The sequence below is a fragment of the Capricornis sumatraensis genome, chromosome 11 (genome assembly GCF_032405125.1).
Source record: "Capricornis sumatraensis isolate serow.1 chromosome 11, serow.2, whole genome shotgun sequence".
Classification (NCBI taxonomy): Eukaryota; Metazoa; Chordata; class Mammalia; order Artiodactyla; family Bovidae; genus Capricornis; species Capricornis sumatraensis.
The window spans coordinates 23789586-24058042 of NC_091079.1; the positions used below are offsets into that span (position 1 = coordinate 23789586).

The 268457-nt window shown below is 45.1% G+C and overlaps 1 protein-coding gene across 1 annotated transcript; it reads left to right on the plus strand.

Annotated features, from left to right (window-relative positions):
* The first annotated feature begins 66671 nt into the window (after positions 1 to 66671).
* FAM135B (family with sequence similarity 135 member B) lies at positions 66672 to 223109 on the plus strand. Its single transcript, XM_068983823.1, has 19 exons — positions 66672 to 66748; positions 105225 to 105304; positions 133901 to 134040; positions 139655 to 139725; positions 144449 to 144622; positions 147874 to 148000; positions 191866 to 192019; positions 194361 to 194410; positions 201967 to 202122; positions 203129 to 203202; positions 206815 to 206969; positions 208072 to 210079; positions 212327 to 212493; positions 213994 to 214085; positions 215102 to 215199; positions 217135 to 217286; positions 220859 to 220969; positions 222484 to 222597; positions 222904 to 223109. Exons 1-19 carry the CDS (start codon positions 66672 to 66674, stop codon positions 223107 to 223109), a joined length of 4206 nt encoding a protein of 1401 aa, XP_068839924.1.
* The last annotated feature ends 45348 nt before the right edge of the window (positions 223110 to 268457 follow it).

Below are 268457 nucleotides of genomic sequence, written 5' to 3' on the forward strand. Positions count from 1 at the left end.
CATAAAATAGCAAAAAATTGAGTAAACTCCTCCATCAGGGGTCAGCAAACAACTTCTGTAAATGGGTCGATGAGCGGTCAGTCTTTTGGGTTCTCAGGCCATAGGGCTCTGTCACAACTAGTCAAAGCTGCTCTTGTAGTGAGAAAGTAGCCTTAGAGATATATGTATATATATGAATGGCTGTGACTGTGTTCTAATAATGTTTTATTTAGACAGACAGGCTATAAGCATGAAATTCCCGGCACACATCTATTGTGTACTTACTCCCATTTCCAAAGGTTTCTATCTGTAAATTTGGGGGGTGTCTAAAAATAAATACCATAAATGAGGTGGCTGGTCAACCACAGAGACGTCCTTCTCACCTTTGTGGAGTCTGGAGTCAGGATCATGGTGCCAGTTGGTTGGGTTCTGGTGAGATCACTCTTTGGAGTTGCAGACAGCTGACTTCTTGTTATACCTCACCTGGTGGGAAGAGAGAGCTCTGGGTAACTCATCCTCTTGTGTGGGCACTAATCCCATTGTGGGGGCCTCACCCCCAGGACCTGACCCAAACCTGGTTACCTCCCAAAGGCTCCACCTCCTGTAATACAGGAGACGTGGGTTCTGTCCCTGGATCTGGAAGATCCCCTGGAGAAGGAAGTGGCAACCCACTCCAGTATTCTTGCCTGGAGAATCCCATGGACAGAGGAGCCTGGTGGGCCACAGTCCATGGAGTCGCAAAGAATCAGACACAATTGAGCGTCTGACACTTTCACTTTCGCTTGGGGATTGTGCTTCAACATATGAATTGTGAGGGGGCAGACATTCAGTGCAGACTCGGGGGACATGATTTACATCATGGCTCCTCAGAAGGGGCTCAGGCCCTCCACTGTAACGCCCGTCTCTGAGCGATAGTGAGCTGCTTGGTCTGAGTATCACACGTGGAGAAACGCTGGCAGGGACGACATGGTCAGGAAGGTCTGGCGTGGCTCTCACCAGTGTAGTGATTAGGTGAGTCCCTCTTCTCGCCCTTCCCCATGTGCCTGAGCACCTGCCTCTCTCCTATCAGCACACACACATACCCTATGCCCCTTTGCCTGTTGTCTGCCTTCCAGTCATCTTCCGAGGTCTAACCCAGACCCTTGGTTACAATCCCCTCCCCTTTCCAGACACATCTTGACTATTCTTTTATTACCCTGTACTTTAAATTCTACATTAGAGCTTCCTTTGGTGTTCCTTTTATTTTCCCTTTGACATCTTCTGTGTGTCCCAGTTTTATTCTCCCCAGAGCTTTCCCAAAATGATTTTCCTGGCCCTTCATTTGTTTCATCTTCCCATGTCAGAGATGAGAGAAACTGGGGATGATTCAAGGAAGGGAGTGTGGCTCATATCTACACCACCCAGCTTCCCCTTCATCTTGCTAAGTGCTGATCTATGTAGAGCATCACTCTCACAACATGAACATCCTTTTCATCCCCTCTTTGATAGGGAAAAATGTGCTTCTACAGAGCTTCAGGGGAATATGGGGGAAACACCTTTTGGTGTACATTCTTAAGATGAAGGCTAGGAAGGCTTTAAAGTCATCTTGTTTTTCCAGCTGGTGCATAATTATTACCTAGGAATTGGTGGAGCTGCTCATAGGAGACCCAGATAAACCCATTACTTACAAGCTCTCCATGCTCTGGGGATGGGGGCTACCTGAAGCCAAGAGATACCATCTCCCTAGGCTGAGTGCCTGGGCTAAATAGGTGCCAGACCCAGAAAGGCTAACACCTCGTCTTAACCTTACAGTCTCTCCGTGCAATGCTTCCTCCCAACTCTTTTCACAGCCTTTAGAAATGCACTTGTTTTACAGTTCAGTTCAGTTCAGTTGCTCAGTTGTGTCTGACTCTTTGCAACCCCACGGACTGTAGCACGCCAGGCCTCCCTGTCCATTACCAACTCCCGGAGTTTACCCAAACTCATGTCCATTGAGTCGGTGATGCCATCCAACCATTTCGTCTTCTATCATTCCCTTCTTCTCCTGCCTTCAATCTTTCCCAGCATCAGGGTTTTTTCCAATGACTCTGTTCTTCACATCAGGTGGCCAAAGGATTGGAGCTTCAGCTTCAACATCAGTCCTTCCAATGAACACTCAGGACTCCTTTAGGATGGACTGGTTGGATCTCCTTGCAGTCCAAGGGACTCTCAAGAGTCTTCTCCAATACCATAATTCAAAAGCATCAATCCTTTGGCTCTCAGCTGTTTTTATAGTTCAACTCTCACACCATACACTTGTTTTTGGCAGAGTGGGAATCTGCAGTTCAAAGATACCAAGTCTTAGGGAGATTACCTGGCTTTGTGGATCACAATTAGCAGTTATTCCATCCGGATGATTTAAATGTAAGCAAAGGCAGAGCATTTCTACTGCAAGTCTGATAATATGCATGAGGATTTACAGTATAAATCTGGAGACTTTGATGATTTTGTTGCATTTGGGGGATTCTGTAGATTTTGTAGCTCACACCCTAACATAAGAGAGACCCACTGAATCGTGACTTTCCTCCAGGTCACTTTCATGGGTGGGATGCATTGTGTTGTCAATTTATTTACACAGCCTTTCAACATACATTTACTGAGCACCTACTATGAGCCAGTATAATTTTTGATCCATGTACATTTTTTTTTGAGTAGGTAATGTATTTCCCCCATTTAATAGAGATAGAAATTGAGGCTCAGAGAAATCACACACAAGGGCCAAGAGTTTGTAATTGTGGAGCTGGCATATGGATGGGCGTATCTGACTTCTGAGCCTGCATACACAACCACTATTCTTGGCCTCCCCAGCAATCCAGCATGACTCAGCCCACACAACAGTTATCCACACTGAATTATGGATTCAGTTGGTTACTTAGAGGCTGTGTATCCATAACAGTGACACTGCCTTGGTTGCTTCCTGCCTCTTTCCGTCCTTCCATTCACCCATCCGTCTATCTATCCATCCACCCCTCCACCCACCTACCCATCCATTCACAAGACGAATGATGCCAGACAGGAAGCAGCAGAATCAGCATTTAGATGCAGTTGGCGTGTCGTGCTTAGTTATTTCTTCCTGCTTTAGTTGCCTCATTTGTAAAATGGGGATGATAATAATAACAACCTACCTCTTAGGTTTGTTGTGAGGATTAAATGTGGTGATACATGTAAAGCTTTTAGAACAGTGGTTGGCTTTTTGCAGTTGTTGCTATAGTGTTACTATTTATTATTATTATTGCAATTACATTACTCAGTTACTCAATTTCATGTAACTGGCAGAAACTAAGAGAATCGGTCCCACCAACTGCTTGGGATTTATGGAGTATGAGATGCTGGTTACTTTGGCCTTTAGGAACTGACATCTGACAGCTGTGCAGACCATGGTCCCATTGTGGTTTTTGGTTTTTTTTGATTCATGGTCAATAGACTGCTGAGCAAACAGGCGGAACTAAAACGTAACTGCTTGGTCGGGGTGGGGGGGTGCATATTTAACCTCCAAAGCACTTTAAAAGGATCTGGTAACAACAGCGCTGTTTTTGTTGGATTTGTAGCAGTCTTCTTGTTCAGTCGCTCAGTCGTGCCTGACTCTTTGCAACCCCGTGGACTGCAGCACACCATGTTTCCCTGCCTTCACCATCTCCCAGAGTTTGCTCAAAAAGAAGTCTTACTTCTGCATTAAAATAGATCCCCAAAGGACTTCCCTTTCTGAAGGTCATACAGTTACTACTCGTTCCCACACTGATACCTTGATTGGGCCAAACATTGATTGAAGCTCTGCTGCTGCTAAGTCGCTTCAGTCATGTCTGACTCTGTGCGACCCCATAGACGGCAGCCCACCAGGCTCCCCGGTCCCTGGGACTCTCCAGGCAAGAACACTGGAGTGGGTTGCCATTGCCTTCTCCAATGCACGAAAGTGAAAAGTGAAAGTGAAGTCGCTCAGTCGTGTCCAACTCTTAGCGACCCCATGGACTGCAGCCCACCAGGCTCCTCTGTCCATGGGATTTTCCAGGCAAGGGTACTGGAGTGGGGTGCCACTGCCTTCTCCAGATTGAAGCTCAGTCTATCATTTTAAGCTCAGTCCTTATCTGGTTTCTTTGTTGTTGTTCAGTTGCTAAGTCATGTCTGAATCTTTGTGACCCCTTGACCTGCAGCACGCCAGGCTTCCCTGTCCTTCACCATCTCCTGGAGTGTGCTCAAACTCATGTCCATTGAGTTGGCGATGCCATCCAGCCATCATCTCCTCTGTCATCCCCTTTTCCTTCTGCCTTCACTCTCCTAATTTGTTCCACTAGGACTTCTGTTTTATGTTTTTGTCTTTTGACTGTGAGGCATCTAGCGTCTTAGCTCCCCAACCAGAGATTGAATCCATATCCCCTGAACTAGAAGGTGACGTATTAGCCACTGGACCACCAGGGAAGTCCCTGGCTTCTTAGATTGAAGTGAGATCATTCATAGACTCAACATGTCCATTGAATGTCTACTTCATGCCAAGCTTTCTGGGTGATGGCTAATAATACAAAGGTCAGAAAGGGTGGATGAAGATCTTGTATTTCTAGAGACTACAGTCTTGTGGGGAACACAGGCTCTGTACGGGACCTGTAGTAGAGCACTCGGCACACAGTAGGTCCACAGCAATGAGTTGTCCTCACTCCTGCTGATTCCAGGTTCGGTGATGCTCTTACAACAGCATCGCAGTGAGCCTTCTCCAGTGAACTTAATTTCAGAACTTAATTCTGAACAAAAAGGATCCTTTCCTTTTTGTTTGTACATGTTGAGTGACAGAGGAAGAAAGCGTGCAGAGTCAGACCTTAGTACTTGTCCTGGTTCTGCCCTATTTGCTTGATAATATTGAGACAATTTTATAATATGTTTGACTTCAGTTTCTTCCTCTGTTTAATGAGGTGGTTCAGGTAGATAAACTCCCTGGTCCCTTCTAGGGGAAGACACTAGAATCTGACCACCATTTTGTCATTCCTGCCAAGGGAACTAACACTATAAATCCCTCAAAAACCATCATTCAAGGGAGGCGTGGAAGGCAGTTATTTTCCATTTGATGGATGAGGGGAAAATTGGGACAGTGAAACATGGCTGTGTTCCAGTAATCCACTTTCCCTCTAGCTCAGCCCATTTCTCGGCCAGGAGAATTGACCTTTGAGGAGAAACTTGGCCAGTGCAATGGCTTAAACTCTGGCTGCTTGTCACAAAAGAATTTTCTCAAAATCATTCTTCCCACTTTAAAAGCAGTGGACTTAAAAGGAACTATCCCTAGTTACCTCTCCTTTATCCTGCCTCAGCAGAACTATTCTCGCCTTCTGTTAGCTGCCTATACTAACTCAGCATCTGTCCCAGCTGGCTAAAAAATAAAAATTAAAAAAAAATTAATTGAGTAATTAAATTTGGGCTGTGCCAGGTCCTCGCTGTTGCACGGGCATTTCTCTGGTTGCAGCACGGGCATTTCTCTGGTTGCAGCACGGGCATTTCTCTGGTTGCAGTGAGCAGGGGCTGCTCTATTATTTGCAGGGTGCGGGGTTCTCACTGTGGTGGCTTCTCTTGTTGCAGAGCACTGGCTCTGGAGCAAATGGACTTCAGTAGTTCAGGGAACTCAGTAATTGTGCTTCCTGGGCTCCAGAGCACAGACTCTATGGTTGTGGTACAAGGGCTTCATTGTTCCGCAGCAGGTGGGATCCTCCCAGGTCAGGGTTTGAACTTGTGTCTCCTGCATTGGCAGGCAGATTCTTTACCACTCGGCCACCAGGAAAGCCCTACCCCAGGTCTTGAGGTTAGGACTCATGAGTCCTGGATGTAGCTTGCCCATCTGCGTTATCCTCGGGGAAACCACTTACCTCCCTGGGAATCAGATTCTCCTTTAGCGAAATGAACAGAGTGTAAGATTGCCAAGAGAGCAGTGAAGATCCTCATACTTTAGGTAGATTAGTGAATCTAGTTTGTGCCTCACATGACGGAGCCTGTACAGCTGTTGTCCCCCCTATACAAATGCTGAAATCGTGCCCATAGAGTTTAGGTCAGTTGGCAGATGTTACAAGGCTGATGTGTGCTGAGTGCTGTCAGCTGAACCCAGGCAGCCTGGCTCCAGAGCCTGCTCTCTGAACCACCACACTCCACTGCTCCTAAGGTACTCAGGACAGCACAGGGACCCTGTTCATCCCCAGGGGTAACCTTGACCATGGACCCTGCCTTTTACCTGAAGAAAGTCCTCTTCCTTCTGCTCATTTTCCGAACTGATCTTCAGTTCAAATGCTGCTAATTGAGTAAATCCCAAACTTCAGGGAGAAGCTTTTTTGGTTTGCAGAGCTGAGGGGTCCTTGGTATGATGAGACTGAAGGGCATCATTTTACTTGTTTTATTATTATTTTTTCACCTGGACCCAAGTGGGAGAAGGGGGTTTCTTGTTTTATTGTTTGGGGTAAACACAGTCTACTTCACATGGATGTGATGAGAATCGAGATGAAAAAATTCACTGCCTGGAACTCTGGTAGACCATGGACTGGCTTTCCCCACCTCATGTGTACTTAGTCACTGCGTCGTGTCTTACTCTTTGTGACCCCATGGACAGTAGATCGCCAGGCTCCTCTGTCGATGAGATTCTCCAGGCAAGAATACTGGAGTAGGTTGCCATTCCCTTCTCCAGGGGATCTTCCCAACCCAGGGATTGAACCCAGGTCTCCTGCATTGTGGGTGGATTCTCCACAAACACACAGTTCTGTCTAGGCACAGGACCTAGTGGGGTCATTACTGTCCCCGTTATGCAAGCCTTGGAAAGAGTCCCGACTCATCAGCAAGAGAAGCTGCCCTGTAGCTATCATCTACTAACTTATTAAGGATAAGCCATCCTTAAGGTAAAGCACGAGGTGATGCAGACGTGTTCTCCTGAGAACCATTGTCTAGTTCTTTCTGACTTGTCAGTGGCAATGCATTGAAATTGATTCACTTCCATTGCTGTTCTTTACTCATCAAATTAAAGCACCTCCTATGGTGCATCTGCCCCTCCCCCAGGAGCGGGAGCTCCCCTGCACAGCAAGGCTCTTTGACACAATATGGTTTGCTTGGAATCCATTACTTGAGGGACTTGGCGAATTGAAGAGCTATTACTTTTTACATTTTACTTTCTGTGGAGTGCCTGGTGTAAAGTTCTGACTACTCCCCAGAATCATTTTGATTGCTTTTTTCTCTCCATATATATGTGTACGCATACAGGCACCCACACTCTCTCTCTCTTTTTATTTACTTTTTAGCTTTGTTTTCTTTTTCCCTTTGTGTTTGCCAGTGGAGATTAGGTGGAGATAATATAATGGAAAGATATATCAATTCTAGATCTGAAAAATGGAAGCTGAGTCCCCATCATTTTATTTTAAAGCCCGTTGAAAAGGGATGATAAATAGCATCTGCATGAGGGGTGTTGTGTGTGCCTGGCATGTAGTAGGTGCTCAGTTAATATGTGTTGAGCAAGAGAAACATTAAACACAGAAACACACACACATACTGTGACCAAAAAGAGATGCTCAACTGTCAACAGTTATAATTTCCATCTTCTTTGTCTTTAAATTCAACCTGATTATTTTAAAATGGGAAATACCAAAGACTTAGAAAAGCTGATTCTAGTCATGCCACACTATGTGAAGGTATTGTTTTAGATACTGAACAACACAGCAAACAAAATCCTTGCTCTCATAGAGTGTGTTTGCTAGTGGAGGAAACGAAGGAAAAAGAATAATAAGCAAATAGTATGTCAGGCTATTCTAAATGCAGTGTGTTAGTTCTTTGCGTGATCGTGGTGGCAATGGATGATAGTTCGAGACTCCCAGTCTTGTCTGAATCCAACCAAATGCCCTCTTTCAAAGTGTCAGTGACTGGTATTCCTTCCCAATTCATGATCTAAAGTTCACACAAGAGATTCGATGAGTATGGGACTTCAGTATTCCTTGTCATTATGCAAGCTGTGTGAATAAGATTTAATTCTGAGTTTTAGCTATATCTGCTCTTTTTCTATAAGAAATAAGAACTTCTTTTAAGGGTACCATAGAAGCGCTCATATTCTCTGATCAGAGTTGAGCTGATGCAGCAGTCTGAAGCCTGCATCTTATTATCTTCTTCCTGTTGCCTGTGCAGTGCAGTGCAGTGAGAAGGGTCCATCCCACCTGGTGTCCTTGTCGTCACCTTTAACACCATAACCCAGGACAACAGCTACTTGGCACTTGCTGGAATAGGAACTTTCTCCCAAGAATGCCTGTCTAGACAGCAAATCAATTAATTGTCATGCTACTTCTTGCTGTGGGTCATCGGTATTCCATTTTTTCATTGATAAGGAGTTCAGCACAGCATTCAACTCTAAAGACAAAAATAAACAAACCATTCTTTGACTCCTATATTTGAGGGTGTGCATCTTTGGAGTAATTCTGGAACCAAGAAAAGTAGTCCTGAAAGCCTAATCAGGAAGGCAGAATCCACAGCTAACTATTTCAAGCAGAGGGTATTTAATAGAGGCGATTGATTATATAAGTGTGGGAAGGTTGACAGAGCAAGAAGGGGACATTGGGATGACTTCACAGTTAATGGTTAATAATTATCATTGTTAATGATTATTAATGACTCAATGATCAACACTGTTGTAAGAAGAGGCAGTGATTGCTAGGGTTGAGGAACTAAAAGGAGGCATTTGTGTTCGCAGATTGTAATAGCTCTGATCTCTAGGTGGAGCTTCATGTAGTCCATGCTCAGACCTCTAAGAGGGGCTGTTGCAAAGCTATTGCATGGTCCTCTGGGGAGGGCTTTCTGCAGGTGATATTTTGACTGACAGGGAGGCCCAGTCCATTTTTGTTGGTGGCAGCTTTGAAAAGCTGAGGCTAGCAGTGCCAAACGGAGCTGATGTCTGAAGTGGAGCTGTGCTCTGTTGCTAGTGCTGCAGAGAAGCGTCTGAAAAGATGAAAGAAGTTCATTGTCCCTTTTTGTTCCTTCTTGTTCTCCCTCTGGTACCTCCATTAGCAGCAGCTAAGAGGAAGTCAGCCTACTAGTGTGACTGGTAATGTGGTTTGCAAAGACCTAGCTTCAGAATCAAAGCGCATAAAGTGGTGGGCTTGCGGCTGTGCGACAAAGGTAAATAACCCATGTAGAGCTACGGAGAGGCAGAACTCAAGCCTGCAGTTCCAAGGTCTCTGCTGAGTGCTGGCGACTAAATATCCCCATCATATTATGATGACCGCGATGGGAGTCAATAAGGATAATTTCGGTTTATTGAAGGTTCCTATGTGTACATACTCACCCACCCAATCTTATTTGTGTAGTAGGGCTCTTTTGATTTCATCTTTTGCCTTCTCCAGCTTGAGTGAATCTAATCAAGTCTTGCAATACTTACCTGTTGAGTATTCTGACAGCCCTGTCTCCTTTTCCCTTCGTGTAAAACGTGGTTTCAGTTTTGTACCACTTTTTGCTTCTATTACTAAAGGACTTACTTGGTCTCCTTCCTTCCCTGTACTTGATCTCTCTCCTTTCCTGTGCTGTCCTTTTCTTTTTAATTTATTTTTTAATCCCATGTGCTGTCCTTTATCATTCTTTCCTATTGATGCCAGATAATCTTTCTTCTAAATTAAAAAAAAAAAAGTTTAATTCTTCCAGCTAAATGGCTCACTGTGGCACATGGATAAATCCAGACCTCCTGCATATTGGCTCACTAGGCCATTGATAATCCAGTTTAGTTTTTTCTTTTCTTTCTTTTTTGCAATACTATCTGAGATCTTCATTCCCTGACTAGGGATCGAACATGGGCTCCCTGCATTGGAAGTATAGCGTCTTAGCCACTGGATTACCAGGGAAGTCCCCATTATAAACTTTTACAACAACTGTCAGTGCTTTTCTTTGACTTGCATACAGCCTGTCACCCCTCCTCCCACCCCAGTAGACTCTAAGCTCCTTGAAGTCAGGAGCAAGTTCGTCATCATCACTCTGATTTTGGCAATCCTAGAAAGGTATCTGGCACACAGTACATAATAAATACACATATAGTTTCAGAAGTTGTCCTGTCTTCCCTATGATCGATGTGCTGTGTGGTCCATGCTGTTCCTTGGGAGGCAGAGTAGCTGGGGCACAATTATGCATACCTGGACAGGTGTTAGGATTGAATTAGGGAGCAGTGTCCATATAGTCAAAGCTATGGTTTTTCCAGTAGTCATGTACAGGTGTGAGAGCTGGACCATAAAGAAGACTGAGCACCAAAGAATTGATGCCTTTGAATTATGGTGCTGGAGAAGACTCTTGAGAGTCCCTTGGGTTGCACGAAGATCAAACCAGTCTGTCCTGAAGGCAATCAACCCTGAATATTCATTTGAAGGACTGATGTTGAAGCTCCAGTACTTGGGCCACCTGATGTGAAGAGCTGACTCATTGGAAAAGACCCTGATGCTGGGAAAGATTGAGGATAGGAGGAGAAGGGGCTGACAGAAGATGAGATGGTTGGATGACATCAGTGACTCAATGGACATGAGTTTGAGCAAACTCCAAGAGACAGTGAAGAATAGGGGAGCCTGGTGTGCTGCAGTTGATGGGATCGCAAAGAGTCAGACCTGACTTAGCAACTGAAGAACAACAGGGAGCAGCGGTGAAGCCCCTAGGAGAGTGCCTGGCACATGGAGAGCTTTGGGTCACTCTGTGGCACCCCATCCACAGAGTCTGGAGGGTCCTTGATGATCTCCTGCCACAGGGAAGCGCAAAACACTCTCTCTCCCTAGATTAAGTCCTCCTCTAATGTATGTGGGTTAGTGTGGAGCATTTTATTTCAGACTGAATGTGAGTGTGCATCTGGATTATGCCATGTAGCCAAGAGAGAATGGGATTCGTGATCGTCAAGCCTTAGCTGACTCACCATGGCAACATTGGTGATTAGTTACCACCTGATGCGAAGAACTGACTCATTAGAAAAGACCCTGATGCTGGGAAAAACTGAAGGCAGGAGGAGAAGGGGACAACAGAGGATGAGATGGTTGGATGGCATCACCAACTCGATGGACATGAGTTTGAGCAAGCTCCAGGAGTTGGTGATGGACAGGGAAACCTAGCATGCTGCAGTCCATGGGGTCGCAGAGAGCTGGACACGACTGAGCGACTGAACTGAACTGAACCTAACCCTCAAGCCTCTTTTATGGTTCTGTGTGCTGTGGATTCCCCTTATGGTGACCACACTGGGCCATCATGGGATGACAACTCGTGTGACAGCGAGTTTGTAATCTGTGAGAGTAGTTTGTAATCGGAAAGGATACCATCTTTTTGCAGCCCTCCACAGAGATTTCCGTGAACACAAATGCTGGAAACTTTGCCTGGGAAAGCTCCCCCTAGATAAATGAAATCCTTCAAATTGACAGGAAATAATCTAATTTCCTTGAAAGTTAATTGAGATCTGTGTTTTATAAAGGCTAATGGTCTGGTGCGAGATGTCCTAAGTCAAGCTCATGTGATGGTGCCCTTGTTTTTTCAGGTACCAGTTATCAAACAGAATTCATATCTGTCTCTGTTAACCTGTTTGCACAGTGGCCTCTCCTGCGCCACCCACAAAGTCTCCATGGCCATTAGAGGGGGGAGAAGCATCCCATTAAAAGGCGTAAAATGGTGCTGAGGGAAATGCAGCCCACTGCAAGCTTGGCTTGAGTCGTGGCTACATTTCATTAAGCAGCAGGATCTGTATTTGCTTCCCTGGTGGCTCAGACGGTAAAGCGTCTGTCTACAACGTGGGAGCCCCGGGTTCAATCCCTGGGTCAGGAAGATCTCCTGGAGAAGGAAATGGCAATCCACTCCAGTATCCTTGCCTGGAAAATCTCACGGATGGAGGAGCCTGGTGGGCTACACTCCATGGGGTTGCAAATAGTCGGACACAACTGAGCAACTTCACTCACTCACTGGTAGCTCAGTGGGTAAAGACCTGCCTGCCAATGCAGGAGACATAAGAGATGTGGGTTCAATCCCTGGGTCAGGAAGATCCCCTAGAGGAGGGCACGGCAATCCACTCCAGTATTCTTGCCTGGAGAATCCCCATGGACAGAGGAACCTGGCGGGCTACACTCCATGGGGTCGCAAACAGTCGGACAGGACTGAGCAACTTCACTCACTCACTGGTAGCTCAGTGGGTAAAGACCTGCCTGCCAATGCAGGAGACATAAGAGATGTGGGTTCAATCCCTGGGTCAGGAAGATCCCCTAGAGGAGGGCACGGCAATCCACTCCAGTATTCTTGCCTAGAGAATCCCCGTGGACAGAGGAACATGGCGGGCTAAGGTCCATGGGGTTGCAAAGAGTCGGACAGGACTGAAGTGACTTAGCACAGTTTGCCAGGCGTCTGTCTAGGCATGCGCCCAAGGGGATGAAGGCTGGCCCTCCATGTTCACAGGGCTGGCCTTTTTATTGCCGAGTGAGAAGATCTGAAATAAAATCTCAATGCATATTATGAGCCACAGTTTCATATAAAATAGGTATGAGATGAGGATGGGCCATCATTTAGGACAGTAAATGCTATGTCGGTGTCTTTAAGGATTTCTAATTGCCAAGGGAAAGTATAAATCCCATATCATCGACTCATAGAAGGAAGCAAATCACTCATTTTTACTCTTGGCACACTTTCTTCTCTTTTATTTATTGTCTTCATACTACTTATCAAAATTCACAATTGCCTTATTCTTTCTCTCTGTCTCTCTTTCTATATCCACACACACATACACACACACACACACACACACACACACACACACACACACACACTATCCTGGAGAAGGAAATGGCAGCCCACTTCAGTATTCTTGCCTGTAGAATTCCATGGACAGAGGAACCTGGTGGGCTCCAGTCCTTGGGGTTGCCAAGAGTTGGACATGACTGAGCGACTGACACTTTCTCTGTCTGTCTCTCTCTGTATATATTCATATACATACACACCCACCCACCCACACACACACACACACACACACACACACAGTACAGGGAAAGGCAATACCTAGTACAATAAATGAAGACTTTTGGGGAGACTGTGAGGACAGGATGCATGAAATAAGATTTAAGAAGACCCAGATACAATAGTTTCAATGGTCAGTTATATAGTGTAAGCTAATTGTCTCACACAAAGTGATGATCACCTATGATGAATATTTAATAGCAGGCCCAAGAAAGCTGGTAGCTTGTTTAGGTCAATCCTAGAACTCTACCTGAGGCCTAGTATCTTTTCAATAAGATCCTGAATATTAATTAAGTAATTAATTAGTGATTATACAAAAGTTCTTGTAGCTGGCTTATTCAAATACTTTGTTTCCCACACCCACGGAAAAAAACAGAAACTTTCCTGAAACTGTTATCTTTGTGAGATGAAAACTTTCCAGTCATATAGGAGTCTTTGCTTATTTTTTTTCCTTTTGAAGTCTAAGGGATATGCAAGCTTTATAGCTAATTTTTATTAGTTCTGAGCATATTTTCTGTTATGTCATTGAGTAGAGTTAATAACTGCTAATTCTAACATCTGGATCCTCTTGAAGTCAGTCTCCATTGATTGTCTTTTAAGAATGGGTCACAATTTTATATTTCTTCTCATGCTGAACCCTTCCGGACTCTGTCTTGGATGTTGTGAACATTGTGCTACAGTCCATAATATTCTTCCAATGAGTGTGTTTTGTTAACGTTCTTGCTGATGTGATTGTTTTATTTGTTGGTTTGTTTGTTTAGAGTGAAATTAACTTGGTTGACCTCCAATGGCCTCCTCTGACTTTGGGGCAGCAGCTCAAATCGGAGTTCAGTTACTTATTTGTGTTTTCATGACTAAGTTGAGTTTATCCTAAGAGGCTTGATTCACCATTAGAAAGTCGTCTTGTTGTGCTTAGGGTCTAAGCCATGTCCAACTCTTGCGACCCCATGGGCTGTAGCCCTCCAGGGTCCTCTGTCCATGGGATTTCCCAGGCAAGAATACTGGAGCGGGTTGCCATTTCCTCCTCCAGGGGATCTTCCTGACCCAGGGATTGAACCCGCATCTCCTGTGTCTCCTGCATTGCGGGCAGATTCTTTATCTGCTGAGACATCTCTACTAGTGTAGTTAATCACATTAATAAGTTAGAAGAGGAAAGCCAAGTGAACATTTCAATCTATACGGAAAATGCACCTGGTAATACGTCAACCTCTTACTTTAAAATTTTTAACCTTAGTCTGGATGCTTGGGGTCTGCCCCACACATGCATGGTTTTGGGGGCAGCCAGAGATTAGGACAGAATGTCTACAGAATGGGTGGTTCCTTTCTTCGTTTCTTTCATTTCTAGGTTTCTGCCTCACTTTGTAGAGGCTGAAATTGTCCTGAATTCTGTCCTCTAGTCCCTTGGGCTGAAGATACCATCATCGCATGCTAAAGCCGTTTGACAAGGAAACAGTGGTAGAGTAACAGGAGTGTGATTTGAACTTGATTTGTAGATTTAGGCAGAATCAGAATTTAGCTGGTGTTTGAAAGCACTCAAAGTATCCTTTCTCTTACTGTCTTTTATAGATGCCAACTGTACTCCACACTTTTACTGAGTAAAAGTCCCAAGAACTCTTGGGAAATCCATAGGATCCTACCCTCAGCTAGAAGATACACCACCTTCTTGAGATGAGAGGTGTGGAACTGTAGAAGCTCCTTACTTGAGAGTCCCTTGAGTAATAATCATAAAAGATGTTGTAATAAAATTTTGCATTTAAATTACCTTTTATTCTCAGGATGTCAGAGTGCTTTACAAACACAAATTGCTGGAAACCTTTTAGGTTAATTAAAATGAGCAGATTTCCCAGACAAAGAAGGTGACTGTTTTTGTACTTTCAAGTGTGTTTTGTACAGGTGAGTGAGTTGAGGCACCAATAAGTTCTTGAACTAGTCAAACCACGATGTTCTGAGAACGGGTGAATTCAGCACGAGCATACCAACCACGTTGCCAGATTCCACTGCTCTTCAGAATAATAATGATAATGTCAGTGATTCATGAAATTCGTGAAGACTGATGTTCTTGTCAGAGTCTCTGTGCTGCCACTGGTCAAACGCCTGCCAGTCAGCCTGGCCCATGGTTGGCAGTCGCGCATTGCTTTCTCCCCGTGCGTCTGGAAGTAGGTCTTCCTTTCGCTTTCTGCTGCTGTAAGTTAGTTCTTCTCTTCAGTTTACGGTCTAAGAAACTAGACTCAAAGCGCTTGAGCCACTTGCCCTGAGTCCAGCTAGGAGGTAGCAAACCTGGGAGTTTGGCCATTTGTCCGATTCTTATGCCTAGACTCTTTTTCTCTACCAATATCATTCCCAAATGCTAAGACTTTCCCCCTTATTCCTAAAATCCTGAGGAATATAATGCATTCTCATCAGAAATAGCAGCTCATTACAGACTGGCTGACTCAGAGTGGGAGTTCAGAATTGGGGGTTAAAGGAGCTGAGAGGCTGTTGATGGAAGTTGGACTGCGAGGGGCTTGGAGAGCCGGCTAATGCCTTGGACCTTATTCTACCTTATGTGTCGTCCGTTTGTCAGGGTCAGTCTTCAGCACTCAGTCGTCCCAGAGGCAAAGGGAGGGAGCAACCCATGCTCATGAGCACATACTTTGGGCAGACACTTTAGGAAACACATTCCTAAGTGTTGCCACCACCGGCTCTATGAGATGGATTCTTATCTTCATTACATAGAGCCATCGACCAAGACTTAGAAAGATGAAAGGATTTTTTGAAGGTTGCATAGCCCTTAAGTAATGTCACTAGCTTATTTAATTGCCAAGGCAGATTCCTACCACTCTTGTTGTTTAAAAACCCGCATTCTGTAGATAACCGACAAGGACCTACTATATAGCACAAGGGACTGTCCTCAGTGCCCTGCAGTATCCTGTATAGGAAAACATCTGCAAAAGAATGGATGTATGTGTGCGCATAGCTGACTCACTTTGCCGTACACCTGAAACTGACACATCGGTGTCAATCAGCTCTTCTCCAACATAAAATAAAACATACACTTAAGTCACATTCTGATCTGATCTGATGGCCAATCCCATCTGAATCCAACATGCACTCCTGTGTGGACTCTGCGAGTGTGTTCAGTCGCCCAGTTGTGTCTGACTTCGTGACCCCATGAACTATAGCCTGCCAGGCTTCTCTGTTCATGGGATTTCCCAGGCAACTGGACGGGTTGCCATTTCCTACTCCTAGGGATCTTCCCAACCCATGGATCAAGTCTGCGTCTTACTCCTAGGGATCTTCCCAACCCCTAGGGATCTTCCCAACCCATGGATCAAGTCTGCGTCTCCTGCATTGGCAGGCAGATTCCTTACAACTGAGCCACCTGGGAAACCCTGTGTGGACGTTACTATGTAAGGATTTTCTGTTCAAGGTGGACACAAGGTTGCCAAATTTGTATTTGGAGACTATTGTGATTTTATGACTTGCTCATACCAGCAAAATACAAGAGAGTTCTTTCCCTATCCCTGCGCCAACCTGGCATGTTTATGCTACAGACAGCCTTGCCCAGAGTAAGCCCGGGGGTGCTCCTGTGTTCTAACCTCCGTTGTGTTCACAGAATTGTTTATGAAGCCAGGATTAACCCCCTGTGCCTCAGTCTTTGATTTCACACAAAGCAGATGGGATGGGCACACAGGCCAGATCGCTATGTTCTTTTCACAGAGAGCTGTACTTAGGACACGGTGGTCACTGGCAAAACCCACAGGCACTTCGATCCCTGCTGTCCAACTCAAATGAATACCTTTCAACAAATATTTCTGTGGAGGAAGCGACTTCCCCACATTGCACTGCCATCACAGTAACAACACACATAACATAAAAATACCGTGCAGGAGTGTTTTGCAGAGAAATGGAAGAGATGTGCATGTAAATAGGATCTTTCCACCAAATCAGATACGTTGGGCCTCCTACATTAGGCCAGTGAACTCTGCTTGTGCATATAGGTTCTCCCGTCATCTTATTACCAAGGATATTGCTGAGTTCCATGATTTTCCTCTCCAGTGACCAACTGTCACGGCTAAGATATGTGTTAGGTTAAGTGCTCCCCGTGTTAGGCAAAGGAGACCAGCCCCACCTCTTTAGTGACACTGTTATTACAAAGTGGGGTACCCAACCCTCCCGGTACAACAGGGCATGCCGACCATCACAGATGGCGTGGTCCGAAGTCCAGGAGATGCAGGTGGTAGAAAGCTGAAACAGCCCTGGGCAACGCATCTGTAGTTTTGCAGTATCTGCTAAATCCAGATCCTAGCCTTCCAGCTGGACACGGGAGTAGCTTGCTTCAATTCCAATGGGGAACCAAATACGAAGTCTCTCTTACAGTTTTTAAACAAAAGGACTACTGCAACTGTGGTTTAGAAAAATCATTTTGAGAGTAGAGGGTAGTTTGTGACCTTTACATATGTCGGGGCTTTTTTTAAAAGTTATTTTTTTGTTTGAGTATAGTTGATTTGGGCTTCTCTGGTGGCTCAGGTGGTAAAGAATCTGGCCACAGTGTGGGAGGCCTGGGTTTGATCCCTGGGTTAGGAAGATCCCCTGGAGAAGGGCATGGCAACCCACTGCAGTATGCTGGCCTGGAGAATCCCATGGACAGAGGAGCTGGTGGGCTACAGGTCCATGGGGTCACAAAGAGTCGGACACAACTGAAGTGACTTACCTTTACTTTTTAACTTTATAGTTGCTTAACAATGTTGTGCTAGTTTCTGCTGTACAGAAAGTGAATCAGTTATACGTATACATATATCCACTCTTTTTAAAGATTCTTTTCCCATACAGGTCGTTACAGAGTACTGAGCAGAGTTCCCTGTGCTCTCTAGTAGATTCTTAGTTATCTGTTTTATATATAGAAGGGTGTATATGTCAGTTCCTATCTCCCAACTTACCCCTCCCTCTTTCCCCCCTTAGTAACCATAATGCTGTTTTTTCTGTCTGTGACTCTATTCATGTTTTGTAAATAAGTTCCTTTGTACCATTTTTTTAATATTCCACATATAAGCTATATTATATATTTGTCTTACTCTGACTTACTTCACTCAGTATGACAATCTCTGCTTCCATCCATGTTGCTGCAAATGGCATTATTTCACTGTTTTATAGCTGAGTACTATTCCATTGTGGATTTATTTAGAAACTTTTCTCGTGGACCTAATTCTCAGAGCAGACTGAGACTGGGTGAGATAATGTTGAAAATACACAAAAGGTTTCAAAACTCTTATGCCTAAGCTATTTATAGCTATTATAATTGTTGTTGCATTTGATAATTAATATTTAGTATAATAATGTTATTAATGCATTTTAATAAGTAAGACGATACTAGTGTTACTGTATTTGAAACCAGCAGTGATACTACATAGTAAAGCAGCACGCCCGTGAAATGAAGGTGACACCGCTGCCTCCCCTGTGGTGAGGAGGTGTCGGTGGGATGCTAAGCCTGGAGCTTGGTTTCAGCCAGACTTGGGAGACAAAGGTTCCAAAAGGAAGAGCAGAGGTTGTGCCTGGAGGGGTCAGTGCAGGTGGTGGGGCTGCTCAGGGCATGTCCTGGAGCTGAGAGATGGCCAGGCTGACTGCAGCCACTCTTTGGTAATAATGTCCTTACTTGAGCCATATGTTTCACCTGAACTCTGAGAACCAGGCTTGGTTGGTATCTCCAATTCATACGCAGTGAAGAGGCTCTGAGCTGATTTGCTTCTCAGCTGTTAATACGGGTCCTGAGATGATAGCTGGGCCTCTTTGGTCGTTCGGTGGTAGAGAACCTGCCTGCCATTGCAAGAGATGCAGGTTCAGTCCCTGGGTCAGGAAGATCCCCTGGAGAAGGAAATGGCAACCTATGCCAGGGTTCTTGCCTAGAGAATCCCACGGACAGAGGAGTCTGGTGGGCTACAGTCCACGGGGTTGTAAAGAGCCAGATACGACTTAGCTACTGAATAGCAACAAAGTGACAGTGGCTAAGAAATGCCATAGCCACGTTAAAAAAGAGCATTGAATGTCACTTCCCAAAGGAACCATGTCACAGGGTCACTCTGATGTCCTTTCTTTATGCTGTGACCCAGTGAGGTGGGCAGAAGCATTGAAGTGTAGGATTTGGTGTCTGCAGTCTGTAAATGGATCCTAATCTTCTACTTCTTACTAGGTGTGCGATGCTGGGCCAACACATTACTTTATAACCTCTAGGTTCTTCATCTGTAAAATGGAACCATTTATATCCACTGTGGTTTTGGAAAGTCTAATACAGGGCAGATACTCAATACATGTCATTTTTTCTTTTCTTCTTCCTTAGCTCTCCTGATTATCCTCCCTTCCAAAGAAAATGAAGGTTCAGAATTGAAAAAAATTTAAGAGCTGCAGAAACAACATTGGATTCGTATTTAGACAGCAATTGATTTTTTTCCTTGGGTAAGAAAAATTATGCATTTGCTTCTAAAATATGAAGAGTGGTGATTATGATTCATGCACACATGATTCATAGAGAAAGCTGGAGCTAAAACACAGCTAAACTAATAATATTTCGCCCTTGTGACTAAAGCTCGTCCAAGCTTAGAACGCAGACCCAGAGTTAGAGCAAAGAATCCCGAGGGCAGTTTTGCCCATGTTTTGACTTAGTCACAGGGACAAGGGCAGGAGAGACTGCTGTTCCCTTGTAATCCACCTCCCCAAGGTGGGTGCACTTGTATTATCTGCAGCTGCTCCCTTTTCTTCACCCACTGAGCTTCCAACTATGATTGATTTCTACTAATGATGCCCAGAGCGGGGCTTCATCTTCTCTGTTGTGGATTATTGCAGCAGCTCCTAACGGGTGTCCCCACCTGTTGTATCGGCCCCTCTCCAGCATACCTGTTCTCTCTCTTCTTACCGAAGTGAATTCTTAAAGCATCGGTCAACTGTGTGGCTGAGAAGAAAGGTCACAGACTCGGGCATTAGTCATTTTCTCACCATGTGACCCTCAGCCGCCTCGCCTTGCCGAGCATGAATTTCGTCATCTATGAAACAGAAATGACATTCATTTAGCGGTCTCTTTGATGAGGATGAAACGTGTGTAAAATAGCTTGCACTGTTCCTGAAATACAATAGGTAATCAGTCAATTCTGTTTGCTCCTCAGTGGCTTTGTATTGCTGGAAAAATCAGACCTAATTTTATTATGCTTTTCGAGGCCCTTCATGTGCCCTCCTCCCTTTGCTGGCTGTATTCTGCACACGGCTTCCCTGCCTCCTCTTCTGACTTTACGTTTTCCCATCAGAGTCTTCTAGGAACTGATGCTTGAATGGATACCATTCCTTTGTCTTTCGTCTGTGTGCCTTTTTATGGCGGTATAATTGCTTTACAATGCTGTGTTAGTTTCTGCTGTACAATGACCTGAATCAGCTATGCGTGCGTGCGCAGTTGTGTCTGACTCTTTGTAAGCCCATGGACTATAGCCTGCCAGGTTCCTCTGTCCATGGAATTTTCCAGGCAAGAATACTGGGGTGGGTTGCCATTTCCTACTTGAGGGAATCAACTCTATGTGTACATATATCCCTTCCCTCCTGGACCTCCCTCCCACCTCCGTCCCACACGTCCAGGTCATCACAGAGCACCGAGCTGAGCTGCTTCCTGCTAGCTCTCTGTTTTATATGTGGTAATATTTATGTGTCATCCTGACCCTCCAACTCATCCCACCCCTCCTTCCCCCACTGTGCCCACACGTCCGTTCTCTTCATTGTGTCTCTCTTCCTGCCTTGCAGATAGGTTCATCTGTACCATTTTTCTAGATTCCACATTAATACGGGATATTTGCTCTTTTCTTTCTGATTATCGAGACTCTATCCAGACTCTAGGCCCATCCACATCATGACCCAATTTCATTCCTTATTACAGCTGAGTAATATTCCACCGTATATACGAACCACATCGTCTTTATCCATTCCTCTGTCGATGATTAAGCACCTAGACTGCTGCAAGAAAATCAAGTTCTTGTGGGGCTCCTTCAACCCTAAGGGAGTGAAGCAGATAGCAGCGCAGATCTATGCTGTGTCTAATACAAGACACGTTCACTCACCAAGACCGTACACACTGCGACCAAAAGTAGGCTCCAGTTGCTCATTTGCTTGGAAGCCAGTGAGGAGGCCAGGTTGCTGGAAAGGAGAGTTTGCTTTATTTTGGATGCTAACAATGGGAGGGGGCAGCAGGAAGAGGGCAGATGCTTGTCCAAGGGCCAGCTTCCCCCACACTTCACCACCAGTCAAGAAGCAAGAGGTTTTATAGGCAGAAGGAGGAGGCTGCGTGTAGAAACGGCACAATCAGCTCTGAGTCATCTTGAAATTGGTCATGCAGTGGGTCTGACCAGCATCATCTTGATTGTTTTCAGTACAGTTAGTTTTCAGTTTCAGGGTTGGTTTGTTCTCATTTCTTTGAGGCCAATTCTCAGAATTGTGGCAGCTTAAGTCATGGCTACAGTCTGGTCATCAGGCAGTTAACTTCCTCTACCTGGTGTGGGTTTTGGTATCTACAAGGCAGCTCACAGGATGTGGCTCAGAATATTAGGTACAGCCCTGGAGAAGGAATTTGATTTTGTTTACTGATTAAATTGTTATTATTTTGTCCTGTTTTACTGCGTTTCTTTGCTTCTGTGTGTTCTCACTTCTCTAATTAAACTTATTTGGCTAAAGCTTTTCCATCGCAAAAGGCAGGTGGAGGACATGGTCAGGGAAGGACTGTAGAGTCCGGCTCTGTTTCTGTGCTGTGTGCTCACACTGTTCAGTACTGTCAGAGTCGCTATGAGTCTGAGTCAAAATTGGCCACTGACCTTCAGGACCTTACATCGTAATAGGAGAAGAGAAGGCTGAGCGAATCCGTGTATACCAAAGAGAAGGAGCAAAGTTCCAAGAATCGTTGGGCAGTACAGGTTGAATGAGACAGGGGGACATATCTGCTCCAGAGGATGTGACTGAAGACTTTAAGGAAGACCATGAAATAAGTGACAGTTGGTGAAGAACCAAGGACACATTCAATAGGCAGCTTGGAGTGGTGAGGACCACACTGGTTTGAATCCAGAGAGGGGGGCTCTGAATACCAGCCCTGCTCCTAACCAGCAGTCCCTGTACCTGAGAAGCTCTTTTATACAATCTTTCAAGAGCTTCTTCTTCTTTTTTTTTTTTTTTTTTGTCATCCAGGTTTGTGTTTGGATGTCATATCCTGAGTCCTTTACTGAACTCTCTCTGTAAAGGAATCTTTGACCCTTTTGCCCACTGCAATCGCTCTTCATGTCAGATGCTGTTGGTGTCTAGTTCTTTGCTCTGTCGCCCCCAGTTCTTCCCGTGTGTACCTCTCTGAAATGTGATTTAGGAGAGAGGAGTCCTCCTGCTCGTCCCAGGGATTCTCCTGATGGGTATCCGTCCATTTAGCCTCCTTCCCTTCCAGTGGCTGGTTTAGGGAAGGGCATGTGACTCAGTCCTGGACAGGGAGGCCTGGGGATCATGGGGACCTCTGGGAAGGATTGTTTTTTCTCTCCCCAAAGAGGCAGTTTTAGGAGACGTCTCTCCTCCTTCTGATATTGATACTATGTCAATATGTGGAATAACTGTAGCCAATTTGCAAACCTGAAAGGCTTCAGGCTTGGATAAAACTATAACCTGAAAGCCACAGAATGAAAAGATGGGCAGAGCCTGAGAATGTCGGGAGAGCAGGGGCCCGGGGCATGACGTCATTTTCCTCTGACTCTTCACTTACTGAGTGTATGTGTGTGGGGGGGGATGAGTACACATTTGTTATGTTTCTGTGTTGTTTAAGCCAGAGATTGGAGATCTGCTATGAGTTGCAGGCTTGTGACTTGTTAAAGTATTTGGTACTGCAGTTGCACCGTGAGGCAGCCGTGAGAATATGCAAACAAAAGGGTATGGCTGTGTTCCAGCAAAACTCTCATGAAAAGGGATACCCGGACAGACCTGTGAGCCAGTGTGGGTTTAATCACTGAATCAGGATTGTCTGTTCCTTTCTGGTGAAGCCACGCCACAAATGCATTTTCTCTCCCTTTTCCCTGACTCGTTTCCATACATGCCAGTGTTACTGCAAACGGATTATTTACTTGTTTGGTAATCCTGTCTCTGTCCCTGGAAGATAAATTCTGTGGTGACGAGGATGTGTATTCTCTTCTTCAACACCCAGCACAGAAGGGGAGTTCCATGAGTGCATGAGGGAGCGTGCAGGCAAGCACATAAACTTGGGCCAGCTTATTCATCTCTTTGAGTTTCAGTTTGATTTCCTCCTTTCTGAAAGGTGAATGATAATAGTAGCTGGAGGTGAATATAAACCTGGAGGTTTATATAAATATAAACCTCAGTGGATACCTGTTGATACAACGTGATTACACAAAGCAGCCCCCTCCCCCTTTCTCAAAACTACCCCAAATTGGATGATAAATTGCATGGTCCCTTTAGCGTCAGTAACTGTTTGTAGAGTCTTGCTCTGCATGGGGCCTAGTGTTGAGCTCATTGTATGTGTGACTTTGTCTGCTCCCTTAGGAAATCTTTTGAGTATTAAGCTCATTTCATTTATTATTTTATCTATTCCCTTAGGGCATCTTATGAGATGGCTGCTGTTATTCCCATTTTAGAGGTGGGAAAAAAAAAAAAAACCCAAGGCTCAGAAAGGGGAAATAACATGTTCATAGACACACAGCAGTGGCAGAGCTGACATGTCTGACTCCAAGGAACATGGCCCTAACCATTATATTCTGGTAGATTTCATGTCCAAGGATGTCTGTAATGACATATCCCTCCCTTTGCAAGGTGACCTCGCTCTCCCCCATGGAGACAGAAATTCTTTCTCCTCCCTTTATACCTGGGTCAGCCATCTCACCTGGCTTGACAAGTAGGATGTGACTGAAGTGCTGTCCTTTATCTTCCAAGCCTGGGCCTTAAGAGGCTTGCAGCTTCTACTCTCACCTTCCATATTGTTCCCTCATGGAGACCAGCACCAACGTGAACTCTGACTGCCCCTCAGGACAGACAGGCCAAGTGCCGTTTTGCACATCCCAGCCACGACTCAGAGCCCCCAGGCTGGATGTAGGGTCAGGAAGCTGAGATCTGATCAAATTTGTGACCCAGGGAATCGGGACCTGACAATAGCACTGTTGTTTAAGTCAGTGAGTTTCAGGGTTGTCTTGTTATGCGTCAGAGGATATCCAAGGCACATGGAAATGCCCTTTCAGTGTCCGTCCGAGCATGAGAAGTGGTGTGTGTCAAGTGTCTGGGTGTGTGTGGCTCACGGGTGATCAGTAAGTAGTGGCTGCTCATATCAGCACAGATGGAATTAGAAACCACAGGAGCCAAGTCAGGTGCATATGAAAGTTGGCCAGGAGAGGGTGTGGCTGCAAAGATGTTGAAAGGATTAAATGAAAACAGTGAAAATACTGACTTTGCCATCTCTGTAAACTTTGCTCTCTAGAAAGTGCTCTCTTAGCTAGAATTTCATATTTTGGGTGCAATGGATATAAAGCTTCGGTTATACAAGATTAAGTAAATTCTAGATACCAGCTGTATAACATCATGGCTATAGCTCACAGTACTGTATTGTACACTTAAAATTTTGTTAAGATGGTAGATCTCATGTTAAATGATTTTACCACAATTTTTTAAAAAGATGCACAGAATATGTCACAAAGTACAAGGAAAAATATTAAAATAACCAGGCACAGTGGGGGGGATTCTTGCATATAAAACCCTCAAAGCTAGGACCCAAGACACAGTTTTGCCCTTTGCTTGCTCATGTCCTGGAATTGATCTTCCCAGGTCTCAGTCAGTGCTTTTGTCCTTTTATGATGGGGGAGAATTTCTGAAAGGGGCCTTTCAGGTATATATATAAAAAAATCCAGCTATAATATTTAAAGTACTTAAGAGCAGATTTTGTTTCATGTCAGGACAGTTTCTTTGATCTCTGCTCTGGTCCGGATGCCACCTCTGTCTGCTGTCCTCCTTGTAAGCAGAGGTTTTAACCAGGCTTTTTGCAAAACACAATCATGATATGGGATTTGCCCATAGTCATCCATGGGGGGGAAAGCTGTCCCCATGCAAGTTTGTGCCAGTGCTACCAGGAACTCGATAGGAGGTGCTGAAAACAAATGAACATTCCAAAGAAGCAGTCTGAGTTCCTCAGCTTCCTCTTCTCTTTTATCATCAGCACATGGCTGTTTTCTTCCTTTAGCTGCCAAGAAGTTATGGTTAATATAGAGTTCATCACACAGGGTCTGTGCTCACTTAGATGCTTCCTACATTTTTCTCCAGTAATGGTGGCAGCCACAAGGAGAGCAGGAATAATGGTGATGATCATACAAGTCAATTCAGGAGAGATCTATTGACTGCCTGTAAGAGGCCACCCAAGTCTCCTCAGACATGAAATCAAGGCATGAATAAGGCACAGTCCAGACCTTGTGTTGCTCACAGACGATAGTAGAGACAGATAGAAAATGAATTACAGTGCAGTGAAGAGAGTGCAAACGCAGAAGGTCCAGATGGCACCAGGTTAATTAACTCTGCCTGAAGAAGTCTTCCCTGACCTCCAAGACTGGCCCTGATGCTCCCTGCTTTAAAGCTCTGTGCGTTGTTCATTCATAGCATTTACGACAGCTGGAATTGCATTTGAGAGTCCTGCACATGAGTCCTGCTTCAACAATGTGAGCACTGGAAGCACAGGGCATTTTACTCACCATGGAATCCTTGGGAGCTGGGCGGGTGACATCTATGCAGTAGGCACTCAGGGACAGTTTGTTGAGTGGAATAAGGGAGCATGAGATCAGGGAAGATTTCTGAGGGAATGAGATGTTTAAATTAGGTTTTGAAGGATGAATAGAAGTCTGCATCTGTAATAGGAACAAAAGTAAATATAAAAATATTGACAATTTAAGAGGAAGGTATAAGCTCTTTGAAAGTGAAAGTGTGAAAGTGTTAGTCACTTAGTTGTGTCCGACTCTTTGCAACCTCATGGACTGTAGCCCGCCAGGCTCCTCAATCCATAGGATTCTCCAGACAAGAATACTGGAGTGGGTTGCCATGCCCTTCTCCAGGGCATCTTCCTGACCCAGGGATTGAACTCAGGTCTCCAGCATTGCAGGCAGATTCTTTACTGTTTCAGCCACAAGGGAAGCCATGACCTCATTAGCTATTTGTTATTGAATCCCCAGTTGGACCATAAGGAAGACTGAGTGCCAAAGAATTGATGCTTTGGAATTGTAGTGCTAGAGAAGACTCTTAAAAGTCCCTTGGATTGTAAGGAGATCAAACCAGTTAATCCTAAGGAAATCAATCCTGAATATTCATTAGAATGACTGATGCTGAAGCTGAAGGTCCAATACTTTGGCCATCTGATGCAAAGAGCTGACTCACTGGAAAAGACCATGATGTGGGAAAGATTGAAGGCAAAAGAAGTGGATGACAGAGGATGAGATGGTTATATAGCGTCACTAACTCAATGGATATGAATGTGTGTTTTTGTTTCAGGATAAAACATGAGCCTCTTGAAAAAAAGTTAAAAGGCATATTGCAATATATTAATATTGTGGAAGAAAATGTAAAAATGATTGAAATAATGCATATTTGTATAATCTCAATGGATTTTCCAAAACTCAGAAATTCAGTTTAACCAGCATCTATATCAAACAAACAGGCATCATATACACTCTGCCTGATTCCCTTTGGGTACTGAAAACCACTGCTAAGGACATACTGTCCTGACTTCTGACACCATAGGTTATTAGTTTTGACTATTTTGAACTTTATAGAAATAGGATCATACAGTATGCATTCTTTTTCATTTGGCTTCTTTTGTTCAAACATGACTATGTAATCCATCCCTATTCTTGCTTATAGTTGTATTTTACCATTTAGTGTCTAAAGTATAAATATGCTTCATTTAATTTACTCATTCTACTAAGATTTGTATAATTTCCAGTATTGAAGTATTATAGGTAAAGATAATATTTGTATCCAGCCTTTTAATGTATATGAGTATGCATTTCCATTGAATATATTGCTAAGACTGGCATAGCTAGTTTAGATTATAGAGTATGCACACATTTAGTTTTTATAGATACTGCTACATAGTTTTTCAAAGTGGTCATATCAATTTACACTAACCCCATCTGTACAAAGAAATTTCATTTATTTCACATCCTCTTACACTTGGCATCATCTGCCTTTTTCATTTTGGCCATCTGGTCAGTGTGAACTAATATCATATTACAATTTTTAATTTGTGTTTGTAAGATTGTAAATGAAGTTAAGCATCTTTACATTTGACTATTGGGCTTTCCTGGTGGCTCAGATGATAAAGAGTCTGCCTGCAATATGGGAGACCCAGGTTGGATCCTTGGGTCAGGAACATCCCTTGGAGAAGGGAATGGCAACCCATTCCAGTATTCTTGACTGGGAAATTCCATGGACAGTGGAGCCTAGTGGGCTGCAGTCCATGGGGTCACAAAGAGTCAGACACGACTGAGTGACTGACACTTTCACATCCTCTTACACTTGGCTTCATCTGCCTTTTTCATTTGGCCATCTGGTCAGTGTGAACTAATATCATATTACAATTTTTAATTCGTGTTTGTAAGTGAAGTTAAGCACCTTTACATTTGATTACTAGTCATTCGGTGCAGTGTATTGATGTAAGTTCGAGGCATATGTTCCTTTTGTGCTGTGCTTACCAAATTGTACTAAAATTCTCCAGTTCCTATAAACTCTTGGATGCCTTGAACTAAGCCTCGTTTGCGTGGCTTCAGCACCAAGGACAGTGCCTACCAGACCAGTTGTTCATCAAAGCTCATGTGAAAGCTCAGGGTTCAAATAAGGTTCTTATTCAAAGAGGTGAAACCAGGATGGAAAGCCAAGCCTGGAGGATGCTAATCCTGTGCTCTAAAGAGAATGCATTAAGAAGGCTTAGCGGCCCCTTTCATCTCCATTGCACTAGAGCCATTCCAAATGGAATGCTCAATGAAGCCAATGAGTGGAGTCCTTCTGAACAATGGACATTCTAATATGGCCACTGTCAGGAGAACACCTGCCTTCCCTCTCAACAGTTTTATGGATACAGGAGTGGGCTCTGTCTCATCTCCCTCCACAGCCACATCTCATTTACATGGAGCCTACTCAGAGTGATCCTTGATCTCCCAGTTACACTCAATGCTTCCAAGTAAGTGCTTATGGCTGAAATACAGTGCCTAAAAGTATGTGCTTTGGGATCCAGTTACATTTTTCATTTACTCCATTTGAACTTTGGTCAAATGACTTGCCCTCTCTGAGTCTTTTCCAGCTTAACATTAGGTTAATATCCCCCACCCCCAAGGTCATTTTAAGGGTCAAATAGTCCATGAATATGAAATATTTGGGAGAACTCCTGGCAAAGACTGATCACTCACTTAGTGACAGATCTTGTTATTAGTGGTGATACTTAGAGTGTGTAATTTTGAGATTTAGTAAGATAGTGATGACCACGGGTTTGGCTCTACGTAGCTTTGGGACGCATTTGTGACGGTCTTATAAAGAGGCAAATCAGCAGAGTAAACAAACTACGGCTAACTGAGCCTTGTGAAGTGGAGTCGCTCAGTCGTGTCCAACTCTTTGCGACCCCATGGACTGTAGCCTACCAGGCTCCTCCGTCCATGGGATTTTCCAGGCAAGAGTACTGGAGTGGGTTGCCATTTCCTTCTCCAGGGTATCTTCCCAACCCAGGGATCAAACCCAGGTCTCCTGCATTGCAGACAGATGCTTTGCCATCTGAGCCACCAAGGTTACACGATATCTGTGCATAAGGACACTTTGAATAACTACCTAAGAAATAATATTTGTAAAATGAAGTGTGATGTATGGCTCAGGAAGTGTCAAAGAATTGGAGAGGTTGTCTGGAAGGCTAGGGTGAGAGATGAAGTTAAAAAGTACCTTCAAGCCAGATCAAGGATGGCCTTGTGTGCTATGCCAAAGGGATGGACAGACATTGGGAAGCCAGTGGAGATGTTTGACAGAGGAAGTGGATAAAACTATTTTTCAGGGGTTGGGCCCAAGGGGAGCTGAGGGATTATTAGAGTAAGTTACTATATCACTGCCTTTCATTCTTAGACTCCAGAGAGTAAAGGATTCCCCTTGGGACAATGTCCTCTTAATTGGCTCTTTATACTAATTAACTGCATCTTGACCTTCTATCTTTAGCCATTTAAATCACTGATGATCTCCTGCAAAGGCCTATTCAGCTTTGCTCTTTGGGAAGCTTCATGGAAAGTGGAAGGGACCCTGTCATGAATCAGAGACCTGTCCCAACCCGATTTCTGCTGCTTCTTTGCTGTGTCCTGGGGTGTCTCTTAACCTGCCATGGTTTCAGTGCCAAATTCTATATTGAGGGAGGCAGCCTAGCAATTTCCCCACCAGGCAAAAATTCTGTGATTAAATCCTTTGTCATTGTCGCCACAGACAGCTAAACTGTAGAGCTTCGCAGGAAGGTCAGAGTCAGTTCAACAGCCCGGGGAGGAAACTGCTACTTAGTTTAGAGCTGCTCCAGACCAGACACCATGCAAGGCCCTTAGCTCAGGTGACATAGCTCACCAACCCAGGTTTACAAGGGATGTAGCTCTTTTTCTGACATTGAACTTCATTTCTATTCTAATCTCCAGGTTATAAAATAGCAGCCATAGAGTCCAGAATCTCTCCTTACTCTTCTGTGAGGTTGAAGCCAAGTTCTTGGGCTTGCAGAAAGTCACAGTATTGGAGGTGAGGGTGGAGGTTGGGAGATGGAATTGTTTAATCCTTGGTTATTATCTGCCCTCATCAACATCATTTGAATTTTGTATCTTCTTACAGGAGCCTTAGTCTTAACCTCTCAGCTCTTAGCCCAGGGCTTCCTTCCATGTCTGGCTCCATGAAGACTTTAAGGTCCTTTTTCTAGGACACCTGTCAGTGCCTGGAAAACAATGAGGACTTGCTGTGTCCCCCAGCCTGATCCAGGATGAGCAGATACAGGTGCAGTCTGCACAGAGATTCTTCCAGGTCATCAGGAGAGACTCATTGTCTCTGTAAGTAGGGACACCTGGCCGAGTTTGCAGGTGGGGAAGAGCATGGAGCCTCTTACAGGGAATGTGCCATCTTTCCTCCTTTCAGCTCTCTCTCAAATTGCCCTGCTCCAGTCAAACATTGGTAGTTTATAGTTTGAAGAGGGGGAAGAATAGATTACACCGTAATGTTCCAAAGCTACTATTCAGGCTGGAATTCCTAGACTTTTGAAACTCCAAAATGTTTGCTATCAGATTTTGGTCTTTCTCATTACATTCAAAAGTCAGTTTTGAAACTTAAAATCAGGGACCCAATTTTCTCTTTCTGTGTCTGCAATTTAAATGCACCATCTCTCTTCTGGGACTGGGGAAGGCTGGATACCGAGGGGCCCAAAATGAAAGACAGTGCTGGGACAGTTGTCTGCATGGAAGAGGGAAGCTCTTTATATTTCAGAGTTTTACTCCATTCGTATTATTTCCGGTATCATCACTTCCACCCCTTGTGGGGGAGCCATGCTGGCCCATTATGGTTTTGATTTTATAGATGAAAAAACTGGGGGTTAGTGGGTAGGTGACTTGTCACAGGTTACATCCTTACAAAGACAAATCAAAAATCCTGTGTGTTCATTATTTAGGTGGAAACTGAATGAGCTGCCCCAAGGGTTAATGAGCTTCCCATTTTGTGGTGCATGTGTGTGTGTGTGTTCATGTGCGTGTGACCCAAGGGATTAAAAAAAAAATTGGCTGCTCCAGGGCTTAGTTGCAGCTCACAGGATCTGTGTTGCCACATGTGGGATCTCAGTTGCAGCAGGTGGGATCTGGTTCCCAAGCATGGATTGAACCTGGGCTCCTCTTGCATTGGGAGGGTAGAGTCTTAACCACTGGACACCAGGGAAGTGCCCCACCACCACCACCAAGGAATTTTAAGTGGCTTGAATTATTGGTTATCCCAGCAGTTCCTCAGGATCTTGATTTAAAGTCACTGATCTATAGACACATTTCTTAGGCTGTAGAAGTTTGGATTCTTCATGTTCTCGCTTTTGGAAATACAGGAGGTGAGGTGTTGAGAGGTAAGGGTTGTTGGCTTAGCCAAGGTAAACAGGGAGGTGAAAAGCACTCGTTACCTTCTCCCCTGAATTGCTCTGCATTTTATTGTGTCATCTCACAAGGTCTCAAATGCATGAGGAGGGGCACATTGTTGGCCTTGCTAGAAAGTGGCAATGGGGCCTGTCAAACTGTAGGCTCAAAGAAGAGAATTGGTTGAAAGAATATGTGCTTTTATTCCAACACTTCTCTTTGAACACAGAAATGAGCAGCTTACAGATTTATGTTGAAATTGTTAGCAGTGTTCAAGAGAAAAGTGTCTTTTGCCATTCTTTCTTTATCCTATTTGTCATTTATTTAATAAAGAGTAGTGACATAGTCCCAGTTGAGCTATTTCAAATCCTGAAAGATGATGCTGTGAAAGTGTTGCACTCAATATGCCAGCAAATTTGGAAAACTCAACAGTGAAAGGTTAGTTTTCATTCCAATCCCAAAAAAAGGCAATGCCAAAGAATGCTCAAACTACTGCACAATTGCACTCATCCCACACGCTAGTAAAGCAATGCTCAAAATTCTCCAAGCCAGGCTTCAGCAATACATGAACTGTGAACATCCAGATGTTCAAACTGGTTTTAGAAAAGTCAGAGGAGCAAGAGATCAAATTGCCAACATCTGCTGGATCATCAAAAAAGCAAGAGAGTTACAGGGAAACATCTATTTCTGCTTTACTGACTATGCCAAAGCCTTTGACTGTGTGGATCACAACAAACTGTGGAAAATCCTGAAAGAGATGGGAATACCAGAACACCTGGCCTGCCTCTTGAGAAACCTATATGCAGGTCAGGAAGCAACAGTTAGAACTGGACATGGAAAAACCGACTGGTTCCAAATAGGAAAAGGAGTACATCAAGGCTGTATATTATCACCCTGCTTATTTAACTTCTATGCAGAGTACATCATGAGAAACGCTGGGCTGGAAGAAGCATAAGCTGAAATCAATATTGCTGGGAGAAATATCAATAACCTCAGATATGCAGATGACACCACCCTTATGGCAGAAAGTGAAGAGGAACTAAAAAGCCTCTTGATAAAAGTGAAAGAGGAAACTGAAAAAGTTGGCCTAAAGCTCAACGTTCAGAAAATGAAGATCATGGCATCCAGTCCCATCGCTTCAATGGGAAATAGATGGGGAAACAGTGGAAACTATGTCAGACTTTATTTTTTTTTGGCTCCAGAATTACTGCAGATGGTGATTGCAGCCATGAAATTAAAAGATGCTTACTCCTTGGAAGGAAAGTTATGACCAACCTAGATAGCATATTGAAAAGCAGAGACATTACTTTGCCAACAAAGGTCTGTCTAATCAAGGCTATGGTTTTTCCAGTAGTCATGTATGGATGTGAGAGTTGGACTGTGAAGAAAGCTGAGCACCGAAGAATTGATGCTTTTGAACTGTGGTGTTGGAGAAGACTCTTGAGAGTCCCTTGGACTGCAAGGAGATCCAACTAGTCCATTCTAAAGGAAATCAGTCCTGGGTGTTCATTGGAAAGACTGATGCTAAAGCTGAAACTCCAATACTTTGGCCACCTCATGCGAAGAGTTGACTCATTGGAAAGGACTGATGCTGGGAGGGATTGGGGGCAGGAGGAGAAGGGGTTGGCAGAGGATGTGATGTCTGGATGGCATCACCGACTCAATGGATGTGAGTCTGAGTGAACTCCAGGAGTTGGTGATGGACAGGGAGGCCTGGCATGCTGCAATTCATGGGGTCGCAAAGAGTCGGACACGACTGAGCAACCCCATGAACTGAACTGAGTAACATAGTCGAGGGCGCCACAGGTGGTCCAGTGGTAAAGATCCTGCCTGCCAATGCAAGAGACATAAGAGGCACAGGTTTTTTGTTTTTGTTTTTGTTTTTTTATTGCACTCTTTTATTTACAGAAAACACAGATAAAGCATTTCAATGTTCATTTAGCAAACTGAGCCACTCTTTTTTGTTTTCTTTTTTGGCACAAAGAAGTATCACAGATGGACCCCAAGATCAATCAGAAAACCATAATATTTATCAGCCATCACTGGTCCAGGGGCAGCCACAAAACTCAGACAGACAGACAGATAGCGTTGCCACAGGTATAATCCCTGTGTTGGGAAGATCCCCTGGAGGAGGGCATGGAAACCCACTCTAGTATTCTTGCCTGGAGAATCCCTGTGAACAGAGGAGCCTGGGGGGCTATAATCCATAGGGTCACACAGTGTAGGACACGACTGAAGTGGCTTAGCACGCACGCATGACATACTCAAAAGCTAGACGAGAGATTTCATCCTTCTCCCAGTTGAGTTTGTGGCATTTTTGGAGAAAAATTAATAATTTAAGGCAGACAAATGCTTGAGGTTCTTCCAAGATCTAGAAGAAAGGACGTTTAGACTGAACAGGGGTCTTTGGGGCAGATGTCCTAGATTACAGGATAGGATGCCCTTTCACATGGGTTGTTAAAAATGAGGAGCAAGTGTATGGCACAGGGAACTCTGCTCAACATTCTGTAACAACTTAATTGGGGAAAGCACTTGAAAAAGAATAGATACGTATATATGTATAACCTTTGTTGTTCACCTGAACACAACACTGTTAATCAATGGTACTCCAATATAAAACAAAATTTTTTTAAAAAAAGAATGCCTAATTAGCTAGAGGAAACTGTAAGCAAGGTGTCAAGACAACCCTCAGAATGAGAGAAAATAATAGGAAATTAGACAACTGTCAAAGGACTAATCTCCAAAATGTATAAGCAGCTCATGAAGCTCAGTACTGGAAAAGCAAAGAACCCAATCAAAAAGTGAGCAGAAGCCTTAAACAGATGTTTCTCCAAAGAAGACATACCGATAGCTAATCAACACATGAAAAGATGCTCAAAGGCACTCATTACTAGAGAAATGCAAATCAAAACTACAGTGGGGTATCATCTCACACTGATCAGCATGGACATCATCAAAAGGTGTGCAAACAATAAATACTCAAGAAGATGTGGAGAAAATGGTGCAGCCACTAAGGAGAATAGTATGGAGATTCCTTTAAAAACCAGGAATATTTAAAAAATGAATAAAGAAAAATCTAGGAATAAAACTACGATATGACCCAGTGATTCCACTACTGGGCATATACCCTAGGAAGCCATAAGTGAAAAAGACACATGTACCCCGGTGTTCACTGCAGCACTATTTACTGTAGCTAGCACTCTTGCCGGGAGAATCCCATGGACGGAGGAGCCTGGTGGGCTGCAGTCCATGGGGTTGCAAAGAGTCGGACACGACTGAGCGACTTCTTTCACTTTTCACTTTCCTGCACTGGAGAAGGCAATGGCAACCCACTCCAGTGTTCTTGCCTGGAGAATCCCAGGGATGGCGGAGCCTGGTGGGCTGCCATCTCTGGGGTTGCACAGGGTCGGACATGACTGAAGGAACTTAGCAGCAGCAGTACTTGGAAGCAACTTAGATGTCCATCGACAGATGAATGGGTAAAGAAGTTGTCGTACATATGCACGATGAGATATTACTCAGCTATAAAAGGAGTGCCTTTGAGTTGGTTCTAATTAGATGAATGAACCTAGATCCTATTATACAGAGTGAAGTAAGTCAGAAAGAGAAAGACAAATGTTATATATTAACACATACATATGGAATCTAGAAAGATAGTACTGAGGAATCTACCCAAGGGCAGCAACAGAAACAGATCAGACTTTGGGATACAGTGGGGGAGGGAGAAGGTGTGATGAGTTGAGAGAGTAGCATTGAAACATGTACATTACCATATATAAAACAGATAGCCAGTGGGAATTTGCCATATGACGCAGGAAACCCAAGGCTGGTACTCTGTGACAACCTAGAAAGGTGGGGTGGGGAGGGAGGTGGGAGGGAGGCTTACGAGGGAGGGAACTTATGTATACTGTGGCTGATTCATGTTGAGGTATGGCAGGAACCATCACAATATTGTAAACTACCTGTCCTGAAGTTGAAAATTAAATTTAAGAAAAGAATTAACTAGGAACTTCCCTGGAGTTCCAGTGGTTAAGAATGCACTTTCCAGTGCAGGGGGTGCCAATTTGATCCCTGGTCAGAGAGCTAAAGTCCCACGTGCCTTGAACCAAGATAGACCAAAACACAAAACAGAAGCAATGTCGTAACAAATTCAGTAGCAGCTTTAAAAATGGTCCATCAAAAAAAAAAAAAAAAAAGTCTTGAAAGAATTAAGCATAAGGTGGGAGGGAAGCAGAGGGAACAGATGAGCAAAGACTTGGAAGTATGAACAGATGGTGAGATGGAGGAAACCTAAGCTGGGAAGTATCAACAAGGCAGGAAGGACAGGGAGGTGGTGCGGAAAGAAGGCGGGGACGCGGGAAGGAGAGAGTTAAGAAGAAAGCTCTTCATTAATGTGACTGCAAAACCTGTTCATTGCCCAAGAGCTTTGTGCCCCAGGAAGGCGAGAGGCCGTGAGAATGAAATAAGAAGCTGTGGACTTGTAAAACTTTCAAAGTCAAAGGAGCACAGTTGGGGTCACCCAGCCATAGAGAGAGAAGGCTCCATAGTTCCCATTGACTGCACCTCCCTCTGTGCTAGATATTGTCTATCTCAGCCCGGCTGGTCCGGAAAGCAGAGCTAGAGACAAAGGCCCGTGTGCCCATAGTTCTGGGGAGAGTGATTCCAAGGAAGGAGGGCCAGCCCGTGCAGGGGCTGCCTGGAGCCAACTCTACCCGCAGTGGTTCCGCACTCCCTCGGGCACCAGAGAGCTTCACCTGAGAGCCAGCTTACATTGCATCTCTGATGCCCATCCTGGGTGGCAGGAGAGAGGAGACTGTTTATCCATTGTTCCTGCCTGCCTGTGGTCAAGGTTTGTTCCCCAGCAAAGTAACTCCCCTGCGCTTCCAGACTGGACATGCATGAGGCCAAGCAGGTGGGAGGAGGGAGGGGTGTGGTAAGAATCAGGCAAAGTGAACAAAGATCTATCTCATCATGCGTGTATACATGTATGTGTCTATGTGCACAAATGTATATATGTATCTATCTGTATGTGTATATATGTGTATGTGTGTATATATGTGTATCTGTGTATATATGTATCTTTATATGTATGTGTATATATATGTGTATGTGTGTATATATGTGTGTATGTGTGTATACATGTATCTTTATCTGTATGTGTATATATGTGTATGTGTGTATATGTGTGTATGTGTGTATATGTGTGTATCTGTGTATATATGTATCTTTATATGTATGTGTATATAGGTGTATGTGTGTATATGTGTGTATGTGTGTATACATGTATCTTAATATGTATGTGTATATATGTGTATGTGTGTATATGTGTGTATGTGTGTATACATGTATCTTTATATGTATGTGTATATATGTGTGTGTGTGTATATATGTGTATATATGTGTATGTGAGTATATATGTATCTTTATCTGTATGGGTATATATGTGTATGTGTGTATATGTGTGTATGTGTGTATACATGTACCTTTATATGTATGTGTATATATATGTGTATGTGTATATACAGGGGTCTTGCCTCGTGGGTTCTGTTTACTCCTATGACTTTTCTCCCTTGTTGCATTGTTCATTGTTAGTGTATAAAAATGGAAATGACTTTGCATGTTGATTTGTATCTGCAACCTTGCTATATGCATTTAATTGCTCTGAAAATGTGTGTGTGTCCTGCTGTGTGTGTGTGAGTGTGTTTATATGTGATGAACTGTAGCGGTTTCTACATACAAGGTGATGACGTCTGCAAACAGAGAAAATATTACTCTGTCCTTCCATATGTGGATGCCTTCGTATCTCTTTTTCTTGCCTAATTGCTCTGGCTAGGAATTGCTGTACTATGTTGAATAGAAGCGGCAAAAGCAGGCATCCTTCTTTCGTTCATGTCTGTGTAGAGAAGGTGTTCAGGGTTTACTTACTGAGTTTGATTACAGCTATGGGTTTTCCATGTCCTTGATTAAATTAAAGTTTTTTGTTTGTTTTTTTAAGAATCAGGCAAGATGAGATCAGATTCCACCTACGTGCATGAAGGTGATTGGAGCACAAACAGTTCAGTCTGCCCTGAGATGGTTGGAATCAGAGCCGGGTGAGGCCAAGAGGGTCTGAAACAGCCTGCAGAAAGCATCTGATAGGCATGCTGTATTTGTTTTCTATGCTGTGAAATAAATTAGCACAAAGACTATCAGCTTGAAAGAACAAACGTGTATTATCTCTCAGTTCCCGTGGGTCAGGCGGGTGGTTATGGCTCAGCCGGATAGTCTAGCCCCGGTCTCTCGCCTGGGTGCCACTAAGGTGCTGTCCGGGGCTCTTGTCCTTTTAAGGATGGTCCCCTGCCCGGTTCACTCAAAGGGTCATTGGCAGGATGTGGGTCCCACAGACTGTTGGCTGGGGATGTCCCTCAGTCCCTTTACGGCTGGCCCTTGCTGTGGGGCAGCTTACGACCCTGCGGCGGGTTTATCTGGCAGAACAGGAGAGGACAAGCAGAGTGGAACCAGGATGTTTGTGGTCTTGGAAGAGGATCCACAAGGGCATGGATCCCGGGAGTGGGGTTCCTGGGGCCATCTTAGAGGCTGCCTGCCACACAGACTCTTGCATTCAATATTTACAGTCATCCCGGGAACACGATCCTCTTATGCCACCGAGGACATCAGCCCAGAGGCCTTTCAACCCTTCCTGGGCCCGGAGCCCATCCTGATAACTTCAGCCCCATTGCGCTCTGCTTTCTCCAGCTATGCTGTGGGCACTGTGGCTGGACCAGGTGACACCCCAGTCATCCTGGCCTTGGTTCTACTATGTCTGCTGCGGAACATCCCACTTCGACCACCAGAGTAAAATTCCGGCAGTGTCTTCTTCTACCATGAAGGGCAGTTTAGAGTGTGTGCGCCCCTGAGGCTAGACTTCAGGGTGTAAATCTCCATTCTATGATCCAGAGCAACTGCAGTCAACGCTCAGCTTTCCATTTCCTCCACTTAAACAGAATAGTGTTTTTACTCATCTCATTATGCCATTTTGAAGATTGGTTAGCTTAACATATAAAAACATGAAACAATGCAGAATTTTCTTGGCATATGATTTTCTTTTTAAAAAAATATGTATTGTTTTATTTGGCTTCTCTGTCTTAGTTGCGGCCTGTGGGATCTTTAGTCGCAGCACGTGAACTCTTACATGAGGCATCTGGGATCCAGTTCCCTGAGCAGGGATCAAACCTGAGCCCCCTGCATTGGGAGCCTGGAGTCTTAGCTACTGGACCACCAGGGAACTCCCTATAATTTTCACTGTATACACTCTGCCCAGAATTTCTCAACCTTGATACTACCGTATTGAGGTTCGTTGCATCTCAGGCCTCTACTCAGTACATGCCAGTGACTCTCTCTAGTTGTAAGAGCCCAAAATGCCTCCAGATATTGCCAGAAAAAATGGCCTTTCCCTCCAGTTGAGGACTTCTGCCCTGTGCTAATCAAAACTCAGGAATTAAAAAAAAATGAAGGGCTGGATGGATGTTGAGGGTTGTATGTCTTCCGGGAAAGGAATGGGTAGAGAGAGCTGCAGAAGAGTGTGTGGAAAGTGCTGAAGGGGGAAGTCTTTCAGGGTCACTGTGTGCTGAGCACTGTGGCCTGGCTCTCCACTGGCATTGGGAAGCCTCTTCTGCTGTTTGGTGTCTAATTTTGTCACCTGTAGAACAGGGTAAAAAAAACCCATTCTTGGATTGTTATAAAAAGTCCTGTTCTTTTTTGGATTGTTGTAAGGTTTAAATCAAATAATCTCTAGGTAACACTGTGAAGAAAGTTTACTTAGAACAATACCAGAAATATCCTGTATGTGTCACACCCACAGGAAAGGTTGTTTGTGTCTGAATGGAAATGTCAGGTAATTCTGGGTCTGCAGGCTCCTAAAACCCCCATGAATTAGGAGTTTGCCCTTGACTGTTCTTTGTTTTTCTCTGTGCACAAGAACCCTTTTGTTTGGAGAGCTTCTGCCAATTCTCCCTAACACACACACACACACACACACACACACACACACACACACTCATGCCAGGGACACACACATAGTAAACACTCAATAACTGTTTATACGCCTCTTGACTGGCCTGTGAACAATATAAATATCTGTGAAAGACAGAGCTCACCCAGGAAAACCAAGGCTAGCTTCCCAGAGCTCTACTTTCTGTGAAGATCCACCTAAGTCAGGCGGTGCTCAAAAGTGATGAGATGAGTTCACTTTCCCCTAAAACTTGCCACCCAGAGGTGATACTTCTTGTCCATCAGCCACATTCATCACCCAGCTCCTGAGAAAGAAAATGCAATTGGTCATGACCTCTGAAGGGAAAAAACATTGCATTCACTAGAAAGACTGGCCTCCTTAGACTTTCCAGGTCCCAGTGCTGTGTGAGCTGGGGTTAAAAGGCCATTTTTCTTTCTTTTTGCTGAAGGCTGGGAAAATAGATGTGAAGATGTCTCTGGGACCAACACTTGGCTCAGAGCCTGGGCTGGTAAACAGATGGGTCCCTTGCAAGTGTGTGGCTATCACTCAGGGAAGAAGGGTGATGTGAATGCCATAGGGCTCCCATGTGCTTGCTCCTGATTTTATAGTTATTCCTCTTCTGTCTGGAGCTGGAGGTGGGGATTCAGAGGAAGCAGCCAAGGCTCGGAAAGTGTCCGTAATGTGCTCGGGTTGCAGAGCTGGTAAATGAGAATTTCCTTATCTTTAATGGGAATTCGATCATATTATTTAATAGCTTTTCTCAAGAAGTGGACTGTAGTCTATTAGTCCAGGTGATAACCTACAAAATAGGATTATCACAATCAAGGAAGGTAGAGAGATGCCTTGTACTAGATTTGCTTGGATTGTCAGAGAGGAAATTTTCTTATTAAAGGCTCTGGCAAGTCCTGCAGTCTTGACAGCTGCCTAACCCAGTTTCTCCTAAGCTTGTGTGAGCATGGAGACCTCCTTGATATAATGCCAACAAATATTTCATATATAAAAGAGTATCCAGGCTCAAAATTTTACAAAAATATGCTCTATTAGATAATCTTAGAGGACTAAGAGGTCTTTCTTTGGACTTCAAACATTTTGTGAGTTTCCTAAATCGCCAGCTTGCCCACTCAGCACTGTGAAATGTCTCGACACAGCTGATGGCTTAGTTTCTGCAAACTCACCAGACGTTTGACAGCAAACTGCACATAGTCCGCCAACGTTTCAATTCTTCATCTTAGACAGCATTTCTCAAACCTTCTTAGAACAGGGACCCATGTCCAGGGCAACTTAGAATGTGGGATAGGGAGGTGCCTAAAGTCAGGGGAAAGAGTCCCTGCCCATAAGTGTGGAGTGAGACTGAGTAGTCTTGGAGGGAAATGGCCATTGTGGCCTTGTAAGGTAGAAGTTCCCTGTCTCTGGGGGGTTTAAACATGGGGTGAGCAGCGGCTTGCTAAGGAATCAGAGGGGATTCCTTGGGTTGGAAGCTTCGTCTCCACGTTTGGGGTTCTGCTGGAAGAGGAGGCGTCTGACCTACTTTCCCTGATGCGTCTCTCCCTCTTCTCTTTCCTCCCTCCCTCCTCCCTCCTCCTCTCTTTCTTCCCTTCCTCCTACCTCCATCCAGAGGTGGTGGGTGGCAGGTGAGCCTGGGATAAACCAGGGTTTCGCATCAGCCTTGTGGAAATGACCAGGTTTCAGGTCCACCACCTGCACACTGTATCCTGCTCCCCAGCCTTTCCAGAACTGATAACAGGGAGCACGCCGTTCTAGACGGGCTCTGGGTAAATGGCCGTGCGGTCTCCTGGTCCGGGACACTCATGTTCTCCTCGAGTCCCATCCTAGCTGTGATATCGCTGGCTTCAGCATTACAAGTCCCAACCTAGCTGTGATATCTCTGGCTTCAGCATTAGCCAGCCTTCCTTTTGACCTCAAGCAGAATGCCACCCTGGGCTTCCCTGGTAGCTCAGTTGGTAAAGAATCCGCCTGCAATGCAGAAGACCCCAGTTCGATTCCTGGATTAGGACTATCCCCTTGGAGAAGGGATAGGCTACCCACTCCAGTATTCTTGGGCTTTCCTTGTGGCTCAGACGGTAAAGAATCTGCCTGCAATGTGGGAGACCTGGGTTCGATCCCTGTGTCGGGAAGATCCCCTGGAGGAGGACATGGCAACCCACTCCAGTATTCTTGCCTGGAGAATCCCAGGGACAGTGGAGCCTGGAGGGCCACAGCCATGGGGTCACAAAGAGTTGGACATGACTGAGTGACTAAGCACAGCATAGCACACAGAATTCCCACCAAGTCTTGCGATGCAGCCAGAACACCTGAACCCACATTCCAAAGAGAGCCAGCACAGGGGAAATCTTTCACCCCAAGCAACCATCCACGCGTGCGTGCTAAATTGCCTCAGTTGTGTCCGATTCTGTGCAACCCAAGAACTGTAGCCCACCAGACTCCTCTGTCCGTGGGATTCTCCAGGAAAGAATACTGGAGTGGGTTGCCATGCCCTCCTCCAGGGATCTTCCCAGCACAAGGTTTGAACCTTCATCTCTTATGTCTCCTGCACTGGCAGGCAGGTTCTTTACCTCTCGCACCACCTGGGAAGCCCCACACCTCCATCCACCCATCTGATATTTATTGAATCTTTACACAGCGCTAAGTACTCTTCAGAGCCCCTGAGGAGTTAAATATGAAAAACCCAAGTCCCCGAGGCTTCTGGCCCGATGGGGAGGACAAGCAAACGAGGAATTATCTATGCCCTGGATAAATATGATGATGCACTTCCAGGCACTGGGGGGTCAGAGAGGATGGATGCTGATTAAAGGCCGGTTTTCAGGAGAAAATTAAAAGTATGTGGTTTGCTAGGTAGTTTCAGCAGATAATGATATGTGTTCATGGCTTTGCTTTATAACCTTGTCAAGGGCATACTTTTTACCTGCAAGGTCAGGTGACCTCAAGGATTCCTTTGTAATTAGGACTTCTGTTGTTTTTCCATGTGATACCCTCTGCAGTTGGGATTGGATGATTCTGATTTGAATATTTTGGTAGTGAATTTTGCTATGAATGTGAAGTCTGTGTCAGTCATGTTCAGAGTAGCCATCAGCCTGGGAAGATATTCGATATTGATTATAGTTCATCTGTTTGTTTTGTAAGCCTTTATTGGGAACCCAGTGTGCCCAGCATTGTTCCAGGACCTCAATAAGCAAAATTGAAATTCTGTTTATTTTTATTGATTTATCTTATTAAGCTTTTTACTTTGTATTGGAGTATAGCTGATTAATAGTATGATAGTTTCAGGTGGACAGCAAAGGGACTCAGCCATACATATACATGTATCCATTCTTGCCCAAACTCCCCAGTTCAGTTCAGTTCAGTTCAGTCATTCAGTCGTGTCCGACTCTCTGTGACCCCATGGACCACAGCACGCCAGGCCTCCCTGTCCATCACCAACTCCCGGAGTTTACTCAAACTCATGTGCATCGCGTCAGTGATGCCATCCAACCTTCTCATCCTCTGTCGTCCCCTTCTCCTCCTGCCCTCAATCTTTCCCAGCATCAGGGTCTTTTCCAATGAGTCGGTTCTTTGCATCAGGTGGCCAAAGTGTTGGACTTTCAGCTTCAACATCAGTCCTGTCAATGAATATTCAGGACTGATCTCCTTTAGAATGGACTGGTTGGATCTCCTTGCAGTCCAAGGGATTCTCAAGAGTCTTCTCCAACACCACAGTTCAAAAGCATCGATTCTTTGGCCCTCAGCTTTCTTTATAGTCCAACTCTTACATTCATACATGACAACTGGAAAAACCCCAAGCTCCCCTCCCTACTGTAGAACTCTGCTCAATGTTATGTGGCAGCCTGGATGGGAGGGGAGTTTGTTCAGTTTTTTAAATAATAGACTTTCCCCGCAAGGAACTCCTACAAAAGCCCTCCCTCCCCCTCTGTAAAACAGAGAAGAGGCTTGATCTGCTGACGGTAGTAGGGGTGGGAGAATCTTCGAGTTCACCTACTTGGTTACCTTGAATTCTCTGGATGAGTTCTAAGAATGGGTTCTCCCCTGCCCTGGGGTTTTAGGCATACTATCTGAAAACCACTCGTGTTGAGAGAAAAGGATTGGGGGAGAGATTAGCACTCAGCCTCGATTTTAGACCAGCTAGACTGAATCCTTCTCTGACACTTGGCTGAAATAACTCATCTGTCTGAGCCCCCATTGCATGCTTTGTAAACGGGCAGTGATCATGCGATCATGAGGTATCTCTTAGGGGGTTGCCATGAATCAGAGAATGTCGTGTTCATATCTGGCCACTTCTGAGCCTGAGTGAGGACCTGTTAACAGTTCTGCCAGGACAGTAGATGTCAGCTGGGACGTTCCCTGGAAAATAGAGACACGCAGGTTCCTTAAGATGATGGTACGTGATAGGACCTAAATGGGTGTTTCTTTAAACAGATATTAGTATTGCTTCTATTTGTTATTGTTTTCCAGTCACTAAGTTGTGTCTGACTCTTTGGGATCACCATGAACTGGAGCACACCAGCCTTCCCTGTCCTTCACTATCTCCTGGAGTTTGCTCAGATTCATGTCCATTGATTCGGTGATGCCATCCAAACACTTCATCCTCTGTCATCCCCTTCTCCTCCTGCCCTCAATCTTTCCCAGCATCAGGGTCTTTTCTAATGAGTCAGCTCTTCACATCAGGTGGCCAAAGTATTGGAGCTTTAGCTTTAGCATCAGTCCTTCCAATGAATATTCAGGGTTGATTTCTTTTAGGATTGACTGGTTTGATCTTGTAGTCCAAGGGACTCTCAAGAGTCTTCTCCAACACCACAGTTCGAAGGCATCAATTCTGTTATTTAGTTGGCATCAGTTTGCTCCTATTCTTCTGTCAATAGGGAGTTTGAGACCAAATATCCACAGCAAGGGAGTATGGTAGAATGAACTGTTCCAGAGTCTGGAGGAACCAGGTTCAAGTTCTAGTAAGAAAGTGCCTAGTGTGCTCCTAGTCTGTCTTTGAACAAGAGTACTGGATGAGTACCCAAGGAAGTGACTGGATGATGACTCGAGGGAAGCAGAGGCTGGAGACAGGGCCAGTGGGGGTGTGCACTGAGCACAGAGCGTGTTTAGCACTTTCTGTTGGGGTCTGAGTGCGGGCGTCTCAATAGCATATTTTTCATGGCTGCTCCAGAAGGCCTTTCACTACACATTTAAAATGGTCACATTAACATGCTGCCTTAAGATGAACGAAAGCCCCGCCCCCACACTTGGGGGGATATCGTCCACCCATTCTTTGCTCCCTACACCACCTTCTCCCCAACCCCACCTGCCAGGCCCTCTCACATGTGCCCTGTCCCCAAGTCAAGCCTTCAGTTCACACCCTGAGGTTGGGTTTGCAGGTTGATAAGCTGGACCCCTCCCTCTGGAGTCTCTGAACTTGACTGATTTCTAGTAAAACCCATGGCTCGCTCTCCTGTGTACTGAGAGCATCTGTTACTAGCTCCCTGAGGCCTGCAGGCATGGGGAAGGAAGGTAACGAGGTTAAGGTGAGCAGATTTAATGGGAGAACCCATAGGAGAGCTGCTATTAATATTTTCAGCAGCATCCTTTTGGCTACGGATGTCCCTTATACCCTTGAAAAGCCAGTCGGTGCCTCTGCACTTATAGGCTGGAGTGTCTGTGCTGTGACTCCTCACCGCCCTGGCGGGTGCAGGATGACAGTCTTTCCCTGTTTTATGGAAGATGGCAAGTAGCTGACCCAGCATCACACAGTCCTTGAGGAGCAGAGGTGCAGAACCTCGCTCCCAGGCTGTGTCATCTGGAGCTGATGAAGACGAGCAGGCTGAGGTCCAGGAGAACCCCACGCTGAGCCAAGGATGGGCAGTGGCCCCTGGGGCTGCGGTGCACTTAGATGCCATATCCAGGGGAGGGAGGGGGCCACCCCGGCTGGTGCAGAAGACACCTTGGGGGTGCAGTGAGCAAGGGTTGTTGACAGCACCTCTCTCTTGTCTGGGGCTGAACGATCCCAGCACGTGCCATCTTCCGAGGAAAACGCTCTTGGGACATGAGCTCTGGTGTCAGACTCTTAAAGCCCTGTCCTACGGGAGAAGGAGGCTTAATCTGTGGATTCTAAACCACAGCAAGTGGAATCCAGGAGGGGCAGGCAGCCTTGATGTCAGAGCTAAGACATAAGAAAATTACAAGTTATTTTCAGAATGAAGTAGTGTTTACTGAGCTGTTGGATAGGCGAGTTGCCTAGTACAAGCGTGTGTGCTATTGGAGATGATATCTTTTCAACTGAGATAGAATTCACAAAACATCAACATTACAACTTGAAGTGTACAATTCAGTGGCCCTGAGCACATTCAGGGTCGTGCAAGCATCCCATTTAGTGCCACAACACCGTCACCGCCCTAAAGGGACAGCCTCTGCTCATTTAGCATCACTCACCGCCACGTCCCTCTCCAGTGCTTGGAAACCCCACACTGCCTTCTCTGTGCATATGCCTATCCCGAATGTTTCCTATGAATGGAGTCATTTGATATGTGATCCTTTTGTGTCTGGCTTTAATATTTTCAAGATCCATCCCCACCATGGGGCTCAGCACTCCAGCTCTCTGGCTGCAGATTTCCCGGAAACATTTCACCTGTCACAGAGCTGGGCCCCACGTAGGATCACAGATACACACGTGTGATCTCAGTCTACTCGAACAGCCTGCCGATTCTTGGGCAGCTCCAGATCGGGAGTGATTAACCACCCTGCTCTCCAAACCTGAGTGTGGACTGTACACCCTGGCTCAGGCACAAGGGAGCCGGGATCTGGGGCAACTCAGCCAAGGACACCTCCTTGGATACATGTTTGGTGTGTTTCCGCGGATGCTCAGGTTACATGACTGAATGAGCCCACGTGCCCCCTACAGATGCTTGTGAGGGAGGGGCGTGCACGTCTTTTGGGGCAGAGGCAGGTGCTGGCTGGCAGTAGGTCCAGGCCAGGGAACCAGACGGGCTCCTGCTGATGCTCTCTGGGTGGAGACCAGGCGAGCCGAGTCACAGCACCTTCAGCTCTGGGTGAGGTTCTCCCGTGTGTGTCAAGGTGGACAGAGTGTAGGCTTGTGGAGGAAAATCTGTGTTCGAATCTGCACTTCTGCCATGTACCTCAACTTCCCCAGTGCAACAGTTGTTATCCAGAAAGTTGCTGTGAGGTTTGAATAAATGACTGAGTGCATCCACAGACTACTTACGGAGCCCTCACTAACAGTATCTGGGAATCCCATGTGGCCCAGTTACCACTGAGATGCAGTGGTCCAGTCTACCTAAGAGAGAGATGCAGGTTGGATCCCCGGGTTGGAAACGTTCCCTGGAGAAGGAAATGGCAACCCACTCCAGTACTCTTGCCTGGGAAATTCCATGGACAGAGTAGCCTGGCGGGCTACAGTCCACGGGGTTGCAAAGAGTTGGACATAACTTAGCAACTAAACAGCAGTGGCAGCACTAACAGTATCTAAGGACTTTTGATGCTCGGGAGGGAGGACAAGTTGAATCTGCTCAGGCTCTAGTCCCTTTCTCATCCTCCCTACCTCATCCCTGTGTGCTGGGGACTTGGTAGTTTAGATGGAGACTGAAAAGAATCAAGAATGAGTGTTCGCTAGTTGATATGGTCTTTTATAGCAGAGCTGTAAAGTGGCTGTCTTTAATTTTATCACTTTCTCTCCTTTATTCACTCTCAGTGATAATGGAGCCTACCACATGCTGGCCACCATTCTTCCCTTATGGACACATGATCAAGGGTACACACAGGGTTTAGAGGCCTGTGAAAGGAGCCCTCAGAGGTCCCAGAGCCCAAGGTCACCCTGCTCAGTAAGGGGCAGAGCTAGCCTTCTGGTGCAAGTCTGCCCCCAAAGTCTGGGTTCTTTTCAGGAGGCAGAACTGCCGTTCCATTGCACAGATGGGTAAACTGAGGTCCTTAAACAGAAAAATAAATGATGTGAATTTTTGCCAGGGATACTGAAATTGAAGCCCTGATACCCTGCATCCTGTTCACAGGTTATCAGTTGAATAGCTGCCTTGATTTGTGAAGCACTGGCTGTGATCCAAAGACCGTGGTAGGGATTTAACCTGTATTATTTTAGTCATCACAGGCATATGGGAAAAGGCAACTATTCTCTTTGTGCAAATAATGAAAATGAAGTGCTTCAGAGTTAAATCATCTGCCTAAACTTGTCTTTTTTTTTTAAGCAGCAGAGGGGTTAAGATCACACAAGTCTTTGTGAGTCAGAATTTTCCTGCTTTCTCCCCACAAAGCACAGGGGCCAACAATCCACTTTCATATCTGAGTGCCTGGTGCCAAGCGTACTATTTGGTGCTGAATGTGCACTCTGTAAATGTTTGTTGAGTAAATGAGACCTGATCCCAAGGAGACCCACCAGGGACTTGGGAGGATGACATTCATCATTATACCTGCACCGATCCAAACTCTGAAATCTAACAGGACTGAATCTCAACGAGGTCGGGTGATGGCACCAAGGCCATCCAGGTGGTGAGCGGCAGAGACTAGATGCAGAAGCTCAGGTGTGTCTGAGCCTCACCTGCCCCAACCCCCACCCCCACCTTAGTGCTCCGTTGGCTTCTGAGCTCTGTCTGGCTTGGTGTGGAACACATCTGCCATGCAAAGTAGGAGAAGACCTTCCACGCTAACCGCTAACCCAGCGGGTGTGCCGTCTCCCCACTAGGCTCCTTCTGTTTGGGGGCTGGCAGTTCTGCAGGGAATTCCTTAGAGGACCCAGAGACCATGAGGTGGCTAGAGAAGCAGAGATATGGCAGGGTGGTGCTGGCAAATTTCTCAGACAAGTGGAGACATTGAAATATAATTAAGGTAACTGCAGTCTTATTAGATAAATAGCACTTGGGATTTGGGGCATGTTTCCCTTGCAGACATGAGCCCACAGAGAAAGGCAAAGACATTAACTTACTACATCAGGAATGTCCTGCTGGGTCAGTGGGGGTAGTTTAAAAAGAGTAGGGTGGAGAAAGGCAGAGAAATAGGGGGAAATGAAAGTCTTGAGAAGGGTCACAGTGACCTAATTGTACCACGCTGCTAAATGATTTTCCTTAAATGGTTATATGTGTTTCCTTCCCCCACCTTTCAGGAAATTGCATGAAGTACCAGCTTCCTTGTATGTGCACAGTGAAAGTCGTGCAGTTGTGTCTGACTCTTTGCAACCTCATGGACTATACAGTCTATGGAATTCTCCAGGCCAGATTACTGGAGTGCATAGCCATTCCCTTCTCCAAGGGATCTTCCCTACCTAGATACTGAACCCAGGTCTCCCAAATTGCAGGCAGATTCTTTACCAGCTGAGCCACTAGGGAAACCCAAGAATACTGGAGTGGGTAGCCTGTCCCTTCTCCAGGGGAGCTTCCTGACCCAGGAATTGAACTGGGGTCTCCTGCACTGCAGGCAGATTCTTTACCAGCTGAGCCCCAGGGAAGCTCTGTCTGTGCACAGCCTGCAGCTAACTGGCGCTGCTGTTTTCAGTCACACAGACCTGAGCTGGGACCGGCCTGCACTCCACTGGGGACTCTCCGAGCCTCAGTGGGCTCACCAGGAAAATTGGAACCTCTCAGGGCTGCTATGGGGTTGAGTGAGAGCTGATGCCAAGGACAAGGAACATGAGCTTCCATGCCATTCACAGGAGGAGGCCCTCCCAGGTCACCCAGCTCTGGCCCTGCTCTCTGACGACAGGGAAGTTACTTACTTAGCCTCCCTGAGCCTCTATGCTCTCATCTGTCAAGTGGGGATGATGATCATAACCAGTCCCAGAACCGGTGGAAGGTTGATGTTGTGGTAAAGCACGTAGACTCCTGGCCCCCAGTGGCCACTGAATAAACACTGGCTCATGACTATCTGCTCCACACCTCATGAGCTGGTGGCTCTTGGGACAAACACTTTCCACAGATGGACTTTGTTTAGACTGCAGATGGTTTTGAAAGTTATTAAATTTATTTCCAACAATTGATGTCAGATTTCACCTAGTAAGGAAGATGTCTGTCTTTTCTGTTGGAAAATAGATTGGGCAGCTCCAGGTCTATGTAGCCTGGAGTGCTGTTCTCTGGCCCATCACATGCCCTGTGGTCTCCACTGACTCATGCAGGTCACTTGTTTTATAAACGAAGAGGTGGAATCACAGGCATGTATGTGCTCATGAAGATCTGGGTTTCAGTGTGGGTGGTATGAATCCTTGATTAGCACTTTGACTCTCATATCATTCTGTCTCTTCACCATCCATCCATCTATCCATCATCCATCCATCCATCCATCCATTCCTTCATCATCCATCTTTCCATCCTTCCATCTGTCCATCCATCCATCCACACATCTGTCCATCCATCCATCCATCTACCCATCTTTCCATCCACCCATTTATCCATCCATTCATCTATCCATCATCTATCCACCCACCCATCCATCCATCCATTCCTCCATCATCCATCTTTCCATCCTTCCATCTGTCCATCCATCCATCCACACATCTGTCCATCCACCCATCTGTCCATCCACCCATCTGTTCATCCATCCATCTATCTACCCATCTTTCCATCCACCCATCTATCCATCATCCATCCATCCATCCATCCATCCACCCATCCATCCATTCCTCCATCATCCATCTTTCCATCCTTCCATCTGTCTATCCATCCATCTACTCATCTGTCCATCCATCCATCTGTCCATCCATCCATCTACCCATCTTTCCATCCACCCATCCATCCATCTACCCATCTGTCCATCCATCCATCTTTCCATCCATCCATCTATCTACCCATCTTTCTACCTACCCATCTATCCATCCATTCATCTATCCATCATCCATCCATCCATCCATCCATTCCTCCATCATCCATCTTTCCATCCATCCATCTGTCCATCCATCCATCTGTCCATCCGTCCATCCACCCATCTGTCCATCCACCCATCTGTCCATCCATCCATCTGTCCATCCATCCGTCTACCCATCTTTCCATCCACCCATCCATCCATCTATCCATCTGCCCATCTGTCCGTCCATCCATCCATTCAGTCCTCCATCCATCCTTTCAACCATCATTATTGTGGATACTTATTTTGTCTCACACTCTGCTCTGCCTCCCAGGACATCAGAGACTCCGAGAGGCACACACAGAGATGATGCAAAAGAACAAAGGGTGGGCATGAAGGAGGGCAGATGCCTGGCATGTGCTCGGTGGGGACTGGAAAGTGAGCCGCCTGAAGTTTCCAGCCCCTGGATGCTCACTGAGCCGTCGCTCCCATGCAGAGGTCCTCACACTGAAATCATAATTACCCTTTCAGGCAAAAGGGGATTTTCTGCTAATGCACGTACCCCTCCAGCCTGTAAGTGAAGTTTCAGGAAGTAAGTTCATTGTTGGTAGATATCAATGTTCATGGCACATAGCGTATTCTTAAAATGTAATTTTGGGGACAAATCAGCATCATAGTCCTTGCCTTGAAGAGTTGCTGCAAGTAGCGTCGTGTTAAAAGTTGTGAAAAGTTCTTCAGGCTCAAGAATTAGCCTTGCATTATCTGGTGATTCCCAAGCTTATTGAACCAAGAGATTCTTTTGGGAAGAAACATCTGGTAAGAATATCTTCAGAACATAGTCTGGGAGGTGCAGGAAGTTCCCTGCATGTGAACAAGTTCTGTTCTGAGAGCACAATCTTAAGTGCAAGTTGTTTGTAAGTCCAACAAGGTTAGCCTAGGTACCCAGCTAACACAACTGTCTATACACCGCTCCTTTTACCCTTGCTACTGGACATCCTAGGCTGGAAATACAGATACTGTTCTGCTGTTCTCTATGCATACTGTACAGTAAAGTTCACAAAAGCACAACCACTTGTAGAGGATGCGCACCTGTGACAAGGTATGCCAGACACGTGAACTAACTTATGTGCCTGGACACACGTTCAAATCTTTGAGAGTTCACAGATTGAGGGTTCGTATGTAGATGACTTGGTATAATTTCAAAGTCCTTTCCAGAGACCTGGAGAAAGGGAAGGGAGGAGGAGTGAGGCTGGCACAGGGAAGAGAAAGCAACGCTTAGCGCACTGTCCCCTTCCTGTGCCAGGACTATCTTGGGCGGATCTGATTTTCTCCAGACCCATTTTACAGATAAGAAACTAGAGGCTTGGAAGATGTTAGGTTACTTGTCTAAGGGATTCAAAGTCAGGCCTAATTTTAAAACACTGTTCTTTTCCCATTTGGCTCAGAAAAATACTATGCCAGTGGACAACTGAGTAACTTGGCTCTGTGACTTTGAGGGGGAGGATCAAGGTGGGCAGGCTGATAGGGAGTGTCCATGGTGACCTCGAGGTCCAGAAAGTTGAGGTGCTTGCAACAAATAGAGGATTTCCTCAGCTCCCACCTTAAAATGCCTTCTCCTCTCTGCTCCCCTCCCACTGTTGGCTTCATTCACACTTTAGTGTGAATTACCCCATTTAGCTAATGTCTTCACACATAGCAAAGTGCTGCTTGGTCTCCTGGCCTAGAGAGTTCTCTGAAGCAGGCCTGGAGGTGCACGCAAGTTGGGAGTAGAAGCTCAAATGGGTGGGAGGGCTTCCTGGGCTGGGGGCCAGGAGATGAAAGAGCAGTTTGCAAAGACTGTTGCAGAGACAGAAAAGGCAAATATTTATTCAAATGAGAGGTTTACATTCCAAACTGTATTTGAATGTGTGACTATGCAAGGTGGTTTGCATATGTGATCCAACTTCTTTCAATTAATGAATTAATACCCAGTCCTATTTGGGCTTCCCTGGTGGCTCAGTGGTAAAGAATCCGTCTGCCAATGCAGGAGACACAGGTTCTATACCTGGGTCTGAAAGATCCCTTGGTGGAGGAAATGGAACCCAATCCAGTATTCTTTCCTGGGAATTCCCATGGATAGAGGAGATTGATGGGGTCCCCAAAGAGTCAGACACAGCTTAGTAACTCAACAACAACATCCCATTCTACTCACAGAGCACCCTGCGCTCCCTCCTGGGCTTGGTTCTGGGTCAGACTGGTGAGCATCCTTCCTTGCTGTGTGGTGCCTGTAGGAGGCACTGAGGTAAGAAGCTGGCCTACCGTCACACTGCTTTGATTCTAATCTAAGTTTTGCTTTCTATTTAGCTGTGTGACCTCAGGCAGGTTGCTTAACCTATCTGGGCATGATCCGTAAAATGGGAATGACCATAGCAGTATTTACCAGTGGGACTGTTGGGAGGATTAAATTAATTACACAGGAAATTTTAGAGTTGGGCCTGACACCCAGGGAGCACTCAGTAAATATTAGCTGCTCTAATCATTAGAGGATGACTGTAGTAAATGAGGGGAGCAGAGTTGGGACTGAGGGCCAAGCAGGTAGGCTGTTTTGATGTCAGAGGGCAGCTGGCGCCTAATTTCTTCTTGAGTGAAAGGAGTGAGTGAGAGTTGCTCAGTCGTGTCCAACTCTTTGTGACCCCATGGGCTGCAGGATTCCAGGCTTCCCTGTCCATCACCAACTCCCAGAGCTGCTCAATCTCATGTCCACTGAGTCAGTGATGCCATCCAACCATCTCATTCTCTGTTGTCCCCTTCTCTTCCTGCCTTCAATCTTTCTCAGCATCAGGGTCTTTTCCAGTGAGTCAGTTCTTCACATCAGGTAGCCAAAGCATTGGAGTTTCAGCTTCAGCATCAATTCTTTCAATGAATGTTCAGGGCTGATTTCCTTTAGGATTGACTGGTTGGATCTTCTCACAGTCCATGGGACTCTCAAGACCCATTTCTAACACCACAGTTCAAAAGCATCAGTTCTTTGGTGCTCAGCCTTCTTTATAGTCTAACTCTCACATCAATATATGACTACTGGAAAAACCATAGCATTGACTAGATGGACCTTTATTCGCTAAGTAATGTCTCTGCTTTTTAATATGCTGTCTAGGTTGGTCATAGCTTTTCTTCCAAGAAGCAAATGTCTTTTAATTTCATGGCTGCAATCACCATCTGCAGTGATTTTGGAGCCCAAGAAAATAGTCTCTCACTGTTTCCATTGTTTCTCCATCTATTTACCATGGAGTGATGGGATAGGATACCATGGTCTTAGTTTTTTGAATGTTGAGTTTTAAGCCAGCTTTATCACTCTCCTCTTTCACTTTCATCAAGAGACTTGTTAGTTCCTCTTCACTTCCTGTCATAAGGGTGGTGTCATCTGCGTATCTGAGGTTATTGATATTTCTCCTGGCATTCTTGATTCCAGCTTGTGCTTCATCCAGCACTGGATTTCACATGATGTACTCTGGATATAAGTTAAATAAGCAGGGTGACAATATACAGCCTTGACATACTCCTTTCTTAATTTGGAATGAGTCTGTTATTCTGTGTCCAGTTCTAACTATTGCTTCTTGACCTGCATACAGATTTCTTAGGAGGCAGGTAAGGTGTCTGGTATTCCCATCTCTTGAAGGATTTTCCAGTTTGTTGTGATAAGGATTTTCCAGTTTGTTGTGATCTACACAGTCAAGGGCTTTGGCATAATCAGTAAAGCAGAAGTTTTTCTGGAATTCTCTTGCTTTTTCTATGATCCAATGGATATTGGCAATTTGATGCTGTTAAAGTGCTGCACTCAATATGCCAGCAAATTTGGAAAACTCAGCAGTGGCCACAGGACTGGAAAAGGTCAGTTTTCATTCTAATCACAAAGAAGGACAATGCCTAAAAGTGTTCAAACTACCACACTATTGCACTCACCTCACATGCTAGCAAAGCAGTGCTCAAAATTCTTTGAGGTTAGGTCAGGGAGGTAGAATAGTCTGTGCAGAGCTAGGGAGGTGAGAATTATTTTTTTAATTAATAAATTAATTATTTTTTGAGCTTTTTTGTTTTATATTGGATGCACTGGTCATAGCAAACACCCTCTTCCAACAACACAACAGAAAACTCTACACATGGACATCACCAGATGGTCAACACTGAAATCAGATTGATTATATTCTTTGCAGCCAAAGATGGAGAAGCTCTATACAGCCAACAAAAACAAGACCAGGAGCTGACTGTGGCTCAGATCATGAACTCCTTATCACCAAATTCAGACTTAAATTGAAGAAAGTAGGGAAAACCGCTAGACCATTCAGGTATGACCTAAATCAAATCCCTTATGATTATACAGTGGAAGCGAGAAATAGATTTAAGGGCCAAATCTGATAGATAGAGTACCTGATGAACTATGTACTGAGGTTCGTGACATTGTACAGGAGAGAGGGATCAAGACCATCCCCATGGAAAAGAAATGCAAAAAAGCAAAATGGCTGTCTGGGGGGTCCTTACAAATAGCTGTGAAAAGAAGAGAAACGAAAAGCAAAAGAGAAAAGGAAAGATATAAGCATCTGAATGCAGAGTTCCAAAGAATAGCAAGGAGAGATAAGAAAGTCTTCCTTAGTGATCAATGCAAAGAAATAGAGGAAAACAACAGAATGGGAAAGACTAGAGATCTCGTCAAGAAAATTAGAGACACCAAGGGAATATTTCATGCACAGATGGGCTCGATAAAGGACAGAAATGGTATGGACCTCACAGAAGCAGAAGACATTAAGAGGTGGCAAGAATACACAGAAGAACTGTACAAAAAAGATCTTCACCACCCAGATAATCACGATGGTGTGATAACTCACCTAGAGCCAGACATCCTGGAATGTGAACTCAAGTGGGCCTGAGAAAGCATCACTACGAACAAAGCTAGTGGAGGTGGTGGAATTCCACTTGAGCTATTTCAAATCCTGAAAGATGATGCTGTGAAAGTGCTGCACTCAATATGCCAGCAAATTTGGAAAACTCAGCAGTGGCCACAGGACTGGAAAAGGTCAGTTTTCATTCCAATCCCAAAGAAAGGCAATGCCAAAGAATGCTCAAACTACCACACAATTGTACTCATCTCACATGCTAGTAAGTGAGTGAGTGAAGTTGCTCAGTTGTGTCCTACTCTTTGCGACCCCATGGACTGTAGCCTACAAGGCTCCTCTGTCCATGGGATTTTCCAGGCAGTAGTACTGGAGTGGATTGCCATTTCCTTCTCCAGGGGATCTTCCCGACCCAGACATGCTAGTAAAGTAATGCTCAAAATTCTCCAAGCCAGGCTTCAGGCGGATACATGAGCCTTGAACTTCCAGATATTTAAGCTGGTTTTGGAAAAGGCAGAGGAACCAGAGATCAAATTGCCAACATCTGCTGGATCATCGAAAAAGCAAGCGAGTTCCAGAAAAACATCTATTTCTGCCTTGTTGACTATGCCAAAGCCTTTGACTGTGTGGATCACAGTAAACTGTAGAAAATTCTGAAAGAGATGGAAATACCAGACCACCCGGCCTGCCTCTTGAGAAACCTGTATGCAGGTCAGGAAGCAACAGTTAGAACTGGACATGGAACAACAGACTAGTTCCAAATAGGAAAAGGAGTATGTCAAGGCTGTATATTGTTACTCTATTTAACTTAAATGCAGAGTACATCATGAGAAACGCTGGGCTGGAAGAAGCACAAGCTGGAATCAAGACTGCTGGGAGAAATATCAATAACCTCAGATATGCAGATGACACCACCCTTATGGCAGTAAGTGAAGTGGAACTAAAAAGCCTCTTGATGAAAGTGAAAGAGGAGAGTGAAAAAGTTGGCTTAAAGCTCAACATTCAGAAAACTAAGATCATGGCATTTGGTCCCATCACTTCATGGGATATAGATGGGGAAACAGTGGAAACAGTGGCTGACTTTATTTTTGGGGGCTCCAAAAATCACTGTAGATGGTGACTGCAGCCATGAAATTAAAAGACGCTTACTCCTTTGAAGGAAAGTTATCACCAACCTAGATAGCATATTGAAAAGCAGAGACATTACTTTGCCAACAAAGGTCCGTCTAGTCAAGGCTATGGTTTTCCCAGTGGTCATGTACGGATGTGAGAGTTGGACTGTGAAGAAAGCTGAGCACCAAATAATTGCTGCTTTTGAAATGTGGTGTTGGAGAAGACTCTTGAGAGTCCCTTGGACTGCAAGGAGATCCAACCAGTCCATTCTGAAGGAGATCAGCCCTGGGATTTCTTTGGAAGGAATGATGCTAAAGCTGAAACTCCAATACTTTGGCCACCTCATGCGAAGAGTTGACTCATTGGAAAAGACTCTGATGCTAGGAGGGACTGGCGGCATGAGCAGAAGGGGACGACCGAGGATGAGATGGCTGGATGGCATCACGGACTCGATGGACATGAGTCTGAGTGAACTCTGGGAGCTGGTGATGGACAGGGGAGGCCTGGCGTGCTGCAATTCATGGGGTCACAAAGAGTCAGACACGACTGAGCAACTGAACTGAGCTGACCGATAGCTGGTTAACAATGTTGTGGTAGTATTGGGTGGACAGCGAAGGGGCTTAGCCGTGCATATACATGTACCCATTCTCCCCTAACTGGGAGGTGAGAATTATGAAGTGTCTCAAATATTCTGGAAATCTGTGGGGTCTGTGTGCTGCTGGCAGGTTGGGAGAGATGGGGTGAGTCCTGGCCTCCAGCTGGGTGTGGCCAATTAGAGGCAGGACTTAGAGAGGCTGGCTGTGGAGCTACCCCTGCGTTCCCTGTGGGGACAGCTCTGTCATGCCCCTCTGTCTAATCAAGCGTGCTATTTGTGTGAACTGTATCATGTGTCCTTCTCCTCTCTCATACAGTCTTATTTATTTATTTCAGCTGTGCTGGGGCTTCGTTGCTGCGCAGACATCCTCTAGATGGGAGTGGGGGCTGCTCTGCAGCTGTGGTGTGCGGGCTGCTCTTGCTGTGGGTCCCAGGCTCTAGGGCGTGAGGGCTTCAGTAGTTGTGGTGCACGGGCTTTGTTGCCCCGTGGTGAGTGGGATCCTTTCATTCCAGGGATTGAAACTCTTGTCTCCTGCATTGGCAGGCAGATTCTCAATCACTGGGCCACCAGAGAACCCCCCATCCTTCATCCTTAAATATCAACTAACACCTCGTATGTGGGTAAGCATGTCAGGTTAAGTGGGAGACGTTCACCTTGGCAGTAGCACTTCACATGTGCTCAGCCTTCACGGGTGTGCATCCTGTTACGTGATCTCCACCCCCCTCACCTCTTACACAGGTGAGACAATGATGGGAGGCTCCATGGCCCTGGGACAGACTTCCTATATGGTCCCCTCGTAGCACTTACTGTAGTCAGCAGCACTTACTGTAGTCAACAGACTAATCCTCTGTTGTCTTTTCTTTCTTTCTTCAACTCCTGACTTACACACGCATGTCTCCCTGGTACCTAGTGCCATTGCTGACACATGCGAAGCCTTTAGTTAGTATCAGCATTTTCGGAATAATTGAACCAGTGGTCTCACCACGGCCACAAAGGGAGTCTGAGCAGATGTTGCTGAGATGTTTATAAAGGGAAGCTTGTTTTTAAAAATTAAAAAGTGTAAGCTCATGATTAATTCATGCCCCAAAACACATTGTCATCGTCCTTTTATAAAGATTAATATTCACGCCAGTGTGAAGGTTGCTATTTCAAGTCTGTTCTATATCACACTTGAAGGTAACTACCCTAATCCTTCACCCTGCCAGGTCTTGAATTGTGTTTGTTCCTTTGAGATCTTACCTTCCATCCTTATTCCCCATGACCCCATGTCCTCAGCACAACCCTGGTTTCCATTTTCCAGGATGCTTATCATCCCCTTCTCACCAGTCAGGGACTCACAGCTGAGGCTGTGCTGTTGTACAACCATCATGACAGTTACTAGCCCACAAAAATCTGGGCATTTCTTTTTATTGGAGTATAACATGGAGATCAGTCCTAAAGGAGATCAACCCTGAATGTTCATTGGAAGGACTGATGTTGAAGCTGAAACTCCAATACTTTGGCAACTTGATGGGAAGAACTGACTCATTGGAAAAGACCCTGATGCTGGGAAAGATTGAAAGCAGGAGGAGAAGGGGACGACAGAGGATGAGATGGTTGGATGGCGTCACCGACTCAGTAAACATGAGTTTGCGCAGACTCCGGGGCGTGGTGAAGGACAGGGAAGCCTGGCGTGCTGCAGCCCATGGGGTCATGAAGAGTCAGACCTTGGCAACTGCACAACAGGAATTGCTGAGCTTGAATGAAGGCCTTATTGCTTCCTTCAGTCATTGTTCACTGAGTATTTGTTGTCACTATAGAGGTCATGTCAATAACAGCAGCTACTTGGAGTGTTTTCTGCGGGCTGGCTATCGCAGTACATACTTGGTATACTTTACGTATAAATTCTTCCATTCCTCACACTAGCCCTGCCGGGAAGGTGTCAGGAGCCCTTTCTACAGATGGTAACACTGAGGACCGGAGAAAAGGAACCTGCAAATAAGTGGGAGCTAATCAAGGCCAGGATTCGTGGCTGTGACGGTTCATGGCCTTGACATCACCGCACTTCGCTGCCTCCTCTGCGTCTGGCTGCCTCTCTACTCTGGGGCCTCGTTTTTCTCTTCTGGGTCACAGGGGGTCAGGCTTTCTAAGTGCCAAGGCCTGTGCAGCTCTGTGGGCCTGGGAGCCAACAGCCCAAGCCTCAGCAGAGACCACTCCTGGTGGGACGCGCCAACCCCTGGGGGTCCCTGTGGCCCCAGAGGAGGAGGAGCCTGCAGCATCAGTTCTAAAGAGCCGACACTGGGACTTCCCTGTTGGTCGAGTGTTTAAGACTCTGTGCTTCCAATGCAGGGACACAGGTTCAATCCCTGGTTGGGGAACTAAGATCCCACATGCCATGTGGAAAAAAAAAAAAAAAATAGAACTGCCGAAGCAGGCTGGTTCTCCCCTTCCTCTTGGCTCCCAGGAGGCTCCACAAAACATCATTTCACATTGTTTTGAAGTCCTTTCCTCTCTATTTTCGGCTGAAAGGGTGGCTGGCAAGAGGGTGGCCATCCGTGTGTGAGAAGGTTGATAGTGGGGGCTATCAACCCAGATCTCGTGGGTGGTCCACGTGGGAACACTGCCTCAGGCTGAGTCATTGCTGCCTTTGTGAAGCTAGTGACAGATGTCAGCAGAATCGGATCCCTAAGCTCCGCGGACGGGGCACCAACACATAGCGCGTCTGAAATGCCAGCCTCGACGCGTTGGGTGGGAGCCTCGCGGCTGGCATTCACCGCCCCCCCTGTTTACACTGTGGCTTCTGGAAGGATAAATAGAGTGTCCTCTGCTGTGGAGCCACCATCAGTGACTGCCTCACTCTCGGATATTGGCTTCTCTCTGGAATTTTCTTAAACATGATGGATTGAACTGCCTTGCGCTTCCTGCACCGAGCGCAGAAGGAAGTCAGGCTTGCATTGAAACTAAGAGCTGTGAATCATTTCAGACTCTTAAGTTCTAAGTCAGGGTGGGTGCCAGGTGCTCAGGGAAACTTTATATTTGATTGGAAATAAGAGAATCAACTCGTTGATTCGTTTATTTATCAGTGTGTACGTAAATTTCTCTTGCATTTGGTTTTGTTTCATTCCTTCTCTGATTTGTCCCACAAATGCTATTTCATGCTCTTCTCTACCATGATTTCTGCTAAACTCAGTGAATGTCCTTCCTTTAAAGAGCTCAGGTTTTTTCCCCCACCTGTGCTGGGTTTTCCTTGCTGCTCCAGCTTTTCTCTAGTTGCAGAGAGCAGGGCTTCCTCTCTGGTCAGGGGGCTCGGGCTTCTCCTTGTGGTGGCTTCTCTTGTTGCAGAGCCCGGGCGCTAGAGCATTTGGGCTTCAGGAGCTGTGGCTCCCAGGCTCTAGAGCACAGGATCAGTAGTTGTGGCACACAGGCTTAGCTGCCCTGTGACGTGTGGAATCTTCCCAGACCGGGGTTTGAACCAGTGTCCCCTGCATGGCAAGGTGGATTCCTTCCCACTGGACCCCCAGGGAAGCCCTTGGAACTTACGTGTATAACCTGAAAGATAGATGCACTTCCAGAACACAGGCTGGTCAGGGTGGTGGTGGCACAGCCTGTTGGGGGCTTAACTGTTGAGGGATGGTCCTGGGGGAGCTGGGGTGGACATTTAAGCGCTGGGAGCAGGTCAGGGAGGGAGGAGATATGTGAGCCACCTGGTGGGCAGAGCGGATCACGGTCACGCAAAAGTAAGCCTTGTTCAGAGGAGGTGGAGCGCTTCGATGAGGCTGCCCCTGGAGCTTCTGGTGGAGGTGGGTGACAGGGTAGGAGAAGCAGGTTGGCAGGGCAGAGTGCCCCAGAGTTTGAAGGGCATGTCTGTCTTTTGGGCTCAGCCCTGGTTCTCCTGCTGGTTCCCCTACCCTCCAGGGTGAACTTCTTTGGGTGCTCAAGCTTGTCTTTGCTCTGTATAAACTCCTATTGTTATTATTAACTATTCTAACATTAGCCTTATCCACCATTTATTGAGCATCCATAATGTTGCTGGAAATATGTTAGTGTCCATTTGAAAAACTAGTCACTGCAAAATAGACACGACTTTTTAGGGTTGCATTTGTGGAAGCTGGGAGGACAAAACCTGGTTTAACAGGCCCTTGCTGCTGCTAAGTCGCTTCAGTTGTGTCCGACTCTCTGCAACCCTGTGGACAGTAGCCTGCCAGGCTCCTTTGTCCATGGGATTCTTCAGGCAAGAATACTGGAGTGGGTTGCCGTTTCCTGCTAGACCTTAAAATGATCTGCACGTGACCTGTGTCTGGCAGGATCAGAGTTGCTGCTATTTGTAGGCTTCTGTGTCGTCTTTCCAAGAGGTCACTCCTGACATGCATTTTAAGTATGTGTGTGTGTGTGCACATTCACAAACACACTCAGGTGCCCATTTGTGTACCTGCATTTCAGGCAGTAGAAGGAGAGATGCATTGCCCCCCACTCTGGCTACAAGCTTAACTTCTGGGTGAGCGCTACCAGCACTGGTGGGAAGGGACCAGCTCTGTGCTGGGAGCTGCCAACAACAATGGTGTTTGCTCCCTTGCTTTTGGTGCTTTTAGACTCTACCTGAGTTTACAATTCTGTCATCCTTTTCCGAGGTTGTGAACCTTATGTGCCTTCATGCCTGGGTTTTCAGATGCTGCCTAAGGCAAGCTCAGCGTCCCATGGGAAATAAGACCTCAGTGCAGTGTGGGATGCTTCGGTTGGCATTGTCTTCAGACATGAAAAATAATAGACATATACAGCCTATTTTAATTTCTACACTGAAGGAAAGGAAATACTATTTTTTTAACATCAGGGGGGCCAAGTGGCTGAGGTTGCATTTGCTGTGATGTGTGGGAATCAGAGACATGAATTCCGACCACCCCTCTGCCTCCTACCAGCTGGGAGACCCCAGGGAAGCTCACAGTCTGCCAGGGGGTCCAGTAACTTGTGGGAGGAAGGCAGTTATCATTTCTTTCCTGCCATGCTCATCATATTGTTTTTAGCTTTTCTTCCATATCAGAATGGCTTATACTTATTAAGCGTGTATGGTAGGCTGGTTGCAAAGCAGTTTCCAGTTGGGAAAACCAAGGCACAGAGTGCCTAAGGTCTTGCCTGAGGCCCTGTGGCTCTGAGGAGCTGATCTTGGCACCTGAGAGACTGGCCAGCCTCCTGCAGGCTGCCCTGCTGGGTCTTCTCTGTACACCTTTATGTCAGGGTACCTATTCCCGTGGACCACAGCTGTGACCCGGCTCTCTCCTTTCTGGCCTGTGTCCTCTGATGACACGGTTGTCTGTCTATCCCTGGTGCTCTGGGTGGGTCCCTGTGCTTGATTCTGCTCCCAGTGTCTGAAAGGAATAGACACCTCCAGGAGATGCTCCAGTTTGGATCCTAAGCAATCCTGCCTGAAAGCAGGATGTTGGTCCACATTCCAGGTGTAAATACGGAGGCTCAGAGGTGCTGCTTACCTGGTCCAAGGTCCCGTTCAGAGGTGAGGCCCGAGGTTGGCATATAATGCAGCTGGGGTGCTCTTGAAGCAGGGCACAAGCCTTCCTCATAGGTGAAGCTCCCTTTCCAATGAAGAGGTACTGGTCTTCATTCCCAATGAGATCGTTTTCTTTGAACGCAGAGCTGATTCCCATTGCAGTGACAGGGCAGAAAAGTGGAGCTATCGACCTCCTTAGAATGGCTGCCAGGAGAAAACTGCCTGGGGAGAAGGGCACTCGGGAATGCAGTTAAATGCAGTTACGAGAGGTCAGAGGACCATTTCTGCTGCTTCTCTCAGACCAGAGGAAGCCGCAGGATCTGATAAAGTGTCCGGGTCCCCCTGGAACGTGCTGGGTTGTGCTCTGGCATGCCTTCCCTGTCCTCACTTTCTGCTCTGTAGCATCAGATGGTCCTTTCCTGAACCGTCTCCACTCGCCATGTTGTAATTCTACGGCGGGTAATCTTTTGAGCGCAGTAACTTTGCATGCCCTTTTCATAAAGTCAATGCTGATGCCCATTAAGATCAACACACATTTTTTCATTTAATCTTTCAAAGGCCACACACTTTGAAGATTGATGTTTGAAGGAAAAGATTACATTTTAAAGGAAGACGTGTTTGTAAAGGGATTTGTTTCCAAGCAGTATCTAATGAGGTTTTGGCATCCTGGTATTTCTCCAAAATAGCCTTAATATTTTTAACAAATTTCCTGAGAGGCTCTTGAGGATGTTCTGAAACATTTTCTGAAAGTGTAAGTCACTAATGAAACATTTAAGAAACATTGCAATGAAAAGTGCAAACAATTTTTCCACCTTAATTGACATGGAGGCCAGGCCTCCAGGGACCTCAGAACCTCTAATATAAAAAAGAGAGAATGAGTCTTCACTGGGTCTACATTGCATGAGGGGGCTTTTGAATTTCTGCCAGTGGTGTTGAAGGCAGAAATAAAAATACTTGCTGCTTCCACTGATGAATGATTGACGATTTGTCAGAAAATGACGGAAGCTCTTTATATACCTGATAATCTTCAATCCTCTGAACCTCCTTAATGCGCTGACTTTCTTTCACTGTACCCATGGAGAGATGGGGCCTGGCAGGATCTCTCAGGGTGTAAGAATTCAGGGGAGGGGATTCAGACTCAACTCTGACGTGCAGGGGGAGGAGAGTTTTGTGCCTGTGTTACCGAAAGAGTGTGTGTGGGGTCTGGCTGCTGGTTGCTCAAAAGCCAATAAACAGGCCAGGTGGGTAGAAAGGAAAGTTTGCTTTATTTCAGATGTTGGCAATTGGAGGTGGGCGGCAGAAGGAGGGTGGCAGACATCTGTCCAAACTCTGACCTCCCCCACCCCCACCCCCAAAAGCAGGGGGTGAGAGTTCTGTAGACAAAGTGGAGAAACAGCATAGTCATCTCTAACAGAGATCTTCAAACTGGTCATCAGTGGCCTGACCAGCATCATCTTGGTGGTTTCAGGTACAGTCTTCCTAATTAATATTTAATTAGTACAGTTAATAGTCCTAATCACTGCCTAACGGGGTGCACTTGCTCCCACTTCTTTGCGGCCAGTTCTCAGAATTGTGGCCGTTATGTCCTGGTCATCATGTAGGTAACTTCTCCACCTGGTGTTTTAGTATCTATAAGACAGCTCACGGGATATGGCCCAGGCTATTGTCTATGGCCCTTCAGAAAGAACTAAAGGCCCTGACTATGCTTAATGACCACATTATTATTATTTAGGCTCCTGTGATTGATTTCCTTGGTTTCCCCATTTCCCACTTCTCTGATTAAATTTAATCTTTGATTAAAATTTTCCACAGACAAAAGGCAGGCGGATGACGTGGGGGCAGATCAGGGAGGGGCAAGGACCACAGGGTCCTGCTCTGTTTCATTTGCGAGTGGAAACAGTCCCAAAAGAGGATGGTGATCTGGTCAACCAGGTGCTGCGGGCCTGGGGAGCCAGCCCTGTAACCCAGTGCTGCCACTGAGCTCTCTCTAGGCCTCAGAAAGATCAGGGAGGGGGCTGGAAACAGAGCCAGTGATTTTGGATTCCTGCAGATTCCTGCACCTCCTTCAAAGTGGACCTAGTGGTTACCAGCACAATCAATGTGGAGTTTTAAAACTGATATTTTGAACGTGAGCTCATCACCCTCATTGAATTACTGGGTGTTGGGTTATAATGAACCATGTCGTGTTAAAAAGGCAAAGGCAGCTTCTCCCCAAGAAACTGTGTTTGCATCTACACCTTCTGGGATTGCATCCTATTAGTCCCGAACTGTAGGAGGGCAGGGTGTGACTTCCCAGGAGAAAATATTCTGTATGATATTCTCTATGTATTATTATTTTTTTCTTCTAAATGTTAATTCCCCACTCTAAAACAAGACACTAGCTATTCTGCAGGTGAGGCATGGCACTGGGAAACCAGAGCTGTGGGCCCCTGGGTCAGTGTTCTTCCCTCGTGTGGTGTGGATAAACACCTGTGTGCATCGGGGTCAGTGTTACCTGCCTCAGAGAGGATGTGAGGAGGGTATGAAATAATGAACGGAAATTCCTGAGCCTATGGGTGTTGAGGTGTCTGGTTCCATCCTTCCCCCCAGGAGCAGAGATCACAGAAGGTTCAGGCACTATGGGAACTGATATCTACAAGCAAGTGTATCAGACACCTTTGCCAGCTCTGCAGTATTTCGAGAATTGAGACCGAGAGAGGTGATGAGAAAGAGGGGAAGTTGCATGGCTCCTGTTTAATGTGATAACGAAATGAAGCTCAGAATGGCTTTATTTGTCAGTCCTTCCACTGAGCTTTTACTAGAAATGCCTTGAAACTGAGCAGCAGGTTCTGACCTTGACTGGCTCTGATGCCTTTTGTAGGACTGGGGCATGCCTCAATGGCTCACCCATTAGGAAAATAGGTTTTTAACACATTTTCTGAGTTTGGCCTTTCAGGCTCATCAGCTTGAAATTCCATCCTGCAGAATTTATAGAGCTTGGGTCCTAAGATCCGCTGCATTTTAACGTGGTATGTGGAATCCTGCGTCTTCAGATATGGTGCCCCAGATGGCACTCTGGCCGGAGCTGAGACAAAGCTGTTGTCGTTGTTTAGTTACTAAATCTTAAAGCCTAGTTAATCCCTTGTGCTCTTATTTTTGGATCTGGCATAGCATGACCCCATTACCTGCAGTGAGGTTTTATTCTGAGTGCCAGCAATGGTGGTCTGGTACTTCAGTCAACTGGGGGGCAGAAAGAGGGGGCCCTTTGAAAGGAAACAGGTGCCAATCATCCTTCACCAGCCAAGAGAGACCAAATCTCTTCTTACTCCCTCCTTATTCTCTCCCCTTTCCAAGATCATGCCAGCTACTATTATGACCTATTTAGAAACATCAAGTTCTTCGAGGCTTCCCAGGTGGCTCAGTGGTAAACAATCCATCTGCCAATGCAGGAGACACAGGTTTGATCCTTAGAGATCCCCTGGAGAAAGGCATGGCAACCCACTCCAGTATTCTTGCCTGGAGAATCCCCTGGACAGAGGAGCCTGGTAGACTGCAGTCCATGGGGTCGCTAAGAGTCGGACATGACTGAATGAATTCACTTTCACTTTTCACTTTCATGCATTGAAGAAGGAAATGGCAACCCACTCCAGTATTCTTGCCTAGAGAATCCCCTGGACAGAGGAGCCTGGTGAGCTACAGTCTATGGGGTTAGCGGCAGCAGCAACAGTCCCCCCAGAACCTGCTCAATTGCAAGGAATTTCAAGTAATTATCTTTTAGCTTCCTCCTAGGTAGCTTGTATTGTCCCGTTACACATGGTAGTTAAGAGAGGCTGCTGATGAAAGCACACACCACTAGAACTTTCTAAAGTCACAAAAGGACTTCAGGTTAGAGACTTCCTGATCTCTTTCCTTATCTGCCATATGGGGCAAGAACTTTTATCCCAGCATTCTTCTGGGACTCTCCCTTGGACTGCAAGGAGATCAAACCAGTCAATCCTAAACGAAATCAACTCTGAGTATTCCTTGGAAGGACTGATGCTGAAGCTGAAACTCTAATACTTTGGATGGGAAGAGGCAATTCATTGGAAAACACCCTGATGCTGGGAAAGATTGAGGGCAGGAGGAGAAGGGGGCGGCAGAGGATGAGAGGGTTAGATAGCGTCGCTGACTCAATGGACATGAGTTTGAGCAAACTCCAGGGGGGAATGAAGGGCTGGGGAGCCTGGTGTGTGCTGCAGTCCTTGGGGTGACAAAGAGTGAGACATGACTTAGGCACTGAACAACAACAAGGAACCGTGTGAAGGGGCAGATTTGTTTAATCTCCCCATCATCTGTGAGACTTCTGTGCTGTTACCAGTCCATCCATTACAGATGAGGAAACTGAGGTTGGGCAAAGTTCACTGACCTGCTCAAGGTCACACAAGTAGAGCAGGGATTGTTGCACTGTTGGTCATTATGCGTGTGCTCATAGCCAGATGGTAGTGCCTCCAGGTGCTGACAGGTAAGGAAGGGCAGGGGGCTAGCCCAGCTTTAGAAACTAGGGTATCTGGGTCTGAGTCCTAGTTCTTAGAAGTGTGAGCTGCTTGGCATCATGTAAGTCATCTCCTCTCTCTGTGTCTTTCTTCTGAAAGGAACCCCCCTGAGTGATGACATCCAGTGGACACATTATGGTCCATCGGCCAGACGCTCTTGTCCGTCTGCATCAGCGCTGCTTGGGGTCCAGTTGTAGAAGCCCAGGCTGGCTGTGTTTGGCTGATGAGACCTCAAGCTCTTCATTTCCCTCTTTTTCTTTAGGTAATGAACCAAGAAGATCATGTCGGAAGTACAAGGAACGGTTGAGTTTTCTGTAGAGCTACATAAATTTTACAATGTGGATCTGTTTCAGAGAGGGTGAGTATGCTCTTGCTAGCCGTGCTTCCTTATATTGCTGTTTGTTGCTTTCTCTTGTTTTGGTTTTCCTCTGGCAGGAGATGACGGTGGTGAGGAGACGTCAGAGGGAATTTTGTGTTCACGAGAAAAGAATTTGTATGATTTTTTTTCTTGCCAAGTGGAAAACCCAGACTTTTAGTGCACTTGAAAATGAGCCATAAGTTGACAAAGACCAGCAAATGCTAATTTCTCTCTTCCTCCTGCACCTCTACCTACTTGCTATTCCCATGACATCTGTCAGTCAGCACTTAAGGAAGGTGAATTGATTGGAAATGAAGCTTGCCTGTGTGACTCTGATAAAAAGGTGTCTGTAGGATCAATATTTGTAGAGGCCAGCTCACCAAACCACATATCATACACCTGTACCCAGATCGCTCAGAAACTGAGAATTTACAATGTCTTTTAAAAATACACAATTAAAATACAGCTGGGTTCACTTTTTTGAGGCTGTACTCTGACTTTGGCATTTGAATCCCACACTGACAAAGAGTGACCAGTTCCTCAGAGCCAGCACTTGGTAGACTGAGGCATGTGAACTCACGTATGGACTTGTAACCCTAATTATTAATAATGCACCTCATCTGAGCTGTCTATTGACCTTCAGATATTGACCGAGGCTTGTGTGAAATCATTATTGTTAGCAAGACAGTTCAAAGTGGCACATCCAGGGCACAAAGAGAGCTCTGTGCAGGAGATAAAACTGGCTGAAAATGAATATGGAAATCACGAGTTATCCAGTAAGTCTGTGGTACTCCTCTTGCCATATCCACATGGTTTGGGAAGCCATCTTATTTAGCCACGTTCACTGACAAAATCTAATATTGAATTGGCCGAGTTAAAACCAGAACTTTGAATCACTATTCTACTTTTTTATATGTATATTTTAATATATAATACATATACTTTTTATAATTGTATATCACCATATGTATACTTACCACTGTATATCTATGTTATATATGCTATATATATTTTGAGTATTGTGTATGTTACAAAAAGTTATGTGCTCCATTAACACATAAAATAATTATTTTTAAACCATCAATTATCATATTTCTTATCTTTTAAATATCTTTATAACACATACCATTTATGAGTAGAACTGTACATGCATATGATATAAATAAACACACATATATTGGGGCTGCATGCCTGAAAATATTTTTATGGGTAAATATGCAAATCCTGAAGCTTGGAGACCACTGGTCCATGTCATCTCCCAGAGCAAGGAAGACTCTCGCAGCTCTCTTTCATCTCTTAATACTTCTATTTCATGGAGTCAAGGAGTGTGGAAATCTAGGCACACTTTAGTGTGGATGGGGGCATAATTGTATGATCAGAGTTGCTTGAGAGTGGGTTTCAGTTTAGCTATGTTCAGGGACAGGCCAGGACAACTTTTGGATGAAGTCTGTTAGACTTCTCAGGAGGGGATGGCAGGAGTTTTAAGATCCCTAAGTTCCCTAAGATCCCATCCCTGGTGGCTCAGACAGTAAAGCATCTGTCTATAATGCAGGAGACCTGGGTTCGATCCCTGGGTGGGGAAGATCTCCTGGAGAGGGAAATGGCACCCCACTCCAGTACTCTTGCCTGGAAAATCCCATGGATGGAGGAGCCTGGTAGGCTACAGTCCTTGGGGTCGAAAAGAGTCAGACACGACTGAGCGACTTCACTTCACTTCACTAAGATCCCATCTCCGGGAAGACCTTGATGTAGATGGTCCCCAGCCCCCTGGATTCTGTGAGCAGGGAGCTGTGGACAGGCTGGGCTTGATGCTAGCCAGGATTCTGTCTCTGCCAGGGGAGTTCCTGATAGGCATGACCCCTGGAGCTAAGGGGCTAAGGACTTTTCTGCTCTGAACCTCCCAGGCTCCCTGTGTATGTGAAATGTAATTACTTTCCTAGCAGGCACTCCATGTGGATGTGATGCCTGCTGTCCAGACCTCGTGGGCGCAGTGGGGGCCTGGGTGAAAGGCGGCGGATGATCTCCTGATGTCATCAAAGAGAGAGAAAGTGGGCTTGGGGGATGTGTGCTCCATGCTGTCCTTGGATGGTAGGGAATAGAGCTGGGGCTTGGAGAAGAAGGAACGTGTCCTTCTTTGAACTGTGTTTGACTGTGGTAATCTGTGTTCCACTTGGTTTCTCCAGCTAATGAGAGGCTTCTTGAGCCTCTGTCCAGATATGCCAGTTCATTTACCCTGTCTGCCAAGACAGACAACCCTCTTCTTTAAAAAAAGAAAAAATTATTTGGTTGCACTAGGTCTTAGAACAAGTAGGATCTTTAGTAGTGGCGTGTGGGATCTCGTTCCCTGACCAGCGATCAGACCCAGGCCCCCTGCCTTGGGAGCGTGGGGTCTTAGCCACTGGAGCACCAGGGAGGTCCCAGCCACCTCCCCCACTCTTGGTTTGCTGTGAGATGCTGTGTTGTATGAGATGCTCTGTGGAAATCACATGGCTACAGAACTGAGAATACTGACCGGGGATTTTCCTGATTGGGGAGTTACTTGCTTACAGCACTTTTATGTTTATCATTAGGTTTTTCTAGTTCCAGAATGTATACTACTTTTTGGTGATGTTGAACAATCAACTTGATTTATCTCAAGTCTACACGGAGGTGAGCTCAAGGATTTAGGGCTAAGGGCTAAGGTGAATTCTCAAAGGAAAAGCATCTCCTGAGACCAGTCAAAAGCTTCATGAATGGTCACCTCTGTGCTTGGTGGTGAGGCTCATCCTGATAAAAAGGCAGGATGGGGAGGTACTGGGGAGCCTGGCTGTGTGTCAGACCTGGCTTTGACGTCAGGCTCTGCCACGTATAGGCTCTGACAACGTGAACCAGCTATCATTCTAAAATGGTGATGACAAAGTCCATCTCGTGGGGTAATCTGATCAGGTAGGGCGCTAACTGCTTTAGTTAATACATGCGGAGCAAGCAGCTAATAGGGAAACTGGTATCGAGTAGAAGCTATCCAAATAGTCCCTTCTACCTGTGAATCCTGGCTTCCAGTCTGTCCTTCACACTGTTCAGTTAAGTTCGGTTCAGTTCAGTCGCTCAGTTATGCCCGACTCTTTGTGACCCCATGAATCACAGCATGCCAGGCCTCCCTGTCCATCACCAACTCCCAAAGTTCACTCAGACTCATGTCCATCGAGTCCGTGATGCCATCCAGCCATCTCATCCTCTGTCGTCCCCTTCTCCTCCTGCCCCCAATCCCTCCCAGCATCAGAGTCTTTTCCAATGAGTCAACTCTTTGCCTGAGGTGGCCAAAGTACTGGAGTTTCAGCTTCAGCATCATTCCTTCCAAAGAAATCCCAGGGCTGATCTCCTTCAGAATGGATAGTGGCGTTATTACCCCAACGGGTTGATGTTACCATCTTGCTTCCCTGTTTAAAACCCCCCCAGCTTCCTTCTGTTCTCACTCTCAGCCCAGTGCTCAGACTCTCAGTGGTTTGATCTTAAACTTCTACTATATTATTGTTGCGCTCAGACCCTCCTGCCCCTGATATTGATAGCTGCCTTGACAGTTCTACCCTCTGCAAGCTCCAGCTCAAATATAACCTCCTCTCCAAACTACTTCTGTGTGTTGATTGATATTCACCTACTCTGTTCAGCCCAGTTTTTGTGAATCCTCTTTCCCCCTGCTTCTAAAGAGTATCTTTTATGTTTTATTCTGTCATCCACTCACTTGCACATGACTGTAATGTGTGTGAAGGTTTTCATTGCTTGATATTAAGCTTCATTTCCTGAATTTCCTCCATTCCTTCTTTACAACGTCATTTAGAAGATTTTTCTGCCCAGAAGTTTTAGATGATTTTACATGTAAATTTTGTCCTGCCCACAGAAGAGTTGCACAAAAAGGACCCATAATCAAGGCCTGATGTGTAAGCCCAAATATCATAGAAATATTAGGGTTGAAATCCCCTCTGAAAAAACTCACTTGCCTCATCTCTGCTGAAGTGAAAACGGTTCACTCCTAAGTCAAGTGGCTCCTGAAAGAAAATGCCGTCTTGTGTTGTTGCCCTGACATTTCCCATTGTACCCTGATGTCCAGTGACAGCTAAGCTCCCTGTGAAATTAGCTAACTAGCCCTGATGTGCCTTAATAGACTCAGAAATACAATTATCTTTGCTTGCCAGAGATCAATGAATTGATTTGTCTGATTCTGCCAGAAACAATCCTTCTCTTCACTTTTCTTATTAAAATTTGTTGCTGTTCTTTTCAGTCCTTCCCACCTTTAGAAAGGGAGGAGGGATTACACATGGTTTGATTTGGGACTTTTATCACTTGCTGCCAATGGTTCCATCTAGCACAAGGGAGAGTAGATAGACTCAGTGATCTTTAAGTGTCTTTCTTTCTGTGAAATTCCATGATATTATTTTAATAAAAATTTGATCTCTCTTTCCCCATGAAATGGCATTAAAAAAAAATTATTCCTATGGAGAGGGAACAGACATCAGACACCCACAGGCTTATGCAGCTGGACCGTCCGGATTACTTTTCTAGCAAATCCACATTCCTGTTAACAATTACCCTGTCCCACTTTTTTCCCCCATTTTTTTCCCACTTTGAATCTGTGACTGCATAAGCCTATGGCTCTAAGCCTTTTATCCTCTTAACCCCGGCTGAGGATACGCTCAGCAGATCTGTAGAGAAAAGACTCTTCCAGGGGGCTAAGAGTTGGCCTGCAGAGGTTGAAACATCTCTGTGAGCTCAGAGCCACCCACAGGGCCTGATAACCTCCTGGAGGAGTAAAGATGGACCAGAAAGCCGGTGGGGGGTGCAGGCCCCTTTAGTTCTGTGCTCACTACGGTGCTCACTCAAGCCTCTCAAGGGGAGCGAAAGGGCACGTGGTCATGAACCTGGTATGGAGGAAAAAGCAGAGACACAGATCTGGTCTAAGAGTCAGAGATCTCAGGTCTGCTTCCTCATCTTCTGTTACGAGCCGGGAACCCGTGGGCTCATCACTGACTCTCTGGCCTCAGTTTCTAGTTTGGCAGTATCTTATGTATGCCTATGGCTGATTCATGTTGATGTATGGCAAAACCAACACAATACACAATACACATTCATACTGATATATGGCACAACACAATTAAAAATAAATAACCACACACACACACGTACACAAGAAGTCATGAGTGATGTTTGTAAAGCATCTAGTTAGGGAGAACGAGGCTTGGCAGTGCTGGTAAGGTGGGCTAAGCCCATCCTAGCCTTTCTCTCTCATTGGTCACAACTGAAATCTGCACCAGATGGTCCTCAGCTGGTTAGTGCCAGGGCTGGAGCTGACCTGGTCGGGCAGCTAGCAAAATACTGTCGTCACTAGAGGGCCACTGAACTACAGCATGTTTCTTTCCTGGAAGGGTCTTTGAGTGCACCTTGGGTCGGAGGGGTAGATGTAAGACAGTGAGCTCCTTAGCTGCTCTGTTTGTGTTCCCATCAGTTGTCAAATGTTGCTCAAAAGCAACTGTAAATGTACTTCATCATTTTCTCATTTTTAACTTTTAATGGCACACACACACACATACATATAAAGCAGTTTTGCCTATTGAAAGAATTATGGTGACATTTTCATCCTTGTACTTTTTTTTACTTTTCATGATACATATCATCACTTTTGTAATCAGAACTCCATCCCTCTTCCTCTCCTTTTTCACTGGGCAAACATTATTTCATATGCACATGTGTTTTCCTTTACAAAAATGTAAAATATTGGACTTTCCTGGTGGTCCTGTGGTTAGGACTCCATGCTTCTACTGCAGGGGCTACATGTTTGATCCCTGGTCAGGGGACTAAGATCCCACATGCTGTGTACTTGGCCAAAAAAAAAAAAAAAAAAATGTTGATTTGTTCTCTATTTTCTCTCTTTCCACGTGGTGAACATTTTTCATCACCTGTATGTCCCTTTACAACATGATTAACAGCTGCAAAGAATTCTGTCATATAACTCCATCATAATTTATTTAACCAGTGCTCTATTTTTGGATGTTTTGCTTCTTTTTTCACATATTAAAATGCATTTCATTATTCAGACGTTACCGTGACATTTTTGTTCTTGAATAACTAGGAAGCACTTTACTCTTAATAATATAAACAGTACACCCTGAAAATGAAGAACTTTCCCCATGTGTCTTGGTTCTAGTGAAAGTGAAGTGAAAGTCGCTCAATCGTGTCTGACTCTTTGCAACCCCATGGACTATACGGTCCATGGAATTCTCCAGGCCAGAATACTGGAGTGGGTAGCCTTTCCCTTCTCCAGGGGATCTTCCCAACCCAGGGATCGAACCCAGGTCTCCTGCATTGCAGGCGGATTCTTTACCAGCTGAGCCCCAAGGGAAGTCGCCTTGGTTCTAAGTCTCCGGTGATGTTGACGAAGATGCATACTCTTTGACCAAGCACCTTAAAAAAAAAAATTAGAGTATAATTGCTTTACAATGTTGTGTTGGTTTCTGCTGTACTAGTAAGTGAATCAGTTATGTGTATACATATATCCCCTCCCTCTTGAGCCTCTCACCCCCAACCCCCATCCCCACCCACCTCGGTCATCACAGAGCAGTGAGCCGAGCTCCCTATTTTACACAACAGCTTCCCACTGGCTATCAGTTTCACACATGGTAGTGTATATATGCCAATCTTATTCTCCCAAGTCATCCCACCCTCCTCTACTTCCCATGTCCACGGGCCTGTTCTCTATGTCTGCATCTCTATTCCTGCCCTGCAAATAGGTTTATCTGTACCATTTTTCTAGATTCTACTGGACAGGGTGTGCTGTTGGCTTCCCTGATAGCTTGGTTGGTAAAGAATCCACCTGCAATGCAGGAGACCCCAGTTTGATTCCTGGGGTGGGAAGATCCGCTGGAGAAGGGATAGGCTACCCACTCCAGTATTCTTGAACTTCCCTTGTGGCTCAGCTGGTAAAGAATCCACCAGCAATGCAGGAAACCTGGGTTCAATTTCTGGGTTGGGAAGATCCCCTGGAGAAGGGAAAGGCTACCCGCTCCAGTATTCTGGCCTGGAGAATTCCATGGACTGTATAGTCCATGAGGTCACAAAGAGTTGGACATGACTGAGCGACTTTCACTCTCCCTATTGATGGGAATGTAAATTGACCAAGCACTTTTATCATCCAGTGAGGTGAGGGAGGGCATAATCTTCAGCCAACCCGTCCCCACTTACCCCCAGATCCCTGTTCCGTCTCCTGTTAGACTTCTGCAGAAGGCATTTGCCAAGCTTAGAGGAATTAAACACCAATTAAGAGTCTTCATGGCATCAGGCAGATCTCCACCTTCTGTTGAGGAGCATTTGTGAACGGTAGGGATGTAACAATCTCCCATGTCGCTGGTGTCTGAGTGGCTCCACATGTCCCAGCGACTGACACTCAGGTCCCTGAAGTTACTGTTTGGGAACTTTGGGAAAATGAGAAGACACCCTTGCAAGGCTGGTCCTTTGCAGCTCCTTCTAAATACAGATAGAACTTAACTTTCATCAGCATGCTGTGTGTTCCAAGAAAGGGGGACATTCTCTATTCTCTTTGAGAAAAGTCTCTTTGGTTCCACTGCATGAAACTTTTTTGTCTCATCCCACTAGAGTCAACCACAATGTATTTGGGGTTGAAAACTGTAAAATCCAACCCAGGGATTGACCCTGGGTCTCCTGCATTGAGGGCAGATTCTTTCACCACCAAGCCACCAGGGAAGCCCATTACAAAGAGCATCACATAAGCCCTCAGTTCTGCAAGGATGCAGTGTTATCCACAATCACAGAGGAAGCACAGACGGACAGGAGTTCCAGGTCTGGTTCAGCTTTGCACTTGGTGCAAGTGGCCAGGTGAAGGGCTTCTCCTGGGGTGGCCTGCACCCCAGAGTCCACACGTGCTTTCTGCCCCGCTGGGCTTGTTTTGCTCCACTCGGAGCAGACAGAGGTGCTCAGATGTTCTGACCGACACTCCCCACTACCACTTCTTTAAATGCTCCCACTTCCGCAAACAACACGACTTCAGAGCACAACTTTTAGGGGGACTCTCACTCAGACTTCCTTTCCTGGCTGCCTGACACTGTCTGTTTACCTTGAACAATCAGAGGATGATGTACTGGAAATTAGATCCCCTTGGCCAATGACTGGCAGGCCCCAGAGGCATTTTCTTACCCAAATCTATTCACACTTCCTTGACAAAAGATCTTTCAGTGAATGGAATCCTCAGAGATGATCTCTTGCCCCCTCCTTCTCTTTTTTCTTTTTGAGTTTTATACGATTAATATTTATTGGGCTGAACCTCAGTTGAAGAATGTGCTAGTTGTCCTATTTTACTTATTTAAATAGGAGGATGATTGCTTTACAATATTGTGATGGTTTTTACCATACGTTAGCATGAACTGGCCTTAGGCATACAGCTATCACCTCCATACTGAGCCCCCTCCCACTGCCCTCCCCACCCCACCCCCAGGTTGTCACAGAGCGCCAGTTTTGGGTGCCCTGCATCAGTCATACGTACATTACCAGGTGCATGACGCCATCCCCCTTTTCTACCCAGTAAAGCTTTCTCTGTTGTCATCCTTCTCAAGAAGAAATGTGTGGCGTCCCTCCCATGCAACTGTGGTGCAGATGGCCCCTAGTGAAACAGACAGAACCTTTGTCGGAGCTGCTTGTGTGTGTGTGTGGTGGGCGCATGGTCTGCGATTCTAGATGTGAACTGGTCCCGAAGAGGGAAACTGCACCAGGCACTGGGGAGAGCTACCACCTAAAGCTGACATGGTAAAGCAGGTTTGCTGTTCAATGTAATCAAGCCAAAATCGGGCTGATGGGCTGATGAGCACAGTCACCCATCACTTGATGGCCTGTCTGAGCTGATGCTGCTGAGGTTGGGGAAGATACACAGAGAAGGCTCCTGGCTGGAGGGGCAGGTCTGGAAATACAGACCAAGGTGTTTTGTTTGAACTTTCTCCTCTAGGGATAGCATGAAGGAAAAAGCGTAAGTGATAGTTGCTCAGTCGTGTCTGACTCTGCAACCCCATGGACTGTAGCCCGCCACGTTGCTCTGCCTGTGAAACTGTCCAGGCAGGAATACTAGAGTGGGTTGCCGTTCCCTTCTCCAGGGGATCTTCCCAACCCAGGGAGCTAATATGGGTCTCCTACATTGCAGGTGGATTCTTTGCCATCTGAGCCACCAGGGAAGTCCCAAGGATGGTATAGGAGGGGAGAGTATGGCATGTTTTAAGAGAGGATCAAATTTGGGTTAAAACATCCTTTGGCTGAAGCATGGAGAATGTAAGCACTGCCTGACAGACAGTTGACACTCATACATTTGAATCCTAGTCATTGGGTGAGGTTACTTACCTGAGTCCAGTCATGATGACAAAGGGGATATTTACTGAGCCTTGTGACAAGGAAGTTTCTCTTTGCATTCCAAATCCTATTGACTGGTAGCTTCTGAGGCCTGTATAAAGCTCAGATCCCACCCCTGATTTCTGTCTGCAGATGACTTAGTGAGCTCTAGACCCATAAGAAACAGTAATGAAATGGAGCCAGTGTCCTTTATTTATAGCTGGGAAAGTTCCTAATACTCTCTTAGGGCAGGGTATTGAGAAAATAGATTGAGCAATAAGGATTAAGCATAGGCGTGCATGCCAAAATGGGATTTCTTCCTGTCTCTGTCTACCCCAACTGAAATAAATCTTCAGACTCCAGTGTTTAGAGACAGGGGAGGAGGAGGGAAGGAGAGAAGATGAATGGATACCTCGGGCCCAAGAGGGGCCCCGCGTTCATAGACTGAGCTGTACTTACCAAATACAAGGAATAAATAGCAGAAGTCTGTGCACGGTGCTTGGTATTTATTATCTATTATTAAAACACATCTCTTATTATCTGTTATCAAAATACATCTCTTTCAGCAGCCCAGGCTTTCACCAATCAGTTTGGCAGTGCCTTCCTACATTCACTCCCTGGGTCACCTGGTCCAGTGGATTTAAATACCACCTATAAGCTGTGTTGTGCTAAGTCACTTCAGTTGTGTCCGACTCTGCAGTAGCCCTCCAGGCCCCTCATGGAATCCTCCAGGCAGGAATACTGGAGTGGGTTGCCATGCCCTCCTCCAGGGGATCTTCCGGACCTAAAGATCAAGCCCACATCTCTTACGTCTCCTGCGTTGGCAGGTAGGTTCTTTACCACTATGGCCACCTGGAAAGTAAAAGTGTGAAGTCGCTCAGTCGTGTCTGACTCTTTGCGACACCATGGATTGCAGCCTACCAGGCTCCTCTGTCCATGGGACTTTCTAGGCAAGAGTACTGGAGTGGGGTGCCATTGCCTTCTCTGAGGAAGCCACCTGGAAAGCCCGCCTATAAGCTACTGACTTCCCTGTTAGGTCATCAGTTTCTCCTCTCTTCTCAGTTTCACACTTGCCCAGTAGGTGTCCTCCATCCATCGTCATCTTGCTGTCTTAAGGCGTCTTAAACTTGACCTATCCAAACAGCAAACCTGATCTCCTGCCCTCCCAAACCTCTTCCAACAAACAACCCCATCTCACTTCATGGCACCTCCGTCCTTCTTGTTGTTGAAGTCAACATCTTAGAGCAACTCATGACTTCTCTCTACCTCACACGTCATGTCCACTTTATCCAGAAATCCTACTGGCTTTATCGTCCAAGGTTATGCAGAACATAACATTTCTCACCTCTACTGCTAAAGCTCTCTGGTTCTAGCCACCATCAAGTTCCATCTGGATTGCACCATAATCTCCCCAGCTGATCCTACTGATCCATGCCCATGTCTAGTTTCCCCACAACGCAGAAGCCACACGGTCCTTGCAAAGCCTGAGTCAGATGGTGGTGCTTCTCTGTTCCAACTCGCTGTTCTCCAGTTGGCTATGAATGAAGCCAAAGTCCATACAGCTGGTTTACTCGTTCCCTCTTTTGCTTACCTCCGGCTGCAATAGTCTCTCTGTAGTTTCTTGATTATACTGGACATGGCCCTCCCTTAGAGCCTTTGTGCTGTCTGTTCCTATTGCCTGGGATGCTCTCCCATCAGCTCTTTCAAGTTTGCCTCATATGAATGAGGAAACTGGGTGCAGAGAAATGATGCTTTGCCTTGTAACAGACAGCTGCAGAGTGGAAAAGTCTTCCCAGGATCTCAGATTTCCTGATTCCTAATCAATAACTCTTCTCTCATAACCAAAAGATCCCGTGTCTTCCATGGAACATTAATCCCTCCATGGTCTCCTGCCAGAGTCCTCTCTTGGGGTGTTCCTTGCAACAGTATTTCTCTACTCATGATATCACAGATGTGTGCACACACACATGTGTATTTATGTGTGTGTGTGCACACATGTGGAGTGGGCTGTGTGATACTAATGTTCCAAGGAACATCTCTTGGAGGTTGCTTTTTCCTTCATGCTATTGTCCATCCATCACAAGGGTAGATTTGCAAAACTGTCCAAAGTTGGAATTAACTGGGGGTGGGGGGAGGATGGTACATTACTTTTTTCCATTTTGTCCCAAAGCCTTCTTTTGAAGAATAAGCAATATGAATGCTGATGTTGGTGAAGGATCCGAGGTGACATTTATTGCCCTCTATTTGTATTAAGAATGTCGAACTGGATTTTTAGTTTGCCTTTTTGAGATACCGTATGACTGAGGACACTTCTTAGATGAGCACACAAGGAAAATTCAAAGGGGCTTGCTCAGTGGCTGATGTTTGGGCTCTGGTTTCAGAGCATCTGATTCTGGGTCCTGATCCCGAACCCCCAGGGCAATATGGTCCTGGACACATGACTTCATCTCTCCACAAATGAAAGCCAGATAACGGTAGTATCTACCTCCTGTGGTTTTTGTGAACAAAAAATTACATGTGTGTGTGTTGTGTTCGATGATTTTGAGCTATCCAGTTATTATTTATCCTTATCATCATTATGGTTATTACACAATTTGCCTGAAGGAGCCCTACTGCTGGTGTCAGCCCAGGATTTAAGCCCGCCTCCAGCTTGCTGCGGAGCTCATATATTCTTGTGCGTGCTTTGCATCGCTGACTCCACACTCCTTATCTCAGCCTGCAGAAGGGGCCACAGAATCACCTCTCTTGAGATTTGACCGTTCATCTCTCCACATATCCATCCCTTCACCCCCCTATTTATGCTTCCTCTCATCACGCAGATATCAAATAGGTAATGGGTGGCCCGACCTATGCAAATGGTGGGGAAGTAAGCAACAGGAAAAGAAACAAGAAATGAATTGGCCTGAGCTTAGTCCTTGCAGTATCCTGGGAACTGAGCTAGGCATTTTATCTCCATCATTTCATTTAATTATCCTGGAGAAGCAGATATTATCTTTCCCATTTTACACATGAGCAAACCGCCTTTGACAAACAGTAAAACAAAATGACTGAAGCCATGTGGACTACTACAGCTTCCATTCCAAGTCTGTCTCACTTCCAACCCCACACGCTTTCTCAGAAGCCACATGGCTTCCCTTCCAAAGCCCGTATCCTGGACCTCTACATCCACACATCTTCCCGGGGACTGAAGAACTGAGGAAACTCACAGACACCATTCGTTTTGTTGGCGGTAACTTCGCAAGTGGCATTAGTCCAGAGTGAGCTTGGGAAGGACTTGCCCAACTCAGACGTCTTGGCTTGCGTTGTCCAGTCCTGGTGCCAGAGGGAGGCTGGGCATCACTCCCTCATCTAGGCTGCGGCCACGTCTCAGGGACTTTGAATGCCTCTCAGTGCCTCACATCCAGGACACCTGGCAGCGTGTTGACAAGCCCAAGTTCTCTAAGCTTAAAAATGATGCCCCAGCTATGCCCAACAAGGAGTAATTAAATGAACTGGGGAGGATTCAGGATTGTGATCACCATTTCAGGATCACTAATAATCTTCCAGGAACATGAAAGAGATTCATCAATAGTTTCTTCAACTGAGACCAGAACTAAGACCGTGGGAGTGAAAGGAAGACATATTTTAAGTGCTTGATGTCAGGAAATGTTTTCTAGTGGACCTGTCTTCAGTGGGCCAGGCTGCTTTGACCATCACAAATGTTCTCCTAAAGAAGATGGGGTTCAGATGGTTGAGAATCTTGGAAAACTACATATTTGATGAAAAGGTGATGATATATTCGATCATAAACCTTCAAACATTTGTGAAAAGCTTTTGACTTCCTTTCCTCAGGATGAATCTTCAAGGAAACCTGAAATATAAAAGGGAAAAGTAGAGTTGGTTTGGTCAACATTTCTCGAGGTGTGCCCTCCGAGGCTGTTCATCAGGACACGGGGGTATCATTGCATCTGTTTGAAAACCACTGGGAACCATCAGTAAATGTATAAACATGACATTGGCTAACGTTTTTTGAACCCTGAGCCTGAAATTCTTTTAGGCTTCATATTTATTATCTCATTCAATTCTTCAAGCAACCTAATGAGGTCAGGGTTATGATTATGTGGACTGTTATGCAGATGAAAGAACAGAGGGTCACATTTGATGGGACAACATTTGAGTTGACACAGCTGGGCGCAGGATCACAGGGTCGCTAAGGCTGTGCCAATTCTTTACCAGTCTTTGATTCTCCCAGAACTGGTGTGTCTGAGTCCAGTCCTGACTAGCCAGCAGCACCTGTAGATGTGTAAGCAGAGTGGATGGTGGGTGACCAAGGGCTGCTACCTGGACTATCTGAAAAGCAACTCAAAAATCTCAGGAGACTGCAGGAGGGCTCCTTGCTGCATGGCCTCCTCGCTGGAGGAGAGGCGCGTTGTCCCTCTCTGTGAGTACAGTGCTAACGGCATGTGAAATCTTCCCGGGCTGAGGATCAAACTCATGACCCCTGCGTTAGCAAGTTGCCTCTCAACCACTGGACCCCCAGGGAAGTCCTCTCATGGTTCTGGCAGCTTCCTTGCCTCCCACCCACCCTGTGCACTGGAAATTAGCCGGGGTTTTGCACGTTCTGTTGCATCCAGGCCTTGTGCCTGCCCCACAGCTGCTGCAGTGTTCTCCCTGCTGACTCCTGCTCACGTTGTCTTTGTCCCTTCTAAGATACCACCTATCTCAGGAGACTTTATTATAGTTTAGCCTCAGCAGGAGCATCCTTCAGGCCTCCCTTTGTCCCACCACTAGTGCCAACCACCCACCTCCTCATTACGTGCTAGGTCTTGGCATCCAGGTTCCATCCACTCCTGGTTCCCAGGCTTGCCACTCAGGGCTGGCACACAGTGAAGCCCAATAAAAGCTTGTTGACAAATGGATGATCTGGGTTGAAATATTTTGACCCTCCTCTTCTCTGTATTGAACAGTGCAACAGTATTCATTGAGGGTCAGTTGTGTAGTTGACACAGTTCTGGGTGGTGTTTTCAGGGCGATGACCCAAACAAAGCAGTCCCTGTTCTCACAGAACGTTAGTCCACTGGGCAAGACAGTCATTGAATCTAAGCTCCCTTTTCTAAAGGAGCCAGTTCGGTATGAAGCGTGTGCTGTGATGTGAAGTGCAGGTGGCCGTAAGAAGTATGACAGGAGATGCTTCATTTATTAATAGGTGAGGGCTCAGGAGGGATCTCATGGAGGAAGGAACATTTAAAAGGAGACTTGAAAGTTACTTGAAAAATGATAGCCAAGGACGAGTGGGAGGAAAGAAAGCAGGAAGAAAGGGCAGGTATGAGGCCCTGGAAGGAGCAGCTTCATCCAGAAGCTGAAATAAGGCCGCTGTGACTGCTGGAAAGGTGAGCGAGGGCCAGAATCTCTAGCGTGTTACTGCTTGTGCTTGGACTTTCAGGCATGCGTGTGTGTGGTGTGTCTGCTCAGTCCTGTGTGACTCTTTGCAACCCCAGGGACTGTAGCCCACCAGGCTCCTCTGTCCATGGGATTTCCCAGGCAAGAAGACTGGAGGAGGGTTACCATTTCCTGCTCCAGAGGATCTTCCTGGCCCAAGGATTGAACCCGAGTCTTTTTCATCTCCTGCACTGGCAGACGGATTCTTTATCATTGTGCCTGGGAAGCCCTTCAAATGTGTGTGTGTGTGTGTGTGTGTGTGTGTAATAATCACCTCTGTTCTGGAAAAAGTCTTGAATGAATAGAGAATTTTTCCACTGCAATATTTGATTCTGTAGAGGTAACACTGTTTCATCAACAGAAGAAGCTACAGGGCTGTATATATTTTTGTTACTATCTACCACCTCTGTTGTTCTTCTGAAGCCAAGGATTCATGTACTTAAACCATGTTCTAATTGTGTTTGAATTTAAAATATCCATGTGAATTATATTTTTAAAAAGACTACCTGGTTCTGCATGGCCTCGGGGTGCCACTGAAGGTCTTCCGTTGTAGCTTCTCAGGCATCTTGTCTTGGAGAATCACAGACAGCCACACACAGAAGAACCTCAGAGTTACTCCTGGTGCTTCTTATGCGTCGGGCAGTGCCTTGGACTTACATTCACCAGGTACCCCAGACCCTCCACAAGGCTCTGTCCTTCCTCTCTGGATGCCTTCCGCTGCTCTCCCAGGCTCTGCTTCCTCCCTGTCCCCTCTTTCCTCTGTTGTCAGCACGGCAGCCAGAGGGTCCTTTTAGGACCTAAGTCAGGGAGTGTCACTTCTCTGCTCAAAACTTCCCAGTGACTCGACTCCCTGTTTCACTCAGGATGGCATCCCGAGTCCCTGGGATGGCCTCTAAGCCCCTTCCTGACACTCCAGCCACTCTGGACACCTGCCTGTTCTCCAGCACTGCCCTCCGTCCCCCACTCCCACTCTGGCCACCAACCCGGGGCCTTTGGGGTATCTCCCTCTATCCGGAACGTTCTTCCCTAGTATGTTTGAAGAGCAAAACTTCTCACCTCCATCAAGTCTATTCTTGTCACCTTCTTTGATCACACTCTAACCGCACAACTTCTCCGCATTACCTTCCCACGTACCATGGACAGAACTCATTTGTCCCTTCCTCCTTTATTTGATCCTCCTGCTAAGATGTAAGCTGCACAGATGCTGTGATTTTTATCGGTCCCTTTCACTGATGAATTTCAGTACTTAAGATCCTCCCTAACATTCGGTGCTCTCTGATGACCTAGAGGGGTAGGATGGGGGGGGGGGGGCGCGTGGGAGGGAGGCTCACGAGGGAGGGGATATATGTCTGCCTATGGCTGGTTCACACTGGTGTACAGCAGAAACTAACACAACATTGTAAAGCAGTTATCCTCCAGTTAAAAAAAAGGATGCTCCCTACAAGTGAGTGCATTCTTCTACTATTCTTCATGGTCCAAACTTTCAAAGAAAAAACATTGCAGGCATATCTGAAGAATCAGTGCAGGTCGCTGCAGCATGGAACTTAAGGAAGGACAGATTGCGGGTCTGTGGACATGAAACTTGAGTGCAGTTGGTTCTGAATCTCGTGCTTGCATGTTTGCAGTGCATGGTGCGTGCACCCGTGTTTGTGGGCATGTATGGTTGTGGTCATGCTTGTTTCCATGTGCCCATGCCTGTGGTCCTGTGTGCTTACATTTGTGAGCATGCATGGGCACACACACATGTCTCTGACATGCATAGTTGTGGACATGCCTGGTTGTGTGCGCATGTTTGTGGGCACGCATGTATATTTGTTTAAATAATTGCACTAGCAGGTGTATCTGAACTCTGTCATGCAGAACTGGGTGCTCTGGACTTCGAGGAGGGACCTTGGTTCTGTCGTTTTTGGAGTCAGTCTTTAATTATCCACTTCATTGTGCTAAAAGTGGAGTCTCCGCCAGGTGTCACAGCCTCCTGCTCAGCCGCCCTCTCGGACGTCCTCTCCTCTCCCGGAGGTCTGCGTGGCTGTGTTCTAAGAGCCGTGTGATTGGCACTGGCCCTTTAAAGTCACCTGGAGGACTCTGTCACGAGCACAGTTTCAAGTGCCTTCCCCTGCCTCAGATCTGGAAGGAGGCGGTGCCTTTTGTGACCTTGCAGCTGGCTGCATTCATTTAGAGGTCATTTTTCCTCTGGTGTATTCGGAGTCCAGTTAAATTGGTTTGGAGTTCAGCGGGCTCCTCCTGACTCCGGCATGGGTTGACTGTGCTCTGTGTTCACTCCGGTCTCTTCCCAGCCCCGTAACAGACCACACACACCTTCACCGGGTCTTCACTTGTCAGGGTTAATGGCATCATAATGCACCCGTTGCCTGAACTCAGGCAGGGCAGAGTGGTACAGAGGATGAGTGTGCTCTTTCCAACCAGGCCCGGGTCCCAATCCCAGTTCTACCTCCTCAACAGATGGGCTGGTTTGACCATGACTTTCAGGTTCATCTCTTGTGCAGTGGGATGTGGCACCTCAATAGCATGACTGCCAGGGTTGAATGGTGTCGTTTATGTGACAGTATCTATCCTGGTGCCCGGTGCCTAGTAGATGCTGTCTGACTCCTCTCCATCAACCCTGGATTCTGCCCCAACACACACGCTCGCCGCCCCTCCTGAAGCACATGTAACAGCAAAGTCTGACCTGGCCAGGCCCATCTACCTCCACACTTTCGCCAATCTCTTCACCTGGGATGAGTGGCAGGTCACCTCCTTTTGTCATATATAGGTTTCTCTCTGAACTCCTGCTTCCCCTTAAAACTGACTTCAGGGCATCACTGAGGAGGCATGGGCTCAATCCCTGGGTTGGGAAGATCCCCTGGAGGAGGGCATGGCTGCCCACTCCAGTAAACTTCCCTGGAGAATCCTATGGGCAGAGGAGCCTGGCAGGCTGCAGTCCGTGGGGTCACACAGAGTCGGACACGACTGAGCATGCATGCATAGCAACAAAAACAATCCATCTCAGGGTTCTTGGGGGATCACCCCGATTCTGTTACATTTCTGTATCCCAGCTTCAACTCAACCTGCTATAAAAGAAGTAGAAACCAAACCAAACCAAACAAACAAAACCCAGTGCTTTGGGAACTCAGCAGGTCACTCAAGTGTAAAGACATTTTTTTTTCCTTTCACGTTTTCACTCATTTGTCTTCAGTGTGAGGTTATTAAGGTGTGACTGTGTTATGCTCAGCTTCGGAAGATCTCTCTCTACTGTGGGGTTATGTGGTTTAACAAGTCTGACAAACCTTGTTTTTAATCCCATCTCTGCTGCTTCTTGGCTGTGTGGCCTTAGGAAAGTCAATCAACCTGTTTGAACTTTTTCCTCACCTGTAATCTCAGATAATGATGACTATTAGACACGCTTTTAGAAAGAAGTGAAGCTGTTTTCTGTCATCCTGAAGATAGTAGGGCCATTTTATTTCTTGAGAACTAAGTCATAAAGTCAGCTACTTGGGGTTTGGCACATCATTGGTTAAAACCACCCAGAGACTCTCGATTAGTGCCTTGTATGCCTGGGTCAAGTGACAAAATGCATGCTGAAGGAAGCATGTAGTATTTACTGCATTTATGATCTGTGCCATTCGTTACTCAGTTCTTCATGTTTTGGGGACTCAGTGTTAAGTAACGTTCCCTAGCACCCACTATGTGTGATGTGCCAAGGACTTGAGGATAAGAATGACAGATTTATTGAGAAGGGCTGACAGCTCACTCTGGAGGTGATCGATCGCCTCCAGGATACACGTCTTACTATGAAAAAGTGAGGTGGGGAGAGGACACGGGCTTTGAGGCTGGATGGGGTCTCTCAGTTCCCACTCAGCTAATTATGAGCAGCAGAGCCTTGGGAAAGCCACTTGACCTCTGAGGACTTGTTCCCTTCATTGGTAAGATGAAGATGGCTGCACTTAGGTGATTCACTGACCCCTGGACAGAGGGTGTCCTCCTGGACTGAGCTGCGCTCACTGTAGGGTCAGGGCTTGGTTGCCGGAAGTTGTGCTCATTTCACTGGACAGAGCAGCGCCTTCTGGTCGGACAGTGTTGAGATTGAGACCATGCAGGGAGCTCTCTCCAGTGTCCTTTGTGGATCCAGACTGCCTGGGGCTTCCCTGCGGGCCCTGCCCTTGCAGATATTGGTTGGGTGTTTGTCTTGCCCAGTCCTCAAGGGCAGGGAGGACACTGAAGTGGTGGATTGCTATCCATAAAGACGACTGGCATGGCCCTGAAGGGCCTATCCCAGCAGCCAGAGTTTTGAACTCAAGGCCCCTTGATTGTAGATTAAGGGAGAAATGTAAGAAAAGGCAACTGATAGTAAAATCGAGCAGCTGGTGCCTGGCTGCAGAAATACAAGCAGATGCCTCAGCTTTATCGTCAGAGAAGAAGGTGTCGGTGATGGGGTAGGGGCTGGTAGATGGTGGGGCAGGAGAGGAAGAATGGTTGGAGAGTTTGCTTAGGGAGAGACTGAGCAAACCCAGCCCATCAAGGAGCAGTCTATTTGCCCACCAGGGTGAGAGGCACACCAGATTTGAGCTAGCATCCCTGGGTTCAGCTTCCTTAAGCTGCCTCTGAATTCTGCTCTTAAACATTTGGGACTCTTTTCTCTTGTCCATCTGTTCAGTTCACTTAACGTTTAAATGGTGTCATCTGTCTCTTAACTTCCTGACCCAGGTCTCACTTGCACTGAGCCCAGGGCTTGTCCACAAGTGCTCATCACGCTTGTATTAGCATTCACAGTTGTGACCAGAGAGCGGAGGCTTGGCTGGGCATTGTGGTGCCTTCTAAACACCTCCCGCTTCCTCTGAGCCTCACAGCCAAACCCAGAGGCCTTCTCACCCCAAGGCCTCCTCCGCTGGCAGAGACAATTGGCCTCATAGAAGGGTATTTTGGTTTCAAAACGCCTCCCCCATGGTAATTATAGAGCACATGTCTTAGTCAACTGGAGCTCAGGGACGTCTTCGTGGTGGTTCTGTCTGAACGGTTTTGCAGTAATAAAGATCTGATGGGTGAGGAAGTGGACGTTTTTATGCAGACAAGGAAATTCCTTGAAGTCTCCAGGATGCCTTCAAACTCCTGTTAGTTTTTATAGCAAAAGGCAATCAAGAGACATAGCAGCCAAGGGAAGAAAATTAAGCAGGGTAGTGACAGTGTTTTCTCAAAAGAGACACGTTCTCCTTGGAAAGGGCTGGAAATCGGTCAGGGGTTCCTCTGAGAGAACAGTTGGCGAGTGTGTTTATTCGTCTGTCTCTGTCTGTGCACTCATCATCTTTCAAGCTGTTTTTAACACAGATTTAGTACCCACTTACTCGTCATCATAGCCCATGCATGATATATGACTCACACCAGATTCCTTGTGTTTTTTTCAGGAAGAAAGCAGAGTAGAAGGTAATATCATCCAAAATGAAGTCTGAAGAATTTTATATTTTCTGAGTAGACGTGGAGTGGAGGCACTTTTCATACATTATCACATTTGTTCTTCCAACAGACCTACCAAATGGGTGTTGCTACCCCTCTTTGACAAATGAAAAAACAGAGGCTCAGAGAGGTGCAATGATTTTCCCAATGTCACACTCCTGGCAGGTGGCAGAGCCAGGATTCAAACCCAGGTTTAACTCCAGAGATTGGTCTTCCCCGGTGTTGCACAATGCCTTCCACAAAACTACCTTTATTAGAATAATCATGGTGATGATTAATTCAGCCAACGATTATTGAGGACTGACTCTGTGCTGTGCTAAACTATCGTATGTCACCCTTAGGAAACACTAGCAGTTCGGTCTAATGGTTTATCTGCATGCTGGAAGGGAGGAAATGGTAGCTCAGAGACATTGAGTAACTTTCTTAAGGTCAAACAGCTGGGAGGTGATGAATGTGGGACCAAACTCTCTTTGATTTCACAGTTGATATCTTTAGCCATGACACTTAAATCCTCTGGTGGGGGAGGTTATCTTGGGTATCTTGCTGTTTATAATAGCAAATGGTAGTACTAGTAGTAAAGCAGCCTTCTGCCAATGAAGGAGACCTAACAGGCAAGAGTTAGACTCCTGGTTCAGGAAGATCCCCTGGAGGAAGAAATGGCAACCCACTCCAGTATTCTTGCCTGGAGAATCTCATGGACAGCGGAACCTGGCAGGATACAATCCAAGGTTTCACAAAGAGTTGGACATGACTGAGTGAGCATGCACATTTGAGTAAATATTTGGGAAATAAGTATTTATAGTTCCTCCTACCCCATCCTGCAGTCCAGCCAAACTTAGCTCCCTACTGTTCTCACTCACGCTCTCCAGAAACCACCCCTCTGCAAGGTCTCTAAGTTGCTTTTCCACTTTAAAATATCATTCCATCTTCCCAGCATGGCCAAGATCTACCCATTCTTCAAGGGTGAGCCAACATGGCACTAAGCTTCATCAGTTCTAACCTACACCTGTGAGATGGGTCAAACCCTACAGAAGTCAGGTGAACTCACGCATAGCTGCATCAGCTACATGTAACAGGAACACAATTCTGTTCCAGAGCACCCCTGTCTGCTAAGATCTCAGTCACGCTCTGGGGCAAAGCCTGCACTCTAATACCTAAGAAGCACATTGTGGTTCTATTGAACAAGGGTCTAGCCTTGTTTCCTGGAGACCAGCATTATAATGCGGGCATGCTGAAAATGGGTGACATTTGTTACCCCTCTCTGGTCCAGCTACTCTGATGTCTTCACTGGACTTGAACACCTGGCTTGCACTCCTGTCTCTTGACATATGAGGTCTTTCCAGTATACTGTGCTATTTTTAAGGACAAGATTTAATTCACTTCTACCTTGGATGGACCCCTGCTTTGTAGTGGAGCCAACATCTCCCACTCTGATCTAACCTTGCTCTTCATCTCATCTTCTTGAAAACTCTGAGAGCCTCCCTATGATTAGAATAATTTGTGAAATCAATTTTCATATCTGCTAGACTGTAAGCTCCTTAAGGGCAGGGACTGTTTTCTCGTTTGTCTCTGGGCCCTCAGTCCCTGTCTTGATGCTTTGTACTTGGCATAGGTTAATTTCCAGTTGACCATAACTGAGTAGCAAGCATGTGGATAAAGTGGACACACAGGTTGCACATTTTTTCCACATTATTATCACTGGCATGATGGAATGTTCGGATTCTTCCTGTTATTATGAGCCATCACTGCACCCCACTTGCATTTGCAGGTGGCCAGTATATATATGAAATGACCTTGATTTGTTTCAAGTTAGTTTTTGTTGAAGTATAGCTGCTTTACAATGTTGTATTAATTTCTACTGTATGGCAAAGTGAATCAGCCATGTGCATACATATTTGTCCTCGTTTTTGGATTTCCTTCCCATTCAGGTCCCCACAGAGCACTGAGTAGAGTTCCCTGTGCTGTGCAGTAGGTTCTCATTAGTTATCTATTTTACACATAATATCAATGGTGCCAGTCAATATACATCAATAATACCAATATGCATCCTGACCCTCATCTGTCATCCTGTGGCATCCATGTGTTTGTTCTCTACCCCTGTGTCTCTTTCTATTTTGAAAATAAGATAATCTATTTTTTCTAGATTCCACGTATATGTGGAGAAGGCAATGGCAACCCACTCCAGTACTCTTGCCTGGAAAATCGCATGGACGGAGGAGCCTGGTAGGCTGCAGTCCATGGGGTCGCTAAGAGTCGGACACGACTGAGCGACTTCACTTTCACTTTTCACTGTCATACATTGGAGAAGGAAATGGCAACCCTCTCCAGTGTTCTTGCCTGGAGAATCCCAAGGACGGAGGAGCCTGGTGGGCTGCCGTCTATGGGGTCGCACAGAGTTGGACACGACTGAAGTGACTTAGCAGCAGCAGCAGCCACATGTATGTATTAGTTTGTGATATCTGTATTCCTCTCTCTGACTTATTTCGCTCTGTGTGATGCCCTCTGCGTCCGCCTCTGTCTCTGCAGATGATTTGGCTCCATCACTTTTTATGGCTGTGTGGTACTCCGTTGTGATATCTGTGTTCCTCTCTCTGACTTATTTCACTCTGTGTGACGCCCTCTGGGTCCACCTGTCTCTGCAGATGATTCGGCTCCATCCCTTTTGATGGCTGTGTGGTACTCCTTTGTGATATCTGTGTTCCTCTCTCTGACTTATTTCACTCTGTGTGACGCCCTCTGGGTCCACCTGTCTCTGCAGATGATTCGGCTCCATCCCTTTTGATGGCTGTGTGGTACTCCTTTGTGATATCTGTGTTCCTCTCTCTGACTTATTTCACTCTGTGTGACGCCCTCTGGGTCCACCTGTCTCTGCAGATGATTCGGCTCCGTCCCTTTTTATGGCTGTGTGGTATTCCTGTGATATCTGTGTTCCTCTCTCTGACTTATTTCGCTCTGTGTGACGCCCTCTGGGTCCGCCTCTGTCTCTGCAGATGATTCGGCTCCGTCCCTTTTGATGGCTGTGTGGTACTCCTGTGATATCTGTGTTCCTCTCTCTGACTTATTTCGCTCTGTATGACGCCCTCTGGGTCCACCTGACTCTGCAGATGATTCGGCTCCGTCCCTTTTGATGGCTGTGTGGTACTCCGTTGTATACACGTGTCACACCTTCTTTTCTTTATCTGTTGATAGACATTTTGCTGCTTCCGTGTCCGGGCTGCTGTAAATAGTGCTGCAGTGAGCGCTGGGGTACACGTGCCATTTTATTTTGAGTTGGCCTTAATTTGAAATATATAAATATATTTTTATCTTTGGAGTTACATAGCCATGAGTCTGTATTTCAGTTCTAGCTACAAGCTACAAGTCTATGAGTGTTTAGTTTTGTTTTTTTCTTTTATGAACTTCAGTTTCCTCAAAGGAATAGTAGAGGAGATAATGACCACCTTTTATGAGTATTATCCAGATAGAATGCGACACTGCATATAAAGCCTCTGGTATGGTGCCTGACTCAGACTGGCTTGTAAGAAATATGCCTCCTTTATTCCTCCTGTGATATTGTGGTGGTTGTTAATATGTGTGGAGTATTCAAAGCAACAATAAGATAATTTAGTCATCTCTGTGTAGAGGGCCTTATCAGTTCATATGCATATATATCCTAGAATTAAATTGTATGCAAATATGTTGGCAGGGTGGGTTGGACAGTGGGCCAGAAGGAGCAGTCTCTGGTTCTGTTGTGGTGTTGTCACGGTTTCTGCAAACCAGCTTGGTGGTCTTGGGGATCGTCTTCCCTTTTGATGCATCTGCTTCTCAATGGCAGCGTCTTGATAAGTCACGATTCTTTTAATAATTACAATTATAATTTTAAAAGGAGTTGGTGCTTCCCATGCCTTATGCACTGTGCCATGCGCTCTCCCTATAGGGCCCCATGTGTTCTTCACGACCATTAATTTTTAAGATGAGGAAACCAGTGCTCAGAGAGGTCAGATGAATTGCTGACGGTCACTCATAAGAGATGAGCCAGTGTTTAACACCTGGCCCTGTGAGGTACAAGCTCTGGGGTTCCATCCCTTGCCTCTGACCTCTCTACACAAAAGACCTGTGAGTTGTGTTTGTTTTCCAACCCTGCCCCTATCCTTAGACAGCTTGGAACTCGTAGCTGGGTCAGGTCTCACCCATCAGAAAAATTCTCTCTGCAGAGACCCTCACCCCAGTGTGATACTGCATAGCAGATTTTCTGGTCTGAAGGTTTTAAATTACCTCTGTCATTTCAAGCTGCAGGAGAAGCTTGCAAGCCTGCTTCCACCCGATGTCATTTAATCAAGCAACACAAATGTGAAGAAAATCAAATACAGCCTCCAGTCAAAAAGGAGGAGGACCCACTGCCCTAGGTGTCAGGCATCTTTGATGGCATCCCATCCTATACTGGCTCTTGAGAAGGAGCCTTCATTTTACCGGCAAAGGGTGCTTTTCTGGGTGCCATAAAGACTGGCACTGACAACCCTGACACATGGCCACGCATGCAAATTAGAAACCCCATCTGGGCTGACTCATCAGGTGGGAACAACAGGGCCAGCAGCCAGTGTGAAACGGCGGAGGGAGATGCCAGGGTGGGGAGGCGCGTCTCAGTGCTCCAGCAGGCGCACAGCCTCATTTTTTACAGAAGCATTTCCAACGAGGCTACTGGTGTTGCAGCTTTGCGTTCCTTTAAGTGGCCTGCTTTTATGAACACAGGCATTTGTTTGTGAACCTGTTGGGGTTGATATGTAAAAGTAACAAGAGCAAAAATAATATCCATCATTTTTTGCAGCCCAGCGTTGCTCTTGGTTTTTGTTCTTATCAGTGTCAACTCCAGAAGGGAACTGATACATCCCTCGGTAAATGAGAAGACTGAAGTTCAGAGAGTTTAAATTGTCTTAAGTCACACAAAAGCATCATGGCTGATTGCTGTTGTCGTGTTTTTGTTGTCGTTGTTGTTTGGCCATGCTGTGAGACATGTGGGATCTTAGTTCCCTGACCGGGGATCGAACCCACACCCCCTTGCATTGGGATTATGGATTCTGAGACAGTTCACAGTGTGAGTACCACACACAGACCCTCTGGATCAATAAGGAGGATAGGGATAAAGGAATGAGGAGGGTCCTCCGTGTAAACACTAGTGGAATCTGACTGGATTGTTATAATCATTGTTTGACCATGTAGAAGTATCCAGATAAGTTTTGCTGAAATAGTAAAGTGAACTTTTCTTCAAGAAGTATCTTATCATTTGTTACTGGGGCCAAATGGCTTGTAGTTCTGTCATGGTGGGTGGATACTGTCAGAATAGATGAATCAGTCTATGAGTGTGTAGTGAAACTATATCGGTCATTCTCCTAGGTCTTTGTTGTTAATTTTTCAGAACACTGAGCCTCTATTTACTGGCAGGGCTTCACTGGTTTCCCTGCTAGGCCAGGGAGTTTCACCCTAAAGTTAGCAGGTCTTCCACTTTGCTTTTAATTTGCCATAAATGAAATTTTATTTTATTTATTTTATTTTTTGACTTACAAAGAAATTTTAATAGCTGCATATAAAAACATAAAAGTTGAAAAGACAGTCGAAAACAATATGTTCTTCAGTTCAGTTCAGTTGCTCAGTCATGTCCAACTCTTTCCGGCCCCATGAACCGCAGCACACCAGGCCTCCCTATCCATCACCAGCTCCTGGAGTCCACCCAAACCCATGTCCGTAGAGTCGGTGATGCCATCCAACCATCTCATCCTCTGTCATCCCCTTCTCTTGCCTTCAATCTTTCCCAGCATCAGGGTCTTTGCCAATGAGTCAGCTACTCACATCAGGTGGCCAAATGATTTGAGCTTCAGCTTCAGCATCATTCCTTCCAGTGAATATTCAGGACTGATTTCCTTTAGGATGGACTGGTTGGATCTCCTCACAGTCCAAGGGACTCTCAAGAATCTTCTTCAACACCACAGCTCAAAAGCATCAATACTTCAGCACTCAGCTTTCTTTATAGTCCAACTCTCCCATCCATACATTACTATTGGAAAAACCATAGCTTCCACTAGATGGACCTTTGTCAGCAAAGTAATGTCTCTGCTTTTCAATATGCTGTCTAGGTTGGTCATAGCTTTTCTTCCAAAGAGTAGGCATCTTTTAATTTAATGGCTGCAATCACCATCTGCAGTGATTTTGGAGCCCAAGAAAATAAAGTCTCTCACTTTTTCCATTGTTTCCCCATCTATTTCCCATGAAGTGATGGGACCAGATGCCATGATCCTCATTTTTTGAATGTTGAGTTTTAAGCCGTCTTTTTCACTCTCCTCTTTCACTTTCATCAAGAGTGTCCTTAGTTCTTCTTCACTTTCTGCCATAAGGGTGGTGTCATCTGCATATCTCAGGTTATTGATATTTCTCCCAGCAATCTTAATTCCAGCTTGTGCTTCATCCAGCCCAGCATTTCACATGATGTACTCTGCATGTAAGTTAAATAAGCAGAGTGACAATATACAGCCTTGACGTACTCCTTTCCCAATTTGGAGCCAGTCTGTTTTCCTTCAATCTCACAACTTTTAATTATGTCTGATGTTCAGGCCCTCCACTATGGGGTTTTTACATGACCGGTAACAGGCAGAGTTTCAGAGTGCACGCTCTTAACCACTGTGCTGTATTGACTCTGAAGACTCAAAGAAAGATGCTTCTTTTTCCAGCCATATGAACAAAGCTATGTTAGAACAGACAGTTCCATCTTGTGTCTCTCATTTGTATTATGATGTCCTCTGTGCCACAGGCATCTTTGAACCTTGTCCCACCCAGACCCTCACCTTCCCCCAGCTTCACCCCAGCTATGAAGTTGGAGGATAGAGTGGGATCGTGTGTGGGGAGGATATGTGTTTTACACCTGTCTTAGGTAACAGTAACACCAGTATTCTGTCTTTAATGGAATATGGGGTTTAGAATCACCCTGGGCTTGACAGGCCCTGCCCTGTTCACATCTCATGACAGTTCTGTGTCATTAGTGGTGTCATTACCCACAAGGAAAGAAGCTCAGAAAAGGAAAGTTATTATCTCAAGTTTGCCTGCTTGGCTCTGGAACATTCTGGCTCCAGAGTCTTGGTTGTTGACCTTTCCACAAGCACAGTGATTTGTATTTTAAGTCTTGTCAGACGTCCCTGGGTCAGAAAGGTGGTTTCATAATACTTCTGGTATGAAAGTGGTTATGACAAAATGCCAAAGACCTCTGTGTTCCCATTATAGAATAGTATTTCTACTTTGTATTTATTTTTATGTGGCCCATTTTTAAAGCCTTTATTGGCTTTGGTTCAGTATTGCTTCAGTTTTATGCTTTGGTTTTTTGGCCATGAAATATTGGAGCTTAGCTCCCTGACCAGGGATTGAACCTGGACCTCCTGCATTGGAAAATGAAGTCTCGATCACTGGACTGCAAGGAAAGTCCCTGTTTCTAGTTCTGTTAATATTAGAAGAATCACACATGGGTTCTGAGCCACTCACTCAGTTGTAGATGTTGGGACTGGATTGTATATCCTTGCGGTTTATTGCGGGAATCTTCATTCATTCATTCATCTGTGCATTCCTCTGGGACTGAATGAATGTCAGCTCTGTGTCAACACCATGTTAGTTGTTGGAAATAGAAGAATATGGCGTGGCTTGTCTCCCCCAGAAGCTGGATATTTCTAATCAACTGATAGCCGATGTTTATGAGATGTTTTTCTTCCCTTTGTACAATGCTCTTAGTAAGAGCTCTAAGAAACATAGAAGCAAAAAGCAGCATTCGTATTCTGACTGCATTTTTGAGAAAACAGACGAAAAATACATTAGTGATCAGAATAAGTGGGGTTAAGCTTCCGGGGGAAAATGAACAATGGGGAAATTTAAGTGAGCTTATGAACATTAAAGCACCAGGCTTTGCCTCCACCACATAAGAAGTTAAATTTTAGTCAGATGGTCAAAGGTTCATATAGTCAAAGCTATGGTTTTTCCAGAAGTCATATATGAATGTGAGAGTTGGACCATAAAGAAGGCTGAGCACTGAAGAAATGATGCTTTTGAACTGTGGTGCTAAAGAAGATTCTTGAGAGTCCCTTGGGCAGTAAGGAGATCAAACCAGTCAATCCTAAATGAAATCAACCCTGAGTATTCCTTGGAAGGAATGAGGCTGAAGCTCCAATACTTTGGCCACCTCATGGGAAGAGGCGACACATTGGAAAAGACCCTGATGCTGGGAAAGATTGAGGGCAGGAGGAGAGGAGGTGATATGAAATTGTTGGGTGGCATCATGGACTCAATGGACATGAATTTGAGCAAACTCCGAGAGACAGTGAAGGACAGAGAAGCCTGGTGTGCTGCAGTCCATGGGGTTGTAAAGAGTAGGACACGGCTGAGCAACTGAACACCGACCACCTGCATTTTCAGTTCAGTTCAGTTCAGTTGCTCATCGTGTCCAACTCTTTGCGACCCCATGAATCGCAGCACGCCAGGCCTCCCTGTCCATCACCAACTCCCAGAGATCACTCAAACTCATGACCATTGAGTTGGTGATGCCATCCAGCCATCTCATCCTCTGTCATCCCCTTTTCCTCCTGTCCCCAGTCCCTCCCAGCATCAGAGTCTTTTCCAATGAGTCAACTCTTTGCATGAGATGGCCAAAATACCAGAGATTCAGCTTTAGCATCATTCCTTCCAAAGAACACTCAGGGCTAATCTCCTTTAGAATGGACTGGTTGGATTTCCTTGCAGTCCAAGAGACTCTCTAGAGTCTTTTCCAACACCACAGTTCAAAAGCATCAGTTCTTCAGCACTCAGCTTTCTGCACAGTCCAACTCTCACATCAATACATGACCACTGGAAAAACCATAGCCTTGACTAGACGGACCTTTGTTGGCAAAGTAATGTCTCTGCTTTTCAATATGCTATCTAGGTTGGTCATAACTTTTCTTCCAAGGAGTAAGTGTCTTTTAATTTCATGGCTGCAATCACCATCTGCAGTGATTTTGGAGCCCCCAAAAATAAAGACTGACACTGTTTCCGCTGTTTCCCCATCTATTTCCCATGAAGTGATGGGACCAGATGCCATGATCTTCATTTTCTGAATGTTGAGCTTTAAGCCAACTTTTTCACTCTCTTCTTTCACTCTCATCAAGAGGCTTTTTAGTTCCTCTTCACTTTCTGCCATAAGGGTGGTGTCATCTGCATATCTAAGGTTATTGATATTTCTCCCGGCAATCCTGATTCCAGCTTGTGCTTCTTCCAGTTTCTCATGATGTACTCTGCATATAAGTTAAATAAGCAGGGTGACAATATACAGCCTTGATATACCCTTTTCCTATTTGGAACCAGTCTGTTGTTCCAAGTCCAGTTCTAACTGTTGCTTCCCTACCTGCATACAGGTTTCTCAAGAGGCAGGCCAGGTGGTCTGGTATTTCCATCTCTTTCAGAATTTTCCACAGTTTATTGTGATCCACACAGTCAAAGACTTTGGCATAGTCAATAAAGCAGAAATCGATGTTTTTCTGGAACTCTCTTGCTTTTTCAATGATCCAGGGGATGTTGGCAATTTGATCTCTGGTTCCTCTGCCTTTTGTAAAACCAGCTTGAAGATCTGGATGTTCATAGTTCACGTATTGCTGAAGCCTGGCTTGGAGAATTTTGAGCATTACTTTCCTAGCATGTGAGATGAGTGCAATTGTGTGGTAGTTTGAGCATTATTTGGCATTGCCTTTTTTTGGGATTGGAATGATAACTGACCTTTTCCAGTCCTGTGGCCACTGCTGAGTTTTCCAAATTTGCTGGCATATTGAGTGCAGCACTTTCACAGCATCATCTTTCAGGATTTGAAAGAGCTCAACTGGAATTCCATCACCTCCACTAGCTTTCTTCGTAGTGATGCTTTCTAAGGCCCACTTGACTTCACATTCCAGGATGTCTGGCTCTAGGTGAGTGATCACACTATCATGGTTATTTTGGTCATGAAGATCTTTTTTGTACAGTTCTTCTGTGTATTCTTGCCACCTCTGCTTAATATCTTCTGCTTCTGTTAGGTCCATACCATTTCTGTCCTTTATCAAGCCCATCTTTGCATGAAATATTTCCTTGGTGTCTCTAATTTTCTTGAAGAGATCTCTAGTCTTTCCCATTCTGTTGTTTTCCTCTATTTCTTTGCATTGATCACTGAGGAAGGCTTTCTTATCTCTTCTTGCTGTTCTTTGGAACTCTGCATTCAGACGCTTATATCTTTCTTTTTCTCCTTTGCTTTTTACTTCTCTTCTTTTCACAGCTATTTGTAGGGCCTCTCCAGACAGCCATTTTGCATTTTTGCATTTCTTTTCCATGGGGATGGTCTTGATCCTTGTCTCCTGTACAGTGTCACGGACCTCCATCCATAGTTCATCAGGCACTCTATCTGTCAGATCTAGTCCCTTAAATCTATTTCTCACTTCCACTGTATAATCATAAGGGATTTGATTTAGGTCATACCTGAATGGTCTAGTGGTTTTCCCTACTTTCTTCGATTTAAGTCTGAATTTGGCAATAAGGAGTTCATGATGTGAGCCACAGTCAGCTCCTGGTCTTGTTTTTGCTGACTTTATAGAGCTTCTCCTTCTTTGGCTGCAAAGAATATAATCAATCTGATTTCGGTGTTTACCATCTGGTGATGCCCATGTGTAGAGTCTTCTCTTGTGTTGTTGGAAGAGGGTGTTTCCTGTGACTGGTGCATTCTCTTGGCAAAATTCTATTAGCCTTTGCCCTGCTTCATTCCATATTCCAAGGCCAAATTTGCCTGTGACTCCAGGTGATTCTTGACTTCCTACTTTTGCATTCCAGTACCCTATAATGAAAAGGACATCTTTTTTGGGTGTTAGTTCTAAAAGGTCTTGTAGGTCTTCATAGAACCGTTCAACTTCAGCTTCTTCAGTGTTACTGGTTGGGTCATAGACTTGGATTACCATGATATTGAATGGTTTGCTTTAGAAATGAACAAAGATCATTCAGTCATTTTTGAGACTGCATCCAAGTACTGCATTTCAGACTCTTGTTGCCCATGATGGCTACTCCATTTCTTCTAAGGGATTCCTGCCCACGGTAGTAGATATAATGGTCATCTGAGTTAAATTCACCCATTCCAGTCCATTTTAGTTCGCTGATTCCTAGAATGTCAATGTTCACCCTTGCCATCTCTTGTTTGACCACTTCCAATTTGCCTTGATTCATGGACCTGACATTCCAGGTTCCTATGCAATATTGCTCTTTACAGCATCAGACCTTGCTTCTATCACCAGTCACATCCACAGGTGGGTATTGTTTTTGCTTTGGCTCCATCCCTTCATTCTTTCTTGAGTTATTTCTCCACTGATCTCCAGTAGCATATTGGGCACCTACTGACCTGGGGAGTTCCTCTTTCAGTATCTTATCATTTTGCCTTTTCATACTGTTCATGGAGTTCTCAAGGCAAGAATACTGAAGTGGTTTGCCATTCCCTTCTCCAGTGGACCACATTCTGTCAGACCTCTTCACAATGACCCGCCCTTCTTGGGTGACCCCACATGGCGTGGCTTAGTTTCATTGAGTTAGACAAGGCTGTGGTCCTAGTGTGATTAGATTGACTAGTTTTCTGTGATTATGATTTCAGTGTGTCTACCCTCTGACGCCCTCTTGCAACACCTACCATCTTACTTGGGTTTCTCTTACCTTGGGCGTGGGGTATCTCTTCACAGCTGCTCCAGCAAAGTGCAGCCGCTGCTCCTTACCTTGGACGAGGGGTATCTCCTCACTGCTGCCCCTCATGACCTTGAACGTGGAGTAGCTCCTCTAGGCCCTCCTGCATTTTGCTGGTACTGCTACTAAGTCACTTCAGACATGTCCGACTCTGTGCGACCCCAGAGACGGCAGCCCACCAGGCTCCCACGTCCCTGGGATTCTCCAGGCAAGAACACTGGAGTGGGTTGCTATTTCCTTCTCCAATGCATGAAAGTGAAAAGTGAAAGTGAAGTCGCTCAGTCATGTCCGACTCTTAGCGACCCCATGGACTGCAGCCCACCAGGCTCCTCTGTCCATGGGATTTTCCAGGCAAGAGTACTGGAGTGGGGTGCCATTGCCTTCTCCTGCGTTTTAATCCCCACTAAATCTTGCCATTAACTAGCTGTGTGCCTGTAGGAGAATTATGTAATCTCTCCGAGTTACAGTTTGTATATTGTTAACATAGAGATAACCTTTCCTGTCTATTAGTTTTGTCATGAGGAGGGGATTTGAAAGCCTGTACACATTAATTTATTATTGCTGTAATACATCACCACAAACTTGGTGACTTAACACAATGTAAACTTATCTAACAATTCTGGAGGACAGAAGTCTGAAATGAGTCCTTCTGGGCTAAAATAAGAATGTTGGCAGGACTGTGATCCTTTGTGGAGTCTCTAGGGGAGGTTCTATGAACCTCTCTTTTCCAACTCTTATAGCCTGTCCACATTCCTTGGCTGGTGGCCTCTCATTCTTCGTAGCCAGCATGGATGATAACCTTTCTCACATTGCATTCTTCTGTTACTCGCTTCTTTTTCACTGAGAAGAAGCTTGATGAGTTCTTTGGACACACCCAGGGAATCCAGAATAATCTCCTGATTTTTAAAAAACTTATTAAAACTTTATTGATTCACTTATTGGCATTATTTTAACTTTTAAACACCATATTAGAAAAAATTAATGAGGATACTCCCATTAAAAATGTTGTGTTGTACACTTTTCCTTTGTTAAGTAGTTCTCAAAATCATAGTTTTTATAGGTTATATAATGTGTCATCATAGGATTTTATTTTACCATCTTTGTTGTTCTGATTTTTCACTATTATAAAAATGACACACACACGTTTACAGTTAGATTCCTAGGGACTTCCCTGGTGGTCTAGTGGTTAGGACTCCATGCTTCCACTGCAGGAGGTACAGGTTTGATCTCTGATAGGGAGCTAAGATCCTGCATGCTGTGCAGTGCAGCCAAAAAATAAAAATAAAGTTAGATTCCTATTGAACTATTGCATCAAGGAAAATAAAAATGTTTGATATTCTTGCCAAATTGCTTTCCAGAAAGGCTATCATGATTTTTCCATTCTATCAACAGTGTGCAAATGTACAGCTCTCATTATACTTAAAATACTTTTTTTTTCTTTGATTAGCAACTGTAATTCTACCTGCAACCTTAATTCTTTTTCAAAGTTCTAAAAATCAGGATATAGCTATCTTTGGAAGGGACATTATTCTACCTGCCACATTATGTAAGGGGCATCGTTCAGTGTCACTTTTACAGGTGGAAGCCAATAAAAGATGCCTGTTTTCCTCTTACTTCCCAAAAGGGCCCTTTGCAAATCTAGACTATTCAAATACAACCAGCACGTAGTCTGAAGGTTTTCGCTTCCTGGTCTTAGCTTCTCCAATCCTTCTGACTGGTACTTACCACCATCTTCTCCTACTGCTTGTTCATTCCCCAGGGATTGGTGCTAACTACTCCCTTCTTCATGCGGTCTTCCTTGAGTCAAAACACCTGGAAGAAGGTGACTTTAAAATGGTTAAAGTATATCTGTTTGAAGCAATAAGGTCATTCTAGGAGATGCACTAACATTATTTACTGACTATGTGAACTTGGACAGATTCCTTCATCTCTAGCTTTAGTTTTCTAATCTTTAAGATGGAAGTCACAGTAAGTGCATCGGAGATTTCCTGAAAGAATCGAACAAAATCATCTATGTCACAGATGTCATGGTTTATGAGTTTAGGGCCTGACAGAAACTTGTTTTCAGACAAAAGATAATTGCTAAAGGGATTGAAACATTCTGTGTAATCAAGACAAGAAGCCCAATGGGCCAACTTAATTGAAACCTGTTTCTTTCAGCATATGCCTATAAAGCATCTGAAGCTCAAGATGACGAGTTCCTTGAAATAAGGTTCAGTACCGTTAGTGCTTTTAAGGAGCAACAATTCAGATAATGCTCCGGAGTTGATAACAAAAGAATTATTATCTGTGCAACAAAATATGACTCCTATCAGATATAATAGGCAAAAACAAATTACTGTTGTTTCTCAAGTTAGAACCTCATTGCTTTTTGCTAACTTAACTACTTTAGCTAAGCAGTTTGAGTCCTCCAATGACTCGGTGTCTTCTTTGGTTAACACTTGAGATAATGCTTTCTTTTACAAGGACTTTATTGCTTAGTCGCTAAGTCCTGTGTGACTTTTTTGCAATCCTATGGGCTGTAGCCCACCAGGCTTCTCTGTTCATGGGATTTCCCAGACAAGAATACTGGAGTGGGTTGCCATTTCCTCCTCCAGGGGATCTTCCCAACCCAGGAATCAAACCCACATCTCCTGCACTGGCAGGCGGATTCGTTACCACTGAGCCAGCAGGGAAGCCTTTTATGAAGCCTTTGTGGAGACCAAACAAGAATGCATACATGAGATTTCCTAGGACAAGTCCTAGCACAGAGATGCTTAATAAAGCTTGAGCATTATTGTAACTGCTCTGAGCATAATCCAACAGAAAAGCAATGCATAGCCTCTGGCAGTAATTGACCTATTTTATGTTTGGAGAGGAAACCATTTGAATATTACAACTGCTGCTGGTGGTGGTGGTAGGATTTGTGCCTTTTCCTTTGATGATGAAATTATTAAAATGCATTGGTCTTTTATTATAGAGACACTAAAAGTGACATCTTATATTTGTACAAATCAGAGTTGGCCAATTGCTGGCCCATGGAGATTCAGCCTGCAAGTGTATTTCATCTTGTCAGCACAGGGCTTTATTGTTAACACGGTGGCCACGGTTGCTGCTGCTAATTGTTTTTGCTGTTGCTCTTGGCGTTGTCATTGATTTATGAACCAACATTCAAAAATTTTAAAATGGTTTATTAAAAATCTGAATTACTGTCTTCCTGGAAAAATAAAATGGTCTAGTATTCCACAGCCAGCATTTCTGCACAGTGGTCATTAACTACTGCTAAGTAGCAACTGTCTGCTGTAGACAGTGCAAGAACCTTCCACTCTGCCTCTGTCTCCCTGACTCAGATGCTTCCTCCCTGGATTTCATGATGGAGATAAAAGATCCCAGCAGAAACACAGGGTTATGTTCCTGACAGCCTCTGGTCATGTTCTCATCACCTGATCAATATATAGCTAGTTTAGGTGGGTTTCTGTTTAAAGGTGTATGTGGAAACACCTAAAATAAATGTGTATATATATATGTGCCTTTACGTGGGCTTCCCTGGGAGCTCAGCTGTTAAAGAATCCACCAGAAATGCAGGAGAGCCCAGTTCAATTCCTGGGTCAGGAAGTTCCCCTGGAGAAGGGATAGGCTACCTACCTACTCCAGTATTCTTGTGCTTCCCTGGTGGCTCAGAAGGTAAAGAATTCACTTGCAATGCAGGAGACCTGAGTTCGATCTGCAGGAAGATTGCCTGGAGGAGGGTATGACAACCCACTTCAATATTATTGCCTGGAGAATCCCTATGGACAGAGGAGCCTGGTGGGCTACAGTCCATCGGTTGGCAAAGAGTCGGACATGACTGAACGACTAACCGCAGTGTAGCATATATACAAATATATTCATCTGATTCATTAACATTGAACTCATGGCTGACAGCAGTGTAGCTCATTCCTGAATGAAGCCTGCCTCTGTGTAAGGCACATCACAGGCTTCTTGCTTTTAGGGACACTAGACAGCACTTTAGCTCTACACTCAGAGGCCATTTTAAATATCAAAATAAAAGCTCCAACCAAAAATGTCTGCTTTCTTGAGACACAGGACCAGGAAGGAAGCAGCTGCAGCTGCAGTTCATTCAGTCACTCAGTCATGTCTAACTCCTTGCGACCCCATGGACTGCAGCACACCAGGCCTCCCTGTCCATCACCAACTCCCGGAGTTTACTCAAACTCATGTCCATTGAGTCGGTGATGCCATCCAACCATCTCATCCTCTGTTGTCCCCTTCCCTTCCTGCCTTTAATCTTTCCCAGCAGCAGAGTCTTTTCCAATGAGTTGGTTCTTCACCATCAGGTGGCCAAAATATTGGAGTTTCGGCTTCAGCCTCAGTCCTTCCAATGAATATTCAGAACTGATTTCCTTTAGGATGGACTGGTTGGATCTCCTTGCAGTCCAAGGGACTCTCAAGAGTCTTCTCCAACACCACAGTTCAAAAGCATCAATTCTTCGACACTCAGCTTTCTTTATAGTCTAGCTCTCACATCCATACATGACTACTGGAAGAACCATAGCCTTGACTAGACAGACCTTTGTTGACAAAGTAATGTCTCTGTTTTTTAATAGGAAGCAGCCTAGCAAGACAGAAAAGTTTTGACAGTAGTAGTTCTGTACTAGCCAAGCAGCACAGGAAAATCTGTGGCTTGACCTCCACCCACACCAGCAAAGCCCAAGTGGGATCCTAGATGTCCACCATTGCCAGGCTGTAACAAGCACCTTCCCCCCTCTCCCCCAGCAAGAGAAGGTCTCAAGTAGGGAGCTAGGATTTCACTACCAGCAGGCAGTGATAAGAACTAGAACTCCACCTGGCCTGGTTTAAACAGAGACCATATGCGGAGCCTGGACCTGTAGCCCCACACAGCAGTCAGAGGTCACCCAGGAGATCCTTGACAAAGCTTCAAAAGTAATTCTATAAAGCCTTTCCAATAAATGGTCCTGTGGCAACCGGACACCCATAGGCCCCAATAAGACAAAACAGAAACTTAGCTTATCTCACTCCTCACGTAAAAATGACCTCAAAGTGGATCATAGACCTCTTTGAAAAATAGAAAGCTTTTAGGAAAACAAAATAGAGGAACGTTTTGGGGTCTAGAACTAAGCAGAGTTTTTAAACTTGACATGAAACATATCACCCATAAAAAATGGTGAATTCAGCTTCCTCGCGATTAAAAACCTTTGTTCTTTAAATGTGCTATAGAGAGAAATAACAGATGAACTACAGTGAGAAGTTTGTGAGGCAAAAGAATATACAGAAAACCCACCACCATGTCTTTCCTTGGACCTTGAGGTCCCTGGACTGTTTGCTTTCTTCTTCACCTTTGAGAATCTCCTTTTGTTTCTTCTTCTGTACACTGTCTAGAACTTCTGGCTATGGTTAGTGAGAACAGGGAAAAATATGTCTACTCCATATTTCTTGGAAGCAGAAGGTATGACAGATCTTTTTCTTTCTTTCTTTTGGGGCTACCCTGGTGGCTCAGAGGGTAAAGAATCTGCCTGCAATGCAGGAGACCTCATTTAACAGATACAAAACAGCTCAGAGAAGGTGTGTGATGTCCTCAGAGTCACACAGCTCTCGCGTGATGTCACCCAGGCTACACGAGTGCAGTGCCTGCGTCCTCTGCGCTCAGTCTCCTTGGATAACCGTATACACATGAACGCATCAACAGGGACCTTCTCTGACTGTATTCACAGTGCAACGGACTCAGTAGCAGAGAAGCTCCCTGCTGTGGGTTCAGTGAGCCATGCGAAACTGATGTGTGTTCATGGTCTATTTTACTTCTCTTTCAGTTTGTTTTATTCAAAGTCTTTTGCCCAGTGGGTTTGAAAACAGTGGAAGGGGAGGACAATGATGAGGCCAGACATGTTCTTGCAAATGAAAGGATCGTTAATTGCAAGGCACAGAACTTCAAAATGTGCTTCTGCACATGTGGCAGAAGAGGACAAACAAGAGTCTCCTGACAACATGGGAACCTGCTCGACATTCTGCATCCACCGAATCTGGAAATGGGGGTGCCGCGATAAAACCCAGAGCGTAGATATACACTGGTGACATTGTTTGCTGATACCCCCAGGATTAGCAGCTCAACTGCTGTGTTTCTAAAGGAAATACTTGTGTTGCAATGTGATATCAGTTCAGTTCATGTGTGGATTGTCCATCATGCACTCAAATCCTATTTTCTGTAAAATGGACTTTTTCACCTAAAGAAAAGCCATCTCTCATAACGTGCCTGTGGCATATGACTTATCGCTCCCTTGTTCCTATGTCTATTACCACCAACCTTTTCTGTGTCTCATAGGATCCTCAGATGTACCCAACTTCCTGTCTCCATCTTGGCCCATCTCATCCCTCCCTGACAGTGCTGGCAAAATAAATCTCTCTCTGATGCTAGACGATCATGCATGCCATCCAGAAACTAGCCTGTTGCCTACAGTCTTTAGGATTAAGTCTAGGTGTTTTTAGAAGCAGGCAATAATAAGAAGTCCAATATTCAGCAGCCTGTCCTCTGTTCTTTTCTTAGGTATTATCAGATCCGAGTGACCTTGAAGGTGTCCTCAAGGATCCCCCACAGACTGAGCGCTTCCATCGTTGGGCAGACAGGTGAGCAGGAGGATAACAGTGGGGCACTTGCTGCCCACTGGTAAGCCTTCATTCATCACTGTAAACCAGGGCTTAGCAGGGTACATAGAGGCACTCAGTGAACCATTGTTGATTGTTGAATAAGTGGATTTTGGAAATGTAGACCCACTGTTGCTTTGGCCCTGTGTTATTGCAAAGGGGACCTGGCTACAAGAAAAAAAAAAAAAAAAACATCTCTCCTAGGAGCAGCTGGTATCTGAGGATAATCCTGACTGTGAGTGCATGCTCAGTTGCTCAGGTGTGTCTGACTCTTTGTGACTCCATGGACCACAGCCCGCCAGGCTCCTCTGTCCATGGAATGTTCCGAGCAAGAATACTGGAGTGGGTTGCCATGCCCTCCTCCAGGGGATCTTCCTGACCCAGGGATCGAACCCGAGTCTCTTAGGTTTCCTGCATTGGCAGGTCGACTCTTTACCAGTGAGACACCTGGGAAGCCCCAAACCTGGCTGTAGAGGTTGGCTAAAATCAAATCAGGGAGGAAGAGGATGGGAAATGGCATCTAGCTGGTAGGTAAGAAGCCTGTTGTCAAAGAGGAGTTAATAATCAGTTCAGTGTATGGGACTGAGTCAGTAGCCAGGTGTGGTAGCACTTTCTGTGCACAATAAGGAGTCAAAGGCAGTCCTCCTTGGGAAGAAGGATTGCCAAGGACAATCCAGGTTCTAACCTTGGAGCGTTAGTAAGGTATCCCAGGCTATCAGCAGGTTCAATGTGATAGCACTGAGTCAGAAATACAGAACTTATTACATAAAAAGTAAAGCTAGACATCAAGATTATATTCTGGCAGAAGTATTTGCATTTAGTAAGTTTGGGAGAATGTATGGATCAACTAGACTTTAAGAAGAAGGAGACATACTTTGGAATGGAAGAGAGAGAAGGTAAGGAGACAAAAAGAACCATGTAAAAGCTGCTTAACTTTCACTCTACAAGGTAGCCAGGAATATTGCAGAAATAGGAAATGGCAATCCACTCCAGTACTGTTGCCTGGAAAATCCCATGGACAGAGGAGCCTGATAGGTTACAGTCCATGGGGTCGCAAAGAGTCGGACGCGACTTTCACTTTCACTTTCAAATTCAGTAAGGTCAAGAGTTCTGGTCATTCATAGCTACATTTCCAAAAATTCGTTTTGGGTTGCCTTGGCAATTATATTACCCTGTTGTTGACAGTGATATTATGGCGAGTAGAATTGTTTGCAGTTGAATGGCTGCAAAGTTAGTGCAGATGTGGTGGTCTGTTTAGCTCCTCCTTGGGGAGGTGTGGGAGATGCAGGGGAGAGGGAGCTTACATGGACCATGCAAGGGACAAGCCAGGGAGGCTGATGGTTTATGGGCAACAGGCTACAGGCTGGCTGGGGCCTGTGATCCAGAAAGAGAAAGACCCTGGAGACCACTGGCTTCTCCCCTGACTGCATAGAGCTAAGTAGTACGCAGTAGTCAAGGCCCCACATTTCCAAGGAGGTCCTTCTCCTCCACTCTTCACTCCTCCTTTCTCCAGGGAGTGTCAGGCCCCTGAGACTGGAGGCCACCCCCTCTCCTATGTCCTGTGTTCATTCCGGTGCCTGCAGGCTCCCACTGTGCTCCCATCTGCATTGTGCCTCCTCCCACCCCAGCTTCTGCCAGAAGAAGGTTCGTGGAGTTGGCTGAGGAAGTAGGACGTTTGAACCCTGATGTTGCATGAACTAGTCATGTGATCCCAGGCCTTGACAATTTGAGCTTCATTTCCTCACCTGAAACATGAGGATAAATATCCGTCCTCTGTAGGGCTTTGTCTTACACATTACATGTCTTTTTTTGTTTGTTTGAACCCTGTCTTTTCTTCTTGGTGAGCCTGGCCAGAGGTTGTGCATTTTGTTTACCCTTTCAAAGAACCAGATCTTGGTCTTACTGATTTTTTAAAAATCTCTATTTTATTTATTTCCTCTCTGATCTTTATTATCTGCTTTTTTCTGCTAACTTTTGGTTTTCTTTGTTCTTCTTTTTCTAATTCTTTTAGGTGGTGGGTTAGGTTGTTTGAGATCTTTCTTCTTTCTTAAGTAAGGCCTATATTGGTATGAATGTCCCTCTAAGAACTGCTTTTGCTGCATCCCATCAATTTTGTGTGGTTGTATCTTAGCAATTATAAATGTAAAGGGCACTGTACATGTTATAGAGGTTATTAAAGGAAATGTCCCAGGTCAGAAACAGAACCTTTTTCAAAAATTTTTTATATTATTTTTTACTTTTTTTGGGAAATTATTATAAATTGCAAGATAATTGCTTTAAAATAGAAATAGGAAAAACTCATTGTGTCTAGCGAGGCAGAATTCGGGAGTGGTACAGGCTGCACATTCCAAAATTTCCAGGTTCAATTCCTGCTTCTGACACTTCTCAGCCTTCTGGATTTAGAAAAGTTATTTCACCTATTTGGTTTCTTGGATTCTTCACCTATAAAGTTGAGCTGGTAGGAGGTCCCTACCTCAAAGGTTTGTGTTAAGGTTTGAATGAATTATGCAGGAAAATGACTAGAATGGTCCTGACCCATAGTAAGCTCACAATAACCACCAGCAAGAGTCAGTGACGCTATTACACGCTCAGTAGTTTACTTAGTGGCATCTGCTGCAAGTTGGTGCTGTGGAACGCATCCCTGGGGATGAGAAGATGCTTTCCTGCTCTGGAGGCACCCAGTCTTCATGGGGAGACAGAAGTGTCACAGTAATTAATACAGTAGAGGTGGAGGCTGAGATGAGATTTTTGTCTGCCGAGGCACAGCCAGACGACACAAAAGCGCTAGGAAGCCATAGACCCAGTGCTGTTCACACAGAGGGTGCTGCCGCATAAATTAAGGGGCAGGATTATACATTCTTGTTCTCCCTGAAAATATGTTCCTTCTCTGGTAGCCATATGATATGAAATGTGCTTTAATTATGCAGGTGATTTAGATTCTGCTTCTCTGGATGGGACTTACTTTCTCACTGGGTTTTCCAAGGTTGGTGTTTATGATTTCATTTTGTGAGTAAGAAAAAATAGTAACTTCCCCTGGGAAATATAGTCATAACTGACATACTACAATGTTTCTTTTCTCAATACTTTTTAAAAAGGTGACTTGGGAAAAGTTGCTCAGGTAAATGGATGGCTCCTTCTTGTCTGAGTTAGCAACATATCTTGTGGAACAGAGTAGGACAGTCTCTGAGCTTGCACCAGGTAAGAGTTATCCTCCCCAGGCCTTCAGGAAAGACCCCCACATTACAGTAGGGACACCTGTGTGAGGAGGTGGATGCACCCCAGCGGTGACAGTGCATTCCTCTGTTCACGGCACCGGGTGCAGGGCATCAAGGGAGCTTGTTTTCTGTGGATGTGGACGTGTGGATGGTTTGGGCTTAGTGGTCAGTACGATTCTAAAGGCCACTGGATCTTGGTCATCACCAAAAATATAAAACTATGAATTGTAGGTGATCTTCTAATGCTTCACTGAAGCCAGGATAGCTCTGGTTCTTCCAAAACTTTTCAGATTCCTCCTATAAGCCAAAATCCTAAGCACTGAGAGATACAGAGATGAATGATGGTGAATAAAAACATGAGGGTTACAGTATTCTAGGAAGAGAAACCAGAAGTAAGAGTCCTTTTTTAAAAATGTGATTCTGGTTGAATTGAAGGCTTGCATTTTGTGGGTTTCACAGATTTGTTTTCTGAGTTCAGGGTTATAGGTAATTGTCTGCGTCTGTGAATGAATGTTATGTATACTTACCCTTGGCTGTTTCCTTTCACCCAAGTGATGCTATTTAATAGGTTTTGCAACCTTTCCTACCTGGAGATGTCAAAAAATATTATTTTCTCTTAGGGGGATGATCAGTTAAGTCATATATGGGGGAGGGACACTGCTTAAACTTACCGAGGCTGTGTTAAGTGGTTTGGCACAAACAGACATCTGCTAGTCACTGCTCATCAAAGCAAGAGAAAGGATGAGCAGTAAATTGTGGAAGCGTGAAAAAATTGCCATGATTAGTTTTAGTAATGTTTTGAGAGGTAATTTGCATTTTCATTAAGTGAAAGCTTTTAAGAGTTTCACCGTGTAAGGGGTGGGGAGAGACATTTATTCTTCAAATGAATCAAACGAATTTCTTTTCAGGGCCCATTAAAGTCAGCTAAATATCAAATATGCCTGTTTTCATGGAGAGTATTAATCAGGTAAAAACGCCCCTTCTCCTAGGCTCTGAGTACCCTCCTGGGGTTGGAGGAGAGTGCTGCTCAAGAAGGCTGTCAAGAAGGACGTGTCTGGAGGAGTCCAGACCTGAAGGATGTTGGCACCTCTGCTCCTCACAAAAGTCATCTCGGAAACTCTGAGGCCAGGGCCCCTCACCTTGGGCTCCCAGTGTAGACTGTGAATCTGCTCTGCCAGCTGGTTCAGTGATCAGCTCCCTGGGGGTCCAAGCCAGAATTGTTGTCCATCTTTGTCCTTTGAGATCAAATCTTAAAAGTCTGCTCGACCTCCAAGGTCCCTCTTTGGGAAGATTCCTTCAGTCTCCTGTACCCTGGTTCATCCCTCTCTGCTTCGACTTAACGGGCTTCCCAGGTGGCTCAGTGCTAAGGAATCCGCCTGTCAGTGCAGGAAGTGCAGGTTTGATCCCTGGGTCAGGGAGATCCCCTGGAGGAGGAAATGGCAACCCCCTCCATTATTCTTGCTTGGAAAATTTAATGCACTGAGGAGCTTGGGCTGCAGTCTACAGGGGTTGCAAAGTTGGACACAATTGAGCAACGGAACACACACACACACACACACACACACACTGCTTTTAATGCCTGTCCCTTTCTTGCTCACCTTCCACCCCTCTAGCCCACTCGGCTGGCAGAAAGGATTTGTGTTGGTTCTCTGCGGTGATCCCTGTCCCCGTGAGAATCACTCATTCCCTGTCTGAGCACACTGCCTGTGCTCACTGCCTGTACACACGTGGCGTGTGTCCCTCCCCGTCTCGTGCAATTCCCCCGCCCCTTTGCTCTCGGGACCTGCATTTGGGACTCTGCATTGGAGGACCCAGCCCCAGGCTCCCGGGAGCACTCTGTCCGAGATCTGAACTTGCCTGGGAGTTTGAAGCCCAACGTACCCCATCCCCACCCCCAGCCTTTGCCACGAGCCTGTGATTATCAGTGCACGCATGTGGAGGTGCGCTCCTGTCGGGGGATGGGACAGGCTGAGATGTAGTCCCCTCTTCAGAGTCCCCTGCAGGAGCAGGCTGGCGCTCCCTTCTTGGGGACCTTTGTTGAGATGTGCCTCTGCCTGCCTTCCCCGCTTTCCCTGCCCTGGGTCCCTGCTTCCTCAATCTCATGGGACACACGTGTGCTAAACCACCTGCACACAGGTCCTCATCTCTGCAATCTGCTCTTTATCATCTGTCCCCTGAAACCACTAGAAGCGGTACAGCCGCTCCTTATCATATGGGAGGCAAGGTGTGGAGTCAGCCAAACCCGCGTTTCCATGCGTTCCTGGTGACTCTGTGCCAGCAGCCTCTATAGAAATGACCCTGAAGGACCATTTGGGGCATCAATGAAAGTACTGTGTGTGGGCATTTAATGGACTTCCTGTCGTCTGGGAGCCTCCTGTATACCCACACATCAGAACATAACGTCCTTGGTCACCTTTGTACCACATTTGTCAGGAGGAGTCCCCTAATCTATCTACCCCACATTTAATGAGCTTTCAGCGGTGATACTTACACAGCATCAGACCCTGGTTCCCAGAGCTGGCTGTGTGTGAGGCACAGTTAACACAGAGCTGGATGGCTGAGGCTGCTTTCCTGGAGCTCCAGGACTGGGGTGGGGAACTGAGGGGTGTGTGACAATCACCAAAGTGACAAGGAGGTGGGGGGGAGGGCTTTGGCCTCAAGGCAGCCTCCCCAGGAAGGCTTGTCTGCCATCTTCCTGAGCCAGCCTTCTGTGAGCACACCTGACTTCCAGGTGTCCTGCCTTCGGTCCAGGTCATCAGTGCAAATCTCTGTGTTCAGAAAGTGGGCAGAGCCCCGCCACCAGGTCTGCACAGCCTCAGCTGCCCGGGTGTCTCCCTCCCCACTGAACAAGGCTCCTGGGCCCCCTGCTGTCCCCCCGCCCCCTGCTCAGGCAGCAGCACCACCAGGGTGCACCCGCATCTGCACACCCTGCACCTGGGGATCTGTGTTTCAGGGAAACACACCTGGAGAGAAAGGTGAGGGAGAGGGCAGGGCCCCGAAGCGTAAGCCAGAAAAGACACACATGCATCAGATACACATGCCTGTTGCTGGTGGAAGAGAGAACAGTCTTTATCTCTAGACGCCCCCACACAGGCTAGAGAAGCAGGCAGCTGCATCCCACGCACCCTGCGTGACCTTGGACTCGGTTCTAACCTCCCTGTGCCTCATTTTCCTTCTCTGTAAAATGGCAACGGTAATAATATTATTAATAACAGTGACTTCTTCATGGGGTTGTGAGCATTTTACTAGGAATAGATATAAGTACTTAGAGGGGAGTCTGCCATCCTAAACCCTCAGTAAATGCTGGCTATTTTTAGTTTTATTGCAAAACCGGAATCAGCAGACTTGGGTGAAATTTACACGAACTGAAATGTTAGTCCTGATGGGTTTTGCAGTTTATTCAGTACCTGTTTCTCCACCGCCTCCTATGTGTCAGGCACTGTTTCTAGAGCTCTTGAGCCTCCAGATGCCCAGCTCCTGATGTTATTATCTAGAAGCAGTGAACGTCTCATCTTTAGAGGCTTCATGCAAAAGTTTTCACAGGGCAGAAGACAGTGTCTAATGAAAAGAACATTGCATGATAGTGTACATATATTATATGCAGTCATTCCAGTCTTTTATTTTTATTTATTTACTTTAAAAATATTTATTTATTTGGCTGTGCCAGTCTTAGTTGCAGCATGTGGGATCTAGTTCCCTGACAAGGGATCAAACCCCATTCCCCTGCATCGGGAGCTCAGAGTGTTAGCCACTGGGCCACCAGGGAGGTCCCCAGTCTTTTCTAAAATAAAGGGGCATGATTATTATTATCATTATATACTTATAGGAATAAATTAATCCTCAGTGTGGAAGTTGATGCTTACGTTTACACACCAGAGTCCTGGTACCATGTTGCTTCTTTATTCAGTTCTGACTCCCTGGTGCCTGCTGGAGTGCCTGGGACACAGTTGGCATAACAGGTACGCTTATTGTGTTAGTAATAAAGACCAGAGGGCTTAGCTTGGGCATTAATGAAAGGAACGAGGAGGCTGAATTCCACGCAATTAAAAAAAATTATAATAATAAGCTTTTGAAGCTGCAGTGAACAGGTTGTTTTGAAAGGAGGCATTTCAATGGGAAAGGATACTGTTTTGAGTTCTTGATAATCAAGCAGTTGTTTAAAAAAAAAGCTGATGATTATTTAGAAAAAAGCCCTGAAGTATGCAACAGAGGCTGGGTAACTTCTTTCTGATTCAGCCAAGTGGTCACTGAAGGTCTGAGAATGGACCACGGGGTGTGGAATTGGAGTAATGATGTGAGGGGTCTCCAGGAGTAGGTGGCGGGGACTGGGCTTGTTCAGGACCTCTCGGACCACTGCAGTTTCTCCCAGTGTGGCCCAGGGACCTCCTCTCACAAGATCCCTAGGGACTCGCAAGCAGTCAGTTTCTTGATCCATCCTGCCCTGCCTCCTAAGTCAGATTCTCAGAGTAAGATGAAATGATACGTGGATAAAATGCTGAAGAGGAAATTCACAGGGGGACACACAAGAGCAGAACCTTAGAATTCTGTAATTGCAGCTAAGGAGTTGACGCTAATGACGGATAATTGGATGATTTAGTCTTCTCCCTTCGGTGACTTACAGTTACAAGAAGAGATGCTGGAGTCTTAACACCTTAATGTGAAAGGCAGGTCCCTGAGGATGGGCCCAAGCAGCAGAGGGTCTTTATTTCCCATCTGCTGACAGGTGTGCTTTTATCCATTTCCTCTGGAGAACAATGCGATCATGAAATGAAAAGGAATATTTTCTGCTGAGCTGGCTGAGGCTGATAGACAAGTGGAATAATAACTGCCATAAATGGCAGGAAGCCTGCTTCTCTTTGGTCCAAACTCTCCTAGATGTCTACCCTGACTCAGGCATAAGCTCTCCTTTTACCATGACAAATGATTAAGTCTATCCTATAAATGGGCTTCCTGGATGGCACAGTGGTAAAGAATATGCCTGCCAATAAAAGAGATGCAAGAGATAAGGTTTCAATCCCTGAGTCAGGAAGATTCCCTGGAGGGGGGACGTGGCAACCCACTCCAGTATTCTTGCCTGGAGAATCCCATGGACAGAGGAGCCTGTTAGGCCACAGTCCACGGAGTTGCAAAGAGAAGGACACCCCTGAGCACACACACACATCTTGTCAATATTCTCACGTGTAGAATGAGGGAGTCTGCAGCCCCGTTTACATATGGATTTCTTTTTAATTCAAGGGAGCGCACAGAGGAAGGGTCAGATGCATCAGAACCTCTGGAATAGAGGGAGGAGAAACATGCTTCAGGGTACAGCTCCTGCTGCTGGAGCTTCTGTACTCTCCACGCGGAGCCCCAGAGCCATTTCGAAATCCCCATCCAGGCTCACTCTAGCCTTTTATAGCGTGCCTTTGATTCATGGTGCTATTTCTGTGCTCCCAGTAAAAATAATATATCAGGAAAATGTTACTTGAGCCTCCACTCAGAGCGAAATTCCTCGACAGGTGCCCAGCAATTTGAATAAGATCCATTTGAAAGCAGAGTGAGGTTGTCCTGGAGAGGGGTTACTGGATCAGGCTTTCCCACACATGGGCTCTCCATGCTTCTGTCTAATAAGCCTTTCTTTCCATGACAGCCCAAAATAAGAGGATGGATTGATGTTAGAACTGCTCAGGCAGGAAAATGAACAGAAGATGCCTGTCTTACCTTTTCATATCTGTATGGTATTTGGACAGTTACAGAAACAGGATTTCCTGTTTTGTCTTGGTAGCCACTTGTGACGATCATAGGAAAGGCTGTAAGGAATGCATGACCTCTGAAGGGCATGGCCTTTTTACTCAGAATGTTCCTGAAGGAAAACTTTGTTTTTCTTTAATCCATAATTTTTTTTTTTTTCTGTAATAACACACCTACTTTAAGTAGATGGTGATTTTCTAAAAGACTACTTGGCTTGACCCCAGACACACACATTCTCAGGGAAACTTGGAAATCTAAGTGCACAAAGCCGTCCAGCCTAGAATTTTTGTAAATTGTTTTACTTATGTATAGCTAACTTGCAGTTGTTAATGTCTGCTGTTCAGCCAAATGATTCAGTAATACACACGCAGTAGATGCATTCTTTTTCACGCTCTTTTCCACTGTGGCCTATCACAGGATGCAGAATATAGTTCCCTGGGCTGTGCGCTGAGTGAGTGAGTGAGTGAGTGAAGTCGCGCAGTCATGTCCGACTCTTCGCGACCCCACGGACTGTAGCCTACAAGGCTCCTCTGTCCATGACATTTTCCAGGCAAGAGTACTGGAGTGGGTGGCCAGTGCTGTGCGCCGGGACCTTGCTATTTATGCATCCTGTATGTCGTAGTTTTCACCTGCTCGCCTCAGACTCCCCATCCATCCCTCCCCCTGGGCGCCCACAGGTCTGCTCTCTGGGTCTGGGAGTCTGTTTCTGTTTAGTAGGTAAGTTCGTTTGTATCACATTTTAGATCCCGCGTGTAAGTGATATCGCATGGTGTGTGTCTTTCTCCTTCTGACTTTTTTCACTTAATAAGTGAAATAATGATAAGCTCTAGGTCCATCCATGTTGCTGCAAATCGGCCCGAGAATTTTTCCATCCAAGTCTGTTGCAGCGATTTCTCTCCATCCCTCTCAGACTCACCTCACTTACAACCATGGCCAAAGGCCAGCCTGCATCACCTTCACACAGAAGCCAGGGTAATGTATTTTACAGACAATTCAGATTACATCAGGCCCCTCCTCAAAGTCTGCTAATGATGGTGATGATGATGATAATGACCCAGAATGCTTACTGTGTGCTGGGCACTGTTCAGTTCTTTGCACATATTACATTTTCTCACTTCTCACAACTCTTCAGGGTAGGTGTTATTCTTATCGCCACTTTACAGATGAAGATACTGATGGGAACACCTGGGAAGAGATGGGTTCAGGATCCCAGCCAAGAAGTCTAGAACTTACCTACTGCATCACATTGCTTCTTGCGGACCTGGGAATAAAATACAAAGTCCTTAGCAGGTCCTGGTGGCCCCATGTGGTCTGATCCTTGACTTTGCCCTTAAACTCATCTTTTGCCCTCTTTCCATCATTCTTACTCTTCGTTAAATATCGAGCTCATTCCCAACTCAGAGCTCTGAACTTTGGGGGTCCCTCTCCCTGGAAGTTGGTCTTTCCTCTCCCAGTTTTAGCCTGGTTTGCTTTCTCAATGAATTCAGGTCAGGTCTCTGCTCAAATGTCACCTCCTCAGAGAGGCTCCTTGCTCATTTTTTTTTTTTAAATAGATTTCCTGTTGTAATTTAATTTCTTATTCTGCTTTATTTTTCTTCAGACTACTTCAACTATTTTTATTACGTATTTATTGTCTGTGTCTCCTCTACAATTTAATAATAATGCTTCTTTTCAGTAAATCATCATGGAGTGTTTTCTATGTGCCAGGAAATAGAAAGCTTCAAATGTGTTTAGTATTTATGGGTATGAATGTACTTTATTATCACACTTTTCCTAAGCGATAAGTTACATGAATAGGCCCTGTTTTATAGAAGAGGAAATTTGGATGTGGAGCACCTAAGGACTGGTTCAAGGTCCCCCAGGTAGTGGTTCGTGCAGCCAGAATTCAATCCCAGTGAGTCGGACTCCAGAGTCTGGTGGGCCCTGTGTGTTGCCTGCTCCACCCGCAGTGCTGATGGCAAGACTTGGGCTGAGCATCCGCTGGAGGGAGACGTCAGCTGTGCTGATGCGTGGTCTTGCTACCCAGCTGGTCCAGCAGGATGAAGCCAAACTACTCCTTGGACCACTTTTCCATGCCCACCTCAAGTCCTGTCCCTTGAGATTTTCTCCTCGTCCTCATGTCTCTTGGGTCCCTTCCACGCTCACAGACCCCATTCTGGTCATGCTCAGTTTTCTTTCCCTGCCTCAACCTTCTCCCAGCCTCTCTCCTTTCACACTTCAGCCCTCATTACTCCATAGATACTGCGGTAGCAAAGTCAGACCTTCGGGGCCGCCCTGCCAGTGCCCCATGGATGTGCTTTTAGGACGCCGTATGTGCATGCGTGCTACGTCGCTTCAGTCCTGTCCGACTCTTTGTGGTGCTAAGGACTGCAGCCCATCAGGCTCCTCTGTCCATGGGATTCTCCAGGCAAGAATACTGGAGTGGGTTGCCATGCCCTCCTCCAGGGGATCTTCCTGACCCAGGGATTGAATTCGCTTCTCTTATGTCACTTGAATTAGACAGGCGGGTTCTTTACCACTAGCACCACCTGAGCAGTGCCACCCAGAATACTGTACATGTCATCTCAATTTTACTCTTTAAATATTTTCAACATTTTTTAAAAAGATGCAATGAGCCAAATGTTTGTCATTATTTTAATGAATATTTATGCCTGGAAGACCTATTGAAGAGCACAAAATAGTGGTTAGTCTATTTGGGTTCAAATCCTGGTTCCTCAACTTTGAAACAGTGAAACAAGTGCCTGGTGCCTCATTTCCACACATGAAAACAACAGCAAGATCAGAACGTCTCTCACAGGGTCCGCTTGAAGATTCGCTTACGTGATGCTCATCCCCTACAAGCAGCAGCAGTGTTCAAGTGTCAGCTCCTTTTCTCCTCCTGTTCTCTCTCCCATATTTCAGCTGTGCGTCCCTGCAGAACTGACTTGGCAGGGGCATCCATCTTTCATTTGGCCTGGTATGCACAGATCTGACATGTGACACTGTGCCCACAGGCTCCTCCTTGTAGCATCATTGCGAGGGGCAAAGTGATTCAGTGTATCTGCGTGAAAGGGAAAGTCACTCGGTCGTGTCCAACTCTTTGCAACCCCATGGACTAAACAGTCCGTGGAATTCTCCAGGCCAGAATACTGGAATGGGTAGCTTTTCCCTTCTCCAGGGGATCTTCCCAACCCAGGGATCAAACCCAGGTCTCCCACATTGGAGGCGGATTCTTTACCAGCTGAGCCACAGGGGAAGCCCAAGCTGGAGTGGGTTGCCTACCCCTTCTCCAGCAGATCTTCCTGACCCAGGAATCAAACTGGGGTCTCCTGCATTGCAGGCCAATTCTTCACCAACCGAGCTATCAGGGAAGTGGGGTGGCCTTAACTTCCTGAGGAGGCAGACGTGCCCTGGCCCTCTGGTCCCCAGAGGGGGATCTACATCATGCTGTTTGAGTAGGTGCTCTATTTTTGGCTGAGAGGAAGTTACTTTTCTTTTCTCTCCTCCACTGAAAGTGGTGTAAATAGAGACTGACTTCGCACACACAGCTTTCTCCCAACAACTGTATGGATGCTCTCTCCAAAACCCTTTCTTCCCTCTCCACCTGATGCCATATTATTCCTCTTGTCTAACTGAAGAATTTAGATCGGGGTTTCTCACCCACTCCATTTGTGAGCTGTGCTTTTGAGTCTAGCCTTTGACATTGGTTTGCAGGGTGTGTTGTGGTTGCTGTCAGAATTTAATTTTAATAACCCATAAGATGCCTCTTTTTACCTTTAGGTGGTACACTTCCCCCACTCCAAATTAAGTGTGCCATATTCCTTTTGGCTTCTGTTTTTGCAATATTTATAACGTTATAGCTGAATGGTCACTTGAGCATTTCTTTTTCCCCTTTACCCTAGTATAAGTCTTAGGAGGACAGAAACTCGCTTACTGACCACCACTCACGCACCTGCTATCACAGCTTTGTGACTCAGTACAGATATGTTGAATCAGTGAACTGATGGATGGATGAAAGGATGAGTAGATGAATGCCAAGAATTCACATCGCTTCCAGACCTCATTGAAAGATGCTTTCCCTTTCATCTAAATCCTCTTTGAAAGCTTCACCTGAGCACATTCTCCAGTATTGATTGCCTTGGTTTAGAGCAGTTCAGGTCGATATTATTAAAGTTTAAAACACGATAAAAGTCATGACTCCTGAAAATGAATGTTCTTGTTTATCTTCATTGAAATAAATGTACTTTGCCTCAGCCTTCTGAAATATGTGCCGATGGATGACCCATATTTTCATGGATTGGTAGCCATGACAGTAATGAATTTCTATTGATTTTGTAACTGAATATACCAGGCACTGTGCTAGGTATTTCATAAATACTATTTTACTCATAATAATCTTTGGAGAGAAGTTATCTCTGTTTCCATTTTCAAAGGAGGAAACCATCTCAAAGATTTTATAAATCAGTAGAATCAAGGAGTCAGGCATTTCTGAATCGTTGCCACAGTTGGAGTGTTAATTTTGTTTCAAGTGGATAACTTGACTTCTCTCTATTTTTATTATTCTTAGTAATGGTAAAATGAGAAGGAAATGTTTTTTTAAAAAAAAATTTAAAAAGCCAACAGGTTTAAGTATTTACACATTTTTTCAAGCCAAAAATGTATATTTTTAAAATTTCACATTCAATAAAAGTCAACAAAAGAAGATAGATTTCCTAGGTCTATTTGAGCAAAGAGAACCTATCTTTTGCAGAAGATTTAATGTAGGAGATTATTCAATTAGTCATTTCTACATCAGCTAATATCACAATATTCAGAGAAATGCCTTGTGTTATGTGAGCTTGTAATCACAGGTTTGACAATGTTTAGGGTGATTACAGAACATTTTCTGGGGAAGGAGATGGTGAGCAGAAGTGGGCGTGGTCTCCAGGGAAGTGGGTGTGGTCTCCAGGGAAGTGGAGGAGAAGGAATGGCAGGGGCAAAGGTGATGTGGTGACAAGGAGGGTGGCATTCAACTGTGGCTGCAGGAAAATGAACTAGGGAGTCTGGAAGGTGATGAAGCTAAACAGAGGCAGGTGGGCTTTGAGGACTATATTAGGGGGAAAAAGCTTTCCCTATATCCTAAAAGAAATGGAAAGATGCTGAAGGGTTTGAAGCAGAGGAGCAGCTTGGTTCTATTTGCATATCGAAAATACGCTTCTTTGGAAACATTGTGAAGCTTTGGAACCAGAGACAGGTTGAGCAGACTGAAGGCAATTGAACTGTCCAGGTGAGAGGCCAGTTAATAGTGGGCAGGTTGGTTGGTGGTTAGGATAGAGAGAAGTGAGCATTCAATGAGGATCACCCTTGGAAGGCCAGGGAGACGGTGACTCTCAGATTTCTCATTCACACGACAGGCTGGCTCATAGAGCCATTTACTAAAATAAGGAACGCTGGATGAGAAACAGGTAGTTTAACTTTTTTTTTCCCCTCTAGTTGAGGTTTGCAGAATTTACTTTTGGAGAAGGAAATGGTAACCCACTCCAGTACTCTTGCCTGGAAAATCCCATGGACAGAGAATCCTGGTAGGCTACAGTCCATGGGGTCTCAAAGAGTCAGATACGAATTTACTTTGGAACATGTTAAGTATGTGGTGCCTTTGAAAATCCAAACAGAAGATCACAACTAGGCAACCTGACTTAGAGGTCTTGAACACTGAGAAGTCTGGGTGATTAGTAGATGCATAGATTTCATTGGCTGGCTATGTGCTACATTTTATGTACAGGACTCAGAGAATGTGTGAAACAGGCAAATGTAGTTCAGTCACAGGGGTTACCTTCTGTTGGAAGAGAAGACAGTCAGTATGCCTCCAATGGTGCTGTAAGCTTTGGGGTAACACCAACTACCATAAGGGAGGTAGGAAGTGATGCTGAGGATGGCAGAGAGGCGGCTGTGGAGGCAGAGGAAAGTTACCCAAGCATCAAGAAGAAACTGGTGGGGCTTGATCTAACTGAGACAATGGGAAGAGAGTATTTTAAGGAGGAAGAGCTGACTGACTTTGCAGAATGCTTCTGAGGATTGAAGTACGATGTGCGCTAGAACTTCCCTGAAAATCTTGCAGGCAGGTAGAGCATTCATCACCTTGATAGGAGTTCTTTGGGTCGTGAGAAGGGTCCAGAAACTGTATTTGGGGAAGGCACTGAAGTGTGAGTAAAACGATGAAGAAATGGAGACAGTCAGGAGGGGCATTCTTTGCATAAGCGTCACTGCCATGGCATGGAGGCAGACAGAGAGGTTGCCAGAAGGGCTGTGAGTGTGGGCTATTGTTTGTATTTTATTTCTAACAAGAGACAGTTGACTTCACTTCAAAGCCATTGGGAAGGATCTAGTCTGGGGGAAGTTAAATCCGTAAAATAACGTAGGGAAAGTCATTGAAACTCTCTAGTCATTAAAGGTTTACTTTTCTCAGTCCCAGTCCAATGGCTGCTGAGATGAACTGCAGGATGACTGGATCCCAAGAAATGCATGCAGACGTGTAAATGAACAGGAGCTGCTGCGTGATCATGGGGCTTCTCAGGTGGCACTAGTGGTAAAGAACCCATCTGCCAGTGCAGGAGACAAGAAATGCAGGTTTGATCCCTGGGTTGGGAAGTTCCCCTGGAGGAGGGGGTGGCAACATGCTTCAGTATTCTTGCCTGGAGAAAACCCATGGACAGAGGAGCCTGGTGGGCTACAGTCCATAGGGTCCCAAAGAGTCGGACAGGACTGATGTCACTGAGCATGTGTGATCATTGGACATGTGCTGCTATGGTGGCCCAGCCTTGGGGGAGGACGTCCATCAGTGAGCTGCCTCTGCCCCCACATCCTGATCCCAGCTCTCGCCAGCTAGGTGATTGTGGTCGTGGCACACATCAGCAGGTCCATCTCCTCTGCACCAGGCTGGAGATGTTGAGAAAAATGAGCCTGAGAGAAGAGGCCATCTGGTAATTGAATCTAAAGCTTCAGTTATTAATTCCGAGGCTCTAGGACTAGGCGTGCATTGATTTTGGAGCCAACTGGCTAAGCGTTGGCTGACACCCAGCCAGGTGCTGCAGGTCACCTGGATGCTGTCTATAGAATTTTGGATGCTGTTTTGGATGCTGTTTATAGAATTTGCTCAGACACAAAGGCACTAAAGCATCCTTGAAAATAGTCCTTTGGTGCCCCACTGAGCATCGAGGGAGGGCATTGTGGGGCGGAAGGAAGGCCCTGGACTTGGAGGTTGAGTTCTGGGTCCTGATACTAGTTCTGCCCTTGGGCTGGGTCTGCCATCTTCTTGAGCCTCCCAGTTCCTTTCTGAAACAGATTTACAGAACTATGTTATTTTCTCTTTGCTCTTAGTCCCCATATTTATGTGTAAATTCTCAGCTGTGAAATGGGTTTATAGAGCTATGTGCTTTCCTTTTAGCTATTAGTCCCCACATTGATTTGTGGATTCTCAGACTTAGGATAGTGGCTCAGATGAAAAAAGGAAAATTTGCCTTCCTCAATGAGGATTCAGTCTACCTTTGGGGGTAGTCAGGCAAATGCTCTACCTGCATCTGGGTGAGGATGAGGTGATGCCAAGTTGAATGAAATAGAAGGTGGGATATGCACAACAAAGGTGTGATTGTGGAAGGATAAAGTGTATTGTTAATACAAATAATGACACCAGTCACTGTCTTATTTAACTTTCAACATAACTCTTTAGAAGAAGAGATTTTCATGGTTAGTTTACATATGAAGAACATTAGGCTTAAAAAACAAAAATAATTTGCAGGTGGGTATATAATCCGAAAAACTGGAAAAGGCTAATTTGGAAAGATGCATGCACACCTGTGTTCATAGCAGTACTATTTACGACAGCCAGGAGACGGAACCAACCTAAGTGTTCCTCAGCAAATGAATGGATGAAGAAAAAAATATATATATATGAAGTGAAGTGAAGTCGCTCAGTCGTGTCCAATTCTTTGCGACCCCATGGACTGTAGCCTAACAGGCTCCTCCATTCATGGGATTTTCCAGGCAAGAATAGTGGAGTGGGTTGCCATTTCCTTCTCCAGGAGATCTTCCCAACCCAGGGATTGAACCCGGGTCTCTCGTGTTGTAGGCAGACGCTTTACCCTCTGAGCCACCAGGGAAGTCGATATATATATATATACAATGGAATATTATTAAGCCATAAAAAATAATGAAATTCTGCCATTAGCAGCAATGTGGATGGACCTAGGAAATATTATGCTTAGTGAAATTTGTCAGACAGAAGAAAACAAATACTGCATGATATCGCTTATATGTGGAGTCTAAAATAATGATACAAACAAACGGATATAGCAAAACAGAAACAGACTCACATATAGAAGACAGAGGGAAGAGGGAAGGGAGGAGGGACAAAATACGGGTATGCAATTAACATATGTAAACTACTGTGTATAAAATAAATAAACATATAATATAGCACAAGGAATTATACCCACTATCTTGTAATAACCTACAATGGAGTATATACTATATACTACTGGAGGAGGAAGTAGCAACCCACTCCAGTATTCTTGCCTGGGAAATCCCATGGACAGAGGAGTCTGGCAAGCTATAGGCCATGGAGTCGCAAAGAGTTGGACACAACTTCATAGCTGAACACACAACAGCTATATGCTATAATTCAATGCATTTTTTAAAAGAATTTTTTTTTTGAAAAGGCAAGTGAATGGAGAGTGTGAACTTGAATGCAGATCTGATGTCAGAGCCTGGGCTGCTTGTAACTACACTGAAAGTGAAAATCTCCATGAAGAGGTGACATTTGCGAAGAGACACAGGGTTTTGAGATGAGATCCAGGCTGTCAGTTCATTTAAAAGAGAGTAGTGTTGTGCCTTTTATGCCATGCTCCTTCCTAGAGGCCTGGCACCTGGGGTATCTAGCGATGGAGATGTTTTGAGCTGGAGAGAGGAGAGCTGGCCCTGGGGTCATTCCCAGTCACACATAGACTCTGCTTCTGTGTCCTCACACAGACGGGGGCTCTTGGTGCCGATGCACAGCTGAAAGAAAAGATGCTGATGAACGGAAGCTGCAACGGCATCTATGTCCTGGAGGACAGGCTCTCAGGTGTCTCTGGGCTGATACTGAGTTTAGAAGGAAAAGGAGTGAGGCAACAGCCTGAGAAATCAAGAAGGAAAATGCCTCTAGCTGCAGGGCCTGGTCTCAACAGGGAGGCTGGGCTGACCCCCACACGGTATGGAGATGCCATGCTCATGTTAACCAGGGGATGTGTTCAGCCAGTGCATCTGGTAGGAGCAGTTGTCAGAGCAGCCACTGCCCTCCAGTTTCTAAGCTGCCCGTTCCCTGGCCCGTTAGCTTGGCCCCTCGCCCAGACCCTCGCATCCCTGTAGTCCATGATCCATGAATTTGTGCCTGGCGGAGCAGATGACCTGCAGGACACTGCTCCTCACTGTGCCTGGAGTGCATTCCGATCAGTCGGTACCTGTCCAACGGACAGAGTCCATGCCCTAACGCACAGGAGGCAGGGGTCTAAGCAAGGAGGATGAGGCATCGGAGGAGAGTCCAAGTGAGAGTGGCCTTCACATTCAGTTCAGTCTCTCAGTCATGTCTAACTGTTTGCAACCCCATGGCCCGCAGCACCCAAGCTTTCCTGTCCATCACCAGCTCCTGGAGCTTGCTCAAACTCATGTCCATGAAGTCAGTGATGCCATCCAACCATCTCATCCTCTGTCACCCCCTTCTCCTCCTGCCTTCAATCTTTGCCAGTATCAGGGACTTTTCCAGTGAGTCAGTTCTTCTCATCAGGTGGCCAAAGGATTGGAATTTCAGTTTTAGCATCAGTCCTTCCAATGAATATTCAGGACTGATCTCCTTTAGGATGGACTGGTTAGAACTCCTTGCAGTCCAAGGGACTCTCAAGAGTCTTCTCCAACACCACTTGGGGCTGGTGCATGGGGATGACCCACAGAGATGTTATGGGAAGGGAGGTGGGAAGGGGGTTCATGTTTGGGAACACATGTAAGAATTAAAGATTTTAAAATTAAAAAAAATAATAATAATAATAAAATAAAAAAAGAAAGAAAATTAAAAAAAAAAAAACAAAAGCATCAGTTCTTCGGAGCTCAGCTTTCTTTATAGTCTAGCTCTCACATCCTTACGTGACTCGGGGGTAGCTCCACTCATTCACAGCTTAGGCGGGGGACAGTGGTGGGTTCAACCCTTGGAGAGAGTTGAGGCCTGAGACTTCAGAGAGCTTGCTGGACTGGTCAGTCTTGGCTCAGCTGTAGCCCTGGAGCTGGTATTTTGGAGGGAACTTCGATGTCTATGGAAGAGAAAGGCGGAGTGACCACCCATTCTTATCTACTGAGCAGTGCCTCCAGGGATGCCCTGATATTTTCCTAGTAAGTCTCAACTGCCCCCTCCATCCATGGTCTCCCATCAAGGACCAGGTCACCTTGGGCTGGAGAGGGGCTCTGCGCTCCTTGGAACACGCCAGGACCGTGGCTGGGCGGGGACACTGCAGCTCTTACAAATATTTGATTAGCTGCAATTGTGCTATACTTAGTTCTCCTTGCGAAGCATATGGCTGGGACAGATGGCTCAGTCAAGACTGAAGCACATAAACAGGGCTCTTTGCCTCCCATGTGCTGGGTCTCCTGATGACTTTTTACCAGAATGGGATTCAGAGTTAGAAGAGGGAGCTTTGCTTCTACTCTTCTCAAAAAACCCCAGGCTGTATGTTTCAAGCAGACTTAGTGCCAACTGTTTGTAAGGGAGCAGGGTAGGTGTGGGTGACAGGTCATCATGAGGACAGAGCAGGAAACAGAGCCAGCTTCCGGGCCCCAGCTGCTGGAGCCCAGATCCAGTTCATGTCCACAAATGTTTATGAAACACGGCTGCCAAGTTCTTAGGAATCGGATCCCTCAGCCTTGGTCAGTCATGCGTTTTATAAGTATTTGCCCAACCTGGACATCAGGAAAAGAGTAGCCTCTGTGCTGCATAAACCCTTACCTGGACTGCAAGCCTCCAAAGTGGTCATTTAAGGCCAGTTCTACCATAGTAAATAATTTAGATTTTATTTCAAGTGCGATGGGGGTTGATGAAGTCTGGTTGAGATTTTATATTAATCAACTAAAGAGTAGTAATACTAGAAGTAGAAATAAACTTTTCCATGCTGTCCATTGAGAGCAGATTATGAAGTGACCCAGAATGGGTTCATCAGAACCACATTTTGAATGCAAACTCTCAGGATTTGTGCAAGATTGAATATGAGGCTGAGGGAGGAAGAGGAATCGGTGAAGAGTAGGAAGTGTTTTACTCTTTGTGGTTAAGTTTTTGGGTAAGGGACACATGTGGGAAACACAACCAACCGAAGGCTCTGTATTGGATTACGTAAGTTTATGGTGTGGATCTGACATCAGAGGAATAATGTCAAGTGAGCAAGGGATCAGGTCTGCTCGAGAGAGTGATGGAGCTGGACTCAGACATTTGAGGGCCCTGAGTTTGTAGGTGGCATATTGGTTTGTCTTGTATTGTTTAATCACTAAGTTGTGTCTGACTCTGGAGACCCATGGACTGCAGCACACCGGCTCCTCTGTCCTCCACCATCTCCTGGAGTTGTCTCAAACTAAGTCCATTGGTCGGTGATGCTATTTTACATCTCATCCTCTGCCATCCGCTTCTTTTGCCTTCAGTCTTTCCCAGTATCATGGTCTTTTCCAATGAGTGGCATATAAAATCTTGAAAACAGTGAGACCTGGAGGGAGGTTTACAACCCAGAGACAGGAGGGGCAGGAGAAGCAGGAGACTCCTAGGAGGAGTCAGGAGATGAGAGGGAGAGCATGAACTTAGCTGCTTTCAGTCAGCAGGCAAGTGGGGTGAAATAAGGAGTCTTCGTCTGTCCACCCTGTTGAGTCAGATCTTTATTGTCATCTTTCGTCTGTGAAGGAACTAAGGCTGGGAGAGCTAACATCTCACCGGAGGACTCCCAGCAAGTCTACAGGGACATCCCTGATGCTCTGTCTTTCCAGGCATCACCCACTGCCCTGGTCTAAGCCCACTCTCTTCCCAGCATCAGGAAACAGTTGAGGGGACTTCCCCAATGGTCCAGTGGTTAAGACTCCACGTCTTCAATGCAGGGGACATAGGTTTGATCCCTGGTCAGGGAGCTAAGATCTCATGAGCCTCACAGCCAAAAAAAAACCCAAGAACAGCTCAGATATTATGAAATGCAATGAGACATTTGTCCCTCTGATCATAATAAAGATCCAAACGAAAAAGAAACAATTAAGGGTTTCCCTTTCACTGCCCCAAGAGTTCTGCTAGAAGCTGCTGGAAATCTCTTCTGGATAATGTTTCATCGTCCTATTAGCAATACCCCCCTCCCCCATCCAGTGGTGTATTCACTGCCATCTCTCCCATAGTGGCCTAGTCGCTCAGTCATGTCTGACTCTTGTGACCCCACGGACTGTGGCCCACAAGGCTCCTCTGTCCTTAGGATTCTCCAGGCAAGCATACTGGAGGGGGTTGCCATTTCCTTCTCCAGGGGATCTTCCCAACCCAGAGATCAAACCCAGGTCTCCTGCACTGCAGAATCTTTACTAAGTGAGTTACCAGTGAAGCCCCACCTTCTCTCTGAGTACCTGTTAACATGACTTTATGCACAGTAATCTGGGTATTCAACCCTCCCTATCCTTGAGTGACCATGCCCCTGTCACAGGGGGAGGACACCCAGTTGCAGACCAGGTACATTCCTGTTAACAGGTGTGTGAGGTGCACATGACAGAGGCCTGAGAAAACCCGCATCTTGGAACTCTTTCCATTTCTTGTCTTTACAAAAGCAAGAGGGACAGGGCCACGGACTGGGCTCTAATTAGAATACAAATGGAAACACCTGGACTGCAGAGGGTTAGGACGGATCAGAAGGAAGCCCAGCAGGGAAACCACTGGGTGATTGGAATGTGTTAGAGGTGACCCGCTGGTCTTTTACTTCTGAAATTACATAGCAACACACGTTATTGGCTAATAAAGTGTTATCAAGTGCTGGCCTTTCTGGGCTCATTCTAATAGGTAGGTGACAAGGGTTTATAATTAAGTCATTAAGCCCACTCAATGTTGATGGGAGGATGCTCATGGTTAAATTACATCAGCAGCCCTTGTTCATTTTCAGGAATTTAAGGGTATTTTTTCCCCCTGCATTCTTTGGTTTGGTTGCTCTCCTTCTGCAGGGATGGATTTCTGCCAGGCCACGGACTCTGCTTTGCAACTTGAGTTTTCTTGCAGACTAAGATAGGATTCAAGTGTCCTGGGAACTGAGCTAGCCTCAATGTAGGGAATCTTCTGAAAGCCATCCCTCTTCATCCCCTCCCCCCATTAATAACTAATTGATTGATGGACTCAGTGCATATTTCTTTGGATATAATACTCAAGGCCTGCTGTTCCATCATGCTAGGACTTCAGTTCTTTTTCTGCAAAACAGAAGTGAGTAATATGTTGGAATTTTGTGATGGAGTAACACAAGTGTGATGAGAGAAAAAAGAAGTTGGAAAATATTGCATTAAACATTGCAGACCATTCCTTACTGTTGGTGTACCATGACCAGTGACTGGCATTATGTCCAGCATTGCCTGTGGGGTCATTTAGTTACACAGTTAATGAGTAAACAAGATCAGAAATGGAAGAATGGAAAGAAGCACATGATTTGGAATCGTCATGACATTTGCTGCTGAGGATGTGAGGGCAGGAGGAGAAGGGGCTGACAGAGGATGAGACAGTTGGATGGCATCATCTCCTCAGTGGACATGAGTTTGAGCAAACTCTGTGTGTGTTAGTCGCTCAGTCGTGTCTGACTTTGTGAACCCATGGACCGTAGCCCACCAGGCTCCTCTGTCCATGGGATTTTCTAAGCGAAATTACTGAACTGTGTTGCCATTTCCTTCTCCAGGGTATCTTCCCGACCCAGGGATCAAACCCAAGTCACCTGAAGGCAGATTCTTTACCTTCTGAGCTACGAGGGAAGCCCTAACTGGGAAATAGTGAAGGATAGGGAAGCCCGGCGAGCTGCAGAGTGGACACACTTAGTGACTGAACAGCCACAAGCACAGTATAACATAACCCTATGACCCTGAGTTCCCTCACAAAGGAAGCGAAGAACTCTCATCCTCAAGGTCAAGTGAGAATATTTCTTATTCTCTGGAGAAACAGTGACCATCTGGTTCAGGCGGCTTTTCTCTTCTGCCTGTTCTTTGAAATGGTTAGAAACAATAATGAAGCTTGGCTTCAGGGTGACTTTCTGTCCTTCCTATTCCTAGAAATGGCCAGCAAATAATCTAATGTAAACAGTCATCATCCTTGGCATCTTCATAATACCAGGAAATCTGTTGGGTTTTGAGAATTTCGCAGTTAAACACACACTTCTTTAATCCTCACCTCATTTGGACCTGACACTGATTGTGTCAAATAAGCAGGGCATGACTTTTGCCTCATTTAAGCTCCTGTTTACTGTCCTGCCCAAGGCCACACAGCGAGAAAGTAGCAGGGGTGAGTCTAGAACATCTCTGTTTGCTTTACTGAAGGAGAGCCTGTTCTAAACCATACAAAATTCAAGGTCATGACCTTGAGTTGTTCATAATCGGACTTGGCTTTTACAACTTCCCTAAACTCTAATGTTCTAGAAAGTTCTCCCATGTGGATGTGTCCTGGGTTACAAGAAATATTATAATAACTTCTTAGCATCTTTGTTTTCAAATAGCCTAGACCTCACCCAGACATTGTCAGGCCTGGAGGGTTGGAAGGGTTTCCCCCAGAGTTTTGACTGCTTAGCACAGACCTGATTCTCTGGGGGGCTCCTGTGTGCAGGCAGAGTCATGGCCATCTGCTTGGAATGGGAGAGGGAGTTCAGGATACGAGGATGCCCTTGAGAGCATCCTGGCTTGGACTCTGGGACAGAGGGTCTATGCCAGATCAGCAGCACCCATGCTTTGTAATCTGTGTTCTCAGAGCCATGTGGGGCTGGAGGGAGATCTCTGCAGAGGGAAGGTGGTTGTTTGAGTTGTAGGCATTGAGAGGCACATAAATACGCAAAGTATTGATATCACTATTTTTGGGGAAAAGAAATAGCAGAACCCAAAAGTGTTTTACTCTTGCTTTCTGGTTTGGAGTTCCAGACTGAACTATTTGAAATGTATTCTTTGGACAGCGGGAGTCAGTGGAAAGCTCCTCTCCTTCATCTACCTGCTCTCTTGTTTCTACTTGTCTCCCCTTCCTTCTCTTCCCTTCTCTTGATCCACCCACTTTCTTTCCATCAGTCTTGTTTCCCCTCAAAGTTCTAACTCTCCTTTTATATCCTTATCCATGATATCGATCCTGACATGTAAGAAATAAGACACACACTTGGGAAGACTCTAACCTACATCTTCTCATTGGACCAGTGGTCTGGTCACCAGATATGCAAAAAGCAGTCTAAAGATAATCTCTAGGTCTGTCCATGTTGCTGCAAATGGCATCATTTCATCCTTTTTTATGGCTGAGTAATATTCCTTTGTGGCTTCTCTGGTGGTTCAGAGGTAGAGAATCTGCCTGCAATGCAGGAGATGAGGGTTTGATCCCTGACTCAGGGAGATTCCCTGGAGGAGGAAATGGAAACCTAATCTAATATCGTTGGTGGGAAAATCCCATGGACAGAGGAACCTGGTAGGCCAAGCCCATGGAGTTGCAAAGAGTTGAACATGACTGAACACGCGTGAAATATTCCATTGTATATTTGTACCACATCTTCTTTATCCATTCCTCTCTTGATGGCCATTTAGGTTTCTTCTGTGACTTGGCAATAGTAAAATAAGTCAGAGAAAGACTGCTGCTTCTGCTGCTACTGCTGCTAAGTCGCTTCAGTCGTGTCCGACTCTTTGCGACCCCAGAGACGGCAGCCCACCAGGCTCCCCCGTCCCTGGGATTCTCCAGGCAAGAACACTGGAGAGGGTTGCCATTTCCTTCTCCAATGCATGAAAGTGAAAAGTGAAAGTGAAGTCGCTCAGTCATGTCCGACTCTAGTGAGCCCATGGACTGCAGCCCACCAGGCTCCTCTGTCCATGGGATTTTCCAGGCAAGAGTACTGGAGTGGGGTGCCATTGCCTTCTCTGCAGAGAAAGACAAATACCATATAATATCATTTATATATAGAATCTAATTTAAATGCAGCAAATGCGCTTATTTATAAAACATAAACACAAATTTTGAAAACAAACTTATGGTTAACAAAGGTGAAACATGGCTGGGAGGGATAAATTAGGAGCCTGGGATTAATATTCACTACTATATATAAAATGGATAACCAGTGAGACCTACTGTTATAGAATGAGGAACTCAATATTCTATACTAATCTATATGGGAAAAGAATCTGAAAAAGATGAATATATGTATATGTATGACAGAATCACTTTACTGTACATCTGAAACTAACACAACATTGTAAATAAACTATATTCCAACAAAATTAAGAAAAAAGTGAGTAGGAATATTTGAAATAACACTTGGGATATGCCAAGACATGTTCTTTTCACTAATGTAAAAATATTAAAGCATAGAAAGAGGAAATGAGTGTCATTTCAACAACAACTCTACCCAGCAACTAGGAAGGGGCAGCCTCCCAAAATCCGAGCAAGGTCTTTCAGCACAGAGAGAGCGGGCACCACCTTCACCTCTGGGTGCCCAATACCTGGTGCATGAGAGGGTGCGGAACACCGAGTGTGAACGAGCACCCTCTGTCTGCCAAGGAAGTTTCCGTGAACTAGCAAGAGAGCCAATCATAGGAAATTCAGGAAGTGGCCTTGCAGAAGGTCAGGAAGAGGGAGCTAGGATAATGAGCAAGGTGTCCAAGTGTGGGTTGTCATTGCTGAAGAAGGGAGAATCCTGGTGGGAACAAAGCTGGCAGGCACTGTCACAGTGATGCCCACAAGCCCAGAGGGTGCCTTGTGATCAATGAACCTTCCTTGGCAAGGAGGCACTTGTTTATGCCCTAGTTCCTAGTGATGAGAAAATGCCACAGGTCCCACAGGGCATCAGAAATGCCTCATCCTGGGCTTAATGGGGCATCTTGGGATGTGAGGGTCTCCTGTAAATACTGCTAAGTCCTGTTTGTCAATCTGCCGAAAAATCAGAGGAGCTCAGTCTCATGTATATAGCCATTGGAAATGCATTCAACAGAAAACTGCTACAACCTTTCTCGAAACACAGTTGAAAAATCATCCTACTGTATTTTGCATGTCAGCCACATGCCTGGTCTTCACATCTTGATTTATTTTATTCTCTTTGGTCTACACTGATCACAGAAGGTCAGTGTGTGGAGATGCCCATTTTTCACGTGGAAAGCTGCTCTTACAAGGAATGATGTCACTCGCCCAAGAAGGCAAGTGATTGAACTGTTTTGCTGGCTGTCCCTCCAGGTACTAGACGGCTCTGCGTTTCTCTGACCTTCAGAGTATTTACTCCATCCATCCTCGGCCATGATGTCAGTCTGACTTATAGATCAACCTGCCCTTGACAGTGATAGAGAAAGGGCTGGTGCAGCAAATAAAAACAGAAAGGCTCTTGCACACAAGGATCATTTCTGTTTAAAAACCACATCAATTTGAATCCAACAGGTCTAAATAGGGCTGCATTGAGCCAGTAATTTTATTTCCTTCAGGATGAAGTGCCAATCTGAGTGGCCGTGGAAACAACCTGGGATTTTACATTTCTTCTTTTTTCTCCCTCCTCTGAAGCGACAAGGCAGGTGTGGAGCATCACTGTGCATGGGGTGGCGGCAGTGACCGTTTGTCCCTGTTTCTGAGGGACAGTTTGAGCCAGCTGGGGACATTGCACAAGGCACTCAAGCTGTTTCCCTTTGCTGGTTGAGCTCATTTTTAAAAACATTTTCTTGCTTCCTTTAGCAATTGCAGTAGTTCAGTTTCTCAATAGAGCGTTACAAAAAACTTACCTTTTGCTAGGAAATGGATGCGTTTAAAATTAGGTATTTATTCATTTTGGGTTGCACTGAGTCTTTGTTGCTATGTGGGCTTCAGTTGCAGTGAGCAGAGGCTACTCTGCCGTGCGATGCGCAGGCTTCTCGTTGTGGTGGCTTCTCGGTGCAGAGCACAAACTCCGGGTGTGCCGGCTCTGGTGGTCGCAGCAGGCGCAGTCATCGTGGCTCTCAGGCTCTGCAGCGTGGGCTCAGTAGCTGTGGCACGCAGGCCCCGTTGCCCTGCAGCGTGTGGAATACTCCCAGACCAGGGGCCGAGCCTGTGCCTCCTGCATTGGCAGGCAGACTCCCATCCACTGTGCCACCAGGGACGTCTGAAATGGGTGCATTTCACTCATTCACTGGAGACTTCTCTTCCCAGATGTCATACAGATAGATCTGAGGATGGGTCCACACAGTACCTCCTTTTATAGAAACCGATGGGACACCTGCCTCCTCCTCTTTGCGCCTTGGTCTCCTTATCTGTGATGAGGACTTACCCCAGCAATTTTCTGAAAGGGCTAAGGAAAGAAACACATTTGAAAAATATGTTGGAAGCTGTGAAATACCACTTGTTTGGCCATTATTATGAATGCATAATGATTGTTTTATATAAATATTAATATTATTGATTTTAGAAGATTTCTATATTTCTCAAACTGTGCAGTTTAAATGATTTAGAGGAATTCACCCATTTTTCTCTCCATAGTAATCCTGATCAGTGGACACGAGAAGATCCTGAAATTCAACTGAACTCTGAGTCAGTGTTTAGGGATTAGGGTACATTTAGAACCGATTCTAGTATTCTTGCCTGGGGAATCCCATGAACAAAGTAGCCTGTATAGGGTCATGGACAGAGGAGCTTGTATAGGATCGCCAAGAGTCGGACACGTCTGAGTACACACGCACAGAATGTATCAGAGGACATGGAGTTGAACAGGTTCCTTAATAAACTGGATGTCTAGTATAATAACATATTTATCTAAAGTAAAAGACAGATTTTCCTTCATATCCTGTGTGGTATGAAAGCCACACTTTCAGGAGAGAGAGATTCTGTGGGCACTAGGGCATCTCTGGAGAAGAAAGGGCAATTTCTTTCTTTATCTCTGTGTTATTATTTCTTGGAGAGGGGGATTAAGGAAGACATTATGGAGGAAGGGGTGTGTAAGCAGGTGAAGAATTTGGCAGGTACTAATTTCTAGCCAGGGGCTTCCCTGGTGACTCAGATGGTAAAGAATTTGCCTGCAATGTGAGAGACCCAAGTTTGATCCCAGCATTGAGAAGATCCCCTGGAGAAGGGAATGTCAGCCCACTCCAGTATTCTTGCCTGGAGAATTCCGTGGGCAGAGGAGCCTGGTGGGCTGCTATCCATAGGGTTGCACAGAGTTGGACACAAATGAGCTGTCCAGGCAAGGAGCACTGCCCATGTGATTGCAAGTGATTTCACTAAGATCTTACAACTTATAAAGGATTGAACAATTTTCTTCCTGAGATTTGGTGACCATAAATTTACACGATGGAGTCGTGTTCATCTGTAGACCTTGGTCTTTGGGAATTGAAATGCAGTTTGGGGGCCATTGCTAGACTTGAGCTAGACTGACAGCCCAGGAGGCTGAGGATCCAGGGCAGGACGGGAGTTCATGGGCTTCTACCGGTTCTTGTTTTGCAGACAGCAGCAGCCCACACTCAGCCTGCGTCCACGACAGCACCATGCGCAGCCGGGTCTTCCAGATCTTATACAGGAATGAGGAGGTGCCCATCAATGATGCTGTGATCTTCCGAGCTCATCTGCTCTTAGATGGTGAAAGGGTAAGTCCCGAGCCTACCGCCAGCCACAAATGCTGAGTCCTCATGTGCCTTTTGTACCCATTGCTAGGAGCCTGCCAAGTCGCTTCAATTATGCTAACTCTTTGCAACCGTATGGACTGTAGCCCACCAGGCTCCTCTGTCCATGGGATTCTCCAGGCGAGAATACTGGAGCAGGTTGCCATGCCCTCCTCCAGGGGAATCTTCCTGACCCGGGGATCAAACCCGTGTCTCTTATGTTTCCTTTACTGGCAGGTGATTTATTTACCACTGTGCCACCTGAGAAGCCCCATTGCTGGGAGAATGGGGCGCAAGGAAGATGCTCTAGGTTCGTTCTGAAATCTGACAGATCAGGACTCGGGATTTTAGAGCATTCCTGCACTTCCTGAGTTAGTCAGTCTTCTACTCATGCTTTTGTTCATTTACTTGCTTATTTCACATACCAAGTGAAACCTGTGGACTAACTTGCTGGGCCTCTGTCAGTGGGTCAATCAGCAAGTGTTTGCTGAGTACCTACTTTGTGAAGGGATGTGGGGTGGGCCCTCAGATGATGGGCAGGGCTGAAGAAGGCACCAGGAGTACCCCCTGAAAGGATGGACGCTTCATCAGAAAAAGGACATGCAGACAAGCACTGCTAGCTGGAGAAGACTCTTGGGAGTCCCTTAGGCTACAAGGAGATCAAACCAGTCAATCCTAAGGGGAATCAACCCTGAATACTCATGGGAAGGACTGACGCTGAAGCTGAAGCTCCAATACTTTGGCCACCTAATGTGAAGAGCTGACTTATTGGAAAAACCCCTGATGTTGGGAAAGATTGAAGGCAAAAGGAGAAGGGGGTGGCAGAGGATGAGATGGTTAGATAGCATCACTGACTCAATGGACATAAATTTGAGCAATCTCCAGGTGACAGTGAAGAACAGAGGAGCCTAGCGTGCTGCGGTCCATGGGGCTGCAGAGTCAGACACGACTTAGCGACTGAACAGCAACAACTAGTAGCTGAAATGCGCTGTGCCAGCTGCATCTGCAGATGAGCACAGGGCACTGAGGATGGAGATGAACTCTGCAGGAAGACATTAATGCCTTCACAAAGAAGCTGGCTTTGAGATGCCGGGACTAAGACTACATCAGACTGAGAGAAAGATGAAGGGCATCCTGTACAGGGGAACAGTACGAGTCAAAGCCCAGAGGCCTTGGAGCCAGGCATCCCTGGAGGAGGGTGCAGCTAGAACAGAGGCCCGAGGTAGGAATGGGGAGGTGGTGAGGAATCCTGTGGTTACTAAATCCCAAGGTACCCAGCCATCATCACTGGTTGCTCTCCCTAAGTTCTCCCCACGCCTTTGTAAATCAACTCTGTTTAATGAACTGAATCCATCGTCTACTTCTTTCCTGGACTCTGGTGGGTACAGGCCATTTAGGAAAAGATATGGAGGTGGTTTTGGGGGTTCAGGGACTCCCGGTTAGGCTGCATGCCCAAGCTCAGCTTCCCCGAATTCTACTAAGAGAAGGTCACTTGACTTCTCATGGGCCATCGTCCTTTGGCACATTGATCTCAGAGAGCTTCCTGGGCAGAATGGTTATAATTGGAGGCTGGGTTTTGGACATGACTCAGGTCTCTCAGTCATTATTCCATCTGAATTCCATCAGACTCTCTTTCCTGCCCCTATGAGTTCAAATCTTTTCAAGGTTTGCACTCAACATTCAGGTTGAAATCACATGAGGTTGCCACAAGCCATGTTCTGAGCATGAACAGGGCATGTTTGCCAGTGCTGAGTCCTGTGTTCATTTTGTACAAGATGTTGTTCCTATGGGACATTGTGTTTTCTTCTGCGTGGAAAATCACTTATCTTTAGAAGCTAATAATTTATTATTGTGTTGGGGTTAATCTTTATGGCAGCAAACAGTGTTACCATTAATCATTGCATCTGGATGAGTGACAATTAGAGTTAACTGGATACGTTCATAAAAGCTATATCTCTGGAATGGATGTATTAGCTCTAGGGAATGTCTGTTTATGGTAGCCAAAGCATTGCAAATGGCCAGGAGGCCAGAGTTCATGGTCACACATGCACACAGTCCTGGGTGTGAGCAGTTGGCGTGTACAGTGCTGACACAGTCAGCACACAATTGCATGTGCTATGGTAAGTGCAGAATGGCCTTTCTTCACACACTTTTATGTGCATGTTCTTGCATAGTTACACAAAAGCAGTGATCTATGGAGTAAGTGTGGGCTTCCCCGCTGAGTGGGCACAGTGGTAAAGAATCTGCCTGCGGTACAGGAGCCACTGGAAACTCGGGTTCAACCTTTGGGTTGGGAAGATCCCCTGGAGGAGGGCATGGCAACCCACTCCAGTGTTCTTGCCTGCAGAATCCCATGGACAGAGGAGCCTGGCGGGCTACAGTCCATGAGGTTGCGAAAGAATCAGACACGACTTAGCAACTTAGCATGTAGGCAAGGAGTAAGCATAATCATTTTACCCCCAATTTACAGATGAAAAACAAACTTAGGTTGGTTGGCCCAAGGTCACATAGATGCTAAAAGACGGAGCAAGATCTGCACCCATGTAGCTTGGCTTCCAAAGCTGCTTTCTTATCCCCTCAGCGGTGGTACAGCTCAGAAAAGAGGTTCATATGGGAAGAGAAGATACAAGACTTACTATTATAAGTAGAGGTGAAATCAGTTACCTTAGACTGTACAACCCATGACACAAGTTAGACTGAGGGGAAAGACTGAGGAAGTGAGGAACCCTTGGCTAAATCTGGGCTTTGGACCCACTAACTAGTTAAGCCTTGGAAGTGACTTTCCTGCACTGAGTCTCAATTTCTTCATTTGTAAGTGGGGAAAATATGTCTTATTTCAGTTATTTCCACCTTAAATAAGATAGTGTATGGCAGTGGTACGCGTCCTATGTAGTGTCTGCTACATAGTAACTCTTCTGTAAATCCTGGCTAGGTTATTGTTTCCACGAATGTATAAAACTGACTCCTGGTGCTAGAAAGTCACCCACCTGGGAAGTTGGGGTTAACAGATGTAAGCTACTATATATAGGATGAATAAACAACAAGGTCCTGCTGTATACACAGAGAACTATTTCAATAAGCTATGATAAACTGTAATGAAAAAAATGTAAAAAAAAGAATGTATACGTATACACATTCTTTTTTATTTTGTTACTTATATTGTACTTATATATTCTTTACACATATATGTGTGTACTCTTACATTCTTTTAAAATGTTTTTATGTTCTTTATATATTTATGTGTATATACACACACATATTATATATATATATATATATATATATACACACACACACATAACTGAATCACCTTGCTAAGTAGCAGAAATTAACACAACATTGTAAGTTAGCTCTTCTTCAATTAAACGAAAAAACACCCTTGAAAGGAAGCCATCTCTTTAACCAGAATAAGGCAGGGCAATGGAAGGGCAAGGCTGTGTGTGTGTGTATGTGTGCACACATGTGCATGTAAGTGTGTTTGTTTGGAGAGAGAGGCAGGTAATGAAGAAATGAGAGAAGTGAATGGTTCAAGAAACCAGTGACTGCCTTCTGGAGCATCTTGCAATTAAAGATGTATTGGGATCTCAGTGAAGTCATAGCCAGGCTCCATCTAGCGACAGCTGATCCTGCTCCTGAATTTCTCTCTTTGCTCCAAAGAGCTCTGCAGCAAGTTTAAAACTGGAGCCTACCGTGAATTTTTGTTCAGTAGGCAAATGCGTGCTCGGAGGTGGTTAGGAGGGCTGGTTTTGCCAGTCTCACTCCCCAGGAGCTGGTGACAAGAGGCTGAGTTGCTTGGGTTGTGTATATAAAGCGGGGTGCATGATTATGCAAAACAAAGCTAAGAGAGGAAGTTATTCATAGCTCTCGGATTCAGCAAAATGTGAACTTTGAAATACTTAATTTTTTTTTTCACAAATTTTAAAACCCTGGGAAGCTAAAGATAAATTCCATCCATATGTCTCTGCCTGAGTTATGCTTAACCAGGAACATGCTTCTGAAGAGGCTTTTGGGTAGGAGACTTCCATCCCTGCAGAATGAGGGCATTCTTGTAAAGAAACAGAACCCAGAGGTGGGGGTGGAGAAGAGATGCATTTATTCATGAATGCTCTCTACAGGGGGGACATTGTTCCTGGAGCTATGGATCCAGAACGTATTAAGCCTAGTCTGTCCCTTAATGATACCAGATTACAGGGGACACTAGGCAAGAAAATGGCCAGAGGGGTTTAGCCACAGGCAGATGGAGTTTCTCAGTGAGTCCCCAGAGCCAAGTGGAGCTTCTGAATGCCAGCTCAGCGTGGCCAGATCCGGGGATTGTTTTTTCAGAAGCTGGAAACCTGCGATGGAAATGTGAAAACTGCCTGTTTTCTGCTTGTTCAAACAAGTGTTTTCTGCTTGTTCAAAACACAGTAAGAAGTGCGATGAGGACTAAACAGGTGTCCGCAGCTAATATTGTTGCTGTTGTTCAGTCGCTAAGTCATGTCTGACGCTTGGCAAACCCGTGGACTGCAGCACACCAGGCTCCTCCGTCCTCCCCTATCTCCTGGAGTTTGCTCAAATTCATGTCCATCGAGAAGTTAATATTGGGTTGGCTAAAAAGTTTGTTTGGGTTTTTATGTACCATGTTATGAACTTCTTGGCCAACCCGATATTTGTCTCATGGGCTTGTAACCCCAAAGTTATAAAGCTGAGACCATTTTATAGGAAGCATTGAATGCTAAGATAGAAAACAACAACAACGGGGTTTTGCGGTTCACAGAGGAGAATGGTCCCATCCAGCCTGAGGGTGAGGAGGAGCCGACCCCAGTCCCGGGTGTGTGGTACTTACCTGGGTTTCCTGAATGGGGGCATCAGTGAGATCTGGTTTGTAGCAAGTGACTCCTGGGGTCACCATCTTTTAGATGTACGTGAGAAGTTGGCAAGTAGAACAAATAGGTTCCCGTGCTAGTTAATGAATACGCTTTTTTAAAAGCTGAGAATGGAAACAGTCATGGGTAGGATGTGAAATGCTGAAGTGTCTGAAAGCATAAAAGGTTAAATATAATAGATTGCAAGACAAAAATTCAGGATCCACTTTCTTGTGAAGCTGAGTTGCCTTGGGAAGTGACTTTATTTCCTCCTCCGAACCTGAAGGATAGCACCAGCCCCTCGAAGGGGCCACAAGTAATGCCACCTCCATCATTTTTCCAACTCTAGCCAAGTGGGGTTTCCTCTGTGGAAATTCCCTGCTTTCACCTTTCCAAAGCAGGTGCCAGAGAACGCTTCGCCTCTGCTTCTGAAGATTCCAGATCAAATCTCTTTGGGAAATAAGTTTCTCAACCGTCCTGCAAGCTAGAAAACTGACTTAACGTTTATTTTCCTGTAAATTGACTTTTCCCAAAATCTGACTACATAAATCCCTTCTGTTTTCCATGTAATACAGATGCCCTGTGCCACCAGAATTCCATAGAACATGGAAATTCCACTTTACACATAAATGATATTTATTTTGCAATGAGTTTTTTTGTTTTTTTTTTTTTTAACTTTGGGAAATTGACCACCTCAGTGTTTCCTCTCGACCAGATCTGACTCCTGCAATCCTTAAACGTTGTTTCTCTTCCAGGTGGAAGAAGCGGTAAGTGAAGTCGATTTCCAGCTCAAGGTGGATTTGCACTTTACGGACAGTGAACAACAGTGAGTGTCCTGGGAATCCTTCAAGCGTGATGGTACAATTTCCTTTGCTCAGCCTTTCTCCAACTCTAGGGTATCTTGATAGCCATGAACCTCAGAACCTCGCTTAGAAACCTGGTTCCTGATCAGCTGAAGAAACATGGACAAGGAATATGTATGTGGTAATTTCAAGCTGTGTGCCTTTTAGGCAGCTTGCTCAGCGGCTGCAGGCACAGACAACTCCTGACTTCCCAGCCTTATTCACTAGCACCTTCTTATCTCCAGCACTCACCCCCATACACTTGCAACACAGTATTAATTAGGTCTTTAGATTAATGACCCTATAAGCCGACAAACCTCAAGGCCCCTTCTGAATCAGAAGAGATTCTGCCAGGATCCTCATCTTGACACTGAATTTTTGCTTTATGTTTCAACTCTCTGAAAATCCACTGATGTATAACCTACTGATTCAGTAAGGAAGCAACCCTCCTTTTATTCATAACTGCTTCTTTTAAGCTTATTCTGTGGCCTCTTCCTTCTACCCTAGAGGTGAAACAGTCATGTCACACCCATTCTTTCATGTCATACATAGTTCTTTTTTCAGTTATGAAAAAGTCCAGTAGAATGTATTCCCCAAACTCGATCATTCAACATGTAATTTCTTTTCATCGGCACTGACTCTTGGCTCCAGTGCACCCCAGCTCCGAGATGTCTCAGGGTGGGAAACTCCCACTGTGGCAAAAGGGTTTGCGAAGCCTCTTTTACAGCTTCCTGCCTCCTTCCCCGTGGGTTGTGTGGGCCTCTCAGGGTCAGGCACAGAGAGGAGGGAGGAGATTGCAGATGGCGCCGGGGGTCTTGCTTCATGGGTTCAGTTGCAGGCAGGACACTTCACAGGGTAGGTGCTGGATCACTGCTTTATCTACTCTTGGGGTGTGCTTGTGACTGCTTGGAGCTATGCCCTTTAGCTGGTTCCCCTCTCCTCCAACCCCTTCAGTTCTTTGAAATAATGATGCCTCTTATGGTTGGGTCGTTCACTCCTTGCCAGAAGCTCTTTTGGCAGATTCTTCTCTGGGGACTGCACATCTGGCCCTTTCTTGGATAATGATCACAGCACTTTCATCCTCATCTCACACTGGTGGGGACTCCCACCCCATTGTGGTTCACTCTTCCTTGGCCATCCCAGCTACCCTCAGCTTCTCTCTTGAGAACCTTTGCAGGATACATCAGGCACCAGGACCTATGTTCCTTCGAATCTAGGGGACACAGGGCATGCCCCCTTGAAGACGCCCCTGATTAGGCTTAAGGTGAAGATGGAGGTGCTTCTTTTCCATTCGTTTTATTAGCACAATCTCAGCACAGTCTGACCACTTTCTGCAAATTAATCCTCACTTCAGAACTCCACAACCTCTTCAGCAAATGCTTCACCTTCTCCAGTGGGAAATAGGAGATCACGTGGCCAAGGGGCTGATGCTGGTGGAACGATTCCCAAACCCTTCAAATTTCAGAGTCTCTGTTAGAGCTTTGCTTCCCTTCTTAAGGACCATCCCATCCCTGAGATGTGTCTGATTGTTAAGGTAGTTTTCATAACATGGGGCGTTGAATTAGAGGGACTGTGACTAAAATGTTAGAAACCTGACTGTGTCTCTGCTTTGAGAATAGACACCTGCTGATGCATATGTAGATGGTAATGCCGTGGCTTGGCTGGCAGGAGGACCTGTCCACGGGCTTGCCACTGGATCCGTGCTCAGCATCACAGATTCCTCACGCTTGTCTTTATCTGTACCCCAAGCCCTGTTTCCACCTGCTTCTCTCATCACTTCTGCTTTCCTTTTGGAGGGATCGTGGATGACTGAGGAATCTTCTCTTCCTCACCCCATCCCCAGGACTTATTGTTCTAGCACGATGTGGAACTCAGAAGCCCCATATGAAGCTGTCCTTCTTTCTAAGCTATAAACTCAGAAGGGAAGTCCTTGTCTCTATTGTTCTCATGTTCCCTCTCAACTATCTAGGATTTCTATCATTCACTCATTTTATTAATTTCATTAAGACCCCCTGATCTATATTCTTACACCTCTTCCTTCAGAGGTGTTCATCCATAGCTCCCTGGCACACCTTTCCATTGGATCACAGAACCTTGTCACTGATCCTAAACTCAGCCTAGAAGTCATCCCCTACCCAGCCCTCCAGGGTGGGAAATGATCAGGTATTACCTTGTTGCCATCAGAATAGTAGTGAACCGAGAGGCTGCATGCCAGGGACTGGCCCAAAGCAAATGTAACTCAGCAATGGGCTCTGAGCTCCTTGACTATGAGACACTGGGTGCATTTTGGCACTTTTCTAAATCTCAGACAGGCTTCATTACAGGTTCTGTACTTCATGGGTCTGTTATGAGGATTAAGAGAGGGAATATCTAAGCCGGGCCAAGCGCGGGGCCCAGGGATCCATGTCGTCTTCCTCTCTGTGGCTTCCTAGATGCGTGTGGGGCAAATTTCTGTGTCTCACTTCCTCCCTATAGCACAAAGCCCTTAATAACCATCAGAGCAGAGTGTTTTCTTGGAGTATAAGATTAGCTAAGAGGAACAGGAAGCCAGAGGCCAGGCAGGACTTGAAAATGCCATATTTTTTAATTTTCATAAATTGGGTTTAGGGATGACAAAGCATCTCTATTACATCCTGGGGGTAGACTTCAGGCTTTGAAACATGACCCAGGCAGTCAGCTTCTTTTGGAGCCATTTAGGCCTGAGCAGGATCAAAACAGAGGAGCATGCCAGGTGATGTCGGGGGCACAAGGGCTCTGAATGTCCACCCTGTCAGTGGTTCTCAGGGGACGATTGTGTCCCCCAAGGGAATTTGGCCAAATCTGGAGACATTTCCTCATTATTTGAAAAAATTTTTTTCACTTTTTTTGGCTGTGCCATATAGCGTGCATGCAGGACCTTAGTTCCCTGAGCAGGGATCGAACCCGAACCCATGTCCCCTGCATTGGGAGCTCAGAGTCTTAACCACCGGATGGCCAGGAGGTCCCTCTGGGGACATTTCTGATTGTCACTCAGGGCAGGGGGGTGGGTGCTCCTGGCTTCTAGTGGGTAGGGTCCAGGGATAGTCCTAAACATCCCATGATGCATAGGATTGCACCCCACTCCCCAGCAGAGCATTGTTCAGCTCCCAAGGGTCTGTATCACTGAGGCTGGGAAACCTGCTCTAGCCTGACCTCGCATTTGAAACTGCTGCTCTGCAAAGGCCCATGAGCACGTACTTGCACAGGGATGGGGAGCTCACTTCTCCCCGACAGATCCCACCCTGTCCTGGACAGTCCTGCCTGTCAAGACATCCCTCTTTACTTCAAGGTACACGTCACCCCTGTGTGCCTTCCCTCAGTTGCTCTCAGGGTCAGTCCTTGGAGCTGCACAGACACACAAGACTCTTTACGCCATCTCTTCCCCTCCAGTTAAACACCAGGGAGCTTTCTCTGAGTTTTGTGTTTGTTTGATTTTTTGGGATGGTTTTTAGTTCCTTCATAAGAACCTAAGCATCTGCTTCTCAGTGCCATCCAGTTCATCTCTGTTTTCTCCCACCTTGTTGTTTTGTTATTGTTCTTTCGCTCAGTCGTGTCTGACTCTTTGTAGCCCCATGGGCTGCAGCACACCAAGCTTCCCTGTCCTTCACTCTCTCCTGAAGTTTGCTCAGACTCCTGTCCATTGAGTCAGTGATGGCATCCGACCATCTCACCCTATGTCACCCCCCTCCTCCTCTTGCCCTCAATCTTTCCCACCCTAAGGCTGGGTGGGAAAGATTGAAGGCAGTTCAGTCCTTTCCTATATTGCTGCTACTGCTGCTAAGTCACTTCAGTCGTGTCCAGTTCTGTGCAACCCCATAGACAGCAGCCCACCAGGCTCCCCCATCGCTGGGATTCTCCAGGCAAGAACACTGGAGTGGGTTGCCATTTCCTTCTCCAATGCATGAAAGTGAAGTCGCTCAGTCGTGTCCAACTCTTCACGACCCCGTGGACTGCAGCCTACCAGGCTCCTCCATCCATGGGATTTTCCAGGCAAGAGTACTGGAGTGGGGTGCCATTCCTATATTGAGACCCCCCCAAATAACTGAATTCTGTCTCCATCAGTTACAAAACACTAGAGAAAAGGTAGGGGGAATCCTGGATGAAACTGACCAGACTCGATTGCTCTTTGGGGGTCATTTGTTCATTCAGTCTCATATCCCTTTTGATAAACAAATATCTGACAGATTTCTGCTGTGTGCCCAATTCTGCATTTGGTGTTAGGGATTCAGCAGTGACTTAGTCACAGTTCTTACCTTTAAGAGGTAGGACTCCTGTAGAAAACACAGTGGTACCAAGGAAGTGCTGTGCTGGGGGCCCATGGGTGAAATACAAGAGCACGCTGGGGCATGGGAGTCCAGGAGGGCTTCACTGTTGGGCCTGGAAAAGCATCTAGTCATCTTTCCATCACTGTGAGGTGAGCTCAGCATCCGTGATAGCAGAATGTGAGCCCAGCTCTGCCGCATAGCAGCTGTGTGAGGTCCTGGGGGTTGCTTTCCATCTCTGAGCCTCAGTTGCTTCATTTTCCCATCATGGCAAAAAAGTTTTTACCTAGCAGAGTTATCTGCAGGGAGGGATTGGATAGGCCAATGGGCGCACAGTGTTTCTGTGTGGGCAAGGTTGCCATGTGGACTCTCCTGGAGGCAGGGACATGCCACCACCACTCACGTAAATCACTTGCCTGCCTTCCAGGCTGAGGGACATGACCGGGGTCCCCGTGATCAGCAGCCGTGTGCTGGGCCTGCACTTCCACCCCCGGAGAGGCCTGCATCACCAGGTGCCCGTCATGTTCGACTATTTCCACCTGTCGGTGATCTCGGTGACCATCCACGCCGCCCTGGTGGCCCTGCAGCAGCCACTGATCAGGTATGAGGTTACACGTCCTGGGGTTCTGAGGGCAGGGTGGCCGCTTCGGGTTCCTTGTTACCTTGTTGCTTGAGTCTCCCGTGTGGCTGAGATGCTGAGAGCTGCCCAGAGGACATCAGCCCAGACCAGAGAAGCTCCCTTAGGCTACAAATTTCAGCTCTGAGCCTCCTGAGGGGCAGAGGAGAGGTGGACAGGGGCCTGGGGAGGACATGGATGGGGAACCTCAGAGCTGATTGGTTCCAACCTACTGCCTTCAGCTGGCCTGGCTTCTTTCTAACCGTGCCTCATTGGAAAAGTCACCTGACATCTCTGAGATACACGCTCTCCGTCTCTAAGCCAGGACACTCATGGGGGCTGTCCACAGAGGTTTCAGAGAGTCTCACATGAGGACAGTGCCCAGCATGCAGTTTTCTGCCTCCTCCTCCGGTGGCTGTTTGTCTAAAGGGTAGGACCACCTGCGGAGAAGGCAATGGCACCCCACTCCAGTACTCTTGCCTGGAAAATCCCATGGACGGAGGAGCCTGGTAGGCTGCAGTCCATGGGGTCACTAAGAGTCGGACACGACTGAGCGACTTCATTTTCACGCATTGGAGAAGGAAATGGCAACCCACTCCAGTGTTCTTGCCTGGAGAATCCCAGGGATGGGGGAGCCTGGTGGGCTGCCGTCTGTGGGGTCGCACAGAGTCGGACACGACTGAAGCGACTTAGCAGCAGCAGGACCACCTGAGTGGTCCCATGCTTTCTTTTCAGGGAATTGTCCCAGAATCTCCATGGCCTCAAGGTGCACTGAGGTTCTATGAATGCCGTAACAGAGGGACCGAACTGACAATAACGAGCATGTCCTATGATACGCGGGCATCTTCATCCAAAATGCCTGGCAGGACCAGAGGTGGCATCAGCTTGCTTCAAACCTCCCCCATGCGTGAGGGTTACACATGTGAGCAGAGAGATATTTAGGGATGGAATCTTGTATTCTGCAGTTTCTGGAAGGGAACTTTCCTGATGTCCCTTTTCAGGACACTTCTCAGTGCTGGGGGTTGAAATGCAGGTGGGGGAGACTCCAGTCTCCATTTATGGCTGGGTAGGGGTCAGTGCCCTGATCCCCTGCTGGGGTCAGCGTGTAGGAAATAAGATTTTGGTGGGGTGATGTGACCACGCTGTGCTTCCCCGGTCACCGTGCCCATCTGCTTGCCGAGCTCCGTCCTGGACTCTGCCTGCTAATGGGGCTATTTCAGCGCCTCTGCGTAGAAAGTTTAACCTTCTAACAGAAATAATTCTTTGCAAGTATGTCTGCAGCCGCCTTGCCAGAGAGCGGTGCAGATAGAAATTCACCAGCAGAGTTGAGGCTTCTCCAGGGATGGGGGTAAAAATAGAGCTGCCTTCTGTTCTCTGCGTTCTGCAGGAAGGATTCCTATGAGTTCACTCACAGTGGTTGGGAACCCTTTAAGATTATGGGAAATACCTGTCAAGTAGGGCAAGCTCCAGTTTTTCCAAAAAAGCAGTTTTAGCATCAGTTGTTAAATCCAGCCAGGAAGAAGCAGGTGTGGAATGAACCTTAAAAGATCCTTCCCTGAAACAGACTCAGGTCTGTTTAACCCTCAGTGTTTAACCCTCAACCGGGTACAACTAGAGTTCCTCTGAGAAGACTCAGAAGCTCAAGGTCACACTGAAGTCAATGATGAGTTATTCTAGTGACTAATTTGCAGTCGGTCCTCTGAATGTTCCATGAGCATCACAGCTCATAACAAATTCCCCATTTCTACTGCAGTGTTCCATTTATCCACATTCTAGCTAAACTGTAGAGTTGCTTCAAATCTCAGTTCTAAACAATTCCAAGACATGATTCTATTAGAGTGGATTGTATTTGTGGTATTATCAACAATAGCTATAGAAATAGAATAATGGTTATGTTAGCTTTTATGATTTTGTGGTATTATTGACAAGAACTTCTAGCGTTTATTGAATCATTGCTCTTTGCCAGACATTGTGCTTACACTTGGCTAAACTCATGGGATCCTCAGACAACCCCACTGTTAAGGTGCTGGTGTCAACCTTTTTGACTTATGAGGATACAGAGAGGTTTAAAACTTTCCCCATAGGGCTGGTAAATGCTGCTGCTGGAATTTAAACCCTGGGAGGCCTCAGTGGGTAAAGAGGCCACCTGCAGCTGCAGGAGATGCAGGAGACAGGGGTTCAGTCCTTGGGTCGGGAAGACCCCCTGGAGGAGGGCACAGCAACCCACTCCAGTGTTCTTGCCTGGAGAATCCCGTAACAGAAGAGCCTGGCGGCCTGCAGTCCATGGGATCACAAGAGTCGGACATGACTTAGCAACTAAACCACCACCAACTCACATGGGCTTTTCTCATCTCCCTTGATCCTAAAATGGATGGTTGCCGTCGCTCTGTGCTCGTTGATCTTGTGATGACTTGCAGAGCTGAGCAGGGTCTGTATTTTTGTCTGCGGAACAGATACAGAGTTTCTAACTAGTGTCGACACAGTGAAAATCTTTGACATCCATGATCCTATGAAACTTCTGTGTGGTCATGTGTGGAGGTGGATATTGTTTTCCCTTCTCCCACAGAAGAACAGAGGTTCGGGAGGGGCCTAGGGGTTGAAGGACTTCACTCTGGGTTGGACCAATGACAGGAGTAGTTTAGGACTCATACGGCATCAGATGGAGGCTCCCCTTGTCTTTCTGATCAAGAACCCATGCTGCCTTCCCCTGTGGTTAAGTCACCGCTGCCTCTGTGCGTCTCATCAGGCAGGCTGTGGGCATTTATAGACATAGCGGGATGTGTGACATCCTTGGCCCCAAAGCTCATGTGCCAGTTACACCCACTTGTCCTGGCGGCATCCATAAATGTCCCATCCAAGCATCCCTTGGGGGTGAGCTGTGGGGGCGTGCTCAGTCGCTTCAATTGTGTCCGACTTCGTGCCATTCCATGAACTGTAGCCTGCCAGGCTCCTCTGTCCATGGGGTTCTCCAGGCAAGAATATTGGAGTTGGATTGCCATGCCCTCCTCCAGGGGATTTTCCTGACCCAGGGAATGAACCCACATCTCTTGTGTCTCCTGCATTGATAGGCCGGTTCTTTACCTCTAGGACCACCTGCTCTCTCTTCTAAATGGCTTATCTCATAGGCTCCCCAGGAACAGCGTCAAGGAGGCTGAATTAATGGCACCATCTTTTCCTTTACACCCTTTGACAAAAATTAGACACGTTTTCAATTCTTTCAATTCCCTTCTTTACAGTTTTACTCGCCCGGGAAGAGGCTCCTGGCTTGGGAAAGGCGGCCCAGACACAGGACCAGAGCAGTCTAGCCTTTCCCTGGAAAACCTGGTCTTCGGAGCTGGATACTGCAAGCCGACCTCCTCAGAGGTAACGTCTGCACAGGGACAGCAGCCCCAAGACTGCAGACCTCACTTGGCAGGCTGCGTCTGTTCTATGAGACTTGTTCATTTCAGATGCCGCATATGGTGTTTCTTTGCTCCCTCCATCCTTATCTCTTGTTGACCCATCCGTTCCTTCTTTGGTTGGCTGCTACATTTATCAGACAAATTCCTAATGCCAGGCCCCAGAGTAGTTGCAGAGAGAAGGGTCTTCACATGGTACCCCTGTCATATAGCCCCTTGAAAAATATGGTTCCATGGAGGTCATGGGACACGTTGTAAGGGGCTTCCCCTGGACCATGTGGAACCTCAAAAGCCCTTTGACCATAAGCTCATTTCAAAACCTGGGTCCATCCTTCATTTGCTCCCTTCTCTGAGCCTCAGTTTTCCCACCTGTAGAGTGGGGTTGCTGATACTTAATAACCTCACAGGTGAGTATGTGTGTTCATTGCTATAATAGGTAAAAAGTTCCATCTCTGCTCCAGACCCCCCAGGGCTTGACCAAAGGTTTTATCGTGACCGCATCACAGCCCAGCCTCGCCCTCTGTCCCAAGCTGCTTCTCACTCCTGCGTATGCTCTGCCTCTGAGACCTCCCCAGTAGACCCACCTGAAAATCCCCAGCTTAGACTCTGTTTTCCAGGGAACATGGTTTGGAATATCAGGGCATATCAGGGGTTGTAGATCAATTCGATGCATCTTTGACAACACTTCCATCCCCAGACAGGGGCCTTTGCTGGGACCACAGGAGCACAGGGTATGATGGTGATCGGGTGTCTGCTCTGAAGGAACTCCTGGGTACCTGTCTGCACATCCTTGAAGGCCCCATTCAGATGCCACCCACCTCTGAGAAGCGCTCTCTGATCTCCTAGCAAGAAATTCTCCCTCCCAAATGCTTTCTCTACAGTCAACTCTAGGCATCTCTGTCTTTCCTCCACTGGGCTCCAGACAGCTGGGGACAGAGCCCAGTGCCTTCACCTCCACATCCTTAGGGCCCGGCACCATGCCCGGCACATGCGGTTAACCCTCAGGAAATGTGTGTTGGATGGATGACTGATCCAAGTACCTGGTCATGTTCATATAGAACTCTGAGCAGTGAGAGAGCTGAGTCACAGAGGGGTTCCTTGCCTTATACGATAGCAGACAGCGAGCAGGGAGAGAGCGAGGCATCGCCATGGACACCTGGATGCCAAGTGGGGGCCTTTCAGAAGCCCTGGACCTGGTGTGGGGTGGGGGGAGGAACAGCGTAGATCATCTCAGCCTGTCTGATTCTGTTACACCTGGAGAGGCCGAGCATCACCGCAGCGATGAGGCAGAGAGAAGGCTATGCTTTCAAATATCTGCTCTGCTCAGTACTTTGTGATATGGTGGACTATATTCACCCTGTAAAAATTCAGGCTCCTCCAGTCTAAAATGGGACAATACCTATATCTTAGAAAGGATTTTAGTACAGAAATAGGCTCACAGCGGGCACAAGATGTTTTTTTTCCCCTCCATTCTTTTCTTGGCTATTTTTGGGGATGTGTGTCAAAGAAGACATCTCTGTCTTTCACAAGAGTCAGATAAAATAGCTTATTGGTGGGTGCTCAGTGGTGAACTTGCTCACAGCTCAATGGGCTATTTTCAGGACCAGTTCCATTTGGGTCCCATCCGATTATGTGGGCTCAGAGCCCCGTGCCCATCCTTTGCCTTCCCTCCCAACCCCTGCAAGGCAAGGGCTGCCAAGCAAGGAATAAAATCCACTCCCCCGCCTCCCTCGCTGGCTGTGCCTTCAAGTCCCCGAGAAGCCCAGTGCATTAGCAAATAACATCACAATCCGTGGAGATTGCAGCATCAGCTGGAGCGATTAGGGAACAGGTGTTCCCATCAAAATAAGCCTTTGTGTGCAGAACCATGTGCAGGAACTAGAGAGTCACAGCAAAGTAAGGTCATTGGCATGAAAAATCCTCGGGGGGTGAGGGTTGCCATGACGTGACACACCCCCTTCCCCAGGAGCCCAGGTGTCTCTGGTCCTGCAACCTTGCTCTTTCCTGCAGCATCTTAAGCAAAGAGGGCTTCACATTTAGGGTTGAAGCTGGAGCTTGCATCCCCTTCCCCTCCCACCTCCAGAAACGCCATCAGCTTTGCCCCAGGGGAACTGTTTTCCCTCTCCCACTCATGGCTTATCTGTCAAAGAGGATACTAATGCCTGCCTCGCAGGGTTGCTGAGAAGATTAAATGAAATAAGCGTATAAAATCCTGCAGTGGAGAGCTTGGCACAAAAGTGCTCAATAAAATCCTCTGCTGGTCTTATTTTTCTTTGAGTTTATCCACATAATTAAATTGAATGTTACTCCAAGAGCCTCGTGTTGTCATGTGGGAGGGACGTGGAGGGTCTTAGATGTTCCGTGTTCTTGGCTTCCGTTCCAGCCCGCTGTGTGACCCTGAGCCAGATAACGGCCCTCTCTGGGCCTTGGTTGCTCAATGTCTAGAACGAGAATTGGCTGAGATCACTCTGGAGGCCTCCTTTAGTCCTCGCTGTGCTCTCTTATACTGTGATATCCTGATACTTCCTTGTACAACGGGGGACACTTGCCGTGTGCCTGGTGTATTCAGATGCTCCACAGAAACAGAATCAATAGGATAATAAGATTACATGTGCACACACACACACACACACGCACACACACGCACACACGTATAAAGAGACAGAGAGATAGACTTATTTTAAGGAATTGTCTCATGTGAATATGGAGGCCAGCAAGTCCAATTTCTGCAGATCAGGCTAGTAAGCTGGAGGCCCAGGGCAGAGTTACAGTTTGAGTCCAAAGGCCATCTGCTGACCGAACGACCAACTTCTTTCTTCTGTAGAGTGGGGAGAACAGGTAATATGTGTGTCAGTCTTTTTTTTTTAAACACCTTCAACTGATTGGACGAGGCCCACCCACGGTGTGGTGAATAACCTTTACCCATGATTCAAATCATGATTTAAATGTGAATCTCCTCTGAAACATACTTTCACAGAAATGTTTAGAATAATGCTTGACTGTCCATCTGGGTACCATGGATGGGCCCTATGGACACATAAAATTGACCGTCAGTGCTCAGGGTCTGACAGACTCTACTTGAAGGTCAGGAATCCAGTGACTCACAGTTGGGAGGAAGCCATTTTTCCTCAGAAGCTGGGGCACACTCCCTTTCTTTTCACTGAAAGAAGTGGGGTCGCTCCACTGCCCGGGGGAGGAAGAGCCACATGGTGGAGAGACGCAGACGTTAGGGCTCCCCTTGTTCTCAGAGCTCTGCCTCCTCGGGCAGTGGGATCTGGGTGTCATTTTATCTGTTAGTCCCTTATTCAGCCCTCCGCTCTGCTGGCCTCTGTGTGCTGCAGGGACAAAGACGAAGAAAACTCAGTCCTTACCCTCAGTGGGTCATGGGATCTAGTGTGTGAGGCATAGGAGTAATTGGAATGTTTAAAATCCATGATTATGTGAAACGTGTCAGTCAGTCAGTTCAGTTGCTCAGTCGTATCCGACTCTGAGACCCCATGAACTGCAGCATGCCAGGCCTCCCTGTCCATCGCTAAAGAGTTTACTCAAGCTCATGTCCATCGTGTCGGGGATGCCATCCAACCATCTCATCCTTTGTCGTCCCCTTCTCCTCCCGCCTTCAATCTTTCCCAGCACCAGGGTCTTTTTGAATGAGTCAGTTCTTTGCATCAGGTCGCCAAAGGATTGGAGTTTCAGCTTCAGCATCAGTCCTTCCAATGAATATTCAGCACTGATTTCCTTTAGGATTGACTGGTTGGATCTCCTTGCAGTCCAGGGGACTCTCAAGAGTCTTCTCCAACACCACAATTCAACAGCATCAATTCTTCGGCACTCAGCTTTCTTTATGGTTCAACTCTCACATCCATACATGACTACTGGAAAAACCACAGCTTTGACTAGACAGACCTTTGTTGGCAAAGTAATGTCTCTGCTTTTTAGTACGTTGTCTATGTTGGTCATAACCTTTCTTCCAAGGAGCACTTTTTTTCACTTTTCCAAGTGAAAAGTGTGATACTCATCATTTGAAATCATGTTTTTTTACATTTTATTTTAATTTTTTGTCCTCACTGTGCAGCATGTGGGATCTTACTTCCCAGACCAGGGATTGAACCCACATGCCCTGCAGTGGAAGCATAGTTTTAACCACTGGACCACCAGCAAAGTCCCTGAAATCACATTTCTGAATGCCTGCTTTACACCGAGATACTCTATTAAACCACTGATGCGTGTGGATTCCATCCATTTCCACAAAACAGTTTCTTATTTCCTTTGACAGCTGAAGAAACTTACAGAGAGGGTAAGCCATATCTGTAAAGTCACACAGCTGGGCAGGGGCCAAGCTGGCATTTTAACTCAGCCTGATGCCAACTCCCCACCCGTCTTTAGCTGCTGAAAAAGTGAAAGGATTGTTTGCTCAGTTATATCTCTTTGTGACCCCGTGGGCCATAGCCCACCAGGCCCCTCTGTCCATGGAATTCTCCAGGCAAGAATACTGCAGTGGATTGCTATGCCCTTCTCCGGGGGATCTTCCTGACTCAGGGATTGAACCTGGGCCTCCTGCATTGCAGGCAGATTCTTTATCAACTGAGCCACTAGGGAAGCCCCTCAGTTAATCAGCCACTGGGTTGATGTTAACCAGAGAAAGGGCTTGGGCTTGTCTGCTCCGCCCAGGCAGGTGAATGTTTGATTGGTTCCCGCAGGTGCGCCTTGCACAGGGCACATGCTCAGGAAGGCTTTGCTGAGTGAATGAGTGGCTGAGATCCTGGAATCTGAGAATATCAGGATGAAAGAGATCAAAAGCCCCAGCTGGGAGACGGTTAGGCCCCTGACTTTCCCCCAGATCTGTTTCGTGCTGGTGCCCTGAGCCTTGCTGGTCCTGTGCTCACCGGCAGAGATCACAGAAGACGTGCTGCCTGAGCAGATGACTGTGCCTCAGAGGAACACGCCGGCCGCCAGTGTGAAAGCCTGCCTTCCTCTGCTTCCCTTAGAAGGTGCTTCCCCAGACGGAGGAACGTGTGTCCTTGAGAGGAAATGCCGGCTCCTTTTTGTTTGGATCACTGAGAAGTGAAGAGCAGCATCTTCCTCGAAGGGCGTGGTGCTCACCCAGCACGTGCACACATGTGCATGGTTTTGCAAGTCCTTCGGTACTGAGCTTTGGGGCCTGACAGCCCCGCCCTCACTGATGGGAGGCGTGTGCCTATCGGGGGTGGACATGTGGAGGGAAACTGAGGCACAGGCCTGACTTCCACGTGGAAATCTCCCCTCTCCCAGATGCACTGTGGTCTTCTTTATTTTTTTCCTTCTTGCTCCATTTCTGTTGGGTTCTTTTCTCTGTACCCTTTGCTCTAAATACACCCTTGCTCCTTGTTGTCAGCATCTTCAGGTCCCTCTTGTGGGGATCCAGAGTTATGAGGATAAGACATGGACGTTTGTTATTACTATTAACACCTCATTAGGATGCCATAAAGAGAGACACTGCTGTTGATTTGTTCACTAATCAGATGATCATCCGGCGCCTCCTGTGTCTCAGCCTCTGCACAAGGATGGTGATGTAGGGTGAACAAAAATGGCAGCCTCAACTCCCACCTTGTGGGATGCTATCATTTCTGTTGCCCTTGGTGTCCATCCAAGTTGCTGGCATATCGCAGGTGCTCAGTTAATGTTGGAGGCACGGTTGAGTTGAAATGAGACCTCACTGGATTATTATTTTTTTAATGTTTATTTATGTATTCATTTGGCTGCATTGTGTCTTAGTTGGTATCTTTGTCGTCTCGTGCAGGATCTTTCATCGAGGTGCTCAGACTTTCTAGTTGTCGTATGTGGACTTAGTTGTTCCATGGCAGGTGGGATTTAGTTCCCCGACCAGGGATTGAAGCCTCCTTCCCCACAATGCAGGGCAGAGTCTCAACCACTGGACCACCAGGGAAGTCCCCCCATTGGCTCCTTGGCTGTCTCTAGTTGCTGCAAGTGGGGGCCACTCTTCCAGCTGTGGCGTGCAGGCTTCGCACTGCAGTAGCCTCTCTTGCTGTGGAGCGCAGGCTCTAGGGTGTGTGGGCTTCGTAGCTGCAGCACAGGGGCCCATTGGTTGTGGCTCGTGGGCCCTAGAGTGTGCAGGCCTCAGTAATTGTGGCCAATGGGCTCCGTGGTTACGGCCTGCGGGCTCTGGAGGGCTCAGCAGTTGTAGCGCATGAGCCAAGCTACCCCACAGGGCATGTGGGATCTTCCTGGACCAGGGATCAAACCCGTGTCCCCTGCATTGGCAGGCAGATTCTCATCCACCGTGCCACCAGGGAAGTCCACCTTCTACTATTTTGAGAATTAAGTTGGCAAACGCTGTTGTGTTCTCCCTCTCCCTCTCTGCCAAACAATTTCAGCAGTCTCATTTAAATGATTATCTAATTTCCTTAAAATCCTGGGGACTAAATAGTAGGTTGGTAAATGGTGCCCAGGCTATGATGGGCTTTCCATTACATCAGTCTGCTTATGGATGCAATATAATTGTACAGGTTATTTCTAAAAACGAATATAAATCAGTGGAAATGGGCTTTTCATGCAGAAGTCTACAGTATTGATTATTTATGCACCACCCTTTTCATTAGTGAAGAGCTGCTTTATTCCATAGTGCCTGCTTTCATATGCCTTGCTCCTCTCCAGAAAGTCAAGGCATGATGGGAGGTGTCAGCTAGGAAAGGAGAGGGTGGTACCCTCCTTCCCAGACCACCCTGCATTTCCTCACTGCGTCATCAGGGTCCAATGCAGCAGACGCTCAATGAACACATACCGAGGGATTTCCCTGGCAGTGCAGTGGTTAAGAATCTGCCTTGTAGGGCAGGGGATGCGGGTTTGATCTTGGGTCGGTGACCGAGGATCCCACAACCCACAGAGCACCTGAGCCCATGTGCTGTGACTTCTGAGCCCACCAACCACAGCTGGAGTCCAGGTGCTGCAACAGAGCCAATGCAGCCAAATAAATAAATATTAAAAAAAATAAACACATACCGAGTGAATACAGGGTGTGGCTGCAGCAGGTCATACAGGCAACATCATCAGATTTGGAGGAAGAAAACCCAGTAGGGCTAAGGCCAGGTTCTTCCATGGGTGAACTGTGAGAGCTTGGGCAAGTCAGTTCACCTCTCTGAGCTGTTTCTTCTTGTCTTTTGTTGTTATTCAGTCGCTAAGTCATGTTCGACTCTTTGTGACCCCATGAACTGCAGCACATCAGGCTTCCGTGCCTTTCACTGGCTCCTGAGGTTTGCTCAGACTCATGCTCATTGAGTTGGTGATGCCATCCAACCATCTCATCCTCTCTCATCCCCTTCTCTTGCCCTCCATCTTTCCCAGCATCAGGGTCTTTTCCAATGTGTTGGTTCTTCGCATCAGGAGGCCAAAGTATTGGAGCCTCAGCTTCAGCATCAGTCCTTCCAATGAATATTCAGGGTTGATTTCTTTTAGGATTGACTGGTTTGATCTCTTGGCAATCCAAGGGACTCTCAAGAGAAGAAACCTGCTCACATTGTAAATTCTGCTTTTGGTTCAGATGGGAGAGGGGACTCCCCCTCGGCATACCCCTCTCTCTCTACCATCTTCTCTCCCATCCTGTTCTCCAGGGATGATGAAATCATAACACCATGAATCACATTTGCCTTCTAACATAACTGTACCAGTTAAATATATCAAACACTTTCCCGTGTTAGGCTCTTGTTGGATATTTTTAATATGCTGCCTCTCAGCTCCCTGCATAGGTTCACATGCTATAGATGAGGAAACTAAAGCTCTAACAACTTCAGCAAATAGCTCAGCACCAGGCAGAAGGTCCTGATAGGCCTGGCACATGAACCCAGGAATGACTGCATCTGACTCCTGCCTTCTGTCCACTTGGAATCATTATTCCCCTGCTTGTCTCCTTTAATCTTCCATCAAGTGAAGGACCACATCTGCCACTCTTGGCATCAAGCATTCAACACAGGTATCTCTTAAGAATCAATAATTATATTAATGTTTGATCCTTTTTTGCAAATAATAATATTTTTTGAAGAACCCGAGTTGAAGCCATTCTGTGTGTACTTTTTCAAACAGTGTTTTTAGTTAATGCTCAAGTGTGAGGTTGAGTGATGTCACCATGAACAAATTAGCCCCATCTCTAGTCTCATGGAATGTACAATCTGGCCAGGAAAATATACTGAAATAATAATTTCATGCAAGATAAACTTTAAGAAAGGGTCATCTACGGTGCTGTAGCTCTGCTGACACATGTAATGGGGTGGGGGTGGGGGGTTGGTCCCAAGGATACTGGGGTGGGACTTCCCTGATGGTCCATTGGCTAAGACTCCATGCTTCCAGTGCAGGAGGCCTGATTTCGATCCCTAGTCAGGCAGTTAGATTCTACGTGCTGAAACTAAGGTGGCTCAGATGGGAAAGAGTCTGACTACAATGGAGGAGACCCCAGGTTCAATCCCTGGGTTGGGAAGCTTTCCTGGAGAAGGAAATGGCAACCCACTCCAGTATTCTTGCCTGGAAAATCCCATGGATGGAGGAGCCTGGTAGGCTACAGTCCATGGGGTTGCAAAGAGTCGGGCACAACTGAGCAACTTCACTTTCACTTTCATTAAAAAGAAATATCAGACTGATTGAGGGCAGGCTTCTCTGCAGGAGGAAATTGAATCTGCTTGTTCAGCTAGAAGGTACTCAGGATGCAAGACTGAATTTAGATCCATCTTTTGCCATGACTAGTGGCCTCCCAAATCCTCCATCTTCCAAAGCTAGGCATCACTGGTGCTGCTGCTAATAAGTCACTTCAGTCGTGTCCGACTCTGTGCGACCCCATAGACGGCAGCCCACCAGGCTCCCCGTCCCTGGGATTCTCCAGGCAAGAACACTGGAGTGGGTTGCCATTTCCTTCTCAAATGCATGAAAGTGAAAGTGAAGACGCTCAGTCATGTCTGACTCTTAGCGACCCCATGGACTGCAGCCTACCAGTCTCCTCCGCCCATGGGATTTTCCAGGCAAGAGTACTGGAGTGGGGTGCCATTCACTAGGGGCCTCCAAAAGCATGTGGCCCATCTTTCTTTTTTTGAGAGAATATCCTTTGCCTGGAACTTTTATGTATTACTTTATTTAGCATGTTTCTAAAGAATACCTATTTTCATTGCCCTCCTGATGGATTAGACGAGCACAGCCAAGGGAGAGATGAGGACTCCACATCACAAGGGGTCAGTCTTTGGCTGGGGGTCTGCTAGGGAGGCACAAAGGAGGGTCAGGCTTCCCAAACTCAGAAACAGTCACGAAACACTTCTCAGAGTGAAGCGTCTCTGATCTGAGACAAAATGAGTGGATTGTTGATTGTAGCCGGGAGAGGAGGGGTGGGGAGGAGTGATAGCAGGGCCATGGGCAGGGAGTGAGAGGGCAGGGTACATCTGGGAACTCCAGGGAGGTCAGTGTGGATGGACATGGGGCTGGGACGGTCACAGTGGTCTGATCATTAGGAACCCTGGAAGCTAGCTTAGCCACAAAAGTATGGCAAGTTGGGGACTGGAATGACAGGATGGGTTGTCATCCTTGCTGTTATGTAGAGGACTGATTGAAGGAGAGTTTGGAGGTGAGGCCAGAGAGGCGAGGATGGAGGCTAGCACAGTGGTCCAGGAAAGAACAGAACAATTACCTGGGCAATAAAGAGGTGAGTTGAGCAGAGAAGAAAGATAAATGGATGTCAGAACCACAACTGAAGTAGAATGGGGAGACTTGCAAAATAAGTGGATGGTCAGGGATCACTACAAATAATCAACAAAATAATTGTTGGTCAGGGATCACTACAGCTTGGTTGTGAGCTTGGTTCCTAATAAAGAGAGTTAGTAAATTTGATTCACACTCAAGTGTGAATGGCTGGAATAATCCATTTTAGGTGACCCTAATTGACATTTTAGGAATCAGTGAACTAAAATGGATGAGAATGGGCAAATTTAATTCAGATGACCATTATACCTACTAGTGTGGGCAGGAATCCTTTAGAAGAAATGGTAGTCAGCAGAAGACTAATAGTCAGCAAAAGATTCTGAAATGTAGTACTCGGGTGCAGTCTCAAAAATGACAGAATGATCTTGGGATTGTTTCCAAGGCAAACTATTCAATATCACAGTAATCCAAGTCTATGCCACAACTACTAATGCCAAAAGAAGCCAAATGATGCTATGAAGACCCACAAGACCTTATAGAGTTAACACCAAAAAAGATGTTCTTTGCATCATAGGAGCTGTGCTTAGTCGCTCAGTCATGTCTGACTCTTTGCGACCCTGTGGACTGTAGCTCGCCAGGCTCCTCTGTCCATGGGGATTCTCCAGGCAAGAATCCTGGAGTGGGTTGCCATGCCCTCCTCCAGAGAATCTTCCCAACCCAGGGATCGAACCCAGGTCTCCCATATTGCAGGTGGATTCTTTACTATTTAAACTAACAGGAACGCCCCAACATAGGGGATTGGAGTGCAAAAGTAGGAAGCCAAGAGATACCTAGAGTAACAGGCAAGTTTGGCCTTGGATAAATGAAACAGGGCAAAGGCTACCAGAATTTTGCCGAGACAACACACTGGTCATAGCAAACACCCTCTTCTGACAATGCAAGAGATGACTCTACACGTGGACATCCCTAGATGGTCAATACTGAAATCGGATTGGTTATATATTCTTTGCAGCCGAAGATGGAGACGTTCTATACAGTCAGCAAAAAACAAGACTGGGAGTTGACTGTTGTTCAGATCATGAGCTCCTCGTTGCAAAATTCAGGCTTCAGTTGAAGAAAGCAGGGAAAACCACTAGCCCATTCAGGTATGACCTGAATCAAATCTCTTATGATTATACAGTAGAGGTGACGGATAGATTCAAGAGATTAGATCTGATAGATTGCCTGAAGAACTGTGGAAGGAGGGTCATAACATTGTATAAGAGGCGGCGACCAAAACCATCCCAAAGAAAAAGAAATGCAAGAAGGCAAAGTGGTTGTCTGAGAAGACCTTACAACTAGCTGGGGAAAGAAGAGTAGCGGAAGGCAAAGGAGAAAGGGGGAGATTTACTCACCTGAATTTAGGAGTTTTGTTTAAAAAGATGAATGTTTATCTCAAAAAAGGGGATATATGCTATTCTCTCTGCCCAGAATATCCTTCTCTGACCCCTCCCCTCACTCCTTCCATCCAGAGAACTCCTAGTTAGCCTTCAAAACCCAATTCAGTCATTACCTTTTATATGAAGCTTTCTTTGACGACCCCAGATAACCCTAAGCTGCTGATTTGTCTGCCCTACATTTGCACTTTAAGCATACTTCTCTCATTTTGCCAGAAAGTAATAATTGTTTAATGAGTCTCTTTTGTTCCATCATTTGAAAGCATTCTGTGAGGGCATAGTCATTCATCTCAATATTCAAAATTAAATCACTCCAAGGACATTTTACCCTCCTTTCTCAGGGTGAAACCAGGTTGCCCCTTGAGGAAACAGATGACAGACTTGGTCGATAACCAGAATTTTAAGCAGAAAAGGAATTAAGGACCCTAGGAGTGAGCTGGCAGTGTCCAGAGTCTTTGCCTTTGTCCTCTTTGTGGATAAAATGACAGGTCATGGTGAGGGGGGGGGTCTACATTAAGGAAACTGGGGGCCAAAAGAGATGGAGCCCAAACGCTTGACCACTGCAAATACTAATGACCAAATCAGAGAGGAGGACACAGTTCTGGCCACAGAGGCAATTGGCTGGGTGTTGGCTCTCATTCTGCCAGGATATATTTAGCATTGTGTGAATGTGAAAACAAGGTCTGAACATAAAGCATTTCACTGCTAATGGATTTGTGGGACGCACTTCTCTCAGCTGGTTCTTCACAGATGACAAGGGCCTGTAACTGACGTTGCCCAACATAGTGGTTATTCATTTGGTTCTTTCTTGACATCTAGCTGGGCAGATATCTTCCAATGGAAGTCTTGATGTCAGAGAGAAGGCCGTTTCTATTTACTGTGGTTTTAGTGGAAGGGACGCTGATGCAGGAGCCAGAAGCTGGAGATTCTAGAACTGATTTCCCGAGTGTCTATGCTGAGACCCCAGCAAAGCCCACCCATGCAGAAGGGCTAAATCAGGAAATGCCAAACCTTGGAGCTGAGTGGGGTGGAGGTCTGGAAGAAACTGCAGAGATGTTCCCACATACCCTTCATTCTTTTTGTAAATTAATTTTTAATTGGAATATAGTAGCTCTACAATGTTGAGTTTGTTTCTACTGTATAGCAAAATGCATTAGCCATATGTTATCCATACGTCCCTTCTTTTCTGAATTTCCTCCCCATTCAGGCCACTACAGACCCCTGAATAGAGCAGACGCTCATTAGTCATCTGTTTTATACATAGTATTGATAGTGTGCATATGTTAATCTCAGTCTCCCAATTCATCTCACCCCTCTCTTTCCCTTACATTTCTTCTCTGCGTCTGGGTCTCTATTTCTGCTCTACAAGTAAGATCATTTATACCACTTTTCTAGATTCTACATGTATGTGTTAATATGCAATATTTGTTTTTCTCTTTCTGACTTACTTCACTCTGTGTGACAGTCTCTCTAGGTCCATCCGTGTTTTGCAAATGGTACCATTTCATTCCTTTTTACTGCATTCTTTTAGGCATCTCTGAGGATTGCATTTCCCAGGCACACTTGGAATTAGATTTAAACCTTAAGACTAGATTCTGGTTAAATGGGAACAGAAGTGATACAGGCCTCTTTCCCCACTCTTAAAACATCTTGCTTCATGGTCTTTCTTTCCTTTCCATGGTGACCTCAGTGGCCATGTGTTTAAGAGGGCAGTGGCACCAAACAGAAGAATTTGGATCTAGAGACACCCTTAGGAGGAGAGCCACAGAGGAGATTCTCTGACCTCTATCAGACTTTGGGAAAACAGAAAGGAAAAAGATAACATTAAGAAACTGAGATGTAAAAAAAAAAAAAAGAAAGAAAGAAACTGAGATGTAGCAGTTGCTTGTATATAGTTAGTACTAAGAGAACTTTGTTCCTTTCTGTGTCAGGCACAGTGAAATCCAAAAGTGCATGGCACTAACCTTGGCAATCCATAGTCTAGAAATGGAGACTTTGATATCAGAAGACGGACCCGTGAGGAGCCATGTTCCAGGTGGCAGGACGTCTGGTAAACTGTCACCTCTGAGAATTGGAAGGCAGACCGCAAGCCGGCTGAAACGTATCTCTGAAGGGAGGTTTCTCAGACTCAGCACGTTTGATATTTTGGGACATTTGGGAACACTGTGGGGTGGGGTAATTCTTCACCGTTCTGTGTGTTGCAGGGTTTTTGGCAATAGCCCTCGTCTCTGCCCATTAGATGCCCTCATACCTGCTACTCAGTTGTGACAACCAAATATATCCCCAGACATTGACAGATGTCCCCCAGGAGGCCAAATTTTCCCTGGTTGAGAACCTCTGCTCTGGGGAAAGAGGTTGGAAAACAGAAAGTTAGCAGCAGCGTATCTGTACTGTGTGTGGCTCTGTTTGGGGAGGTGTTGCAGGGAACTGGGGAGCTCAGGAGGGAAGTAACTGTCTTCCAAACACACATGGAAAGGAAGAGAGTCTGTGCAGAAGTTTGGGGCATGGCAAAGCTAGAAAATCTCGTTCTCTTTGAACACAAATATTAAGATGATGATTTTAAAAAGCAAGCAAAAACTTTGTGTGACAGGAAAACTCATTTAAATAAAGTGACAATGGGCTTTCCTGTTGGCTCAGTGGTAAAGACTTCGCCTGCCAATGCAAGAGTCAGGGTTTGATTCCCGGTCCTGGAAGATCCTACATGCCTCAGAGCAACTAAGCCCGTGCTCTAGAGCCCAGGAACTGCAACTCATGAGCCCATGTGGCACAATGACTGAAGCCCACGTGCTCCACAATAAGAGAAGCCACCGCAACGAGAAACCTGCACACCACAGTGAAGAGCAGCCCACACTCTCTGCAACTAGAGAAAAGCCCGAACAACCATGAAGACCCAGCACAGCCCAGATAAATAAATATATAAATAAAGTGACAGGGACTGGGGGCAGAAATCAGATTAATGCTCCAAATCTCCTCCATATCGACCCAGAAACCTTCAAGTCAACTTCCATTTAGTTCCTAAGAGAAACCTGGAGGCAGAAAATCAAAGATATGAAGCAGATTTAAGAGCACATGGAAGAGACTAGAAGCAGATGCCCTAACCTAAGCTGTGATGCTGAGAGCACGCGGCGGCATGAACCCAGCGACCCTCCTTTAAGCGACTTTCTCCAGTAATGAAAATGCACAGCAACCGGCTGATTGACTGGTGACACTGTTGCCCAGGTGAGTGTGGTGTGTTCATGCACATGCATGCACACACACACACACGTGCTTGCACAACCATGTGTGGTTATATTTGCAGGAAAGATGAAGTAGTCCCCCCAGAGTCACTGTGCTCTGGTTTGAACGCAATCAGCCAACAAGCAGGGCAGTGCACACTTATCTTCCCAAGGCCCCGGCTTCTGTCTTTGGTCTGAGATGTGTGCTGGCCCAGGAGGAGCAGGTGCTGCAGGCAGATGGCTGGAGAGAGTCCTGGTAACCAGAGGGTGATCAAGGGCCTCTTGCTGCAATGCAGGCAAAACTTGCAAGCCCAGCTAGCCTCTTTGCTCCTTCCTCCTTTCCCCAAGGCTCACCCTGGACTGAAGGTGCTCTTGCATTGAAAAGAAAGAAAGTGAAACTGGGATGGGCAACCCGAGCGCTGACATACGTGGCACTTGCCCCCAGTAAACTGGCTCAAGAGTGTCCAGTTCAGCTCAGCCTGTCAAACCCACCTTGTTAAATGCAGGTCTGTCGACTGCTAACTTGTGCCTGTCAAGCTCCATGGCTTCTTAGCTCTCAGTTATATTTGTTACCATAGTATAGACATCAGAAGTTCAGGATATTTGCACTTTTAAAAAATGCATTTATTTACTTGTATTTTTGGTTGTGCTGGGGACTTTGTTGCTGTGCGTGCGGCTTTTTCTAATTGCGGTAAGTGGGGTCTACTCTCTAGCTGCAATGCTCCAGCCTCTCTTATTGCAGAGTGCGGGCTCAGTAGTTGTGGAGAAAGAGCTTCATTGCTCCTTGACATGTGGAATCTTCCCAGACCAGGGAGCAAACCCATGTCCTCTGCATTAGCAGATGTATTCTTAACCTCTGGACCACCAGGGAAGTCCTGTCCACACTTCTTAGTAGCTCATTGGCAGTAAACAACCTTGAATATGGTACCAGGTCACAGGCAGAGAGTGCCTTTCCCTGGGGCCTATAGTTGGGGATAGTTATTATATTAACCAGGAGTGCACATCAGAATCTCCTGGGAAGCACTTCTTTTTAAGATGATGTTTCCTGAGTCTTGCTTCCAGAGATTGTGATCCAGCTCAATCAGAGTGAAGCTTAGAGGGCAGTATTTTAAAAAATCTCCCCTGATTCTGCTGTATCCTTGAGTGGAGTTCCCCTGGAATGAACCAGAAGGTACAGACTTTGGAGCTGGGCTCACTTGGGTACAAACTCATGATAGGTCACTCTAGTCCTTGAGTTCATCACCTCTCTGAGCTTGGAATAATGTATACACACAAGTGCTCCATTTGGAGGCAAAGCTCAATGACCTCCCTTTTCAACTGAGATATTTGGTCTAGTCCATGAAGAAGGCAATCCAAGCTTTAACAGCTATGATTCTGCATATTCTAATTAGGCTTTGTTGATTGTAGCATTTCTTCCCTCCAATTTCCACTCTTTCCTCTGACCCCAGATTGTGTTAGGAGGCCCTTCCTGGACCCCAACTATCTTCTTGCTCGTTCTCATCGTCACAGACTTTGTAGTTGATTGTCATTGCTCATTGTCTAGCCGGTCTCTCATGAGACTTCAGCTTTCTAAAAGATTGCAAGTACTGGGGGCAGTTACTATTCACTGTGTCATTTCAAACCAACAGGTGCCCCCCGCCCCAGAAGGAACCCTATGTGAACAGCCATTGTCAAGTGACTCTTTTAATTAATTAGTTGAATTTTGGCTGTGCCGAGTCTTGGTTGCCATGTGGGCTTTTCTGTAGTTGCTGCGAGCAGGGGCTACCCTCCAGCTGTGGTATGCAGGCTTCTCACTGTGGCGGCTTCTCTGTTGCAGAGCAAAGGCTCTAGGGCTCACAGTCTTCAGTGGTTGTAGCATTCAACAGTTGCAACTCCCGGCTCTAGAGCACAGGCGTAGTAGTTGTGGCAAGCAAGTTTAGTTGTTCCGTGGCACATGGAATCTTCCCAGACCAGGGATCGAACCTGTGTCTCCTGCATTGGCAGGCAGATTCTTTACCACTGAACCACCAGGAGGTCCCAGTCACACGGCTCTTGATGCTTTCTGTGCTTTATCCTATTTAATGTCCATGATAACCCTCTGAGCTAAATCATCACTTGTGCTTTGGACACAAGGAATCTGAGGCTTAGGTCACACAAGTGCAAAGCTTCAGAGGAGAACCCAGTGTGGCAGAGAGTGTCTAACACCCATGTGCTTGGCCTTGGAAACTGCCCATGTAGGGACCTGGTCCACAGTGCATAAGAACCTCATGTTCATGCCACACCTTGCCCATCCCATTCCTTCACCCTCACCTGCAGCTTTATAGAATGTTTCTTCCTCTTAAATATAGCAGGAATGCTCCCTGAACCTCTCTGTATTCATAATTGCTCCATCTGAGAAAATAAAAACTGTAATTTGAACATAACTACTCATTGAGGAGTTAAAGACTTGGCAAGAGTTACTGAAAAGAATCATTTTATGTTCTGGCTCTTAGGCATGCCCTGGGCTCGGAGTTAAGAAATCCATAATTAAATTGGATGCTGACCTTTATTAGCTTTTGTTCTTGAGTAAGTCAGTGAACCTTCTGAGATTCAGAGCCCTGGTCAGGAAAGTAACAGTAATACTTGTTCTTTTTTTCTTTAACATAATCAGTAACTCAGCCATCTCACCATATTCCTGTATCTGGTCATTTTTAGTGAGACTGCCATTAACCATGTGTTCTCCTTCTGTCACAGACAAGAAGGACACTAGTGGAGTATATATTTTAAATAAATAATTATATCATTAACTGTTAAGTGTGTTAGTTGCTCAGTCATGTCTGACTCTTTGCAACCCCATGGACTGCAGCTCACCAGGCTCCTCTGTCCATGAAATTCTCCGGGCAAGAATACTAGAGTGGGTTGTCATTTCCTTCTCCAGGGGATCTTCCTGACCCAGGGATTTAACCCAGGTCTCCTGCATTACAGGAAGTTTCTTTATCATCTGAGCCACCAGGGAAGCCCATTATATTATTAAATCATACATTATAATTGTGATGAGAGTTAAAAATGAGTAGAGCAAGTGATTGCTCTTCCATTCTCTCTGTATCATGTTTTTGTCCTGTTTAGGATGATTCAGCTATGTGCTGAATATATATGATCATCTTTGGGAAACCCTAGCATTTCAATGGCACCCCACTCCAGTACTCTTGCCTGGAAAATCCCATGGACGGAGGAGCCTGGAAGGCTGCAGTCCATGCGGTCGCTGAGGGATCGGACACGACTGAGTGACTTCTCTTTCACTTTTCACTTTCACGCATTGGAGAAGGAAATGGCAACCCACTCCAGTGTTCTTGCCTGGAGAATCCCAGGGATGGGGGAGCCTGGTGGGCTGCCATCTGTGGGGTAACACAGTCGGACACGACTGAAGCGACTTAGCAGCAGCAGCAGCAGCAGAATTTCAAAATATATACCTGTTTAAGTGTCTGCAGTATCTGCCATGAACCCTGGACTCTGGATCCAGGTTGCAAATGTTGCATTCTTGACTCTCTGCGTGAGTGTGTGTGTGTGTGTGTGTGTGTGTTTAATTTTAGACAGGTCACCTATTCTCTCTATACCTGAGTTAAACTCATCTGTAAAATATAAATAATATTAATATGGAAAATGTATAGGTTTGGAATGAGAAATCAGCGTGTTAATATAATATATTATGGTGACATAGCACAAGGTACAAGGTCAACCTTCCATAAGTCGCTATACATGTACTGGTTCCTACTAACAACTTACCACGAGCACACGCATACCTGTGTGCCTGTCACCTGAGGGCTCCTAGAGGGAAAGAGTGAAACAGGTGAACAAGCAGAGGGGCCTTGCAATAATCCAGGAAAGAACCCGCCCCCAGGTAGTTACCCCAGGAAATGGGAGGAGGAGTGTAAAGGGTGAGAGGAATTTTGGAGGGAGAATGAATAGATCTGGGTGAGGGAGAAAAAAATTCAAAGACAACTCTGGTTTTGTTTTTGGCTAATTGGGAATGGTATATATAGCTTTTCCCATTTATTCCCTTAAACTCTTTTTTGGTATTTTCTCAATCTTCACCTCCAATGTTTAACCAGATCTGATGCTTTTTACCGTATGATTGCTGAGTGTATTCCCTGAGTTTACAGGCTCTGAACCTTCATTGGTACCTGGTGGGTTTTTGTAACATGACTGAAGGCAGGAGTTCAAGCCCATGATGAAAGCTGCCTAGGTCAGGTTCCAGGCTCAGCAGTTCTAGAAATCACAGGAAAACTGGATATTGTGATGTTTCCCTCCCACCCACATATCAGTCTGTTCTAATCAGTGTCCCTTTTTTCTCACTGAAAAATGAGCAGGACCAATGGAATATTCTAAAACTCCATACTTTCTATCTCCAGTGTTATGCATAATTGAATATATTTGATAGTTTCTATCATCTTGAAAAATCACTTTTCAAATATTAAAATAATAAAAGATCCATCAAAGAACAGTGGTGTGATATTACCTTCTGTTCCCATGGAGACCAAATCACCAGTGTTCAGCTGTGTGATTATTAGTGGCATCTGCTCATATAAGGCACACTGAGTGAGCTTGGTAAGTAAGCAAATGATATTTATCATCACCTGCAATGTGTTCAACTCATTTCAACTTATGTTTGTCTTTGGGATTTTATAAATGGTTTTATTTTCTAGTTTGGTTCCATTTAATTTTTTTGAAGGGCATGTTGCCAGTGTTTGGTAAGATATTTCTTGGTGATGTTGCTTAGTCTTATGAGAAACATTTTATTTGTGTGTGTGTGTGTGTGTATGTGTTTGTTTGGGGGAGGCATGTCATTGAACAGGATTTCTGGAGTGTAGACTCAACAGCCATAGTACACTATGGGAAGCACGAAATCCAGTAAAACTGGAGAGGGATTTTTATTGAGCAAGTACTGTAAGGTGTACAGAATGTTCAATTTTTGCAAACAGGTTCTCTTCTGAGACTTGTAAGATCCATGAACATTTCACATTATGAATCCCATTCTATAGATGAAGATACTAAGGATCTGAGAGGCCAAACGTTTTTCCTAAGGGCACTTATTTGAAACATAATTCTAAACCACCTGTATGCAGTTTTGAGGTGATTGCTTTTCTTTGTGTTTTGCACTAAACTAAATTGTGGTTCTGAGCATAATGCTGGCCCCTGTGGGTTGTTCTCCAGGTTAATGTATTTAAAATGATGGGCACATGGCCACTGTTGAGTGAATAGTATTGGGTTGGCCAAGGTGGGGGAGCGAGACCATACCTCTTACTTTAACAGAGTCTGCTCCACTAATAACTGTTGGAACTGAATCTCATTCCTTGCTGACTTCTGCCATCCTCTCTGCCTCATTGGCTGCTGCCTCTGGGTAGCACAGAGAGTCCTGTTCCATACTGATCTCATTGTCTTTCCCAAGAGAACTTTCAATGAAAATGATGCCTGCTTGTGGCTGCCAGGATATTAGCTGGAGGCTTGAGGGAGCACTCCAACCTTGGCTCAGCCCTGCCGGTAGGCTCTGATACATTCATGGGAGGGAGGGAGGGTTGGAGGGTGGAGAGCCCCTGAGAACTTCCCACGGTGCCTTAGCTACACTTCTTGAGACTTACCATTGATGCTTTGAGTCTTGGCACCGTGATCCTTGAGTACCATAGTGCGCTCTCTGTCCCAAAGCCCTTTCATCCTGTTTTACTTAACAGCCAGTCACACCCCTTTGATTCCTGAACTCCTTTCATAGACAGGGACCCTGAAGCCCTGAGAGGGGAAGTGATTCACCTAGGACTGTCCATCTGGTAAACTTCAGATGTTGAATTTAAGACTGCATTCAGTGTTCTGTCTGCTACGCAAGTTGTCTTGGCGATCATGGCAGGGAATTCATAGAGCTATAAGGAGTTTTGCTCCATGACTAAGATTCAGATCAGACTCTGTACTTTCTGTGAATTAATAGAATAATATTAGCTAAAATATACTAATAATATTAACTAAAATATCTTTTCCAGGCACTGTCTTAAGCCTTTGCATACACTCTCTGATGTACTCTTTGCTTGCACCCTATGAAGAAGCTGCCTGTTATTTCCCTCGTTTTACAGACAAGGCGACTGAAGCATACAGAAATAAGCAACCGGCCCAAGTCCAGGTAGACTGTGAGTGACGGTGCTGGAATTTCAGCCCACGCTGGTGGACTCTAGAGATTTGCTCTTAGCCATTACATCTGTTCAGCTAGGGTCATCTTCCGGGGACCCGAACACATTTTCTGTGTTGCTTATCTGAGTGAGTCACCGGAAACCTCAAAATCACCTATGATTCCTTCTCCCTTCCATCCTCATCAGTGACGGATTCCTTCAAACTCCAGGAGTCTTAGTTTGTACCCCTCCCTCCCTTATCCTTCTTCTACTGCCTGAGCAGATGCCCTTTTACCTGGAAAATGCGCAGCTTCCCCATTTGTCCCTCATCTTCTGATCTTCTTCCCTCTACTCATCTCACCCAGGCTGATTTGAGATGATGAACTGTAAGTGTATCATCAAGACAAACAAGAGAGGATGTCATATTCACTTATTTTACGTCTTTAAATCTGCACTCATCTTCAGCTTTCTCCCCACATGTGCACTGTGCTAAAATTGTGTTTTCTTTTTTCACTTCTGCCAAAGGTTTTCCTTTACTTGAGCTTTCACATACATGCCTGGAATTTTCATCCTCCTTTAAAAAAAAAAAATGACTATGTCTTTTAAGTTACAGGGTCACTTCTTACATGGCTTTTTTTCTTGACTTGCCCAAGAACGATACAGATACCCTCTGTGTGTGTGTGTGTGTGTGTGTGTGTGTGTGTGTTGCTGTAGCATTTATATATAAATTTATCACAGCATTTACCAAGCTGCGCCAAAACCATTTATCTGTGTGCTGCCTCGCACACTCAACTACAAGGGACTGGAATCCAGAAATTATGTACCAATAATCTTTTTAAATTTTCTAACAACATTCTGCTTAGTACTTAGCCCAGAAACAACACCCAATAAATGATTCTTGAAGAAACGATATACATGATTGATTTGGGCACCACACTGAATATTTTATGTATGTATATTCTACTTTGGGTTTCCCTGGTGGCCCAGTTGGTAAATAGACCTCCTGAAATGCAGGAGACCTGGGTTTGACCCCTGGGTCAGGAAGATCCCCTGGAGAAGGAAATGGCAACCCACTCCAGTATTCTCGCCTGGAAAACTCTGTGGACAGAGGGCCTTTGGCAGGCTACAGTCCCTGAGGTCGCAATGAGTTGGATATGATTTAGCAACAAAGACCAGACGTGTTCTTCTTCATTCTAAGATAATGGCTCTTTGTAATAATATCAGTCATAATTAGGGTTAAGACCACCCAAAACTCTTCTTGAAAGTTTCTCTTGTCTGGGTATAGAAGTATTACTAAAAGTAACATTTGCATAAGGGAAATGGTGGAGTAGCTTGTAAAAAGAGAACAGCTCTCATTTACTAGGATCAAATGGCAACCCATTCCAGTACTCTTGCCTGGAAAATCCCATGGATGGAGGAGCCTGGTAAGCTACAGTCCTGTGGGCCACAAAGAGTCGGACATGACTGAGCAACTTCACTTTCTTTCTTTCTGTTGAGAAGCAGCAAGTGGCCAGCCCTAGGGCATCTGTGACTTGGGTTTGGTGAGGTGAAGGTATATAGATGCTGGCAGGTGGGGATGGGAGACTGGATTCAGGGTCAGAACAGGCTGGTGTCTGGACAATTGAAGTCAGGGCAAGGGGAAACCATGGGCAGAGGGCCCAGGCTTTGGTCTCTGGATTAGAGTGGCTTTCATAACAACCCAGGGGGCCCACTTGTCAAGTTACTATGAGTGAGCTTGAAAGCCAGGCGTCCAGCCACTGGTCCCCAGGGCCGATCAGGCATTCATACCCATCAAGCCCTCCTGTTCTGTATGGTGCCTCCTTGGTGCCAACCTCTGCATGGGTTCCAGCCCAGTGGAGCTGGTGGCTTTCTCTCTGCTGCTCATCGAGCTCAGCAAACTTTCCCTCCTTTGCACTCTATTTCCTTTCACCTCTTGCTCTACCCTTCTTTTGCTTAAATCCACAAACAGCAATTTTCAAGGGAGATAAACCTCCTCAGTATTTGATCCTGAACAAGCTAAAATCCGATTCCCAAAAGATGTTCATGCCAAAGCAGGGAGTCAAGTCTTTAAGAATCAAAGGCATCAAGTGAAACAAAAAAGGAATTATATGAAATCAGAAATAATGCTCAAAGTGGAACTGACCTCTCCCATTGCTTCCTCTGCCTGCTTCCTGTAACCCTTGAGTGTGATCTGATTATGAGGAGAAATGAGATGATATTATATTAACACTAAAATATTATTAATAAAAATAATAGAATTAGCTGTGATAGTGATAACAGTCATCATTATTATTTATTCATTGTACCTACTATTTATGGAGTGGCCATCTGGTATACTTAATATCTACCAGGCTCTTGATTTATTGCATAACTAAAATCTGTCATCAATCTTGTATTATAGATGGCATCTCATTCCAAAATTTTTTTAACAGATAGATTCAGCGATTTCACATGCAAAGTGCAGCCATGATGAGGTTAAAATCTGTTACACTAACATGTCAATTCAGATTGACCCTGACAATGGAGGGCATGCTCATTTCACTCAACACGTGGTCTCTCGTGTTTTTAAAATATCACACATAGCAACTGTTTGGGAATTTTTAAAGAGCTTTAATATACATCCAATTGCATTGATGGATAGTTATTTAGTTAAGTCAGAGCCTTCCTTCAAACTAGACTTTAAAAATAAAGACATCCATCAGAAAGGTGTTTGGGGTTTTTATGATGATCTGACAACTAAATTGCTTGTTCAGTTTGAGTTGTGTAATGTTGCTCTCAATTAGATTAAATATTAAGCATCCAGTTTGCCAGCTGCTGGCAAAATTGCTGAACGTTACACACAGTTTGGGGAACTGCTTTTAATGAAGAACAAATGGAAGTAAAATACTAGAAAATGAAAGTGTCAAAGCTATAAATGTTTGAATGGAGAGATTCAGCATTTTCAAATGTTGGATATTTCAGGATATTCTGCATTGTAATGATGTGTATTGACTCCAGTTACCTTAATTAAAGAATCTGCTGTCCGCAGAATCCTCGTTAGTACACATAGTTTTCAAGTGGCCTATTCATATCATTTGAAGGCTCTGTCTGTAATACTGAAAATCAAAATCACCCATATTTAGGGACTTCCTTGGTGGTGCAATGGTTAAGACTCCACAATTTCAGTGCCAGGAGCATGGGTTCAATCCCTGGTCAGGATGCCAGACAATGTAGCCAAAAACACACAAAAAATAAAACCAGTATTATCCCTTCAAATGAAGTCTGTAATAAACTTTAAAATTAAATTTTTAAAAAATCACCTGTATTTGGAAGAGAGCAGGGACGTGGGATTCTGGTTCACCTCCCATTTCTATGCCTTGATCTCTTTGGCACAGAGAAAAGGGAGACAGTGTCTGTATAGTGTGATTACCAGTACAGTGGCCACTGCATGCTGGCTTCTGGGCTCTCTGGCCTGTCCTCTCTGTGCGAGCTGGGACTCTGTCATCTGTCCTCCCACATCTACGAAGTGGTATACGTGCACCTTTTCTGTATTGCCATAATACAAGCCATTGTTATTTGTGAGATATTCATTCTTGGCCAGATATTCTTCTAAGTACTCAGCTTCTGTTTCCTGTCTCGGCTATTCCTCACTATATTTCTTGGTGGTAATTGTTCTTACTATTCTTGTTTTGTGGATGAGGCATTAATCACACATTCAGACTGGGCTATATTGTCATACAGAAGGTGCTCACCATATTCAACAGAGTAATAGCAAATAATATGCAGTCAATAAGTACAGGTGGTTGGATAGCATTACCACCTCAGTGGACATGAAATTGGGCAAATTCCGGGAGATAGTAAGAGACAGGGAGGCCTGGTGTGCTTCAGTCTGTGGAGTCACAAAGAGTTAGCAATGAAACAATGATGAGTATAGACCAGCATAAAAATAAGTCAACTGCCCTAGCCTCAGTTAAGAAGTGTTGCAATATTAATGCTGTCACTTTAGTGGCCTTACATTTAAAAGTTCAGCTAAGGAAAATGCAGCTACATAAACTGCACAGCAATATTTGAATGCACCATGGCCATGGACACAATCCAGATTTTACTTAACATGTGTTAAGATTATTATTGGTCTATAAATGTTGATAGTATTTTATAGAAAGCTCTTCTTCAATACCTGACACTTTGTCTCTTTATCTATAAAATGAGGATAATAATGACACATCCTTCACAGGATTGATTTAAAAGCTCTAGTTATACTATGACTTCTTATGCAAACACTCTTATTTTGGTTTCTGCAATAGCTATAATCATTCCAATAAAAGCCAGAAGTATTCTGAGCTGGTTTCTTACAGAAGTAAACATTCTAAAATGACAATATTGGTGCAGTGGCCTCCCGTTTGCCTTAATAATCTCTCAGAACAGCATGATCTGTTTTCTGCAGAGGCAAAGAGAGAACCAGTGTTTGCTCCAGAGAGGCTGGAATTGTTGGTGGTTAGGAAAGTGGGCTCTGGGATTAGTTACATGTCATTCCAGCCATAGCCATGACCTGTACCCTCCATGTGACATTGAGCCAGCCATCCCCCACCTCACTTAGAAATGACTCTGAATGCTGTGTATCTCAGATAAGGTTTATAAGGAGCCACATGGGTGGTGTTTATATGTTTGCTATCAGAACATAGATTCTTTCTTTCCATGTTGCCCTATTCTGGTCTTCTTTCCTGGTTCCCCATAGAATGAGCTGTGTATAATAGAAAGTCCACCTGAAGTACTAGGGAGAAAGATAAGGACCCAATTTACACAGGAGACGTAGGACTCTAAAATAAGAGAGTTATTATTGATGCTGACTCTATTCTGACTTAATTCTAGTGCCAACTAAAGGAATTTAATACCTTTGATAATTACAGTCACAAAGGCATAGAATTTTACATCTTTAAGAGACTGTAGTGAACCCCTCCAGCATTCTAAGTAGAAACATTTACTATGGTTACCATATCCCAAGGTGCTGAGACTGACTGCTCACTTATTCTGCAGATATGTCTGGGTTTCTGATCTGTAAACTAGTCCCTTGGGATGGAAGTATTAATTGCTTGACCCTTAACACACTACATAATTAACCCAGTGTATCTGATGGCCATTTCACCTTACTTCTGCCATTTTTATTGTCCCTATTCTTGCTGTCTTATCCTCAGTTGAGAAGATGTTGTTTCTGGTGAATTTAGAATAGGACCCAGTGGAAGAACAGAGCAAGGCTGTGCTGCTTTGGAATCCTGGACTCGTCTTTTAGTAATTATGGAACCTCAGGCTATTTACTTAACATCTCTGGGACTGTTCCATTTTTGCATATTTACATCATGATTTCAACTTCCCTGAATGTTTGGAGGGCCAGATGCAATGAGTAATGAGAAGCCAGTCATAGAACAGGGCTAAACATGTATCTTCCCATCCCCCACTGATGGGCATACCAGCCATGTATTGTCCATTTCTTACATGTCTCTTTGTGCCAGGGAACTGTTTTTTGATCCCTTGGAAGAGGGCATGGCAACCCACTCCAATTCTTGCCTGGAGAATCCTGTGGACAGAGGAGCCCTGAGGTGGGGCTACAGTCCATAGCATCACAAAGAGTTGGACATGACTGAAGCAACCTAGCATGCGCACACAACATGATATGTCTGCCCCTCCGTGATCAGACTCCAGGCTCTGTCCCAAATCATCTCCTGCTTGTTTCTCCTGATTCATTTACCTTAGCAGCAAAGTACTGATTATATTTCCCTGCACTTTATTAATTTGTTCCCTCACTGCCTTTGTTTATGACTGTTCTGGTGCCCTCCCTCATCCGTGGTCTACCCACCTAGCCATTTGAGATTCAACTGTAGCACCGCTTCTTCCAGGAAGCTTACCCTAGCTGCTCCTTTCCACACACTCATCGCATCCCAAGCTTTTGTCTAGTATGCTTGCCATGTTGCATGACAATTTTGCATTCATGTCCCTGGTTCCTCCAACTTGAGACTATTTTCTTCCAGGAGGAGGAGGGCAGTGTGTGCTAATGTCTGGAGCTCAAGTGCTAAGCACAATGATAGGCACACAGGAAGCACCGAACATAGAGTAATTAGGATCATGATGATCACCCAGACTGAACTGACCCTATTGATGTGATAAAGACACCCAATGGGACCTCCAATCATAGTACTTCTAATATAAGGACACAGTTCTCTGAAGTCAAGTGGATCCAAAGCAACAGTATATGCATTTGCCCAAATTACTTAATAGGCATTAAGGAAACTTTGAAGATAGCTATGAATTATTCAGAGTCAATATGTCATCTTAGCTAATAACCAATGAGTTATTACTTTTTAAACTTTTATTTATTTATTTATTTTTCTTTTTACTTTATTTTACTTTACAATACTGTATTGTTTTTGCCATACAATAACATGAATCTGCCCCGGGTGTATATGAGTTCTCAATCCTGAACCCCCCTCCCACCTCCCACCCCATATCATCTCTCTGGATCATCCCTGTGCACCAGCCCCAAGCATCCTGTATCCTGTATTGAACACAGACTGGTGATTCGTTTCTTACATGATAGTATACATGTTTCAGTGCCATTCTCCCAAATCATCCCACCCTCTCCCTCTCCCTCAGAGTCCAAAAGTCCATTCTATACGTCTGTGTCTCTTTTGCTGTCTCGCATACAGGGTTATCATTACCATCTTTCTAAATTCCATATATATGTGTTAGTATACTGTATTGGTGTTTTTCTTTCTGGCTTACTTCATTCTCTATAATTGGCTCCAGTTTCGTCCATCTCATTAGAACTGATTCAAATGTATTCTTTTTAATGGCTGAGTAATACTCCATTGTGTATATGTACCACAGCTTTCTTATCCATTCATCTGCTGATAGACATCTAGGTTGTTTCCATGTCCTGGCTATTATAAACAGTGCTGCAATGAACATTGGGGTACATGTGTCTCTTTCAATTCTGGTTTCCTTGGTGTGTATGCCCTGCAGTGGGGTTGCTGGGTCATATGGCAGTTCTATTTGCAATTTTTTAAGGAATCTCCACACTCTTCTCCACAGTGGCTGTACTAGTTTGCATTCCCACCAACAGCGTAAGAGGGTTCCCTTTTCTCCACACCCTCTCCAGCATTTATTGCTTGCAGACTTTTGGATCGCAGCCATTCTGACTGGTGTGAAATGGTACCTCATTGTGGTCTTGTTTTGCATTTCTCTGATAATGAGTGATGTTGAGCATCTTTTCATGTGTTTGTTAGCCATCCGTGTGTCTTCTTTGGAGAAATGTCTATTTAGTTCTTTGGCCCATTTTTTGATTGAGTCGTTTATTTTTCTGGAATTGAGCTGCATAAGTTGCTTGTATATTTTTGAGATTAGTTATTTGTCAGTTGCTTCATTTGCTATTATTTTCTCCCATTCAGAAGGCTGTCTTTTCACCTTGCTTATAGTTTCCTTTGTTGTGCAGAAGCTTTTAATTTTAATTAGATTGCATTTGTTTATTTTTGCTTTTATTTCCAGAATTCTGGGAGGTGGATCATAGAGGATCCTGCTGTGATTTATGTCTGAGAGTGTTTTGCCTATGTTCTCCATAGGAGTTTTATAGTTTCTGGTCTTATGTTTAGATCTTTAATTGATTTTGAGTTTATTTTTGTGTGTGGTGTTAGAAAGTGATCTAGTTTCATTCTTTTACAAGTGGTTGACCAGTGTTCCCAGCACCACTTGTTAAAAGAGATTGTCTTTACTGCATTGTATATTCTTGCTTCCTTTGTCAAAGATAAGGTGTCCATAGGTGTGTGGATTTATCTGTGGGCTTTCTATTTTGTTCCATTGATCTATATTTCTGTCTTTGTGCCAGTACCATACTGTCTTGATGACTGTGGCTTTGTAATAGAGCCTGAAGTCAGGCAAGTTGATTCCTCCAGTTCCATTCTTCTTTCTTAAGATTGCTTTGGCTATTCGAGGTTTTTTATATTTCCATACAAATTGTGAAATTATTTGTTCTAGCTCTGTGAAAAATACCATTGGTAGCTTGATAGGGTTTGCATTGAATCTGTAGATTGCGTTGGGTCGTGTACTCATTTTCACTATATTGATTCTTCCGATCCATGAACATGGTATATTTCTCCATCTATTAGTGTCCTCTTTGATTTCTTTCATCAGTGTTTTATAGTTTTCTATATATAGGTCTTTAGTTTCTTTAGGTAGATATATTCCTAAATATTTTATTCTTTTCATTGTAATGGTGAATGGAATTGTTTCCTTAATTTCTTTTTCTACTTTCTCATTATTAATGTATACGAATGCAAGGGATTTCTGTGTGTTGATTTTATATCCTGCAACTTTACTATATTCATTGATTAGCTCTAGTCATTTTCTGGTGGAGTCTTTAGGGTTTTCTATGTAGAGGATCATGTCATCTGCAAACAGTGAGAGTTTTAATTCTTCTTTTCCAATTTGGATTCCTTTTATTTCTTTTTCTACTCTGATTGCTGTGGCCACAACTTCTGAAACTATGTTGAATAGTAGTGGTGAAAGTGGGCACCCTTGTCTTGTTCCTGACTTTAGGGGAAATGCTTTCAATTTTTCACCATTGAGGATAATGTTTGCTGTGGGTTTGTCATATATAACTTTTATTATGTTGAGGTATGTTCCTTCTATTCCTGCTTTCTGGGGAGTTTTTATCATAAATGGATGTTGAATTTTGTCAAAGGCCTTCTCTGCATTTATTGAGATAATCATATGGCTTTTATTTTTCAATTTGTTAATGTTGTGAATTACATTGATTGATTTGCAGATATTGAAGAATCCTTGCATCCCTGGGATAAAGCCCATTTGGTCATGGTGTATGGTCTTTTTAATGTGTTGTTGGATTCTGATTGCTAGAATTTTGTTGAGGATTTTTGCATCTATGTTCATCAGTGATATTGACCTGTAGTTTTCTTTTTTTGTGGCATCTTTGTCAGGTTTTGGTATTAGGGTGATGGTGGCCTCATAGAATGAGTTTGGAAGTTTACCTTCCTCTGCAATTTTCTGGAAGCGTTTGAGTAGGATAGGTGTTAGCTCTTCTCGAAATTTTTGGTAGAATTCAGCTGTGAAGCCGTCTGGACCTGGGCTTTTGTTTGTTGAAAGATTTCTGATTACAGTTTCAATTTCCATGCTTGTGATGGGTCTGTTAAGATTTTCTATTTCTTCCTGGTTCAGTTTTGGGAAGTTGTACTTTTCTAAGAATTTGTCCATTTCTTCCACATTGTCCATTTTATTGGCATATAATTGCTGATAGTAGTCTCTTATGACCCTTTGTATTTCTGTGTTGTCTGTTGTGATCTCTCCATTTTCATTTCTAATTTTATTGATTTGATTTTTCTCTCTTTGTTTCTTGATGAGTCTGGCTAATGGTTTGTCAATTTTATTTATCCTTTCAAAGAACCAGCTTTTGGCTTTGTTGATTTTTGCTATGGTCTCTTTTGTTTTGCATTTATTTCTGCCCTAATTTTTAAGATTTCCTTCCTTCTACTAACTCTGGGGTTCTCCATTTCTTCCTTTTCTAGTTGCTTTAGGTGTAGAGTTAGGTTATTTATTTGACTTTTTTCTTGTTTCTTGAGGTATGCCTGTATTGCTATGAACTTTCCTTTTAGCACTGCTTTTATAGTGCTCCACAGGTTTTGGGTTGTTGTGTTTTCATTTTCATTTGTTTCTATGCATATTTTGATTTCTTCTGTGATTTGTTGGTTATTCAGAAGCGTGTTGTTCAACCTCCATATGTTGGAATTTTTAATAGTTTTTCTCCTGTAATTGAGATCTAATCTTAATGCATTAAGGTCAGAAAAGATGCTTGGAATGATTTCGACTTTTTTGAATTTATCAAGGTTAGATTTATGGCCCAGGATGTGATCTATCCTGGAGAAGGTTCCGTGCACATTTGAGAAAAAGGTGAAATTCATCGTTTTGGGGTGAAATGTCCTATAGATATCAATTGGGTCTAACTGGTCTATTGTATCATTTAAAGTTTGTGTTTCTTTGTTAATTTTCTGTCTAGTTGATCTGTCCATAGGTGTGAGTGGGGTACTAAAGTCTCCCACTATTATTGTTACTGTTAATTTCCCCTTTCATACTTGTTAGCATTTGTCTTACATATTGCAGTGCTCCTATGTTGGGTGCATATATATTTATAATTGTTATATCTTCTTCTTGGATTGATCCTTTGATCATTATGTAGTGGCCTTCTTTGTCTCTTTTCACAGCCTTTGTTTTAAAGTCTATTTTATCGGATATGAGTATTGCTACTCCTGCTTTCTTTTGGTCTCTATTTGCGTGGTATATCTTTTTCCAGCCCTTCACTTTCAGTCTGTATGTGTCCCTTGTTTTGAGGTGGGTCTCTTGTAGGCAGCATATATAGTGATCTTGTTTTTGTATCTATTCAGCCAGTCTATGCCTTTTGGTTGGGGCATTCAACCCATTTATGTTTAAGGTAATTATTGATAAGTATGATCCCGTTGCCACTTACTTTACTGTTTTGGGTTCGGGTTTATATGCCCTTTTTGTGTTTCCTGTCTAGAGAATATCCTTTAGCATTTGTTGGAGAGCTGGTTTGGTGGTGCTGAATTCTCTCAGCTTTTGTTTGTCTGTAAAGTTTTTGATTTCTCCTTCATATTTGAATGAGATCCTTGCTGGGTACAGTAATCTGGGCTGTAGGTTATTGTCTTTCATCACTTTAAGTATGTCTTGCCATTCCCTCCTGGCCTGAAGAGTTTCTATTGAAAGATCTGCAGTTATCCTTATGGGAATCCCCTTGTGTGTTATTTGTTGTTTTTCCCTTGCTGCTTTTAATATTTGTTTTTTGTGTTTGATCTTTGTTAATTTGATTAATATGTGTCTTGGGGTGTTTAGCCTTGGGTTTATCCTGTTTGGAACTCTCTGGGTTTCTAGGACTTGGGTGATTATTTCCTTCCCCATTTTAGGGAAGTTTTCAACTATTATCTCCTCAAGTATTTTCTCATGGTCTTTCTTTTTGTCTTCTTCTTCTGGGACTCCTATAATTCGAATGCTGGAGCATTTCATATTGTCAGGGAGGTCTCTGAGATTGTCCTCATTTAACTTGTTTTTCTTGTTTCCTCTCTGATTCATTTATTTCTACCATTCTATCTTCTATTTCACTAATCCTATCTTCTGCCTCTGTTATTCTACTATTTGTTGCCTCCAGAGTGTTTGTGATCTCATTCACTGCATTATTCATTATATATTGACTTTTTTTAAATTTCTTCTAGGTCCTTGTTAAACCTTTCTTGCATCTTCTCAATCCTTGTCTCCAGGCTATTTATCTGTGATTCCATTTTGATTTCAAGATTTTGGATCATTTTCACTATCAATATTCGGAATTCTTTCTCAGGTAGATTCCCTATCTCCTCCTCTTTGGTTTGGTGGGCATTTCTCCTTTTCCTTTACCTGCTGGGTATTCCTCTGTCTCTTCTTCTTGGTTATATTTCTGAGTTTGGGGTGGCCTTTCTATATTCTGGGAATTTGTGGAGTTCTGTTTATTATGGAGTTTCCTCGCTGTGGGTGGGGTTGTATCAGTGGCTTGTCAAGGTTTCTTGGTTAGGGAGGCTTGTGTTGGAGTTCTGGTGGGTGGAGCTGGATTTCTTCTCTCTGGAGTGCAATGAAGTGACCAGTAATGGGTTATGAAATGTCAATGGTTTTGGAGTAACTTTGAGCTGCCTGTATATTGAAGCTCAGGGGTGTGTTCCTGTGTTGCTGGAGAATTTGCGTGGTATGTCTTGCTCTGGAACTTGTTGGCCCTTGGGTGGTGCTTGGTTTCAGTGTAGGTATGAAGGCGTTTGATGAACTCCTATCAATTAATGTTCCCTGGATTCAGGAGTTCTCTGATGTTCTCAGGATTTGGACTTAAGCCTCCTGCTTCTGGTTTTCAGTTTTATTTTTACAGTAGCCTCAAGACTTCTCCATCTATACAGCACTGATGATAAAACACCTAGGTTAAAGATGAAAAGTTTCTCCACATTGAGGGACACCCAGAGAGGTTCACTGAGTTACATGGAGAAGAGAAGAGGGAGGGGTTAGTTGGAGGTGACTGGAATGAGATGAGGTGGGATCAAAAGAGGAGGAGAGCAAGCTAGCCAGTAGTCACTTCCTTATGTGCACTCCACAGTCTGGACCACTCAGAGGTATTCACGAATTTATACAGAGAAGAGTAGAGGGAGGAAGTAGACAGAGGTGGCCAGGAGGATAAAAGAGGGAAATGAAAAGGAGAGAGACAGATCCAGCCAGTAACCAGTTCCCTAAGTGTTCTCCACCGTCTGGAACACACAGAGATTCACAGATTTGGGTAGAGAAGAGAAGAGGGAGGGAAGAGACAGAGGCCACCTGGTGGAGAAAAAGGAGAGTCCAAAGGAGGAGAGAGTGGTCAAGCCAGTAATCTCGCTCTCAGGTAAAATTGGGTACTGAAGATTGGGTTTTTAAATGTACAAAATTGACAACAAATACCAAAAAGCAAAGATTAAAAATCTAGAATAGAGGTTGGATTTTCAAAAATACAATATTAAAGAAAAGAAGAAGAAGAAGGAGAAGAAAGGAAAAAAAAACACAAAGCCAGGAGAATTATTAAAAAAAAAAAAAAAAACAACCACAAGAAGAGTATATACGGCGTTTGCTTTAAAAATAGGGTCTTTTTTTTAAAGTAATAGTAGGTTATAAAAATAAAAATTAAAGGAGAAATAGAGGACTTAAAAATTTAAAAAGGTTAAAAAAGAAGAAGAGGAAAAAGAAAAGAAAAAACAATCACACAACAATATCAACAACAACAACAACAAAAGAATGATTGTAAAAATAGTAAAGATATATCTGGCCCTTTCTCTGGTGTTGTGGGCAGTGTGGGGTCACTTCCAAGGCGGTTCCCTCAGTTTAACTTCTTCTGTTTGCTGGTCTCTTCAGTGTCTGATTTCTGCCCTGTCACAGGGCGGGTGGTGGTGGACACTTTTTTTTTAAGGCTCACTTGTTCAGTCGTGCTGTGGGGAGGGAGGGATGCTGCAAACAAGTAACACTGGTGTGTGCGTGCAGTGTCTCAGCCCTGCTGGGCCTGCCCCTGCTCGTGGCACACACCGCTCAGGCTCTACGTTGCTCCGCTGGGAACCATCTGAGGCCCTAGGCTGCATGCACCTCCCCGGTCTAAGCCGCTCAGGCTTGGTGCTCAGGTAGCCCTCAGAGGCACAGATTCGATTGGGCCTGCATTTTGTGCCCTTCCCAGGTCTGAGTAGCTCAGGTGTTTGGCGAGCGCAGTCCCTGCAACATATCACCTTTCCCATCTCTGCTGCTCAGTTTTCTGGGTGTATCGCTGGCGTCCCTTCTCTGGCGGCTGATGACTGTCCAGAACCCCCAGAAGTCTTAGTTAGCAAAGAAGCCTGCTTGCATTTTGGTAGGTAATGTCTCTCTTGGGCTGTGATTGCCCCCTTCCAGCCCTTACAGCTCTGGCTGCCTGTCACTGGAGGGAGATGGTGTGCAGCCGGCTCTTTCTGTTCCATCCTTTGTTCTGTGAGTGGTCCTGGTGGTGTCTAATGCTGGAGCTTTTTGCGTGGTAGCTATCCCACAGTCTGGTTTGCTAGCCCAAGTTAGTTCACTCTGGTTACACACAGGGCGTTCCGGCCTGAATCTTACAAAGCACTGCAGCCCGTGCCTTCCGCGCCTCCCTGCCCAGCCCCTACTTGCTAGTGGTGGATGCAGGCGTCCGCGCTGCTTCTCCGCTGGGGGAGTTACTGTTGAGCTTGTAATCTGTTGGTTTTAAATATTTATTTATTTTTCCTTCCTGTTATGTTGCCCTCTGTGCTTCCAAGGCTCGCCACAGACTCGGCAGCGAGAGTGTTTCCTGGTATTTGGAAACCTCTCTTCTTAAGATTCCCTTCCTGGGATGGAGCTCCCTCCCCACCTCCTTTGTCTCCTTTTTCGTCTTTTATATTTTTTCCTACCTGTTTTTGAAGCCAATGATCTGCTTTTCTGGGTGCCTGATGTCCTCTGCCAGCATTCAGAAGTTGTTTTGTGGAATTTACTCAGCGTTGAAATGTTCTTTTGAGGAATTTGTGAGGGAGAAAGTGGTCTCCCTGTCCTATTCCTCCGCCATCTTAGGACCACCCCCCCTAAACTTTTAAATAAGTCACAATCTCTTGGTGATATAGAGACTGAAAAAAAATTATTAAAGAAAATATCATCCCTTCAGTGCATCAGTGGGAGAATTCATATGGAGTTCTTACCAATAATGATTAGAAGGCTAATGGGCTGGTGTTTGTTGTGCTTTAGGAAAGAAGACAAAGAGCATTTTTCCTTTATCCCCACTCTTATCCAATGAGGCCAATCACCTACTGTCCAAGGTGCTGAAGTTGGTGAGCAGCAAAAGCAGGATTGTAACCCCTCAGTGTTTTCTTAATTTTTGTGGGATGAAACAACAGAGTTCCATAAAAATTCACTGAACTTGGAATTACAGAAATGACCTGGGGTTATTTCTTTCCTTTTAAAAACTTTTTAAAGTCTTAAAAGCTGCTGTTTAAGACAGGCAGTGTGAGTAAAGAAGAAAGAAAACAATAACTGAGAATCAGGAAGTTAAACAATAAACAACAAAGACTGTTGAGGTCTGATTTTCAGCCACACAATTTAGGCTTGTCCTCTGGACCACAATAGAACAGTTGAGCACTCAGGGGCATTATCTTTGTGCAGTGATTTTCAAATTTTATTTATTTATTTTTTAACTAAGGACTTCTTTTTCAAATGAATGCCTAGGCAGAGTCCAACATAAAACTGCTGTGAACAGAAAAGCTCTGATGAAGTGGGGGCCTCACCCAACCTGCCCCTTTGCTGCTGCTGTGGTAGCCCCATGACTTCTCAAAACAGCGATTGAAATCCACTGATCTATTCTAACCCTCCAGCCAACACTGACCAACTCTTCTGTTTGCACCCTGTGTTCCTGAGCACCCCAGGTAATATGACACAGGGAAGAATCCGTGTCATCACAGGAGATCAGAGCTGCTAGGTGTGGAGAGAAACTGCTACACAATATCTTATTCCCCCCAACTGAATGCTGTGCCAATTGGAAAATAAGACAAAATAATAAGACAGATTAGAATTAAAATGAAGATGTGAGATCACTTGGTTTATATATTTGATCAAGGAGGTTCCCAGGTCTTGAACTCCAGAATCAACTGCTTACTTAATCAGATACAGCCATGCTAGGTAAATGCAGGCCCCCCTTGAAGACCTTCTCATCTACCAGTCTTCCCCCAGGGCTGAGAGTGGACTTGCTACTGAGAGAGGGGGAGTCCAAGGAAGAACCTCGTTTCTTATCCAGAACTCACCTGTTGCTCAATAAGTGGGTGGAGAGGAGCTGGAAGTATGGAGCTAGTGGATGTCCCTCCACACTGAACACACATCAAGAGTAGAGGAAGAGTGTTCTCATCCATAGTGTGTGCCTTTAGGACTATGATCCATTGGCTGTAGCTCCCCTCAGTGGGACGTTGTGCCATAGCTGCCCCTTCCACCGCCGTGATACTCCTTTGCAGCGCATCTCTTCATTTTCCCTACTGCCCTTCATTTTTTCTAAATTTCCCTTCAGTCAGCCACATGGATGGAAAGTATGTGAAAGTGCCTGGGATGAGAAGATGAATAATATTCTGTTCCTGATTTCCAGGAGGGGAGGTTGGGGTACAACCAACTTGTAGAGGGAGAGAAAGACAAAACCCAATTTATTCATTTTATGGCTAGAGCCATATAGATCTCCCTGGGATTGTTCAAGAGTCATTTGGATGATCGTTCAGTCCTGGAGCCGTGTGATGCTGGAGGGCAGCAAGTACATGCATGCAAACTGGAGCAGATGCCTAGGTGGGAATATGCCCTAGGCTTGAGACTGTCGTGTCTGCTCACCTGTCCAAGCCTGGCAACTCTGCTTCCCCTTTGCTCCTGCTAAAGGAACCTCTGTGAATTACCAGTAAGAGGGTGATAGGAACGACTTTGAATCTGTGATTTCTATATGTTAACCATTTTGGGTAAGAAATACGTGTAACTCAACCCACAGCTAGTCACCATGATCCAGTGTGTTGGGACACAAAAATTGGGACCTGTTAACTAAGGTAGCAGCGATGTGTTGTGTGTGTGCCCTATCACTCAGTCATGTCCGACTCTCTGCAACCCCATGGACCATAGTCCCCCAGGTTTCTCTGTCCATGGGGTTACCCAGGCAAGAATACTGGAGCGACTTGCCATTTCCTCCTCTAGAGGATCTTTCCAACCCAGGGATCAAACTCGAGTCTTCTGTGTCTCCTGCATTGGCAGGCAGATTCCTTACCATTTGGGAAGCCCAGCATCAGTGTGCTGCTGACAATTAAAAGGGCAAACTGTTTTCCTGGAATTACAGCTAGTTAGTTACAAAGTGAAGGCTAGCACATGGAGGTTTGGATTCCTCTTGAAATCTATAGAGCTAGTTTCCTTTGAAAATTGAGGCTTTAACTGGAATTAGAAGCTTAACTCTTCTGCCTCCTAAATGTGTGAACACAGACTCTTTCAACTCCCTGAAGCTCAAATCAAAGATTAAACTCAGCATTAAGACTAGGAATGTGTGATTTTCAGTGTCAGACTGTGTCTGCCTTGCTGGTGTACCTTTTGTATGCCATGAGACCTGCAAACAAGTTATTTGGTATTTACCATTCTGGAGCTCAGCTTCCCAATCTATAAAATGGGAATAAATAATTGTGCTTATTTCATTGGGTTAGCATATGAATTAAATAATTGATACCTATAAAACACTTATTGCCTGACATTTAATAGAGTTAAATAATAAGTGTTAGCTGTGTATTAATGATGTTGCAGTTATTATTGTTATTTTTTTATTGGTTAAAACAAAGATAGTGGTGAAAAACTAGCTAAATCACCAAGAAGAGGAATTAAGGGACCAGAAAACAGTACCAGGCACACAGCAGGCATACAATGAACAATTGTTGTTCAGTAGCTAAGTCATGTCTGACTCTTTGAGACCCCATGGACTGTAGCACACCAGGTTTCTCTGTCCTTCACTATCTCCTGGAGCTTGCTCAAACTCATGTCTCCTGAGTTGGTGATGTCATCCAACCATCTCATCCCTCTGTCACCCTCTTTTCCTGCCCTCAATCTTGTCTAGCATCAGAGTCTTTTCCAGTGGGCCAGCTTTTCTCGTCAAGTGGCCAAAGTATTGGAGCTTCAGCTTCAGTATCAGTCCTTCCAGTGAACATTCAGGGTTGATTTCCTTTAGGATTGACTGATTTGATCTCATTGCAGTCCAAGGAACTCTCCAGAATCTTCGCCAGCACCACAGTTTGAAAGCATCAGTTCTTTAGGTAAGTGTTTCAGGTTCAAAGACATAGCACACCGTCTAACCTCAAAGTGTGCATGGAGGTTTGGAGAGAGAACTTTAAGAAATAACTGTGGTCTAATGAGGTATGTGTAAGGGACCCGAGAGGAGGGGGTAGTTGGAAAAGCTTCACAAGGGACAGGATATTGATCTGATTCTTTGTGGTGGGTTTCAAGCAGCAAGGGGACAGGCTTTTAAAAGAAGGAATGGCAACTAGTGGGTTCTGGAGTGAAACAAGAGGCAGCCACTGACCCTGGAGTTGTGACTGGGGCTCGAGGCCTTGGATGCTGGTCTAAGGAATATGAACTCGGTCTTGTAGACAGTGTCTGTGCACTCACTCGCTCAGTCATGTCTGATTCTTTGCAACCCCGTGGAGTGTAGCCTGCCAGGCTTCTCTGCCCATGGAATTTTTTCAGGCAAGGATACTGGAGTGGGTTGCCATTTACTTCTCCAGGGGATCTTCTCAACCCAGGGATGGAACCTGTGTCTCTTTTGTCTCCTGCATTGGCAGGTGGGTTCTTTATCACGAGCGCCACCTGAGAAGTCAGTGGGGATGCTCTAAACCAACTTGCATACAGTACTGCTGCAGATGAAATGTGGTACCTGGGCAGTGAGAATGACTAGAAGGATGTGGCAGCAATTAAAGAAAGCTATAGAGAAAAGGCAGGGCAGAGGCAAGAGTGTTTTCAAACTTTCAAGACTTAGATTCTTGAGATGAGAGAGGTCTGGAGACTAGAGGAACTCCTTGGCTTCCTTGAGTGTTGGGCAAGGTAGGTCCATTTACAAAGACCAGAGGGAAGAGAAGGATCAGGTAAGAGGGACAGTAATAAGCTCCTTTTAAAAAAAATTAAAATTTTAATTGGAGGATAATTGCTTTACAATGTGTTGGTTTCTGCTGTAGAACAATGTGAATCAACTATAAGGATACATATGTCCCCTCTGGCTTGAGCCACCTTCTCACCTCCCCCCATCGCACCCCTCTAGGTCATCACAGAGCACCAGGCTGAGCTTCCTGTGCCATGCAGCAGCTTCGTACTAGCTATCTGCCTTACGCATGGTCATGCATATATGGCAATGCTACTGTCTCAATTCATCCCACCCTCTCCTTGCCCCGCTGTGTCCACAAATCTGTTCTCTATATCTGCGTCCCTATTCCTGCTCTGCAGATAGATTCATCAGTACCATTTTTCTAGATTCCATTTATTTTTGTTCAGTTGCTCAGCCACGTCTTTTTGCAACTCCATGGACTGAAGCACGCCAGGCTTTCCTGTTCTTTGCCATCTCCCGGAGCTTGCTCAAACTCACGTCCATTGAATAAATGATGCCATCCAACCATCTCGTCCTCTGTCATCCCCTCCTCCTGCCTTCAATCTTTTCCAACATCAGGGTCTTTTCTAATGAGTCAGTTCTTTGCATCAAGTGTCTAAATTATTGGAGCTTTAGCTTCAGCATCAGTCCCTTCAATGTATGTACGTTAATATGATATTTTTCTCTTTCTGACTTACTTCACTCTGTATAACAGGTATTTTAAGATGTCTTTGTGACAACAGGCAAGCTATCCAGTCAGCAGTTTGGAATAGGGATCTAGAGATCAGAGCAGGGATTAGATGCAGAAATGTAGGTTTGAGAAGCATGCATATAAAGGTCTGATTTGATGGAAAGCTTAGTTATCTTCATTAGGTAATAAATGAAGGAGAAAGAAGAACTTCCTAACTAACATTTAACAGATACCTAATATAAACTAGACACTGTACTAAACAATTGAACTTTATTATCCCCACTTTCCATGTTTGGAAACTGACATTTCAGACATTGAAGGACTAACTTAGACACATGGATAGTATGCAAGCAAGGAATAGACCCTATTTGACTTTGGATTCTGTGTTCCAACCAAACTTTATCCCTGCACAGCTCCCTGAAGACTTCCCTTAAGTTAAAGTCCACTTGTCGGTTTCAACCTCCTGGTTGACCGTGGAGGTGCGAGCTGCTTAATTGATAGTGTTTTCAGAGGCCATCAATGGGTATGTCCTAGTTTTAAAATGTCCTTTTGGTGTACCCTGACATTGCACTGAGCCATCATATAAGTCTGTGTTTTACCCAAGTGGTTTTGTCTAATCCTTAACCCTAATAGACCATACTATGATCACTTCCTTTATGTACATGTTGTACAGATGATCCCATGGGGGTGGGCCCTGGCCAGGAGTGCCTTCCATTGTGGTTCTGCACACAGTCTCATGTTTGGCTCACCCTGCATGAATCCTGTTGTATTATTTAGGGTTTCCATTCCAGATTGTTGATCAGGAGGGCGGCTAAAAAGTTCTTCCTTTGTACTGGGGAGATTGGGCAAGGTTTTTCATTCCACTTCTTGCAGTTCTATTAGGGGCATAGGTTCATCCATGCTGGCTCTGTGGGCCTGGAGGGTCAGTGAATGGGATTTTCTATGGCAAATCACTCACTTTCCAAATATGCAGTTGAGTCCTTATGGAAATACCATTTCTTTTGTTTATAATAATAGGCATATAATTTCCAGGCATATTTTATTAGGATTTTCTCTTTGGGTTAGCATTCTGACTTCATATTATCTCAGTAATCACATTGAATCAGCCTTCTGAAGGTTCTCCAGCATTCTCTGTTGGAGAATAAGATTCGTGTAAGAATAAGATTCATTTAAGATTCATGTCTAGTCTGAAAAGTGGAACTTAATAATGGACTTTATAGATCTATAGACTTTATAGACTTTGCCTCATCCATGGGTCCTGGAGCACTTTCAAAAGGAGGCCTTGGTGATAAGAAAATGCAGTTGTGAGCAGGACTGGAAAAGGGAGGGGTTTGGGGCTGTTGGAAGCAAACAAGCTGGGAACTCAGAGATCCGATGCCTTTGTTAATCCTCTGTCGCTTTTGTTTCTGCTTAGTCATGGCTGAGGGAGGCAATGCAGGGCTTGTATTCAGGCCTCTGTCACAGTTAAGCGGAGCAGCTGTCCTCTGCCAGCGTGGTTCCCAGAGGCACACGTGGCAGGTGAGCGAGGACTGCCTTCGCTGAGCCCCTGAACTTGAGAATCCTTCCTGCTGTGGGCAGAAATGCAGAGTGACCCTGCGCAGCTCACTGTATTCTTTGAGCCAAAGCCTTTAACCTGCAAAATGGGAATTGGATTTCTATCACTTATTTGGTCTGAGAAGAAAGAACTTCAAGGCATAAGTGATAAAAATAAGTAACAGAGAAATGTCCCAGAACATCTTCCAACATGAGTCTGTCTGTTTTAGAAAATACATGCATGTAAGTGCACATACATATACATGGGTATGTATGTATATGGAAGCTTCATAGAAGGACGTACAAGAAAGTTATTCCCTCTGGGGAAAAGGGAACTGTATATTGTGTTTCCTTTGGTAATACTGAGATTTTTTTTTTTTTTTTACCATATCTGTATTATATTTTGAAAATCAAAGTGAAAATATCTGCCTGATAAGGTGCTTGTTAAGGATCGAGTGAGATACAGTGTGATGGGAATGTCTAGATGGTTCATGAACAGTGAATTATTTCTTGCTCCGTAGACCTGGAGAGTGCAGCACACACGCACCCTGCTATGCACAAACTTCGCTTGTCTTCCCGCAGCTGTACTGCTTCTGATCGTAGTATAATAGGAAAGATGAGAAGTAGGAATATTCAGATTACCCTGGGCCCCTGGTGACTACAGGTGTCCTGCCTGGGGTTTCTGCTTGATGAAATGCAGAAGCCTTTCAATGCCAAAGCTTATTGAATGTCTTTCTTCAGTTCAAGTCAGTAGGGACCTCGTTAGGCAAAGCCAGGGTTAATTTGAGGTGCTGGGGAGTGAAGGATGCTGCTGGAACTTTCCACAGGGAATTCTGTGATGCCCAGTTTCCACCTTTAGACCTGAATCGCTCCTTCCTGCTCTGCCAAGGACAATGGTGGCCAACAGCAGGTGGCCAAGTCCCTCTCTGGAGGCTGCTCTGTCGGAGAGAGCTGCTGACCAAGGTCACACCTCCTCCCTGGGTGACCAGTAACAGTCAATGCATGAGTACAAAGGCCTGGCCAGAGAGCTCTGCAGGTCCAGAGCTCCCCTGGGATTGCCTGAGGTCTCTGTGCAGTGGGCTCCTCCCTCTGCCCCACTCCCTTCCCATGAATGTTGCTCTCCAGAGCACAGGCCACAATCTTCCTGCAGGCTAATGTCTGTCGTGCAGTCTTTTACCAGGGAATTCAAAAAGCAATTCAAAAGCTTTTGAATTGTGGCACTGGAGAAGACTCTCGAGAATCCCTTGGACTGCAAGGAGATCAAACCAGTCAATTCTAAAAGAAACCAACCCTGAATTTTCACTGGAAGGATTGATGCTGAAACCCCAATACTTTGCCCACCTGATGTGAAGAGCCAACACATTAGAAAAGACTCTGATGCTGGAAACGATTGAGGGCAAGAAACGGAGGTGACAGAGGATGAGATGGTTGGATGGCATCACCGACTCGGTGGATATGAATATGAGCAAACTCCGGGAGATAGTGAAGGACGGGGAAGCCTGGCGTGCTATAGTTCATGGGATTGAAAAGAGTCAGACAGGAGTTAGTGACTGAAATAAAACAACAAGGAATTAACCTAAAACTGACTCAGAGAGAGGTGACAGCAGACCTGACTGAGACTTCCATCCAGGTTTCCTAATTTGTACCACTTTGCATTCCATGACCCAGCAATCATGATGTAGTGATGAGCGTGCAAACAACTGCACCCACCTTCGTGACGCCATTGGGAGTAGAGGAGGTTCTGATGGCTGCTGACCCTTATCAGACCTGTCCTGCCCCACTGCCCCGACTCAGCCCTCTTAGAAGGAGGCAAGAGAGAAGGAGACAAAGAGGGCAGGAAGCTGCCTCATGGACAGCGTGCAAGTCAACTCACAGGAGCCAAGGGGATGTAGTTCTGACAACATTTTACCTGGAGTTTCACCCAGCAGGAAGGCTAGGAAGCACGAGATGGTGAAAAGACATTTGCTTGCTCCCCTCATAGCCACACAGGCCATAGATTCCTACCCCCGTGGAATTCTCCAGCTCAGTACTTGGTGTGTGTGGGTGTGTGTTCAGTCGCATCCAGCTCTTTGTGACCCCATGGACTATAGCCTGCCAGGCTCCTCTGTCCATGGGACTCTCCAGGCAAGAATGCTGGAGTAGGTTGCCATTTCCTCCTCCAGGGGATCTTCCCGACCCAGGGATCAAAGCCATGTCTCACTTTTCTCGCATTGGTATGTGGATTCTTTACCACTGGCACCACCTGGGAAGCCCACAGTACTCAGTACCTCTCTTTTTCTGTCCAAACTCATCTCTGAGAATCCTTTCTCTCATTTTTAAGTCCTTCCTGAAATTCACCCGAAGTCATCCTTCTCTGGCAGGGTTGCAAGAAATTCAGAACTGTCCTGGTCCTCCATCGTGTCTTTGCCTACAAGTACCTTGTGGACTCAGGCATCTTTTCCTCTTCGGATGACTTGTAATGTGTAATGATGGGTGTAATGTGTCTCACACCTACAAACACAGTATGGAGCATTCTCAAGCTCCATGGTCACACCCACAGGCTCTGACACTTTCAACACTGAGAGCTGAAACTCACCGACTTCTTCCTATTTTACAGCAAAGCATTTTTCTCCTTCTCAGCACTGCGCTCTTCACCCACCGATACAGAGGTCTTTCTAAATGCCTGTGAAAAGGAGTCCCCTCTGTTGGTCACATGGCTTCTTCTTACAGCGGCAAGAGAAAGAGTCTTACAAGAGGGGGTGACATTCACTTGCCCCAAACCTGTGAGGTCTGTGCCCTCATCATGGTCATCATCATCATCTAATGTTGTTATTACTATCATTATTGTTTTAATTTGAAAATTATAAGACGGAGGCTTGGCCAGTTTCAGTGGGTTTCCCATGCAGAAGGGTAGGGAGGAGATTCCAACTCTCTTGCTGCAGTCTTGACCGTCTTCCCCAGTTTTCTCAGGACCAGGCCACCCACAGGGATGGTCCTCAGCTTCTGCTTCTGTTTCCCCCCACAGGGGAGCTTCTACGTGCCCTCCGAGAACTGCATGCAGCACGCTTACAAGTGGCACCGGGAGCTGTGCTTCCTGCTCTTGCACGCCTACCGGGGACTGCGCGCCTACTTCCTGACCATCCTGAGGGACATCCCCGAGCTGCCGCGCATGGAGCTGGGTAAGGGGCTGGGAACTAGGGATGGGGGAGACTCACCCCAGCAGCTGGCCCTCTGCCCTCAGGAGTCAGCATGCTCTTATAAATGTCACAGTGGCAAGCACCATTTCAGGTAGGTTTGGTTTGGTTTTTGTTTTGGTGTTCTGGCATTTTACATCCTTCCAGCAGGAGGACATCTTGGGCATGCCAATGCAGGAAGAAAAGGCGCATGTGTCTCTAGTCATCACGTTCAGTTACTCATTCATGCTTTCATCCACCAAGTTATTCAGTTTATTAAACATGTATTAAACATCTACCCTGGGCACATAATGTGAAGTTGCTTTCTAAGGGAAAATGCCTGTTTACACCCTTTTTCTTAATGAGGCTGTAGCTACGGGATTGAAACTTACAAGAGTGTAAAACAGTCAAAGAAATACCTAAATGTATGTGTTTAATGGGTGACCAGAGAAAGCTCTCAGTAGTCATCATCTTGGCTTTCCAGGGATGACTTGCTTCTTGTACATCACCAGACATCATGGTCATTGGGCCCCGTCCCTCTTGACTGACAGATGGTGGGACTGCAGCTCAGAGAGGTGAAATGACCACTCAGGGTCACACAGCCATGTGTGGCAGGATGAGGCTGGAGCACAGAGGTGCTGTGCTTGGGGCTTCTTTTATATTGGGTCACACTCATTCACCGCAGGTTATTGTTTTGCTCGAAGTCCCCTAAAGAGGCCTTTTGTCCTTAGAACAGAACCCAGGCCCTCAACCTGGTGCATGCTTAGCCGCTTCAGTCGTGTCTTACCTTCTGTGACCCCATGGACCATGGCCTGCCAGGCTTCTCTGCCCATGGGATTCTCCAGGCAAGAACAATGGAGTGGGTTGCCATTGCCTTCTCCAACTCAGCCTGGTATTCACGGTTAATAACAGTCCTGCTGTGGGAAACCTCAGCGTCTCTCCCTGAGCCCTGAGATCTCACCTGTGGAGCGAGTCGTAGCGTTGGTGGGATCAGTGAACACACCACACAACAATCCTGTATTTGCATATTTCTCTTCCCCACTAGACTGGGGGTCTTTACGGGCAGAAGCCGGATCTGAGCCCAGACCCCTCACACCCAGTGCTTGGTGTGCAGAATGAAGAAGTAGGCACAGCATTGTTGTTGCCTTGACCTCTGGCGCCCTCTTACCAGCTGGGTTTTGTCAGCTCTAAGGCCCTCTTTTGAAAAAAAATTGTATTTGGTGGCACCGCATGGGATAAGGGATCTTTGTTCTTGACCAGGGATTGAACCCGTCTTCCCTGCACTGGGAGCGCAGTCTTCTTAACTGCTGCCTGCCAAGGAAGTCCCTCTGATGCCCTCTTTGAAGCACATGATCTTGGAGTTGAAATTTTTCAGGTCAGATGCACTAAAGGAGACCTGCACAGCTCAGGGCCAGTTTAGCTCAGATGGAAAGTGAAGCCAGTGTCCTGTAGCTGGCTTCTTGCTTCAACTTTTTTTTTTTAACCAAAAAAAGAACTGAATTTATTTCTTCATTCACTCACTCACTGTGTTTTTATTGAATGTTTACTGTGTACCAGGCATTGTGCCAGACCCCGAGTGCACAGCCATGGACACTGACCAAGGCCTGTTCTGCCTCGTGGGGGGCTGAGGGCAGCTGCCGGGTAGGCAGGTGTGTGCCCACCCGTGAGGACCGTCAGAGCTGTCAACGATGCTTTAAGTAAAACTCACACAGCAGCCACCCGCAAGGTCTTACCACAGCCGCATGAAACTAGGGAGAGTTCAAACACAGGCAAAACTGTGAAGCCACAAATGGCCAGAGTCCACCCAGTTCCAACTGAGAAGACGGCAAGGTTGCAGGCTCCTCTCCTGCCTGCGTGGAAGGTCGTGATGAGGTGGTGGTGCTGAGCAGGAGGCTAGGCTCTGCAGTCCCACGTTCCTGGACTTCTGAACACCCACCTGTGTGAAGGAGATCTAGATCTAGGTCCCAGGTGACAGGACCCGGTTGTGTGTGTGTGTGTGTGTGTGTGTGTGTGTGTGTGTGTGTGTGTGCGTGCACACATACCCACAAAAGCACAGCAGAATGTGGGATTGCTTTGGACCACACAAAGTGAACTTGGAGATCTTCCGTTTCTCAGAAATGCATCACACGGAACATGTTGACTTTAACCCAGGGTGACAGCACATGGCTTCAAATCATGCTTCTTATAAACAGGATCTTTTAGACACAAGAGATGACAGGAGTCCACAGAGCCTGAATTTTTTTCTGTGACATCAATGCTGACTTGAAATCTGTGCTTTTTACCTCCCATTAACAATTCCACAGCTCGTTATGTGTCTGTTTCATTGTTTTTTTTTTTTTCTTTCTAGAGTCACTTGCTGTTGAAGAAACACTCTCTCAGCTGTGCTCAGAGCTGCAGGTAATCAGGGAGCCAACTCCTTGGCTCTGAACAGCAGTAGTTATATGGGGCAGCATTGCTTGCTTGGTGTAGAGATCAGAGATGAAAAGACATGACTGGTAACCTCCTGTTACATCTTCAATGAAGAAACACTCGCATCCCACTGCCCTAAATCTCTGGGTCTCTTAGACGTCTATTGCATGCCCGGCCACATGCTGGCTATTTTGAAAAACACCAAACAGGTTAACAGGTCTCGGTTTCCCTGACACTTACACTATTTATTGGGCTTCCCCAGTGGCCCAGCGGTAAAGAATTTCCCTGCAGTGCAGGAACCACAGGAGATGTGAGTTTCATCTCTGGGTCAGGAAGATCCCCTGGAGGAGGGCCTGGCAACCCACTCCAGTATTCTTGCTTGGAGAATCCCATGGACAGAGGAGCCTGGCAGGCTATAGTCCAGAGGGTCGCAAAGTCGGACATGACTGAAGCAACCTAGCACTCACAATTTTTATTGTCCACTATCCATTCACCTAACAAACGTTTGTTGACTTTGGGTTATGTGCTTCTCATGGAGGGTGACAGAAATCTTGCGGCTCGGCTCAGACAGCTCACACATATCATGAGGCTAGCTTCAGTGATGGCGATGATGTTGAAACAGTGATGTGTATTTGCCAAATGTTCATCAAGCATGTACTAAGGGTTTGTGCTTAATAAGTACTCAGCCGATGCAAGCAGTTGTTTCCAGTCTCTGGAGCACTGTCATCCCATGGTGTTGGCAGGTCTGGGTGAGCAAGGTTATCCTCATGTAACGAGAGGCACATGAGGTGGAAGGCAGCATGCACTTCAGGGTTGGTGACATGCTAATCCATGTCTGGGCAGGACTTGAGATGGTCTCATTGCAAACTAGCATTTCTGCCTTTTAAACCAGTGTTTCTTATCCCTGGCCTTTCAGTAGAAGTACTCTTGGACTTTACAGAAACATCTTGACCTGGGTCCCAGCTAAACTGGTTGAAACAAAGGAGATGGGAGTAGAGTGGAGCTCATGGGTTTGCATGTTTAATTAAAAGCTCTCCAGATATTAATAAATCAAAACTGCAATGAGGTATCACCTCACACTTGTTAGAATGTGCTGTGCTGTGCTTAGTCACTCAGTTGCGTCTGACTCTTTGTAGCCCTCCAGGCACCTATGTCCATAGGGATTCTCCAGGCACGAATATTGGAGTAAGTTGCCATGCCTTCCTCCAGAGGATCTTCGCAACCCAGGGACTGAACCCAGGTCTCTCACATTGCAGGCAGATTCTTTACCATCCACCAGGAAAGCCCACCTGTTAGAGTAGCTCTCATCAAAAAGACAAGAAAAATGTGCCGGCAAGAATATGGAGAAAAGAGGACCCTTGTGCCCTGTTGGTGGGAATGTAAATTGATGCAGACACTATGGAAAACAGTATGGAGGTTCCCCCCAAAAATTAAAACTAGAACTACCATACGATCTAGCAGTTCCAACTTCTGGGTATTTATTCAAAGGAAATGAAATCACGAAGAGATATCTGCACCCCCATGTTCATTGTAACGTTATGTTCCCAAGACATGGGAATACCCTGAGTGTCAACCTGAATGCATAAAGAAGAGGTACTGTGTCTATGTGCAGTGGAATATTATACAGCCATAAAAAGAAGGAAATCGTTATATTTGTGACAACATGGGTGAAACTTGATGGCATGTTGCTGAATGAAATAAGTCATTTAGAAAAAGACAAATGCTATATTATCTCATTTATATGTGGAATCTTAAAAAAGAAAAAAAAAGGCTCATAGGAAAAGAGGCCACATTGATGGTCTTCCATTGTAAGTAACTTCTGGGGCTGTAATATACAGTCTGGTGATTATAACTAACACTTCTGTATTATACATTCAAATTTACCAGAAGAGTAGATCTTAGAAGTGCTCATCGCAAGAAAAACTATTTTAGCTCTATGAGGTGATAGGTGTATTAAATAAGTTTATTGTGGCAGTCATGTTGTTACCAACTAGGGTTCTTGGCCTTCTTAGTCAATAGAAATTGATCAGAGGCCAAACAGGGAATTCAGGCAAGGCTTTACTGCAGTCCCCGCTGCAGTGGGAGGGAGTGAGAGCAAGTAACACTTGCTCACTTGCTTGCTCACTCATTTGCTTGCTCACTCCTCAAGGTGGGGGCCAGCTGGTTCTTTACATGGGGTGAGGGTAGGGTATGTCCAGGGCCAGGGGAAGGGCTTAGGTGCTGTGCCCACCCCTTAGGAGATGTCTTGTGCAGGGGGCATGCTTTTGCTCCAGGCTCTTCAAAACTGGCAGTTGGGTCTTGGTCTGTTTGTATCTTTTGCCCAGAATTTGTTTCAAGTCTCCATGCACCCGGTTATTTGTAGTCTCACACAGTTTCTTTGTATCTGTTGCTGGAGGAGAGGGGTGTCCAGATGCAGGCATTGGAGCACTGCTGCAGAGGGTCCCAGGTCCCAGCCTGTGCCGGGGTCACAGTCTGTGGACACGTCATCATGCTGTGCGCCTGAAATGCACACATGCCCCAGGTGTTGCCCCCACGGCAGCCCCATGAATGCCTGGGGTTGGGGGGACACAGGTGTGTCCCCATTCATTTTGCACAGAGGAGAATGCTGGTCCCTGAACCACTAAGGGGTGGGCCTGGGGCCTGAACCCAAGGCCATCTGGGAGCCACCGCAGTATTCATGCATCTGGTCCCCGCGGTGGTTCAGGCAACAACTCAGGCTGCTAGACATATTTCACGAAAAGCCAGTGGGTTGCCTGTCTGCTTTGGCATGGAGCCCACAAACTGCAGGGAAATGGCCCCTGGTTTTGAGTGATAGTGTTGCCGCAGACTTTAATCTGGTTCAGAGTAACCAGATTAGCTGCAGGGAGGGAAGCAGCTGGGTGTCAAGGACCGAAAATTGGAATTGGGGTGTGCACCAGGCTGCTCTGTGGTTTGTTGAAGGGCTGGCCCACTGTTGGGAGTGAAAGAAACAGAGCTGCCTCCCCAGAACCTTCCTAAAAGGCACATCACTGCCCACAGGGTGTTTAGAGGCAGGGCATCGCCACCAAGTGGTCAGCCAAGCACTTGGTCACAAAAGCATCTGTCTCAAACTGCTTTGGGTGATTTAAGACAATTTGAAAACATAGAGCTCTACAGTCAAGGAGCAATTCACCTGCACTTTATTTTAAATTTTATTTTTATTTTTTGAGTGTGCCACGCAGCATGTAGGATCTTAGTTCCCCAACCACGGATCGAACCTGCTACCCCGGCAATGGATCCATGGGTTCTTAACCGCTGGACTGCCAGGGCCATCCCTGCACTTTACTCTATGTGAATCTTATTCACATCGCTTAAGCACCTACTACGTGCCGGCTACTCTGTTGGAATACAACAAGCACGAAGATGGCAGAGAGCTTCCCAGGACTAACAGCCCACATGAGGCAGGAGCTGTCACTGCTGGACCAGGAGCATAAGATGGGGGGCAGGGCTTTAGGAGCACAGGCGGCTCTCCGTGAGGTCAGGAGAGAGGCAGGGAGGGACCACCGTGCAAAACCAGGGCGAGACTGGACCTGATGGAGTGCCATGGGTGCTTGGGACCCGGGATGGCTTCAGGGGGCGCATTTGAAGCTGACTGTGGGAGGCTGGGCTGGGAAGGTGAGTTGGAGCAGCTGGTCAGGGTGCTGTGCAGTGTGCTTTAAGAAAAGATGGGTTGTGCTCTCTGTAACTGATGGAAAGGTTCTAGTGAAACTCAGCCACGTGCTTCGGTACAGCAGACAGGGTCAGATCATGCAGTGTCGACCAGACAGCAGTTGAAAATTCCTGATGTTTGGGTCCTACCTTCAGAGATAAGCCCAAACCCTGTGATTCAGTTTGGGGCTTCAGGTGGTGCTAGTGGTAAAGAACCTGCCTGCCAGTGCAAGAGACTTAGGAGGCGTGGGTTTGATACTTGGGTTGGGAAGATCCCTTGGAGGAGGGCTTGGCAACCGACTCCAGTATTCTTGTCTGGAGAATCCCATGGACAGAGGAGCCTGGTGGCCGGCTATGGTCCATAGGGTAGCAAAGAATCAGACTCGACTGAAGCGACTTAGCAGATGATTCAGTTTGCAGCCAGGACTGAGACCCGTGATGAGAGAACACAGCTAACTCAGGGGAGATAAAGCAGGCTTTCTCCACCTGACCCCTGCTTACCTTGAAGATGCAATGCTATCTTCATCTCCAGGAAGCCTTCCATGACTTTTTTTTACAGTACTCAGAATCCATTTCTTTCATAGCACTTTGTAGGTTTAACTATGGAGATAGATAGCTATCTCGTGCCTCTTCCAGGACTACAAGTATGTATCTTTGGCTCCCCAGAGCTCAGCATCCTCCAAGCTCACAAGAGACATCAGTAAACCACACAAGGGGCTTGGGGTAGGGGTGTGATTGAGCAAAGGAGCTTGGCTGGGCCCAAGTGAAAAGCGTGAGGGCAGTCGCAAGGTGGAGCAGCTGTGTGTTTTGCAGGCAACTTCCCCCTGAAATGTCACTAGGTCCAAGATGCCTCCTTGTTAGCAGGAAGGACTTCTCTTTTTCTCACCAGAGAGACCCTTCCACGCCCATCATCTGTAATTGAACAGGCCCAGGCCTCCGTGAGGGTAGGAAAATCCTCTTGTGGCTTAATTAGAAGCTTTCTTAATCTTATCTGGAGCCGTTTCTGTCATCAACTAGGGGAAAAAATAATTCTCCCAAAGAGACATTTAATGAACGGCTTTGCCTTACCTCTCTGGTGGCTGAGCTCAGAATTCATGCTGCGTTTGTCAGTATTGCTGAAACGGAGGGTGGGGAGGGCTGGGGTGTTGGGATAAGAAGCCCAGTGAGGGAAGTCCAGTTGCTGAGGCCCAGGTGCCTCTCAACAGATGCAGAATCACATGTTTACTCAGGAAAGAACTGCTGAGTTTTCATCATCCATCAGCCGCTGAGAAGATACTGAGAATATTGAAAAGGATACACCTCAGTGTGCAGGCCAGGCAGGGCACTGAGCAATACCTGGCAAGTGGTGCCCTGAGAGTGGTCTGTGCTAGGTCAAGTAGACTTCAAGGAGAGGAGGGCTAGTCTCACACTTGAAACACGGCAGAAGTTTCGAAAGAACCATCAGAAGCAAGGCAGACTGATGTGTGTATATGTATGGCTGATGCGTCTTGCCATACAGTTGAAACTAACACAAATCATAAAGCAGTTGTAGTGCACCAGCCCCAAGCATCCAGTATCATGCATTGAACCTGGACTGGCAATTCGTTTCATATATGATATTATACATGTTTCAATGCCATTCTCCCAAATCATCCCACCCTACAGGGAGGGAGGAGGGAGAGGGGTTCAGGATGGGGAACACGTGTATACCTGTGGTGGATTCATGTGGATGTATGGCAAAACCAATACATTATTGTAAAGTAATTAACCTCCAATTAAAATAAATAAATTTATATTTTTTTTTAAAAAAGAAAGCAGTTCTAACAAAAATTAATTTGAAAAGAAAGAAACAAGGCAAACTGCACTGGCTCTGGAAACATTTCCCTGCTAGAGAACAGACAAGTCCAAAGTGGTGAAGAGACGAGGAAAGGAGATTGGAAGATGGGAGGAGACCTTCCAAGGAGAGGTGCAAGCCAATCAAGGGTCTGGTGCTTGCAAAGAGCTGTGTGTTCAGGTTGATGTGGCTGGAGCCATGGGTAGCCCCAGGCCAGAGGTACAGCTGGGAACATGATCAGGGCAAAAAAGTGTTTTGTGCTGATACAGGAGCTTGGTGTCCATTAGTGAGGGTAACAGGTTGGAGAATTTAAAGATAAGCCACTAGTAGTCCATTTAAAAGCTTTACTCTCCAGCCTGGAGGTTTTCCAGTGGCTGACCCTGTCCCCCACCCTCCCAGTCCTTCTTTTTCTGACCCTTAACACTTTGGGCCATGGATTATGGGCCTGAATCAAGACTGAACATCCCGTTTTCTCCCTGACTCCCAACAGAACCAGTGATGGAAGCAATCCTTCCATGAGAAGAAAGTAAGGGTCATTCTTTCGTTTTGGAGTTTTGCACCTTATGTCTTCATCAGAGACATATCTTTCCCCTTGGAAGAAGCAGCTTAGAGACGCTACAGTTGAGTGATGCTCGGTATCTGGAAGCTAGTCATTAATTACAAAGCATCAATACCCAACAATTAAAGAGCCTTGCTGGGTGTCAGATTTCTTCTTCTCTGTTTTCCTCACTCTCAGATGCTTCGCTCCACCCTCTGTGCATTTTGCTAGTGTCAGCTGTTAGTCCAAGAAGAGTGAAGAGACCTTTCAGTGTTTCAGGCTAGGCTTTGGACATCATTACGTCCAATAAACAGTTATTTGCTCTGCACCTTCATTTTGCAGATGAGAAACTGAGGCACACAGCAAAGAAGGAGCTTAGAGATGAGTTTGAAATGGCCATGGTTATGTATCTTTGCATCATCTTCCAGGGCAGATAGATCCCTAAACTTTTTTTTTTTTTCAATGTTCTTGAGTTCATGTTTAACCATATCTTAAGGATAAGGATACTATACACATTTGTATTGAAGTATTGTTGAATTATAATATTACATTGGTTTCAGGTGTACAACATAATCTTTGATATTTTATAGATTATACAACATTTAAAGTTATTCTAAAATAATGGCTATACTCTTCATGGTAAACTCACCTTCCTACCTCCTGCACTGGATGAGGCTCTCTGTAGGCAGAGACACTCTCTTATTCATCTTCGTGTCCCCATGTATTCTAAGCATGAGCCTGGGTCATGGGAGATGGACTTTAAATTATTGGTCGATAAATGATGAAGCCTAGGATTCAGTATTAGGCTTGGACCCACTGGTTCTCTGGCTGTCCTCAGAGATGTAATCTCTCTTCTCACCTCTCCAGAATAAAAGTCACCCCCAAGCAGGTGGCTCTCCTAGCTTTAAACTGAAGCTAGCCCGAGGTTCCTCCAAGAGCTCTAGGCCCTTTCTAGGCTGAGTCTTTCAAGCTTTTGTTAAGTCAGCCTTGGATTCTACTTAGGAAATATGAAGTCGTGGCAGCAAGATGGTGCTGGGTCTGTGGAAATCATGTGGAAATCACCTAGTGAGTTTGATGCTGTCTGTGAAGTTATAAAGACTTCATCGTTTCTCAGATGTTTTCCAGCACCTACTCTGGAAAGGCAGCATGGTGCCCTGGCTTTGTGGGGGGATGATCTTACAGGCTAATCCCAGCTTTTTGTGACTTTGGATATGCTCTATTTAATTCTCTCATTTTATTTTTGTGTAAAATGATAGTTACAATAATTCTAACAAAGGTTCATTGTAGAGATTAAGTAGTTCATGCATATATTTAAAAAGACGCTTCGTGTTTTACTTACCAAGTAGTAACTTAATAATTGGAAGCTATCATGATGGCCAGATACTGAGTTCAGAACATAATGGGCTATAGAGGAGAGTCTGGAGAGAGGGATTCATTACAAGCAGAGAAGCCAGCAAAGGCTTCAGAGGAAGACGGCAGTGGCTGCATGGAGCAGAGGCCCTTCACTGCAACCTTTTGCCTCCCCAGATGTTGAATAATCCAGAGAAGATAGCTGAGCAGATAAGTAAGGATCTTGCCTGGCTGGCCTCCCACCTGATGGCCCTGTGGACCCAGTTCCTGGACACAGTGACACTGCACTCCCAAGTGACCACTTATCTCACCCAGGAGCATCACACCCTGCGGGTAAGGGGTCAAACAGTATAAGTTCTGTAGTCACATGGCAGAGATATCTCAAGGAAGCTTTTCAACAGCTGGTTCATCGGGCAGAATAAAAGTCAGGATTGGCTGCTGTCAATCCAAGTGCTAGTCCTGACCCACCATGAACTTGCAGAGAAACTCTGTGAACTTCCTTTGGTTCTCAGTTCTTTGCTCTGAAAGTTGCTCAGTCGTGTCCGACTCTTTGCGACCCCCTGGACTCTACAGTCCATGGAATTCTCCCGGGCCAGAATACTGGAGTGTGAGTAGCCTTTCCCTACTCCAGGGGATCTTCCTGACTCAAGAATCAAACCAGGGTCTCCTGCATTGCAGGCAGATTCTTTACCAACTGAGCCACAGGGAAGCCCATTTGTTCTAAGAAAGTTCTTTGCTCTTCTGTTCATAAAGTACCAGTCTTGGCTACCAAGTGATGGCGAGCTGATATTAAAGGATATGATGAAGTGCTTTGAAAGTATTTTGAAGAAGTGTCTTCACATGTCATCCATTGTTCTTAAGGCCATTTTTTTTTTTTGGACACCAGGTGGAAGTGCACAGGGGGTGGGGACGCATGCATAATAAAAGATGTTGGTCCTCTTATTTCCAGCAAGAGGACAAATAGCTGAGTCTCTGGACACACTTACATGACTGAGTTTGCACGCTCTAATTCATCTGCATTTATTTATGGCCTCTGTTTTCAAGTGTCTTTTATTCTAGTAGAAGAAATAAGACCTTTAAAAAATGACAGAATGCCAAACAAGAGCAGATCAATAAACATGTGTTCAATTGTGTCCATAAATCAGATTTGTGTTAAGAACTAGAAATGAGAGAGGGCAACTGTGGAGGGTAGAAAGGTGTTTCGGAACCTCTGGGTTGTGGGCTCAGCTCTCTTCTTATTCATATATGTTACTTCCCTCACTAAGCCTTAATTTCCTTTTAGAAAATGAAGGTAAACCCACCCAATGAGTCACGCTGTTTATACTGTTTTATTCTTCAGGTCCGAAGGTTTTCTGAGGCCTTCTTTTATATGGAGCACCAAAAACTTGCAGTCCTGACTTTTCAGGAAAACCTGTAAGTAACCAATGGCATGTCCACGTCACACCATGAGCGCCAAGGACATTCTTGTTCAAAGTTAGCTCTTCCCTTCATCCCTGATTATGAACGAGAGAGTCTGCCCATCTCTTTACATTCAGGTACATTTTCTCTGAAGGCAAGAGCCAGACAGATTGCAGAGGTTGGAGCTGGCAGGTGGCAGAGAAGGTCAACAGTCAGAGTTTTTGCTGTTGTTGAGTATCATGATGGTTCTGTAGACAGATTCAAGACTTCCTAGGTCCCTGAAGACATCTGTGCTGAGTCCTTTTTGCAAAATGAAATAGGAGCAGGTGGTATGGCCACAAGCTATGTCAGGGAAAAAAAAAAAAGCCCATAGAATTCACCTGAGACTTTGTAGCAGCTATGAAATGCATTGAGCATAAGAATTAATACTGAACCACCTAATTAGGAGGATAGATGGGAAAAAATGTAAAAATACACAGAAAAGTCAGAGGGTTGACTGAAGAGGAGATCATTGTCTCTCGTTGTAGATTTCCCTGGTGGGCAGAGTCAGTGCTTCCTGCTTCCTCCATGGTGTTTGGTCTTGGCTACACAAGTTTATGGGTTTCTTTCTGTTTCTGAATAGTATGTTTGTCTCCAAAATAAATTTGGGTGGAATAATGTTTGAGATGCCCCAGTAAATCCAGCAGGAAAAACACTGAAATTCATCTATCACTTAGGACAGACCTGAAGATCTTTTCACTTGCATCCTTTTTACACCTGTAAAACCTGTATGTAGTCATGTGTGGATGTGAGAGTTAGACCATAAAGAAGTCTGAGTGCCAAAGAATTGATGCTTTCAAATTATGGTGTTGGTGAAGATTCTTGTGACTCTCTTGGACTGCAGTGAGATCAAACCAGTCAATCCTAAAGGAAATCAACCCTGCATATTCATTGGAAGGATTGATGCTGAAGCTGAAGTTCCAATACTTTGGCTACCTGATGCAAGGAACCAACTCATGGAAATATTGATGCTGGGAAATATTGAAGGCGGGAGGAGAAGGGGATGACAGAGGATGAGATGGTTGGATGGCATCACCGACTCAATGGGCATGAGTTTGAGCAAGCTCTGGGAGATGGTGAAGGACAGGAAAGCCTGGTGTGCTACAGTCCATAAAGTGGCAAAGATTCAGACATAACTGAGCAACTGAAGAACAACCTGTATGTCAATATAATATGGCGAAAGCATTACTTAGAGGTTAGGAATGTTTTGGCCAAAGTGATAAAATACCACTTTTCTGAGGGTGTAGCATTGGAGCAGAGACTGGATTATACTAGAACTCCAGGTCTGGAAGTTGGTGATGGACAGGAAAGCCTGGTGTGCTGCAATCCATGGGGTCACAAAGAGTCGGATGCGACTGAGCAGCTGAACTGAATTGGGGTTATAATAAGTCATATCCTGATATGACAGAAGACTGTTGAGTCACAGGGGATAGCTGGTGTAAAGATTTCTTATATGGGAACATAAGGTGTTTGAAAGCTTCAAGAAGCAAGCATAGCTACACTGGAGTGAGCAAGTAGGAGAAGTCGGGTAGGACCGAACCTGTGTGGAAACTTATGGGCCAGGATAAAGAAATCACACTTCATGCTATGATATTTATAACTAACGTCTTAAAAAACTGGCAAGTGACTATGGTGGAAAGACCTTGGATTTAAAATCTCATATACATGTTTTGAAATTTTGATCCTGGAACTTATACTTCTTGTGACATCTGACTAGTTACTGAACCTTTCTCTGTGCTTAGGTGTAAAAGGCAGATTCCTTCATTCAACAAGGGCCTATTTAGTGTTGACTGTATGCCAGATACTATTTTGGGCATTGGATATCCAGCAGTGAACCAAACAGACATGTTCTCATGGAGCTCATATTTTAGTAATGGAAACATATTTAAACATAAATAAATAAATATGATATGCCAAATGTAGTAAATGCTGTGAAGAAATATATCAGTGTGACAGGCTGAAGAAGGTGCTATTTCCTAGATATATCAGAGACGGGCTCCCTGAGGAGACATTTGAGCAGAGCTCTAAAGCAGGTGAGGGTCTGAGCCCTGCAGATACCTAAGTGATTATATAATTTGTCCCATAGTGTAACTTCAGCTATTAGGGAAATTGATTACCATTTGATTAGTAGTAGATATTAACCTATAATAAAGGGCATACACTAGGATAGCAACGATGCTAGGTAGGAGGAGGCAAACTTAGAAGACTCCTGAGAGTCCCTTGGACAGCAGGGACACCAAACCAGTCAATCCTAAGGGAAATCAACCCTGAATATTCATCAGAAGGACAGATGTTGAAGCTGAAGCTCCAATATTTTGGCCACCTGATGCGAAGAGCCAACTCACTGGAAAAGACCCTGATGCTGGGAAAGATTGAGGACAGGAGGAGAAGGGGCCGACAGGGGATGAAATGGTTAGATATCATCACTGACTCAATGGACATGAATTTGAGCAAACTATGGGAGATAGTGAAGGACAGGGGAGCCTGGGGTGCTGCAGTCCATGGGGTCCCAAAGAGTCAGACATGACTTAGTGAGTAAACAACAACAACAGAACTTTTAATTAGGTCATTAAGAATAAGCACTGTATCCTAAAGGGGTGGGAGGGAGGGGTGGGAGGGAGGCTCAAGAGGTAGGGGATATATGTATGCTTATACTGCACATTGTTGTACAGCAGAAACCAATGCAACATTGTAAAGCTGTTATCCTCCAACTAAAAGTAAATTTTTTAAAATAAAAGAATAAGAACTATAGAATTGAGAGGGAAATTCTATTTCAGATTGAGAAAATTACCAAGGGACAGGTCCTCAGTGCTGTGAACAGAATGAAACCTTAGATTGAGATAGTGAACATGGGCTCTCTGATGCTGGCAACAAAGCCTGTTCACAGGCATTCGCATCTAGAGTCAGAGGCGGAGGGGAGGGAGGTCATGGTGCTTGCATCAGAGAAAGAACCATCCTCCCAAATCAGGGTGGACAAGTGAAACTCAGCTGTCAAGGCCTGTCTTATTCAAGCACAGACGAGAGTGTGTTTCTCAAGCAATAGGTTACAGCCATTTAGTGGACTATGAATTTGTCTTCATGGCTTTAGAGCAACACTTAAAATGAAATAAGATAAGATAGGTAGTAATAAGAAGAAGTATTTCTGAAGCTTTTGTTTCAGCATGAGTGTTTCTGGGAGTGTGTGTGATTGTCCTGGGCAGCCATGGAAAATGGAGGGCATTTCTTGCCATGGGTTGCACTATTTAAAAAGTGTTTAAAAGTGACGTAGAACTGGTTTTTTGCAAGGGTATGTTTTATCACGTCTCTTCCTGTTTGACCAATGCCAGCCAGTTCTTTTCACATAGGAAGGAAGTGTTCAGTGACAGTTTGTTGAATGAACGAATGTGAAAATGTTGATATGAAGACCTATAGCCAGGGCTTTGGGGGCTGGATAGGTAGCTGGGAAGAAAGGAAGGGTGGATAGACAGATGGCAATTGTTATTGTCTACTGTACACCTTCTAAACGCTGTCTTGGGGTGAGAGGGAAGGGGCAGCAGGAATAAAACCTTTAAATCTCCCTTGGATGCTTACTGGGTCCATGTTCCCCAGGATCCAGACCCACAGCCAGCTGTCCCTGGATATCCGGAATTCGGAGTACCTCACCACCATGCCACCGCTGCCCGCAGAGTGCTTGGACATTGACGGAGACTGGAACACCCTGCCCGTTATCTTCGAGGACAGATATGTGGACTGCCCAGCCACAGGTGTGTCTTTTTAGTTTTGGAAAAACTCAAGAGTTGGAATTACCATTGGGTTCCCATCGGCTGCTCTGCTTACCTCCCAACAGCCATGGGAACAAATCAGTGAGGTGTTTTGTCAGTTCACAGAGGAAAAGCAGGAACGAAGATTAAGCTTGTTGTTGGAAATGATTTCTCCCCGGTGAACGGACAAACTCATGGAACTCAAGGACAGTTACAGGAAAGACCCGCTTCTGGACTCCTGGGGTGGGATGTGGGAGGGAGGTTCAAGAGGGAGGGGACATTGTGTATAGCTATGGCTGATTCATGTTGATGTACAGCAGAAACCAACACACTATTGTAAGGCAATTATCCACCAATTAAAACATAAAAGTCTAGGTGACTTCTGAAAACAGTACAGCATTTCAAACAAAACACGTTATTTGGTTTTCAGTTAGTTGTACCCTGACATCTAGTGTCTACACTGCATAACAGCTTGAATGTGTATAAGCTCCAGAGATAGCAGCCAACCCAGCTGCTCAAAACAAGTGCAAAACATTGGCTTGTGTGTGTGTGCACGTGCATACACACCTGCACATGTACGTGTGTGTGTATATATATATGCTAATATATGTTATATGTATGTTAATCTTCTTTATATTTATGTGGTTGAACTACAGAAAATTTCAACAGTTGGAAAAGATATTTAAAATAAGCACCACTGTCTATCAGAATCCAACATGAGTAACTGACACCCTTTGTTATCATTTAGTTGTTTAGTCACGTCCGACTCTTCGCAGCCCCACGGACTGTAGCCCGCCAGGCTCCTCTGTCCATGGGATTTCCCAGGCAAGAATACTGGAGTGCATTGCCATGCTCTTCTCCAGGGGATCTTCCTGACACAGGGATCGAACTTGCATCTCCTACATTGGCAGGTGGATTCTTTACCACTGAGCCACCAGGGAAGCCCTTCTTACTTGTGAAATTTCAAGAATTTAGAGGTTATCTCTCAGGATCAAGGAAAAGAGTGCAGACAAACTCTTTATTATACAATCAGGTGGATCATTTGTGAATGTGGATTCTGAAGAGTATAACACATTTTTCTTTCTTTCTTGTTTTCTTTCTGTAGGATGTAATTTGAATATTTACCCTAATTTTGATGTTCCAGCAACAAGTCCAGCAATAATGAACCTGAACAACAGAGAGGAGAACCTTGTTGTAAATAGAAAATCACCTCTGAGGGAAAACCTAGTCTTGGCCTCCATGAAACCACCCCCCACGGACTCTGATGAGGAGGTTCTTAGGTGTCCAGGGCCCAGTAAGAATGTCGCCACACCCAGTCATATGGACGTATGCTCTGAATCTCAGGTATATCTGACAGTTGGTGAATTCCAGAGCAAGGCAGGTGTGCCTGAAGTTGACCATCAGACTGGCCCAAGGTCTGATGATGGGGGGCATCCGCTGGCAGATGAGGACCTGCCCAGGAGGAGCCCTGGTCCAGAGGATGGCCAGGCCCCAGCACTGACCTACATTGACGTGAAATCTAGCAATAAGAACCCCTTCAGAGCAGAACCCACAGTGCTCACTGGTGCCCAGCATGAGAGTGGGTGCTCCAGAGACAAGCACGGATTAGGCAGAACTGAGCGAACCAAAGGGGTAGCAGGTGGAGGTCATCACAGTGCTGTCTCTTCAGAGAAAACCACCCTGCATGAGTTAAGTAGTCTAGGAAAGGGGGTAGACCAAGGCAGCAAGGTGGTGCTGCTGAGTCTGAAGGTCACCCCCTCAGAGCCCTGTGAGCCCCTGAACTCTTCTTTGAGGGACCCCTTGGACATCAAGGGTTCACCAAAGGACCCTAAGGCAGAGGAGAAGGAGGAAGTGTGTGTCCTCTCTGGGGTCATCAAGAGATCTGCTTCCATCATCTCCGACTCAGGCATTGAGAGCGAGCCAAGCTCCGTTGCCTGGTCCGAGGCTCGCAGCAGAACCCTGGAGCTACCCAGTGACAGGGACTTCTTGCACCAGCTGGTCCGAAGACACGCCCTGCACAGAAACTCCCTGGAGGGGGGGCACACCGAGAGCAACACGAGCTTGCCGAGCGGGATCCAGGCCTCCCTCACGTCCATTAGCTCTTTGCCTTTTGAGGAGGAGGAGCGGGAACTGGCACTCACGAAGCTGACCAAGTCAGTGTCCGCGCCCCAGATCAGTAGCCCCGAGGAGTCTGCTGAAGATGCGGACTCTACACGGCATAGGGGAGGTCCCTCTGAAACTTCAACCGTGCCCATCGAGAGCACCAGCCCCTCAGGACGCTGCCTTCGACCCAGCGATGGCCCCGCAATCCAGGAAGCTGGGGTCGACCATGCCCTTGTGGAGGAAGTCTCAGATGCTGACAACCTGCAGGGCCCCGGTTACATAGATATCCCCAAAGGTCAAGAGGATCGGTTTGACCCCCAAGGCCCCTGTTGTCTGGATGGCAGGACTGACAACCCTCCAGGTGTTGAAACCAAAGGTCTGGGTTTAAAAATACCACGCCTCCTCGGACTTGCATCACCTGGGCACAGAGCTTTGCCCAGAGAACTTGTGGAGACTCCAAAAAGCATGCCTGGAGACTCCGATGCAGGGACAGGAGCTCCTCTCGACAGCGGCATGTTGGATGTTGAGAGTTTCACCCGCCCCAAGGTGCCTGAAGTAAGCTGTGCACCATCCATCGATATGGATTCTGCAGGTGAGCAAAGCAGCTCCCTTGGTGTCATGGAGGAGACGGCACCAAACAGAGGGGCTGACACCTTCCCAGAGGCTGACCGTGAAGCAGGCGTGGGCTCTGCCGTGACTCAGTCCGTTCCCTCCCTGGTTACGGGAAACCAGGAGCCCAGGCCAGGCACCTCCATCATGCTGTCCCACGTGACCTCTGCAGAGACCTTCTCTCTGGACAGCCTGAAAGCTGTCGAGGTCGTCAACCTGTCTGTGTCTTGCACTGCCACCTGTCTCCCTTTCTCGTCTGTGCCCAAGGAGACCCCTGCCAGGGCTGGATTCTCTTCCAAACAGACCCCGTTCCCCATCACTCATCAACCTTTGGGTTCCTTTGGAGTCGTCCCTAACCATTCCAGAAAGCTGGAGGAGGAAGTCAGCGAAAGGATGTTCAGGTAGGTTTGCTGATGGCTAACCTATCCCAGCATCATCTTTCAGGCTTTCCCACATATTTCTCAGTTTCATGCATACTGTTGCAGGATTGCGTACCAGGTATTTTCTGATTTAAATAAAGTAAGATGCTCCTATTGTACAAGTCAGGAATGTAGAATAGTAAAAGGAAGTAAAAATGATCAATAACCTCATCTCTCAAATATAGCCCATGTGTAAGTTCTTCTATATTTTTTCCTATGTGCATTCTTATGTATATATTGTGTTGTTCTTCTTTAACTCACTAAGTCGTGTCCAACTCTTTGTGACTCCATGGACTACAGCCATCCAAGCTCCTCTGTCCATGGGATTTCCCAGGCAAAAACATTGGAGTGGGTTGCCATTTCCTTCTCCAATGTATATATTATTAATGTGCAAAAGTAAGATAATTTTTACAAGCTCCAAGTTTTTTCCAGTTTCATATATTGGAAACATCTTTCTACGTTTATAAATCTGTTTTCCATTACCATTGTAGTGTTTAAATAATGTTCCATTGTATAAATGTACCATGAATTATTAACAAAATCCTTTAGAGATAAACTGTAAATGTTTTTTTCAGTTTTTCTTATGATGAACGACCTCTGTCTTTGCACAATTCCTTTAAGAGCCATTTGAGAATAGGACTAATTCATCAGACTTTCTTCCTAAATACCTCTTGTGTGATTATTAAGCTTATCATTCCTTTTGAAATGCCAGAATCCATCCCTTTATCCTTGTCTTGGGATTGTATTCATAGTAGTCCTTCCCCTATAAACTATGCATTTGATTAAATATAGTATTGAATCATTTAACCAAAAAATCCCATTTCACTCACTTGTTCAAAAAAGCGTTGAACAGTTACATATTAACAATATCTCCAAAAGAAATGGCACAGACAGGTAAATTTTGGATCCCGTGTTTTCTGAAGGCTATTCAATACCTATTATATGCCCATGTCATCAGTTTAATTAATACATGGCAGACACTATCTGGTACTGGCTAGTGTTCTGGGCTCTCAGTCTAAGAAGGAGGTGGAGAGATGACAGAAGCAGATGAGAGCAGTTGAGTGCACGGGGTGGTTCATGTGTGCACAGCTGAGCCGGAAAAAGCAGGACCTAATTTTTCTGTGGAGCAGTCAGTGTGGATGGAAATGGATGGTGGCCAGGAGAAGCTCTTTAGAGATGACGCCTAAGTGGAGGAGAAACTATGAGACACCATGTTGATGACAATGATGGTGATGATGATAAGGCTGGTAATAGATTTCATCTTTTTATTTCACTATTTACTCTGTTCCAAGTACGATTTTAAGCATTTTGTATTGATTATATCGCTTCATACACAAAACAGAGACACCTTTATGAATTCAATGAGGGTGTGATTCCTCTCATTTTTCACAAATGAGGAAACAATGCAGGGCGGTTACTAGTTGGCCCACAGGTTGCTGTTTAGTCACGAAGTTGTGTCTAACTCTTTGCCACCCCAGGGACTGTAGCCCACCAGGATCTTCCATCCATGGGATTTCCCAGGCAAGAACACTGGAGTAGGTTGCTGTTTCCTTCTCCAGGGGATCTTCCCAACCCAGGGATGGAACCCACGTCTCCTGCATTGACAGGCAGATTCTTTACTACTGAGCCACTAGGGAAACCCCCAGGTAGCAAGTGTCAAAGCTGAGATTGTGACCTTGGGGTTCTGACTCCTGTGTTCATGCTTTCAATCACCACTTGGCCAGGTAGCCAGGCAAAGAAGATGATAACCAGGTGGGAAAGGCATTTCAGGCAGATAGACCCGAATGCACAATGCATGGAAGTAAAGATATGATACATAATTCATGCAGGGAATGAAATATCTTCTCCAACTGTTCTTTCTGGGGGCTGGGGGATGATGCTGGAGAAGTAGGTGGAGGCCAGGGTAATAAACTTTCATTCCTGGAACACTGCTTAAAGATCGTATGGGTCCTTGAAGCTGGATAGAATCTCTGAGGTTCTGTTCATTGCAGGAACCACATTTGCAGAAACCAACTCAAGCTAGCCTTTGTTTTTCCTGGATTGCTTTCTTGCCTCCTTCAGAACCAAGCCTCCTTCACTAGCCTCTCCCTTGAGGTACCATATTCAGCCTTTGCCGCTTGGCAGAGACTTCCTTATAGATGTTCATCACTCCTGCATCTCAGCTCAACTCATCCCCTGTTCAACATGGAGCACACAGCTCGGCTTGTGATTAATTAGTGTATTCTCCAGTTTTTATCAGGCCAAAGAGAAATTTAAAAAAGAGCTGAAGATTGATGGATTTCTGTACAGTGACTTATCTGTACTAGCTTCTGACATACCGTATTTCCCACCAGAGGAAGAGGAAGAAAATTTGGAAGATGGGATTCACCTGGTAGTCTGTGTCCATGGCCTGGATGGTGAGTTCTAACAGGTTTCCTCCTCAAAATGTGATATAGACACATTATCACATTTATGGTTGACTCTAGGTCAGGGACTTGTTCAACAAATGTTCAGTAGGCAACTGTGGAATGATAGTAAGCGTACTGGATCTAGGAAAATGGCATGGCCTTGCTCCCAAAGGAAAGATCTCTTTGGCCAAAAATACGTTTGAGTTAATGAAATACCCAAATGAATGAATTAATGCAATGGAGGGATAAATCAGTCATATCCACTTTATATGGGATCTAACAAATAACTAAGGGTCAGAGAAATGAAAGGGTTTCTCTAGGGCTTCGCTGTTGCTGAGCAGCAAAACCTGTGTTCGCATACTTCTTATGATAACCAAATAGGGAGTGGCGATGACTTCACTTCCGTGACACACTCTTGTTAATATCCTTAATTTTTCTCACTCTTGGGGCTAATGCATTTAATTGTCTGTATCCAGTCCTGGCTATATGCATTGCATACCAGAACGCTGAGTCAATAGGTCTATTTGGTGAAGTGTCCAAGAATCCAGCGGCAGATCACCCATTGCAGATGATTATGGCGGTGGTGGTAGTGATGATGAAGACCAGGTTGTATACATCACTCACCATGGTCCCAGAGCCTTCTTAGATGCTTAATATATATTAATGTTGTTGATCCTGACAAGAGCCCTGCAGAGTAGCTGCTATTATCCGCCCCCTTTATAAAGGGGGAAACTGAGTAAGAGGGCAGCTAAGTAACTTGTATAAGGTCCCACAGCTACTGCAGTTGAGAGTCGCCATGGTGGTCTAGTGGTTGAGACTTCGCCTTCCAGTGCAGGAGCTGGGGATTCAATCCCTGGTCAGGGAACTAAATCCCACCTGCCTCATGGCCAGAAAACCAAAACATAAAACAGGAACAAACTCAACAAATTGTAGCAAATTCAGTAAAGACTTTAAAACTGGTCCACATCAAAAAAAAAAGTTATCAATGCGGGAGGGAATATGTATATGTATTTGCAGCTGATCTGTGCTGTTACAGCAGAAACCAACACAACATTGTAAAGTAATTGTCCTCCAATTAAAATAAATAAATTTAAATTTTAAAAATGTAGGAATGGAAAAAAAATAAATTAAAGAAACAGCTATCAGGCTGGGTTTTGCTGCTTATCAACAACACTTGCAGAATGTCCTGAATAAACAGAACTGTCAAAGAAGGGGGAGGCAGCGTGTCTTCAGCTGTTCCTGGACCGGCATGTTCACAAGCCAGAAACTGATAGATCGGGGAATAATCCCAGTGAGATAGGGCTGCCAGGGTGGCCCTGAGCCTGTGTGGACGGGAGGAGGGGGCAGCCCAGGGACCAGTGGACTGGACATGTGTTAGTTGCTTTTATTATGGACTTAATGAAAAATGAGAAATAGGAAGGAGAGGAAAGAAATAAGAAATAAATCCTTAGTGTGTCAGATGTCACATGATTCAATGTGGGTCTATGTGGGGTCATCTCTCCTCTTTAGGGAACAGTGCAGACCTCCGGCTGGTAAAGACTTTCATAGAACTGGGGCTCCCTGGAGGAAAACTGGATTTCCTCATGTCTGAGAAGAATCAGGTATGACAACAAAAACATCTGAACTGAAACAATCCCTGACTCACATCTAGATGAGCCTCCTAAAGTCACCGTGATGGTTATGGCCACACAGGTGGGAGGAAGCTTTGCCAGGTGACCCTGGCCAGGTGCTCAGGTCTGGAGAGCTCCTTTTCCTTGGGGAGGAGGAAATAGTAAGAAGGGGAAACATGTGAGTCAGGTGACTGGCCCTCTCGACCTCACAGGTCGTAGGTTGGCTGACAGCTTTGGAGCATAAATAATAGGGCATCTGTGGGTCTGTCTGGGGAAGAGGTTTGTCACGGGTGTTGGTGTAACCATGGAGCTGGATCGTGAGCTTTTCATCACCAGAGGGAAACTATGGAGCCTTTGCCATTTCAGGGTTGGAGCTTTATTGGGGTGTCAAGGTAGATGAGACTTGCAAGAGTCCATGACCAGGAGGTGGGGTTGGGTGTTGTCACTGATTCCGAGCCCAGGGGACTTGAGATGGATGAGGCTAAGTATCCTCTGGAGGCAGAGAACGGCTAGAGGGTCTCATGGCCACGGAACATGGGAGCCGTACAGAGAATAGTCAACAAGCGAACACTGGATGTTAGTCTCATTGCTCCCCTCTTAGTGGTCGGTGCTTTTGCCTTTTCTCTGACACCTGCTCTGTACAAGGCCATGTACTCTGCAGGGTGAAGAGACAGACATGTGAGGAAGAGGAAAGAGAATAATTTCAAGTGCCTTCAATGTGCTGAGCACTTGCACCTGTTTGCTCTTTTAATCTTCACAACCTTTCTTTGAAGTGCGGACCCTGTTGTTTCCCCACGGAAGAGGGAACCCATAGTCAGTCCAATCTGGAAAGCCCCAGTTGGGGGCTCTTTTTCTTGATGTTGAATCCTAATTTGTAGCCTGAAGGTCAGGCATGGGCATAGCCCCAGGATGTGCCGTGAGGCTTGGTGGAGGAAAACGGGCTTGTGCGCAGAGCCTGGCCTTGTGCAACTGCCCCCTCGGTACCCGTTTCGTCTCTCTCCTTCCAGATGGACACTTTTGCGGATTTTGATACCATGACCGATCGGTTACTGGATGAAATCATTCAGCACATCCAGTTGTACAACCTCTCCATATCGAGAATTAGGTAAAAGGAAACCACAGGTAGTTAATGCTGGGGGGAGTGGTGCCATTTTTAAGTGTTTGCTGTGTATGAGTTCAGCACGATGCCATCAGAATACCAGGCTGGGATTAGTTAACTTAGGGCTTTTAAGGGACTAGATTACTTTCAGAGCAGCTGTGGGACCCATGTCTGGCATAGCTGCTGTGTAGGAGCCTACAGCTTGTGCAGCTCAGTACAAAGAGAACTGGGCTTAAATATGTGTGTTCCCTGTGCTCAGTCGTGTCTAACTCTTTGTGATCCTTTGGACCCAGGATTTTTTCAGGCAAGAATACTGGAGTGGGTAGTCATTCCCTTCTCCAGGGATCTTCCCGACCCAGGCATCAAACCTGCGTCCCTGCATTTCCTGCATTGCAGGCAGATTCTTTACCTGCTGAGCCATTGGGGAAAGCCTTAAACAAATACTCTAGGTTTTCAATCCTTATTCTTTTGACAGTTACAAGTTTGTGTCTGCATTCTACCATGTAACCTTGAACAAGCTTTCTACATCTCTTATCCTCTGTTTCCCCATATATTAAGTGGGACCAGCCCGAGGGGGTTCATTAGCTGCTGCATAAAAGGGCTTCATTCAGCACTAATTGTGACCTTACAGTGTAATAGACAACTGGGTGTCAATGTTGAAAGGATTAAGGGGATAGTCCATAGCGTGTTCCTCAGGCACTTGCCAATGTGGACACATCTGGAAATGAGTCCTCGATATCCACAATCCCATTTAGGCCTTGGGGATGATCTATCACTTCTTTATTTCACAAATGAGGATTCAGAGGCCTACAGAGTTAGGTAAAAATAGAAGGACATGGGAATTCCCTGGAGGCCCAGTGGTTAGGGCTCCATACTCACTGCCAGGGCCTGGGTTCGATCTCTAGTCAGGGAACTAAAATCCCACAAGCTGCACAGCACAGTCAGACAGACAGACTATCAACAAACTGAAAAATTCATCGGAATTCCCTGGTGGTCTAGTTGTTAGGACTTGGTGCCTTCACTGCCAAAGACCTGGGTTCAATCCCTGGTTGGGTTACTAAGATCCTGCAAGCCCCGCAGTGCAGACAAAATTAATAACGATAATACTAAAAAGTAAGGATACCAGGGCTTCCCTGGTAGTTCAGACGGTAAAGAATCTGCCTGCAATGCAGGAGACCCAGGTTTGATCCCTCGGTTGGGAAGATCCCTGGAGAAGGGAATGGCAACCGACTCCAGTATTCTTGCCTGGAGAATCCCATGGACAGAGGAGCCTGGCAGTCTATAGTCCATGGAGTCGCAAACAGTCGGACAGGACTGAGCAACTAACACTTTCACTTAAACTTTTCAAGAGGATACCCATGAAAAGAGCTAGGGAGCTCTGACTCTCATCTAGTTGGGTTTCTACAAATAACTATTTAAGCTGAAAGTGCTGATGTGTGAGATCCACAGATCTCAGAGCAGTGGAGCAGCCGGAGCAGAGCGTGCGCGGGGGGCTGAGTGGGGTGACGGAGGGCGGAGTGGTCCTGGAGAGGCAGGTGGAAGTGGGCCAGGCTGAGAAGCCAGGACTTGACCCTATGAATGACTAGGAGGGTTCATGCCCCATGTGTATTCCAGAAAGGACCCCCAAGTCCCCCAAGGGAGGCGTAGAGACCAGAACTGGGTGGAGGGGCTGCTCTAATAACACACAGTGGGAAGGTGTCCATACTTCTGATCACACTGGGCCCAGGGTCTCCATCACAAAGGCTCCATCCGGGGCTCCACGTATCCAGCATTTGGAAACCCAATGGGGATGGATTATTGCTCCCCTCACTTCACCCCGCATGTCCCCCTAAATCCTAAGGGAGCTGGAGGCTGGCTCACACCTCGGTTTACCTGGTGCAGCATCTTCTGGGCTGCTGCTGTCCTCGCCCGCTCACGTGGACCCTTCCCATCTCTCCGTAGCTTCATCGGCCATTCTCTCGGCAACATCATCATCCGATCGGTCCTCACGCGGCCTCGGTTCCGGTATTACCTCAACAAACTCCACACCTTCCTGTCACTGTCTGGGCCCCACCTGGGGACCCTGTACAACAATAGTGCCCTGGTCAGCACAGGTAAGATGCCGCCAGCATCGGCACTCCTCAGCATCATGCAGGGCCCAGGGGAGGGCAAAGCAGAGATGGAGGCTCTTCCTGATGGAGCCTCCTGGCTTTGGAGCCAGCCTCTTCAAAGTGGTGGCGCTGGCTGTCTGACACTGTCCCCGCACCCATACCTGCCTGCCCTCAGGGCGGACTGGGCTGCTTGATGTCCTCACAGGAGATGGCTCAGATCCGTTTGCTTTCACATTATTACAGAACATAAGCTGAGAACATGGGTTATTCAAGACATGGATATATAAGAATTGAAGTTCTTTCCTTTGTCGAGCTGTCTTCCCTCACAATCCAAGGAAGCCAGTTTTGAACAGAAACAAATGATTTAGACCACATTTTCCCAATAGTAAGTTTGCAATGCTAGTGAAATGTTTTTCTGAAAAATGAGACATTCCCAATAATCCTTCCCATCTCACACATTTAGAGTGATTCTGCATGGCTCACTCTCCTTATATTTGCATTCATGCACATTTGCGTGGCAGTAAGTCTTCCCAGGTGGCTCAGGGGTAAAGAACCCGCCTGCCAATGCAGGAGACATGGGTTTGATCCCTGGGTTGGAAAGATCCCTGGAGTAGGAAATGGCAGACCACTCCAGTATTCTTGCTTGGAAAATCCCACAGTGAGAGGAGTCTGGCAGGCTACAGTCCATGGGGTCACAAAGAGTCAGACACAACTGAGCATGCACATCATCACGTCAATCATAATATGTACACGCCCTGTGTCTTCCTTATTTCCTTGCATTTTATCAAATTCGTGTATTTGTGCATGTGACATAATACTCATTCATGTTATTGTCAGCATAACCAGAGTAAATAGCTGGACTTCAAAATGAAAGGTTGATTTTCACTTTTCTGTATCCTAAATGGATCTGTTCAGTTCAGTTACTCACTCATGTCCGACTCTTTGCAACCCCATGGACTGCAGCACACCAGGCTTCCCTGTCCATCACCAACTCCCAGAGCTTGCTCAAACTCATGTGCATTGAGTCAGTGATGCCACCCAACCATCCTATCCTTTGGCATCCCCTTCTCTTCCTGCCTTCAGTCTTTCCCAGCATCAGGGTCTTTTCCAATGAGTCAGTTCTTCACATTAGGTAGCCAAAGTATTGGAGCTTCAGCTTTAGCATCAGTTCTTCCAATGACTATTCAGGACTGATTTCCTTTAGAATGGACTAGGTGGATCTCCTTGCAATCCAAGGGACTCTCAAGAGTCTTCTCTAACACTACAGTTCAAAAGCATCAATTCTTCTGCACTCAGCTTTCTTTATAGTCCAACTCTAACATCCATACATGACTACAGGAAAAAACATAGCTTTGACTAGATGGAGCTTTGTTGGCAAAGTAATGTCTCTGCTTTTTAATATGCTGTTTAGGTTGGTCATAGCTTTTCTTCCAAGGAGCAAGCGTCTTTTAATTTCATGTCTGTAATCATCATCTGCAGTGATTTTGGAGGCCAAGAAAATAAAGTCTGTCATTGTTTCCATTGTTCCTCCACCTATTTGCCATGAAGTAATGGTCTGGATGTCATGATCTTAGTGTTCTGAATGTTGAGTTTTAAGGCAGCTTTTTCACTCTCCTCTTTCGTCAAGAGATTCTTTAGTTTCTCTTTGCTTTCTGCCATAGCCGTGGAGTCATCTGCATACTGAGGTTATTGATATTTCTCCCAGCAATCTTGTTTCCAGCTTGTGCTTCATCCAGCCCAGCATTTCGCATGATGTACTCTGCATATAAGTTAAATAAGCAGGATGACATTATACAGCCTTGACATACTCCTTTCTCAATTTGGAACCAGTCTGTTGTTCCATGTTCAGTTCTAACTGTTGCTTCTTGTCCTGCATACAGGTTTCTCAGGAGGCAGATCAGGTGGTCTGGTATTCCCATCTCTTTAAGAATTTTCCACAGTTTGCTGTGATCCACACAGTCAAAGGCTTTGGCATAGTCAATAAAGCAGAAGTAAATGTTTCTCTAGAACTCTCTTTCTTTTTCTATGATCCAGTGGATGTTGGCAATTTGATCTCTGGTTTCTCTGCCTTTTCTAAATCCACCTTGAACATCTAGAAGTTCTTAGTTCATATACTGTTGAAATCTGGCTTGGAGAATTTTGAGCATTACTTTACTAGTGTGTGAGATGAGTGCAATTGTGTGGTAGTTCGAGCATTTTTTGGCATTGCCTTTCTTTGGGATTGGAAAGAAAACTGACCTTTTCTGAGCCTGTGGCCACTGCTGAGTTTTCCAAATTTGCTGGCATATTGAGTGCAACACTTTCACAGCATCATCTTTTAGGATTTGAAATAGCTCCACTGGGATTCCATCACCTCCACTAGCTTTATTCCCAGTGTTGCTTCCGAAGGCCCACTTGACTTTGCACTCCAGGACGTTTGGCTCTCATTAAGATCTTTTTTGTATAGTTCTGTGTATTCTTGCCACCTTTTCTTAACGTCTTCTTCTCTTAGATCCATACCATTTCTGTCCTTTATTGTGCCCATCTTTGCATAAATTGTTCCCTTGGTATCTCTGATTTTTTAAAAGAGATCTCTAGTCTTTCCCATTCTATTGTTTTCCTCTATTTCTTTTCACTGATCACTGAGGAAGGCTTTCTTATCTCTCCTTGGTATTCCTTGGAACTCTGCATTCAGATGGGTATATGTTTCCTTTTCGCCTTTGACTTTCACTTCTCTTCTTTTCTCAACTATTTCTAAGGCCTCCTCAGACAACCATTTTGCCTTTTTGCATTTCTTTTTCTTGGGGACGATCTTGATCACTGCCTCCCGTACAGTGTCACAAACCTCTGTCCATAGTTCTTCAGGCACTCTGTCTATCAAATCTAATCCTTTGAATCTATTTGTCACTTCCACTATATAATTGTAATGAATTTGATTAAGGTTATACCTGAATGGTCTAGTGGTTTTCCCTACTTTCTTCAATTTAACTCTGAATTTGGCAATAAGGAGTTCATGATCTGAGCCACAGTAAGTTCCCAGTCTTGTTTTTGCTGACTATATAGAGCTTCTCCATCTTTGGCTGCAAATAATATAATCAATCTGAATTTGGTATTGACCATACGGTGATGTCCATGTGTAGAATCGTCTCTTGTATTGTTGGAAGAGGGTGTTTGCTATGACCAGTTTGTTCTCTTGGCAAAACTCTGTAAGGAGCGTCTATATGTGTGTGTGTGTGTGTGTGTGTGTGTGTGTGTGTGTGTGTATATATATATGTATATATATATATATGTATGTATGTATGTATTTCACACTGTTTCCTTAGGCTAGATTTATGGAAGGGGATTGAAAAATCAAAGGGTTTGGTTAACTTCATGACTCCTGAAGCCTGTCTCATAAGATTTTATCTCTGCTTCCAGAATATAACAATACAAATGTACCTCGAACTTCCCGAGGATTTGCTAAATTGCACACTCTCCTTTTTTAAGTTAACTAAAAGCCACAGTTGAATGTTAATTTTTCCCCTATTCTTTTTTGCTTTTTTTTTTTTTGGTTGGATGTGTTTGATGTGGGTCTGGTTTGGTTGTCATCTTTCTAGGCTTGTGGCTCATGCAGAAACTGAAGAAATCTGGGTCGCTTTTGCAGCTGACCTTCAGGGATAATGCTGATCTGCGCAAATGTTTCCTCTACCAACTAAGCCAAAAGACAGGTGAGTGGATTCCCCAGCTGCACGCTGAGGTGGCAATGAGTGGGAGCTGGAGAGCCAAACCTTGAGACCCAAATTAGATTCAAAGTTGCATTAATTCACTCACAGAAGGATGCCATCAGGAGCTGCAGTGTGACATAGCTTCCTCAGTTCACAGAGAGCCCAGCAGCTACCGAAGAACTAGCTGCCCCTTGACCGCCTCCCTCACAGCCTGGGGGCCAGAGGCAGGTGTCTGCAGTGTCCTCTACCCTAGAGTTGCAGCATCCACTTCCCACCAAGCTTTTAATGTCCCCAGGTCTGTGTGCCAACCAACAGCTCCTTTACCCAGGTGCAGATTCCCCTACCAAAGGGCAGGTAGACACTGTCCATCTGTGTTGACAGGGCAGGGGGACATGGGAGTGCCTAAGATCACACCTTCACCCACACTTGCAATGAGGAAGCACATACAGGTGTTGAAGACTCTGCCTGCCAAGGGAGTGAGCAGAGCAGAGCAGTGACCTCATGTCACTGAGGGAGCAGAGAGGTTGACCAGTTGTCCCAGAGTCCTTCCCAGCAAGCTGGCCTGGCCCAGGGTCTGTCCTATAGCTCACAATCTTCCATCAGTGTCAGAACACTGACTCTGATGCTATCTCTCCCTCCCTGGATGTGAGCCTGGCATAGCCCTGGATAAGTTCCAGGGCTTGATAACCTTGGACAAGTTCCTTACCCATGTCTGTCTCTGTGTGTTACCATGAGAGCTACACCCTCATGGGGAAGGGAGGGAAGCAGGCTTGGGCAGAGGAGCAGTTGGACCACAACATGGCCCCTCTCCAGTTATCCTGCAGAGGGAAGAGGTCTGGTATCTGCCCCCTGCGAATCACTGAGAGTTGGCCAACCCCAGCTTGTGGTCTTGGGCTGATATCTGGGATGAAAAGGCTCATTTCATTGGAGGCATCCCCCACAGGGTCCCTGGGCTGAAAGCAGTTCGATGGGGGACCTGGGTAGAGCACCACAGTGCTGGGATATCCCTGGTAAGCTCAGGGACTGAAAGAATAGGCTGTGATGCTTCAACTGGGACATCCCTCTGCCTCAGAGCAGGCTGATTCAAGGAGGTGAGGTGACCTGCAGAGCGATGAGGCTGTTTTCCTCCAGCAGGTGACGCTACTGGGGCTGGAACGCAGGGAACCATGGGGTTGGGGAGAAGAAGCAGCAGATACTAGATTTATTTCCTTACGGACTCCTCATTGTTCCCAGCCCAGAAAGGCATTCTTGTCACTCACCTGTTATTTATCTTCCACTGCTCAGGGTTGTGATCTTCTTAGTTTCTGCGGCTGATGTAGTCAAAGCTGCCCCTCCGCCCTAACTTGCAGAGCTTCTTTCCCCCTCCTAGACCCAAAGAACCTCATTCAATGACTCCACTGGTGTGTCTGGTGTCTTCCCGCTTTTCCTTTCTCCTGGGCAAGAGAGAAATGTGTACAAAGCAGAGGCTGTGGGTTGAAACTGCCTGAGCAAAACAGCACCCACCCGGTTTATTGCAGGTCTGCAGTATTTTAAAAATGTTGTGCTGGTTGCTTCTCCCCAAGACCGCTACGTGCCCTTCCATTCAGCCAGGATCGAGATGTGTAAAACCGCCCTCAGAGACAGACATACAGGTAAGCCACATTTCCTTTCCTTTTTTCTCCTTTCTCTCCTTCCCTTCCCGTTTCTCCTCCATCTCCCTCTTCTTTTTCGTCTCCCCACCCCCTTCTCCTCCTCCTTCTTTCCTCTTCCTTCTTCTTCATTTTCGTGACTTTCTGACTTGAAAAGCAAAAGGAAATCATGATGAATGTAACTCTGCCTAGTAGGGCACATCAGATATTCTGCCAAGGACTAGGAGCCCAACACACACCTGGTGTTTTTCTTTAGATTCCACTGCTGAACTTTTGCCCCCACGTCTCATCCATCTTCCCTCCTCCCAGGCCCTGTTTACGCGGAAATGATCAACAACCTACTCCGCCCTCTGGTGGATGCCAAGGACTGCACTTTGATCAGACACAATGTGTTCCACGCCTTGCCCAACACTGCCAACACTCTGATTGGCCGAGCGGCTCACATCGCTGTGCTGGACTCCGAGCTCTTCCTGGAGAAGTTCTTCTTGGTGGCGGGACTCAACTACTTCAAGTAGTGGCTTTGAGCGCGCGGGCCTTGGGGAGCTCGCCAGAAACGTTTAAGATCCGTGAGAGCTCTGGCTGAGACATCCTTTTACAGACCTCTGTCATTCCAGGGTTGAGCTCAGAGAGGAAGGCGCTAGGGGTGGAGGGTGGGTGGGACCGGACATTCGAGGTGCTTCCCTTTTCGGAGAGTTTGGGAAAGCTGAATCCATAGTGTCCAAGACAACAGACTTTGCCCGAACCTGTCTAGCCACCTGGAGTCTCATTCAAGATGCTTTCTAGCAAAATTTGGAGAAAATAAAGAAACAGAATCCTTGGAGTCGGTGAGCCCACCTTCTTAACTCCCACTGGCTCACAGAGAGATGGCTCCAAGTTAACTAGGTTTGTTGGGTATGTGACTAGTTCATAGCTTTATCATTTTGATGCACTCAAGCATTTCAGAACTCAGGTTAACCTCTGTGCAGAAGTGGAACATATTTGTGTAAATATAATCCTTAATTGATTCAAATGTGCCACTTGTTCAAGACCGTGTGAACCCATATTCTTATGCTTTCCTCATTTTTTCTCAACAAGGGACAAAGGAATGCTTCATAAACTTTGGTTTTATTTCTTAACAACAGCTGGTGGGGTGATTTGAGGTATAGAGTGATGCTATCGGTAAATGCAAGTTTGTTGCAGAGAAAAAGTTAACTGGTGAACTGGCTGCTCCAACTACTCCTCCAGACTTTTTCTATGCATAACCCTGGTTCACACATTATTTTTTGTGATTGCTGACATCTCTGTCTGTAGTAGGGAAAACAGACTGAGATTAAACCTAGCAGAAGGTGGCCCTTAAATGAACACACACCTGGTGAAGCTCCTGCTGATACACATCCAAAGAAATGCTATGTTAGCATTTGATGCACTCGCAAAAAAATTAAAACCGTCCACATGGCCAGCTGCTTCTCCTCTCCATGGAAGGGGAAAGACATCTCAATGGAGGAGTGCTGGATTTAAAACCTCAGGGGGGCTCTGAGAAGGGTGCTGGTTATCTTTCACTAGAAATGTCTTCTTGCCTTAGGAAAATAAAGGGCTAGGGAAGGTTACCATTGATTCACACACACACGCACTCACACACACACACACACACACACACGAGACAACAGGACAAATGTGAGATCAGAGAGAACAACAGCCAGGTTGGGGACTCAGATTGTTATCGGTAAGTGACTTAAGGGGACTTTTGAGAAATTACGGGGAGTGTTTAACATGGCCCCAAAGACTGAGTGTGTGCTATGGGCTGACAGAAGCCTGCAGGGTCATTTAGTTGTAATGAAGGAACACATGAACAAGGACCATAGGGATCATTAACACAGGAGACACATCTTCTGCAGACAGAAGCTCCTCCCAGTTCTGCAAAAGTTGCTTCTGAAACTGTGGAAACTCATCTGGAGCCAGACTCCTGGTCCCAGTGCCTGGATGATAACCTTAGTGATGCCCACCAATGCCATGGCAGTAAGCCAAGGAATTCTAGACTCAGCTGAGACTTTCAGTTCCTCAGGTATTAACAGTGTGACTTTGAAAACATAGTAGACCATGGCAATCAAGTCCAGGTAGACATCTTTGCAGGAGAGCAGACTGAGGCATTTCTAAAGAAAAGAAAAGCTGGAGAGGAAGTTGGAAAAACCTCCCACACAAGAGAGTTTGGGTCTCTGTGGGTCTTCTTCGAAATCTCATTGTATCTTAGTCTTAACACGTATGGGATAAGTAATGCCTTGGGTCACTCTCCCACTGGGTATTTTTCCAAGCTCTTGATGGGCATAGACCCTGGTTACTTATGAACATGACCAGTCTGCTGTATGACCCAGAGCAGGTGTGGTTCCCACAGCGCAGCCTATGAATTTGCAGTTCCTTACAAGTGCCCAAGTGCAGGGCGGGACCATGGTTTATAGCATCTTCTCCTTTTTGGCCAAATGAGGAGCACTTCACGTTTGTTTTTCCTGTGCCCATCAGCAAAGTTTGTCATCCCCTGATCATTTGAAAGACCGTGCAGCCAGCAGCAATGAAGCCAGGGTGAATCAATGACCGTCGTCTTTTTCAATAACCAGATGCCATTTTTAACTTCAATATGCTGTCTGGACATAGAACTAATGGCAATAAACATCCAGCTGTGTGGTGCACCTCTTTTTTATAGGGGTGCTCTGCTGTCTTTGTAAACCCTCTCTGGCCTCTGAGCATCTATTATAATTGTGTAGAAAGTATACATCTCTATATTGTAAATAAGAGCGTCCAGTGTTGTGTGTCATGCCTCATTTGAAAGGCTTTTTTATGTCTCTTTCTATCAAAGTATAGACATTATATATATATATATATATACATAAATATACATATAATGTAAAACAGGGACATTCTATTATTGACTATAAAATTATAACAAAATGCCTGCCAAGATAATAATAGTATGTCTTCATTCTCAACAAATTTTTGTTTTTGTCTTTATGAATTGTTAAATTTCTCAGAACTAGTTTAGAAGTAAAAATGACTAATATTGAGATGAATGGAATTTGTTGTTCATGAGCCAGATACACCCAGAGAAACAAATGTGAAGCTAAAGTCACCTTGGGGCAAAAGTAATATCTCCATGGCAGGTTGAAATCAGCTGGAGTGCTGTGTACCCAGGGAGCAGGTAGGGCGAGAATGGATTCCTATTGGTTTCTGGAGTCCACAGGTATTCACTGAACAACTTCCACCTGTGCCAGGTGGGAGCACAGGGCTAAAATGCAGAGTCTGTGTCCTTAGAGAATGCACGGAAGATCCAGCCTTGTTAGTAAAGCAAGGTATGAGGAGGGCTTTGATGAAACACAGGCAGGATCAAGGGGATTCTAGAAGTCTAGTTTTCATTGCCTGGAGAATAAGAATGGGGCTTTCAAAGTGAGACCTGAAAAGTGTGATACTGACCTTACATAGCCTGTTACCACCAAGTGCATGCATTCGTCAATTCATTTACTCAATCATTCATTCAACAAACACATCTCGAGGGCTTACTTTGTGCTGGGAATGTATTGGTAAGATTCAGTAGCTCATAGTTTAGCAAGGAATACGGCCAATCAGATGGGAAGTTAGAGCAAGTGGGCCCCAGGGAAGTGGCAGGGATCTGATGGCGGCTTAGAAGAGGGACCCTGCGGATGTAGGGTGGTGTGTGATCAGAAAGGGCCTCGTGGAAGATTCCGTGTCTACACCCAGATGCCAGGCTGAAGAAGAGTTGGCTGGGTGGAGGGTGGGTTGTGGGGACCCTCAGGGAGTGAACAGGGTAAGGAAGAAGGTTTCATATGAGAGAGAGCTGAGAGCCTTTGTTACACTGGACAGGCAGATAGAGTCAGTTTGGGTACAAGAAAGGAAGTGTGGAAGTTAGCCACTCTGGGGGATTGTCTTCTTATATCAGGAAGACATTTCCATCATTAACACTAGTAGGGAAATTTCTGCTCAGTAAGGAGGGTCCCATGAGAAACCAGAGTTCACACCTGTAATCACGTCTCTCTCCAGGATATTTTAACTGAAAGCATTATCTTAGGTATTTTGCTGTATGCTGCTGTTTAGTTGCTAAATCACGTCCAACTCTTTTGCAACCCCATGAACTGTGGCTCACCAGGCCCTCTGTCCATAGGATTTCCCAGGCAAGAATACTGCAGTGGGTTACCATTTCCTTCTCCCAGGAGTCTTTCCTTCCCAGGTAATGAACCTGTGTCTCCTGCACTGGTAGGCAAATTCTTTTCCATTGAGCCACCAGGGGGGCTATTCTTAGGTATTTATAAGCCCCCAGTTGAGGGCTTCCCTTGTGGCTCAGCTGGTTAAGAATCCACCTGGAATGAGGGAGACCTGGGTTTGATTCCCAGGTTAGGAAGATCCCCTGGAGAAAGGAAGAGCTACCCACTTCAGTGTTCTGGCCTGGAGAATTCCAGGGACTGTATAGTCCATGGGATTGCAAAGAGCGGGACACAACTGAGCGACTTTCACTTTCACTTTCAAATGTAACTGACAGGACTTTTTTTTTGTTTGTTTTTTTGGCTATGCTCTTTGCTTTGATGAGATCCCCTGGGGAATGGAATGGCTACCCACTCCAGTATTCTTTCCTGGAGAATCCCATGGACAGAGGAGCCTGGTGGGCCATAGTCCATGGGCTTGCAAGGAGTTGGACACAACTGAGCAACTAACACTTTTGTTGCTTTGATTTCACAGAATTTACTGCTAAGCACTGGCGATAACCAGGCTGCCATGTGCAGCTGCACAAGTTGCATAAAAAGAAAGTGAGGTCACGGCATGGAACACATTGAGGAATGGTGTTGTCTTATGCTGTTCTTCCAAGGAGTCCATCTCAATATCCTTAGGAAGAATGAATGTTGTTCTCTAATTTATAGAGCCAAACACCATGTGCTGAAATCTGGATCCATTTTTTCCTTTTTTTTTTTTCATTCACGTATTCTTTCCCTGTTTTATTATAAATCTCTTTTGTGTTGGCTGTCGTCCTAGGCTGTAGAGATATTAAGATACATCGTGTAATTCTAAACACTAAAAGGATCTGGATCAACCATCAGACTTCATGTTTTATTTTTAGCTGGTAGTTTTTAAATTACAACCTTGAAATCTCAGAACGGGAAGAGGACCGAGGTGTTGTTTCATTCAGACTCTACCTGATATTTAGCATCTGAGCTTTGTTCTCCCAACCTCCACTAACCACGTGAGTCTTCATCCATGTATGTCGAAGTGCACTCTTTTGAAGTTACAGGCAGTAGTAAATGCATGCCTGCCTGCATGCTTCTTTCAGGTAAAGGACTGCCCCACCAAGACTTTTCTAAACCTTCAAGGTGCCTTCCCAAATCTTTCTATGTCCCTTTCTCTTTTGACTTTTTTTTTCAAAGCTTTTTATCCCCAAAGTTCCTCTTTACCTTTATACATAATGCTAGAAATATTGCAATAGAAAACACCGTGGAAAGTCTCAAAAAAAGCCGAACTTCTCCCAGTGCTTGTTTTATGTTGAATGGTAATAACACACCTTACTATTCAGTGGATCGAATTCTAAAAACCAGTTTTAATTTTAGGGAAAAAGGCTCCAGTGCCTTCTCTCAAACAAAGGAATGGCCTTACTGTATACAAGTATGCTTAGAACAGGTGTAAACATATGGCCGTGTGGGTCACGCTCTGTTTATATCTAAGCCAGGTCATAGCCCTACAGTTGATCTTTCCACAACTAAATTATCAAGTGTCTCCACTTGTGTGTGTCTTCATTTCATAGATGTGGTTATGATCGTATGACTGCAAAACATGATCCTCAAACCTGAAACTACATGACTTAACACGGGTTCAGAGACCTCTAGAGGTAAAAGAAATCCGGGCTCTCATTTATCTTCTTTTTAACATGTGAAGGAGCGAAGGAATGGAAATAATATGCAGCACTCCACTTTGGTTTGCTAGGTCATGTGCATCTATGAGTCCACCTAATCTTTAAAACTCATACAGCATGCAGATGGTATTGGGAGAAGTCAGGTAACTTGACTAAGGTCACACAACTTAGCCATGGTGGAGTCAAGATTCGAGCCCTGAGCTTCCCTGTTATCCTTCATGCTATTGAACGCATCCAACCCAGAGATGTTAATAGATCACAAAAGTCATATATCTGTTAAAAATCAATGCCAGGATTCTTCAAATCCTAAACCGTAATATTATGAGCTTTCTCTCATAATATATTCCTGTTCAAGGCACCTACATAACTGATAAATGAGATGGCAAAGGAAAACATAATTCAATGATAAGGGTGGTTTTATAAAGCACTGTCCATAAGCATAATGGGGTGATTGGTTGGCCTGTTGGCTCTTGATTAATCATCCATCTTTCCCAATCACTGTGTCTCAAGTTTTCTTTCTCCTACCGGCCTGAAACCACTTTCCCCTAGACCACAATGCGTTCCATAACTGCCCAGACCATACCCTTCCATCTATACCTCCTGTCTCTCTCTGCTTTCCCCACATTGGAGGGGTTCCTCACTTTCCTGTTGGAGTCAATTCCTTGTCCGTTGGTTGTGAACCAGGACCCAGTGGTTCCTGGCCTGTAGATTCCTGCTTCCGCATGATGTCTTACCATCAGAGCTCGGTTTTCTCACGTTTCCATGATCCCACTCTCTTCTCCTTCCTGTGTTCTGGTGGTTCTCCTCCATATGGACTCCTTAGAGCAGGAGTCATGTCTAATTTGCCAGTGTTTCCCATTACAGAGTCAGGGTTCAGTAAGGAAGTTCTGGACAGGGCCAGGTCTTTGAAAGCTTGCGTTTTCTTCTCTAGCATCTCATCCAACACACAGCAATGGATTCCCATAAAGAAACAGTTTGACCTTGGTTCCTGTTTGCCCTCTAGGCTTCTGGATTTGCAAGAGGAAAGTAGTTGTGTCTGAGAAGATCTCATTGTGGCAGTTTCCTGTAACGGGAAGAACCACTGTATCTCTGGGGTGTCCTTTCAAGCCAGCGGGCTAGTGCCCTCAGCTATAAAACAGATTTCCAAGTGTCTACTTTGAAAGGTCGCTGTGGGGGTTGGAAGGGCATCTGGATGAGAAAGGGGTAACCAGAGAGGAACCATGCCCGAGCAGAGTAAGCACTGAGGGGATGGCTCAGAAATATTTTACAGCAAATGTTAGCTCTGAGGAATTTTCTTTATAAAAAATAACTCCACACCTTTTTACATTCGTACTTGATGGTGTGAGGGAGATCACCCTGTTTGAAACTTGAAGACTCAAACTTCCAGAAGTTAGAATATTCTGTTGATTCCAAGAGCCTCCAAACTGGAGTTTTCCAGCTCAGTTCTATGAATAACTGGATGATCTAAGTAGTAAAACTATTTTCCTTCTCAGGGTATAATGTAAGCCATGGTTAAGTTGAGAGGAGGGGCTGAAACCTGACACCCAACTAAGAACAATCTTACATCAAATTTAAGGTGTTCAGAAGTGTTAATTCTGTAAATGTCACTCAGAATCTTTTTATTGCATCAAACAAAAAAGACTTTTAGCACTTGGGCTAAATGTCCTTTAGTCCAAGGTTAAGCTTACTGCATACGGCAAAATATCCTGCTCCATTCTTCTTGCTCCAAGGAAGTTTCATAATAATCCAAATACTGAATTTAATAATGATCCTGATAACCTATCCACATATTACTATCTTTTGCTTGTTTGAAACTGTTTTTTTTTTTTTAAAGGAAGCATCCCATTCTGTCCCACGAACTGTCTTGCTCCTATGTAACAAAATCAAAGTCTGATTTTCCCTTCATTCCTAATATTCCCAGAGCTTACACTTGACTGCATTTCTTTTTAAACAGTGTTTATTTAGTCTCTGCTGAGTTCTATGCTAGCTACAGGTGGCTACAGAAATTCATCAGATGAGACCCTGCCATACAAAAGTTTATAATCTGAGGGGAGGAGAGGAGACCCACATACACAGAAGAATGTCCACTTAGAGTAATGAAGAAAAAGAGCAGATGAGAAACACCAAGAGCATCACCACCTCAGCATCTCTTAGAACAAGCCAAACTGCTTCTACCAGGATGCCAGCATCCTGCCAGGGTCTGGAAGGAGGAAACTAGCCCAGAGGAGTTGCCGTAGTGGTATAAGCCGTGCCTCTCACGCAGGACCTCCAAGCTTCCTTGCTGACACTGACACCATCCCCAGCTCAGTGTCAAGGCAGGAAATTTGTCAAAGGAGATGTTCAGTGGTGCTGGTTTCAGCTCAGTCTGCCTAGAAGCACCACCTCCTGAATGGCATCTTATCAGTCTGTAGTACAAAGTCTCTGGATGCTCTGTGGCTAAACTGTTTATTCTACTATTTTTTTTTTTCAAGTTAATAGGCGAAAGTGTGAAAAGTGAAAGTCTTGTCTGACTGTGATCCCATGGAGTGCAGCCTGCTGGGCTCCTCTGTCATGGGATTCTCCAGGCAGAAATACGGGAGTGGGTTGCCATTCCCTTTGCCAGGGGTTCGTCCCAATCCAGGGATCAAACCCGGGTATCCTGCCTTGCAGGCAGATTCTTTAACATCTGAGCCACCAGGGAAGCCCCTTAATAGGTGAAACAGATTATCAAATAAATAAATGGTCTACTGATTGTGTCCATAAACATTATCACACTCTAGCTTAACCAGGAGAACCAGCCTGTGGCTTTTTGTTTATCCATCATACAACACAGGGCTCTGGAATTCATTTTGTTTTATTATGTTTTAATTTAGTTTTCAAATGTGACCTCCTATGCTGTAGAAGGTAAATAGAGGCAGGGTCTTCAGCACGGTCCCTTTCTCTGAAAATAGAACCTGAATGTATAGCTTGATGCCACTGTGAATTCCTAATGCATATTTATTCTGGTGAGAATGTATACAATAATTATAATCTCCCAAACATCCTTGGAAATTGTAAAATTACGGTGATGGGAATAACAAAGTCATCAGAACCAATATAATTCTACTATTTTTCTACATTTGCTTTTTGGTCAGCATTTTGTGTAGCTCGTGATGTGTATAATGATAACAACAATCATAATAAAAAAATCCTTTGACTTTCTTTGGCCAGGACTTTGTGTTTATGAAATGTACATTAGCCTCTCTCTAGGAATGCACTTAGGGCTGAAGGGGTTATTTCTACATTTGGTCAGAGGACGTCTGGCAGGTGGAAGTTATTTCTGTTACTCACACAGCAAAAAGGGTACATGGAGTCTTGGGGTGGTTGAACAGAGCAGTGAGGAGATTCCAAACTGGCCTTTAGGAGGGTCAGGTCAGGATGTGGGCCGTATCCTTCAGTGAGAGGGGACACCCAAGTCTTCATCCATGTGCCCAGCGCACCCTGTGTACTTGGACAGTTTAAACATCAGAGCTGCTCACTCAGAATGCTTCTGGAGGAGTGAACTCTCGGACTCTGGGAGGTGGCTTGGCTGAAAGTGTCTGGATGATCAATATTCTGAGAGAAACAGAATTAAGATATCTAAGTCAACTACTAGGATTAAGTGTTCTAAGTATTTTAAGTGGATAATTTCCTTCTCTCTAAAAAGAGTTGTGTTTTTGTTGTTGTTGTTACCATTTTTTTTTCTAGAAATCACAAGGACAAATAACAGACTTTTTTTTTCATTTCATAAAGAAAAGAAGGAGCACACCATGGAAAAAAGAACACATTGTTTCCTGCTACATGGAAAGGCCCTTTGCCATGAGCTCATGCCCACTGCCCACGGCTGGCCCGCTGATGATTCTCACGTCTAATAGTTAATAGTATTATTGATGCCTTCTCCTATTGTTGAGGGTTTGATTTTTTTCCCCTGTCAGATTGTATTCTTCTCGGAGGAATTTGTGAATAAGAATAAAACAGGGATCGACCTTTCTAAATTTCCTCCTCCTCATTTGCAAACAGTAGCCATAACCCCCAGCTGTCAAAAAGGATAGAGCCCAAGGGATTCACTGGGGTGAATTCAGCTGGGGTCCAGAATTCCTGCTCTTTGAAACTTACAGCAGAATACTTCTAGCATCATTTTCCCTCTTTGCACTTCTTCTTGCCCCTCCTGTTTGTATGTTAAGTGAATTTGTTTATTCCAAGAGTTTATGAAAGGCTCTGACGTGTGCCAGACAATGTGTAGGGAGGAGAATGGCGTGGCCATAGACCGAAGTATCTATTGCTCAGAGTTTTCAAAAAATGCAAAGAAGTGGCCAAGCTTTTCCCAGGACCTAGTATTCTTGCCCACCCTGGAACCAGTCCCTTCTTTCCTTATGACAGAGAGGCGTTGGCATTTTTAGAATGGGGACGTCCCTTAAAAATCATGGGTTCAAGCACCTATTTCACAAATGAGGAAACTGAGACTCAGAAGGAGGCAGCTAAGCTGCTCTAGGGCCCAGGTGTTTGCCTGCTGGCCTCCAGAAGCCGTGACCCGGCCCTACCCTGGCTGCGCTGTAGACTGTGTTCCCCTGTCTGTGTGGGGGGATTCGGCCTGTTACAGCTGCTTCTCCACCAGGGGGTCACCCCACAGTCGGGTCTGGGGCTGCTTTTTTAACGCTTTCTGCCTCAAGTTTCCTTTCTCTATCTTGTCCCTTAAAAAATGAACTTCTGAGAGACGGAGAGTGACTTTTACTCAGATATAAATCACAGGGGCCCTCTGAGCCCTTTTAATGGGAGACCAGATGTTGGATGAGTTCTCATTAAGTCCTGGGCTTGTAGGCTGAGTGTTAATATTTGCCTTTTGAATTCATATCATTATTACTCCTGCCAGTAATATACTTTTCAATAAATTAAATTGAATTGTCCAATATAATAAATGGAAAAGGCTTTTGGCCATGTGTTTTCTTCTCTTTTTTCCTATTTTTTCATGCTCTTTCCACAGTCACCCTCAGTGACAGGGCTCCTGGTGGCTGGTCCACTGGTCTCAAGGCTGATAAGCAGAAGTGAGGCAGTGGAATTCATGGACTTTGGGCTTGGGACCTCATAGGGGGAAAAATTCACCCCTTACATTTGCAAAACTCTCACTTCGCAAATTCGTCTATAAAAAGGTAAATATGATATGTTGCCTTCAGTTTGTGACATTACAGTAAGTTCCATTGTTCTTGGAACAAAGGCTAAATGTCTTGTAAAACCTGACCTATTCCAGCCATCTATAAGCTCTGTCTCTTGCTTATTATTAAAGCCCTAGAACCTAGTGGAGAGCACTGATCATGAGGCTTTGAACTGCTCACCATTATCCGTTCACCCAGTTGGCAAATGCAATTATAAGATATTTTGCATTTTTAAATAATTGTATTTCTTTGACTGCACTGGGTCTTTGTTGCTGCACAGACTGTTCTCTAGTTGCGGTGAGCAGGGTCTGCGCTCTAGTTGTGGGGCCCCGGCTTCTCACTGTGGTGGCTGCTCTTGTTGGGGAGCACCTCGTTGGGGCGGACGGTATTCACAGAGGACGACGTGACGACGTGAAGTGCAAATGCACGGTGAAAGGATCCTTCTCCATCTAGTTAATGATCACATTCATCACCTCACGTATTCATTTCTTTTTAGGGTGAGAACTTTCAAGTTCTACTCTCCTAGCAAACTGCAAGTAGGCAACTCAGCGTTATCAATTGTAGGAACCATGTTTCACATTAGATCCTCAAATCTTGCCATTCTTGTAACTGCAAGTTTGTATCCTTTTACCAGACTCTTCCTATTTTCCTCCCCTCTCAACACCCGACAATCACTTTTTAATTTTCTGTTTCTACCGATTCAACATTTTTTTCTAGATTCCACATGTAAATGCTAGCTAGCATGAAGAAATTTTTTTCTCTGTCTGGTTTATTTCACTCAGCATAATGCCCTCCACTTTCATCCATGTTGCTTCAGATGACAGAATTTCCCTTTTTGTAAAGGTTGAAAAATGTTCCATTTTACATATATATTATCCATTCATTCATTTAAGGAGCACTTAGTTTGTCTCTATGTCTTGACTATTGTGATCAATGTTGCAATGAATATGGGACTTCAGATATCTCCTAGAGATTTTTTTTTTTATACCCAGAAGTTTGAATTGCTGAATCACATGATAGTTCTATTTCTAATCTTTGAGGAAGCTCTGCACTGTTCTCCAGAGTGGTTTTGCCTGTTTACATCCCCATCAACAGTGCACAGGGATTCCCTTTTCTCTACATCCTCACCAACACTTATCTCTTGTCATTTTGATAGTAGCCAGACACGAGTGAGAGCAAACTCCAGGAGATGGTGAAGGACAGGGAAGCCTAGTGTGCTGCAATCCCTGGTCCCAGAGTCAGACATGACTGAGCGACTGAACGACAACAAAAATTCTAACAATGTGAGGAGACACCTGACTGCGGTTTCGATTTGCATTCCCCTGACGTTTAGTGATGCTGAACACCTTTTCATGCGTCTGTGGGCCTATACCTTCTATGGAAGAATGTCTGTTCAGGTCTTTGCTGATTTTTTAATATGGATAATTTAAAACTCAGCTGCTGCTGCTGCTGCTAAGTTGCTTCAGTCGTGTCTGACTCTGTGTGACCCCATAGACGGCAGCCCACCAGGCTCCCCCGTCCCTGGGATTCTCCAGGCAAGAACACTGGAGTGGGTTGCCATTTCCTTCTCCAATGCATGAAAGTGAAAAGTGAAAGTGAAGTCGCTCAGTCATGTCCGACTCCTCGCGACCCCATGGACTGCAGCCCACCAGGCTCCTCTGTCCATGGGATTTTCCAAGCAAGAGTACTGGAGTGGGGTGCCATCGCCTTCTTCGAAAACTCAGCTAGAATATAGCTTTTATGAAAGCCAGGATCTTTCTTGTCTATTTTGCTCATCCCTATCCAGGGCATTTAGGTCAGTACACAGCACAAAGCCGACCCACACTAATCCCTCTGAGATACCTGAGTTGAGGCTGAGCCCTCTCCTTATTTTCTTACTGAATGTGGTGGCCCTGTGCTAAGTTGCTTCAGTCGTGTCCGATTCTGCAAATCTAAGGACTGTAGCCCGCCAGGCTCCTCTGTCCTCAGGATTCTCCAGGCAAGAATGCTGGAGTGGGTTGCCATGCCCTCCTCCAGGAGATCTTCCCGACCCAGGGACTGGACCCAGGGACTGAAACCAGGTCTCCTGCATTCCAGGCGGATTTTTTACCAGCTGAGCTACAAGGGAAGCCCCATGGTGGCCCTAACTAAACCAGTCTTATTCCTGAGATTTTACAATGTGCAGTTTCTGAGTCCCTGCATGTACAATTTTCCCCCCTAGAGGGAAGAGTTCACTGCTTTTTCTTTTTTTTTGGTCCTTTAAATGACCTAGCACGATGCCTCTAACAGTATATGGTCGTCTTTTTCATCTCTATTTAGGGATATCACATAAGTAGTCCTCAATACCCACAAAATAAAATTGCCTAATATAATTTGACTATATTATTCTGCCAAAGTTAGAAAGTAATACAAATGAATTTCAAAACAAAAACCTAACATTTCTCTATCAAACGATTTTCTTCTTACAAAATGCTGTCACAGCAATAAAATGTTATTTAAAATAATAAAATAAAAACCAAGGAAACACATTCATGTACCTATATCTGCATTAGTAGCAAATCAATCATTCTAAGCCCCTATGAAATAAATGTTAAAGAACACTTAAGGATGGTCAGTTTGAAGAGCACCAAAATACTGGCCATCTACTTCACTCTATCTGGTGGGTCTCTCTTGTCCATCACTGCTGAGTTGCTTCAGTCGTGTCCGACTCTGTGCGACCCCATAGACAGCAGCCCACCAGGCTACCCCGTCCCTGGGATTCTCAAGGCAAGAACACTGGAGTGGGTTGCCATTTCCTTCTCCAATGCATGAAAGTGAAAAGTGAAAGTGAAGTCGCTCAGCTGTGTCTGACTCTCAGCGACCCCATGGACTGCAGCCTACCAGGGTCCTGCATCCATGGGATTTTCCAGGCGAGTACTGGAGTGGGGGTGCCATTGCCTTCTCCGACACTAGGTGGGGCCAATGAGCTTTTATTGCCTCTGATCCCCTTGCAAAATCAGGCCAATTTCTACGACCAGGCATAGTCCTTATCCTTGGACAGGAGACACATAATCAGCTGCTTCAGTTTTACTACAGTGGAGCTCAAACTTGCTGGATGATAAGAATCATTCTATGTGATTCTTAAAAACATACCTGACTTCCAGAAATATCCAATATGAGCTTTATCTCCTTCATCATGTAACCAGGCCTGGTGAATAATGTCCTTTTCCCTAACCCTGAGTATATGTAAATATAATTTCAGAGCTTACAAAAAAAAAAATCCTAATGCCCACTCTTGTCCCCAGTTCAACCAGAGTCTCTGGGGGTGGAGCCCAGGTCATAAGTGGTTTTAAATCTCCACGGTTGATTCAGTGGGCAACCTGGATTGAGAATCACTGTGTCAGACTCTGATATGAGACTCAAGCCTGATAACTAGCGTTTTCATAGAGTCATTCCTTCCATCACTGATACCTTCATTCATTCGATTATCCATTCATCTAAAGTGCTTTGGAGTCAGACGGTTTTTGAAATTCAGCTGTGAGATCTCAAATAAATGATTTACCTCTCTAAGCTTCGTGGGTCTCATGTGGACTTTGGAGACTAAGACACCCACCCACATCACTAGGCTGCTGTGACAGTTGGTTGAGAAAATACCTGAAAAGTAGCTGGTGGATAGTATGTATTCAATAAACAGTATCACTTTTCACTTTCCTGCATTGGAGAAGGAAATGGCAACCCACCCCAGTGTTCTTGCCTGGAGAATCCCAGGGACGGAGGAGCCTGGTGGGCTGCCGTCTGTGGAATCGCACAGAGTCGGACACGACTGAAGCGACTTAGCAGCAGCAGCAGCAGCAGCCATTAAGTCATTCAATCATTTCACAAAACATGTTGTCACACTGCGCTAGCCTCTGTGGTTGTGGTGGCCCTGACACACATGGGGATGGTATCCATGCCTTTTCTGGTGCCCTGCAATTGTAAGCATCGACGTACCCCACAGAATATTGTAAGGTACAGATGATAAAGAGCTCTCCATTCAAACTCTCTGATGGTCCTGTTAACTAAGGACCAAGGTAACGATCAGACCAATTGGTGTCTGGAGATCCCTTCTGGATGGGCAGGAGCTGTTGTGCAGGGTCTGTGAGTGGGGACCTTATTTGGGCTTCCCTAGACCAAGAGACCATTGGAACAGTGTGACTTGGGGAAACAGAATATCCATCAGAGCGAACTGGGCAAGTATAGGGGTGAGGCCACGGGGAGCGGGGTGAGGGGCAGCCAGAGTCCTCAAGACCCTCCCAGAATTCATAATGGAGAAGATTCTAAATATCTGAAACAAACACAATATTGCAACTCAACTATGTTTCAATAAAAACATTTATAAATCTTGTTAAATCATGATGGAAGGCAACAAGGGGACTGGCAGGGGGCAGATGCATCCAAAGACACTATGAGGAAAAGAAGGTTCCAAATGGCCAGATCTTCAGGATTTTTTTAATTGAAAGGATAAATATGAATTTTAATGTGAAATCCTTCATTTCTCAAATGTTGATATAGATTTTAAGCCTGCTAGGCTCCTCTGTCCATGGAGTTCTCCAGGCAAGAATATTGGTGTAGGTAGCCATTCCCTTCTCCAGGGGATCTTCCTGACCCAGGGATCGAACTTGGGTCTCCTGCATTGCAGACAGACTCTTTACTGTCTGAGCCACCAGGGAAGCCCCAAACTTAAATATACCATAGCAAAAATGCTTTGGGCAATTAAGACCAATGGATTTAAAATGTAAAATGGGAAGGTAATTCTATCAAGGACTTTGCTAATTGAAAAATTCAAATAAACACTGCTGCTAAATGAGCCAAAACCCCAACATTTATCTCTATAAAAATTTCCAAAAGTGTTTGGTTTGACTTAAAACACTGCCCTTGTTGAGCTTCTTATGTTCATAGGAGAGTGCTCTCAGAACAATATAACAATTGCATAGAGTCCTAAGAGAAGTGTCTTTTTTCTCATTGGTTCATGGAACTGTTTGTGCAGCTGTCTGACTGCCCCCAAAGTCTCTTCCCTTAGAGAATTAAGGGGACTTCCCTTGTGTCTCAGACAATAATGAACCTGCCTGCAGTGCAGGAGACCCAGCTTCGTTCCCTGCATTGGAAAGATCCCCTGGAGAAGCAAATAGCAACCCACTCCAGAAATCTTGCTTGGAGAATCCCATGGACAGAAGAGCCTTTACATTTGGCGGCCCCACATTATAAGTTCAACACTCTCTGGATTTTATTTTGGATAACTCTTCTCTATTAAGGGGCGATTTTCTTTCTCTGCCTGCCGTATTTTCTGGAACAGTTTCACAAGATGTATGTATGGAATTATCCAATAAGATGACCAAGACTGCCAAATTTGTTTAGCAATTTAGCCAGCAGTTTTCTGTAATAACTTTCTTGGGTCCCTCTCTTTCCCTTTCTCTCTAGACCTGTTCCAGTGCTAGATCTGCTCTTCCTTACTCTGAGCATCAGTGAACAGGCCAAAATCAACTGTTTGGGACAACACATTTTACTCCGTTTTCCTGCAAAATTACATTAAATTCTGAGGGATTAGCACAATTGCTATGCCCACCAGACTCAACCCTGGGAGAATTTTCCAGCGGTAAATGTGTACCCTCCCCCTGGGCTGATTCCCTGCCGCGACTTCTTTCTCCTCTTCCACCTTCCCTACCACCTTGACATTCAGCTCCCCTGGCCCCGTGTGGAGTTTCACCTTTATCGTAACCAATTGCAGGGAGGCAATGTGACTGCCTGACCCTCGTCTATTCCATCAGTCCCCTGAGTGTCTGCCTTAACCCTGAAAACATCAATTCTCCCCCAATGCCTCCATGCAAGTGTGGTATTTCCTCTATAAAAAGTGAAGAAATTATCCAGAGTGGTGCAAGTTACACTTTCCATCTGTCTTAATACATGCTCTCAATTTTTCCTGTTGCTGTGATTCTATGCAACATGCTGTCTCTGTTCTCCCAAATCCCAGCTTATGTCCACGATAGCTACTAGGAAACAGTTGGTACCCTGCACAAGGGCCCTGCATCCTTCCCGGTGATGAGCAGAATCATTAAGTCACATGGAGAAGGGATGTTTCACCCTCTGCTGCCTCCTAGATGAATTGACGCCCACATTCCAGCTTCACACTTATCACCATGCCTGTCACACCTCTAGTCACCGCGTGCTCACTCATTCATTCAAAATATGTTTACTAAGAACCTCTTCGGTGTCAGGTGCTATGAACAGTGATGGAGATATTCAAATAATTAAGACAGGAGACTTGCCTTGAAAGCTCTTGTAATCACGCAGAGAAGAGGAATGTGGAGGAAGATAAATCACAGAACAATGTGACGAGACAAGCCAGACAGATGTCAAAAGTACAAACAGCCCAGCGGAGGAGGTGGGACACTGGGTCTGGGGCAAGCAGGGACATCTCGAAGAGGGGGCCTGCTTAGATGTTGAATGATGACGAGGGCTTTGTTAGCTTAACGAGAAGAGAAGACACTGCAGGCAGAGGAGAGAGTTTGTGCAAGCCCTGGGGGCAGGCACTGCCTTTCTGTTCACAGACTCACTCACCAATTGTTTATCAAGCACCTGGGGACACAGCTGTGGATAAAATGAAAAAAAAAAAAACCAAAAAAAAAAAAACTAAAAAAAAACACCCCTGTCTTCATGGAATTCACACATTCCTAATGTTTCAGGCTTTAGACTAAGAAGATGGAAAAATGACATATGAAACGGCCAAGGCATAAAATGGGGCTGTTGTCTCCAGAACCAGGTCACAGAGGGTCTGAAGGACAAGCTGAGGATTTGGACACCACGCTGTATAAGGGCGGGGTTTCCAACTTCAGGACTGGTGGCGTGTTTGGCTGGGAAGTTCTTCATTGAGATGGCTCACTTGTAAGCTGTAGGATGGTAGCAGCATTTCATCACTGTGTACCCCACTTCTGACGATCAAAATTGTCTGCTGATGTTGTGGGACAGGAGCAGGAGAGGGGAATCACCACGTACTGAGAGCCCCTAGAATCCGATGAGGTTCATTCTAAACAGGTCAAAAGACAGAGCAGTAGTCTCCCTAGAAAGCAGTATTTTATTTCCACAGGCACATCTGGAAGGGAAGAGCATGTCTTGGGGGGATTGTCATTTGCTGAGCAAAGACCCTGAGGAGAGGCTGGAAGGTTTCTATTGGGAAATATCCCAGAGTCTGGAGTGGATGGATGAGGGTAGACATTTAGCTGAGGGAATTCCTCAAAGTCAAATAGGAAGAGATAGACATGCAAAGCTCATCACTCTAGATTGTATTCAATCCTCAGCTCTGGCCTGAAAATGATTTTTTAAATTAAATTTATTTATTTTTAATTGAAGGATAATTGCGTTACAACATTGGGTTGGTTTCTGCCATATGCCAACTTGAATCAGCCTCAGATGTACTGATGTCCCCTCCCTCCTGAGCCTCCCACCTCCCTCCCATTTCCCAGAAAGGTACACCGAGGTATGCAGAGGTGAAGTGGCTGTGCCAAGACCACATGGGTAGTCATGGGGTTCTCCTAGGTCTCTCATGTCCAGGAATAAAGTGGCTGCATTTGGCTGGAGTGTTTGACTTCTTAGACCATGTGCAAGTCCAGTCAGGTTACGGGAAAGGGAAGGACTCCACAAGAGCTGAGGATTCCCTCATGAGACAGAACGGCAACCTCTCCCATGCTCTGGGGCTTCCCTGGTGGCTCAGTTGGTAAAGAATACACCTGCAGTGCAGGAGACCGGGGTTTGATTCCAGGGTCGGGAAGATCCCCGGGAGAAGGAAATGGCACCCCACTCCAGTATTCTTGCCTGGAGAATCCCAAGGACAAAGGAGCCTGGCAGGGCACCATTCTTGGAGTTGCAAAGACTCAGACATGACTGAGGGACTAAACCACCACAACCCGTGCTTTGAGCGCACGTGTAAACTGAGAGAAAGAAATTGTGCTGGGCGGCTCAGCGGCGAGACGCCTCTCTCCCAAAGCCTCTCTCCGGTGTCCCCCAGCCTCCGCAGAACAGAGTGGACAAGGTCAGGAGGGTGAGGGGGACCCCACCCCTGACTCCTCACAAAGCTTGTTTTCCAAACGTCTCTATAGGAAGCACCTGCTGCTAACTGTCTAATGAGGCACAGATTGAAAATGGCTAAACACTCTTGTAGTGAAACAGGGGTGATGGGACCCAGAAGTGCTGTGAAGAAATTCCTCTAATTGCAATTTTTAGCTATTATCAACATGGTCCCCATACTTCCAGAATAACTACTAGAGAGGTATGTTTTTTTTTTTTTTTTTTTTTTTTCCCTCTACACTCTCCAGGTCTTTTAGAAAATCAGGAGATTTGGTGCAATTACCCACTTCAGGACCGAGGACAAGTCTGCCTGTCTCTAGAATTTTAGTGTCACTCCTGAATATTCCTGCACAATCCTTTTTAGAGAGTGAATAATAAAGGCTTAGCAGTGGGCAAACATTATTTCCACGTTGGCCTTTTTAATATTAATATAACGATTGCTATTAACATTGATTGCTTACCACAGGCTAGATATTCTCCTAACTGTTTAACATGTGTTGACAGTTACATTTAAAATTTCTGGGGTTTGTTGGGTGTCAGACATTGTCTTAAATGCTATGCACCTTAAATATATTATTTAATTTTTATAATGATATTTGAATTACTGTCAAAACCCTATATACAAATGAAATGTAAGGTTGGAGATATTAAATGATTGGCCTAAATTTATATAAAAAAATAATTGGCCCGAAGTCATAACAATTGAAACTCCAGTGCTTTGGCCACCTGATGCGAAGAACCAACTCATTGGAAAAGACCCTGATGCTGGGAAAGATTGAAGGCAGGAGGAGAAGGGGACGACAGAGGGTGAGATGATTGGATGGCATCACCAACACGATGGACATGAGTTTGAGTAAGCTCCGGGAATTGGTGATGGAGAGAGAGGCCTGGTGTGCTACAGTCCATGGGGTCACAAAGAGTCAGACATGACTGAGCAACTGAACTGAACTGAGCTGAAAGTGACAACTGGAAGAATCAGAAATTCTAGGTCCAACTCATTTGCCTCCAAACCCTGCCTAGCTCATCCTGGAAAGCTGCTTGAGGGTGACTCTGTGTGTAGTTTCTGTTTGTACCAATACCGCAGTGTCATGAAGCTTTACTTCTTTACTTACTATAAAGCTACTGTAGCTTCATAGTAAGTCTTGAAAATGAAAGTTGCTCAGTCTGACTCTTGGCGACTCCATGGACTATACAGTCCATGGAATTCTCCAGGCCAGAATACTGGAGTGGGTAACCTTTTCCTTCTCCAGGGGAATCTTCCCAACCCAGGATCAAACCTGAGTCTCCCGCATTGCAAGCGGATTCTTTACCAGCTGAGCCACCAGGGAACTCTTATTGTCTTCTAATAAATGATATAACCTTTTCCTTAAGTTTGCCCTTGCAGTGACTATCATTTTGAAACTCCACATACATTTAGAATCACCCTATCAATATGACTGAACTGAACTGAACTATCAATATTCAATTTAAAAATATGTGGTATTTTGTCACAATCACTTTATGGTTCAGTTTGAGGAAAACGGAAATATTTCTAATAGTGGGCCTTTCAACAGATTATCAGGGTGTATCTCTCCTTATATTTAGGTTTCATTTAACTGTTCTCTTTTGTATTTCGCAGTACGGTGAATACAGGTCTTATATGCCATTTGTTGTGCTCTATGCTGTTAAGTCGCTTCCGTCGTGTCCGACTCTTTGCGACCCCATGGACTGTAGCCTGCCAGGCTCTTCTGTCCATGGGATTCTCCAGGCAAGAATACTGGAGCGGGTTGCTGTGCACTCCTGCAGGGGACCTTCCTGACCCAGGGATTTTACCTGCATCTCCTGCGTCTCTTGGCAGGCAGGTTCTTTACCACTAGCGTCACATGCAAAGCATGTCACTTATTAGATTTACTGTTAAACATCTGACATTTTAATGATATTTAAGTGGCATTTTAAAAATGCTTATTTACATTTTTGATGGAATATAAGCATGTAGCTGAGTTTTGTATATTGATCTGCATCCAACAATTATCTGAATTCATTCTTCGATTCTAAATGGTGATTAGTCAACTTTGTTACATATTTTACTTCTGCAGTTATGTTAATTGTAAATAATATTGCTCTTTTCTTCCTTTCTGATCCATATATCTTATTTCATTTCTTTGTACTGGTGCAGAATTATTTCTTAATGATATCTATCAAGAAAGTTTGCCTCTATTCTTTGCTTAGAGTGTTTCTTTTCTATTATCAAGCGATGATGACATTGATAAAATGATTTTCTTCCATCTACTGTGATGACAATATGATGGCTCTCCTTTATTCTGTTAATATTAAAACTCACATTGATTAATTTACAATTATTAAGCCACCTTTGAATTTCTGAAATAAACCCAACTTGGTTGAAAGGTATTTGATGTTATATATCTATTACATATCTATATCTATTATATGTCTATTATGTATCTATTAATATTTTACTTTTTTTTTCATTTTCTATCTGTGAGAGAGATTGGTTAGTATTCTTCAGTTTTGCTATCCCCCTTTCTAGTTTCCATACTACAGTTACGTCTAGGCTTCATAAAGCAAATTAGAGAATTTCTCCGTTCTCCCATTTTCTGAGGGTGGAAAAGAAGCATGCTATTAGTGTATATATATATTTTTTTCAAATGCCTGGAAGAGTTTATCGGTCTAGCCATCTTTTACTGAGGATATTTTCATGCACATCTTTGAAGTATTTAATATGATTATTCCGATTTTGTTAATGTTACACTTTGTTTCAGTTTGTGGACACATTTGTTTTCATAGGAATTTGTCTTTTTTTAATCTGCATTTTCAAATGTAGATTTATTAGTAAATAAATTTAGCAAATTTAGTTAGTAAATTTATTTGCTATATATTTTAATGTCTTTAAGATTTAGAATACTATGCCCTTTGGTTGTTCAGGATATTTCCTTATATTGTTTCTGTCTCACAAAATTTTTGCTAGGGCTTTTCAATTCTATTGGTCTCTTCAAAGAACCAACTGTGTGTTTTGTTGATTCTCTCACGCACATGTACATAACCTTATAGGCTTCCCTGGTGGCTCCGTGGTAAAGAATTCACCTGCAGTGTAAGACACACAGGCAATGCAGGAAACACAGGTTCCATCCCTGGGTTGGGAAGACCCCCCCAGAGAAGGAAATGGAAACCCACTCCAGTATTCTTTGTGGAGAATTCCAAGAACAGAGGAATCTGCCTGGTTACAGTCAGTGGGATCACAAAGAGTCAGACATGATTTAGAGACAAAACCACAACAACAACCTTATGTATTTTTTTTTTTCTTATCCTGACAGTGTCTGAAGGATTGATCTATGGAGAAGTCCCTGTTTCAGTTCTGACTTCAGCAACTTGTGTCTCTTCTCTGTCATTTGTTATTCAATCTGACTAGCCGTTTATCATTTTTATTGATCGTTTCAAAGAACCTTTTCTTTCTTCCATTGATTTTCTATTTTTTTCTCTTTGCAATTACATTTTTTTTCTCTTTATTTTTTCTTTCTTTCACTTGATTTGGTGCATTTGCTTCCCGCCCCCAGTTTCTGAAGGTAGAAGCTCAGATCACTGGCAGGAGACTGTCACTCTCTAACATGAACATTTAATGTTACAAATGCCTCAAGTCCTGCTGTAGCTGTTTGCACATGTTTTACTATGTCATATTTTTGTTTCCACTCCATTTAAAATGTCTTCTAATTTTTCTTCTGATTCTCCATTTGACCCTTGAATTATTTATGTATATTCTTCAATTTCCAAATATTTCATGGTTTTTCTCCCAGATACTTTTCTGTTATCAGTTTCTTGTTTAAAGTCATGTGACCAAAGAATATACAGTTTATCCCACCCCAGGTTCCTATTCCCCTGAGAATGTGGTCTATGTTGCAGAATGATCCCCTGGGCATTAGGAAAAAAGATTCTGTTGGCATGAGACGTTCTATAAATCTCAAATAGATAAATGGCTCAACAATGTGTTAAGTTCTTCTACATCCTTACTGAGTCCCTCTGTTTGTTCTGATTACTAAGAGAGGAATATTGAAATCTCTAATGTTAATGGTGCGTTTGCTTATTTTTAATTTTAGAGCTACTGGTTTTGCTTCATGTATTTTGAAGCTGTATTGGTAGATGGGTATAAAATTAGATTTGTTATGTCCTCTTGGAAAAGAACTCCTTTATCATTTAGTATCGTTCCTCTTTATTTTCAGTAAAATGCCCTGTTTTCAAGTCTTCTATGTATGATATAAATGCTGCTGCACTAGATAGCTTCTTTAATGAGTACTTGCACTGTTTGTCCTCTTCCATGCTGGAGAGTCCTATAGATTAAGGAGCCTGGCGGACCATATAGTTCATGAGGTCGCAAAGAGTTGAAAACGACTGAAGCGACTTAGCACGTGCACACGCATGCCTTACTTGTAATCTATGTGTGTGTATGTGTGTGTGTGTATACAAAATGTGTTTTTTCGTAGACAATATGTAGTTTGTCCTTTCTTTTTGCTTTCCAAACTGATCACATTGCCTGCCTTTTAATTGTGTTTGGAGTGCTTATTTTTAATATAATTATTTATACTCTGGGGGTTGAACATTCCATCTTATTAGTTGTTTCTCATTTGCTTCATCTGTCCTGTGTTTTTTTTTTTCTTTCTCTTTTTGACTGTTTTTGGATTAATTGGATATCTTTATGTTTTATTTTGTGCCCACTGTTTGTATATTCCATATCTCTTTCTAATCTTCTTATGCCTTCTTTGGGTTCAATATACACCTTTAATTAACAATATACCACTTCATGTAAAGTATTATAAACTCATAGCCTTACAATTACGGTTGCTGTTGTTGTTTAGTTGCTCGGTCGTGTCCAGTTCTTTGCGACCCAATGAACTGTAGTTGCCAGGTTCCTTTTCTATGGGGATTCTCCAGGCAAGAATACTGGACTGGGTTGCCATGCACTCCTCCAGGGGTTCATCTCGATTCAGAGACTGAACTCTGGTCTCTTGCATTGCAGGCAGATTCTTTACCATCTGAGCCACCAGGGAAGCCTGCTGGCCTTACAATAATGCCAGTTAAATCATTCTCTTCTTCTTCTTTTTTATTTTAAACAAGCAAGGCCTGAAAGTAGCACACGGTGCTTCTTCCAGCAGCTAGAACGCAGAATCTCAGTGATACTTACCTATGAGGGAGCCTGAGGAATGGAATACACCTGGGTGTCCAGAAAGAAAAGGACAGGGTCTTAGATGAAGAGCTAGTAGTTTCTTTGTCAAACGATATGTGAAATGTTCCCGATATGTTCCCGATACGTTATCCTGCCTTTTTTACCAGCCCTGCAAGAAATGGCACAATGTAGATTGAGATAAAGTTTCAGCACCCAGATAAACCAAATGGTTACATGTCTTTAAGGATAAATATATCCTTGGAATTGGAGACTAAGAAAAATTTCAGGAACCAGGCAGTGCTGGAGAGAGTGTGAGGAACAGAAAAAGGTGGGCTTGCATTGAAGTTATAGGTTGAAATGCTTTCTACCGGAGGATGATAAAGAGGCATGTGATAATTTGGCTTAGAAAAATTCACATAATCCATTTTCAGAGAAAATTATAAATGGAAAACATTCAGCAAGTAGGAAATTATGGGTTTCTGGATAACACTGCCACTTAGGAAACTCCTAAAGGAGTTGTACAAGCTTTAGAAGAAGAAAGACAGTTTTTAATAGCAAAATAGATCATTTTCAATTTTTTGAACAGCTCTCATGTGAAAGAATGTTCTGATTTGATCTCACTGAGAAAAATGTCCCAAATAAATTTCTCCTAATGTGTTTTATTATCTTTACTAGGAGCGCAGTAAGCGCCATGGAAACCTGCAAGAGAGTGCCAAGTCTTCTCTGCACTTCATTTTTGCAGTCGTGCCTGACCTGGCTCCTGCTGCTCTTTACAGCGTCGGCCTGTAAGAGTCACAAACTGTCCCCCTGAAAAACGGTGCCATGGCCTCAATGTTTGTGTCTCCCCAAAATTCCTACGGTGAAAGCCGAATGATTCAAGTGATAGTGTTAGGAGTTGGGACCTTGAATGGTGTTTAGGGCGTGAAGGTGGAGCCTTCACAAATGGGATCGATGCCTTTATTAAAGAGTCTCTGTGGGTTCCCTCATCCCTTTCCACCGTGTGAGGAAACAATCAGAGGTATACCTCCTGGAAGAGGGCCCTCACCTGACCATGCTGGTGCCCTGATCTCAGACTTCTAGGCCCCGGCATTGGGAAAGGGAAATTTCTGTTGTTTTTTTAGCTGCCCACTTTATGATTTGTTGTTGTTGTTGTTGTTGTTGTTATAACAGCTCAAATGGACTAAGACAATGGATAAAGCCCCAACAAATGAGCAGCTGGCTTGATGCTGGATGTTAATGCATTTGGCAAACAGCAACAAACACTCTGCAAGATTCTGTAATGTATGGAGATATTTGAGATAATGTAACCAAAACATGAAAGTCATTTTCTGGCAAAATGGAAACCTGCATCCTGTCTTGTAAATGCTAATAGGAGGGAAGCAGCTTAGCTTCCATCTGGTACCTACCAAGCACTGGGAACTTTTACAGGTAACTCATTGCAGCCTTTACAGTTGCAGATCATAATGGTGCTGGAGATTAGAAACAATAATCTTCGGCATCAAGATTATTTTGTTTTATTGAATGCTGTAGTAGGAAGGGACTGTCATACAGCAGATGTTACTGCTCCCCAAAATAATTTGAGTATTCCATCTATTAAAAGGACTCCAAATTCTAGTGTGTGGAAAAAAGACCAAACAATGGACTTCAAGATGCATTAAAAAAAAAAAAAAATCTAGTTCTTGGTTCCGAAAGGATTTCTGTTCAGATGCTCTCTGTTATTTTGATATATAAAAAGGAGTGTGTCTGGATTTTGTATGAAGTATAGGACCAAGGAGAGAAACTCTTCTTGGGGCCATCAAGTATTTTATAGCATTGTGGTAATGAATGATTAAATAGATAGAGATAGCGTAGTTCTCAATATAAACACCCAAATAAATTAGTGAGAGGAGACTCAAAGTTCAGCATTTAAAAATTTTAAAAGGAACATAATTCTTTATCTGGATCTATTCATTCTCCCTCTTGGAATGTAAATAAGACTGTTGAAAAATAGAATTGGTCCAATACAAGTTGCCTTGAATTTTTAATCCTAACTCAGATCTTTTTTTTTTAATGGTTGCTTGAGAGGAACTGTTTGATCAAGTGACAAGTGGCTCTCTTTACACTGATCTGAGTTTTGATCTACTGTCCACCAGTCAGGAGTTTGAGACTTTTGTCAATTTTATTAAACTTTTGGAGCCCCGATCTCCTTATCTTGAAAACAACCATCATAATTCCAATTCCAGATGTTTTCGGTTGTGAGAACTGAATGAAATCAAGAAGGCAGAGTGTTCAGCATGATGCTTGAAAGTCTTACTAAAGTCTGTAAACATACCAAAGATTGGGACCAGAACACAAGCTCCAGACTAGAGGAACAGCCAAGGGTACAGGAAGCCAAAACTTAGGGAACAAAAAGCAAAGCAAATCTGATGAGACCTCTCTTAGTATAAGTTGGATGGATCCCAGTTTGGTGGGAGCTGTGAGCCAGATATTCAGTCTGACACAAGATGCTTCTGCCGAGTCAATAAAATAAAAAGCAGGCAGGTGAATGGTTCACTCGACTGTGTTTTACTGGTGTGTAAGGTACTTCTCATTTGACTTAAATTTATATTTGGTTTCAAAAGACCTAATTTAAACTCCTGATCCCTCTATTTTTAAGCAAGTCAATCAATGTGTAAAGTACTCCATGCTATATTTGTTATATTAAGTTGGGGGAATCCAATGTGGAAATTGTTATAAAAAGAGAGTGTGATCACTATTTCTTTGCTCTAAACCTGCACTATCAAACACAGTAGCAACATGTGATGATCAAGCAATTGAAATGTAGCTTGTTCTCACTGAAACGCTCTGTAAACGGATTTCAAAATTGTAGCACAAAAAAGTTGAAGAACATCAGGTTAATGGTTTTGATATTGAGTACATGTTAAAGTTTGGGACATGTTGAGTAAAATCAAATATATTGTTGAAATTAATGTTATTTGTTTCCTTTCGCTTGTTTAATGTGGCTACATTTAAAATTACCTTTATTGCTCATATGCTGAATCTAATTAAAAAAAAATGATTCAAAAGAACTTATTTGCAAAACTAGAAAGAGTCTTATGGCTATGGAAAACAAACTTATGGCTACCAAAGGGGAAATGTGGAAGGGAGGGATAAATCAGGAGTTTCCCTGATTGGCAGGACTTCAGGTCCTGCAAGTCACAGTAGCACCAAAGAGCCAGCTCTGCACTGAGTTCCTGAAGTCCCGTCTAGTAGATGGTTTCCTTGGCTCTCCCAACAATTCTATTACCTCCTTGCTAAGTCATTTCAGTCGTGTCTGACTCTGTGCCACCCCATAGACGGCAGCCCACCAGGCTCCCCCGTCCCTGGGATTCTCCAGGCAAGAACACTGGAGTGGGTTGCCATTTCCTTCTCCAATGCATGAAAGTGAAAAGTGAAAGTGAAGTCGCTCAGTCGTGTCCGACTCTTCGCGACCCCATGGACTGTAGCCTACCAGGCTCCTCTGTCCATGGGATTTTCCAGGCGAGAGTACTGGAGTGGGGTGCCATTGCCTTCTCCGATTACCTCCTTAATACTCTGTAAAAAATCCCCTGAAACTAGCCAGAGGAGATTCTGTTCTCTGTCAATGAACCCTGATCAATATAGCATTCAATATATATGCTTGTTGTTCAGTCACTCAGTTGTGTCCAACTTTTTGCCACCTCATGAACTGCAGCAGGCCAGGCTTGTCTGTCCTTCACTGTCTCCCACAGTTTGCTCAAACTCATGTCCATTATGTCAATGATGCTATCCAACTGTCTCAACTGTCTCATCTGTTGCCCCCTTCTCCTTCTGCCCTTAATCTTTTCCAGCATGGGGGTCTTTTTCAATGAGTCAGCTCTTTGCATCAAGTGGCCAAAGTATTGCTGAAATATACGCTTAAGAACAGGAAAAAAAAAAAAAGTATACACTTAAGAATAGTTAAAAAAAAAAAAAAAAGGATATGCCTAAAAAAAAAAAAAAGATTGGACCCAGAGATATGCAGTGCTTCTTGAAGACTAACTTGTCTTTCATGGATTTTTAACCTGATACTTCAGGTAAACATCCAATCAAAATAAAGTAAGAGTAGGCCAGCTCCCAAGCTTGCCCACAGAGGCTATCTTAATTTGGAACACAACTGAACTCTCATCTGTTGTAATCTGTGATGAGTCTTAGAGCCATTTGAAAAACAGAAGCAAAGGGAAGATGTGTAAAGGCAGCTCCTGCACAGTTTCTGAGCGTACATTCAGTTTGAACAAAATTTTTCAACAGGCAAAATTTGCATTTGTCTATTGCTGGGAGCCAGGGTGAGGAACTCCGCCCATGGCAAAGGTCATGAGGAAGGAGGCTCGGCATACGCAAAGGCGGGATCGAGCCTCAGGAGACCCCCTGTTACCGAGCATCTACCCTCAAACCAGAGTCTGCCTGCTTTACTGTGTTATGCTTTCCACCTACTCTTCTAACATTAACAGGGGGCTGTCCCCCCACCACTTTTTTCTGGAAAAAGTTAATTTAGAGCTTTTAGATAATAGGTCTCCTGGGCATAATAAGAGTGTTTCAATGCAAAAACCCCTCTGATGGCTTCCTAGCCTGCCTGCTGGACTCTTAACAGCTGCGCATGTGATTGTTTGTGGCTTCCCCACCACGAGAGGCACAGGAGGCTTAAAACATCCTAGGAACGTAGGGGCTTCCAAGGAGTCAAAATCATTAGAATAGGACTGATTAAGGGTTTCATTTGTTGAGCCAATACTTGCTGCCAAGTTTTAATATCTTTTATTTGTAGATATAGTTGGTATATAGAAAAAATAGGTGGTAGCCCTGGAGTTAGCAACATTAGATCTTTGAGTTAAGTACTTTCTTTGTTATAACCCACTGCACCTTTGTTCTACAGGAATGTAACTTTATTTAGTATTTTGAGGGTGATGAAGATTAAGGAAAAACACTTCGGGGGAAAATGAATTTTCTGGTTGATAGACATTTATCCAGGAAGAGAGCCATAAAAATGTTAACAGGCCTCTTGGCCAGAAGATAATGTAAACCACCTGAGACCTTTCGTATACGGGAAGGCATGCAAAAGGAAAGCCTGGTCTCAATAAGGGTCAGGACTGCTGCCCCTGCATAACTCTGCATATTCCATTATTTCTTTATGTACATCTTGGGGTATAAGCTGCTTTTGAAAATAGGGTCTTGGGTCTGGCACCAACGCTTGGCTCCCCCATGTCGTTCTTTTCTCCCTTTTCTGGCTGAATTCCCATCTGGAGCGTGGAGGCTCACCGAGTATACTTCTTTGCCCTGGCTTCTAAGACCCATGCAAGAGGGAGCCCAAGGCGGGGCACCCTCCGCTATTCAAGTGGGCGCCGGTGGCCTATGTAGACGGTGCAAGTTTCTTGTCTTGGAACTTTATTGGTTTTCCACATAAACCAAGTTACTTAGCATCTTTTCTCCATTAATTTTCCTACTACACTATTCTTCCCTAATCTCTCTTTATATTTCTAAATAAATAAGTTTTTCCTCGCCGACTCCATCCCTGCTTCGAATTCCCTGGATCCACCGGGGCTGGACCCCGGCACACATTTTTTAAAAAAATAATATCCGCATGTGAAAGTGTAAGTGGCCTAGTCATGCCTGACTCTTTGTGACCCCATGGACTCCATGGCATTCTCTAGGCCAGAATACTGCAGTGGAATACTGCCTATACCTTCTCCAGAGGATCTTCCTGACCCAGGAATCAAACCGGGGTCTCCTGCATTGCAGGCGGATTCTTTACCAACTGAGCTATTAGGGGTTCCCTGGTGGCTCAGTTGGTAAAGAATATCTGGATACCTGTCGATAAATTTGGAATTAGCAATCTGTCTGTGAGCAGGACCGGTCCTAAGCAGCTTCTGTGATAAAACAGAAGCATGTCTGTCTGACTTTCTTCTACAAGCATCTTTCACTGTTCTTGTGCTAGTAGACATGGAAAGTATTAGATTCGGTTTCTAAGTGAGAATTACAGTGAGAAACTAATGGCTAATATCCCAGCTGGCCATTGACGTACTTCATGGGAGAGGCAGTCCTAGCTCTACCAAGCAGTAGCCCTCATGAAGTTAGCTATTATCATTGTAGCCACATTCCTTGAATTTGTAGTGTTATTTGCTGTGTTATTCAAGAATATGCCTTCACCTTGTCAACAACACATATTTCTATAACACATAGTGATGCACTAAACCAGTGTGCATCCTACAGTAAATCCCAGCTCTGTTGTCTTATAGGAGCCTCTCCGGCCATTGTCATAAGTGAGTCCAATTTTGTGTGAGACAATGGAAACTCAGTGCTTTTATTATGCTTGTGCTTATGACGGGAGGTCTGAGAAGGCACCTCTGAAGGTTTATTCCTACCAGTCATTGTCATTTGTATAGGGTCTTTAAAGGTTGAATCACTGAGGTGTTGCTTCTACACTTGTACTAGGCTGAGCAGCAACATGCCCTTTCTCCCCAAGTGCAGTAAAAGTCATTCCCACTTCCAACATGTCTGTCTTCTGTCCTCTGGAGTATGTATTGCTTGAGCTCACCACAGCCTGGTAGATGGAAATCATCAGGATATTCTAGAAACCCTTTTGCCATCTCTTCAGGAGGTTACAACTACTGCAAACCTCAGGATTTTACAAAGCACTTTTTACAACCTCAGATGAAGGAGAAGACAACACTTGTGACAGTCACAGGCTTCCATGGCCTGTACGTGATCGTGGGCTTTGCTTTCATAATCATCCTGTTTCTTATACCAACTAAGATGTCACTGTATTTTTTTTAATCATCAGTTTATCTTTGATGTTTTTTAGATATATTATGGATTTTCCTATATATCTTCACTTATTGATGAGGGCCTTATGTTAGTAGTAGTTGCTAAAACTGACTTCCAGTCAGTTAGCTCTGGTAGAATAGGAAAAAGAATGACCAACGGTATATTATTAACATTATGTATTAATATATTATTAGTTTTATTGTTTGCAGACATCTAATTCTAACATTCAGAAAAATCATGTCCTTTTGAATGTCAGTTTGACTGTATAGGAGCACGGCAATGTTATTACGTTAAATTGTTTAGTTTCCATTATGTTTCTCCTGTTTGATGTAGATATCGGCCTTTGTTCTATCACTAGCATTGCAAGTGAAAAAAAAAATTAATTAGAGCTCCAATAGTATTTTTACTGTTAGCAATAAGTATAGCATAATGTGCGGCCTAGCAACAGCTAGTGAGCCTAGGTCTGTCTGGAACATTCTTGGATCCTGCGGGGAAAACATCCTGCATGCACCCCTTGATACCAGGCCTAGGGACCAAAATTCACATGAAAGGCAATAGCGGAGCTGACCCCAGTAAGGCGTCAGGACATGTCTGACATACTGCCGCAGCCTGCTCCTGCATGGGCAATGCTGCTATAACCTAGGAATGTCTTTGCAAGGTTCACAAATGGGATGCGAGATGTTTGGCCCTGCCTCTGAGATCGGCCCTGGCCCTGAGTTTCGATCCTCTGAGCAGATCTGGAGGTCTCTCATTGTAGAAGCTAACCCGTTCCTTCCAAATACAGGCTTGCAAACACACTCCAGTTTGCTGCCTCTTCTTACCCGAAGGAGGCTGGCTTTCCCCGCATCCTGCGAACTCTGCTTCCCAGCCTGTGGGAGAAGTGCTTCTTGGAGCCTACAGTGCAGGCTGTTTCCCCTGATCTGGGGCCGTGGTAGGGGACCCACAATCACAGGGGAAGGCATAACCATACGGTGATTTCCCCATGGGCTGGTTTCTTCACTGCTGTGTTTTGTCTACATTTTGGGTGATTACTTCTTGGCATTTTTTGTACAATAGTTTTCTTTCTTTCTTTGATTCTGGCTGTGCTGGGTCTTTGTTGCTGTGCGGCCTTTTGCTCTAGCTGCAGTTTGCAGGCTTCTCATTGAGGTGACGTTTCCTGTGCACGGGCTCTAGGGCCTGCAGGCTTCAGTGGTTCAAGTATGAGGGCAGGCTTAGTTGTTCTTCCGCACGTGGAATCTTCCCGAATCAGGGATGGAACCCATGTTGTTAGTGGACTCTTTACTGCTGAGCCACCAGGGAAGCCCACTTCTTGGCATCCCTGAATCTGCTGCTGGGCCACTGAGTTGTTGGTGTTGACAGTGGCCTTCACAGCAGGCTCATTCTTAAGAAGGAGAAACCCAGGGTTTCTGAGTTTTGCTGAATTCTGTGGACTTTTAAATATGTGTAGAGAACAAAGAGGGCTTCCCTTGTAGCTCAGTTGGTAAAGAATCTGCCTGCAGTGCAGGAGACCTGGGTTCAATCCCTGCATTGGGAAGATCCCCTGGAGAAGGAAATGGCAACCCACTCCAGTATCATTGCCTGGAAAATCTGATGGACAGAGGAACCTGGTGAGCTGCAGTCCATGGGGTCACAAAGAACTGGGAAGAGTTGGGCATGACTGAGCAACTAACACTTAGAGAACAAAGAAAACAAATAAGACCAGCAATTTTGTGTGACTTGCCTTTAGCCTCCTAAGGACTTGGCTGGAATTTAAGATAAGAAAGTTGGATAACACTGAGCAGGGGCAAATTGTTCCTAGGGTTTTAAATAGATTTTGTAGTCTTTGTTATTTTATTCTCTTGTGTTCTTTATTGCCAACACAAAATGAGAAAGGTTCTGGAAAAGGGAAAGTTTCTTGACAGATGAATAGAAATGGACTGGGACACAGAGTGTTTGGTTAAAGTAATGCTTTTAATTTGGGGGACTATCCAAGTTAATGTTCTTTCCTTATAATTAGGTTTCCTAATATAAAATTCTTGCATAACATTAGGACATTCTTGGTTTGGTTTAGAGCTAGAAGGATGTTTTCTCATATATTCTGGATTTCAGATTCCTGAACTTATTCATGGGAAAACTTCTTTTTTTTTTGGTATTTAAAACTGCTTTGTGGGTTTATATACTATCAGTAGGCATGAGGAAGGATGTAAAGGTTGGTAGTTCTGTGTAGTTAGACCTCAGTATATGTTCACTTACCAACTCTGTAACTTTGAGCAAATTACCTAACCTCTCTATGCCTCGGTTTCCTTGCTTTTAATATAAAGATGATAATATATATACATACATATATATATGGATGATAACAGCACCTCCCTCAAAGGCTAAATTCCTCAGTTTTAGGAATGTGCCCATTAAAAGAGGAGTGCTCAAGAAATACCAGTTTTGTATTATCAGAAGTTTATTTAGCAAGAGCGAGCATCCTGTGGAGGTGTCAAAGGTCGAGACATCTCTCCTGTGGCTCTGACTGTGTGCAGAAAGTAGACCCCAGTGCCTGCACTGCTGGGAGCAGGGCTTTAAGAAAATCTCCTGGAGGCCATTTTACTTTTTCTCTCTCAACCTTTAAGGTCACTTGACTGAAATAAAAATACATTGCAACAATTATCCTACAAAGAGAAACTACTCAGAATGGCAAACTATGCAGACATTTCAAAAAACGATAAACACAGATTAACTTTAAGGAAAGAACATATTCACCAGGATGCTCTCCTTACCCTGCAGGCTCTGTCCTTGCCTCCGCTGTGGAGGAAAGCAGAGCGTGGAGTCGAAAAGTGTACTAGATTTCTGCTTTGTTCTGCTAATTTCTGCAGTTTTTTTTTTTTTTTTAGATGAGGTTTGTGCAATGATGCAGTTTACAGGTCTGTCCGTTTTCACTGCTGTTGAAAGCATACACCTGGTGACTTCCCCAGCGGTCCAGTGGTTAAGACGCTGCTTCCAATGCAGGGGGCATGGGTGCCATCCCTGCCAGGTTGAGGAACTAAGATCCTTCCTGCCAGGCTGTGAGGCCAAAACAACAACAACAACAACAACAACAAAACACCTGATGTGCTGAGTTGTTCCCTCTGGTTAGGCTTCTAGTTTTTTCCTGAACAGTTAGGAACTTTCACATAGCATTCTATGAAAACTTTTCGGCTTCCTCTTGTCTTTCCCTTTGGATATGAAAGCACACCTCTTGGTTTTTTCACCCCTTGGTTCCGCCACTGCTCCTTTATGCGGCTGGTGGGATGGGTATGCAGTGGGGTCTCTGACCAGAACATTCTCAGTGGCCCCTCCCTGGGAGGTGGCAGTGTCAAGCCCTCTCCTCCCCACCTCTGCCAGGGGCCAGGGAGGTGGGGCCAGCTCACCTCCCTCTTTCAGGATCCTCCGCCTCAGGCCCTTCCCTGGAACACCCCAGAAGTTGCATCTCCGGGTCGGACCCCTCAAAGTACTATGGAGGAAGCAAGTCCTTTTGGCTTCTAAGGCTGGCCCCGGAAGTCTGGATGGGTGACAGCCCTGCCTAGGAGTCTCAGTATCCTCTTTTAAGGAGAAAGCCAGAATCTCGTGGTTTCTGTGTTTGACTGTGATTGATGAAAAGAATGCTAATGAAGTCCCAAATAAAAGCAGTTAAGTCAGAGAGCTAAGATTGCAGACAGGGCTGGAATTACTCAGCTGCTCTCTAATGGGGTGAGGTGGGGGTGGAGGGAAGGCAATCAATTTAATGTGGTTTATTCCCTCAGAAGACACTGAGACCTGATCCTACAAGGGGTGGGTGAGCAAACCTCCCATCTGGCCCCCTCTGGTTCCCACTTGACTCAGCTTCCCTGATATTCTGCTGATTCTCAGATGTGAGTTCCTGCATCTGTCCTTTTAGCCTGCCAGCCTGCTCTCTTCCCTGATAACAGGTGCCTGATAATGGGCACCCAGCCCTCCAGGTTCCCACATTTCCCAGAAGCCAGAAAGTTGGATGGGAGGCCTTCACGCTCCCAGGTGCATTTTAGATCTATCCAGGAGCGCCCCCCTCACCACCACTTTGGTGTCCTGATACCGGTTACATAACAGCCACAGTCCCCAGAGCTCTGACATCACCCACTGAAGGTTCTCACCAGCCTGGACAGCCAAGGGGACCTATGTGTGGCCCGGGATGATGGCGGGGGAATGAGCCTAACGGAAGAGCCAGGAACCGGTAAGGGCAGGGGGCACAGGTCAGAGTACAGCATGGTAACTGGTGGTGACCCAGAGAGGAAGGCGGAAGGATTTGGGTTGTTTTTTTTTTTTTTTTTTTTTAGGATTTGGGTTTTTTAATTCCCTGAGTTCCCACAAGATTTCACTGTTGCCCCACGTTTCCCCTCCACCCTACATAGGGAATTTCTGATTAACTTCCTCAAAACTCGAAGTGCCAGAGGGTCTAACTTCCTCTTCACCCCACTTCCCCACCCTCAGAAGCAGCCTCCTGAGAGAGGCGCTCTCTTCTCCCTCACGTGTCCTATGTCATATGTGTCCTCCACTGCTAGTGTCCAGCTCCCAATTCCTGGCCTGTGGGGCGCTCAGGTCTCTTGGCGACGGCTCAGACTTTCCCCACCAGCCTCCTCCCTTCCCATTTTTATTTCCCCAGTCACCACCCCGCCTTGGATGGTCTACTCTCTCAGCTTTCTCCAGTACCTCATTCCTGCCTCTCCCTCTCCCAGAGCAGACAGAAGACGAGGGGATGAGAAGCAGTGTCAGGGAAGCAGGGGCGAGAGGAGGCGAGGAAGGGCAGTGCAGACAGGAGGCGCACGGCACCCGGGGTTCTCCCCTGCTTCTGGGGATTCTGAGTGGGAGGCGGAGGGCCGCCCACTGAGGGAGCTGCGGTGGGGCGTCCAACTGGGAATCTCGCGGGGGAGGAAGACGTGCAGACCCTGGGACCTCCGCGCGCCGCACTCGGGCCAGCCGCCTTCTCGACCGCAGCACTTCCGCGAGCCGCCCCCCAAGGGGCGGGGCGAAACAGGTGCGGTTGCCACGGCACCCGGGCCTGGGCGGGGGCTGGCGGGGAACTGCAACGGAACTAGCGGGCGGGGCTCCTCCTTCCCTCTCCCAGTTCCCCGCGGCCTCCAGTGGCGGCGGCGCGGCGGCCGGGCCTCCTGAGGCGCGCACGGCTAGGCGCGCGTTCCACTGTGCAGAAGGGCACTCGGCCGGCCGTGCCGTGCGCCTGCGCAGTGCGGGCCGCTCCCCGCCCCGCTGCCCCGCCGCCCCCTCAGCCGGCCCGGCGGGCCCAGCCTCGGCTCCGCGTCCTCGCTCGGCTCTCAGCCGCCCCTTTACCCTGCAGCAGTCAGCCCGATGTCCAGCAGCATGTTCAGCTGGGTCAGCAAGGATGCCCGCCGCAAGAAGGAGCCGGAGCTCTTCCAGACGGTGTCCGAGGGGCTGCGGCAGCTGTACGCGCAGAAGCTGCTGCCCCTGGAGGAGCACTGCCGCTTCCATGAGTTCCACTCGGCCGCGCTGGAGGACGCCGACTTCGACAACAAGCCCATGGTGCTCCTCGTGGGCCAGTACAGCACGGGCAAGACCACCTTCATCCGGCACCTGGTGGAGCAGGACTTCCCGGGGATGCGCATCGGGCCCGAGCCCACCATCGCGGTCATGCACGGCCCCACCGAGGGCGCGGTGCCCGGCAACGCGCTTGTCGTCGACCCGGCCCTTCCGCAAGCTCAACGCCTTCGGCAACGCCTTCCTCAACAGGTAGCCACCCCTCGACCCGGGGTGCGGGGGTGGGGCCGCCGGGGTCCCGACCTTCCAGTGACTACGGCCCCCGCTGGTCTTCGTTCGAAGCCTCCGCGAGACCCCTCAGCGACCACTCCCCGGAACTGGGTCCCCTGCCACTTTTCCAAAGCCAACCCTTACCAAGGGCGTCTGCGAGTAGGTGTCGCCGGCTCCCGCGGCTCTGTCTCCCCCGCCCCCCGAATTTCCCAGGTTATCGGTTTATCTCCCAACCCCCCACCCTGGCAGATCCCAGGCTCCTCACGTCCCTCAGATAGTCTTGGTTTCCACCTCCTTCCCTAAGGCTGGGCGCACCTAATTCATTCAGACCAACCCCCCTCACCCCCTCCCTTCAAGGGTCTGTTTCTTAAGTATCCTGGAAAAATACAGTGAAACTTTTAGCCATTCACTTTGCCGGTGTGGTGTGCCTCCCTGGAGACCGGTGGTTTGTGGAGGAAGGACCGGGGAGATCTGAAACCGATGGAAACCTGTTGCTTCAGTCCGGTTTCTTTAGTGATGAGTGAGAGATGGAGTATTTCCTGCCATATCAGTAAACAAGGCTGTCAGCAGCCATCAGCAGTTCCAGCCCTCCAAATGTGGATTTCTGAACTCCGAGGGCACCCGGGAAGAACAACGCCTGCAATAAGGCAGCCATGAGGTTGCACCATTCCTTACCGTGAGCACTGAGGAAACTCAGGATGTGAAAAAACGTAGGATACTGACCCCAGATAGCTGAGATGCGTGTGAGAGAAATGATTTTAATGGGCCCAGACTCTTGCATCTTCCCATATGTAGAAAAGTGCTAAATTCCTTGAGATCTCTGGTTTTCATTAATTCACAAAAATAACTTTTGATGTTCAGACTACTTGTGCTTTGTTGCAAACCTATATAACCTGACACCCTCCCCCCCTTCCCCTGGGTTACTTGAGATTACTTTAAGCTTGAAGTCCTAAAAATTCCCACCCAATACCCGTACCTCTCAACTTTTAGGTTGTGACTGTTTTTTAAGTTGACATTAACAAGACTGTGTCTGTTAAGTGTTTACTTATTTGATGAAGAAAAGCAAGCTCATGCCTGTCGGAATCAGCCCCTCTTCCTGGGTATCCTGAGGACATTGCTCTGGCAGGTGTGGAAGCCTGCAGACAGCAGCAGGGGTACTTTGTGGCGACCTTCTGGTCTGTTCTTGGACTCACGTGTGAGCAAGGAGGCGTCACACTAATACCCACTCACTTAACACTGGGATCTCAGACATTTTGGAAATGAAACAAAAAGGTTTATGTGAAGTCTCTTCTGGAATTTCTAGCTTCAGTAGAGAATCAAACGCTGATCAAACTAGCCGGTTCTGTGACCAGTGATAACATTTCTGTAATGACAGGTGTCCCAGGACCTGCACCCTTGGGTCTGCTCTGCCTTCCTTGCTGCTGGCTACAGCGTGCTCTCGCCTCTTACTTCAGATAGAGAAATGTAGGTTCCTCATTTGTTTTTGGAAACGTGTCTGCACCCACATCTGTCCTCCACAGTGGCATCCGGGGAGGAGGTGACCCACCCACCTCCATTTACTGGGGCTTGTCCCGTTCCAGTGCTTCAGAAACTGTTACAGGCTGCATGTGGGACAAAAGGGAATTGCAGCTTCACATTGCACGCTTTGGTTGCCCAGGTGGGAGGAAGGCTGAGACTCCTTGGGAAGTCAATGACAGACCTTCTGAAGTAAGTTGAAGTGATTTTGTTTGATCAAACTAGCTGTATATACCTTAGCATTTATAAACCTGCAGCAGGATAATGTATTGAAAGTCAATGTGTATTTCTTCTGTTTTTTCCATTTGAAGATGGTACCAGATCTTGGTGTTCCCTTGCCTCCAGGATTTTTTTAAAAATTGGAATCAAAGGATGGAGTTGGTTGTTTGTTTAATTTGGCTGCACTGAGTTTTAGTTGCAGCATGGGGGCTCTTTATTTTTTTTAAATTTATTATTATTATTTTTTTAATTTTAAAATCTTTAATTCTTACATGTGTTCCCAAATATGAACCCCCCTCCCCTCCGTCCCCATAACATCTCAGTGGGTCATCCCCATGCACCAACCCCAAGCATGCTGTATCCTGCATCAGACATGGACTGGCGATTCAATTCTTACATGATAGTATACATGATAGAATGCCATTCTCCAAAATCATCCCACCCTCTCCCTCTCCCTCTGAGTCCAAAAGTCCATTATACACAGCTGTGTCTTTTTTCCTGTCTTGCATACAGGGTCATCATTGCCATCTTTCTAAATTCCATATATATGTGTTAGTATACTGTATTGGCGTTTTTCTTTCTGGCTTACTTCACTCTGTATAATCGGCTCCAGTTTCATCCATCTCATCAGAACTGATTCAAATGAATTCTTTTTAATGGCTGAGTAATACTCCATTGTGTATATGTACCACAGCTTTCTTATCCATTCATCTGCTGATGGACATCTAGGTTGTTTGCATGTCCTGGCTATTATAAACAGTGCTGCGATGAACATTGGGGTACATGTGTCTCTTTCAATTCTGGTTTCCTCGGTGTGTATGCCCAGCAGTGGGATTGCTGGGTCATAAGGTAGTTCTATTTGCAATTTTTTAAGGAATCTCCACACTGTTCTCCATAGTGGCTGTACTAGTTTGCATTCCCACCAACAGTGTAGGAGGGTTCCCTTTTCTCCACACCCTCTCCAGCATTTATTGCTTGCAGATTTTTGGATCGCAGCCATTCTGACTGGTGTGAAGTGGTACCTCATTGTGGTTTTGATTTGCATTTCTCTGATAATGAGTGATGTTGAGCATCTTTTCATGTGTTTGTTAGCCATCTGTATGTCTTCTTTGGAGAAATGTCTATTTAGTTCTTTGGCCCATTTTTTGATTGGGTCATTTATTTTTCTGGAATTGAGCTGCATAAGTTGCTTGTATATTTTTGAGATTAGTTGTTTGTCAGTTGCTTCATTTTCTATTATTTTCTCCCATTCAGAAGGCTGTCTTTTCACCTTGCTTATAGTTTCCTTTGTTGTGCAGAAGCTTTTAATTTTAATTAGATTGCATTTGTTTATTTTTGCTTTTATTTCCAGAATTCTGGGAGGTGGATCATAGAGGATCCTGCTGTGATTTATGTCTGAGAGTGTTTTGCCTATGTTCTCCTCTAGGAGTTTTATAGTTTCTGGTCTTACATTTAGATCTTTAATCCATTTTGAGTTTATTTTTGTGTGCGGTGTTAGAAAGTGATCTAGTTTCATTCTTTTACAAGTGGTTGACCAGTTTTCCCAGGACCACTTTTTAAAGAGATTGTCTTTACTCCATTGAATATTCTTGCCTCCTTTGTCAAAGATAAGGTGTCCATATGTGTGTGGATTTATCTCTGGGCTTTCTATTTTGTTCCATTGATCTATATGTCTCTCTTTGTGCCAGTACCATACTGTTTTGATGACTGTGGCTTTGTAGTAGAGCCTGAAGTCAGGCAAGTTGATTCCTCCAGTTCCATTCTTCTTTCTCAAGATTGCTTTGGCAATTCGAGGTTTTTTGTATTTCCATACAAATCTTGAAATTATTTGTTCTAGTTCTGTGAAAAATATGGCTGGTAGCTTGATAGGGATTGCATTGAATTTGTAGATTGCTTTGGGTAGTATACTCATTTTCACTATATTGATTCTTCCAATCCATGAACATGGTATATTTCTCCATCTATTAGTGTCCTCTTTGATTTCTTTCATCAGTGTTTTATAGTTTTCTATATATAGGTCTTTAGTTTCTTTGGGTAGATATATTCCTAAGTATTTTATTCTTTTCGTTGCAATGGTGAATGGAATTGTTTCCTTAATTTCTTTTTCTACTTTCTCATTATTAGTGTATAGGAATGCAAGGGATTTCTGTGTGTTGATTTTATATCCTGCAACTTTACTATATTCATTGATGAGCTCTAGTAATTTTCTGGTGGAGTCTTTAGGGTTTTCCATGTAGAGGATCATGTCATCTGCAAACAGTGAGAGTTTTACTTCTTCTTTTCCAATTTGGATTCCTTTTATTTCTTTTTCTGCTCTGATTGCTGTGGCCAAAACTTCCAGAACTATGTTGAATAGTAGTGGTGAAAGTGGACACCCTTGTCTTGTTCCTGACTTTAGGGGAAATGCTTTCAATTTTTCACCATTGAGGATAATGTTTGCTGTGGGTTTGTCATATATAGCTTTTATTATGTTGAGGTATGTGCCTTCTATTCCTGCATGGGGACTCTTTAGAAAGATCAAAAAGATTGTCTTTAGAAAGACAATCCTAACATCATCCATCAGGTGAATGACTGGACCTGCTGTGGCAACCCTCACCTGGAACACTGCCCTCTGTGAAACGACAACCATCCGTGCAGCCGCGCTGATGCTGAAAGAGAGAGTCAGTTCAGAAAGGCCGTGTGCTGTAAGGATCCATTTATATGCCATTCTGGAAAAGGCAGGACTGTGGGATCAGCAAACATGGCTAGTGTTAGGACTGTTTGAGGTCAGCGTGTGTTTTGGTGATGGAACTCTTTTGTGTTCTCATTGTGGTGACAGTTATACACATCTGTGCCTGTTAAAACTCTTGGAACCATATATATGCATGCACACATGGGTCAATTTTTGTGTAAGCAGTTTTTTTTTTTTAAGGGAGAGAGAGGTCATTTTTTAAAAACTTCTGCCTTCGGCCCTATAATATAGCCCCCTGGGGGACTTCCTGGGTAGACCAGCATTTAACACTCCAAACTCCCAATGCAGGGGGCCAGGGTTTGATCCCTGGTCAGGGAACTAAATCCTGCATGCTGCAATTAATTTTTTTTTTTAATGAAAATGCGTTTCTTGTAGACTACATATAGTTGGGTCATATTTTTTTAATCCACTCTAACAGACTCTAGATTGGTGTATTTAGACCATTCACATTGAAGATGATTATTGATACAGTTGGATTAATATCTACTCTGTTTGTAAAGGAACCTTCCATTCATTGCACTTATTCTTTGTTACCTTTTTAAAATATACTTCACTCTTTTTTCTTGTCTTCTCTGACTTTAATGAGCATTTTATATGATTTCATTTTCTCTCTTCTCTTAGCATATCAATTCTTCTTTTGAAAAAAAAATTATGGTTGGCTTGGAGTTTGCAATATACATTTGCAACTAATCTATGTCCACTTTCAAATAACTCTTTCACTTTACAGATAGTGCAAGTACCTCTTAACAGAGTGTTCTCAGTTCCTCCTTCCTGTTCCTTATAACGTTGCAGTTGTTCATTTCACTCATTCATAAGCTATGATCACCAGCACCTTGTTGCTGTTTTTATTTTGAACAGTTATATATTGAATCAGTTAATAATAGAAAACATGAGGGAATTTGCCAGTGGACTGGGGGTTAGGGCTCCATGCTCTCAATGCCGAGGGTGTGGAGTCAATCCTTGGTCCGGGAGCGAGGATCCCACCAGCCACGAGGCGTCGCCAAAAACAAAAAAGGAAAGAAAAAAGAATGAAATGCTTTCTTTTACCTTCATTTATTCTTTCTCTAATGCTTTCCCTTTTTAAATGTTGATCTGAATCTCTGACCTATTAGTATATATGATTTTCCTTCTCTCTGAAGAACAAAGTTTTTGCAAGGCAGGTCTCCTGGCAATGCATTCTTCAGTTTTTGTCTGAGGAAGTCTTTATTTCTTCTTCACTTACGAAGAATAATTTCTTTGGATATACAGCCATAGGTGGGTGGTTCATTCATTCAACTCTTCAGACGTGTTACTTCATTCTCTTGCTCTTGGTTTCTGACAAGACAGATGTGATTCTTTACTTTGTTCCTCTACGAGTGAGGTGGTTTCCCCCCCTTGGGCTTTCCTTAAGGATTTGTCTTTGGTTTTCTGCAGTTTGAATATGATGTGCCTAGGTGTACTCCTTTGGTCATATATCCTGATTGGTTGTTCTCTGAAATTCCTGGATGTGTCCTCTGGGATCTGCCATTCATTTTGGAAAATCCTCAGCCATTGTGACTTCAGACGTTTCTTCTGTTCATTTCTTTGTTTAATCGTCTCATGTTTCAATTATGTGTATATTACACCTTTTGTAATTGTCTCACAATTCTTGAATATTCTATTCCTTTTTCTCCCCCTCCCCGTTAGTTTTTCTCTTTGTTTTTTAGTTGGAGACATTTCTGTGATATAAATTAATGCTTACTGAATTCTTTCCTCAGCTATGTCCCGTCTAGTGATGAATGTATCAAAGGCATTCTTTATTTCTGTTACTGTATTTTTGATTTCTGGCATTTATTTTTGCTTCTTTATTAAGAGTTCCCGTATCTCAGCTTATATTGCATGCATGCTCAGCTGCTTCAGTCATGTGTGACTCTGCAACCCCATAGACTATATAGCCTGCCAGGCTCCTCTGTCCATGGGATTTTCCCAGATCAAACCTGTATCTTCTGCATTGCAGGTGAATTCTTTACCACTGAGCTTCCGAGGAAGCCCCTGCTTATATTACCCATCAGTTTTTTAGTAGGTTGTCCACTTTTTTCCCTTTACAGCCCCTAGCACGTTAATCATAGTAAAACTCTCAGTCTAATAATTGCAAAATCTTTGCCATACCTGAGCCAAGTTCTCATGCCTGCTTTTTCTCAGGCCTCCTCAAGGTCTGCTTTTTCTTGCCCTTAGTTTGACTTGTAACTTTGTGTGGAAAGCTGGATTTGTGGTAGATGTCAGAGGCTTCAGAGGCTTCAGGTGTCTTCTGTTGTCTCCCTGTTGTCTCTGGGTTTTCCCAGAAACTCTATCTGAAACGGAGTCTGTGTCTGGCAGCGCCCGTGGAATAATGCCTGGCTTTTCTACCAGAGCCCCGAGCATGTGGTGGAGAGATGCTGGGTGAGGGAGGCATTCCTATGAGTTAGACTGTTTTTGTGGTCATGAGGTCCTGGGCTGTGCCCTTCAGAAGTTTCTTAGCTCCCACCCATTCTTTTTTTTTTTTTTTTTTCATCCCAGTTGTAAGACAGGAAGGCTAGAAGAGGTTCCAGTTGTCAAGGTGCTCTTTGCCCTTCCCCCATGTCTGATAAGGCTCTGTCTGATAAAGTAGTTTATTCTGAGGGAAGAAGCACCCTTTGGTGTGGATGTTTTTGAAAATGGTTATTTTTCTCTGGGTACATTTCTAAACTGTTAGTTTTTTTCTCTTCCCTGTCTAAATAGTGAAAGTGTAAATTTTTTTTTCTCAAGTCTTTATCATGAAGACCCCATGGGGCTCCTGGAAATAAAACTCATGTAAACGTGTCATCCCCCTTCCCTCCCCCTAGCTCAGGAGTTTTAAGTTTCATCTCGCCACCTCTAGCCTCCAGCATTTGTCAACTACTGTTTATGTGGTTCTACCAGTTACTGGCTTTTGGAGGATTCTGCCCCAGGAAAGCTGTGAAAGCGAAAAAGCGGTTGTTCTGTTCATTTTTGCTTTGTGTTTTTTGTTGGACTATTTTTAGGTATATCTCAGTTCAATTCAGTCACTCAGTCATATCCAACTCTTTGTGACTCCATGGACTGCAGCACGCCAGGCTTCTTTGTCCATCACCAACTCCTGGAGGCTGCTCAAACTCATGTCCATCAGGTCAGTGATGCCATCCAACCATCTCATCCACTGTTGTCCCCTTCTCTTCCTGCCTTCAATCTTTCCCAGCATCAGGGTCTTTTCCGAAGAGTCAGTTCTTCGCATCAGGTGGCCAAAGTATTGGAGCTTCAACTTCAGCATGAGTCCTTCCAATAAATATTCAGGACTGATTTCTTTTATGGATGGACTGGTTAGATCTCCTTGCAGTCCAGGGGACTCTGAAGAGTCTTCTCTAGCACCACAGTATATCGGTTATCAACATCAACACCACAGGGTATCAGTTCTTTGGCACTCAGCCTTCTTTATGCTCCAGCTCTCACATCCATACATGACCACTGAAAAAATCATAGCTTTGACTAGACAGACCTTTGTTGGTAAAGTAATGTCTCTGCTTTTTAATATGCTGTCTAGGTTGGTCATAGCTTTTCTTCCAAGGAGCAAGCGTCTTTTAATTTCATGGCTGCAGTCATTTTGGAGCCCAAATGGGATTTGGGATCTGCAGGGATTTTGGAGCCCAAGAAAATAAAGTCTCTCACTGTTTCCATGGTTACCCCATCTATTTGCCATGAAGTGATGGGACTGGATGCCATAATCTTAGTGTTTTGAATGTTGAGTTTTAATCCAACTTTTTCACTCTCCTCTTTCACTTTCATCAAGAGGCTCTTTAGTTTTTTGCTTTCTGCCATAAGGGTGGTGTCATGTGCGTATCTGAGGTTATTGATATTTCTCCTGGTAATCTTGATTCCAGCTTGTAGTTCATCTAGCCTGGCATTTTGCATAGTGTACTTTGCATATAAGTTAAATAAGCAGAGTGACAATATACAGCCTTGACATACTCCTTAGGTATATCTACATTTAGGCTTATTATATCTTCTTGGTGAGTGGACATTTTGAAATCATTTAATGCCCCCCTTTATCTCTGGTAATTTCCTTCCTCCAAAGTCTGCTTCTTCTGGTGTTAATATAGTCACTCTACAGAAAGAAATATTGTTTATGGCTTGTTTCACCCATCCTTCTACTAAAACACGAAGTAGATTTCCTGAAGAGAGCATGGATTTGGGTCTGATAGTCCCTCTCTTTTAGTCTGTGCATTTAGACCATTTACATGTAATGAGACCATTTACATTTAATGTGACCATTAATATATTTGAGTGTAAGTCTGTCATTTTATTATTTGTTTTCTGTTTGTCCCCTGTGTGTGTTTATTGAGGTATAGTTGACATAGAACTATCCTCTATATTTTTATTTCTATTTTTTTTCCTTTCCTGGATTACTTGAATGTTGCTCAGTGTTCCTTTTTTTTTCCTTCTGTTTCATTTTTTTCTTCCAGTTTTATTGAGATAGAATTGACATATAACACTGTATAAGTTTAAGGTCTACAGAATGATTTGACTTACATACATCTTGAAATGGTTACCACAGTAGGTTTAGTGAACACTTATCATTTCATATAGATGCAAAATGAAAAAAAAGAAAAATAGTATTTTTCCTTATTAGAACTGTTGAGATTTACTGTCTTCAGTTCAGTT

Bases quoted from the DNA above. Each gene is read 5' to 3' on its own strand.
- FAM135B (XM_068983823.1), top strand. From the start codon at position 66,672: ATGTCGGAAGTACAAGGAACGGTTGAGTTTTCTGTAGAGCTACATAAA. The intron at 105,305-133,900 runs GTGAGCAGGAGG...CTTGTTTTGCAG, and splicing joins TTCCATCGTTGGGCAGACAG to ACAGCAGCAGCCCACACTCA. The intron at 222,598-222,903 runs GTAAGCCACATT...CCCTCCTCCCAG, and splicing joins CCTCAGAGACAGACATACAG to GCCCTGTTTACGCGGAAATG.